This window comes from Oryx dammah, unplaced genomic scaffold, assembly GCF_014754425.2.
Source record: "Oryx dammah isolate SB20612 unplaced genomic scaffold, SCBI_Odam_1.1 HiC_scaffold_10, whole genome shotgun sequence".
NCBI lineage: Eukaryota > Metazoa > Chordata > Mammalia > Artiodactyla > Bovidae > Oryx > Oryx dammah.
The window spans coordinates 15,440,919-15,729,276 of NW_024070194.1; the positions used below are offsets into that span (position 1 = coordinate 15,440,919).

Consider the following 288,358-nt stretch of genomic DNA (forward strand, 5'->3'; position numbering starts at 1 on the left):
TTGGAGAGTTTTGAGCATTACTTTGTTAGCATGTGAGATGAGTACAATTGTGCGGTAGTTTGAACATTCTTTGGCATTGCCCTTCTTTGGGATTGGAATGAAAATTCACCTTTTCCAGTCCTGTGGCCACTGCTGAGTTTTCCAAATTTGCTATTGAGTGTAGCACTTTCACAGGATCATCTTTTAGGATTTGAAATAGCTCAACTGGGATTCCATCACCTCCACTAGCTTAGTTCGTAGTGATGTTTCCTAAGGCCCACTTGACTTTGCATTCCAGGATGTCTGGCTCTAGGTGAGTGATCACACTATCGAGGTTATCTGGGTCATGAAGATCTTTTTTGTACATTTCTTCTGTGTATTCTTGCCACCTCTTCTTGATATCTTCTGCTTCTGTTAGGTCCATACAATTTCTGTCCTTTATTGAGCCCATCTTTGCATGAAATGTTCCCTTGGTATCTCTGATTTTCTTGAAGAGATCTCTAGTCTTTCCCACTCTATTATGTTCCTCTATTTCTTTACATTGATCACTGAGGAAGGCTTTCTTATCTCTCCTTACTATTCTTGTTATTCTCTGTCTTCCTCCCCTCCAATCCTGTTGGGGCTCCTTTAACACCTTCCCCATTTGGAAACAAGAGCACAAGTAGCCCTGGAGACACAATTCATGGGGACAGCTTTTCAGGGCCCAGAAGAGGGTGGAGACCCATGCATGGGGGCACAGCCCTGACGGAGCTGGGGTTTGGGCCGGGAATCTGGGAACAGAACTTCCCTGGGTCCCTCTGCTCTCCAGTTAGGCCCTGATAAAAAAGATAAAGGAAAACAACATTTTGGAGTGAGATACGGGTTGGCAAGTCACATACCCTACTCAGAGGCAGACAAAAAGGTCATTCAATGCTTAGAGAGGATGTCCAGTCAGGGTTCTGACTCAGCCCAGCCCTCTGACCTGGCCTGATAGAGCATCAGATCTGACCTGCTTGGTATTTTACCTGCAGTGGTTAATCTTACGTATCAACTTGACTGAGCCTCAGAGTGCCCAGACTTTTGGTCATTCTTTCGGGCATTTCTGTGAGGGTTGTTTCTGAACGAGATGAACATTTGAATCATCTGATTAAGGAGCGTAGATTGCCCTCCCTAATGTGGTGAGCCTTGTCTAATCAGGTGATGGATGAGATCATAAGGCTAACCTTCCCCCAAGTAAGGGGGAATTCCTCCTGCCCAGTGGCCTTTCGGTGGAACATGAGCCTGTTTCCTGCTTTCAAACTCGAACTGAAATACTAGCTCTTGCTGGGTCTTGAGGCTGCTGATCTTCAGACTGGAACTACACCATTGGCATTCCCGGGGCTCCAGTCAGACTCACCCTGTGGCTCCTGGGCTTCCCACGTGGCACTAGTGGTAAAGAACCCACCTGCCAGTGCAAGAGATGAAGGAGATGCAGGTTCAATCCTGGGTAGGGACAATCCGCTGGAGAAGGAAATGGCAACCCACTCCAGTAGGCTTGCCTGGAAAACCCCATGGACAGGGGAGCCTGGCAGGATACAGTCCATGGGTTGTCAAAAGTCAGACGTGGCTGAATCAACTTAGCACTATCACCACTGTGGTTCTTGGGAGCTGACACCCTCCATAATAGCTGATTCTTTTTAATAAATGTCCTTATTTATTATATACTTAAATGTAAATTTTATACACACACATTTTCTGTTTTTCTGGAAAACCCTAATACAGTGCTTCTCGAGAATGAGGACTGAAACAGGCCTGAATGAGGTTAGGGCAAAATTTTCCACTCCAGGCAACCAAAGGAAGGTGTCGGGACCAAACCTGAGACTGGATTAGTGAGCGAACTCCCAAGACTAGAAATCAAGGATACAGTAAGGACATCTGTGGTGGTCCAGTGGTTAAGAATCCACCGGCTAATTCAGGGGACACAGGCTCAATTCCTGATCTGGGAAGAGCCAAGATGCAGCAGAGGAACTAAGCTCTGCACCACAACTACTGAGCCAGCACTCTCGGGCCTGTGCTCCCCAACAAGAGAAGCCACCACGATGAGAAGCTCCCCACGATGAGAAGCCCGCACACCGTGACTAGAGAGTAGCCCCTGCTCGCCGCAACTAAAGAAAGTCTGCATGGAGCAATGAAGACCCGACCCAGCCAAAGGAATGAATAATTGAGGGGGAAAAAGGATACAGCAAGGATGCAGGGATGAGAAGGGTTCTGTGGTCTATACCTACGGGTCCTGTCTGCCCCACTTCCATTGCTCTTTACTCTGGGTCCAGATCCACGGTTTTACTCTGTCCTCTCTCACTCTCAGGTCATGTGGTTTGAATGACTCAGCTTTCAGCACGAGCATGGATACATGCCTGGTTCACTCCAGTGAGAGGCAGACTCGGGCTAGTTTCTGGAGCTACTATGAAAATGTTTATGTCTTCTTAGATCTGGATTATTAAACAGTGAAGGGGTAAGTCTCAGGCTGGAGTAGGCATGCTGGCTGAGAATCAAGAACTCGGAAAGGAAAAAGTGCTGAAAGGGAAAGCAGAGCAGATTCCTAATCCCCCTGGATCCAGTTCTTCCTGAAGGCAGACATATTTCTAGATGTGCCAATTACACAAATCAAACATTCCTGACAAATACAGAATGCAGAGTTCAAAAAGTACAAGCAGGAACAGGACTAAAACAAAGGGTAGAGTATGTAGCTGAGAGGAGGATGGGGTTGGTCCTGAAAGATGATTCTGAATAGGTAGGGACTTAGAGGAAAGGGGTGGAGCAAGGGCTGCCCTGCAGTCTCAGGAGGTCAACATCCAACTTCCTAGAGAAAAAGAGCACACAGGGGACACAATCTGCCCGCCTTCCTAAAAGCTGCCTCTCTCTAGCTAAGGTTCTTACCTGACCTTCTGGAAGACCACCTACCTGCAAGTATCATTAGTGCCTCAGAGCCAGCCTCCCAACCCCAGACCGAGGATTAAAGCCACTGTATTTATTAGCCAAGTGCCAGGGGTGCTTGTTATCCTCAGTAAATTTTGCAAAAGATGTGTGTCTCATTTTGAGACAGGCCTGGAATCCGGGACTTTTTGCTGTAGTGCTTCAATGCTTGCACCTGGACATACCTCTCCTAGATCAACAAAATACAGAGAAACTGTTGCGACTAAATATACCTGCCTGCATGTCCAATTGGGATAAATTCTGGACCCAGAAGATACGAAGTGTAAAAACCCCAACTGCTACTTTTGAGGAGCCTTGGGGCAAAAGCAGGGTAGTGCACGTGTCCCCTGCACACACCACCACCAAAGGGGTAGGCAAACCATCTAAGTTACCCTTCTGGCTGACCCCTGGACACACCGCACCCTCATCAACATAAGGAAAAAGCATGCCCCCTCCTCGGGGAGCAAGCAAGCCAGGGGACCTATTGTCCGTTCTCACTCCCAGCTGCTGCAGCAGGGCCCCACTAAAGTCTTGCCAAAGTTTCATGTCTGCACTACAGTCAATTTCTATTGATTGGAGAAGGTCAAGAACCCTGGTCTGTAAACAAATTTTCCCTCATTGACCTCTCTTACTTCCTCCTGCCCAGGCTACCACACAGCCCCCAGATCTAATTCCTCCAACCTTTGTTAGCTCCCATTCCTAAGGAACCCTCCACTGGCACTTCTGTCCATCTCCACTGCCTCCCACGAACCCAAGCCTCCATCATCCCTCCTGGACCATGTCAAGAATGTCCTAACACGTCTCCCAACTGCCATTCTTCTGCCTAGCATCCTTTCACAGCTCCAGCTCCAGGAGGAGCTTTCCTCAATGAACATCTAAATATGGAATCCGTCTGCATACAACTCCCGAGACCCTTCACTGCTCACGGGAAAAAGTTCAGCATCTTTAATACAGCTTATCAGTCCCAATGTGGTCTGGTCCCTGCTACTGCCCCAGCTCTATCTGTCACCTTTCTCCCCTCCCCCACACAAACCCTGGGAATCTTGTTTTATTTTTTCTACTGTATCTTTTTGTTCTTTTTTTTTTCACTCGAGTACAGCATACATACAGAGATGGACAAATGCTGTATGTGTAGAGTTTCACAAAATGAACACAATCGTGAAAGCAGCAACCAGATTTTAAAACAGGAGCAGAACATTACCCCAGCCCTTCACAGCCCCTTCCAGTCACTACCCCACAAGCACAAATACTTTCTCGCTTTTGAGGTGTAAATTCCATCATCTGTTTTTAGAAATTGACAGAAAGAGGCTAACACATAGCATCTTTTGCTTCTAGCTGGTTTGGTTCAACATGGTGTCCAGGAGATTCCTCCTATTGTATATAATGAGGTCATTTGTATAGCTGTGTAGTATTCCACTGAGTATGTATACTTCAGTGTATCCATTCTATGGGCTTCCCACTGTAGCTCAGCAGTAAAGAATCTGCCTGCAATGTAGGAGGCACAGGTTCGATCCCTAGGTCAGGAAGATCCCCTGGAGAAGGAAATGGCAATCCACTCCAGTATTCTTGCCTGGAAAATCCCATGGACAGAGGAGCCTGGCAGGCTACAGTCCATAGGGTCGCAATGAGTTGGGCACAATTTAGCAACTAAACAACAACAACAAATCCATTCTATGGTTGAAAGCCATTTGGATCTTGTCCTGTTTGGTTTATTATGAATAAAAGTGCTATGAATACCCATATGTGTGGATATGCTTTTTGATTGACATAGCATGCATTCCTCCTGCATCCTGGCCTTGGCAATGGAGCTGAGGCCATTTGACCTAGAAAAGAAGCTCTCCGCATGAGCTCCCTAGCAAGGGTTCCAGAAAGTATATCCTGAAGCTTGAGGAGGGACAGGAACCCTTACGTTCCCAGAAAGGAGGGGCCTTTGCTGTGTGACCCTAAGGCTCACTACTTTGATGGCGACACTGTGAGATACCTTGAACCCAAGGCATCCAAATAAGACATGTCCTGATTTCTGATCCACAGAGACTGTGAGATAAATATTTGTTGTGTTAAACTTCCGAATTAGGGGGAAATCTGTTACAAAGCAATAGATAAATAGAACTTCCCTGGTGGCTCAGACAGTAAAGAATCCGCCTACAATGTGGGAGACTTGGGTTCGATCCCTAAGTTGGGAAGATCCTCTGGAGATGGGAATGGCAACCCACTCCAGTATTCTTGCTGGAGAATCCCCATGGACAAAGGAGTTTGGAGGGCCACAGTCCATGGTCTCGCAGAGTTGGACATGACTGAGCGACTAAGCACACACACACAATAGATAAATAACTAATAATCCCCGTACACAGAGCTACCCATTCAATGTGTATATCTGAAGGATATGCTTTCACTATGGGTGCAGCTATCTACTTGTCCATGCAGGGTCGTTAGTTACCATCAGTTGGGTGTTACCACAATACAGCTGCATAACGAATCATCCCAACACTGAGAGATTGAAAATAATTATTATTGCTCACAAGTGCGTGGGTCAGCGTGCCTGCTTTTTAGTCTGGTCAGCTGCCAGTTAGGTAGGGCAGCTCCGCTGACCTTGGCTGGACTCTCTCAAGTGTTTACCAGGCAGGTGGCTGTAAGATGGTCTAGGAAAGCTCAGCTGGGGTCACTAGGCTCCTCTTCATCTGGCGGCCAAAGTCCCTCATCCTCCGTCAGGGTAGCTCAGGTTTGTTCCTATGGCAACTGGGCAGAGTTCTAAGATAGCTAGTAGAAACTATGAGGCATCCTGAGATCTAGGCTCAGAACAGGCTCCCTGTCCCTTCCACCTCATTCTAGAGCCCAAAGCCGGTCTCAAGTCCAGTCCAGTTCAAAAGGGAGAGACAGAGACTTCACCTTCCAGCAGAAGAAACTGCAGTGTCCCATGCAGAGGGCATGGACTCAGGCAGCAGCAAAGGAGTGGGGACCTTTATTTGCATCACTCCTAACTACCAAAATGGGTGCCTTTATCCAAGCCCTGTCTTCATCTGAGGCATCTCTGACCTATATTGTGGTTTTCATAGCAAGGCACACAACGTGCCCAGATGCAGACATGAGGACAACCCTCTCAAAGAGAAGTGCCACCCACCACCCCCCATTTGAAAAACAGAATGTAGTCTATGTACACAGAGACACATAAAGACACAAACACATTTGGGATTTCCCTGGTGGTCCAGTGGTTAAGAATTCGCCTTGCAATGCAGGGGATGCCAGTTAGATCCCTGGTCCAGGAACTGGGATCCCACATGCTGCAGAGAAGCTGGGCCCATGGGCACCACAACTGCTAAGCCCATGGGCTGCAGAGCCACACGCTCCAGAGCCCACACGCCACAACTAGAGAGCCCATGAGCTGCAACGAAAGATCCCGCATGATGCAATGAAGATCCTGCATGCGGCAACTAAGACCCAACACAATCCAAATAAATAAATACAACAAACAAATATTTTTTTTAAACAAACACATTTGCTAGTTGGAGTCACTGATGGCTCAGAGGTTAAAGCGTCTGCCTGGAATGCGGAAGACCCAGGTTCGATCCCGGGGTTGGGAAGATCCCCTGGAGAAGGAAAATTGGCAACCCACTCCAGTGCTCTTGCCTGGAGAATCCCATGGAGACATTTGCTAGTTATGTAGATGACATGCACACATGAAGATGGGCAGACTCACACAGATTTTCCTCACTTTGTCTACACCATGGACAGCCCAGGTGCACACAAGCAGACATGCCAAGTTAGCTGTGTCTAACATACAAACATACACAGACGTGTGCACACAGCTTTGCGATCTGTACACAGTAAGCACACAGTAACCACTCCTGGCTAGAAGAAGTCTGCTTGCTTGGCACACATTGTACACACATTCCCACACCACGAGTCCCCACGCACGTTCGTTCCAGGTGGGTGGAACCAGCATATAAACACACAAACAAATCCACACGGGAACCGTGGAATCATCTCCACTTGGCGGTTCTCTGCTTCCAGGAAGATAAATGTCCTCCTCTCAAAGATGAGTTGCCGACCCCACAAATCACTGCTCCTGGGCTCCAGTGCCCTCCCACCCCCCGACCCTCCCCCATTACTCATCCAAAGAGGAAATGCAAAGAGTAATAATAATTAGACAAGGACAAATCACTGGGCTAGGGTGGGGATGGCGCCACTCAATAAAGGGCCGTTTCCTTGGCAACCAGGGCAAGTGCAGGGAGGCAGGGGGCTCTGGGGGGCCTGCAGCGGGTAGGTGTGGGGAGCTGTAGGCCAGGGCTCAGTCCCTGCACCGTGTCCAGCAGAGATTTAGGGAACCCTGGATCTAGGGGAGCAGGCAAGTCCAACCCCAACCCAGGCACACTCATAAATTCAGCTTTCAAAGCATACACACAGTGAAACGGAGATTGATGGCCCTCTGTCACTTCCTGTATTCTACATTAAATGGTGCAAATCTTATCATTTTTTTTCCAAAAGCTTATCTTTTGCTTCTATAGAGTTAAAATTTCTTTTAAAAAATGAAGATAATACTACATGTAGCTAGATGCTTGTTTTTTTAAAACTTAAAGTAATATGAAATACACAAAATAAAAAGAGAAAGTCTGTCTCTTATAAGTCCACTCAACTTCTGAGGTAGCACCATTACTCTAGAACTTTCTGTGGGCAGATATAGATATACCAGCAGGGTAATAATATATCTACCCCTTCCATAGCACTGACTATGTGCCAGGCACTGTTTAAGCATTTTATGTCCATTCACTTGTTTAATACTTCTAATAACCCCATAAGGCAGATACTATTATACCCCGTTTTCAGATTACCCCGTTTTCAGACGAGAAAACTGAAGCGCAGAGTCCAGTGGGTAGCAGAACCAGCAGTCGGGCCTGAGCAAGCTCTTATCTATTGCACTCTGCTCCCACTTGTAATCCCGAAGATGTTCATTCCCATCTGGGCTTGTTGTTTTCATTTGGTTTTATTTTATTTGCTGTTGTTGCCGCCTTTCTGTACAGACTCCTGGAGATGATAAAGCTGGAGGGTCTGGATCATGGCCTCCAAGGCTTGTAGCCAGAAAGGGAAGTAAGGGAAGAGGGATGGGGGGCTACACCCCTGGAGGGAGGGCTGGAGGGGGCTCAGGGGTACTGGTACTGATGGCTGCAACCTCAGAGCCTCACAAAGAGACACTTACTGATTCAATTTGATTTCCAAAAATGGTAGTGTGGCACGGGGAGACTCTCAGACATGACAAGTGAGGCTGCTCCTTGGTGCAACCACTTGGGAAACTGGTCTGGCAGTACTTGGTCCTGCTGAAGATACACATGCCCTGTGACCCAGATCATCTCTCCTGGAAATTTGCCCTAGAGAAATGGGGTCCGAGGACTTCAGGGACATGTAATAAAAATGCTCCTGGCTGCATTGTTTGCAATAGTCCCAAACCAGAAATAACCCAAAAGTCTATCAAATGGAAAATGGTTCAATTATAGCCATTGTCCTGTTATGACTATAATAGAGCCATACAATGGAGTAATACTCATCCAGGAAATGAACTGCAACAACTCACAAAAACACAGATGAATCCCCCAAAAATGTAATGTTAAATTTTAAAAAAATGCAAAAGAATATATGATATCGTTTCACATATATAAAATTCAAAACAGGTAAACTAAACTATACTGGGGAACTATATATAAGGAATACATAGTTAGGAGAAGAAAATTATTTTAAAAAGCAAAGTGAAAGTCACTCAGTCATGTCCAACTCTTTGCGACTCCATGGACTGTAGTCTGCCAGACTCCTCTGTCCATGGGATTCTGTAGGTCAGAATACTGGAGTGGGTTGCCATTCCCTTCTCTAGGGATCTTCCCAACCCAGAGATCGAACCCAGGTCTCCTGCATGGCAGGAGGATTCTTTACCACTTGAGCCACCAGGAAAGACCAAGAATAATGCAAACTTTCTCATCAGGACTCTTCAAAACTTTCAAGGTAATGAAAAACAAAGAAAGAGTGAAGCTGTCACAGATCCAAAGAAACCAAGAGAACATCACAACTAAACGCAATGTGGGATTCTAGACTGAATCCTGGAACAACAACAACAGCAACAAAGAGAACTTCAGTAGAAAAACTAGTGAAATCCAAATGAAGTCTGCAGTTCAGTTCACAGTGTTGCTAATACGAATTTCCACAGTTATAGATCTTTTTATTAGAGGAAGCCGAGTGAAATGTATACAGTAACTCTCAGTACTCTTTTTGTAGTTATTTTATCCATCTTAGATTGTTTAAGCATAAAAAGATTTTTTAAAGCAATGATGATTCTTATAAAATTAAGGATAATAGTTACTTCTTAGAGGATTGGACTGGGGAGGAAAACATGGGCAGGGGTGGGATTGGGAGGAGGCACTCTCCAATTTCTTGACCTGGATGGTCGGGAGCTCCGGTGTTTGATTTAAACTGGACATATATGGCTTATGCATTTTTCTGTATGTTAGCTATTTCTCACCATTTTTTAATGTTAACAAAGACAAAAGGATGATATCACTGTTATGTGAAATCTAAAATATGACACAACTCAACTTATCTACAAAACAGAAACAGACATAGATAACAGACTTTTGGTTGATAAGGGGGAAAGGGTGGGAGAGGGAAAAATGACCGGGGGGGGGGGTTGAAATTAGCAGATGCAAACTAGTATATAGAGAATGAATAAACAACAAGGTGCTACTGTTTGGTGCAGGGAACTATATTAAGAATCCTGTGATAGACTGTAATAGAAAAGAGCATGGCAAAGAAAGCATATATAGATATACGTGTAACCTAATCCATTTGCCGAACAGCAGAAAGTAACACAGCGTGGTAAATCAACTACACTTCAAAGAGATCAATTTTTTAAAAAAGAAAATAAAGGTTTTAAAATTACCAATTAGGAAAAAAGACTAAAGAGATTATCACTCATAGCAGAAATGTAGATTAGAAACCCACAGCTAGTGAAAGAGGAAAGAATGGTGATGAAGGCGAATAGAAACCTCTGGTAACAAGAGAGAGGGAGGGAGGGTGAGCAGGAAAGAGGCCTCATTGTCTTTACTGCAAGCATCCAGCAAATTCACACCCGCTCCATATATACAGGTGTTTTTGCACAAATGGTGCGACTACGCATAATTCCGCTCCCGTGATGATACCTTGTCAGTATCTTCCGCATCTGCACATGCTCACAGCAGGGCTTGTTCTTCATCCCACCCCCACCCCATCCCCAGAAGGATGCTCAGGTTGTCCCTGGGTCTCCCTGCCCCACACAAGGCTGCTACCCACCTCCTCCTCACACACGACGTTGAACACCTGGGGGGGGCTTTTCAGAGACTTGGTTTCCCCCGGTGGAGGATCTGTTCAGGGTCAGAAAGCCACTTCAAGTATTCATCAATATGGGACTTTTCTGCCCTGTTGCCTTTTTTTTAACTATTTTTTATTGGGGTGAAATATATATAACATTTGCCATCTTGACCATTTTTAAGTGTACAATTCAATGGCATTTGCAATGTTGTACAACCATCACCGCCCCCCATCTCTAAAACTTTATCCCCCGAAAGCTAAAAAGTAGCCATTAACAATAGCTCAATTCCCCTCTCTTCCCAGCCCTGGTCACCTCTAGTCACCTCTGTCTCTAGGAGTTTGCTTGCTGTAAATATTTCCTATGAGTGGAACACAAAGGGTGAATATTATGTGAAACTTGTTGCTTTTTACACCACCACCCGCCACCCGCTTCGAACTCTCCCACCCAGGCACCAGCTTCCCAGAGGGAGCTGAGTGAGGCAGAAGAGAAAAACTGAGGGGGGATTTCTGATTTTTAGGTTCAAAAGGGAAGATGCAGAAGAGTGCCTATTGAAGGAGCGTTTCTTCCTGCACCTGGGGAATTAAAATAAGGAAAATGGGACTTCCCTGGTGGTCCAGTGGTTGAGAATCCATATTCTTGAGCTTCCCTTGTGGCTCAGGTGGTAAAGAATCCACCTGCAATGCAGGAGACCTGGGTTCGACCCCTGGGTTGGGATGATCCCCTGGAGCAGGGCATGGCAACCCACTCCAATATTCTTGCCTGGAGAATCCATGGACAGAGGAGCGTGGTGGACAACAGTCCACAGGGTCACAAAAGAGTCAGATGCTACTGAGCAATTAGTCAACAACAACAACAAACAAATGAACACACAGTTATGACATTTCCTCACACCGAAACCAGCATCCACTGCCAATATGAAAGATGGTGGCGGTGGTTTAGTTGGTAAGTCATGTCTGACTCTTTTGTGATCCTATGAACTCCAAGTATTCCAAGCAAGAATACTGGAGTGAGCTGCCATTTCCTTCTCCAGGGGATCTTCCCAACCCAGGGATTGAACCTGGATCTCCTGCTTTGCAGGCAGATTCTTTACTGGCTGAGACCCCAGGGAAGGTAAACTTTAAAAAAAAAAGTTCATTTTCACAATCAGTTCACAAAAAGTTCACAATCAGTTACATGTACCAGTCCCTGGCATGATGAATTCTGTCCACACCAGTTCCTGGTGCGGAAAGGGGAAGAGACTATCAAACCAACATTAATGGATATGGAAGAGCAAGTTTCTGGTTGAGAAATACTGTAGCTCATAGAGAAGTGTTGTTCCTTCGGGGGTTATGAACATCTATCGTGTCCAAGGCAACATCCACATGGAGACGACTTTACTGGCAGAGAAGGGGACCTTGAGGGGTGCTCTAGGGGTCTCACCAAGGACAGAGCCCAGGAGATGCTCCACCCACTCAGCAGTCAGCCTCTCAGCATCCTCCTCTCCTCCTCTCCCATAGACCCATTTCTGTACCAAAACCACCACCATCAATCAGGACACCTACCTGGCTGCCCACTCTAGGTCCTCTGCCATCCATCTAGAACTGTCCCTCTTTCTTTGCACCAGTGCACAGACTCTCGAGGCTAGAGAAGGGTTAACAAGTTCAACTATGTAACAGATGCTTAAACTCTCTTAGGGCCATATCAGCAATGGAATGCTGATATGTGTCTCCTTCAAAACACAGCCCAACCCATCCCTGGAATCTGGGCTGTAAAAAGTCCTCTTCACTGAGAGCTGGAAGGCTCGGTGTCTGTAGGTCCCACATTCCTCCAGGGTCATATGTTGAGTGGAAGCCCCCTTCACGTGTCAATTCTCACTTCTTCCAGAACAACATTCTCCCCACATATATGTTTCCTAGCGCTGGCATAGCAAAGTATCACACATGTGGTGGTTTAAAGCAACACAAAGTATTGTCTCACAGTTCTGGAGGCCAGTCCAAAATCAAGATGTCAGGAGGATTGGTTCTTTCTGGAGGATATGAGGGCCTCCCAGGTGGCACTTGTGGTAAAGAACCCACCTGCCAGTACAGGTAGATGTAAGAGATACAGGTTTGATCCCTGGGTCAGGAAAACCCTGGAGGAGGGCATGACAACCCACTCCATATTACTGTCTGGAGAATCCCCAAGGACAGAGGAGCCTGGCAGGCTACAGTCCATCGAGTCACAAAGAGTCGGACATGACTTAGGGACTAAAACACCACCACCAGATAATCCAGTAATCCAGAATGATCTCATCCTGTGACCCTTACCTTAATTACATCTGCAAAGATGCTTTTCCCAAATAAGGTTATATATTAGTCTGTCTGGGCTATACAAGGCGGTGCTACAGATAGGGGAGTTTATAAACCACAGAAATGTCTTCTTCACAGTTTGGAGGCTGGATGTCTGAGATCAGGGTGCTGACATGGCCGTGTGAAGGTCCTCTTCTGGTTCACAGCATCAACTTTCCCCATGTTCTCACATGGTAAAGGGGACTAGGAGCTCTGTGGGGGCTCTTTTATAAGGGCACTAGTCCCATTCATGAGGACTCCACTCTCATGACATAATCACTTTCCAAAGTCCCTGCCTTCCAATACCATCACCTTTGGGGGCTAGGATTTCACGTGAATTTGGTGGGAGTGGCGGGGACAGACCATAACAGATCACGAGTTCCAGGTAGACATGTCATTTGGGGTTCCATTATTTAAATCAATACACCCCCCAAGCTCTTTATTCTGCAAACAGAATAGCCTCTGTCTTACTGCTAGTCCTCATGTTGCAAAATGTCAAGTCCATTCTAATCCCACTGGTACTGGTTTGGTCCACCTGCATGCTAAGTCACTTCAGCTGTGTCTGACTCTTTTCAACCCTATGGACCATAGCCTGCCAGGCTCCTCTGTCCATGGGATTCTCCAGGCGAGAATACTGGAGTGGGTTGCCATTTCCTCCTCCAAGTGATCTTCCTGACCCAGGGATCGAATCCAGGTCTCCTGCACTGCAGGCAGATTCTTTGAGCCACCAGAGAAGCCCGCCTAATTGCCCCAAATACCAGTAGAATTTTTCTCTTTGTTCTTTCTCTCCCCTCTTCTTTTCCAATCTACACTTTTTCTCTCTATTGTACACCTTGGCCTGTTTGTTACAGTTTTCCAGTTTCCACTTCTCTCTCCACTCCCTCCCATAATAATCATAACTTTCATAACAAATGTTGCATCTTTGGGGCTAGAGGCAGAGGAAGGTGATATCAGTGAAAAAAATGCAGAAGAAACGGTTTAACCCACAGGCACACATGCTCCGCCCTCAAATGCACCCATGAGTGCTACTGTGGGTGCACATTCATGTAGCAAGTGTACTCACATGTACACACGCATGGCCACACGTGTGCACACACGAGTGTGGTGGCATGCATGCATGTGCATTGTGATGTGGCCATGATACATGCTTGGGACTTGTACATGCATGCACAAACATGCAAGGTATCCATGCGTGTACATGGTTGTGACATGCCTTTGCCTGCGTGTTGTGTGGCTGTTATACATGTTATAGCATGGCACATGCATGCACAAACATGCCCGGGCAAATTTGTACACATGTGTGCTATAGTGGTGCATGTCTGTGCACACACATGCCATGTGTAAATGGTGTGTGCCGTAGTCAGCACACACGCATGCACCCACACACGGGCTCTAGGATTCTGTGGTCCAGGCCCACATCCAGCCAAGAGATGCAAGTCAAACCACAGCCGAGCCAGGCCTCCCCCAGCTAGTCCTCCCCGCCACTGGCCTCAAGAAACAAAGACAGTTTAGCAAGAACTCCTCAGCTAAGCGGTTTTTTTAAGACCTTCAGCCAGCAGCCGCCTGGCTGAGCTGAACGTCTCACTTTATTAGTGAGTTTGGCCTTGGGTGTCTGGCTGTTTGATCAATCCTCCCGGGGGTCAGTGATATTTCCTCCAGGCCCCCCGCCCCTGCCCCTGCGTCCCCACGCACCTGATGAACAGCACTGCCCCTGGACCGCTGATCACCTATTGATTTTCCAGCTGGAGGTTGCATCCGCCGCCAGCTGCCTTCTCCAGCCCTGTCACCAGGACCACTTGGTGACTAACGGATCCCCCGGGCCCCTCCCCAATCACCCCCTCACTCCAGACCCAGCTCCTCTCCCCGCGGGTCCATCCTGCCCAGCTCGCTTTGTCTGTGTCCAGGCTCAGCCCTGTCTCTCAGGGCTGAGTGCTAGGGCCATGGACACCAAAGTCAACCTCTTTTCCTAGTGACCCAAGTGACCTGGCCTTGAATTCCAGCTGCATGCCCTGACGCAAGTTGCTTTAATCCTGCCGTGCCTCGGTTTCCGCATCTGTCAAGCTGGGGCATATTAGGATGTATATAAGCCAGTAGTTTCTAAAGTATGACCTGCGGACCTCAGGGGGACCCCGAGATCCTTCCAGAATGTCCATAATAGTTAAAACTATTGTCATAACAATACTAAGACATTACTTTTTTTTCCACTCTCAAGTAAAGATTTTTTTCAACTCTCAGTGTAGTGTTCCAGAGATGACATGACATGTGATATCTCAAAACCTCGAAGGCAGAAGCAGCTACGAGAACCCAGCTGTTTTCTATTAAGCCTGACATGATAGAGATTTGCACAAATGTACAGCAATGCCATGCTCCCTTCTCCCTAAAATATTTGTGTTGGGAAATATCACTATTCTTCATAAAATATTTATGTGAACATGTAATGTGTTTATGTTATAGTGATTTGAAATAAATGAACAAATATGATCACAGCTTCTCAGTTTTAACTCCTCGAGTGCTAAATCATGATAGATATGGCCCACATTAACAAGAGCTCTAAGATCCCTTAGTAGTTTTTTTAAGAGTGTGAAGAGTTGTTGAGGCCGAAATAAAGTTTGAGAATGGCTGATACAAGATGCCAGCACACTGCCTGCCAGCTCACTGCACTATGATTGAGATATTATCATTCGAGGTAATTATCAAGGGCTGAGTTTTCCACCTGAACTAGGGGTTCTCAAGGTTATGGGGAGGGGGTTGTTGGAGAGCTTGATTAGGGATTTAGCCCCTGCAGCCAAATGGCAGAGGTGGGACCCCTTTTCTGGCCCCAAGAAGCCTCCGTCCTCACCTGGCTCTCACTGTTAGCTCGGGGCACCCCTGCCAAGGGAAGGGAACACCTGGGTGACCTGTGACCAGGCATCTGGCGCTGCCTGCACTTCGTGGTACAACCACGCCCAGATGGTGGCAGCTGGTACAAACAGGGCAGGGGAGTGTAATAATAGCTCCTCCTGGCTTAGCATCCAGGTGTGTCAGGAACTGTCGTAAGCATTTTAGAAAAGTTTTTTCATCCCGGCCACAGTCTTATGCGGTTTAACACGTACCCGAGATTTTGTTGTAATCTGGTACGGTAGCTTGACAGACATGGAGACAATGTCTTGAAAGAAAAGTTTACTAATCACAGTTTCCAAGAGGAGGTGGAATGACTCATCACACAGGACCATGGGGGGAAGCACCAGAGTCAGTCGGGAGACAGGAGCAGGGAGGGGAGAGTGAGGACCAGAGCCTTCATCGTGCTTTGCACAGGAAGTGATGGGTAAGACAAGGTAAGCTGTTTGGGATTGGCTGGTTTGAATAATTTAGTGGGCTCCAGGCTACTGGGGTTTCCCTACTGTCTCGGATGGTAAAGTATCCACCTCCAATGTAGATCAACCCAGGTTCAATCCTTGGGTCGGGAAGATCTCCTGCAGGAGGGAATGGCAACCCAGTCCAGTATTCTTGCCTGGAAAATCCCACGGACAGAGGGAGCCTGGCGGGCTATAATCCATGAAGTCACAAAGAGTTGGACCCAACTAAGTGACTAAGAACGTGGGCTACAGGGCTTGTCTCTAGCTGCACCTGTGCCTGGCCCTCAGGTGATGGAGGGCAGGGCAATTATCAGCTTGGTTTGCAAGTTAGAAAAAAGGAGATGGTTGGGGTATCGGTTCTGGATGGATGTGTTTGCAGGTGAAATGTGTGCTCTGGTTAGTTGTTTACTAGGAATTTCCTAACCCTGGGAGAGGCAGAGCCTTCCTGGGCTGCAAGATACCAAGATGCCAAAGCATCATAAAATATACACACAAAAAGGCATGAATTATACAGAGATAGTCTATTATCACCTTCTTTTGAAAGCAAGGGGCTCAGCCTCCTGCCCAAGACCCGCAGCTGGGAGGTGGTGAGAGCAGGTCACGAACCTCAGCACTGCAACTCCAAGTCCAGGGTTTTAACCACCTGCCACACTGCCTCCTGCCAAGGCTGCCTCCCCGGCCAGTACTGCTCCGCGGCTCGTCTTCAGTCCGGACTGGGTTGGAGTCAGGCCCCTCAAGCCCTTGGCTGTGGCCATGGCCTCGACCTCATGCCCCTGGCACAGAGGGGTACCACTCTGTGGTCAGGCTGTAGCTCTGAGCATCATGACCCTGGTGAGTCCACAATGCTCCTGGCCACTAACCAGGCACTCCAGTCACTTTAGGCTGCAGAGGAAGTATGGCCACAGGGGCAAAAATGCAGATACGGGGTGCCCGGTCGGGGAATGGGGCTACACATCCCATTGGCCCCTACAATTTTACTACCGCCCACCTGGCCCACCTGCTCCCCCTACTGGTCCTCAGATTTGCAAGGAGCTCGACGGTGGGGCAGGGGGCTCTGAGGGCGGTCACCTCCCCTAAGCTGGCTTTTCACCCTCCTCTGTGTGCCCCAACTCCCCTCTGAAGGATCCTGGCAGACCAGGTCAATGATTAGAACTCCATAAAGGTTAAGGGGTTATTATTCGATTTCAGCTGTTTGTAGTATCACGAACTGTCAACTGGGGACAGTCTTGTCTTCCTGTGGGAGGTACTCAAGATTCAAGGACCTATCAGGTCACGGGCACGCAGCGGGGAGCGTATCCACTGGGCAGGTGGCGAGACGGGGCGAGAGGGCCCCGGCAGAAATCGTGGGCCCTCGCGATCTCAGGACTGTAGAGTCCGGGCCGCGCAAACGCGGGGCGCCTGCGCCCCCTACCGGCCGCCGCACGCAGCACCAGCCCGAGCGTCCCGCCGCCGCCTCCGGCGCTGCGGGCGTGCTAGGCACACTCAGCTGTGCAACACGGGCCAGGACTCGGGGCTGGAACTGGCCTCGCCCTGCGCAGGTCCGCCGCCCGCCGAGGACACAGGCAAGCCCGGGGGGGGGGGGGCAGGGATCCAGCACAACATGCATCCACCTTGGCCATGACCCCTGGCCCTTGAGTCTCAATTCCTCCTTGCAAGGAAGAAAGGGGCAATGTCCCTACAACCTCGTCCTCAACGGTGTCTCTGCCTTCCCTCGGGTCCACTCCCACCCCACGTGCGTGACTCTTTCTGTAATTCCAAATCTCAGTGTGTCACTCCTCCATTTAAGACACTTCAGACAAAATGGTGGTCACACAAAACCTTGCTTTCCTGCTATAATGAAACACGGATCGAACAGATCCAATTTGGGGGGACAAGAAGCTGACCAGCTCAGGGTCACCAGCCCCTTAGGAATCTCAGGGGATGGAGGCACCCGGAGCTCCAAGCTGCTTGGCCAGAAGGGGACCCGGTCTCCCAAAGAAACAGACTTACCAAGGTGGGTCCCAGCTCCAGGAGCCCGTTTAGGCCATCACGGCCTGGGTCTAATTGGATGATTATCATGGTGCTCTGGGAGCTGCATAACCATCACCCCAAAACTCGGTGGCATGAAACTACCACTTTATTACGTCCACAGGTTCTGTGGGTCAGGAATTTGGACAGGGCGCGGAAGCGATGTGTTGTCTCTGCTATGTGGGCCTCAGGTGAGGGTGATTCTAAAGGGACTTGAGGCTGGAGGACCCGCTTCCAAAAGGGTGTCTTCACGGTCATCCTGGCCCTGGGCTGCGAGGGCTAAGGCTGTTCCCCCTGTGCCTGCTGGCCGTCGTCTCCGGCATTCTGGCCTTCTTAGGTGTCAGCTAGATTCCATTCTCATATTTAGGAAATGGGTCCCTCCATTCCTGCTGGAGGGAAGAAGGCTGAGAAGGAACCCCCTGGAGCAGCTACACAGCTAGGGGGCATTAGGGTGGTGCCGTGGGAAGCCGTGGCTCAGAAAAACATCGTGAGTTGGTTCAACTCTCACTTTTCAAAGCCAGGCACCTATAGGGAAGAAAAGGGCATGCAGGAAACGACAAGGAAATCGGGGCACTGGGGCAGGGTTCTTCACACTGCCCTGCCCCTCCATGTTTGCTCTGCCCAGGTGACGGAAGCAAGGTACCAAAAGCGGGGTTCCTTTTCCACCTCAGCAAAGCTGGAACCTCCCAGCCTGAGCTGGCACTGCCTGTATGTGGCCAGCAGAGGGCAGCACAGCCTCATCCTGTGGCAACAGATGCTGAGTGGATTAACAGGACCGACTCTGTTGGATGGAACTCGGGGCCACATTGAGGACCCTCTGCATCTCTGGCTAAGGAGGGGGCGCAGCCTGAATGTGCGATTATCTTCCAGCACACGAGCTCCAGGGAGCAAGGGCTTGGACGTGCTCGATACCGTTATCTCCCACGGCCTCATCCAAAGGAGACGTCAACACACATGAGGGTGTAGGTGTGAAAGGAGTGTGTGTGCCCTTCAGGATGGGTGTGTCCCCGATACCACCACTCACCTGAGTGTGTGGCAGCCCCACACGTCTCCTGCTCACATTGCTCCCTCGAGAAGCCCCAGGGTCCTGAGCCCCAGAGTCAGTAAGGCCTTACTCTAGCCCTCCGTTGATGCCTCCCGCACTCATCTCTCCCCCCTGCCCAGTCTCCGGCCACCTCTGCCCATCTGGGGGATCCTCATCGCTACATCTCTTTCTTTCCTGGGGTGTCTTTGAACCTCTCTTATTTAAATAAAAGGAGTCCTCCTTGATGAGGGTGTGGGGACCTGCCGATCACAGCACCAGGGAGGCTAGGACAGGTGCGCAGGGACGGGGCGCGAGGGAGCCTTCTGGGACACAGTCTTGCTGAGAAGAGCAGAGAGCCCTGATCTCCGAGAAGCTCCTGACCTGGAACCTTTCTAGAGCCCCAGCACCAGCACACATGATTGACTGATGTTCTAAGTTATTATTCTTATTGTACAGAGAAGGAAACTGGGATGAAGATGGAAATCATATCTTACCAAGGGTCATGGAGTTGGCTGATTGTGAGACCGGAGGTCTTCTCCAAACACAAGAGTGTATTTGGAATTATTCCGTTTAGATGACATTCTACAAAAGGCAAAACTAATTCACAGTGGCAGAAAGCACACTACGATGCTTGCCGGCAAGGGGTGGGAGCGGGGTTGACTACAAAAGATCTTGAGGGAAGTCTTTGGATAGAAGCGTTTATACTGGACTTTGATGGCCATTTGGGATTTGTGTATTTGTCAAAACCCACTGAACTATCCAAATAAAATGAGAGCCTTTATTATATATAAATAAAGGTTTTTTTTTTAACTTTTGAATTTACTTTTTTATTGAAGCTAGTTGATTTACAATGTTGTGCTCATTTCTGCTGTACAGCAAAGTGACTCAGTTATACAAACACATACATTCTTTGTATTCTTTCCCATTATGGTTTATCCCAGGATATTGGATATAGTTCCCTGTGCTACACAGTAGGACCTTGTTGTTTATCCATTCTCTGTATAATAGTTTGCATCTGCTAATCCCCAACTCCCAACCCATCCCTCCTCCCCTCTCCTCCCCCCAGGTGACCACAAGCCTGTTCTCTGTGTCTGTGAGTCTGTCTGTTTCACAGATAAGTTCGCTTGTGTCATATTTCAGGTTTCATGTATGAGTGATATCATATGGTGTTTGTCTTTCTCTTTCTGACTTACTTCACTTAGTAGAACAATCTCAATGTCCATGTTGCTGTAAGTGGCATTCTTTCATTCTTTTTTATGGCTGAGCTGTTTTGGTTTTTAATCCAGGTCTTCTGACTCAGATTTCAATGGACTTGCCCCCATCACTTAAGAGCCATGGCTTGTGCCTGCAAAAGTGGTTCTCACACCCAGCAGGTGTCACAATGCCAACTGGGCACAAACCAGGAGAGCATCCAGGAGGGAGCTTGGGTGAAAGCGGGAGCCTTTCATCCTAATTCCGGCTGGATGGACTAGTCGATTGGCCAAGATCAAATGTCAAAAATTTACACCGTCGGCACTTCCTCAGAACTGGGCCAGGCATCGTCATCGTTCAGGAGGGCTGAATTTGGTTTACAAAGCTGGCAACAGGAAACCCGCCCTGTTTTTCTGGAAGCTGGGATTCCACGACCTCACCGCCCGCTGCTGGACAGGTAAACGGCTCCAGAATCTCAGTAACTGGGACAAGTAATGCTTCCTCCTTCTGAGTCTGCAGCCCAAGTCAGGAACACTCAGGATTGAGTGATAATATCCTTTTCTCCAGGCAATGAAAAGTTTAGAGTCAGACTTAAATGTAATAACTTCCCTGGTGGCCTCTTTGAATTTGCATGTTGCCACGCTAACCTGGCCCAGATTTCTCCCCCTACAAGGCAATTCTTGGAAAATCAGGCATCAGTGCTCATTAAACTGGTTCTTAATGTCCAGCGAGCCAATAACAAGGGGAGAGGGAGCCCCACCCCGGGGCAGCAAACACAGCTGAAGTTCCTGAGCTCCTCGGGGTGATCAAAGATCATCAAAGGATTTTCAAAGCCTTGACATATCCTGTTCCTTGTAGCCTCCAGGCTTACTCTGAGGGTGAGAAGATTCCAGAAACACAGTGCCAGGAGCTGAAATGGAGGACAACAGTCCCCATGGGCTGAGAGCATCAATTCCATCTTAAGGATAAGATCATCAGGAAGGACTTATGAGGAAGTAATCTGTCTTAGAAATCCAGCTAAGCTTTGCCCAGATGTGTCTATTCATACATTTTGGAAGAGTTTTTCTAGTGAATTCATTGGCCTCTCCTGACAGCGACCAAGGGGGGCTGCATGCCTTTCTTTCCTTGGTGGTCATCCAAGGCCCACTGCTGTTGCCGGCTTTCCGATGCCCAGTGAAAACTAACTCCACGTTGGGGTATGTAGAGTATTTATTAAAAGGGCATCACAACAGTGGGGGACTCCCCTGGCAGTCCAGTGGTTGAGAATCTGCCTTCCAATGCAGGGTACACAGGTTTGATCCCTGGTTGTAGCTGAGATGGTAGCCTGAGATACAAGAGACTTGGGTTCAATCCCTGGGTCGGGAAGATCCCTTGCAGAAGGGAATGGCAACCCACTACAGTCTCCAGTATTCTTGCCTAAAGGATTCCATGGACAGAGGAGCCTGGCGGGCTCTATCTAGTCCATTGGGTTGCTAAGAGTCGGACACGACTAGCGACCAAAACTTTCACTTTCACTTGGGGAACTAAGATTGCACATTCTGCAAGGCAACTAAGCCCACACACTGCAACTAGAGAGACGCCCACACGCTGCAAGGAATGATCCCAACGGCCACGAGGAAGATCCTGTGTGCTGCAACCAAGACCTGGTGCTGCTAAATAAATACTTTTTTTTAAAAGGGTATCACAACGAGAATAATAGCCAAGTAGGATAGCACTGTGATGGAGAATGTGAGCATTAAGGCAGGTCATGGTGGTCCTCAGAGCATCACGTCCAGGATCAAAGAAGTTCCTCAGGGATCTGACCTGGGAGGCAGCAGCAGCAAGCCCACTGAGGTCAACACTCATAAGTGAGGCCAACCCTGCACACCTTCTACCCGCCTGGGACCTTGAATAAGAAAGCTATCTGGCCTAAAACCAAGGCCTCTTGCAGATGGACACCCGAGTGCCTCTCCCATCCTACCTTGTTTCATTTTGTTCTTTTCTCTTACCCCCATTCCCCACTCCCATCCTCCTCCCCTCCACCCCCTACAGGCAACCCTCCTGTTTTTGCAAACACTGTGTTGTTTTGTGTGAATGTGTTTGTAGCGTCTGTACATGGTACTGTCCCATCTGTTTCTTATTTTTCTCACTCATCTGTTTAGAAGGTCCGTGTTACATGTTGTCTGTGGCTTGAAAGGGCTTCATATGCTCCATGATGCCAACCACTGACTCTTCCCTGCACATTCTCCCAGTGCTAGACATTCCTCCACCCCGCCCCCAACCCCTGCTCCCTCCGCCACTGCTACCCTCTCACCACAACCAAAGTGGGTGAACATCCTTCCATGTGTCTCCTCAGGGACCCAGGTGAGAATTTTGTTGGGAACACTGACCCAGAGGTGGGATGTCTGGATTGGGGAGCACGTGCTTTCTTCATTCCATGAGCTGTGCCAGAAGGCTCTCCACTGGTGCCCATGTCTCTGCCAACACTTGTCATTACCCACCTTTGCTAATCTGATGGGTGCCAACTGATATTGGATTGGTGCTTTAGTTCTGTGCTTCTCTGATGATTCACTCGAACAGTTCACTGCTTTGGTGAACTGGGTCTGTTTCTATCAATTGTTCCTTACCTTTTGCCCATTTTTTTCTCTTGGGTTATCGATTTACTATTGTATATTCCTTTTATATTCTTGACAGTGAATCCTTTGTTGGTTTTAACCATTGCAAACATCTTTTCTCCTGCTCTCACACCTACAGTTAGGCCTTTTGCCAACCACGGACACCAATTAAGCAAACTAAGATATAATAGAAAGGAATAACAGAAGTAAAGTGAAAGGGGAAGTGAATTGTTAAGGTAAGTTTAAAACGAATAGGTTAAAATGAGACAATGAAAATAATGGGAGAAAATATTTACAGAATAAAAACGAAAAATTAATATGAGTTTTTTTAACCTAAAAGTATAAAAGCATAATAACCTAAAAGCAACAAGTATAAAGAAGACCAACAAGTTAAATGTGAAGGTAAAAATGTTTTTTAAAACAGTATCAACATGAAGCAAATCACATACACCTATATTTTTTTTAAAACTTCATGGTAAATAGAGAAGCAATGCAGAAAAGCCAGGGAGGTAAAGGTCAACGGGCAAAGCATAAACATATGTGAAGACAAAAAACAAAGAACTAAGAGCAAAGACAGAGCGGGTGCTAAGCAACGCTGATGTTACTTCAAAACTGAAAACACAGGAGGTGGAAATGGAGAGGAAGGCACTCAAAGGAACCAACTGAAGGCAGATGGGAAACTCCTTACCAGCCAAGTCCTGCCCTGGGGCCTGGGGTCCAGGTGCACTGGGCTGGAGGTAGGGCCCGGGGCTACTCTGGGTCATGTAACAGTTCACCCATCAGTCTAGGGCCAAGGAAAAACCTGGCCAGGGTGCTTGTATTCAGAGCCACTGCCCAGACCTCAGTCAATGGACAGGCCGTGAGCAGCAGCTCATGCTCGGCCTTCGCCTGGCTACAGATTCTGGGCATGCTCCCCCCTGGGTCCTTCACCACCACACCAACTCCCTTGTGCATCTCCCAGCCCCTCTGGCTCAGTCTCTGACTTCAGCAGAGCCCACAAGTGAGGCTGAAGCCACACAGGCCACAGGGCCAGGGAAAATGATGCCCTGGCATCCCTTTGTCAGCCTGTTTGAACAAGTTCAGTACCACCCAAGAATGCAGAAGACACCATCTCTGGGGTTCACCAGAAGTGCCAGAACTTCCTCTTGGTTTGCCAGATAGAACAGTGACCCTGAGGACCCAGGGACAAGCTCCCTCCAGGACACACCAACTAGCTACCCGCCCCAAAGTGGCCAAGTATGAAATGGGTGGATAGCCCATTTCTAGGTCCAATGGCAGGACAAATAGATGAAACCTAGGAAATCCGGGGTTCCATCAGGCATCAAAAATGCATGCAGGTTATACTTCACACAAACAGGTTGGAAGGCTGAAGAAACATCCAGGTGAGTCACTGGAGGGTGGAAAATATCTGATCTTATCAAAAGGTGAAGTCAGCAACCCGGGGGCTGAGTCCTGCCACCTTGAATCCTTCCAATTATGTGAAGACAGGTAGTTCCTCTGCAGCTCCAGAAGTCCAGATGCAATTCAGTTGTTTGACAAGGCAGCTCTGTCTTCCCAGAGACGTGACGCTTGGTGCTGAGCTGCCATTTGGCCCACACAGTCCTCTCTAGCCTACAGACTAGTGGTTCCTGGATTTGGGGATTTCATCAACCAGTTTTGTTGTTGTTGTTGTTGCTGTTGTTGTTATTTTGGCTACATCAAATCTTAGTTATGGCACGTGGGATCTTTTTAGTTGTGGCACGTGGGATCTAGATTCCTGACCAGCATCGAACCCGGGCCCCCTGCATTGGGAGCATAGAGTCTTAGCCACTGGACCATCAGGGAAGCCCCTTGAATTTTTTTAATCAGGAAACTTGTATACAATTTTTTTCTTCTTTTTTTTTTTTTTGGCCATGCCATGCGGCATATTGGATCTTAGTTCCCCAACCAGGGACTGAACCCAGGCCCACTGCACTGGGAGTACGGAGTCTTCGCCAATGGACCACCAGGGCAGTTTGACTGTTAATATTTTATTTTTCCAAGGAAAACATTTTTTTAAAGCTACCATCTAATATCACCATTATTTTCTAAAAGAAAGAACATTTTAGCACCAAAAAAATAAGACAAAAGGATGGGATCATCTTTTAAACAGCATAACTATGAAATGCTCACCATTTGGAGAGAGACGTCAGGAAAAATCAGTATGGGCCAACACCGGCACCCACCACCGTGATCTGTCGGGAGTTAAATTCCAACCCCAGTGCTTTGGAGAAACAGGCCAGTTGACTCGAACAGATCCTGGTACAGGTTAGAATACAACCTGTGTCAAAACTGTCACTCAAGTCTGATGCTCCTCCTGACTGCCCAGCTGGTGGCTCACCTCCCTTCCTGGGTTGAGGTCTTCGTGACATCTTGTCTCCTTTACCAATGGTCCCCAAGCCACCACATCATTAGAATCATCTGGGCAGAAGCTTTTCAAGTTGCAGGCTCCCAGGTCTCACCACCAGAGATCTGGTCCTGTGGTTCCAGCATGGGGTCTTGCACTCATCCAAATTTAGGCACCTCAGACCTGTGACCCCACCACTCAACCGTATGAAATGACTGACCAGAAGCCGTCAGCACTGGGGCCTGAAAAGTGGAGCTGAGAACAGGGATGGTCGGCAAGGGAACCCAGACTGGCACCACAGCCACCAAGAGCAAGCAGCAATGATCACAGGCTGCATTGGTGCTGAAGCTGGTGCCACAGGAGCTGGGGGACTGGGCAACTCTCCACGTTCACGGCCAAAGTGAAAGGGTGAGGTGGGAGGGACAGACAGGGCAGCAGAACGTGAGCACGCTCTGCAGGTTCACAAGGGTCTTGTTATGAGCACGCTTTTTCTGGATGACTGGCTTCTAACCACCGCCGCGGCCTCTCTCTCTCACCACTATCATCCTTGTCCCCTGCCTCCTTGCAGGTCCCTTCACCCAGTCACTTGCTGTCGAACATCTCCACCCCACTCCTGTGTCACACACACAGCCCGGGTGCTCAGCCAGTGTCTGCAAACCGGACGGAGACGGGCCGGAGCGCTGCCTGGCCCAGGGGCCTCCTTGTGATGGCGCCCTCCAGCCGTCAGGGAGACCGGCTTCCGCACAGAACCCGCAGAGTGTGAACGAGCAGAGGGGCCCATCCCTGGGCCTCAGGACGACACCGCCCCTGCGCCATCCAACACAAGCAGCTGGCTTTAGAAGGAAGACACTGCAAAGTCATGGAAACATCACTAATGGTATCTGAGTGCCTGTGTGGGGCTTGAGATGGCTCATTCTTGTGGAACGACTAGGGTACAAAGTCTTGGGAGCTGCCAGGCCATCGGGCCCTGCTGGTCTCCCAGCCAGGCTGAGTCAGAGCTCTCTGATGAGGTCACGTGGTCCTACAGAGACGTGTAAAGGGGCCCCGGGACCAAGGCTGGCATTTCGCGGCTACAGGCCTTTCATGGTGGTGATCTATCTCCACACACGAGGGGCTGCAATGTGACACAGGGCATAACGCTAGGAGGCCTGCCTGCCCTGCTGGGGGCTGCCCAGGAGGTAGAGAGACGGCGACAGATGGGACCCATGGGCAGAGGTGGCAGGGACACCTTGCTGTCTCCAGTCTGCACCCCGGACTGTTGTTTGATCTCCTGAATTGATCTGTGGTCTTGCCTCCAGAGGATGTGGATTCTGCCCCTTTGCCTCCTCCCATCCCAACAAAAGTTCAACAGGATCAGCCCTGGTCCTAAATTCAGACTTTATGAAAGCATTTCTGACCTTTCTCCACGAGGATCCCAATCAGAAACTGGTGAGAACCGGCACTTCTTTGGGACTTCATATAAACAACATCCCATGCCTGCTCTAACGATGTCTGGAGGGCATCTGATCACATGATCTTGCTCTATGGGGCTCCCTGTGCCCACGTGACCCCAAAGTTGCTATGTGCAGAGTCTCTGGATTCTCAGCTGATGTCAAGCGCTTGCTTGTAAAAATTTATTGGACTGTCTTAAAATATAGACCAGGAGAACCACGGATGGGAGGGACTACATTTACTTTAAGTATAAAGGTTTACTATTATTAACAAGTGACCACTATTATTTACATGTTTATAAAACAGAAATAAAAATGACATACACGTTTGGTGCCAAAAGTGGTACATCCAAACTAGGATCAGTACAAAAATAAACTTTCAAGCTATGTGCTTGCAGACATCATCCCAGCCAAGCAGCCCCGGGGACGATGACACCAGTGCCTGCTGGAGGGGCCCCCGCCTTCTCACAAGAACCCAAGCAAACACACAGAAGACAAACGGACAAGGTGTGTTCCTGAGCTACAGAAGCTTAGAGCCTCTAAACGGTTGTGAATTTCTGCTACTGAGGATCTGGGATGGGTTTCGAGCTGACGAGCTTTCACTAGTTGCATCGGGACATGGTACCATGCGAGGAGGGGGAGCTAAGCTGCTTGTGAAGCCAAGGAGCCCTGTGCACAGGGGTCCTCTCTGTTGACTGCCAATCCTTGCAAATCTCCTGACTGCAGACAAACAGGAAAATGGGCAGAGGGAAACAGAAACTACTTGGCTTGGGAGCCCCTGTGCCCGCCAAACATGCCCCTGGGTGACTGGCAGAAATTCACCGCATTTCCAGGGTCTCATCATAGATATGCGCCATGTCCACACTTGGCCAAGGACCTCACTGGTCAATAGAGGAGGGGTCCCAGCAGGGAGAGCAAGGCCAGCCCAGCAAAGCCCTGCCCACCCCATGTGGTGCTTCAGTCTGCAGCAGCCCACCTTCCTCCCTGCTCCCCATGAAGCTGGGCTGGAGTTCATGCCTGGTGACAGGGGCACGCTGGGCCAGGGAGGGTGCTGGGTGAGCCAAGAGCACGGGCTTTCCAACTCCTGCGCAGCAGGACGCCCGCCCAGGCACAGACTCCTCTGGATCCCAGCGAGGAATGCAGATGCTGAGGGGAGCGGGTGGGAGGGGGCTGTGAACGGGCTGCAGCCCACTGCAGAGCCGCTGAAGGGTCCACAGGAGCCGACGCCAGCTTGTCCACCCTGGGCCATGGGTGACAGCGTGGAGGAGGGGACACTGAGCAGCCCCTGCAGCAGCCGCCAGCTCTGCTCACTGGTCCTGGACCTTGGCCCTCTTGGCTTTTAGGGACAGGTGCTGCAAGAGAAGAGAAAACAGCATCACTGGGGTGGGTCAAAGGAAGCAGCCTTGAGCACAATTCCCCGGAAGTGATCAAATCAAAGCTTCCACCTGGTTCACACTTTCTCAGTAAACGCCCTGCCCCACAGGCAACAGTTTGGAGGGGAAAAGCCCAAGGGACCAACAAAGGCACCAGGACTTCAGTAAGCTGCACAGGCCGAGGTCGGGCCGCCTGGGGCTCTGAGGGCAGCTGTCAGTGAGACGTGGCTCACCCTCTGCCCCAGCCCTTCTGCCAGCCCTGCAGCCCAACAGCTGGCCTGTTCAGAGGCCCAGGCCAAAGATCACCTCGAGTTTCCTAGAATTTCTTGAGAACAGTCAAGGGAGGTATCTTTCCCTTGGGAACAAAAAGGTCGGCCAACCTAGCCAGCCATCCCCAGAAGCTCAAGGTCCTGCTCTCATGACGCCTGTGCAAGAGCAGGGAAGACACACAAGCACAGGACACTTCCTGGTGACCCTTTCTTTTTGGTTTCTCTTTCAGAAATGTCACTCTCTAGCAGTGTAAGCAACCCAGGAAGTCTAACACTATAATCATGGGCATCTGATAATAGGATTGGGGGATACAAACATCCTTTACACTCGGAAGTAAAGCCAAAAGTGCTTTACTCATAAAGTACACATCTGAAGCAGGGAGTGTAGACAGGAGCTTTTAATAAAGGCCCTCTGCTCCCCCACGGAGGCAGAGCTGATGCCCTCTCGATAGTTCTAATCCAACAGCCGGGCGACATCCTGAGCACGCTGCCCTCACACAGCAGGCTCTTCACTGGAAGGACGTCAATTCCCCAGCTGTGAGCAGAGCAGGGCTGCCAGCCCCAGCACGCTCAGTGCCCAAACCCCGCCTCTTGGCGTGATTATGATGCGCTCGAGACAGCCACCCCCATCACCGAGAGAAAACCTCAGGGCCTGGAAGAGTGCAGGTGCAGAAGAAGGCGCAGCACCCCTCAAGCACGACAGGATGGGGTGCTGAGGAAGCAGGACACAGGTATAAATGAGCTGCAGGAAGCCACGCTTTCTAACCACTTATGGCCAAGAAGAGAAAGAACAAAGTATTGGTCGCTCGGTCACATCTGACTCTGCAACCCCATGGACAGTAGCCTGCCAGGCTCCTCCATCCATGGAATTCTCCAGGCAAGCATACTGGAGTGAGTAGCCACTCCCTTCTCCAGGGGACCTTCCCAACCCAGGAATCAGACCCAGGCTCCCGCACTGCAGGCAGATTCTTTACTGTCTGAGCCCCCAGGGAAGCCCAAGAATACTGGAGTGGGTACCTATCCCGTCTCCAGGGGATCTTCCCAACCCAGGGATCGAATCCAACTCTCCAGCATTGCAGGCGGAGTCTTTACCATCTGAGCCACCAGGGAAGCCCATGCCCGAGAAAGGTCCAATACAGATTCCAGCAAAGGCCCTGGTGAAGAGGGTTCTCCCTCGATCCCAAAGATAGCTCAGAATCAGGAGAAAAAGCCTGAGGACTTGAAAGGCAGATCTCTGGACAGGTCCCCCATCTCCCTCTCCAGCTGTGGGTCTTGTTGAATGTCTCCTAATTCTCTCCTCTGCGCACTTCACCTGACATGACCCCACCCACCAATGGAAGACACCCACAGCCTTAGCTTAGGAACGGGGATGAGGTCATCATGCTTGTGGGGCCATTTTTGGTGCTCATTTCTGAAGAGAATGTTGTGTATAAACAAAGTGGACTCTGGACCATTTCAGGCCTCTTAACAGGGCAAGAGCAACACTTTAAAAAACACTGGTAATGGAAAGTCACCAACAATGCCAGGAACAGAGCCGGGGATGACCTGTGGGCTGTGCATGGCTGTGGGGCACTACGCTGCATTCAGCCAAGGACCCTCCGCCATGCACAGGCAGCCACTGAAGAGCGGCTGGGCTCTTGGAGAAATCAATCCATTTAGGACAAGTTAATAGCAGAAGTGCCTTTGGACTGCTTAGTTAAGGAGGGACCAAGTTTCTTGGGGTAGGAGAGGGTTAGGGCCCTCGCCTGTACAATGAGGTTGTTGAACTAGGTGATTTCTGAGCCCAGCCTCTCTAAAATTACTCTGATCACAAGCAGTCATCAGAGTGGAGCAGATGAGCTGAAAAACAGGCATCCCGGGGAAAAAAGAGACAAATTTGGCACTATCGTTTTCTTCAAAACTCTGGGGCAGTCTGCTCTTTAACTTTGTGGGTTTGACCTAGAAAAACTGTCATTTTGAGGTGAGAAGGGAAAATGACTCTGCTTCTGGGTTAATTCTGTTCTCCCAGAGTCTAAATGAACCTGAGACAACTTCAGAGCCTCTCTTCTCTAACTGCCTGCCTCTTGTTACTCTAACAAGCGGGCTTAAAACTGCACCATTCTCCTTAAGCTCGAGTTTGCGTTTCTAATTGTTCTTTTGGACTTCTGAAGTCTGCTGCGTTCCACCTGAGAGGTTTGGTGCAAGAAGATTGTCTTTCATTTCAGGTTTACTCTTATCAGCCCAATGCAGCAAAGAAAACACACTGCATTCTTATCAGTCCCTGCTGTTGATATCATTTTTAGCTGACATATCTGGGTGGGGATACAGGTACAGGAAGTTGAACTATACATGTTTGAAATGTTTTTTTGTTTGGTTGTTTAAGATTTAATATTGAAAGATTTAAAATGAAAACTTCCCTTGACATTGCTGAAGGGGGAGGGATGAAAAGATCCTTCCCTTTATAGGATCACAACTCAATGTTTCCAGGAGTTGAGCAAGTGAGATAAACAAGGGAGGCAGGACCTGGAGGGGGTCGCTCACAATAGGCACCATTCCTCAGCCCCTGCTGCAAATTCAGGCTCAGAAACTCAGCAAATTCAACATGTCTTTCAAGAGAATCTTGAAATCCATATTTAATATGGACTCTCCCAATTTTAAAAGGCACCAATCAAGCCACATTTTGGCCTGAAAACACTGCAGTCTGGCTACAGCTTTGATGAAGTAACAGGTTTTGGTTTCCCTTTTGTGGTAAACAATGGTCAAACTGGACAAAATATCTGAAGTGATAATTCTCAGGTACTGGGTAACAGAGAACACGGGACTGTAACCCTTGAGAAAAAGGAAACACTCGAGATGAGTGAATGTTATAGTCATTCCAGGTCTCTGCACGGCTCTCCACATTTTGTCATGTCCAACTCTTTGAGACCCCATGGACTGTAGTCCGCCAGGTGCTTCTTTCAGTGGAATTCTCCAGGCAAAACTACTGAAATGGGTTGCCATTCCCTTCTCCAGGGGAACTTCCCGACCCAGAGATCGAACCCGGGTCTCCCGCCTTTCAGGCAGATTCTTTCACCATCTGAGCCACCAGGGGAGCCCCTGTCAGAGGGAAGTGAATCCTAAATACAGAACAGGATAGCTGGGGAGAGGAAACACAGATCAGAGTTGAGAGCTGCTGAGCCTGCTGGCATTTACAGAACAGGGCATCAGAAAAGAGGAGCTCCAGAAATCAACATAGAGCTACCACCCTTAAACCTCTGAGTACTAAGCTGCACAGGTGCAGGCCAAGGTTCCTTACGGCTGGCAAAGAACAGGTACTGGGGAGTTGTGACCTGGTATGGAGGAGATTCTGGAGGTCTGCACAGTGCTGGAGACACTGGAGTTCTGAGCAGCCAGAGTGCAAAGGCCTCACTGAACATCTTAGGCATCCAGTTGAGACATCAGAAAGTCCATGTCTTGGGAGCAGGGCTACTAGACACCTGCCCGAAAAAGACTCACGTCAGGTCTTAGTAGAATTAAACTGACTGCCAGTATGAACTGTCTACTAGAAAAAAACCAATATTCTTTATAGAAAAGACAACGAATTCAACTCTTCACAACAAACCACCCATAATGTCCAGCACACAACAAAAAATTACTAGACAAGAGAAGCAGGAAATGTGACCCATAATGAGGTAGAAAAACAGTCTAAAAACAAAATAGATCAGAGACGACAAAGATGCTGAATTAATGCACAAGTCCTTCTTAGAAGAAAAGTATATACTACATACACAGCAATGCCCCCACCAAGTGTTTAAAACGGAATAGGTTTAAGTTTGCACACACATTTGGTGAGGCAATCCTCATCAGAGTATTGGTGCTGCTTCTTGTGAACATGGTCCAAAGTGTGACAGAATTTCTTTGAAAACGGTTTAAAAGGGTAGAGGGAGAGGGGAAGAGTTAAAAGACATATTCTCCTTTTTTTATCATGTAAGCTGGAGGGATTTATTTTTAAATGCACGTGAGCATTTTAAATATCATGTAAGCACACAGTATGGTGCTTTTACCCAGAACGATCTGAGACTATGGTAATGGCCTTTCACCTATGTACCACTGGGGGTTGAGGTTGGGGGACAGGCAAGTTTAGGACATTACATTGAAAAATAAACGTATATTTAAAAGTATGAAGAGGCAGGTAACAGGTGGTTTGGCGGTTCATTCCTACCGTTCCTTGCTGATAAAAGTGTGGAGCCAGCTCCAGCAGCCAAGACGACTCAATGGCGGTCACGTCTCTCATGTAATACTTGGAGGTTTGGATAACTTCATTGTAGATAACCCTGAAACAAGAAGAAATCACGAGCTAATTTCCTATATATTATAATTAGAATCGGAACCACAACAATTAGAGATGGTTCCCCTTTCCTTTTAAAATGCATCCACCTGTTCTGTGCGCCAGGCACTACACTAGACAAATGTATTCATGTTGTTCACTTAAGCTTCATGACCTGAGTGGTGGGTACCAGTGTGTCCATTTCACAGAGGAGACTAAGTCCCACGTGATTTCCAGGACATCTCAGTTGAACCTTCTGGTTCCTTATGCTTTTATTTACAAAACTCTGAACAGAGTCTAATGACTTCATTAGAAAATGTAGAAATAGAAGCAAAGGCTCACTGATTCTGAAAGGAGCTGGGAATTAACTGTAAAGGGACACAAGGGAACTGTCTAGAGAGATGAAAGTATTCTGTATCTTACTAGGAATATGGGTTACATGCACACAGTTGTAATGACTGCTAACAGTTTTCTTTAGGAGCTAATGAGAAGATTGATTGTGGTGATGGATATATAACCCTGTGAACGTATTTAAAGTCACAGGATTGTACACGTTAAGTGGGTAAATTGTATGTATGTGAATTACATAATATCTCCATAAAGCTGTCAAAACACACACACACACAAATGAGGGGGGAGCTTGCCTAAGGCTGAGGTAACAGACACCAAAAAGTCAAGCCAAGAAGGTAATTTAAATCCTCAGATTTTAAGACTGCATATATTAATACAGATATCAGTTTCCAGGGACTTCGACAGTCTGGTGGTTCAAGGCTCTGCACTTTCATTGCAGGGGCACGGTTTCATTTCCTGGTTGGGGAACTAAGATCACGCATGCCACACCCTGCAGCTGTATCAGATTCCACAGCAAGCATTAGTATCTCCTCCCTGAAGCCAGCCCTTACACCCTGGCCCATGGAAGTGTGACCTTCAGCCACCTATCAAATACATCCTTCTAGGGAAGCCTGTCTCCCCAGGTATCGGAGTCCATCTGTTCTCTGTCGGGCTGTGGAATGGGACCTGGATTCCTCTCTCTGCACAGCTGTACCAAGAGTGAGGACAGAGCGCCTAGTCTGTAGGTGAACACGAATGTCTGCTGAAGGGATCAGCAGGCAGAGGAATAAGACCACTGACTTAAAGGGATCCTGGACAGAGTAGAAATTCTTTGTAGAACAGAGTCAGCAACCGTGTACTGGACACCTGGACTCTAGGCTTTGGGGACCCAGAGATGAACCAGAATGAGGCCTTGCCTTCAATGCACTGACAAAGCAGAGGGGCAGGAGGGGGCTTACCAGCGGGGCGGCTTCTCTGCATAGAGGACCGATGCTGGGTGGATGTGCAATTCATGATCATCACGGATGGTCCTTGGGAAGCAGAGCAATTTTGTCTCAAGTACATTTTAAACACTTTCAGCAAGACCTTCCCACAGATGCATTTAAACTCATCAAAAACGCAGGTTGTACTTCACACAAACAAAACTATCCTCTCCATCTTCTCTCGAGCCCTTTATGACCCTTCCCCCACTGTCACTCCAGAAATCAAGGATAAATCATGCTAAAAAAGGGAGAAGGAAAGCAACACATGGACATCCAAAAAGAAAAAAACCTGAGAAATATATTTTTCTGCTTATGTTTATCTTCTAGAGGTTCTCTATCAAAAATTTCCTTGAGGACAGAAATAATATATACAATTACTTCTATGAACTTTTCTATTAACAAGGTTAAACAGTAAAGAGTATGGAAGAGATAATTATAAATGGGGGGGAAAGAAAGCTTAATATTGGACTATCCACTTCTCTGAGATAATATTTCAAATGCCAACTCAGATTTGATTCAATTTAATTCAAAAAAATATTTACAGCACACACAACTATTGGTGAGATCAGCTCATGAGAGAAGATTAACAGATCAGAATACTGCTGCTCAAACCATAATTACAGAGCACTTCTGCAGGTGCCAGGAATGTGTCAGGAAAGTGCTTCAAGGCCATGACCGAGCGCATCTCCAGCGCTGGCATAAAGCCACTGCCTGGGGTGCTGGCTGTCTTATCAGGTGACCGACACTGAACTTTGTCCCAAAGGGACTGACCACCATGAAGCCTGTTGTGTAGCCTGTATTTCTATTGAGGATACTGGTGAAAGACTTTTGTGAATGCTAGTGGGAACTGCTCATTAATACTCTTGAAGAGAGCGGGGTAATCAGAATGACAACGAAATGACGGTTCTCACTGGAGAAGATCACAGCCTGTCCAGGGCTGCCTCGGACAGAACAGCTCAGTGCTGGGAGCTGGGAGGGGAGTATGTACGATGGGCAACAGAACCGTGACACTGATAGGCTGGAACACCTGGCCTGGGGTGACAAATAGAACATACTAGAAACAAATGTAAAGTGCTATCCTGAGGCCCAGTCAGCAACCAAATACTAGATGAAGGAGACCTGGCTGCCAAAAAAACAAAGAAGCTCAATGCAATTCTGGGCTCATTAACAAAGCCTAGTGGGAGGAGTTTGGGGAAGAATGGGAACCTGCATATGTATGCCTGAGTCCCCTAAGGTGTTCATCTGAAACTAACAAAACATTGTTAATTGGTTATACCCCAATAGAAAATAAAAACCTTAAAAAAAAAAAAAAAAACAGAGCCCAGTGTCTAGAATGGGACACCACGGTGACTTCAGGATCACAGGACTATAATATGTTCTGAGGGGAAAAAGCTAACGATAGTCTAGGGAGGAAACCCAAAGTTAGGGAGAGAGCCTTTTGAGCACTCCCTTATTAAAGAAGGGACTTCCCTGGTGGCTCAGCTGGTAAAGAATCCGCACATAATGCGGGAGACCTAGGTTCCATCCCTGGGTTGCCAAGATCCCCTGGAGAAGGGAAAGGCTACCCACTCCAGTATTCTGGCCTGGAGAATTCCATGAACTGTATAGTCCATGGGGTCGCAAAGAGTCAGACATGACTGAGCGACTTTCACTTTCAGACTTGTAACTATCATCCTCCTACAACACGTGGATGGGCTGAACATTCGAGAATCATTTCCACAAAGTTAAGACATTTTGCTTAAATCTGTACAGCTAACCTCAATGCATCTTTAGAAGGAGGCAAGGTGCAAATAAAGAAAAATGATTTAATTTCTCTGCTTTCTCTGCATGTCAGCTTGCTGTTGGGTTTGGTTTATTTTTAAGATTTTAATGACTTAAGTGACTTCACAAATGACTTCACAAAGTATCATGTTACCTATAAGCTCCAGTAGAATGAAACCTCGCGGCATTTGCAAAGAATCCGGAAACGATGCACCTCAGAACTGGATCTGGATCACCTATACAAACAGAGGGATGGATGAGATGAGACCTCACCCGCCCTATGCTCTGTGCTGTGAGGCCCACCCCAGGCTGCCTTGATCCGCCTTGAAACCAACTCTTGAACGGGTTCAGCCCCATGATTCCCAGTGCCAGATGCCTGCCCTGGCACCATCTATAGAGGTCCCCACCCTCCACAACAGCTGCTGATGGAAACATGTCAGACTGTTCCCTTAACCTGGGACCCCCCACCGCCTGCAATCCCCACACCCCCAGCCACAGAGGACCAGACCAAGGCTGGGCACCAGAACCTACAGAGCACTCCACAGGCTGGCCAGTGACCCTGGAGCTCCTCTTTAGGAGAGCATTTTGCAGGAATGATGTTCCTTCCCTAAGACACAACCTGGGACGTTAACACTACAACATGATTTCTGTGATTATAGTTAGTTTGTAATTCTTCAAAATTTTCAAACATCTCAGTTTAACTGGCATCTGTGTTGCTGTAGTAAACATCTTCCAAGGATAAAGCCTGCTCATTTTAGATGATTTCTACTTGATATATCCAAATTATTCTGCAAAAACGATAATGCCATCCATATGGCTTATGACACACGATATTTCATCAATTCTAAGATTTACTCTTTTTTACACTTTAACTCACTGAAATCAGGATAGCATTTTATAATTATAATTGGCAACATTTTTTCTTTCTTAATGACACATAAAATAATGGTAGGTCTTAATCATGTCTTAGATCCAACAAAACATAGTATGTTGGTAGATAAGTTACCAAAAAGTGGTATAATTTACAAAGCCATCAACAGTGTATGAGAATGTCAGTTTCACTGCATTCTTACCAGCAATGTTCTGGCACAAAAGTACCCCTTCTTTAACTCTACACTTATTTGATTATTATTACTGTATTTCTTCTTTTGTGAATTTTCCATTCCATTCTTTTGGCCATTTATCAACTTGGAAATTAGGTTATTTTTTCTTCTTAATATGTTAAATAAATTCATTCTATAATAAAGCTTTAATTTTTTTATCCCTTATATCTGCTGAAAGTATTTTTTCACTGTTTTCTTTAACATCTAGTTTTTTTTTAATTGGAGGATAATTACTTTACAATGCTGTGTTGGTTTCTGCTGTCAATATCAATCACCCACAAGGATACATATATTTCCTCCCTTTTGCAGAGAACTTTTAAATCTGCATGTAGTTGATTGCATTTCCATAATTTTCTCTATTGTTCTTCAGCACAGAACTGAAAAAAAAAATCTCAAATATACATTCCCAAACACAATCTGATCCTAGACTCAGCTCCTTCTCTCCACTTGCCCAAAAGAAGTATCCATGTAGAATGTGCATTGTTACCAAAATGAGATCATTTCCAAGGGGTAAAAACTGTCCTCCTTAAGGTAGGATAGTGGGAAATCTTAAATATTACAAGGATTATGGCCCTCCAGAGCTCAACCCTACCTTACAAAATCTTATCACTTAGTACTGAATTTCTCTTGGTAAAAAGAATTCAAATTCAATGTAACTCTTCTCCTGGGCGAGGGGTTTGATAGGGACAGAGTGAAGGGACAAAGCAGGTGATAAACAGTTAATCCCACTAGGGAACTGTAAGTGGTGAAAAAGTAGAGGAGATTTAAGTTAATGATCATTCAAGAAAGCAGGTTTGCTTAACCACAAACTCCAGCAGGCTCGATTCAAAACAAAACCATGCAATAGACTCGGGAGACATGCTCGAAAGCACCGAAACAAGGACGGCGTGAGACCCCACACCCTCAGTGAGCTCAGGAAGCTGATGATTCCGAGGTCCCGCCGCTCTGCCCATGCTAAAAACGAAAACATGAGGAAAGGTGGCGTTATGCTGAAACCTGCACTGATTTACCACATCTTAGTCTACGTTACCATCTTTTTGCTCATTTTCACTGCACCATGGTCCCAGTTTGACCATGTAGGGACACGAAAGCTCCCTGGCCTGATGTGGAGGAGGAGCTGAAGATGGAAGCTTGATGTCCACTCAAGAATGAGGAAGAAGGTGGTCTTTTTCCCCTCCCCCAATTTCCCTTCAATTATAAAGCTGCAGCCCACTAAGTTCTCCGTATGGCACCTTCTTGCCCTCCCCCTTGTAAGCCTCACAAGCATCCTATTCTAATCAATTGCTTCTTATCTGTTACTTTGTGTTTTCTAAATTCTTTCTTCACTGAGGCCTAAAGAATTGGAGCTCTTCCTTTGGAGCCTCCAAGACACATTTCTGCTGTTTCAAGTTGACAATGAAAAACAGGTTAAGAAACAAAGATGCAGATGTGTGGCTGCGCTCCATCTCCTGGGAGACAGGCCCTCGATCAGCTTCTCCCTTTAGCTGCCTCTGTGAGCTTCCTGTCTGTACTAATGATACTTTACCCAGTCACCCCGGCTCAGTGCTTCCCTCTCTTAGAAGCGTGGTCATCCGTCAACACCCTCTGAGCATCTGATAAGCTCCTTTCTGCCTGCACTTGTCTCCATAGTCCTCCTTGCCTAGTGAGCCTTTTGCCACTGGTTTCTAATCCAACCAGTCTGCTCAACTGGACTTCCACCACCACTCAAGGCCCGCTGTGAGCCCTCTCAGTGGCCCCCGATCCCAGGATTCCATCTTGCCTGCATTCCTACTACAATCCCCATCACTGTACCCCATGAGCACTCAAACATCTATTCCTGTAGTTTCTAAGACAACTGACAATCTCATCTGCAGGACTTTGTGTCTCTGTAGAAATCTCTCTTGTCACTGCACTGTTTCAACAGTAAGAACTGCGTCTTTGTCATCATGTAATTAGTTTCCCTTAATACAAAAGCAACATAAAGCTCTGGAATGAAACTGCCTGAGCTCTGAGGCCACTGTACACTCACTGTGCGACCTCCGTGGGACACGTCACTCCCTGCCTCTCAGCCCACTTTTCTCATCTGAAGAATGGGGACCACAGCAGCGCATGTTTCGCTGGAGCTCTGTGAGCACTAAATGAGCTCATGTATGAAGACACAGCCCTGCTGGGCCTGTAACGGGTGCAGCTAGGTTAGCAAGAGCTAGTGGTGCCAAGAGTGTTGCCAAGGGCCTGGCACACAGGAAGTGTTCAAAAGACAACTGCTGACTGGCTAAGCAGACACACCACCCCCTTGAAAGCATGCGTTTGTGCTACACAGGCTCATCTTTGCTAGTTACCAGCTGTGCTGTTCCAAACTTAAATTAACTTCTCCCTGGGACCTTACAACTCCTCTGTAAAATAAGGATAACATCACCTACTCCTTGGAGTAGCAGAGTAAGTGAGAGAGTATTAAGTAAAACCCCCGTGGTGTAACCGAGTGTGTCCGCAACTAACAGGAGTCACTGTCACTGCCAGAGGCCAGGAACTGTGCCTTACACAGCACTTCCGACTCACCCGGCGACTGTCTAGGCTAAACACACAGTATGTGCTTTAGTAACACCTGTAGCTGAAAATAAAAGGCAGTTTATACGGAATGGCCATAAATGTTATCCACGAAAGTCATTTTTCTTGCAAAGCCTACATGGGAAAATTAACCACATGATGTACAATGAGGTGAAGAATGTTAATGATTCATAAGTGTTGTCAGGGTTGTTAAAAATTTTTTTTAAATAAGAATAGCCCTTGGAAATAAAAACAGAACTCCTTGGCAGGGGGGAATATGCTCCCTTCACATACAGCTTTTCACCAACCCAGGCAATTCAAAATGTGAGCCCAGTGTAGGTCCAGAGTATACTGTGTTGCCTCACACTGCCCGGCCTGAGAACGCCAAGAATGCAACTCCACAGGGCAGAGAGAGGAGCGTCATGAGCAGCGGCAGTTTATTCTTACCTTCACTAGATTTCTTGGGCACTTGAAACTTGACGAGAAGCTTTTTCAACTGCTCCCTCACTGTCGCAGCTCTGACGAGACCCTTGTAGTTTAGGAAGTGCTCCTGACACCACTGGGAGTTCTTGTTGTGCTGCAGACAACGCACACAGAGGGAGAGTGAGACAGGACAAGTCTCGCCTGAGGCTGCGTGGTGGACGTCACTCAACTCTTTGCCCCCTTTAGCTTACTTAATGGGACAAGATCTTCAAGTCATTGCGAGCCCTTTGGGGCCCATCTCTCTAAACAGATGCTGATCACCCTGCTCACCATCTGACTGCTGTCTGATCTCACTCTCTTGTGCTAAACAATAAGCAGAGTCTTAAGTATCTCCATGAGAGTGGCAAACTATCAGACAGAACCCCTTCCCTGCGGCTCTTTGTAAATCAACCTTCCCTCTCTGGCAGCTCAAGGTTATCACTTTACTTGACAACAGGCAAGTACAAGAAGGTCTGGTACTGATGCGTAAGCCCAATACTTTGGCCACCTGATACAAAGAGCCAATTCACTGGAAAAGACCCTGATGCTGTGAAAGACCAAGGGCAAAAGAAGAAAGGGGTAGCAGAGGATGAGATGGTTACATAGCATCACCAACTCAATGGACATCAATTTGAGCAAACTGCACTGCAGGAGATAGTAAAGGACAGGAAAGCCTGGTGTGCTGCAGTCCATGGGGTCTCAAAAGGCTGGACACGAATGGGCGACTGAACAACAACAGGCTACCTCCAATGGACGGGAGCGTGGAGGGGCCTTTTAGTGGCAGCTGCGCTTACTTTGATAAATGCTTCATACACATTGAGCATGGTAAGATGGTCACCCTCCTCCACGGCAAATTTTCGGTGCACTCGAATCTGGAAAGAATAAGGCAATGTTTAGAAGCTGACTCCTGTGAGCCTCTTGTCCTGGAGGTAACATTACACGATGAATAGCTCAGTATAATTCATTTACAACACTGTCTTAATTTCAAGTGTACATCAATATCATAACTTTTCCTTCACAGTCTTTCCAGCATTCACCCATCTACTCATCACGAATGCCTGGGCTGGGAGGGCCCTGTCAGCAGCTTGGCTGTGCCAGGCCTGCTGTGCCCAGGCAGGAACTCCTGGCATCCCTAATGAGCCCACCAAAGTTGCCCCCAGAGCAGCCTTGAAAACAACCTCCCTTACTTTTGAAACGTCAGTAGGACAATGGTTAAGATTTGGACCGTGAAAGGCAACTCCACCAATTCAGGCTGAGCAACCGTAAGTTACCGAGCTTTTCTGTGCCTCGATCTCCAAAATTGGTGACAGTAATACCTCCCTCCCAAGTTCATACCGAAGATAAAATGACATGATGCAGGAAAAATTTGGGCACAATGTCAGGCACACAGTAAAATAAACACTCCAAACTGAAGCTGCTCTGTCACCAGCAGTCCCTGGGCGATTTTAACAAAGGAAAGCCCAAAGTGAGCAAGACTCGTATGAACAGCTTGGGAAAAAAGCCAGACTTACAGCCTGAGACTTCTGGTTCGAGGGGACCACAAAGACATTCTGGATCTGCATCATGGCGGCAATGCTTAGAATTTCCTGAGAACAGCCAAAATTCCCTATAAAACAAAACACATGTTTGATTTCAAACATATCATGTGTCACAAGAAGAAAAAGATGTTCTCTGAAGTTTGCCTTGCAGCACACTATAAACCAAGATCATCTATTTCTACATAGCTTCATTTTAAAATCTTACAACATATAAACACTTCACCCTGCCAAACAGGATGCTCTGTATACATGGTCCAGATGAAAGGAGGCCTGGAAGGACTCCATTCTGCAGCGGTCACACCGAGGGACTCTGCCATGAGACTCAACTAGGGTAGGTCAGCTCCACACCTGCTCCCTCCTCCAGGTGGACACCTGGAATCCTGGCAGAAAGCCTAAGATGGAGAGGGGGCGGGGAACATGTGGGCTGTGTCCCTCTGCTCTGGGATCTTATTATGAGGTGGCCTCCCTCTCAACAGGGCTCACTTCACTAGGCAAGGCTGAGGCATACCTAGACCAGGGAAGCACGCAGTGGGCCGCAGCTGCTGGCACCTGGGCAGAGTCTGTAGCAACCAGCCCTCCAGGGCATCAGATGGAGTGAACTGCCCTGCATGCTTCCCCACAGCTTCCAGCCTCACAAATGATCTTTCCTGCTTCTCAATGCAAGCCTGGTAGCTCCAAGACACAACTATCGCTAACTTTCACCATGCTTAATCTGAAACACAGCTTTGTTGACTGCCAGTGAATATAAAGTTAGACCAAAGCAAGACAGAACTAGTATTTCCCTTCTCTGGGCTGTTGGGGGTGGCGAGTGCAGTCTCTCTAGTCTCCAGAGGATTTTGACTTCTAAATATGAGAGTATCTTGAGGCTCTACACCTTGATCCCTTAACTCATATTCTCATAAAAATCTGAAAGCATCAGAGAAGTTGGGACTCTTGCCCATTGGTAGTGCAAATACAAAGTGGTGTAGCTGCAAATACAAAGTGGAAGACGCTATGATGATTCCTCAAAAACCTAAACACAGAATTGCTGAGCAAGCGATTCCACCCTAAGTATTAGACCTCAAAGAAGTGAAAGCAGGGACGCAAACACATACTTGTACACCTGTGTTCAGAGCAGCATTACTCACAATAGCCAAAGGGAGGCAGCTCCCTAGGAATCCGCCAACAGGCGAATGGTCTATTTGTACAATGGAATATTACTCAGCCTTAAAAAAAATCCTGACACATGATACAACAGGAACCATGAAGATATTGTACCAACTGAAAAAATCAGTCACAAAAAGACAAATATTGTATGACTCCACTTATATGAGGTTCTTAGAATAGTCAAGTTCATAGACACAGGAAGTAGAACAGTGGTTGTCAGGGGTTGGGGGAGGGGAGAATGGGAGTTAAGTGTTTAATGGTTAGAGTTCCGGTTTGACAAAAATGAAAACATTCTGGAGATGGATGGTGGTGGTGGTTGGACAACAATGTGAAAGTACTTAATGCTGCAGAACTGTCCATTTTAACATTTTTAATTGTATTTAAAATGAGTAAAATGGTTAAGTTTTATGTTGTGTATTTTTCACCACAAATTTGTACAAAAACTCAGGTGTCAGACCCACAGGAAACAAACAAAAGTGTTTCCTGAATTAATGATGATGGACCTTGAATCACAAGTTAACAACATGCCCCAAAGCAGACATCTTTAGATGAAAACTTCTTCAGTGCTTAAAAAAAATGCTGACACATGCTACAGTGTGCCCTCTCCCCCAAGGTACACAGAATTTGAGAAACACCTTTCCGGACAATATAAAATCAATGAGAACTGCTGGTCTCCACCTACCTGATTCAAGCAGCATTTTTGCAAACATGGGATTCAAAGGAAACTCTGCTATTCTCATGCCAAGCGGTTCAGTTAGGCGACAGTCTTTGTCCAGACCTGCCATAAGAACAACAAAAGGCAGAAGGCATGTACCAGTGTTGGAAGATGTACAGTTGTTGGGAGAATAAAAGATAATACATGCTAGCAAAGGTGTATCCAGGAGATGAATCATACACTACCAGCTTCAATCTGATTGCTGTTACAGTAGAAAAAGAAAAGATTTCCTCGGAGCTCTTGAATACTCAATTTTGAAAAATTAATTCTAATGGCCTCTATGGGCTTCCCTGGTGGCTCAGTGGTAAAGAATCCACCGTCAATGCAGGAGATACGGGTTTGATCCCTGGGTCGGGAAGATCCCTTGGAGGGAGGACGAAATGGCAACCCACTCCAGTATTCTTGCCTGGGAAATCCCATGGACAGAGGAGCCTGGTGGGCTGCAGTTAATGGGGTCGCAAAGAGTTGGGACATATCTTAGGGACTAAACAACAATGGCCTCTATGCAAAGACCTAAGTATGAGGAAATGGCCCCAGAGCCGCCTCCAGCTCCCATCCTCTTTTGGTTCTACTTCTCCCCAGAAACTGCCCTCTTCAAGGGCCCAACCCACAACCAGATGGTGCCAAACACAGAGGGCACTTTCCCTAGGGGCCCCAGCAGCCTTCGAGCCTGCTAACTACAGCTCCTTGGAAATACTCTTCCCCAGCTTCCACGACCCACACTGTCTGGCTTCTCTGCCACCTCTCCTGCTGTTCTCTCTGCATCACCTCTGGACTTCTGCACTCACTTCCCACGCTAGCAAGGTAATGCTCAAAATCCTCCTAGCTAGGTTCCAGCAGTGTGTGAATCACGAACTTTCAGATGTACAAGCTGGGTTTAGAAAAGGCAGAGGAAGCGGAGATCAAATTGCTAACATTCACTGGGTCCAGAGAAAGCAAGGGAATTCCAGAAATAACATTCATTTCTGCTTCACTGACCACGCAAAAGCCTGTGACTGTGTGGATCACAAAAAACTATGGAAAATTCCATTTTTTCCCCATCATTTATGGCAAATAGATAGGGGAAAAACAGAAACAGTAACAGATTTACTTTCCTGGGTTCTAAAATCACTGTGGACCGTGACTGCAACCATGAAATTAAAAGGCGCTTGCCCCCTGGAAGAAAAGCTATGACAAACCTAGACAGCGTATTACAAAGTAGACATCACTTTGATGACAAAGGTCTGTATAGTCAAGGCTGTGGTTTTTCCAGTAGTCCTGTATGGATGTGAGAGTTGGACCATAAAGAAGGCTGAGTGCCAAAGAACTGATGCTTTCAAACTGTGGTGCTGGTGAAGACTCTTGAGTCCCTTGGACAGTAAGGAGATCAAACCAGTCAATTCTAAAGGAAATCAAACCTGAATATTCATCAGAAGGACTGATGCTGAAACTGAAGCTCCAAAATTTGACCACCTGATGGAAAGAGTCAACTCTTAGGAAAGACCCTGATGCTGGCAAAGACTGAGGGCAGGAACAGAAGGGGCTGACAAAGGATAAGATGGTTAAATAGCATCACTGACTCAATGGACATGAATTTCAGCAAACTCCAGGAGACAGTGAAGGACAGGGGAGTTTGGTGTGTCATAGTCCATGGGGCCGCAAAGAGTCTGACCTGACTTAGTGACTGAACAAAATCATCATTTGGGGCTAACTTGAATAGCACATTTTAAATGGGTGAATTACACTGTGTATGAATTATACCTCAATAAAGATCTTCAGAACTAAAAAAAAAAAAAACTTAAGGAACAAAACCTCCACTGAAATACCAAACTGGATATTATTTTCATTGGAGGCAATCTTCACAGAAAAGACACTTCCAAAAGAGGTGAATTTAGGCTACAATTTTCTCTATTTTAAGATAAATACCACATTTTCAAACAATAAGAGAATAAGAGTTCCTCTATAACATGGTGTCTCCTTGTCCCAACAATATCATAGGCCAGTATTCTACTCAATCCTCCACGGAAACTCTAGGAGTGGAAGGAAGGGGGTTTAGGGAGAGAACTCTGAGCCAGTTTCAGAATGGAGTCAGGGACAGAGAATAAGGCCCAGAGGGGTGACAGCTGAAATATTGGTAAAAGAATCTTCCAGGTGTCTCTTAGGAAGTATAGCTGTAGCGATGGTTATTAAAAACTTTTGATGTATCGACATGCTTCATAAATTCACTATCATGACTGGATTTCATGATCCAAGCGTAAAGTGAAAGTAAAGTGTTAGTTGCTCAGTTGTGTTTGACTCTTCGCAACCCCATGGACTGTAGCCTGCCAGCCTCCTCTGTCCACGGGATTTTCCAGGCAAGAATACTGGAGTGAGTTGCCATGCCCTCCTCCAGGGGATCTTCCCGACCGAGGGATCAATCATGGTCCCACCTTATTTCAGTAAGCTTGCATGTCACTGAAAGCATCATATATATGGGAAGAACCAAGTCCATTCTTGAAGATACCAAGAGCCCTAGAGTGAATACAAGCTAACATCTCATATTAATAAATATGTAAGAACACAGAGTAAGAGACAGACGTACCTCCCAGAGCATAGAGTAACTCCAAGGCTTGAACCATCGACTGCGCTGGAGGTGGCTGTAAGAAACATAAACCGCCCCAAGTTAATTTCATCAGGTACCAGCCATAACAAGGCGACTGTTTCCTGCTCAAACCCACTCTTCGCTTAACACGCCCCAGACTTCCCAGCCTCCACAGTTCTACTCTGGAGATGTCCTTCCTCTCCCTCTCGGCACCCTTCTACTCCTTGGTCTTCAATCTCAGCTTGATTAAACATTTCCTCTGAAGCTTTCCCTCATGCTTCACTCCCATCAGAAGAGATGGGTCCTTACCTTCAACTACCTTCTTGCTTTCCCTAAACTCTAATCAAACATTTGTAATTTTTACTTCATGTCTCAACCTTCTAAGAAGCCTCATGATACTGCAGTATTGACGGATGATTCATCTTTGTATCTCCCAGAGCTCTGCCCCAGGCCCTCCCTACAGGGACTAACTGACATCAGTTGAATTTGAACTTCTGGAAATAAAGAGAGAATGCTAGACAATCTGAAGTTTAACAAAGCTGATACTGTGACTTTCAGTCTGAGTTCCTGGATCCTCACTGTCTTCTTTCTTTCCACAAACCTTTACTGAACATCTACTACTGTGTGCAAACCATCACTACTATCTCCTAAACTATTTCATCCATAAGCCACATAATAAAATTACAGTCCTTTTGCAAATTGCTTAACTTTTTTTTTCTAAATGCATTCACAACAAATGTATTTTAAATATATACTTTGGCAGGTGAAGAAAGTGAGTAACAAAATGTAAAAGACATTTGAACAAGATCCTAGAGGCCACTGGTGGCAAAGCCAGAGACAGAACTCGGGTCTCGTTTTTTCCACTCTGCCACACCCACTTGGAGAAGGAAATGGCACCCCACTCCAGTACTCTTGCCTGGAAAATCCCATGGACAGAGGAGCCTGGTAAGCTAGAGTCCATGGAATCGCAAAGAGTCGCACACGACTGAGCAACTTCACTTCACACCCACTGGACTGCCAAGGAACAAAGGTATACTTCTGCAAGCTGTGCTGACTGCAGGCACGCAGTGACGAGGGCAGGAACTAGACCTGACTCACGACACACCAGGGCTTCAACAAATCACTGCGGACTAAATCACATAATTGATTCACTGGTCCTTCCTCAGTGCCCACGACATCCTCCCCTACGAAGAGGAAACACACAGCAAGCCCCTAAAAGGGGACTTGACCACTTTCTTTACACCGAGATTACATGAGTAACAGGGAGAGACCGACCGCTGAATGAGGTTCTGAATAATTACAGAACAAAACAGACAGGCCCTCTTGGACTCTTTTTAATCCTTGGCCCTGTTTGCAGTCAATCACCAGGCCTGATGAATTCTGCTCTTGGGATTCATCATCAATCCAAAAGCCCACACCTTTACCCCCTCCTCCCCTAGTCACATCCAGGAGATTTTCACCTCAACACACACTTGCTAGTGTTTCTCTATGGCCTCATCTGACTGGATCACATAAAAACAGCTTTAATGCAGCTCGAATGACTGTGTGTGTACACTTTCAGTTTGCTTTTCTCACTGCCTGATGTTCTGTTCCCACTGCTTCCTGTACTCACGGCCACTTCACAGCGATGACCCTGGGACAGCTGCATGCTATTCCAACAAGGTCGTACACTATGAAATGAGCACCTTTCTTGCTACTGGGCAACTGAGTGGTTTTCAGTTCTTTGCTACTGTAATTATCACTGCTAAATATGTAAAATTATATGCATCCTGTGATTTCAATCAAAAAAAAACCCCACAATTTCAGGGGAAGATAACCAGAAGGGAATATATGAAGATGTTTTTATATGTATTTCCTTCATTTCTCAGCTGTCCAAAAGTGTATGATTTTTATTATTATATTTTAAAATTTAATATAAAATGATACTATAATCATTATCCTACATATAAGTTATTTGTTTCTTTTGAATTATTTTCAGGAGAAAATTTCCCAAGAAGAAATACCAGGCATTGCTACAGCTCATAATGTCAGAAAGCCCTCCATGAGGACTGAAACAGAATACAAAACTGTTTCCCCCAAGCTGTGTCAGCTGGACTTTATGATTTTTCTTTATGTTTGATCATTCAATTAATGCAGAGTGGAACAGCTATTTCAATTTGCATTTCTTTCCCCTAAAGAAGTTAAACATATTCTAATGTTGGTTACTATCTGCGCTGTTCATGCAACATCAGGGACTTTATCATCCAGGAATCTAGCCTAGTTACACACATCAACAAGGTTGGGATAGAATAGAGAGTCAAAAAAATAGTTTTCAAGTCATAAAAATTCAAGAAGAAAACATGAGTATTTATTAAGTGACTGAGATATGGGGAAGTGCTTCACAAGCACAAGGAAGAAAATCATAGAGGCAAAGGTAGAAAGATATTGCTGTGGAAATGTTTACAGTGGCTGCACATAGCTAAATAAACAATAAAATACAAACAACTAGAAGAACTATTTACAAGAAATACTATAGACAAAGGTTAATAGTTTTTTACCAGTTAAGTCTTTAGAGGACTCTTAAAAATCACTAATAAACACTAGAATAGTTTAATTCAGAAGAAATATAAAGTGGCTGATAATTTTCCAGTGCTCATGTATGGAAGTGAGAGTTGGACTATAAAGAAAGCTGAGCGTAGAAGAATTGATGCTTTTGAACTGTGGTGTTGGAGAAGACTCGAGAGTCCCTTGGACTGCAAGGAGATCCAACCAGTCCATCCTAAAGGAGATTAGTCCTGGGTGTTCATTGGAAGGATTGATGCTAAAGCTGAAATTCCAATACTTTGGCCACCTCATGCGAAGAGTTGACTCATTTGAAAAGACCCCAATGCTGGGAAAGATTGAGGGCAGGAGGAGAAGGGAACAACAGAGGATGAGATGGTTGGATGGCATCACCGACTCAATGGACATGAGTCTGAGTAAGCTCCTGGAGTTGGTGATGGGCAGGGAGGCCTGGCGTGCTGCAGCTCATGGGGTTGCAGAGTCAGACACAACTGAGCGACTGAACTGATAATTTTTTTAACCTTATGAGAAATCAAAAAATTTAAGAGATAATATTTTTCCTTCTTCCTCCCACCAACCAAATTAGAAAAACTCTAAAAGAAGATAACACGGCAGGATGGGTGGCCAGTGAGTCAGGCATGCACGCACTACTCAAGCTTTTACCTGTAAAGGAATTTGGCCATGTATCGAGGACCTACGAAATGATTATGGCCTTTGACCCAATAAACCCACTCCTGGAAATAATCAGAAATGCAATCAGCTGTAGGGACTTTCCCTGTAGCTCCACCACAGCCCTCCTGGCTTCCCCAATCGGGACACTTGTTTATCATGCCGACACACTCCTGGATCACTCCACCCCTCCCGACTCGCTAAAATCCCACTTGGGTTTCAGGTCTCGCCTCAGACATGACTTAACTGGGCTGCAGGCCTTTCCTGTGTCTCTCAGAGCACAGGGCACAGACCTGTCATTGCTCCACTTACTCTCTCTCCCCCAACAGACAAGAACAGAAGTTGTCACCCTTGTCTGGCTGTTCTCCCCCGGACCCTGCACACGATTCCCGCGGCTAACCGAAAAACACCAGAAAGGTAGCACACTCTCTACCGATGTCAGCACTCCCCGGGGAGCATTCCAGTCTCCCGACGGCTGCAGATGGAAGGCAGGACTTACCGACATGAAGTGGAACCTGAGGACGTTGTCGATCCCCAGTGCCTTCAGCTGCAGGATGACGGGGGCCAGGTTGCTCCGCTGCATCTCAGGGACAGTGGACTGAGGCAGCTGGTCAAAGGCTTCCTCTGGGGATAGGAAATCAGAACTGTTTGGGATCAACTGTCACAATCAAATGTGATCATTCTGCCAAAGAAACACTTCTCTCACTTTAACAAGGGGCTCTAGGAGTCTGGGCTCAGACTCATATGATACTGTAATAGAACGTTGCTTCTTATTTAGGAAAAACCCTTTTTTTCAACTTTAGATAAATATATTTTAATAGTATGTCTTTATAAAAGTATGTCTTTTCACTTTAGAATGCTTTTTACAATGTGATTCTTGTTAGCAAAACATTAAAACAAAGCAACAACTGTTACTGGGGGTGTCCTGTTTCCATTCCCTCTGCTAGGGATGGAGCCAAGGAGCCAAGGACTACACATAAAAGCAAAGAACAATTTCAGGGCAAATTACCAAATAAAACAAGAATATAATCAAAATATCTCTAAAATATTAAAAAATGACCAAATCTCATAAAGACCCAAAACTGTCCAACTTTTAAAATCAAGCCAGGCACATACGTCACTCCCAGAATCCAATGCTGCCCCAAACGGATTAATGAATGCTTACACACACCATCAGGAACAAAAGGTGACCTCAAACAGGAAAAGGCACCACAAGGTTCAGGAGGCCAAGATGGGAGGGGCCAGAGAGGGGGGAGGGAGGGAAAGAGACTCTGGGAAGCCTTTATAAAGAAGCTAGATTAAAAGGGTGAGGGAAAAAAACAGGGAGGAAGAGATTAAGGCCTTTTTGTGTATATTCAGAAAGTCTATGGATCATTTAGAGAAGGATTATAGACAAAATCCTCCCATATCAGTCAGCATTTTAACTGTGCACACCCTCCTTCACACAAAGGTGGCCTAGCTTCCAACATAAATCTTTAATTAACCAGAGAAAAGTCAGAGCAGAACAAAAGGTGTCACAAAGAAACAGCACCATCACTGAAGGACTTGAAAAAAACCTTTAGTCTGACAAAAGAGACAATAAATATTCTGTGAGCTGATTGATACAAATCGTCAAATGCATGGACCCACCTGGAAGGTTCCGGGTAACAGGGAATGGCAGGAAGTTCCAAATGGGATATTCACTTCAAGTTTCAAGAGCGTTTGGTGGGTAGCCTTTTGGTAGGATAACCACATTTTCCAAGCACACTGAGATCAGGTAAGAGGACAATCCGGATGAAGATGCTCACAGGAAGTAGGCGTTTTATCTTCAGAGTTCAAGGACACTTGAGTCTACTGAGGACTCAAGTACACAAGGCATTGGGCCAAGGGCTGCAGGAGCTGTAGGCCAATAGCTTTTAAGACATCTCCGTGATTCAGAGGGGTCTGGGACCAAGATGAGGATCAGGCTAGGTCCCAGTGGAGGGTCCTCCCGAGGAGAAATGGAGGTTGAAGGGTGGAGGGAGGATGACTGAGGGGAGAAGGGAACTGGGCAGAGAAAACGGCCCAGGGAAAGGGACCACAGGTATGTGAAGCGGGTGTGGGAAGACAGAAGGTAGATTCAAAACATAGAGTAGTTCAGCAAGGGTGAAGTGCAGGGTCAGTGCTGGGTGGACAGCAGGAGCAGACAAGCCAGAAAGTCCCGGAAGGATTTGGGAAACTGTTAAGGGTCAAAGGAGGTAGTGCCCTGCTCAGAGCTGTGATCTCTGGAAGCAGGTTGGCGGAGGAAACCTAGAGGCTGTATCTGCTGTACCCCATTATTGTCGGCTGGTCTCCCCGCAACCTCACCTCCACCAAAGCTGCTCGCACCCTTTACCCAAGTCCATTTGCCTATCTTTAGTCTACAGTCTGCTGTTTGATTTCACTGGAGCATGAGATGATGCTGGCCATTTCCTCCTTAGAAGTAACTTTAGTTCCTCACGTTAAATAAAGAATTACCATATGACCCTGCAATTCTACTCCGAGCTGTGTATCCGAAGGAATTAAAAATATAGACTGAAGCACACATACATGCTTATTGATAGCAGCACTATTCACAACAGCCAAAAGGCAGAAACAACCATCAACTGATAAACAAATCGTGGTACCGTCATACGATGGAATATTATTCATCCATAAGAAGGTATAAAGTACTGATACACTGTAAATGAACCTGGAAAACATTATGTTGAATGAAAGAAACCAGACACAAAATGTCACATTATATGATTTAATTTCTGTGAAATATCCAAAACAAATACACTCATCCCTTGGTATCCACAGGAGACTGATTCCAGGACACCCCTCTCTCCCACTGCAGATACCATAATCTGAGGATGCTCAAGTCCCTTACAGAAAATGGCACAGTATTTGCATATAACCTACACACATCCTCTGAATACTTTAAATCATCTCTATACTTATAGTACTTAATAGAATGTAAACGCTATATGAACTGTTGCTGGTATGTAGGCAACTTCAAGTATTGCTTTCTGAAACTTTCTGGAATTTTTTTCCCCAAATATTTTCAATCTGCAGTTGGTTGAATCTATGGATACAGAGGGCCACCTGACGATCCAAAACGACAACAAAGATTGCCAGTTGTCAGAGGCCGGCAGCAGGGAGAAATGAAGAAGGAAATACTGCTTAACAGGTAAGGACTTTTACTTTAGAGTGATAAAGATGTTTCCTAACTAGATAAAAGGGGTGGCTGTACACTGTGAAGATAATAAATGCCACTGAACTGTTCAAGTTAAAAGGGTTCATTTCATGTTATGTAAAATTCACCTCAATAAAAAAATTTAAGTTTCCTGAAACTTCCTCTTCCCCATATTTCAGTTCGCCTTTGAAACTGGCTTTCCTCTTTCTATTTCCATTATTCCCTCTTAATACCTTCAGTGGAAGAACCTTACCTCTCTGGCTTCAGGTTCTGCATTCTCCCTCCCTTCCATGAATCCTTCTTACCCTGTTCCTCCCCTCCAAGTACTAGTACATTCCACTTCCTCTGCTTGCTGTGATGAAATCTAAACCCCACTGCTATCCCCTCACCTGGATTAACTACTGAGTTGCCGGGAAGATCAGGCTCAATTATGGACTGTGAAGCCCTCCCCAGTAGGAATAACTCCTTGCTGTCTGCTTCCAAGGCTCATTCAGTTATGGCAACTCTATCATACCATAATATGCTAATCTGTTCATGAGCCTGCCTCCACCACCAGGCTGTCAGCCATGTGGCCTCAGACCATATCTCAACTGGCTTTAGATTTCCCTGCCTGGCACAGAGCAGGTGCTCTGTAAACATCTGCAAAAAAGAATAAATGATGTCAAGGACTGAACAAGGATGATGGTAATCCGAAAGGAAAGGAGAGATAAGAGGTAAAACCCCTGGATCTGGTTAAGTGACTGCAGAGGGATATTGGACAGAGGAGGGAATTAAAAATTATTTGAAAATTAAGTCTAGATAATTGAGAGAAACCTTGACACCATCACCCACAGAAGAGAGGTACAATGAAGTAAAGAGCAGCTCTGGAGACTTCATTTTTCTATAGATAAGACTGCTGTTTAGTTGGAGAGAAAACTCCTTAAGGGCTAAGACCGTCTTCATTGTAATTTCATGTTGCTCCTTCAAAGTCAAGCATGGAGCAGGAGCTGACCAACTGCTATCAACGAGTCTCAGGAGAGACCCTGCTGGTTTGGCTCTGCAAAGCTGCTCTGAACCAGAGCTAAAGATGGAACCCACTGTGGGGCCCCACAGGATTTAAGGATCCCAGAACAAAAAAAAATGCCACATGATGCTAAGAGAACGTTAAGAAAGATAGAACAAGGGTCCAAGCTACATGTCACATGGCTGCTGACAGGCCAAGGCCCAGACTAGGTCAGAAAAGGGGTGGCAAATAATCGCTAATTCATGGGACTTTGATGGTGGTCCAGTGGCTAAGACTCCTCACTCCCAATGCAGGGGGCCCTGGGGTGCCATCCCTGGTCGGGGAACTAGATCCTACATGTCCCAACCAACAGTTCTCATGCTGTAACTAAAGATCCTGCATGCCACAACTAAGACTCCATGCTGCCAAATAAATAAATATATTTTTAAACTGGTCTAGCTTTGGCCAGTGAGGAACAGTAGCAAAGAAGGGCCATGTCTGGAGTGAGGAAGGTGGTGGTGTCAGATTACAGAAGGCCTTGTGAGGAAGATCTGGGTCTTAAGTTCTGCTTATTAGGGAGGGGTAGATACCTGTAATATTCTCTGATGCCCAGGCTGACTAGGGGAAAGGCAAAACCCCTAAAAGAGAAAAAAGCCACACTTACCTGTATAAAGGCGGTAACATTTCCCTGAGCGGCTGCGGCCACCGCGTCCTGCTCGCTGGTTGGCTGATGCCTGGGACACTGGGACCACCACCAAGCACTCGATAGCTGTCCTGGGGTTGTAGGCCCGGAGCTTCACGAAGCCACAGTCAATCACGTACACAATCCCACTGATTGTGATGGAGGTTTCTGCTACATTGGTGGCCACGATCACCTAGGTTCCCCCACAGGAAGGAGAGTCAGGATAAAAGTGTTTTGGTTGTCTTCACTCTGAATAGTCAAAGTCCTAAAAGATGTCAAGATATCTTCAATCGTGTAGAAACTGTGAGAGGCATTGAGGTATCCTGGATGGACTAGGATGAATTTTAGGCTCAGGTGCCTTGGATTTCAATTCTCCTTAAGCTTGGGACCTTGGACAAGTTCCTTAACCTCCTGAGCATGTTTGCTCGTTTCCGTAATAAAATTTACCCTCTCCCGGGGTTCTTCAGAGGATTAAATGTGAAACATACATGAAACGATTATTAGAGCCTAGTACTTGGCTTGGCTCAGAGCAAACATTCTAACAAACATTAGTTTTTACCTTTTGTACAACTCAAGTGATGCATACCACCTGTGCCTGTCATTTACTCATGTTCTAACTGCTTTCTGAGGGTCTGCACTTTGCCAGCCACGCTTCAAGGTGCTAGGAATGGACAGTGGACAAGATCCACATTCCAGTGTGAATGTTTGGGTGGAGAAATAGTGAACATAGGACAGTGACGAACACCAGGAGGAAAACGCAGGAGGGAATACTCTAGCATTATGTAGTGTTCAATGTACACATGTTATAATATGTTAATAATGGAGCATGCATACTTCAGGTTAGATGGCCAGGGAAAGCCTCTCTAACAGATGATTTTAGGCTGAGACCTGAGTAACAGGCAGCAACCGGCCCTACAGAGATCCAAGCAGAGGAAGGAGAAACAGCTGGTGCAGCCACAGACCAGGATAATTAAATAAAGATGAGGTTAGGAGGGATGCCGGGACCCGATCATGCACGGTCGCTGGGCCACAGGACGGGTTTGCATTTTATTCCAAGCGCGCTGAGTGCTGCCCCTGGAGGGTATGAAGCAGCAGCAGACATATAAATAGCATTTGCAACTTTGATCATTTTACAAAAACCTCCCTACTATTTTTATGTAGCAGACTCAGGATTTTATGCTATAAAACCATCTATCTAAAAGTTACTATTATTCATGTTTTACAGCTGAGAAAACCAGGCCTCGGGGTTGAAAAACTCATCCCAGTGCACAGTGTAACCCAGGTCTCCTGACTGGATGGCTACAGTTCATGTTTGACTGGACAGACTTGAGCAGCTCCATCCCAATGGCCAGGGTGCCCTCTTAAAAGTGACCTGAAGTTGCGAGTGGATCCTCCAACCAGCCGTCTCTCACCTACTGTGTTCTCTGCCACCTGCTGATAAATAGCTACTCTAAGGCAACTTTGGGCCAGTTCTGTACCTTCCTCACTGGATGAAGGGTAAACAGAGCAGGGCCCAGGCAGGTGACAGATGAAACAGACTGGCGGCCTACTGGCTCCTTTAAACCAGGGCTTCTCACCACGCCCTGCCCCACCCCAATTTCAAGGCTAGGTACTTTTAAGCCACACCTTGAATTAACTGACTTAAATTTGGCTCTATAGGCAAATTGATTTTTCAAACACATGGCTGAGAAACCATTTTACAGTAGCTAATCTACTGTTTCTGACTGATCACAATTCACCAAGACAATCCTTTAAACCAAGATACTGTTGTGTGATAGGGAAAGAAAAGCAAAGAGAAGTCACCTACTCTGATAATTACTAAACTGTCTGTGAGGCAGGCTGAGAAATCTTTGCAACTCATTATTTATTGTGTGCTTTTATCCTTGTTTATGTTTTTTGGGGGGGTTTTGGCTATGCAACTTGACGGAAATTAGTTTCCCAACCAGGGATTGAACCCAGGCCCTCAGCAGTGGAAGAGCAGAGTACTAACCACTGGACTACCTGGGAATTTCTTTCCGTATGCTTTTAGCTCTGCTGCACAGAAATACAGGCCTTAAGTTCTTTAAAATACCTTCCTATTTAGCGTGTTCTACTTCAATGTAAAATAAAGGGCAAGGGGGCACCAGCATGATTATAGACAGCTGCAAACGCCCTTGGTCCCTGGGTTAGTCTCACCTTTCTGACACTGCGTGACACCCTTTCAAACACTTTCATTTGTTCAAAGGAGGGCAGTCCTGCATACATGGGGAGAATCCGGAGGTGTCTCTTCATCCCAGTCTGACCCAGCGCTCGAGCCTGCTCGATCAGCATTGACACGACAGTTTCCACCTCTTCCTAAAATCATCGAGATGGGGACCAAAGAAATCGAGGTCAGACTGAAGCAGGTCATTTTATCTGACTGCAAGAAAAGGTAGGATGGGGTCAGGACTATAAATCCGGTCAGATTTGTGACTGTCAGAGTCATCACACTCCACAGTGGGGTGGTATTTGATCAAATGCAAATGAACAATGGTGCCAACGGGGTGAAAAGTCGTGACTGTCCAATTAATTACTCAAGTCCACACTACCTGCAGTCAATAGAAGAATTCCTGATGCACCAAAACGACTGAGTTTTGTTTTTGTTTTTTTTAATATACTGCAGCAAACAGTGTGGCATATACAAGGACAAGCTGTGACATACAAAATTGCTGTTAAGCCTGTCCTAGAAAAGATTACTGAACAATGGAAAATGCTTGACAGTGGAAATGATTCCAACTAGAGGGTAGTTCTGAACAGAGCTACAACCTTGAGTGAGCCTTTAGGCCTATCTGGTTGTTTTTCCAGTGGTGTGCCAACCTGTGCCCTCCAGGGTGAGCTGCAAAGGCGTCACTGGGAAACAGGTGCAGCAGCGACACAGAGGCACAGCATGTGCCTCATGCAGGATTCAATCCTGGCATCAAAACGGCCCACTGGCTTAGCTCTCGGATTTACTCTGGAATCAGCTGGTAAATTTAAAACGTCTGGCAGACAGAACAGGCAGGAGCTAATGATTCTCTGGCAATTGAGTCAACAGACGAATGACATCAAACTGAACAATTTTTTTATGCAATTAAATAACCACAAAGAGGGCTCTGTATACATTTTGGTGCTGCTTTTTTTAAAGATTTTTTTTTCTTTAATTTTTATTGTAGTGTAGTTGCATTTGGTATGGCCTTAACATGTCTGTTTGCCAGAGGAAAAAAGGTTCAATGGAATTACCTGACCAGTGAGAAATGCTAATATGTCTCCATCTCCCTCAGTCTGGTGAATTTTCATCACAGTTTCTACGGTTGATTTGATGTAATCTGGAACAGGACTGAAAAGATGTATGAGATAAATTCATCACCAGAATATGCTCATTAATTACAGATCAATTACCTTAGTAATCTGCCAGCAAAGCCTTGTGAAAGTTAAGTTTTTGCCTGCCCAGCAGATAATCGGCATATGAATAATTAAAATAAATTCTTTTTTTTTTAATGCAGAATTCAAATACAATCCATAATTACACGTAAACTACTATTTTTGGCTTTATTTGCAGAGACAGAAAAGCAATACAGCCCATGCAAACCAATGTCCTATCTGTAGCATGCAAAGATTCCCGGCCAGGAAAAGTGGGTCTCTTGTCCCAGTGCTGAATTCCACATTCTTTCCATTTCCCCTCCTGACCACCAGCAGCATGTCTGAGGGGAGTAGATGGAACGCACGGGTGCCTGCCCCTCTAAAATGACTCAGAAGTCAGGCTCATAACTCTCTGGATTTATCTGCCTCTGACTCATGCTCCCAGTCTTCCTCTGTACAGTGAAAAGGAGCAGGAATTAGGATGACCCTTTCCTGTTCAAAGAGGCTCCTCCCGAAAATGTCAGCCAGGCCTTCCTGCTAAGATGTAGAGGGCTGAGAACCAAATGATTCAAATCACCAATACCACCCGAGCTGACAGTCTTGTAAAGCCCAGTTCGGACTATTCTAGAGCCCTCCTCCCTGCAACCTTGTTCCCGTTTTGCTCTCTGCAGCTGAGCCAGGGGCCACAGAGTCACAGAAACTTGCACATCTGGAGGGAGATTTGAAGTCCTGCAGCAATACTGAGGGAGGGTTCCAGAACATCCCATCAGGGACAAACATGCCCTTGCTCAGCAGCGTAGCACACTGCCCTAAAAGCTGCAAAGCAGACGCAGCTGCTTCTCCACCCACCAAACAGACCTGGTTTTCCAATCGCCCTCACTAAAAATGCAAGGACTGTCAAACCTCTGTAGATAAAAGATGTCCACTGGAAATGTTCGCCCTTCCACTGTAAGGATCACGCACGTATCCCTAGTTGGGTCACTGGTGTCATTGTGATTAAAGAAATCCCGAAATTTCTAAAAGAAATTAAAAAAAAAAATCTTCATTGCTCAAATTGAAAAAAAAAAGGTTCATAGTAACTTATGGAAAGAATGAAAATAATATAAAACTGGCAGAGCAGGAGGTGGCGGGTAGCGATTGGCTATATGTAATACAGACTAAGGATAACAAAATAATTATTCAAAAAATCATATTTTTATTCTTATAATTTGGGGGAGTCACATTTCAATGGCAGACTCTATTGAAGAGTTGACAGAAATGATCAAGGTTAAATTTCCAAAGTGCATTCAGCTATGAACCTAAGTCAACACGCAGCAGAGGGATTATTGATCTTACCCCACCCACTCCCCGTCCCCCAAGCTGCATTTAACCACAGACTAGGTCAGAAGGTGTAACTCAAGTTAAAGGTGGATTACATCAGGCTGACCTGACCACGCACATGATCCCTGTATAAAGGAAACCTGTACATCGGTGAATGGCAGGAAATGTTCCTGGAAGTGCAATCACAGATCTACAGGCCCTGTGTTTGCAGGACAGAGTCCTCTCCCTCTTTATATGCCCCTCAGGAGGCAGCACAACACTCCGTATGGGCAGGTCGGCAATTACCCACTTCTCCCACGCTCCCACAGGACCTCGTTGAGAGAAGTGGCTCTTGGCAATTCCACCCAAAGAGGTGGCCACGTCTTCTTCAATGGCACTTGATCCCCAGGTCTGCGGTCTCTATGGAGGCCTGGTAGGAGAGCTCTTGACCTTCCCGGTCCCCTGAGGCCTGGCCACACGCTGCTTTCTCCTCTCCTAGGAGGCCCAACCACGGGATCACCAGGCCCGTCTTCTTTCCTTCCCAGGTTATCTCCCCTAAACACGTCCACATCTGCTCCTGGAAACCAGGATCCAGGGGTGCCCTGAGAACCTGAATTGAGTACAACAGGAAAAGGCCTGGAGGAGCACTTCTAGAAGAGTTGACTAGATTGAACTCCAAAATACCTGCATGCTGCATGTCAACCTCCACGTCATGTCTGCGAAGCGTAAACACAGACATAAAAGAACGAGCCTCGGGCCGAGAGAAGTGCTGTGCTGTGCCATGGAGACCCACACAGCTCCACCCTTCTTTCAAGTAAATTCCCTGCAAGTGACTTCAGCCTTCCTGTGTCCTGTGGTATGCAAAGCACAGGCATGCTACAAGTGATGCACAGACAAGGGAGAAGGCACTGCTCCCCTCTCCCCCAAACAGTGAATAAGCCAGGGAGGAAGGTGTGCAAAAACCAATCATAACATAAACCGAGCCTCAGTGCCAGATGATCAGAAAAGAGCTGCGCGTTACAGTCAGGGGAGGAGAGGGCCCGCAGTGACACGGTGCAGGGAGGGGGTCCTGGACGTGGCCGATCTCTTGGCTAAGCCTGAAAGGATGAGCAGGGCTATTACTGGTTGGGAAGGAGAAGAGGCGCCCTCTTCCAAGGATGACAGCAGAGATGTAAAGACAGAGTTACTCCTTCAAAAAATAAAACTCAGCATTAACTGAGAAGGCACAAGATTTCTGTCCTTAAGATCTTTATCTTTTATCTGTATTCAGAAGTATTAAACATAAATACACAGAAAATTAAAGGCTAGAAAGCAAATAAACATAGTGTCAACAGTGTCTGCATCTTGAGGCAGAAAGAAGGACCAGCAGGAGTGAAATGAGTTCAACCCACCGGGAAAAGAAGAGGTGAGAGTCAACTGTGAAAGCCAGGGATCATGCTGACACAGACACACACAAAGTGACTGCGAGGAAGAGGCTCGTTGTGGCATGGGACACAAATGGCGTGGACGTCTGCGGGATCGCTCCCCTGCTCACCCGTTTCCTTCTCTGCTAGTGGCTCTGATCTGGCCCACAGGAGTGGACCCCCAGCAGCCACGCCAACACGGCCTGCCCACCTTTGGCCCATACAGAATGGTTCCAAGTGGGTACCTGACTACAATGGACCCCAAATTCCTTCTTGAAGAATCTGGAAAGATAAAAATGATTCTCTCTTCAAGCATCTGGACTGTGACCAAAAAACCGTGCAATGGGTCAGTGATCATGTTTTCTGCCAGGTGAATGGAAGCCAACAAAAGAAAAAAAAAAATACCATGTGATACAATGGTCAATAAATACTTCATAATTATACTCAGTCACATTCTAATTAAGTGCTGACTTAATTAGGTTGATATTAAGAAACAGCTAAACTAATGAAGGTGGCTGTTTGATCAGCCCCATCCAACTCCACTGGCCTCTGCCTCCCAGTCGCAGTCACTGGGTGTCTTCGACTGCAGCCCTGAGCGAAACCAGAGCAGGTGGCATCGATCCCTCCAGGCAGTGGAGTTAGGAATGAGTCTGCTGCCCACAGACTCAACAGCCAGGAGACAAGGGAGGCGTTCCAGCATCCCTGGGCCTCCAGGTGAAAATACTACCTGAGTCACGCCCCCCCCCATTCACCACTCTCACACACTCCTCCTCTCTCGTCCACTTCAGCCCATTCCTTCCTCTTCTTCGCTCTTACTCTCACCTGGGAACTCACATTCCATATCCCACGTGCATCCACACCCACCCAGGTCTCCCCTCATGCACACACACACACACACCCCTCACTGCTCCTCACTCACCTGGCCAGAAAGGGATGAAGAAATCAATGACCCAGGTCCACGCAAGGCTCCGCTGAAAGTTGCTGACATCTGGCAACCCTTGCATCCTAGCACACCCAAGGCTGACACAACTCCTACATTCCACCCTCCCACCTAAAAATATCACTCCCAGGAAGTGCATCACTATCAACTATGGCAGGCAGAATGGAAAGAAGCTATGTTTTTCCATCTCCATGCCACACTAAAGACAATGAAAGGCAACTGTAAGCAATAAATATTACTGATGATTCAAAGACTTGGACATTAAACATTTTACCCACAATAAAAACTATTGGAAACAATTTCAAAAAGGAGGTCGTGGTAAAGATAAGAGGTAAAATGGAGATGCTGTTCTGAACAACTCAGTCATGGAAGAGGTTGACAGGAGATGAGGTTAAAATAGCAGTCCATCAGGGATCACAGGTGAAGGGCATAAGAATTCATTAAAGAGGGCAACAGAGAGCTTTAACCCCAATTATGGTGGGGAGACCTAAGACAACAGACTCCTACACTGTGAGAAGGTCCAAGAAACCTGTCACGCAGCATGCAGACCTCTCTCCCAGCCAGGCTGACTTTTTTCTCCCTCCAAGTTGTTCTGCATCCTGGAAGCCACTTGGAGATCAAGAGTGAGGCCCTTTTCATCTCAGCTGGATTATGGAATTGGCTTCCTGACTGTGATCGCCACATCTGTTTGCGTCTCTTATACAGCACCAGCGTGATCTTTCTAGAACTCAAATATGGGACTCCCCTGGTGGTCCAGTGGTTAAGAATCCACCTGTCAATGCAGGGCACGGGGGTTCAATCACTCATCTAAAATCCCACTTGCCACAGAGCAACTAAGCCCACGCGCTGCAACTACTGAAGTCTGCACGCCTAGAGCCAGTGGCTCACAATGAGAGAAGCCACTGCAGTGAGAAGCCCGCATACCACAACTGAACAGCAGCCGCCGCTACCAGAGTAACTAGAGAAAGCCTGCACGCAGCAACAAAGACGCAGCTCAGCCAAAACAAAACCCCACAAACATGATCAAGTCACTGCCAAGCCTCACACATGCGAGGGCGACTGACCAGGTGGAAGGGTGGAGTTCACGTGGCCTGTGGGGTGCCCCCATCATCTGACCCCTACCAGCATTTCCCATTTGAATTTCCCGTCGCTTTCCAGGCAATCAAAATTCATTCAACCCACAGTCCCTACTCTGTGCCAGACACTGTCTCAGATGAAAGGGATAAAATAGAGTAAGACAGTCAAAGTCCCAGTCTTCACAGTTGTTTACATTTTAGTGATGGAAGACATACAATCAACAAACACCCAGATATGCATATGATATTAGCAAAGGAGAAGGGCTAAACAGAAATGAGGAGGAGAGCGAGAGAATGAAGAGCGACAGGGGCTCAGTTGTAGACAGTGGTCTGGGAAGGCTCTCTGGGTGCTAATACCTGACAGAGACTGAAAGGAGATGAGTACAAGGCCACAAGAACATCCAAAGCAAAAATGGTCTGAAAAGAGGGCTTCCCCACCAAAAGCAGAAGCATGCTTAGACTTATCTGAGGAAAGGCACAGTGAGGCTGGAGTGTAAGGAGCACTGGAGAAACTAAAGGAGACACTCAAAGGGGTGACTGCAGGCAGGGGGACAGATCGCCCCCAGCAGGTGCTGCAAGCGAGATATGGCTCCCCCCTTACACTTGACTCACAGCCCTCTCTCTGAACACACGCTTCAGGCCCCCGCGGTTCTGTGCATGCCTAGGACTCCCTTCCCCACCCCACAAATCTAGCAGACTTGTGCACATCTTTCCAAGCTAGATGGGATGTCTCTCCTCCATGAAAGCTTCTGGACACCCTCCAGCTGGCTAGAGAGAAAGCACCCACTCCCTGGCTGTCTCAGCACCTGGAACAAACTGAACGGCAAACACCTATTTATGTGTCTGCTTCCCTGACCAGTCAGCGAGTGTATGAATCGCCTGTAGCCAGCACTGTGCTTCTGTGCTTTGTATCAGCTGCGTGCATGTGGCCTGCATGTGCATACACAGCAAGTGGCCAAAATTATGTGTTGAGCTGAACTGCTGTTTGAACTAAAATATTAGTCATTAAGAGAGAAAAATAGGGGGAGGGGGTTGGGGGAGGGACAGAGTGGGAGATTGGGGTTAGCAGATGTTAGCATTTATATATAGAATAGATAAACAACAAGGTCCTACTGTTTAACACAGAGAACTATATTCAGAATTCTGTAATAAACCATATGGAAAGGAATATTTTAAAAAGTGTGTATGTGTATATATACACACACACATGTATAACTGAATCACTTTGCTGTATAAGAGAAATTAACAACACTGTAAATCAACTTATTTCAACAAAAAAGATTTTTAACAGTGAAAACTAATGTACACTTAGACATAAAAAATTATACTGTGAAAATTACTATGTGTACAGGGAAAACTTTAATTGTATCCCCCAAATCTAAATATAAATGCTAAAGTCATAAATTCAAGAAGTATAGCCTCCTACTGAAAAGAGTAATCAAAAGAAGCTGCCTGTGTGGGGGAAAATATAGCATGTAGAGAAACAAGACAACAGGTAATTATGAACTCAATTAATTACAGGCTATTTCCACCCACGAGCTGAAAAGGAATTTCCTCCAATGACATGGAATCTAGGACATCAGATGGCCCCATAAGGAAGGTAGGCCATCCTGCCGAAGATAAGCTCCAGCTGGAGGCAGCTTCCCAAGGACATGAGCAACAATCCCCATGCTGACTGGGGACAGAGGGTGACAGTGGAAACGCTCCTACCTCTGCATCCAAAGTGGCTGAAGCCACAATCAGTCGAAGATCCCCTCGCTTCTTCTGAATCTAAAAAAGAAGGCATGCGGAAAAACAATGATATCAATGTTATCAATGATAACACCGTGACACAGATGAGATAATCTGATATCTGAAATTTATTACAAAATAATCCAGTGTGTGGAGGGGGATGGGGAGTGGGGAGGAGCTTAAAGATGAAACAAGACTGACCACAAATTGGTAACTGTTAAGTAACAGGTGAAAAGGCAGTTCATTACACTATTCTTTCTAATTGTGTGAGTTATAAAAATTTTCCAAAACAAAAATATTAAAAAAGAAAAAAAGAAAGTATAAAGGAGCTTTAAGACACAAATTTGAATTTACCAAAAGTAAAACCATTTTTTCCCTGACACCTGGGTCTCTGAATAGTCAGAATCTGTGTATATGTACTTAAGTGCATGTGCAAGTATGAAAAACCAAACAATAATAACACCAAGACAGAAATATAGATAACTGGAGTGGATTGCCATTTCCTTCTCCAGGGGATCTTCCCAACCCAGGGATTGAACTCGGGTCTCCTGCATTGTAGACAGACGCTTTACCATCTGAGCCACCAGGGACGTCCCAAAAGATATTAACAGTTATTCAAAGAAAGAGATGAGCAATGGTCATAGGCGAAATGATCAAATAAATTATAGTAAAAAAAAAAAAAGGGTAACAATGAGATTATTGTTTCATCCATCACATTGGCAAGCATTTATTTTCAGGGTTGGCAAAGATTCTGTGAAATAGGCCCACTTATTATGCCATTCCTGAGGAGGTAATAACAGAGTGGGATAATTCCTCACAAGTATCAGAAAGTTTAAATCTTTGGCCAAAAAATAAATTAATAATGAAAACAGCAGCAGCAGCAGCAGCAGCTAGCATACAGTAAGCTATGTGCTATGCCCAGGTCTCTGCATACAGTTGTGTAGCACCTGCATTGCACAAAGAGGCTAGAGGCCGCTGAAATCCAGCCCACCCTCCCCTCACTCAGCTGCAGACATCCTCCCAATGGGAAAGGCACCCCACACTCTGTTCATGGCCCTGTGTCAGGCACCATTCTAAACATTTTATATTATCTAAGTTTCACAACAAATGATGTTATAGGGCAGCTCTAAGAGAACGCTTAAAGGTTCTGCCCACTGCGGTAGCCACTAGCTGCATGTGGCCAGTGAGTCCTTGAGATACAGCCAGTGGGACTAAAGAAATGAATTTTTTATTTTATTCTGTTTCAACTAATTTAAATCTAAAGTGGCTAGTGTCTATCAGATAGGAAAGTAAAGCAGCAAAGAGGAAGAAAAAGTTGGTATCAGCCTCATCTGAGTGATGAGCAAATTCAGCAGAGTCAGAATTGAACCCAGGTAGTCTGACCCAGAATTCAGGCTTTTAATCACCCTGCTCTAGACTCTGGGGATCAGAAATTTCCCCAAAGAAAATAACCAGAAAATACAGGAAGGGAGAAGAGGATGGAAGTAAGGTTGAAACAAAACTGGCCATGGGTTATAACTGTTGAAACCAGGTTTTGGGCACATGGGGGTCATTAAACCCTTCTCTCTACTCTGGGATATGCTTGAAATCTATAATAAAAAGCAAAAGACAGAAAAGAAACAGAAATTCAACAGATTGAACTACAAAGGTGCTTCCTGCAACATTATTTAAAATATTTCAAATCTGGAAGCCACATAAATGCCTAGCTGTAATGGAGGTGTCAAATACTTTATGGTAGAGACATGTGACTATATAGCCATTAAAAATGTCTTTAGAGAATATTTAATGACAGAGGAAAATGATCCTTATGCAACACTATGAGAATTATGCAAGATACAAGTGAGCACAACAACCCAATCCCCACTGGGTCAAAACAGGTGCATCAATACACACATAAACAGACACACAGAGGACAAAGAAGAGAAGGACACATTCCAAAATTCTAATGGTAACTGTCTCTGCATGAGTAGGGTGATCGACCATTTTCATTTCTTTCCTCTGTATTTTCTTGAATTTTCTAAACTGCTACAATGACTTTACTGATCAAACAACAAACAAAACAAAAACACAAAACCAGAAGTCTGGCAGTGAAGCTCCATACCTTTTTCAGCAGACCAATGGCGATGTCGGTGTACAAGGTCCTCTCGTGGGCTTCGTCCAGCATGATGGCACTAGAATCAGAGGGAGTATCTCAGTGGGCAGCAAACCACCACCACGCAAGCCCATCCAGACATTAAGGGAACTGCTGGGGGTTTAGCCCCCATTCAATCACCTTGCCGCAAAAAGTAACACCAAGTACCTCTTTAACAAGGCAGTAACTCTAAAGCTAATAAACATGGCCACATCAACTTTTCTTGGTAAAGAAAATGCTGTTATTTATTGCTACTTTTAAAGTTTTACCACCAATGCTGGATCCCAACAGAATCTAATACATGATTTTAAATTTCAATATAACATATAGCCCCATAAAGCACATAAAAATTGAGATAAGGCCCAATCACCCAAAGACTAAAAATCTGCATAAAACAGCACAAAGAGGCACGTGGTCATGGCTATGCCACATGTGTACCAGGGAGTCAAATATGACATCCTTCCCCAGGATACACAGAGCCTGAGTGGGATCATTTTATATGATGAGCGATGGACAGGGACCCACAAGGAGATGGAAAATGTGAATAATTATTTGGGCTCTGCACGTTACATTCAACAATCACTGCCCAGTTCTGTGCTGTGCCTCTGTAGTCACCCTCCAGCAAGATAAAAACAAGTCAACAGGTCGTTCAAATAATGACAGGGATTTCAATGAGCCCAGTTTTGATTCCATATATTCTGAAAAGAACATCAAAGGTCGCAACAGCCAAAGGAAGGAGAGAAGCTTTGGGAAAGCCGAGTGTGGTCACAAATCCCAGCTATTAAAACAACTTCTCCTCAGTCTACTCGTGTATTTTTGAAACTGTAGGAAACTTATCACAGGAAAAATATACTTACCTGTATTTTGTTAATAATGGATCAACCATCATTTCCCTGACCAGCATTCCATCGGTCAGAAACTAAAACACAGAAACACAAAGGTTTAGAAATGATTCATTTACACTGTATATTCATGACTTTCCTTCAAAGAGTTCAAGTCCAACTAAACACATTCAACCTCATCACCAGTGTGTGTATAAGATAATTCCCACTAAGGACTGGGAGAAAACACCCCCAAATTTTGGTTATCAAGCAACGGAATGGTTTCCAAACAAGATATTGAACACAGGACCCTCAGTAAGAGCTGGCAACTCTATTAGCAAATTTTACCTGCATTTGCTCTGTGAGTTTTGACTAAGCCCCATTTCCTCTGAGCCTGGACCATGGGTACTGTTATGAACAGACAGTGCAAACCTGGGTCTGCCCAGGGAGATGCCACTGAGTCAGAGATCACGCTTCCTACAATGTCCCAAGGACCATAGACTTGCAGCTCTTGAGGTTATTAACCTCAAATTCAATTGATATTATTTTAGGAAGGCTGACTGGGGTTGTGGTTAGGAACGCAAGCTATCACATCCAGCAGCTGGGTCAGATCTCTGCTCTTCTTCTTATTAGCTGTGTAAACCCTGGGCAAGTTACTTACCCTCTCTGAGCCCAACTCTTCATTTGTAAAATGGAGAAAATAAAAGTATCTGTCTCACAGGATTACTGTGAGAATTAAGTGAGAGAGTACAGTGCACATGTACAGGGCTTAGCAAGGGCCCCAGCACACAGAGAGAGCTCGAGAATGTCAGTTATTAATATTACTGTTAAGGATGAAGGAGTGTTTATGAATATGCTTTAGAAAAACGCAGTTAACAACTAGATGCTGTTATTCTCACCCCAAAACAAGTCAGTCTTTAACAAAGCTCAACATTTCCCTCACAGGCTCTATCTTAGTACTTTTCCTTTTTGTTTCGTTTTTTAAAGCCTATTTTCCTTGGACCTGATGCGAGCCACCACACATACACACAGGAGTGCAAGTGAGAAGGTGCCACCAGCAACAGCTCATCAGTCGGGGACTGAGCGCCTGGAAACCTACCAAAGGGAACACGAAACCTTTCATAAAAGACTCTCTCGAAATTCACTAAAAGCTTTCCAAAAATTAGCTAGTGTGAATGTATTTGGTGGTACAGAAGAATAAATCCCTTACCTAGCAAAATGAATGTCAAAAGTAAGAAAATACAGACATTTAGAAAACAAGGTCCACATTTTTACAAATTACTGCATTTAGACCATCTATTTTCAGTTCCTCTGCAGCAACCTGAGAGATAACTGAGATTCTAATAACCAATGTTTATTTCATCAAACCATTTTCTTTTTAATAAGTTTTTTATTACTGAAGTATAGCTGATGTACAATATTATAGAAGTCACAGGTGTACAATATAGTGATTCACAAGTTTTAAAGGTTATGCTCCAATTATAGGTATTATAAAATACTGGCCACAGTCCCCGTTTCATACAACGTATCCTTGTAGCTTATTTTCTACACTGTAATGTGTAGCCCCTAGTCTCCTACCCCTGTATTACCCCTCCCTCTTTCCTCTCTCCACTGGTAACCATGAATTTGTTCTCTGTATCTGTGAGTCTGCTTCTTTTTTGCTGTATGCACTAGTTTGTTATATTTTTTTAGATTCCACACATAGGTGATATTATATAGTATTTGTTTTTCTCCAGCAAAGCGTTTTCATTCATTGTTTCCAGCACTATCTGAGGAGACTCTGACTCGCACAGTGGTACGCAATAGACACTGCTGAGCTGACAGTACCCTGATTCTATGATGCTAATTATTTTAATAGTAGCAACGAGGTCAAAGAACACACATAAAATCCTTTATCATGTGAAAACAGGCCAGCACTAATTAGCACAAATAACATTTGTGAATTCTACACTTTATCAATTTATACTATTTGTCCCTGTTTTTAAGTCTTTTATGGGTAAGTTTCTATATTTAGACAGCTACGTGGATTGGTGGGGAAAAACAATAAGACACACATGAGAAAGGGCAGCTTTGAGCTCTGGTTCTGCCACCAATGGGCACGACGTCAGGCAGGCCACTCAGCCTCCCAGGCCCTCAGCCTCTTCACCTGAAGAACCAAGGGCGTAACTCTACTTCCAAAGTCCTTTCTGGGCTAAGATGTGAGGACACAGCAAGAGCTCTGCACCTCCCAACACGCTGATCTCCCTGAGGGCCAGGATGCTCCCATACACTTTCTGCCACAGCATTAGAAGCTTAGTCAGCAGCAATGGCTGCGTGTTTTTACCTCCCCCAACATAATCTTCCTCCTTATTTACAGAAGGAAAGTAGTTGTGAGTCTCACCTTAATTCTCGTGGCCAGCGGGCTGGTGCAGTCATCAAAGCGAATACAGTAGCCCACCTCATGGCCCAGCACCGCTCCCCTCTCCTCGGCCACTCTCCCTGCAACCTTTGGGAAGAAAGATCATGCTGAAAACAGAGACAGAAATTACTGCCCAGAGCACATACTATGGAAAATCTAAAGGTCACTTAGTTTTTAAACACTATGCTGAACACAGTGGAAAATGAAAGGACAAGGGGCAGGTTAGCAGAGAACTAGTATGATAATCTTTACAATGATCAACTTTACGTTGACTTGAAGCAACTAATAAGAACAGTAAGTATGGAATAAAAATAGAATCATGTAAAAAGGTTACAGATCAGGATCAAAGAAATTATAGATAAAATTCAAAAGGTCAAAGCCAATGAGAAAAATTTTAAAACACAGACATGCCAAAGTTATTTGAGCCACAAATTCAGCTCTAGATTTCCTGGTAGCTGAAGCAAAAAGGGAAAAAGAAGAAATTTCAAGATTCATCCTTTTCCTAAAGCTTTCTTTAGCATACCAAATAGGGACAAATTTCCACGTCTTCATGCCTTGAAATAAAACAACTTCCACTGGACCACGAAGGCAAAAGAACAAGAATGACCAAATTCAACACTTGGTCACTTTCATTTTCTCTTTGGAAACAGAAGAATAACATTTTCAGAGCAAGATATTCTCAAATGATTTGTAACAATGTCCCAGCTACCAAAACTACTAAAAGGGGAAATAAAGCCAAGAATGCAGGTTAAAAAGTTGTTACATGGAAGATGAGATGAGAAAATTTATGAAGGTGCCAAGTTAACATAATAAAAAAAATAAAGAACATATTACAAAGACCATAAATTATAGATACATTTTTTACCTACCAATATATAACAAATAAAAGGTGAGGGTAGGAAAAATAAAACAAAACAAAGGTGAGGGTAGGAAAGATAAAAAAAGAATCCAGCTGTAAGATCTACTACTCCAGAAGGCCATTCATAGGCTATTAACTTAATAACAGAAAATATCTGGGGACTTCTCTGGAAGTCCAGTGGTTAGGACTCCAAGCTTCCAATGCAAGAGGTGTGGGTATGACCCCTGGTTGGGGAACTAGCATCCCACATGGCATGTGATGCAACCAAATTTAAAAAAAGGATGAATAAAAAAAATAATTGCTGAATACTTAAAAAAAAATAAATTTTAAAAACTATCTGATAAAATGAATAAACATAAAAGTAGAAGAGCAATAACACTTAGAACTTAGTTTACCTTTAAAGAAAATAAAGGGTTTGATGCTCATTATGTAAACTATCTAACTAAAAAAGACCCAAAGGAAAGCAAAATTATAGCGCTTTCTCGGGGACTTGGCCTATCGACCAACCCCCAGGCACCTTGTCTCTTCGTTTCACAGGTCCTGAGTTTGGATCATAAGCTGACACGGGGCATGTCTGAGGCAGAGCTTTCAGCATCAGCCATTGGGCTGCAGCAGCCCCAGGTCCAGGAGTCCAGAGGCTCCCTGCACCCAGTGCTGCAAGCCAAGCACACTGCGCCTTATCTGACCATCAGTGTTTAAGAAACTAAGAACAGATGAGGATCAGAAAGTGGCTCTGCCCAGTGACTTGAAATTACAGATCTCAGAGGCCAAGACAGAATCTGTCATCAAGCAGCTGGTACGCACTACGGAATCTTTCAAAACATCTTATGGAACCAGAAATTCATCCTACACTGCTCTACCTCTGGAGGTTACAGCTCCCGATAACCAGTATTTCACCAGGACAGTTTTGTTATTGTTATTGTTTCAATTCCAACCCTACAGATCATTAAACTGTAAATCTTAAAAACTGGCACAGAGAGTGTGTGCATACAGATACTGGAGCTTATGGGGAAAACCAGCTTGTAAGAGTGAACATAAGGGAACCAACCTCTCCATAAAAATGTGATCATTTTATGAAGCCAAACATTTATTCACTATCTATATACATTTGCTATAAAATGGATTTTATTTTCAAGTTCCTTTTTAGAAATTTTCTGTATGCTCACACCACTGGACATGTGAAAAGCCATATTCTATGGGCTCTTTTAGGGTTTGTTTTTTTTTTTTTTACCTCTACTGTATAAGTTCTATTCCCAATAAGCTCATCAATTAGATGGGATAAATTCTATCTTTTTGATAGAAACAAACAGATATAGGAAAAAGGAGGTCAAATGAAAACCAGGGACACTTCCCTGGCAATCCAGTGGTCAAGACTTCGCATTCCAATGCAGGGAATGTGGGTTCAATCCCTAGTCTGAAAGCTAAGATCTCACATGCCTCTCAGCCAAAAAACCAGAACACAGAACAGAAGCAATACTATAACAAATTCAATAAAGACTTGTAAAAAAGAAAAGAAAAACCAAACACCAATGACCAAGCACTTCCTATGTGAAGGTGCTGTGCTCCAAGCTTTCACAAAATGTATCTTATTAAACATGCACACAGTCCACTGGGTGGGCCAGAGACCCTCATTTTTTTTACAAAGCAAGAAACTGAAAAAAGACAAGCTTAGCACTTGTCCTGAATCACAGGCCCAGGCAGGGCCTGGTCATGAAGTCAAACCCAGACCAGGAGTCCAGCGAAATGCTCAGTAAGGAGCTGCCTCTCACTGAGATCAGGCAGTGGCTTGTGCCATCTGTTCTTCAGCTCTGACATCATTTTCAGATTTTAGTCTGCACACAAAGTACTTGTGGAGATGGAGCATTTCAAACTTGACAGCTCTATTAATACTACTAGGCTAATTTATATACTCTTTGTCCTTTAAGAGAAAGCATGTGGTTTCATGGAAATTATCCATGGCTAATTTGGATAAAATGCAGACTGATTAAGAGCTAGGATTCCAAACCACAAACAGAAAAAATTGCTCGAATGTTTTAAGTAAGTGAATCATCTTTGATGACATCAAAGGTTAAATCTAAAGCTGCAGTCAAGTTGTCAAACCACTACTTCAATTTTTACATACACAGAAGAACTTGGAAAATGTTCATCAGTGATGTCTAACTAGAAGACAAGTAGAAAGTGAACTTTGGAGGGGGCAGAAATAATGAAGCAATTAAAACTTAATACAGAGGGAAAATAACTCAAGGAGAGAATTAACTTCTTGTCCAGGTAGAGATGTCAAAATAAAGGCATTCTGGGGACTTCCCTGGTGACACGTGCCACCAAGGAATCCAACTGCCAATGCAGGGGACATGGGATCGATCCCTGGTCTGGGAAAATGCCACGTGCCACCAAGGAAATAAGCCCTGGAGCCACAACTGCTGAGCCTGTGTGCTGCAATGACTGAAGGCCACACACCCTGGACCCCATGCTCAGCAACAGGCACGGCAACTTCAATGAGAAGCTCATGCACTGCAGCAGAGCGGCCCCCACTTGTCACAACCAGAGAGAAGCCTGCACGGCAACAAAGACCCAGGGCAGCCAGAAATAAATATTCAAATTTAAAAGAAAAAATAAATTATAAAAGTATTACCCAGAGAGACAGAATTCAGCCAAAGAAATCCAGTTTCAAAGAAATCACAAGCTTAAGCTAAAACAGCTTAAAGATGAGACAAAGTCACAGCAGTGTCGAGGAGAAACAAGGTCTCAAGTGGACAGGTCAGAAAAATCAACCTGTGGACATCCTCCAGATCTCATAGCCTGGACCTGAAACAAACTACAGAGAGGCTTTTCCCAAACGTGAAGACAATCCCCCTAATTTACACAATGCTACAAATGTCAGTTACAAAGCTAAAGGACCTTCTCTAGTATCAGGGCAGTACCAACAACACAAAGCAAATCTGAATCACCCACACTAGAGAGACACTAAAATACTGCTCTACTCTCACTGAGGGAATAAAGATGTGCTCAGTGGGGACAGAGCCAAAAATTGCAGGAAAAAAGATTTACAGAAATGTGTCAGACTGTTAATTAATAAAAATACTATGTTATTTTCTGGGTTGTTTTTTTTTTTTTTTAATGTTAGTGGTATTATCAGGGTTTTTCTTTTTATATTATCAGTTTTTAAAATCTGTAATAAATTGTAATATCACCTCCCATTTTAAATATTCACTTCTCTAGTAGAGGAAAAACAAAATGCATTCAAAGTGACTGTCAGATCCAGGTAGAGATGCAAAGAAAACAAAATCAAATAAATTTGACTAAAAACAGTCCTGAACATTGTGGATAGGCTTGAAGAAATATCACAAAAGAAACTGGAAAGGCAATGATCCCAGAGATAGTGATAAATACTAAAAAGACACAAAGGCAATCTAATATACACTTAATTGGTGCTCTTAGAAAAGAGCAAAAAAATGAATGGAACGGAAAAGTATGCCAAGATATAACGGAAGAAAACCTGCCCTGATATAAAGAGATTTAACATGAAGATTAAAAGTTCTTCCACATTTAAGAAAAAATGAGAACAATCAGCATCAAGACATATCCCAATGAAACAGCAGTACTACAAGCATTCAAGCAGAAAAAGTAAGCCTGGAAGGTGAGGGGGCTCTGCTGGACCTCAGACTATTTCTATACAGCGATGCTTTAGGCCAAAAGGCAGTGTCTACAGGGCTCTTACAGAGTGCAAATCAAGAATTTTACATCAACAAAGGCCACAATCAGACATTCTCAGGCATATACAATTCAGCCAATCAAGAAGTAAAGTGCAAAAAAAAAAAAAAGTGAAATGAGCAATTCAAGGTTGGCAAAACCATGGAAAATAATTAGCGATTATTAAACTAGAATTAAAGTTAAATGCCTGTGGGAGTTATGATTACAGAAAAGAACATGTACCTATAATCTTGAAATAAAAATTATAGTTCAGAATTTATCACAAATGGAGGAAAGAAAGGTGGAAAGAATAAGCGTGCTAATTCACTCTTATAATAGGCAACTACCTATAACATAGTTCCAAAAATAAGTAACCTTGTAAAGCTTTCTGTAATCCTTTTTCTTTGCTTTCAAGCTTTAATAAATTTTCTTGTGCTGAACAAATACTTACCCAAAGTTCAGTACTCCAAAATTCCTATTTCAATGCAGTTTCTTCTTTTGTTAAATTCAGCAAAAACAAATATATGGCTACAAGCCCATTTTTACAAAATTATTTCTATCCATCTAGCCAACTATTTATCTAAACAGAAAATGAAGCTTAAAATGATGTTCCCAAATATTCACACTGTGTTTGCTATGTAGTGAGATTTGGGGGTTTCTTTCCCTAATTACTTTTTCTGTTTGACTTTAGTACTTTATTATTACATAAAAATTCATAATGTACAGGTATCAATTTTACAAAAATAATCAGACCATAGTTCTTTTTGAGCTGAAGAATTAAATTCTGGAGGAGCAGTGTCATATTCTTCTGGAGCTTGTAGGAAAGAAGAAAAAAACAAGTCACTAAAATACAAGACACAGGCAGGCTCTTTCCAGCAAAAAGGAAACTCACTGTAACAGCAGCCACTCTTCGGGGCTGGGTGACCCCCACCACTCTTCCTTCGGCCGTCCAGCCAGCTTCTGCCAGGTACTGCAAATAAAACCATGTTTTAGCACACACCTGATACCACTTCACCACAAATAATCTACCCCAGGATGACCCTGGGTTAAAATTACTGAGAAAGGAAATAACAGATGGTTCTTGTTTCAGCAGATATTTTAAAAATTATTTTGCAAATGAGGGATCTGAGGTTTGGAAATGTGAGGTCATTTGCCTTAAGTTCACAGCACATGCATAATAAATTCAACATTCTAACTCCCCCGTCTTATAAAATGTCCCCATTCTTCAGCTGCCTCAAGGAATAAAAGAACTATCCATGGGTCCCTCAAAACACTGCTAAATCTGTAGAACAAAGAATTTTAAAGTACATACAGACAGTTCAATGAATATCAACTGTACAAAACATTTTAACCAGAGTAAATAAAAATAATTATGATTTTTAAAAAGACCAATAAAACATATGTCATTGCAAAAACTTGGATTTTAAATGCATGCAACCATTCCATTAGATATTAGTATACATTAAATTTGATTATCTTATTTATGTATTTATTTGCCACATACACTTCTTTCTTAATTATTTGATTATATGCATTTTTTAAATCCAAAATGGGTTAACAGTGGTTAGCACAGGTACATGTTTTTGTAATGTCTAAATTGTTTTACAATAAATACATATATTACTTCTATAACAGAAACAAAAAGATTAAAAATACTGTTACATGAATCTGCTTATTTGTTCAAAAGACTAATAAAGGAAGGGCAAACTAGAAATTAAAGAGAATGGTTTTCCAAGGCGGGTTGGTAGGAAAAGGGTGGAGAAAGGGAGAAACTGAAACGGGGAGCAGAGACAAAGGGCGGCAATGCTCTGAGATGGCCTTTGTGTGCAGCTCTGACTCTCAGAACTACAGTCATGCTGCATATACTCTTCAAATACCCAAACAAATACACGAGAAAAGCAACCAGGATGTCGAAGGAAACCAAAAAGAAATGCAAACAAATGACCCCATCTGAATTACAAATGAATAACTGACCACCCTAAAGACAGTGGAGAAGAAAATCAACCTAGGATATTGGAAAACAGAATCTTGACTGAAAGTCAAAGACAAAAAGAACAATACCTCAATGCTATAATCTAGTTAGTAAAAGTTAGGGCTATGGGCTAGCAATTCTGGAGCTATTTTATGTGTTCACTACAATTTGGCCACCTGATGCAAACAACTGACTCAATGGAAAAGACCCTGATGCTGGGAAAGATTGAAGGCAGGAGGAGAAGGGGACGACAGAGGATGAGATGGTTGGATGGCATCACTGACTTGACAGACATGAGTTTGAGCAAGCTCAGGGAGTTGGTGATGGACGGGGAAGCTTGGCGTGCTGTAGTCCATGTGGTTGCAAAGAGTCGGACATGACTGAGCTACTGAACTGAACTGAGAGCTTAACAAATAAATACACTGCAGACAATGAGAATGGAGTTTCTCACTGTGGAAGAAGAGTTACAGATAAGGAAAGGCTAGAATGAGTCCTATGCCGTTGGATTGGAATCATGAAGTATCAGCATAAATTTGTGATTTTTAACATATACACAGATAGGCACAGATATATAATAAGTGTTTTTAGGTAGGAATTTAATACTTCCCTGATAGCTCAGTTGGCAAAGAATCTGCCTGCAATGCAGGATCTTCCTGACCCAGATGGTAAAGAATCCACCTGCAATGCAGGAGACCTTAGTTCAATTCCTGGGTTGGGAAGATCCCCTGGAGAAGGGAAAGGTTACCCACTCCAGTATTCTGGCCTAAGAATTCCATGGAATGTATAGTCCATGGGGTCACAAAGAGTAGGACACAACTGAGTGACTTTCACTTTCACTTCAATAAGTATATTATATATATATTAAATATATATTATATATATACATAATATATGTACATAATTAAGGAAGTCCTAAGTCTGCCCACTGAGTATGCCCACTGAGACTTATAGCAAAGACACCTCCGTAATAGTGAGCACTCTAGCACCAAAATATTGATTTTTAAACAGCATTTCCCAATAAGAGGAACCAGGGCTCCCTGGAGAGGTGGCTGACCCCAAGGTTAGTGCAGGAAAAATAAAAGATGAGCAAGAAACAGTTTCTGTTACTAGAAAGTAAGGAAGTGTTCAAAAATGAATGGAGTCTTTTAGAAAGAACACAGGAGCCAAATGCAAGGAGCTCCTAATGACCAAAGGTGGACCATTCTGACCAACACAATAAATAATTACAGCATTGGGTTTTAACCCATACAACAAAATAAATCACCATGAGCTCATACTGATATCCAAAAATAATTGGATAAATAAATAAACGAAGGAGAAAGGACAGTTCTTCCTAGTGGCAGTTTGAAAGGAGTAGAATATCTGCAGTGTAAAAGTATCTCCTCCAAGATATCTACAACTACAAAGAGAAAACCTTTATAGGTGAGACTTGGGACCGTAACAAAGTGATCAAATTAACCTCACCAGAGATGAGACTTTTTAACATTTCAGCCCTCTTGACACAAGGCACTAGTAAGGACACATCATTTCTATGGGATTCTTGCCAAAAATGCAAGCTCATTCTCATCATGAGAAAACATCACATAAACCCAGACTGAGGAACACTCTCTAAAATAAATGCCCAGTACTCTTCAAAAATGTCACGATCATAAAAGATGAAGAAAGACTGAGGAACTCTCACAGACTGCAGGAGACGAGGGAGAAATAACAACTAAATCCAATGCAAGAATCTGGATCTTCTGAGAAAGAACACTGGTGGGAAAATTGATGAGATTTAAGACAGACCTACAGTCTAGCTACAGGTATTATTAATGTTCTACTTTTGATTACTGTACCATGTATGGGGATGTGATGTAAGGGGTGTAAGGGAATTTTGTATTACTTTTGCAACTTTCCTATTAGTCAAAAATTAGCTAAAAATAATAATTTAAAAATGACTATAAGGAACAAAATTGTTTTAGATAATGTAGGTTTTTTTGTCATAAAAACTGTGAGGGTTCTCTCTCTTGCACTGAATACAAAATACTACCAATCACCCCAATCAACACAAATGCAGAAAGACAACTATAAGAATAATGGCTAAGACTCACCAAACACATCACTAAGTGTCAGGAACTGTCTGGCATGCATAACCCAGTTTAATCCTCACAACAAATCCAAGTTGGAAGGTACCAGCATCATCAACAATTTAGAGATGAGGAAACAAAGAGGTCATAGGACTTGTCCAAAGACACAGATAAAAATCTAAGAGTTGGGATTCAAGCTCAACAACCAAAGCCACATAGTTCAGTTGAGCTGCTCAGTCGTGTTCGACTCTGCAACCCCATGAATCGCAGCAAGCCAGGCCTCCCTATCCATCACCAACTCCCGGAGTTTACCCAAACTCACGTCCATCAAGTCAGTCGGTGATGCCATCCAGCCATCTCATCCTCTGTCATCCCCTTTTCCTCCTGCCCCCAATCCCTCCCAGCATCAGGGTCTTTCCCAGGAATGAGTCAACTCTTCATATGAGGTAGCCAAAGTATTGGAGTTTCAGCTTCAACATCAGTCCTTCCAACGAACACCCAGGACTGATCTCCTTTAGGGTGGATTGGTTGGATCTCCTTGCAGTCCAAGGGACTCTCAAGAGTCTTCTCCAACACTACAGCTCAAAAGCATCAATTCTTCAGTGCTTAAACCACATAACCAGGACACAATTCTACCATCCAAACTAAAACACACTCATTTGCAATCAATCTCTTAGTAGTAGTGTTAAGACAAAGAAAAACTAAGTCTATGATAATAAATCTGACCATGAAGCCAATCTCTCAATATACCTGAGATTCAGACTTCTGCTTGCTTATGGTTGCTGACTGGTGGAAATACAAAGACGCTGCAAATGCAGATATAGTGTGGACATCAAAAGGCAGTGGATGTCACAGAGGGAGACTGTGGAATTCCATCTCAGTTCTCTCTGCTCCCATTTTAAGGGTCATCAAATCTGGTCTTCTTGTTGAACAGTGGGATTAGGAAGAACTCCACTGAAAACTTTAATAAAAATTATAGCAAAAACTTGTTTTCACAGTCCACTGTTTTGACAGAGCTCTAGGAAAAAAATATCATCTAGCTTCCACATACAGTTTGTGAAATTTCAAAACTGGTGCAGGGTGCTAGGGTATGCTGTACTTTTCCAGGGAAAGATATTACATAAATCTAGCAACATAGTTTGTTGACAAAAACTTGCTTCATATTCTTGCCATGACCTTCAGTTCCTCAGTCCTTCCAATTTTCCTATGATGTAACTCAAATTTAGCTCCACAAGAAGGTGGAAACTGTGACTGTCTCAGAGAAGTGGAACTGAGTAGTAAGGAAAAAAAGGATAATCCACGGCAAGGAGAGCAGGTATTTGGGCCAATAACATAATTAATCATAACCCTCTAGTCATTTTCACCAGCAAAGCTTAGAAAATTCACTTTTTACCATTTATTCCTTTGTGTTTTTTTGCATTTTATACCATGAATGGATTCCCTATTCAGAAAATACAATGCTTATTTTAAAAATACAACTCCTAGAATTTCTCTGGTGGTATAGTAGTTGAGACTTTGCCTTCCCATGAAGTGGGTGCAGGTTCGATCCCTGGTCAGGAAGCTAAGATCCCACACGACTCACGGACAAAAAAACCAAAACATAAAACAGAAGCAATACTGCAACAAACTCAATAAAGACTTTAAAAATAGTCCACATTAAAAAAAACTCCTAAAACAATACAGGTCCTTAAAAACAATTAAATTCAAATGCATATGCCCTTTGACCCAGCAACGTATAACTACTATATTTATTCTATAAGTATACCCGTATGTGTATTAACTGCGATGGGTGCCAGCTGACTCACAGCATCATTGTGAGAACACAAAACTGGAAACAACCTAAATGTCTACCGACTGGAATTGGAAAAATTAATGATGTAGAATCTATGCAACTAGAAAGAGGATGATACACTAAGTGGAAAATAAAAACAAGGTGCATAAAACATGTATAGATACTACCACTTGAATTTTCAAAAGGGGAAGAATATATATATATATATATATATTTCCCTGTAAAAATTATCTTTCTGTGTAAAACCAATAAAAAAAATCTCTATCCAAGAAACCTGTAGCATCAATTACATCTGCATAAAACAAGTATCAGAAGACAGGGCAGGAAGTGGGAGGGAGGGGATATAAGTATACCTATGGCTGATCCATGTAGATATATGGCAGAAACCAACACAATATTGTAAAGCAATTATCCTCCAATTAAAAATAATTTTTAAGTGTTAAAAAAGAAAAAGATTAGGGAAATCTTTCTCTTTTCATATCCTTTTGTGTCTTTTGAATTTTAAACCATGTGAACCTATTAAATATTCCCCCCAAATTAAAAATACTAAAATAAAACTTAAAAAAAAGAAACCCCCTGTGTTTGCTGCCACACTGCCAGGCTGGATCCTCAGACCCCACTTCTTTTTCTCCTTCAGAACATTCTTTCCCTGGACTCAGCCCCTCAGCAGGTGTGCTCTGCTCCCTGGCAGCTAAGCCTTGCTGGGGCAACGACCAGATCATTGTGCTATACTGTATCACTGATCCAGATATCTGCTACCCATCCCTGTGGGAGGACCACATGCACTGCCACCCTACTGCTATCAGACACGGCCACGCCATTTGCTTTGGTCGATGAATGTGACAAGTGTCACTTCCAGTCCGCAGTTTTAAGTGCCAGCTCATGACCCTGTCATCTACTACAAGATCCACAAGTCCCAGACAGGAGCTGCGCCGTCATCCTGAGTCCCAGTGACCATGTGGAAGCAACCCATACCTTGGGTCATCAACCCCAAAAGACCACACAGTATGAGGAAGAAAGAAACCTCTCTGCTCTTAAGCCACAGAGATTTTCAGGTTCTTTGTTATCATAACAGAGTTTATCCTCAGCTGACTAAACAATCACACCAACTAATTCAAAACAAACCAAGATCATCTAATACCATATGGCCATTAACCTCTGTTCTACACTCCCCATCTCACCACTCTCTATACTATCCTCATCAGTAACACAAAGATAATAATAACAGTGCCTATCTCACAGGGCCACTGAGGATGAAACAGGTTAGCATGTCTAAAGTGATCCCTTTATGTAGCACTTATAATTACTACTTATTGTTACTTGGTTTATTATCATGATTATTAATAACCGATAATTACTCAGAAATGTAACATGGCCCTTCTCCTGTGTCTCTAAGAAACAAATAATATGTTAGGTTTTTGGGGGGGTTTTTTTAGCTGCTAAATACTCTTTATTTGATGCTACACATAAACCACACTAAAATGCCTTTCATTAAGTAAAAGGCAATATTTTAGATAGAGAATTTTAATTAAATTGGCATAGTTAAGACCAAAAAGATAAAGTGGACATTGTCAGTGTATCATCAACCCTTGCCTTAAGAGACTAATCGAAACACACTTGAATCTTGCTCTGTTCTATGTGACAGTAAAGGCACTATCTCAGTATTTTAATATATTAATATAATCAGTTCTAGAAATCTACATAACCAATCCCCTAAAGGGTTGGAGAAGGCATTCACCACCTCCCTGAAAAGGTTAACATTCCTTATTCACATTCAATCATCGCTTTAGAAGAGGAAGAGAGTGATAACACATGTTGAGGCAGAATTACTATCAAAATTCAAAAAGCTGATCATATTCATTTAGCCACAGTCAATCTTACTGAAATCAGGATTGTCCAAAAGAAATATTCCATCAGTCATGCATGATCTGAATTTTAGTGTATGAGATCAATTTAAATATGGTACACCAAAAACTCATGAGACATTTCTGTTTCATAATAAATAAGACAGTGGCCAACGATTAGTCATTAGTAGCTTTTTTGTGATAAGTTAGCAAGTCTTCCCTTTCTTTCATCTCTTTAATATCAGCAAAGATCATTTTTGTTCCAGGGATGTATTTCTTGGGATTCTCCAAGTATTACATCAGCGTCTCCTCTCCCCAGGTGATGCCCTGGTTCCTGCTGGCACTGGTGTAAAAGAATCTAGCCGCCTGACCTGTCTTTCACTCAAACGGACCACGAAAGTTCGGCCCAGGTTTGTGCTTGCCTCTCTTTTCCACAGTACGGCACTGGGCACACTTCTGAACAAAAACCTCCCAGTCCTTCTCGACATCACCCATTCTTAAATCATTCTTTCTTCGTGCACAACTGAGAGGTCCCTGCTCACAAGCTGAATGTCCTGCTCTCTCTACGCTTGGGTCTTGGTACCATCTACACGTATGTTCTCCCTCCAGGTCTCCCATCTCCTCTCCTCTGCTGTCCTTTCCCTTCTGTCTACCATTCCCCAGCTGCACATTGGATCACCTGGGGAACTTTTAAGAAATACCTATGTCAGGGCCCCAAACTACACCCAGTATTGTGTTGGGCAAAAGAAGCTTTACTTTTTCCTTGTAAGAGTTCAAAAATAGGCAGAACTCATCTACAGTGCTAGAAGATAGAATAAAAGTTATGCTTGTGTGTGTATGCTTGTGGGAGCAGGAAGAAACGGCAAGAGTCCAGAAGAGGACACAGGGGGCCTCCAGGGTGCCAGTGATGTTCTATTTCTTGATTTGGGTGCTGGCAGTACCACTGTATTCACCTGCGAAGGTTTACCAAGCTACAGTTATGATCTATGATATCGGAAGTATACGTATTTTACACTTCAAAAAAAATCTGTACTTAAAAGGGAAAGAAAAACCTGCAAGGACTCTTATCCCTGACCACTTAAATATCATTCCTCACCCTCCAAGTTGAGGCTCTTAAGACACACTTCAACTTCACCCTGTCTTTCCACTCTTGATCCTACCTGACCACTCTGTTGAGCCCCAAACACCTCTGCACTCCAGTATCTCTACCCACAGTATTCACTGCATGAGGACACCTTCCCAGCCAGCTCCCACTGATCGTTCAAAGTCTATCTCTGTCTTGTTTCCCCTTCTTTCATTTCAAGATCTATTTCAAATGCCATTTCTCTTCCAAGACCTTTCCTGATCCTTCTTTCCAGTTTTATCCACACCACAAATGATTTGGCCCTCTAAGAGAGATTTCTTCCATAGCATTGTATAATTCTATACTACATTGTCCATTTTTATTCAAGTATAGCAGCATCCATCTTACCCCTCCTCTTTCGCCTCTAATGCAGGAGACATGGGTTCGATCTGCGGTCTGGGAAGATTCTACATGTTGTTGGCCAGCTAAGCCCATGCACCACAATTACTGAGCCCATGTGCTGTAAAGCCTGTGCTACATAAAAAGAGAAGCCATCGCAATGAGAAGCCCATGCACCATAGCTAGACAGGAGCCCCGCTTGCTGCAACTAGAGAAAGCCTGTGCGCAGTAATAAAGACCCAGCGCAGCCAAAAAGAGAGAGAGAAAGTGTTGCAAAAATAAATAAATATACTCACTTGTGGAATCTGTGTGCTTTTCCCACATCCTGTTTCTCCAACGATCACTACCGTTTGATAGTTTTCTATCAAGTATAATATGTGATTCCTCAGCTGAAAAGAAATACAACCAAACATTATAAATAGACATACATTTTTTCAAAAGACCTAAACAAAGATATTTAAACATTACGAAATGAGCTATTTGCCAAAGGAAAGGACATTTTCAAAAACAACTACTGGAACGTATTCCTAATATCTATCAAAATGTATCTCAGGTACTGTTGGTATAAGGCAACACAATTGTAACTGCATATAATAACTTATCAAAATATATAATGCACATACTCCTGGATTCAAGCATTCTACGTTTAAGAAGTTATCCTGATACATGTGAACAAAGATGTATATACAAGCATACTCATTGAAGTGTTGTTTGTAAGTGCCAAAAATCCAAACAGCCTATGTTTATCAACATAAGGGAATAATATGTAGCTGTTAAAAAGAACAAACGCCTATTGGTACTGACGTGTAATGGTCAATGAGGTCTGCTATGGTAAGAAAGGAAAATGCAGGACAGTGTGACAATACATTACTATTTATGTTTTTTAAAAAAGGGTAAATACATATATGCTTCTTTACATATAAACTACTTTGGGGAAAAGCAAAACAAGGCACTAGTGACTGTACTGTCTCCAGGGAGGGGAAGAAAGTGGGGGGCAGGGAGCAGGCATATGAGGAACCCCTTTAACTTTGTGCAATATGCATGTGTCACCTAATTTTCCATTTACTAGCTGGTGAAAACAAAAAGAACATGCTTTCATCTCTACCTCTACAGCCAAGCGCACAATAAAGCACCTACACGTTACATCTATATTTCAGCTGGGCCTTCCTTTACCCATTCAATGGGAGCAGAAACGCTCGTTTGGCCACTGGAAAGTCACAGACAACTCCAAGACCCCATGTACTCAGTTTCAGAATGTATTTTTGTACCACATTTGATTACAGACACACCCAGTGATCTGGAAAGTCATGCTGATGTTCCATAAATTCCCGGTTTGAGTAAAAATCTGCCAAATTCCCCTACTCTCACCACCGTGCAACTCATCTGACTCCACAGAAGACTGACACGCACGATGCTGCCTTCTTGCTTAAACAAGGTACTGGGGCTGTCTGGGGGTTCCAATTTAGCATTATTTAGGGTCTAAATAGGAGAAGGAAATGGCAGCCCACTCCAGTGTTCTTGCCTGGAGAATCCCAGGGACGGGGGAGCCTGGTGGGCTGCTGTCTATGGGGTTGCACAGAGTCGGACCCAACTGAAGCGACTTAGCAGCAGCAGCAGCAGGGTCTAAATATGTAATTCTCCAGTTTTAGTGTAAAAATGTTTTAGAATATTTTTATCTATTTAACAGATATTAAATTGATATTTAACTATTTGTTAAAAATGAAGATTCCTAGCTCTACCCTCAGGGTTTCTGATTCAGTAGGGCTAGGGTAAAGTCCAGGAATTTGCCATTTCTGCAAACACCCAAAGGAGATTCTGCTGCAGGCAGTCTCATGACTCATCTCGATGCTTTCCTGTTGATTGCCTGGACTCTGCACTTTCTTTTGGGTTAGTTTTAGGCAGGGAAAGGTTTGGGTCTTTGTAGCCATTTTGTAACTGATATCTTGTCAGTCCATCTGAATGGATGAATGCGTGGGTGGTCAAAGAAAACTAGAAAGACAATTTGAATATAGACAGAGACACACATGGCATTCTAGGAAAGGGAAATAACATAAGAAGATGGAAATAAGCAAACTATATGAACTCTATTCAAGAGGTGCTAGAAAAAGCCCATGAAAGGCTCCAGGTTTGATGTGGAAATGAATTATTTATTAACACAAGAGGTGTAGTGAGGGCCTTCAACGCAGAGTCAGTCTGGGCTTTACCTAGGAGGCAGCATGTGCTGTGTTGCAAGAAAACTGGGCAGTGGTATACCAGAGTGATTTAAGCGTGAAGAAACTGAAGGCATTAATTTACTTCATAGGCTAAATATGAAGCACTGCAAATGGATATTTGCACACAAAATGATATGTGACATTCAAGAGATGACAAGATTTCCAGTTTAGAGACTGGGGAAATGATGGTACCATGAACAGGTACAGGCAGGGAAATCGAGGAGAGTTGGCAGAGGACCAGACTGAGCTTCAGCAAGGTTTGAGTTTAATGGAATAAGAATACAAGCTTGCATTGCAGTGTCCAGGGCCCAGAGAAAATGACAGCCCATGGGAGGCAGCCAACTGGAATGTCGCCTTGCAATGGCACTGGGGAAAAGGGGGATGAGCCTTAGATTTACTGCTGCTTTAGTTTCAACTTCTATCTTTAAAGCTACTTTCACTTTAAGTCCTAATGGGGGTGTGGTGGTGAATTAGTAACTTTTTATCGTTTTCGTCTCCTGTGCTGTACTAGGTCCCTTCGGTCATGTCCAGCTCTGTGCGACCTCATGGACTGTAGCCTGCCAGGCTCCCCTGTCCATGGGATTCTCCGGGCAAGGATACTGGAGTAGGTTGCCATTTCCTCCTCCAGAACCAGGGATCGAAGCCGAGCCTCCTGCATTGCTGCAGATTCTTTACCAGCTGAGCCACCGGGGAAGCCCTAGATTTATCTTTAACATCTTATGAGATTACAACTGTGCTTAAACTCTGCTTTGATTTTTATCAATAACTTATACCTCTCATCTTACCATTTTTAATTTCATCAATATGTTACCATCCTTTTTTTTTCTAATCTGTTGTTTCATTTATTATATTTTACAAGTACAGCTGGTGGATGAAGAAGAGTCCAGAAAAGTAAATACTCAGTAAACAATAATTATCCTTGTACTTAAGTGTGTATTACATGTCAGGTATTTTACTAAATAATGCTCCATGTGGATTATGGCATCTGGTCCTCATAACAATCCTATGAGGTAGGTCCAATATTATAGAGAGGAAACAGAAGCTCGGGTGCTGAAGTAAGGTCACACAGCACACAAAAGATGAAAACTGCCTTTTAACTCTGAAGTCTAGCTCAAGTCTAGACACTTCATCACAGCTCCAACTGTGCCCCTCCATGCTGAACCTATAATCTTATCTTCTGAGGGTCAAACTAGTTTACATTCACATATGATGGCTGAGGTTAATCATCTATAGAAGAAACCCAGAGACTGTCAGTACAGGAATGACTAAAATGTCTGGGGTCACAGAAAAGTCTGATGGAGGTGACTTGACTACATTCAGAAGGCGGCTGCTTCATATCCATTTGGAGAAAGAATATATTAATACAAGAGGAATTTTTAGCATAGTCTAGACAAAGAAACTCTCTAAGTGCAAGAACCTGACGGCTTTCACCCAGCACTGTGCAGGAGAAAAGATAGACCCAGTGCTGGGGGCCCCACCTACTTGAGTCGTTCCAGGGGCCTCATACGAGGCAGCGGGACTTCATTACCCTACATCAGGGGCTACAGGAAATAAATATCCTTCAACTGTATCTAAACTGCCTTTGGCTCTGAGCCCACTTTCTGATTACAACTTGACTTTCCATGTGGACTTGGCAACGGGGAGAAAGTGTGTTCATGGACTGTATTCTCCGTACTGGAGAACCATGGCTAACTGTAAACGAATATACTCTGAATTCTAGTTTAACACTTCAGTTTCTTACAAGATAAGTATAAGTCCATTTCATGAGACTAATAAAATCATGCATCTGGATGTGCACGCAGTATGTAATAACCACACCCAAATGCCATCACTCTCCCCGTGGGAGTTAACCTCTTCAACAGAAACCACCTGCTGTGGCTGCTGCTGCTGCTACTAAGTCGTGTCTGACTCTGTGCGACCCCATAGACGGCAGCCCACCAGGCTCCCCTCTCCCTGGGATTCTCCAGGCAAGAACGCAGGAGTGGGTTGCCATTTCCTTCTCCAATGCATGAAAGTGAAAAGTCAAAGTGAAGTCGCTCAGTCGTGTCCGACTCTTCGAAATCCCCTGGACTGCAGCCTACCAGGCTCCTCCGTCCCTGGGACTCTCCAGGCAAGAGTACTGGAGTGGGGTGCCATCGCCTTCTCCGGAAAGAATCTGGTATTTCTAATTAATCTTGTGTCAAAAAATATGCCTTAAAAAGAAAGCTAAAATTGGCTATATGCCAGTAATCTACTGAAAATGGATCCAGGAAAGTTCACTGTGCTGTTTTCTCTACTTTTCTGTATGTTTGAACTTGTCCATAATTGAAAGCAAAGAGGGGAAAAGAAGAATGTCACTTCATTTCTTCCAGTTTTTCCAATATGTAAGATCTAATTGAAAAAAACCTTAAGGACTTTCCAGATTTCTAAGATTAATAACACACAAGTATTCTGAAGACACCCTTCAGACAGGCCATCTCTGAGCTCACTGCACTCTAAAGGACCATTAACAGTAAGAGGAACATTATTCACTTCAGTGCCAAGTATAAAGCTACTGCAGGCTGCTTCGGGCCAACGACTGAACATGCTTATTCAATGTACCTTGAACACTGGCAGCTTCTGCCTCTGCTGCTCTATAGAAAGGGCAGCATAAGGGTTGTAAACAACAGTTGTTGCCGAGTTTTCAGCTAGACTTTGTCTCTCTTCAGAGATGCTGACACCTGGCCCCTCTGTACCTGCAACAGAAATGTTTTTGGTGGTTTTTTTTTTTTTTTTTTTTTCAGATTCTCTGATACAAGGAACAGGAAAATCATGAGAAAATTACAAATTCAAAGATGAAGATATACAATGGAAGCCATGCGTTTTTATTTCAAACCACTAAGAGAAATTTCAGGAAAACATTTAGAAAAGTACCTGTGGGACTACAGAAAAACATCACACTGGTGTCAAGAACAAAGGAGATGGCAGTCCCACTGGGCTCCAAATTGTTTACACACAACTGTAGGTGACGGAAGACAAGGTATTGAGTTCTGGTCATCAGGCTGGGATTATTACCAAACTCTTAGTAAAAGTGGTGGGAACCCACCCGGAATTAGCTGAAGCAAACGAAGAATCCTAACACTGTAGGATGGTAGCAAGGTTCAGGGTCAAGGGGTACCAGGGACTCCAACACTGCCTGGCCTTTCTCCTTCTTTCTCTGCTCCTCTTAACAAGCTCCTTTCAGTTCCTGGGGCTGGGTTCTCTACAGGAGCTGGAATCAAGGCTGCAGCCAATGCCAGAGCTCAGGCTCACAGTTCCTCCACCAATCATTCACTCATGCATCCACCGAACAAAGACAGCTGTGCCAGAGATACAGCAGTGAACACTACGGATGCAGGCCCCACCTCTGAGCAGCTGACTTGCTTCTCTTAATCTTCCTTCCAAAGGAAGAAGACTTAGAGCATGAAGTGGTGATGCAGAAAGACCCAGGGAGGGGGACCGGGAGTCCCCGGTGTGTGCTACTTGGAAGGTGGGGACGGCTTTCTTTCCCCTACTGTAAGGCCATTGCCCCCCCCCACCCCGATCCAGTCAACCATGGCCCTGGAATGGGCTACAATAATTGGCAGCTTCTATTTGAGTCACAGAACTGAAGTGGTTGGGAACGAACTGCTGGTTTACTGTGCTGAGCAGATTAAACACCAGATACCCACAATGGCTTCTTCTTTTGTTTTTTAATTATTTATTTGGCTGTGCGGGGTCTTAGCTGCAGCATGCAGGATCTTCACTGCAGCATGCAGAATCTTCACTGCAGCGTGTGGGATCTAGTTCCTTAACCAGAGATTGAACCCGGGCTCCGCTGCATTGGGAGCAGGGAGTCTTGGCCACTGGACCACCCAGCAAGTCCTACCACAGTGGCTTCTTGGTAGGAACAGTAACCAACTGGGGCTCAGGGAGGAAAAGAACAGGGAAACCACATGCTGCCTGTTTGAAAACCTGTTTGAGGTCCTATGGATTTTTAGCCTGGAAAGGAAAATGCCTTAGGAGTAACATGGGTTCCATTTTTATGATCAGCCTCTGTAATTTGTCACACCAAATTGTTCGTGCATCCCAAGAGAGAACTCAAGAGTTGAAGTAAATGGTACAGGGTTCAGAATTCAATTCAACATAAGGAAGGTATCTCTAAAAATAAGACTTGTTCAGCACAAGAGACTGTCACCTTTGGGAATTAGTAACCTCCCTAGAAGTTCACAGCCCTCTGTGAGGGGTACTTCAAGAATAATTACCCAATACTATCATCACCCGGGTTTTCTAAATGCATAATCCATGATGCTATGTGCAAAGGTTTTGTGATCAGAATACTTAGCCCAGTGATTTACTTTTACATTTTTTGAAGGGTCCCAAACCCCCCTGACAATCTAATAAAGGCTATGAACTCCATCTCCTGAAAAATACACCTGAGAGTAATTTATGAGAACACAAAAACGCTGGAGGTCCAGAGACCACCCCCAGAGCTAAATTCAGAATCACCACTGTAGTTCTCTGATCCCTTTTCCATTCATTTCTAGGAACATAGTTGTGTTCCAGAGGTCCAAGACTGTCAAAAATCAGGTAAGTGGGGCACTACTATATTGTTTTTGCCAAAATGTTGACCTTCCTTTCAACAAGATAAAAGACAGAACAGGACTTGGAACAAAGCCTGCACTCAAAGAGGCACATTTCCTTTTCTTTCTCCCCTTATTATCACTGCTGCTGCTATCGCTACATCGGATTAATTCCTTGTGATCTTCACTCAAGAAAACTAGAACAAAGAAATAGCTTATCCTAATCAGCTCTGCTTTTATCCTGAATTCTCTTCTTTTCAACACATTTTAAACCTTTATAGCGAGCTTATAATCTTTTAACATTGCTCCTACAACGTCTCACCTCCTCCCACTCCAAGATTTAATCCACCCAGGTGTCTTCCTGACTACCCCACCCCTCCTGTCTCTAACCTATAGCCAAGTTCACCTAGGTACATGTGGTTATGAGGTCTTTTACAAGAACAGCTGCTGTCAATCAATGAGGAGCATGTCTCCTCCATACAAAAGACTCCATTCAGCCAAACTAGGACTGCTTCCTGGCTGTCTATACATCCCATGGTCCATTCTGGCTACCTAGGGTTTGTTTTTCCCTTGGGAATATTCTCAGTGCTTAAATGAGTAACAAGTTTGTAATTCTTATAAATTATAAAGGCCTTCACCTCCCCATCTATAAAACAAGGTTGATAACAGCACACCCCCTCCCCCTCTTCAGCATTCCTTCTAACCCAATTTTCCAGTTTAAGTGGTGATCCATCAATGGGTTGGATAAACTCATGAACTTCTTTAATATGCTATGCAACTCAATTATTTTGGTGTTTTGGATACTGCTGAGGCGCCATCCCACTCTGCCTCTGTTCATGCTAAACTAGAAATAAAACAGAAACTATCAGAGTGCATTCCAAAAAGCACTGTTGTTTTTGTACAACCCTCTTCAATTGTGTGTGTGTGTGTGCACATGTGCATGCGTGCTGGATCACGGCACATTTCTTGCTGTGTATCAGATCAAAAACTCTTCAAAGCTGTTGCTATAAAGTGTTTGCCAGACACGTGGTCAAACACTGATTTATCATTAAATATCTGTTGAAGGAAGGAAGGAAAATGGCCAGGCCCTTCTGATTCACTTGGACTAAAAAATCAAGTCAATTTTTTTTTCTATACAAAACTCAGGCAGCTCATACAAAGATCTTAAGGAAGAGATCACAAAATGGTAGAGATCACAAACTATGAGGTCCCCAAACATGCCATCGTAAAAATGTTTGAAATCGTTCATTTAAAACATGTAAAAATTGACCATTCTAATCTGGGTGTTGAGGCCCTGTGACAACCTCTGGGTGGGACCACTCACAGCTTCCTGCTTTAGACAGGATATTGTATGCTTCAGGCTAATCGACACAGTACACACTTGAGTTTGCCACAGTTCCTACCTCTCCTTATTGCTTCCACCCAGCTGCTTCACTTATTTAGATTGTCCAAAAGGCCCCTGTAGCTACCTGAGCTTGTGACTCCCAGCCTATAGGACACATGTTCCTCTACCCTTATACCCAGTCTCAGTCACTTTCCTGACCTTCACTGTGTATTCCTCATATCCTATTTTCACACCTTCAATTTCAGTTTCCTCATCTGTAAAACGAGAGTAATAACCTCCATCACAAGACATCGTGACCACTTAATAAGATGATGTAAGTAAAAGTGACTAGCACAAAGTGTCCAATAAGTGTCACCAAATTCATTACAATTAATGACAAAACAGCTTACCTGGACCAGTGGTTCCCAAACGTTAATGCATACTGGAATCACCTGGAGAGCTTTAAAAAATACTGATGCCTGGTTCTGAGCCCCTCTGGACTTCTCATCCATCACCATGGAGCAAAACGGAATAGCAGGACTTTTTAAAAGCTTCCCAAGTGATTCAACTACACAGCAAAATTTGAGAACCACTTACCAAGATAGTCACCAAACCCAGAAATTCGAGTCATTGCTGACTTCACCTTCCTCTATATCTGCCTCTAAAATGTCTCTCCAATTAGGTCCCTCCCTACTGCTCACACGCCAGAACTGCAGTTTTCAATATCCCTCCTCGGTTTTAGTAGCACCTTCTCATAAGAGTGTCCCTGACCCTAATTTCTTCCACTAAGCACTGTGCACATCAATGTCAGTTATCTTCCAAAAATAAACTAGATCATGTTATCTCCTGCTTAAAAACAGCGAAATCCGAATTCCTACATGGCGACTTCTCACAGTGAGGCCCCTACTCACCATGCCCCTTGCTGTGTTGTTGTTTAGTTGCTAAGTTGTATTTAACTCTCTGTGACCCCATGGACTGCAGTCTGCCAGGCTCATCTGCCCATGGGATTTTCCAGGCAATACTGGAATGGGTAGTCATCTCCTTCTCCAGGGGATCTTTCCAACTCAGAGATCGAATGAACCTGTGTTTCCTATGTTGGCAGGCGGATTCTTTACCACTGAGCTACCTGGGAAGCCCCGCCCCAGAACATACCCTACTACTAAGCATCCCCATGCTACTCAATTATTTTGGTGTTTTGGACACTGCTGAGGCACCACCCCACTCTGCTTTTGTTCATGCTACACACTTTGGAGTTCCATTCTCCTACCTCTCCATGGCACAAAGCCTTATTTGTGCTTCAGCGTTCACCTCAAAAAATATCACTGTCTTGATGAAAGATATCTTATCCACACATTCAACCTCTCCCTCTCGTCTGTGTGTGCGCTTACTTGTTCAGTCAACTCTTTGTGACCCATGGACTGGACCCTGCCAGGCTCCTCTGTCAATTGAATTCTCCACGCAAGAATACCCGAGTGAGTAGCCATTCCCTTCTCCAAGGGATCTTCCCAACCCAGGGACTGAACCCAAGTCTCCTGCATTTTACCGTCTGAGCCACCAGGGAAGCCCTCCTCTCTCCAATATTTCCATGAATTATAATAGTTAAATATGTATCTAGGGCTAAGAGCTTGACATGTATTCTCCTTGAATCCTCAAAACAATCCTCTGGGTAGATGCTTTGCCCAATTTACAGACAGAGTAACTGTGATTTTCCCAAATCACCAAGTTAGAAAACGGCAGTCAGGATAGTCTTGACAGCCTGATCCTAGTAGAGCTCCTCTTCCTTACCACTCCCTTTTTCTGTCTCACTTTAAAATCTCTTAAAGAGGATATCCAACTTCATATTACAATTGAGAGAGAGAAAGCATAAATCTTGAGAGCAGAGCCTTGTCATCCATATTTGTCTCCTGACCACAAGGCTAGGTGTTCAGTAAGTAAAACTTCAGTGAAAGAACTAAACAATGGAACAGAACTCTGGGAGTAATCCCATGTTCTTTAACCAAAAGAGTATCTTGCCCTGATTTTCAACAATTTATTCAGGCCTTTATTGTACTTAACACTCTGACCTGTTATTAAAGGCTCAAAGAAATAAAACATAGAGTATCTCATTACCTAACTGAACCTTAGTTTTGGCTGCACATAAAACTCAGGATGGATAATTGGCTGAGGACTTGAAATGCTGAATCAGAGAATCATAAAACTCCTTAAGTGACAAACTAAAGATTTTTAAAAGGAATTAACACATCCCTTGCTTGGGTTTTCTTCCGCATCACTGATACGCATGGTCAGAATTTCAGGGAATCACTAAAATACCCTTGAAAACCTTCCCCTATATTACTCTTCTCTGTCTTATTTCATTTTTGCTGCAATATACTTTACACATCTAGACCTACAGAGGTTCAAGTGGTGGACAAAAGTAAGTTGGCAATGATTAAGAAACTTTTGTTTTTCACAAGAAACTGATGGAAGGGGAGGGAGGGTCTGGTACGTAAACATTCAACAAAATCTTGATTAATGAGTAAATTCAAACAAAACAAGCAAACCATTTGGCGGCTGAGACGGTGTTAGCCTGCAAGACGGGAAGTGGGTGACAGCCAACACGGAGAGTGTTCACTTCTGGCAGACACGCGGGGTGGACAAAAAGTACCCTAAAACAGACTAAGATACTTTCCCTTTTAACGAGCACTTACTCTACGTGAAACAGCGCGCGCACGTTCTCCTTATTCTAGCCCACATGATAGGTGTTATTATTCCTCCCATTTCACAGATGAGAAGGCTAAGGCTAAGGAACTTGTTCAGAGGAACTCTACTACTCTAAGGCAGAGCTTAGAATTCTAATCCAGGCAGTCTGATTTCCTAACCTGAACTCCTAAGCCCAGAGCAGCACCACCTGTCCAGTCCCAGCGTAGCCCCAGGGCGGTAAAAGGACACGCGTGGGCGCTTCAGCTTTTCCTCATCTCACGGGTTGCGCAAGACAGGCACCAGGAGTGAGGAAAACGAGGCCCAGGGAAGCTGAGAGGCTGAAACGAGGTCACAGCGAATTTCTGCCCAGGCTGGGGGCGGATCCCTGAATCCCTCGGGACCACTGTGCACGCCTAATCTTCCGAGGCCACCAGCGCGGCAATGGCCAACCCGCCGAGGTCAGGGCTGCAAGCAGGTCCGCAGGCCCCAGCAGGCTAGCCGTGGAGCCAAGACCAAAGTCGGGCCGCCGCGTCTGCCCAGCGTTCCGCCAAGGGCCTTACCAGGTCGCCAGAACTTCACCGGTCCCACGGGCGCTGCCATGCTGGGGTGAAAGGTCACGAGGAAGGCTCCACCCCTCCGCCGCGCACCAGCCCCCAAAGGGGCTGGGGGGCGTGGCCCGCGAGGAGCCTGGATCTACGAGGTTCCGCCGTGTTACGGCCACGCCCCCGTAACCACCAGGCTCCGAGCCACGTGATCTACGTTTCAGCCCCGCCCCAGACCCATGTGATCGGCTCCGCCATATTGGAGGGAAGGGCGCGCTTCTCTTCCTCTTTAGAGTAGCGGACTTGGCTTCTGAGTGGCCTTAGGAGTTTGGGCTGGCCCGGAGGGCGGCAGCATGCTACTGGAAGGTTGAGCTTGGCAAGAGACCGCTGGTCCGAGAGTTTGTCGCCTCCTGCGGTACGCGGTGGGCAAGGAAGCAGTGCATCCCAAATTAACATTAAGTTGTAAGCTATCCCGGGTGTGTTATTTCTTTTAGTCTCCTCCACATTTTCCGATTGGAGGATAATTGTAACTACCTCATGGATTTTGTAGTTCAGTAAATATGGGGCGCCTATTGTGCGGCCAGGCACTGCGGTTTTAGTCTCTTTCATGAGTTTCTGTCCCAGAGGGGAGAGGCGAGGGTGTCCTGGGAGTAAATGAGTAAATGCACGATAAGCAGTGGTGTTTGGGGTATTCCCTGGTGGTCCAGTGGCTAGGACTTGGCATTCTTAATGCAGGGCGGCTGGGTTGCATCCCTGGTCCGGGAACTAGCTCTTGCATGCCGCAACTAAGACTGGGGGCAGCCAAACTAAAAACCAAAACGAGTTTATAATTAGCAGTAAATAAAAACAATGGAAACCGGTATGGAAGCCTCCAGAGACCCTGAGAATAACGCTGAGAAGGGAGAATAGATTGAAATAAGAAATTAGAAATGGGTAGATCTGTTAGGACATTGGCCCGGTGTTTCCTCCAGTTTCACGACCCATGTTTTAAATGCTGACCCCCAATCCAATCCCGAATCAGAATATCTAGGGGTATGTCCTAAAAAACTGCGTTGGAAACGTGCTACAGAAAATTCCAGTAACCTACTTGAGAAAGATTCCACTAGCTGATACGCTGGAGTAGAGAAAATGATTAATGAGTAGGCAGCTAATTGGAAGTGAGAGGGTTCAGAATCTATGTATTTTAGAGCTGTGAAGCAAATTCTCATTCCTGGAGAGAAATGATGGCCGTGGAAAAATCAAAGGCTTTGGAGACAAGCAGAATTTGGAATCCTCACTTTGCCTTTCCTAGCTGTCATTTAATCTTAGTTGTAAGATGAAGTTTAAAAAGTTTTTATTAAATGTGAGAACATGTAAGGTAGCCTACAACATAGGACATGCAATCAATGTTTGCTGTCAATAGCTCATAGAGCAAATTCACCAGGGGGGGAATCAGAACTTACACATATACACACATTTTCCAACTATTCCCTTTATTTCCATAAGGAAAACACGGTTCCTTACATGATCATCTCTGCCTAAAATTCTCCACTGATCCTTTAAAATATCCTTATGTCAGCTCTAAGGCTTCTCTAAATTCACAACCCAACTTCAGTATTCTCCTCCTGCAGACTCAGAACCTGTGTGCTGCTTCTGTGATTTAACACTCATTTAGTTAAACTGTAATCTGTCTCCACTGTTACACTGGAAGCATCTGAGAAAACACATAATATTATTACAACTCAAAGCAAAGTTCCCACTGAGGGATGTATATGTGAACACCATGCTTTATAGTTTTAATTCTTAACGACATTGACCCTTTATTTTTGTCTAATTTTCAATAAGGGCCCAAGTATACAAAACAGGGTTTATATTAATGCATAAATACAAGGGTAAATGAAATAAATGCCACTTATTATTTCTATATATTTATTTATATTTATTTTGGTCACACTGTGCAGCATCTGGGATCTTAATTTCAATCATGGAACAAACCCATGCCCCCTGCATTGGAGGCTTGGAGTCTTAACCATTACCAGTGAAGTCCCTGATTTCTGTATTTTATAAACTACCATTTATATGATGAAGACTTCCTGTTTACAGAGAGAGTGTAATGGCCATGTGCAAATTATCAGATCATAATCTTAAAGCTAGAGGAGACTTTAATCATCTAAATTCTTTATTTTATAGAAAACAAAAACAGCCTATGGAAGTTGAAAGGACTTGGTCAGAATGAACGGGCTAATTTATTATCAGAATTGAAACTAGACTTTAGGCTTTCTAATTCCCAGGTCAGTGGTTTTTCAACCACATGGACCATTTAAGACCATTAGAGTTTAGCTCTGCTTGATGAGAATTAGTTCATCTGCCTCAGAAAGTTCTCTTAGCCCAACTGTCTCTAATGGGTCATTTTGCTTTCAAAGACTTCTACTACAGAAAGCATCTAAGTAATACCCTCGATGTTAATGAGTGGTTTTATTGCTGCAAACTAGGAATGGTCTCCATGGACTATCTTATCTGTCCTAATTAACTATTTCAGAAAGAATGGCCTAAAATAACTAATTAAAACCCATTGTTTCTTGAGATGGCATCTAGTATCTAGCTCATTGCCAACAATCACATGAAAGTTTGATCATTGTGTTACATTTTGCAACTTCCAAATGATAGATTGTCCACAGATAGTCCTCAAAATGTTCCATAGGTATATTATAGAAGTTTTTCTCTGCCTCTGATGGTTAACTGGTACTTTCTGCTTTGAAATATAGCCCATCTGTCTTGGCCATGTTTAGGAGGCATAGGATTTGGAGTTTTCATCATTGTACCAGTAAAGTCTTTTATGTTACAAGTAATAGGAAACCCAATTCATTTTTATTAGGCAAAAATATAATCTAAAAGTCCAATTCTGATTTGAGACACAGCTGCATTGAGGCACTTAGGACATAATCAAGACTTGCTTCTGATCATAACATTCTGCCTCCTGCTGACTCAGGTGTCACATGGTAACTAGATGGTCATGTCAACTCATGTCACATCCTCTTAGCATCAGCCTTTTCCCAAAAATTCCTGGCAAAAGCATCTAGCTGGGCACATATCCATCCCTGAATCAATCACTAGGTCAAGGAAATATGGCCTACTGACTGGCTTAAACCTGGTCATACACTCCCCAAGTGTGCTCAGCTTCACCAGAACCACATGGACTGCGAACTGGAAACAGAATGGTCCCTCACAGGGTCTTCTGAGAATGAGATTATCAGAGGTGGAATGAAGGCAGCAAAAATGATAAGCAGCCTCCCATGTATTCATGTACTATACTAGAACTCCTGGCTTCCTAGGAAAAATCCTAGCTGCCCTTGGGTCTCCTTCAGGAAGCCAGATCAGAGCTATCCCCCAGCTTGAAAAGAGACAGTTCTTTGCAGAACGGCCTTTCCTGAGTTGTACTACAACAGGGATTTTCCACTGACTTTAAGGTGTAGCCCTCTGGTACTTATAGCATATATAAGCCTGTCTGGTTTGTTCGCTTGCATACAAATGATCAGGTTCATTCAGGTGTTAGCATAAACAAAAGTTTACTCAGCTCCAGGAATCTGGGTAGAGGTGTAGAGAATCCACCAGAAGAGACTCAGCTAAATACTAGGAGTCTCTATCATGTAGGCCTGAGGAATTTTGTGCATCTATGGAACAGGGTGATTTGGGGAGGGCAAGGTCTGCCAGGTGCTTTCTAGGTAAGATAACAATATGTTTTATCGGAGAGTGAAAGGCCAGGTTCAGGGGCATAAACCGGACCTCTGCCAGGCAAATTGGGATATATGTCCAGGTGCATGGCACCAGGAACCTAGAATAACAGTGCCTCTGTGAACATACTCACATAAGGTATGTATTCCATACTCACAGAATATGTGCGAATGCATTCAACTGCTTTCTAGCTTTAGACAAGCACCTTGTGGAGTCTGGTGTTTGGGCACACCCCAGAACATCTGTTGTCATGTTTATTATCAAATACTTCACAGTATCATTTTTATAAAAGGATTCTTCTAAGAAATTCTCACCTGATCTTAGTGCCAAGAATTGTTCTTCCTGTACCTGGAATTAATCTTATGGACGTTGTGGGTGCTGGATCTGACCAGGCTTCTCTTTCTGCCTTGGCTACTGAGAAGCTTAAAGTGTGTGCTCTGCCCAAAGTGTGTCAGTCATGGTGGTGTGTATTGACAGTGTCCTTCCAAACTCCCCACCCTCTGGTTTCTCTCATGTAACTTCACACTTACGTGATTCTTGTACGTTAGGTTTTCTTGTCAGCTGCTTGGAATCCTGTAAGGAAAAGATAGATACTCCCCAACCCAACTGCCCACAGAAGTGGCGTGGCCATCTCCTCAGTTGACTCCTTCAGTTTTTCAAGAAAGGGCCAACCCTGCCATATGATTGGGTTGACCTTGAAACTGTACAGCTAATTCAAACAGCTCATCAGGGAGAAAATAATGAGACAGCAGAGTCTGAACACGATTTGATATTGGGAAATTTTTACAAAATGTTTAGGTGTGATCAAGGTATTGTGGTTATGCTTTTTGTTTTAAATCTTTCAGATATACACTAAAATATTTAGTGCCAAGTTGTAATGGCTAAGTCTGACATTAAACAGATGAAGAAGTATAACTCTCTCCCAGTGAGGGACTTTTTTTTTCTAATGTAGGAGAAATATACTACTACTCAACCTCTCCTGGAAGGTTGGCAGCCCTGAGAACTCCTTTTTTAATATAGCATGTTATGGACGTATTCCTGCTTCCAAAGGAATGAGAAGCAGACATTTCCACATGCGAGGCAACACACATTTTTGAACCAAACAGTCTGCCATACTCACCCTCCCATTCCCTGGAATTGGGGTCAACAAATCAACATTTTGAACAAGGACCCCAGATGACTACTGCTGTAGGTGGTCCTTAGATCTCCCCCTCAGAAAGCTCAAGCACCACGAAAGCTTTGCTTCCTCTGACAGTCCTGGCCATTTTCTTAGGATTCCATGTACCTCTTGTTCTTCTTTAACAAATATTTATTTGGCTGTGTCTGGTCTTAGTTGCAGCACACAGGATCTTTGAGCTTTGTTGCACCATGTGGGATCTGTAGTTCCAGCATGAAGACTCTTAGTTGTGGCATGTGGGATCTAGTTCCCTGACTAGGGATCTAACCCAGGTCCCCTGCAGTGGGAGTGGAGTCATAGCCACTGGACCACCAGGGAAGTCCCTCTTGTTCTTATTTCTAATCGCTGGCATTGCTTTCAGAAAATAATGGGTTTTAGCATCCTATTCCACACACAAAAAAAGGGGCTCTGAAGTCGTTAGTATGTGATGGGCCATATACCTGCCCTCCTCTGAGAAAGTCACAGTGATAAATACCTCATTCCAAAGTCTCAGTAGTCCTGCAACGAAGAATTCTGTTTAACTTTATCTGATCCATTTGCCAAAGTGAACACAGATCCTTTTTTATGAATGCCTATTAATAGCTCTGTAGAACACACTGAGTTGAAATTTCAAACATACCTGCATTTGTGAATGAGCTTAAGTTTTAATGTTTTCAATTCACCATGGCATTAACTGCCATTTCTCAAGGTGCATCTGGGAATTTCCTGGCAGTCCAGTGGTTAGGAATGCATGCTTTTACTGCTGAGGGCACTGGTTCAGTCCCTGGTCAGGGAACTAAGATCCTACAAGCTGTGCAGTGTGGCCAAAAAAAATTTTTTAAATTCAATTCTGTTCAGTCGGTCAGTTGTGTCCGACTTTGTGACCCCATGAACCGCAGCATACCAGGCCTCCTTGTCCATCACCAACTCCCAGAGTCCACTCAAACCCAAGTCCATTGAGTCAGTGATGCCATCCAACCATCTCATCCTCTGTCATCCCCTTCTCCTCCTGCCCTCAATCTTTCCCAGCACCAGGATCTTTTCAGATGAGTCAGCTCTTCACATCAGGTGGCCAAAGTATTAGAGTTTCAGCTTCAACATCAGTCCTTCCAACTAACACCCAGGACTGATCTCCTTTAGGATGGACTGGTTGGATCTCCTTACAGTCCAAGGGACTCTCAAAAGTCTTCTCCAACACCACAGTTCAAAAGCATCAATTCTTCTGTGCTCAGCTTTCTTTATAGTCTAACTCTCACATCCATATATGTTTTAATTAACAACAAAAAAAGGTACTCCAATGCTTCTCTACTCCTTGTAGAGAAAGTCACATTTCAAAGCACTGAACTCAGAATCTGAAAACCTGTGTTTAAATGCTTGTCACCATTTACCAATCATGTGACTCTGAATATGCTACTTAATCTGAGCTTCAGTTCCTTCACCTGAAAATTGGGAGTAAGAGCTGTTCAACTGCTCCTCTGATGAGAGGGTCACAGATAGCACATAGGAAATTATCTAAGTCTGGAAATAATTTCAAATAACAATATGTTTATCTGAGGCTTGGGCCAGAGTTATTTACAAACAGACAGGAACTAGTTGTCTGGTCTGCTTTCCAGCTCAGATTATGGCACTAACCCAGCAAATAACCTGCTGACCAGTAAGGAGTCCTAGTGCACACATGAAAACCCGCAGGCCTGCTCAGATCCGGGTGCATCAGCCTGTGGCTTAGTGGCAGACAACACCCTCCACTACTACAGATCTCTTTTGCTCCAATCAAATCAGGAGGAGGAAGCCATCAACTAACTCTTTCTTTTGCCCATGCACAAAAGAGAAGAGACAAAAACAGGGTTCCACAGGCATACCAGTGCTGACGAGCAGGGTGTAGAAACTAGCCACACTGCCTGCCACCGGACTAGGAACCTGGGATAATTGTCACTGCCCTCTCTCGCCCCTACTGCAGGATATCCGATTGCTAAATCATTGCCAGTACACCCATCTGATGAAATTAGGCCCATGAGGCCACTACAGTTAATATCAGGGTGAATCCAGGATGCACACGGAGGCCTTCTCTGGCAGACAAGCACAGAACTAAAGTTCTTGTCTAAACAGCTTTTTCTCTGCAAAAGACAACCCAGAGCACATGAAGAGACCTGAGACTGCTGGCAGGTTTTCTCATTCAAACTGTAGAGCTAGTGACATAGATAGTTATATCTCTAGAGAAGGTGTGACCCTGACACTTTTTTGATGTCATCTAACTTAAATATTTTCTTTTATAATTTCGGTTATCTACTCTTCCACCCAAGACTATTAAAAAAAAACCAAATGCATAAATAGCTATGAAGTGCGTTTACTTGTAACACATTCCTAGAGTTAAACAGAAAAATGCCAGAGAAGAAGGGAAAAAAAAAAGACACGAGCAACCACCAAACAAGATTTGTTTACATCTATTTAATGCTAAGAACACAGATATCCTCAAGAAGGGACACACCTAAGAAACAGAGTTTTGAGGTTTTTTTCCTGAACAGGATTTTGATCATGAAAACTAGCAATTCAAACCTCTAAAACAATACAGCACATAAGTCTAAAAATGCAACACATATTTAATCTCTTACCTGAATTACCTGAGAACCCTGAAACATTCTCTTGAAGAGCTATCCATATTAAAATTGTGCAAAGAAGCTGTACCCATAGTGTTTAAACCATAAAACCAAGACTGGGTTTATACATGATAAAAATAAAGATAAAGCACATAAAATACTCTGCAGTTCATCGAATTCAAAGAAAATCAGAGTGAAGGAAAGGCAATGAGGACAGGAGACATTCCGGAAAGCGGGATGCTCAAGTGACATCTACTGCAAGCCTGTTTGAGGCCAGGAGCTCTGAGTGCGTAGAGCCGTCACTGATAGGATGGATAAAGCGTGATTTCTCTAACCGCCAGCAAGTTAGCGGATGATCTGGCAAAACTTCCGGAATTAAAACCAAGGTAGTTTTCGGTAAGGAATGTTTTTCTTGAAAGCATGGCCAGCATGTGGTTGAGCCGGGACCTGATCCCAGCAAAGTGAAACTGTCTCTCTTTATTCAAGTTTCTGAATGAGTCTCTGAAGCACAGATCGAAGTGGGGGGTGCTCCAGTACTTGGGGTGTCCAGGCGTGGCAAAGTCAGTGGATCTGAAGGAAGTCTGGGAGCCGATGGAGCTGGCCACAGAGCCTTGGGAGGAGAGAGAGGAGGAGGACCTCAAACTGGAGGAGCGCGACACAGACATCTTGGATACTGGTGACCCTTCCTTAGACTGGCTTCCGGGAGAGGCAAGAACACCCTCGTCCACGTCAGTCTGGGTGGTGGCCGACGTGGTGGGGACCACGGTTTGGGAGCTCACCACCCTGGTGGCCACTGTGGTCTGGGTCCCGGCGCACGCCGTGGCCGCACTAGCTTGTGTCCCCACGTCACTTGTGCTCACAGCGGGCGTCTCCTCTCCAGGCTCTGTCTGAGTAGCGGCATCAGTCGCCCTCCTGCCCTCCAGCCTGTCCCTGCGGCTGCTGAAGTAGGCCTCCTCGCTGATGGAGGAGGCCTTGGAGGCCCCGCACCCAGCCTCTGCCCGGCCCTCCTCACCCCCCGGCTCGGCCTTCCGGGGAGTGCTCGAGAGCCTGGCCAGCCGCAGCCGCAGCAGGTTGCCCAGCGTGAGCTCCTTGGACAGCGGTTTCTGGTCGACAAGATGGTCAAACCTGCCGCTGATCCGGAAGCTGGACAGGAGCTTGGAGCTGATGGGCTTTGACTGTGCGTAGAGGATTCGGAACTCCAGGTCAAAGTGTTCAACCACTTGGCCAGACAGAATCACTAAGTTGCTGCTGTTTAGTTTGCCATCCGTCCATGTAAAACTGCAGGATTAGACACAAACAGAAGCTGATAAGGATGATTGATCTTCATTTACTTACTGTCGACCTGATTATAAAGCCCAGACATCCTGTGACGTAAGAGTCACAATTCAGGTGACAGCACCCTACCATGCAGTGTGAATTCTAGCTAGCCTTAACACAGGATATAACCTAGGAATATGTTAACATTGAAGTCAAAAAGGGACTTCCCTGGCGGTCCAGTGGTTGAAACTCAACCTCCCACTGCAGGGGGCACGTGTTGGATTCTTGTTCAGGGAACTGAGATCCCACGTGCTACAGGGCTCAGCCAAAAGATTAAAAAATAAAAAGACCAGTATTCAACCAACAGGCTAAAATGTATGATCCTCGGCCTCAGAGTTGCTAAAAACTAGAAAGAGCCCCTAAGTTGCTGAGGGCAGCGCCCTCCTTTGAGGAGTGAGGAATGTGCCTAGCAATGTCCCAGGGGAAGCTCGTGATAGAGCCTAGACTGGGCCTCAGACCTTGAGAACCACAGGGGCAGTGCTCCTCACTACCTCGCCCATGCTGCTGTTTCCACAGAGGAGACAGGCCTGTCATTCGAATGATGACACTGTTTCTCAACACACGTGTAGAGCTGATTAGAGGCCACGCACCCCTGGCAGTTCTGTGTGCCGCCTCCTTCCTATGGTGACAGGACCCCACTCACGCCAGCCCAGCCAGCTGCCTCTTCAGGTACAGCAGGGCTGGGCAGGTGACCCAGGCTGGCCAGAGTATCCTACCCCTTAGATGAGGGATCTATGCAGGGTGGGTGGTAAGCCAGTGAGAGCCAAGGAATTTTGCAAGGCATGATACCATCAGAGAGAGAGAGAGAGAGAGGAAGTCTCTCACTTTTATAAATAGCTACTGAAGTTCACATGAAGGGAGCCTGGACCTCTGTCTGCAAATAGAAAACCTGACTGAGAATAAAGATCCATGAGAGGACTTCCCTGGTAGTCCAGTGATTTAAGAATCTGCCTGCCAATGCAGGGGACACGGGTTCAATCCCTGGTCCAGGAAGATCCCCTGTGCCATGGGGCAGGTGAATCCCTTCTCCCCAACAAGAGAAGCCACCACAGTGAGAAGCCCACACACTGCAAGGAAGAGCTGCCCCCACTCACCGCAGCTAGGGAAAACCCACGTGTGGCCACGAAGTCCCAGCACAGCCGGAAAAAACAATCGACTAGAGAAAAGCAGAAATAGGAGATGGTGCTCTGATAAATGCATGGCCCCTAGGTCAAGATGAGCTGAAAACCAACGGTACCTTTCTATACTTTCAAGTTAGGTGAGACAGTAAATTCCATTTTGCAGAAAGTAGTTTGAGCCAGCTTTCTGTACCACTGCAATCACCCCACTGACTCAGAAAAATTTGTATCAGGAGTAGGGTGTTTACAGAAGAAATCATAAAACATAGTAGCAACTCTGTCTCTTGTAACCAAGAACCCAGGCTAACGCAAATTCACCATGTGACAACTGCCTTCAGAGCTGGAGAAGAAAGATCCTTTTGAAAATCATCAGTACATCATGTAAACAAGACCCTTATCCAGCACCAGGATTAAAAAAGTCCTCAGCAAATGAAACCTATCCTTATTCTCATCCTCAATGGAAGCCTATTTCATTTCTAGGAGGTAGCTGGAGCCGCTGTGTCCTTGTCTTTTGAAGTAAAATGCCAACTCAAGAGTTGGTTGGGAAATGTGGAGATGTAGAAACAAAGGGCTGTTGGGCTGGGGAACTGGTAACAATTTAGACTATAAATCTGCCACAGAGCAGAATCAGGGAACTCCTAATTCCCTGAAAGATAGAGATAAAGGCCTGATGCACATCCCAAATTGTTTCTACAGGAAGCAGAAACCCTCCATATGAAAACTGCTGACTGCAAGAACATAGACCCCAGACTGGTTGAAACCAGAAGGCTGATGAAGCTTGAAACTTCACCTTGATGCCAACCAATCCGAAAACTGTCCACAAGCTGATTACACCCTGCTCCTTGAACACAACAGAATTCCTCACCAGCCCCTCCAGGGTGGGTCACAGAGTCTTGAGATCAAGAGCCCACCGGGGCGCTCTCTGCCCGGCAAAGCAATGAAAGCTACTCTTTTCTACTTTACCTAAAACTCTGTCTTTGTGTTTCTATTTGGCACTGGTGAACAGAGGCCGAGTTTCAGCAACAGTTTTTATAGTTCAGATTCAGAATAGTCAAAAATCAATTGGAAAGTTTGATTAATATAGATTAATCCTACTGTGGGTAAAAATCTTAAGTTTCCTCCTATTATTGCCAAACTTCTTATAAAAGAAGTCTTGAGGAGGAGTTTGAATTGTTCTGAGAAATAATGGTACTGTTTGAAAAGAAAGATACCAAGAGTTTCTTCATCTGCCTGCCTCCTCTCACACAAGCCTCTACACACCCACCTTTACCCAGGGCTGACACTCAGTTATCACTCAGGGCTGCCTGCTTCTTCAAATATAGTTTTTCTTCTTTAAACTGTAGAGACACACCTTAGCTCACATATACCATCAGACAGTCTAACACAGAGATGGCAAAACACACCACCATCAGAGCCACGTCCATAAAAATGGTATATCTTAACCTCTGAAGATTATCATTTACCACTCCTTATCTTCACCCTCCATTCAAATTCCCTGCTCTCTACCCTAAGATGCCACACCAACAGGAGACTTCAAAGGTGGAGCCAAAAGCACGGATCTGCTTTCTAGACTAAAGCACCAAATCATAAGGTGTGAATCAAGGTGAAGGATTAAAGCAGGCAGCTTCAGCTGTGCCCTCCATCCTGAGCCCAATGCCTACAACCGCCCTTAATTCAAGTGGGCAGGGACAAGGTGGGTCGAAGGCCTGGAGAAACAGGATTTGAGACTGATGCAGTCACTGCTGTTGTTTAGTCACTTAGTCGTGTCTGACTCTTTGCAACCCCTTGGACTGTAGCACACCAGGCTCCTCTCTCCGTGGGATTTCCCAGGCAAGAATACTGGAGTGGGTTGCCATCTCCTTCTCCAAGAGGGTCTTCCCGACCCAGGGATGGAACCCACATCTCCTGCACTGCAGGCAGATACTTCATGCTGAAGCACCAGGGAAGCCCCCCATTCCAGTCACTGTTAATCCCCAATTCGTCCACTGCAAGCCTGGCTAAGCCTTGAATCAAGGACTCCCTCACTGTCAGGTCTCCAGATAAGTTTCAACCTCTGCTCTTTAGGTTTGTGAACCACAAGGCAGTGGAGGGGACCCTGGCCCAACCCACTCCAAGAAGAAGAGGCTCTGACTAACCTGTTCACATCTATTCACACCCACAGATGCACACACAGAGGTATACTTGCCCATAAAGGCTCACATTGAGAGGCAAAAGCAGCTTTCACCTTCATAGCGTGCACTTCCTCTTAAAAGTTTAGATTAATAACCATGGATGGGTCAGAAACTCACCTGTAGGAGCCTGTAGCCACACGAATGCCATCAATCAGTGTGAACTTTTCATGAACCTTCCCAACAATCTTAGTTCCTGACCTGGCATAGTAAATATTTCCTGTAATCGTCCGGACAGTCATCAGCTGTTGGTAGGGGAGTGGGAGAAAAAGAAATGAATGATCCAGTGAGCACGATAGAAGAAGCCTTAGTTTACAATTCTGAACAGATAAACGTACTGGCAGATGAGAGGTTACACTGCTGGGTAACAACGCCCACAGTACAGGAGCCAGGTGAGTCTCAGGACTTAAGTAATGCTACTTCACGTAAGTTCATCTTCTTGCATGCTTTTTATGCATGCATATTTATTTTTGAGACCTTCAGTTCATGTGGACATGTGCTCTAAAAGAAGATTCACTTTTTGGAGACACTGAACAACGGAATTCAAACAATGACTTTGAAACAAAATGTGGGGGACAAGATCATCAAAGAAAACATGCTAGTAATAAGTAACATTTTAACAAAGACTCAGAGAAGCTAAGCTGAAGCTTCTCCTCTTGTGTAACAGCACTGCTAATAAGTAACAGCCCATTCACACTTATCCCCACCCCATAATGGGTATGGAGAACAGGAAGAGAGGACAAGCCTTCTCTAAATACAGGGTTTCTGAGGGGGAAACACTCATATTATGTGGCTTAATCAGCAATGTTACTTCTCCCACAAGTACGCATTTACCAAAAAGGTGCTCTGGTGATGCGCTGGGGCCATATATTGTATAATTATCCTTGCAGAATGACACACGTAAATGTATATACAATGGAATGCAAAATACTAAGCCAATCTGCATTCTTTGGAGCAGAACAGTGGCTCTGTATCTTTAGAAATCTTACACACTAAAAGTAAATGTCTAAGATTTTTCTTTGATTCTCTCATTCACTCCACAAACAACAAAAGCTCCTACTATGTACCAAGTCTTGCGACAATAGATATAAGGCGTGCTCCTTACCTTCAAGGACCAGGAGACAGAAAATTAATGATGAAGTTACTATAGCAAGACATAACACCATGCAAATAAGTGTAAACCTACATCTCCACAAAAACCTGTACACAAATATTCATAGCAACTTTATTCCTAATTGTAAAAAACTGGAAGCTACCCTAATATCCATCAGTGAGTCAATAGTTAAACAAACCGTGGTTTAACCATACTCTATGATACTGTTCAGCAATAAAAGGAAGAAACTGTTGATACACAGAACAATTTGGACATATCTCAAGGGCATGAAAAAAGCCAGTCTCAAAAGGTCACACACAGGAAGGAGAGGACACGTACACCTCAGGCTGATTCACGCTGATGCATGGCAGAAATCAGCACGACACTGTAAAGCAATTACCCTCCAATTAAAAATAAATACATATTTTTTATAAAGGTCACACACTGTGGAATTCATCTACATACCGTTCTCTAAATGACAAAATGACAGAGATGGGGGACAAATTAGCGGTTGCCAGGGAGGAAAGACACAGGGGAGGAAAGACTCCCAGAGGGGAGTAACGCGGCCATAACGACGCTGCACGAGGGAGACCTTTGTGGTGCCTGGACAGCTCTGAATTCTGACAGCGGTGGTCACACATATGTACACATGGGATAAAATGGCACAGAACAATAGGCCCACCTGGTACCCACGTCAATTTCCAGGTTCTGGTGTTGTGTTGTAAGTTATATGAGCTACAACTGTTGGGGAAAACTGTGACGGATACATGGAAACCTGTATGTGCTCATACTATCTTCCTCTCTTCACAACTTCCGTCATTATTTCATAATGAAGACAAAAGACAAAACAAACTATGGCATAACACAACATTGTTTCTGTGCTACTCTTACCAAAATGCGTAATATGAATTTAACCATGAGGAAACAAATTCCATTAAGCGTTAAGACTCTAATACAAACAGGTGCAGATGAGAAGAAGCTAGGAGAAATGGCAACTAAATGCCAGATATGGTTCCAGATTGTATCCTAGGTAAGAAAACAGGCATTCATGGAATGATTCGTGAAATTCACGATGTCTGTAAAATAGGTTAATAGGACTATATCAAGTTTATTTCATGATTTTGAAATTTGTTCTGAGGTTTCTCAAGATGTTAACATTTAGAGAATCTGGGCACAGAGTATTCAGGGATGCCTTATACTGTTTTTCTAACACCTTTGTAAATCAAATTATTTCAAAATAAAAATTAAAAAAAAAAAAAAAACTCGAAACTTCCATAGAGGTGCACATGGCCCTGGCAGGGGAGGGGTTCCTGGATAATATTCCTGAGCAGAGCTTCAAGGGATCTGCATATAACACAAACACGAAGAACATCACTGTGGGCAGATTTCAGTGTGATTCTGTGCAACTTTCCCTTTCGCATTTATCTGAATACTATACAGGCTTCCGTGATGGTGGTCAAAACACTTTTTTAAAAAAATTAGTTATTTATGGCTGTGCTGGGTCTTTGATGCTGTGAGGCTTCTTCTAGTTGCAGTGAGTGGGGGCTACCCTTTACTTGCAGTGCGTGGGGTTCTCATTGCGCGGGCTTCTCTTGCTGCAGAGCGTGGGGTTGAGAGTCAGACTCAGTAGTTGTGGTGCACAGGCTTAACTGCCCCAAGGCATGTGGAATCTTCCCAGACCAGTGTCTCCTGCAATGGCAGGCAGACTCTTAACCACTGGACCACCAGGGAAGCCCAAAGCACTTTTTATTTAATTTTTACTTTAAAAAACTTTTTATTTTATACTGGAGTATAGTTGCTTTACAATCAAAGCACCCTTGAGTGCCTGCACATTAAGGTATGACCAAGTTCCTGCAGACTGGGCAGAAGTCACCCCCAAGAGGTGAGGGACAGACTCACCAGCACAGGCAGGCCCTGGTGAGTGAAGGCACCGGGGCAAGGTGGTGCATCCCAAGGAATAAGTTAGGACATGAATATGAACACAGGTGAGGCCAAAGGGACAGGCCTCCTTATGACCCTTCCTAGAGGATGCAGCCCCCCTCGCCCCAAAGGCAGCAACCAATAGCAGGCAACTGAGTTGGCAAATACACCTAGATTTCTGCTGAGTGGATGAATCAGAGCCAATCACTCAAAGTCATGGCCAGGCTATTCTGTGATCTGCCTGCTGCTCACACACAGCCTCAATTACAGCAACAGCACTTTGAAATTAAACATCGACACCTTCAATTTCTTCGCCAGGCTCTACGGCAGAGCAGACTGAACGTCTGGTTAGATCATGATGCGATTTCCAGGCCTGACTTGCATGTCCCTTGGGTTCACCGGACGCATTTTTAAACTGACTGTCGAAAACAAGCTAGTGAAGTCATATAATCTTACACTTAAATACTTGGCTCAAATTCTTTCATGCTCAGTGCAAAGGATATAAAAAGTCTACTTTCAAAATAACAAGAAATGAAAGGGATTAAGAACACTGGGGCTGAGACTTCCTTGGTGGTCCAGTAGTTAGGAGGAATCTGCCTGCCAATCCAGGGGACACAAGTTCGATCCTTGGTCCAAGAAGATCCCACATGCTGCAGGGCAGCTCAGCCTGCATGACAGAACGACTGAGCTTGTGTAAGTGCAACTAGAGAAAGCCCACACACAAAAACAAAGACTCACTGCCGTCAAAAATTAAAAAAAAAAAGAACACCAGGGCTGGAGGCAAGCAGACAGATGGAGAAACTCCATCCCACTACTTTTTAGCTGTAGACCCTGGGCTCTTGCTGTCACCACTTCCCAATCTGAAAATAGGTATAATACCACTCACCTGATGGGGCTGCTGTGAGACATGAGTGGCATAACACTGTCAACAGCCTAGAACAGCGCCAAGGACAGAGCAGGACTCCATAAATGGTGATCATCACGATTAAAATTGGAGCCTACCAGTGCTGGGGCCAAAAGCAGCAGCTTCTCCTTCCTCCCCATTAGAGAAATGCTATTTACTGTGATGGACAGATAGCACTTTGTGTGTAAGAAACCAGTCTAGTTCTTTCCAGGATTTCCATCTCATTTTATGTTTCTGGGAACATCCTTATTTTGGAAAATAAGGGTATTACTTTTGGGGTTTTCCTTTGAAAATACTAGCCATTTTTCTCTATAGGTTAAAAAACATCCTCTACGATCATTGTATAATACATTTTTACACTAAAAAACAAAAAAAGGCAGCAGCTTCCAAGGCAGCCTTTTGCCAGGAGAGGCCAAGGTCTGAACCTGACTCTGTCCATTCTTTCCAATGAGACTTCAGGCAGAAGACTTTGCTCACACCTCCAGTCCCTCCCCGGGAGACCACCACCAACTACCCTGTAGCTCACTGACCGTCATTAGTTGCTGATTGTGGTGAAACTTAGAGACATTGTAACACAAACCTTTTCTTCTTCAGGATGAACTTTCAGATCCATGCACATATCCAAAAACTGAGAGAGCAGAGCCTGGTCCAGTAGGATATACACAGCAACTCCCTGTTTCCGAGAGATTTCCTGCAGGTCTCGGAAAATGTCGATGTCCGTGAAAACATCCATCACCACTGCAATCACCTAGGGTGTGGGGAAGGGAGAAAAGCCAGTGGTCAACCCACAAGGACACCACCTTACAGCTGGCTGTCAGGACTCGGGACCCCCTCTCGGAGGTGCCAAAGGATCCCACCCTACCCTATCCCTCCTTCCTTCTCCTTATGCAATATCAGTTTTCCCCTCACCATGGACTCTTGTCCATTTTCAAAGATGCTCAGGCCACTGTAGCCTACAAATCTGGACCTGACCCAGCTAACCCTCCCAACTGCCTCCCAGCCCCTCTCCTCCACACCACAAATTTCTCAAAACTGTAAATTCAACCACTACCTTGACGTCCTATGAACCTGTTCCATTCAATTTTCTTCCTTTACTAAAACCCTTGTCTTATAGCTCAGACCAGCAAGTTATCCAGGTTCTGCAGCTAATACATTGTTATCTTAGACATATGGCTTTTTGCCTATGTCTGTTACACATGTATATAAAACCTTAAGAGTCTCTCAGAGGCCCCCTTCTGGGTGTACCAGTCTCCAAGCCTGACTTTATTGTCTGATTTTGGATCATAATATGATTTTCTATTATAATCTAGAAAGGACCACCCCATCTACCACTGACTCAAGGCTTGAAACTGATCAAACCAGGCAGGCTGATCCTCCCACCTTCTGCCTCGGCCCATCACATCTTCATGACGTCTACTCCCTCCACCAGTCAGGATCTAACCAAATGGCTTCCAGAGCACCAGACTCTCCTTTGTAAAAGGTGGTCTCTGCAGTTCTCTTATATCTGTCCACAGCGCAAGCCCACAACAAGAACACGGAAATATGTCCTAAAGACGCTTCCCTGGAGCTTGGACAAGTCCTTTCCCTCTTCCCAAGGATTGGGCTCCATTTTACCTCCTGATCAATTTCCTTTTGTGCTGATCAATGTCACTCAGCACAGACTAGTTAGGTGCTGCCATGTGGCCTCAGGCAGATTATAGCTGCTTCGAAAAATCTTACTCCTTAGCTGCAAAATCGATTCCTAGTGAGCATTAAATGACTACATTACCTGGAGTGCTCTGTAAAAAGAGATCCCTCTGGTATCTGCTCACTGATTTACGTGACCAGTCCTGATTCTGAGCCGTCCAGACAGTTCAGGGCAGAGAAATATCTACCAGCTCCCAGCTTTCCTGCTCAAGAGAGGCCACTCCAGTGGCAAAGCCTCTCATCACATCCTCTGCAGGCTGAAAGCGTGGTTGTCAGCTAACTACTGGCAAGGCCGTGGGGGCATCAAAACATGCAGGTCTCATACAAGACCCTGCTTCGGGTCAGAGTCAGGGTTGGGGGCCAGCGTGGGGAGGGGCTGTCAGCTTAAGAACCACTCCCAAAGCCCAAGGTTCGGAGCTCTTTTGCGGGCTGGAAAACCTCACCAGTAAAAACTCAGGACTCTTCCCATCACATTAACTCCTGATTTACTTAACAGGTCTCATCTCTTCTGTGGGGGCAGAGGCCCTTGAACAAGACTGATTCATCCCTCTAGTCCCAGAGAGCTTAGGACAATACTCAAGGGTCATTATCCAATGACACCTTACGGGGAGCTCGAATGAACTTTTTGGCCAACTCAATATTTGAATGTCAAAGAAATGCAGAGACAAAGGGATGATTTCGCCGTCTTTCTCTAACATTGCACAGTCTTGTCTACCAGGAGGAGGGACCTTGAAACCCCACTCCCGGGAAGTCACTGCTGTGAGTGAATTTGGGAAGGAGTATTTCTCTCTCTGGCTCCCTTTCTCCAATGTTGCCAAAATTCCAGGTGTGAGCTATAAAACCCACTGAAGACAGTGACTTAGAAAACAAGCATTCTTTCTAAACTGGTGGCATCTCCAGAAGTTTATATTCTCAAATGTGTTTTTATACATCCTATGTGGAGATGTATTTATCCCATGTAATTCAGCGGCTGAAAGGCAGAAAGGCCTAGGAGCAGACCCCAGCTCTGTGATTTACTAGCTGTGTGACCCAGGGCAAATTGCTTAATCTCTCTGAGCCTCAGTCAGTCTCTTCCTCCAGCAGATATGGACAACAGCATCTGGCATCTACGTCAAAGGGCTGTTGCAAGGATTAAAGGAGACAAAGCCTAGAAAGGGCTTAGCTCAAGCATGAAATCAGCATTTGATTATGCAGCCAGCACTTCTTTCAGGGTCTACTGTGAGCTGAAGCCTGTGCTAGGTAGGAAAATGGTTATAAAGAATTCGGCACACACCTGACTTACCCACAAAGCGAGGACCTGGGATGCAGGCAAGTGGTACATACATGGTAAGAGGCAATGAAATCAGGGGAACACTTTGCGGGGAATGGGAGACAGTAAAGCAGCTCCCTTGGAGCAGCAGACCCAACACAGGGCCCCAGAGGAGAGCCGAGGATTCCTGGAGGAGACGGCATTTGAGCTGAACCACAGATAAGGACAATTTAGCCAGGGGAGAAGTGAAGGGGTAGGGGGCGGGGAGGCATCCAGCAGGAAGCCACGTGATGACAGAGGAAGAGGCAGGAAATGACTGGGTATTGCCCCAGTCTGGCTGGAATGCAGAGTATGTACGAGAGGGAGCGACCGCAGGTGACTGAGAGACAGGAGAGTGTGCAGGAACACGGAGGGTCTCGGACACCAAGAGAGGCATCAGGGTCATACAGGTCACAGACAGGAGGAGGCTTCAAGAGTGACAAGGGCAGTGGTGGAGCCAACAGGACAGAAGATACTGACGGCGGTGTAGGTTGAAGAAGCAGCCCCCTCCTCCAACTCACGGCCACGTACCTAAGTGCCCACTGTATTGCTTTCTAGGTTCAACAAATGTTTAGGAGGACTAAAGACCGAAATGGGCTTCCCAGGTGGTTCAGTAGTAAAGAATCCACCCCCTAATGCAGGAGACATGGGTTCAATCCCTGGGTCTGGAAGATCCCCTGGAGAATGAAATGGCAACTCACTCCAGTATTCTTGCCTGGGAAATCCCAGGGACACAGGAGCCTGGCGGGCTACAGTCCATGCGGTCACAAACAGTCGGACATGACTGAGTGACTGAGCGCACAGCACACAAAGACTGGAAGAGGGACTTCCCTGGTGGTCCAGTGGTTAAGACTCTGTGCTCCACGAAGTCCGATCCCTGGTTAGGGAACTAAGATCCTGCATCCGGCATGTGAAAGTCACTCAGTCGTATCCAACTCTTTGCAACCCCATGGACTACGTAGACCATGGAATTCCCCAGGCCAGAATACTGGAGTGGGTAGCATAGCACAGCCAAAAAAAAGACTAAAAGAACAAAAATCAGCAACAGAGGTTGCAATGGGGGGCCAGGTGGGAAACCATGAGGGTCACAGAGGAGTCAGATGTGAACTCAGGTCCACACAACAGAAAACAGAAAAAGAAACAATCCCTAGAGGGAGGTTTCAAAATTGATTGTGAGGTGGCATAAAATCTCATAAAGGGGTTCTGAATGCACATGTGTGAGAAGAGAGTCGAGCTCATAAAAAGTGAGAGAAAAACAAATCCAGGGTCAGTCCCCACCCTCAAGAGAGACAGGAGATGAGGTGGGCTATCCCAGCATGATGGAGTCGCTGGATGTACACCCTGGCACCACTGGGACAGAGCCAAGGAGGCCAGCCCAGCTGACCAGGCTACAGAGGGTTGGAGGGTTGCTGGGCAGGGCCCCAGAAGCGGGGCCCATAGTATATAAGGCACCTGCCAAACTGAATTTTGATTCATCACCCTAACAAAACAACTGCACAAACACCACCATTGTTACGTAGTGAGTAAGTATCTAATTTGATATTAGTTTCATTGTTTGGTTTTGAGGCCTCAACCTTTCCTGTGTGTTGAAAATAATTGGATTTGAACTGGCCTCTCATACCCATGGAGTAGTTAGATGGTGGATGGAGGTGTTTCTCCTTTTGATTCCCCCAGTAGCCAACATCCCCTCCTCTTTCTAGAGCAGTGCCCTTAAAAGACTTCTGGAAGCAGTCTCAGTAAGGCCTGCCTTCCTTCAAGACAGACCTCCACCCTATCCCCCTACCCCACCCCCATGCAACCAAGCCCTGCATAGTTGAACTAGACCTGGGGCTTCTCAAAAGGACAGCCTCTTCACTGAACTGAGCTATGACCTGGGCTCACCCACTAGCCAGCTGAGTACCTGCTCTCCAGGGCTGGCCACATCTCAGAGGCATTGGTGTTTATGTCCTAGAAGATAACACTTGAACTTGAAAGTGGTCATCACTCCCACTTCCTGAGTCATACCACGGGGTGGACAAGGAGAGACCCATGGGCAGGTGGGCACTGCCCTGTAACAGCTCATGCTGCAGAGTCTGTCTGTTCTCTTAGGGCTGGAAAGCTCTGCAAGTAGTGGTTCGTGAATGTCTTTCCGGGTCAAAGCCCATCTGTGCCTGTCGGTCCTAACATGACACCTAAACAGGAAACACCCCGCTGCCGGAGCCTGGACGGCTGGTCTGCTGCCGGCCCTCATGCTATTCCTGCTTTTCTGAGGCTGTATCTAGAGCAGCCACTCCTGCCAAGTCCCACGTCATCATCACAGATGACACAACCTCAAGTTACCTCCTTCAGTCACTCCAGCTATCCCCCAGTGACTTATACCATGGGGCCTGGTGATCCACATGGCTACAGGCAGCAGTCCCTGGAGTATCCTGCACAAACCCCCCCCATTTATGTTACTTTCCACGTACAACTGGAATCTTTTCCGTTTGCCACAAGCTCTAAAGAAGAATCTTGAGATCTGAAAACCCCATTAATCGTTATCTCCAATTTACTGAAAAGAAAAATAAATCACATAGAGGTTCTGTGTCTTGTTCACGGTGGCACACTTAGTCAAATGCAGGAGCTGGAATTTCAGCCCCCTCTGGGCGCCTCCAGAGCTACCTGTTAAAAGGTGTTAAACATTATCCCAAGCAAATCTAATTTCAGTCTTCAGATGATTGAGAGCTTAGAATAGATCCTGAAAGGATCAAGTAGAGTACTCCACAAAGTAGATAAGATTAAGTCCACCAGGGAGGATGATCACCAAGGACACAAAACTTGGAATGCCCTAGGACAGCAGCAGACACTTCTTTCTGCGAGTGGGTTTGCTAACTCTGAATGAACTAAATCAGGAAACCTTGGGAGGCACATCTGATGAGGCTGCAGGGTTAGACCTGGACATAGATGCAGGCTCCTCCACTTCTAAGCACCATGTCCCCTCTGGCAAGTTACTTCCATGGTGCTGGCTTCTACCACATGCAAATAACGCTACCCACCTGTAGCGTCTGCAGTGGGTTTGGTCACCTGACAGTTCCTGGGACGCAGAAAGCCTTCACATGGCAGCTAGCACAGTCTTAGTTCTCATTTTGCCACCTTTCCTGGGTAAGCCATTCTACCTGAGTTCAGCATCCTCAGACACAGCCCCTCTGAGCTCTGCTGTCTGATTCATGCACCCACCATGGGCAGGGTGGGGCTCTGAGAGCTTCATGGGGCCACACAGGGTGGGTCATTCCTGTTCTCATTCTGCTCTTCCTCTGCCTGGAGCAAGAGGTCCATGTCACTCACCTACTGCATCTCAGTTTCTTCCCCTTCCCACCCACGATCATAAAGCAAAGACATGTGTTGGAGATGCTTAGAATTCTACCAGAGGTCTGAGCATGTGCAAAGAAGCATCAGCCTGTCTGATGGTCAACAAGAGCCTGTCTGCTGAATTCCTCACGCTGAGCACACAACACCCAAGTCAACTTCCTTCAAGTTCCCAGGGCTCTTGTCTCTTCTGGAGAACTTCTTGATAAAATTTTTAAAAAAAGCAAAAGACCTGTATTTTCTCCCCAAGTATTACAGATTTTAATAGAACAGAAATGACCTCCTGGAGATTTCTTTTACAATCTTGATACCAACTTCAGAGTTTGAAGACCAAAAAAAATGTCAATGTTCACAGCAAAACCTAAATTTGTTTGTGCCTGTTGTTTTCTCTAAGTTTCATGGGCTGTTATTATAAAATTAGCAATATAAGTACCAGATTAAAGTACTAGTGGAGCCTCTGTCTGCAGAGAGTGGCCTGGGGCCTCTCTGGGAAGGCTGGGGTGGCAGAACCAGTTTTTCACTGGCCCCAGGAGTGAGGGCCAGGCACATATGGTGGCATTTCCTCTGCACTGTTCCAGCATAAAGTACACAGGTGGACTGGGCTTTTTCTTTTTTCTCTTTAAATTTACTATTATTTTTAATTTTTTGGCCATGCTGTGCAACATGTGGGATCTTAAGTTCCCCAACCAGGGATGGAACACATGCTCCCTGCATTGGAAGCACAGAGTCTTAACCACTGGACCACGAGGGAAGTCCCTGGGCTTTTTCAAAGGGAGGGGAAAGCATCAAGAGGTGTTTTGTGGGAGCAGGGACTTACCATTGTGAGTTAGTTTTATTTTTTAATTATGCAGAACATCTGCCTGGCTCCCAAGTCCAACTGACAAAACACACTACATTCACAGACATCTGGCTTTCATTCTTGTCCCTTCCTTTCTGCCCTCCCCACTAACATGATAACTTTAAAAAATATATACATAAGCATATATGTGTACACATCCTCACTTATGTTACTGAAGAAGTATGCATATGTGTGTATATGTACACATATATATGTTCTAATCCCCCTGTAGATAAAAGGCAGCATATGATACGCACTGCTCTAGGCCATTGCATACAACAGAACCTTCTGAGATGACAGAGATGTTCTGTATCTGCTCTGTCCAACACGGGAGCCACTGGCCACCAGCAGCAATTAAACATTTGAAATATGATTAGTATAACAGAGGAACTGAGTTTTTTTTTATTGTATTTCCTTTTAAGTCACATAAATGTAAATAGCCACAGGTGGCCAAAGGCTGCTGCATTGGCCAGGAAGCACTCCACTGTGCAGAAGGGTTCGTTTACTCACCAATCCACCACTGAAGGATGTTTGAGCCCTTCCAGCCTATTGCTGTTATACTCAGTGCTGGAACAAACAGCTAACTGCACAGGCCTATTCATATTTTTCACCAGTGTATCTTTAAATAACAATCTTGATATCAACTTGAAAGACAAAAAAAAAGATTGTTGTGTTCACAATTTGTGCCTATTGTTTTTCCTAAGTTTCACGGGCTATTACAAAATTAGCAATTTAAGTAACAGATCTGTCTTTGGGACAGATATACAGACACGGAATAGCTAGGTCCACAGGTCAATACAACTGAAATTTTGCTGAATATTGCCAAATTCCCCTCCAGAGGTTCTATCATTTGCATTAAGACTTTTAAAAAGCCAATATACCTACGACTTCTCTTCCTGAGAGAACTTATTTTTTATGCATAAAGGAACCACAGAATAATTCTGCAGGTTCTCTCAACTGCCTGACAGATGCCAGGTAAAAAGAACCAGGAAATGAAACAGCAGACAGAAAGCAGCATGGTGGTGGCCAGGGGCTGGGAGGCGGAGGGAGCGGGGAGTCGCTGCTTGATGGGAGCAGAGGTTCTAGTTGCGGAGACGAAGAAGTTCCGAACCTGGATGGTGGTGATGGGTACAGTGGTGATAGCGAATGTCCGTAATGCCACTGATCGGTACACTTTAAAAAAGCGGTAAGTTTCGTTACATATATTTTACCACAATTTAAAAAGAAGAAATGAAATGGTGAAAGATTTCTGAAATCCTTAGGCTAAAGCATAAAATCAAAAGGAAGGAATAAAAAGCAGCCACACTTAAGTCTGGTGGGTAAGGTCTTAAACCACTTCCTAGTCCAGCGGTTCTCAACTGGGGACAACTTTGCCCCCCAGAAGACATCTGGCAATATCTGGAGATTTTTTTTTAACTGTAGGAAAATATATAACATACAGATTTGCCATCTTAATAATTTCTAAGTGTATATTTCGGGGGCCTTAATTACATTCACAATATTGTCACCCATCACTACTGTCTGTTTACAAAACTTTTTATCACCTACTATAGAAACTAACCATCAAAGCAGCAACTCATTCTTCCCCGACCCCCTCCCTGGGGGAAACATTGCTGAATGTGCGGACTGCTTTTCGGTGGGGGCCAATGCTTCTGGCATCCACTGGGTAGAGGCCAGGGACGCTACTCAGCACCCTGCAGTGCACAGGACGATCCTTCAGGACAAAGAGCTGTCCTGTCCAAAACGCCAGTAGTGGCGAGGTTGAGAAAGCCTGCCCTGGTTGAGACGGGCATCCGCACAGGAACTGATCACACTGCACGGGTTCTACTGCAACTCTGAGGAGGGTTGTGTAAGATCAGGAGGGCCCTAATTTAGATACAGCCACGTGCACACGGGGGGCCTCTGACAGATTCCTCAGCTGCTACTCCTCCTAGGAGGCGGGACTCTGTGTCAACATGATGACAGCTTCTTCTAATGCTCAGGTTATCAAAAAGATGCCCAAGGGTGAGGTCATAGCAGAAATGTCCCTCTGGAACAAAAGCACATAGGGAATGGGTGGCTGGTAAGAACGATGGCTCTGGGGAATGCAGGACCACCTAGAAGGGTGAGCTTTGCCTGGGAGCTCCCATCCAGACACTAGGAATATTCCAAGAGCCACGGCAACAACACACCGCCATGTAAGGGCACATAGCACCTCCAGGCAAAGTCTCCACTCCCCACCCCGCGCCCCCACCCGATCCATGGGGCCCAGAGCCCAGGCCAACACTGATTCACATGGTAACAGAGACAAAGAAATGAATGACTCATCAACAAATATAGTTGTACAGGGATAAATTCTAGAGTATGTATTTCAGGGGAGATTCTGTACAGAATTCTTCTAAAAGCAAACATCTCAGGTCTCAAACAGTCCAAAGCAAAAGAAAAAAAGTACAAAACAGTATTTCCTACAATTGAGCCCTAGGTCAGCTCGCTGTCCTCTGAAGCCAGGCTGTACATAATAAGATGCTGGACCTCACTCAACACAACAGACCCACATTTTGAAAAGTGCACAGAAACTTTTCCCAAGAGTGGGACTGGCAGGTTCCCAGCCTTGGACCCAGCTACCCTGGGACAAGTCCTTGCTGAGTGGAAAGGCAGGCAGACTCACCTGCTGAATGATCAAGGCTGCAGGTGAGCAGTCTCCACAGTATGCGGTGTGCACTATTCGGTGCCAGATATCCTGCAAGCCTATACAGCTCAAACTGCAGCTTGAGTCCTGGGTGAGGATGAAACCCATTCCAGAACCATCCGGCGAGGCCGCAAAGCCAGGATCAGACACCGCCGTTCACCATCTGAGCCTGGCTTCTCCTGACCGCTCTGGTCTCCCTCCTGCTAAGGGCAGATCTAGAACTGTTGCGGTCATTTTCCTGTTTCTTTGATATGCAATGTGGAAATTAAAAGTCCACATCTTGAGAAACCCCTAAAAACACCCAGACTGTTGAAAGCTACCAAAGAACCAACACTCCCTCGTGGCAGGGGGGCCCTGTGCAGTGGTGAGTGGTCAAGAGCCCAAGCTTGGGGACCAGGCTGACTTGGGATCACACCCAGCTCTGTCACACACAAACTTAGAGGGCAAGTCGCTTCACCTCTCTGTGCCTGGTCTCGTCTTAGCTGTGGTCTCCTCCTACAGCTGGGAGGAGGATTAAATGAGACAATCCAGGGGAAGGGCTTAGCACAGACACTGACCCACTCAAAGCACTCAATCACACCGTCAAGTGCTTTCACCGTCTGAACAGACGTGGAATGGCCTCTCATCTTATCCAGAAACAGCTTGAGACCTGCATCTTCACAGTCCTCGCCATCACAGATCCTGAACTTCAAAGAATGTGGTCAGAGTGACCCGGCCACCCCTGTGAACATAACACGCACTTCTACCTGGAAGAGCAGCAACGGACCAGCCACCAGATTAGCTCTCTAACACCTGTTCCCTTCACAGATGTCTCTCCACCTGGGGACAGTGATGGTATCTCTACGTGGCACAAGGCAGAGCATGGTGGCGGATGGTGCTTAAAAGATGCTACGCCTTGGTTTGAGTCCTGGCTCTGTCCTTCCCTGGCTACATGACCTCAGGGCAAGGGAACTTCTCTATGCCTCAATTTCATCACCTGCGAAATGCAGATCATAATCACACCTACCTTGGAGTTACTTGAACAGTGCTTGGCAGAGAAAGCAATGCTTTTCTGTTTTGTTTTGTTTTGAACAAAAGAGTCTCTGAAACCTCAAGTTTAGGGTGTCTCAGATCCAACTCATTTCCCCATCCCTACCCTCAGCCTCATTCTCCTCCATATTCTAACTTGGTAGCATCACTGCCCACCCAAGCTAAAAAAATCTCAACTCTTCCCATACCTTCTCCTTGGCTTTGCCCCCTCTCCTGCCCCCCTCCCTCACCACTCTTCTGGTCCATCAAATGACCAAGTCCTGTCAGTTCTACCAAAAACTCTTCCCCTGCCCAACCCCCAGCAGTGCCTTAGCACAGACCCTCTTCTCATATATAGATCCCTACAACCCCTCCTTACAACCATCTGACACCAGTCTCACCCCTGTCTAACCCATCCTCCTGCAGGCTCCCACCAGAATCTCAAAGACACCAACCTGATCACGTCCCTCTCCTCCCTTTAAACCTTCGAAGGCTCCCACTGGTCCTTCCAAGAGTGTGCAAAGCCCTCAACAGTCTGGTCCCATCTCCCCATTTAGCCTTCTCTCCTACCATTAACCTACACATACTCTGCTCCAGCTGTGAGGAATGTGGCGGCCTCAAAAAAATGCCAGGCGTTTTTCACCACCCTGGGCCGGTCCCTATGCTCTGTTCTGACAAGCCCCACTACTCCACTTGGACCCAGCTCCAAGGCCGCCACCCCTCTTAAAGCTTTCTTTCCTCAGCCTGTAGCAACCTCCTCACTGCTTCCTACCAGCCGACTATCAACTCTCAAGTGCAGGCAAGGGTTATGTCCTTCACCTGTGGCCCCAGCCCCTGGGGCATAGTATCTGATATACAGTAGGCACTGAATAAGCAAGCAATCTGGCATATGGAAAAGACATTGAAAACACTTATCAGATTTAAAGGTACATACCAACTTTCTCACTTACAACTGTTCAGGTTCCAAATACAGAATCTTGAAGATACAGGGCAGAGAGAACAAGGCAGGAGGTTCTACCCAGGAAGGCATTACAGAATGCCTACAAGACAAAGGAGTCTGAGCATCAGTCCAGAGCCCCTTCTAAGGCCAGCACTGAGTTGATGGACTGGTCTTAGCTCTAGTGCCCCTTCAGTACTACTGAAAACGGGATGTAAGCAAGTGAAAAAAGTGAAAGTGAAGCCGCTCAGTCATGTCCAACTCTTTGCGAGCCCATGGACTGTAGTCTACGAGGCTCTTCCGTCCATGGGATTTTCCAGGCAAGAGTACTGGAGTGGGTTGCCATTTCCTTCTCCAGGAGATCTTCCCAACCCAGGGACTGAACCCAGGTCTCCAGCATTGCAGGCAGACGCCTCACCATCTGAGCTACCAAGGAAGCCCAAATGTAAGTAAGCAAACTGCTGCTGCTAAGTCACTTCAGTCGTGTCCGACTCTGTGTGACGCCATAGACAGCAGCCCACCAGGCTCCCCTGTCCCTGGGATTCTCCAGGCAAGAACACTGGAGTGGGTTGCCATTTCCTTCTCCAATGCACGAAAGTGAAAAGTGAAAGTGAAAGTGAAGTCGAGTCCGACTCTCAGCGACCCCATGGACTGCAGCCGACCAGGCTCCTCCGCCCATGGGACTCTCCAGGGAAGAGTACTGGAGTGGTGTGCCTTGTAAGCAAGAGGTCAGGGCAATTCCTCTCTCATAGAGACCCACTCATTACTTTTCTCAAGTTCCAAGTGCCCAAGTTCTCCCCCTAGAGGTGATCATTGGGAATGCACACCTATTCTAAAAAGGTACGTTTTCCCATCTTTCCAATCTTCCCACTGAACTCACAAATGTCCGTAGCATCAAACGACCCTCAGCATACTCAATGCACCGCAGGGCTGATAACAGCCTAGGTGGCGCCCATACATCTCCCACAATGGCAAGGCAGTAGCCTACTGGATCCCCTACCCACTGCAACCCCACCAACAGGCAAAGGGCACTGGGCATCAGGAACATTGGTAAGTCAGGACTTATCCCCAGCTTGTCTACTTCAACCAATCGGATGTACAGATACCATAACCACAGTCAGACACACTCAGCTATAAGCCCTACCAAGTCTTACCACGACCTGGAGCTTTACCTGCATTTTCTCTGTCACAGGCAAACAGCCAGGAAGCTGGGCACTGCCAGTCAGCAAGCAAGTTGGCAGTTGATCATGGCTCTGGAGGGAGGTGTCTGCTACACCCTACTAGCCCCCGCCACCTTGGGTGCCGCATGCTTTCTCCCTGATCCCTCTGTACCCAGCACCCTGGGTGCAGTCTCATCCGGGCTGGCAGGGAGACAAAATCTCCCACCGCACCCCAATACCTTATCACACTTAAGAGCCAGACAACGGCACCAAAACCCACCGTGGAGAGAAGACTTAATGCATGGCTTTCTGCATTTTTTTTTCCAGCCTATGGAAATGCAAACTCCCTGCCCCACCCATTCACTGAAGGTGCAACTTCCCCTCCAGGCTGGCAGGAGGGGAAAGGGCCAGGGCTCTTGGCCCCCTCTGGTTTGCATCTGCTTTCTACAAGACACGTGGGGGTAACTAGCAATGATAGACTCGAAACTCCCGGCAGCTGTCTCTGGGGACAATCTTTCAGGAATGTCCCCCTAGGTTATGCGCTTCTTAGGTCGTACACCTCTTAAGGAACACCTGAAAGCGGGATCTAGAGTCGGCTGACAGCCAATCTGACAACTGGTTTTTAACTGAAAGCTGAAACGGACAGGATTTCCGGTCACCCTCCCAGGGAATGTAAATGTTAGGAGTTTGAACTTGAGCACAATTCGCATTCTTGGGGATGGAGACTCCTCCCACTCTCCCAGGCCATGAGGAGCGGACGCGGAGGGGATCGGGGATCCGAGGGGATACACAGAGTGGGGAGAGTTGGGGAACCCCTCGACCAACCGGCCCGAGCTCCTAGCAGACCTCAGTTTTCCATTTTTTGAAGACGGTGTCCCGTGCGACCGGGAACCGAAGAGACCCGAGGGGCCGGGCCGCGCCGCTCACCTCTCGCGCCGAGCGGAGCTGCTGGCGCAGCGCGTCCTTGCAGCCATAGGGGCCGCCGGCGCCCGCGCCACGGGGCTGGAAGTGCGCCTCGACGCGCGTGGCCCCGCGGTAGGCGCCCTGATAGAAGGAGGGCCAGCCGAGCTCCAGCAGCGGCGGCTCCAGGTCCGACTGCTCTGGGAAGTAGGTGCCGGACGAGCAGTCGTGCGACGAGCCGAAGGAGTCCTCGGCCCCCGCCGCAGCGCCCTCCTCGCCGGGCCGCTCGGCCGCGCGCAGAATGGCGCGCACCTCGTCTGGGTTCAAGAAGCGGCCGAGGCGTTCGCGTCGCAGGAACGCCGAGAAGGCGTCTGGGCCGCCCGCCAGCAGCTCCTCGAGCGCCAAGCGCCGCTCCTCGCTGTACAGTTCGGCCAGGTTGGGCGGCCCACACGGCGACAAGCAGGCGGCAGGCAGTTCGTCCAAGCCATCGTATCTCAGGGCCATGGCGGCGCTCGGACGCAACCCAGCTCGGGCCAGTACGGGCGTGCGGGACGCTTTATAGTCACCTTTGAATCTAACCAGCCCGCGCCATTGGCCGCCCCGCCCCGCCCGGGCTCTCCCATTGGCTGCCTTCTTCTAACGGCACCGGCAGGACGCAGTGCTTGCCTCTAGGCTCCACCACCTAACTTGCTATTGGTGCCCCGCGGCCCGGCCTCTCCCCGAAGCCCCGCCCCCCCCAGGCCATCATTAGACGGCGATTGAGTCCAAGTTCTCGCTCCAGAGTTGCTTGGTGGAATTTAAATCTTGGCTACTACGTGCCTGCTCCGAGGTGGCGTTCCTGCTCTAGCCCTGGGGGGAGCTGAGTTCATCAAGATAGCCGGTGCCAGGCCTAAGTGGCCGTGGTACCCGGGGCGGTGGGACAGACAGAGAGCCTGGATTGAAACCCGAGAGCCCGGCCCCCGCGCCAGCCTCGCGCGCCCTCTGCCGCCCGCCCCACAGCGCGGCCCTCGCAAGGCCCAAGGAAGTCAGGAATGTGCACACAGAGGCTGGAGCCTGCTGGGGCACGCTGACCCACTGACTGCGCCTCCCCAGGGCTCACAGAGTTTGAGTAAGGCTCAGCCATGTTGCCTTTATCCCCAGCATTTAAATCATTCGTTCGTTCGTTCAAAAATACTGGTCCATCATAATAGCTACTCGTCTGATTGCCCTTCAAGGTAGCTAGCTTTCTCTTCTCTCACCTCACCGTTTTCTGCCTGGTGAACCCCTAACCCTGGCTAAACCCCACTCTCCACCTACTTTCCACCTCACCCAGGCAGACATACAATTCTGGAGAAAAGAAAACACAACGGTGTCTACCAATTGTGCCTGAAATTCATGGTCTCAAGTGGGCCCTTAAGGTTGCCTGCTAGCCTACATTTCCCTACTTCTACCTCTTCCTCTTCCTTACTCTTAAGAGTCTGCCTCCTATTTCACTGAGGAAAATAGTAGCAGTCAGAGAAGATAGTTCCACATGCTCCCCCCGCATCTTCCTACCTGTCTGCATCTCTGCCCACATACTGGGCCTTGTATTACTATGGATGAACTGCCCCTGAGCTTGTCTCTGATACCTTCCATTTGGGCAGTAATCACCAATCCCTCTACGACTAAGCTTATATCTCTAGCAATTCTCTCCTCGTTCCTGATCAGTCTCCCCGCTTTACTGTTTCATTCCTATTAGCATACAAATATGATGAAATATTTTTCATCCTTCAAACAACTCTCTCTTGACCCTACATCCCTCTAGAGCTTCCTCCCCATCACTCTCTCACTTTGATAGCATAAAGCCTCAAAGGAGTTGTCTGTACTTGCCATCTCCAGTCTTCCTCCCATTCTGTCTTGAATCCTGTCCAATCAGACTCATTCCTCACTGCTCAACCGAAACCTCTTGTCATGCTCGTCATGAGGGACTTCCCTGGTGGTCCAGTGGTTATGAATCCACCTTCAATCCCTAGTTGGGGAACTAAGTTGCCACTGCTGCTACAACTAGAGAATCTGTGTACCACTAAGGAAAGATCCTGCTAGACACAACTAAGACCCAATGCAGCCAAATTAATTAATTAAAAGATCATCATGAGCTCCACAGTGCTAAATCCAATAGCTAAGTTTCATGCCTCATTCCCTTTGTGTGAGAAGACATATGTACAACTGTAAAGTCTTCATAAATGTGAGAGGTTACCACTAGCATTTAAAAAACAATATACTTTTCAAATCAATGTATGTCCACTGCTACACAGATATCTCTGTTCGTCCTCTCTCTCCCCAAACCCAAATCCTCTCTTCACAGACCGTTTGTGAAGTTTTTCATGCCCAAGTGTGGGAACTTCTGTGTGTCCCTGTCCTGGCAGCCAGTATCCAGAAGGGTCCAAAAGAGCACCCTTTTTCATCCTCTTCCAAGATACCCACAAATTTCTGTATGTGATGAAAGCAAGGACCACTGTCTGGGGCCGTGTAACCCTAGAGCTTATCAATCTCTCCATTGCCTGAGGTCAGAAGTGAGGATAACCACGGTCTTACCTGCTGAGTTGTAAAAATGTGAAGCAGTATTTGACTTCCCCACTGTAAACTATATGCGGAGGACAGGGATGGAGTGGAGAGAAGAGGACAGGTCAAGAGAACAGAAGAGGGGGCAGCCCTGTTATATATGTCATCAGACAAAGTGTGGGGAGAGAATGTTATAGGAGCTATCACAGGGCTCCATGTTAATTCCAAAAGCAACATTTGATAGGATGAAGGTCCTTTCTTATTTTTGCTGCGCTGGGTCTTTGTTGTGGCATGCAGGCTTTCTCGAGTTGCGGTGCAGGGGCTTCTCTTGTTGCACACACAGCATGGGCTTAGCTTCCCTGAGGCATGTGGGATCTTAGTTCCCTGGCCAGGTATCAAACCCGCACCCCCTGGATTGGAAAGCAGATTCTCAACAGTGGACCACCAGGGAAGTCCCTGAAGGTCATTTTCAACCACTCTTATTTTCTTCATTTCATCCTGTTTCACCTTCTTGCAGTCTAGAAAAATACCTGCTCCATGACTAAGCCCTCAGGCCTCCCTGTGATTCAGGGGCCAACCAGGAGAGGCCTCTGTGGTGGGGGCAGGGACGGGGAAGCCTTCCCTGCCATCTATCCCAGGCATCACCTCTTTGTGAATTCAAATCCTTATAGGTCAAGCAAGTTCATAGCAATGACCACAGTCACACCAAGCAGGTGTTATTAAAAGGCATTTAATTCATCTTAATTAAAAACTCTTTAACAGCGAATTCTGTCACAGGCCTTGGCAACTGGAAGCGACTCCAGGGGCACGCCCCTTTGGGATGCGGTTGAGCCACGGTCTCGAATGGCCCACCACTACCACGTGTAGCAAGGAGCTTACCTGGAAGTTACTTCAATACAATATCAAAGATCTGCGAGGATTCTTTTTTAAAAAAGGTTTTAAATATATTAGACTCTCTTGATTGCCATTTTTACACAAAGCTGCTGATACAGTATACAGAGATTTAACTTTTTTTTCACATAAAATACATTTTTCTTAAGTGTTCTCTGTACATCAGTGGCTTCTGGTCTGGTGAATTATTGCGGGGGGGCTGGGGATCTGCAGACTTTTCCTGGGTGCGCAGAGCCAGGCCCCGCACCTTGGCACTCACAGTGCCCATGGGAAGCAGGCCCTCTGACCAACTGGCCAACAAGAGACTCTTGTCGAGGAGTGCTTCTAGCAAAGGCAGTCACTTCTGCAGAGTCACCCACTGGCCACATGACCCTTGGCTCTTAGGTGCCCTGGGGGAGGGGAGGCTGTCCCCAGGTCACAATAGCAAGAGTTAAATAGAGTCCTTCTAGGCATCCTGTAAGAAGTGCGCTTCTGAAAAGCATCCCAGTATTCTGCTCTGGAAAAGCAAGTGGGAGAGAGAACTCCAGATCAAAAGGTATCTGACACCAATAACCAAAATGGGTCTCATGTTATGACAAGGCCAGCCAACTGGTGGGTAGGTCAGGGGACACACCCTTAACTTTTCTAAGCCTGCTGAGATTGAAACAGTACAGAGCAGTTTCATCAATGCTGCATAATCTGATGGAGAATTACATCCTGAAGTCTTCAAAAGACCTAGGCTTAGGGTTCATTCAACTTCCTGGAGCTACTAGCCAGCAGCTCAGTCTCTGGTGGGAGTCACCAATTTTCAGGGTGGGAGCAAGGGCTGGAGCTCACATGGAGCTATGTGGCACATGCTTTACAAATAGCCTCCTTTAATCTGCCAGGAACTGCCACCAGACCTGGGTCTAACCAGGAGCTGGGCATCTGGTCAATCTTGCCAGCTTTCTCCGTGGTCCTTGCTCCATATCTGCCAGGAACAGAGGCAGATTTATGAGGAAAGGCTTCAATGTTAAAGAAGCTCCTTTTCCTCCCACTATCCACTGGTGGGGCAGGAGGATTAGGTAATAAACGAGCAAGAGACAATGAGCTGAAGAACCTGAGATGCATTTGGCAGCAAATTCCAAGCTCCTTGTTCTTTCAGACACTGACTTCAAAATGCTGTTAGACAGTGCCCAAAAGATGCTGGCTGGAAGGCAGCTATCCTTGAAAGTTCCAGATAGACTTCAGGTGGCATCTGCCTGGAACCCAAGACCCAGCATCTCCACCATTTAGTGACAAATGTTATCGAAGGGCGGCCAGGTCAGCAACCTCCAAACTAAAGGAATCCAGTCCAGGGATTCTCAAGAGCAGAAAAGCAAAGGGTTGATGGACCAGGACACAGCTTTTCTGTCTCTGAATCAAATGGGGGTTGCTGGTCCTCCAAGGATGAGAACTGTACTCCACCTCATTCCTCCTTTATCCCCAGAGCCTAACACAGTGCCTGGTGAGCCTCAGCTACTCAATAAACTACAGAGTGAATAACTCAGTGACCTTGGCCCCAGCTTGTCCCTCAACACCGAGGAGATCCACAGGGAAAGTTCCCCTGGGACTTGATGGGAATGGTTTCTCTCTGACTGAAAACATGAGCTAACGCCCAAGAGCCTGCAGTTGGCTCCTGTCAGGCAATCAGCTGGGATTCCCAGTGGCCCAGGAGCAGGAAGCAAGGGAGGAAGGAGGAAATAGCCAGGACTCAGAGGGGGCAATAATTGCCTTCAGTCTCTGGCCTCTGAGCAAACAGATCCGAAAACCTGCACAGCTCTCTCCCAGGAGCGTGTGGCTTCCCTCAGGACCTCCCAGCTCACAGCTCAAGAGGAATTCCAGTGTCAGTCTCATCTGAACACTGTTTTTAAAGCCTAAAGGTATGTGTGTTTTGGATCATCCCTGCCCTGACCCAGTCATAGGATGAAATGATAACAGAGCCAGCCCCAGACCCCAGAGATGTGGCAGGCGTCACGCACACCTGTCTGCAGTCACCTGACTTGACTTTCCACTCTACATTGGATCCACCCTGAAATTGGGGTGGGAAGTCTGATGCTGTGACTCTCCCTGCATCCAGGAGCCACCCGGGGTGAAGTGACTCCTGAGGCCCCTGCTCTCCGGTCCAGCTGCCCTGCACCTGGTGAAGCATCAGCCAGAGCCCTTGGGATCCAGCTCTGCCTCTAGGCTACAAGAGCCCTGGGGGCCACAGTGGAGGACTGGGACAAACAGCAGACCCCCTTACTAGCACTGTGGCACAAGGGGCTGCCGCCAGCCCCAACCTCTGGCCCAGATGTCTCGCAGGGAGAATTTCTCATAGGTTCAGAAAGAAAAGGGTTAAAGGGAACCCAGATTTGTCCCCCAGATTTTCGAATCTGGACCTCAGGGGCCTCCTTCAGAGCTCTAAAGAGGTAGTTTTAGGACAAGTAAAAGGCGCACGGAGCAGGAAACAGACCTGCAGCTAGTTAGTTACACCAGTAGGTTTTGGCCAAGCCCGTGGACAGCGTCCAACTCGTGGGCAACAATTTCAAAGGGCTCATGAGAGGACGCAGTGGGGAGGAGGCAGACATCCTGTCCCTCGTAGTCTTCCCTCCCCAGCATCAGAAAGATTGGGGGCCATGAAACTGTAAAGCTGGCGCAAGACCCAACTCCAGCACCACCACTTGAATGCAGTGTGTGATGCTGGAGCACAGATGGGCACCTCAGATCTGCAGGCTTGGGCCGGAGCAGGATAGCAGCCCCTGGGCCAGACAGGAGCTCACAAGAGCCAACCTGCAAACCCACATCACCGGGCATCCCTAAAAGAGCAAAGCTGGGCTGGGAGTCCTGAACATTCACTCTGGGAGAGGTGGGGGCCACAGCAGCCCCCCAGTGCTCACTCTGATAGTTCAGTCTGAGGAGGACTGGGTGAGACAGGCTGGACTGAAACCATCCGACCAGTCACAAAGTTCGGCCAGGGCGCTGGGCTCTGTCATGCCAAACAGAGATGTCTGCAAAAATTAAAAACATGAACTCACCTTTCTCCCTGGAAAAGCCCTTCCAACTGAAGCGTCTCCCTTAGCCTCCCTTTTTTTCAATACCAGTCAGTAAAACCTAGTGATCATGATACTGTCTGTGAAAGAAAGCTAATTCAGAGATCCCCCTCCCCAACCTGGAGTTTTACAGTCTAAAAGAATTATTTTATCCAACACACTTTCTAAAATGCTACCTTTGTTCCCTCTCCTTGTCACATTTTGAAGCTTCCATCCAAGAGCAAAATAGATTTGGATTATTCCAGGCACAGAATTACCTGGTGTTCCACCTTGGCCCCTGGGTGCTCACACAGCTGGCTCTGGGCATGGGCAAGGCTGTGGGGAGCAGGTCTACACCCATCTCATCCACCCGCTGTGGGTGCATCAGAGTGAAAGTGTTGGTCGCTCAGTGTCTGACTTTTTGCAGCCCCATGAACTGCAGCCCACCAGGCTCCTCTGTCCATGGAATTCTCCAGGCAAGAATACTGGAGTGGGTTTCCATTCCCTTCTCCGGGGAATCTTTTGGACCCTGGGATCGAACCCCCATCTCCTGCATTGCAGGCAGATTCTTTACTATAGCTCCCTCTAAACACAGAGAAGACCTCCTGCTCCCACCAGATGGAGATGACAATACCAAGTTGTCGTAGGACTCCAGGCAAGATGACGGGTCTCAGGTTAGCAGGCTCCCTCCCCTGCTAAAGCCACATTGGCAGTGGTGACAAAACTCTGGATCTTAACCTCAGTCCTCTTGGGAAGAGCTCACAGATTCTCAGTCCCACCTGCTTCCCATGAGCCCAGCTGTGTCATCCCTACACGTTGACTGAGTGTGAGAGTGTGTGAATGTATGTGTTGATATGTGACGTGTGAGTACTGGTCCAGAGAAGCCTTGACCAACAACAGAACTGGAATCCCAACTCGCCCTCCCAAAATCTGACAGCAGGATGAGACAGGAAGCCACGATGGGCCTTGTTTTTTGATGGCAGACAATGCGGCAAGAAGCAGAACCATGGGAAGTGGTGATGCTATGGGCAGCTGGCTGAGAGGTGGGTTCTGAGTTCCTCTGGAACGCAGAGCTCACCTCCCCCTTCCCACCCCAGCTGCCCCCCCCCACAGCCAGGGCTGCTGGGCTGGCCTGGATTCCAGGGTCCCTCTCCCCACGCATCTCTCTCCTCCATCCCACAGAGACTAGGAGATGCGGCAGCAGCCATGGACCTTCTCCTCCATCTCCTCTATGGGGGCCTTGAACTTCAGGAGTGGGGGGTCTCCACTGGTGACCGTGTAATACACCGAAGTCCCGTTGCTACCGTACGGAGAAGTTCTGCCTCCGATCAAGGGGGCCTTGCCTTCGCTGCTGCCCTCTCCCGTCCTGGACACGCCACTGCCCAGGTGGGTGCTCAGGAAGGGGTGGCTGAGCAACTTGGCCGCAGCCCGCTGCCTCTTTAGCTCCAGAAGCGTCTGGGGGCTCTGTTCCTTGTAGCCACTCCAGGACGGGGTGGCATCGGCCACGCCAGGGTTGCCATAGGCCATGCTGTAGTCGGGCACCTCATGCACTTTCCAGACGTCCCCGTTGGACAGCGCATACTGGTAGGTGCTGACCGGAGCCCGGAGGCCGTTCTCAACAGGCACGTCCATGTCGCTGCGTGGGATCTTGGTGGGAAACTCGGAGAGCAGCACGGGCTTCTCCAGCCTGGGGTTCTGAGGGTGAGAAGGACATCATCATCAGCCGGCTGGGGGACCTGAACCCCACCCCTGCTTGCACCTCTACTGAGGGCATGACTGCTTGAACCCATCCTCTTCCATTTTCCCTACCTGGGTAATAAGACCTCCGTTTTCCTTTGGGGAATCTCACCAGTCGTGGGTTTTGATAGACCCGACTGACTCCCATCTTTGCTCCGGGAGATAAACCATGACCCCAGGACCTGGCCAATCAATAAACTCACTATTGGAATTGGTTCAGGAATGGGTTCAGAAATTGGTTCCATGAAACTCAACCCTGGGACTTACTGCTAGAAAAACTGGGGAAGAGCAGCTCTGTTTCTGTAGGAACTGCAGGGGTGAGAATCATAAACTGGGGAGGCAGCGTGCTAAAAGGTCTGCTTGGCTGTGAAACCAACATTAAGGCAGAGAGAGCGTGAGACAGAGACACTGCACCCTTGTGATACTTTGTTTTTTTTAAAGATTTTTTTATGTGGACCATTTTAAAAGTCTCTACTGCATTTATTACAACATTGCTTCTGTTTCTCTGTTTCAGATTTTTGGCCTCGAGGCATGCGGGATCTTATCTTCCTGACTAGGCATTCGGGATCTTATCTTCCCGACTAGGGATTTAACCCGCACCCCCTGCATTGGAAGGTGAAGGCTGAACCACTGGACTGCCAGGGAAGTCCCCTGATGATATGTTCTGAGCCCCCAGATCCAGTTGGCCCAGACTTTCAGTTACCCAAGCCAGTGCATTCTTTTTGTGTCTGTTAAGTCAATCTTAGTTGGGCTTTTTGGTCACTGAGAATCCTTTCCCTATATTCCTGGGATAGCTCTTCTCCAAATGGGAGAGGTTCTTACTCAGAGATCTTTTACACCCAGAAATCCCTGGGTAACAAGAGCTTTAAAAGGAGCTGCTACCTAGAAACTCTAAGGAAAAGGTGGATACATTGACAGTAACAAAAATATAAAGCATACCAAAAATCACTATAAACAAGGTCAAAAGACACACAAAAAACTTTTTTTTTGGCCACAGGACAGCATGTGGGATCTTAGTTCCTCAGTCCCTGCCCCCTGCAGTGGAAGCCCAGAGTCTAAAACACTGGACCACAGGGAAGTACCCCCATTTATTTTTCTGTAAACCTAAAACTACTCAAAAAAATGAAGCCTATTTTTTAATAAATAAATAAACGAACAAATACAATGCCTGAGTCCGAAGCCTGGAGACTGATTTAATTAACTGAGATTATAGTCCGGACATCAAGTTTTTTTAAAACAAAAACAAAACACCTCCCCAAGGTGATTTTCTTGTACAATTTAGATCGTGAACCACTGGTTGAAGAGACAGGGTGGTCTTATCACAGCTGTACCTGCTATCAGGGAGTCAGCTCTGCCAAAAGTGGGTACCACAGCCAGCCCTGGGGGCTATCAGTGCAGAGTCCTGTCAGAAATCTGACTTGGCAATCAGGCTGAGCAAACACACCCTTAGATCAGCGGTTCTCAAATTCTTGCATGCATCCGAATCCTCTAGAGGGCTGGTTAAAACACAGAGTGCTGAGTCCCAGCCCCAGGGTTTATGATTCAGTCCATCTCGTGTGGGGCCTGAGAACCTGCATTTCTCTTTTAATTGGAGGATAATTGCTTTACTATGTTGCGTTGGTTTCTGCCAAACATCAACATGAATCAGCCATAGGTATGCATACAGCCCCGCCCCCTTGAAATTCCCTCCCACCCTACCCCCCATCGCACCCCTCTAGATTATCACAGAGCACCAGGTTGAGCTGGGCTTCCCTGGTGACTCAGAGAGTAAAGAATCTGCCTGCAATTCGGGAGACCTGGGTTCAAACCTTGTGTTGGGAAGATCCCCTAGAGGAAGGCAGGGCAACCACTCCAGTATTCTTGCCTGAAGAATCCCCATGGACAGAGGAGCCTGGCGGGGTCCTGGGGTCCCAAAGAGTTGAACACGACTGAAGTGACTAAGCACACAGTCATATCTGCAGGGTAGAAGGGCTGCCTGGAAAAGGGAACGTAGGAGCTTTCTGGGGTGAAAGAAATGCGTGTACGCATTGGAAAGAGGTCATTGACAAATTCGTTTAAGATTTCTGTAGGTTATACAAGTTACACCTCAATCACAAAGAAAAGATAATTAAAGCATATCGGGGAAGCATCTGAAATGTGATTTGATATCAGTCTACAACTCTTTTCTTTCCTAACCGCCAAGCTTAGGTGGGTAGGGACAGAACAAAAGCTCCGAGTGTGCGGGCTCCATCTCAATCGGCGTTTCAGTGGGGATTCGCTCTTTTTTAAAAAAAAAAAAAAAAACACTTTGAATCAAATTTTTTCTCTTTTTAACATTTATTTGGCTGCGTTGGGTCTGTAGCTGTGGTTTATCCCCTGATCAGGGATCAAACCCAGGTCCCTTGCATTGGGAGCAAGGAGTCTTAGCTCTTGGACCACCAGGGAAGTCCCTCTTTTTGTTTTTTGTTTTCACTCTTTTTATTTTATATTGGAGTATAGTTGATAAAAAATATTGGGATAGTTTCAGGTGGGCGGCAAAGGAACTCAGCTGTACATATACGTGGATCTATTCTCCCCGAAACTCCTTTCACAATGGAGATTCTTTAGAGCAGATGCCTTCACTCCTGCCGGCAAGACAAGCCCTCAGGTGACCTCCTTGTTCACAAAGGGAAGCAGGGTCCCACTGAGACATTTTGCATCCCTCTAAGCAACACTGGCAGAGAAGGCAATGGCAACCCACTCCAATACTCTTGCCTGGAAAATCCCATGGATGGAGGAGCCTGGTAGGCTGCAGTCCATGGGGTTGCTGAGAGTCGGACACGACTGAGCGACTTCATTTTCACTTTTCACTTTCATGCATTGGAGAAGGAAATGGCAACCCACTCCAGTGTTCTTGCCTGGAGAATCCCAGGGACGGGGGAGCCTGGTGGGCTGTCGTCTATGGGGTCGCACAGTCAGACACGACTGAAGTGACTTAGCAGCAGCAGCAAGCAACACTGGCTAGAAATGTTTTCAGCTGCTCTTTGTGTAATGGTAGAACTACAAAGGTACACCACTGCTGGTATGGTCAGCCCCTTCCTTCTTGTGCCCAGTAGTTTGCTCTGGCCCCAAACTCGCATACTCCACTCAGCAAGACTGCAGCCAGGCATGGGCCTGAATGCATGGGTACTGAGTCAAATAGCGTCCCCCCGAAACTCACATCCACCCCACATCTCTGAGTGTGATCCTATTTGGAAGTAGGGTCTTCACACGTAATCAGTTACATTAAGATGAGGTCACACTGGATGAGGGTGGGCCCTGATCCAATGACTGGTGTCTTTCTAAGAGAAAACAGAGACACAGACCCATACACAATGAAGGCCACGTGGAGACAGACGCAGAGATTGGAGGCATGCTAGCAAAATGCCAAGGAATGTCCGAGATGTCAGAAGCTCGGAGACAGGCATGGAACAGAATTCCCTTCCAATATCCAAAAGGAACCAAGCCTTGTAGACACCTTGATTTTTAGACTGGGAGAAAAGACATTTCTCTTGCTTCAAGCCACCTAGTTTGCAGTAATTTATTACAACAGTTCTCAGAAAACAATACAGCATCTTCTTAGGAAAGCGGTTTAATGCCCAGGCCATTATCTTCTCCTAGAGCCAGCTTCTTAGACGTTCTGCCAGCCCCTATACTTTTCAAAAAGTTTTCTTCCAACCCAGCATCTCAACATAATTCTCAATATCTTGTTAGGTTTCCCCTAAAAAAGTTTTAACACCCTTCTCTCCCAGAGTGGCTGCCCTACTGAACCTTCGCCTCTGGGAAGCCAGAACAAAATCTCTTCTGCTGGAGCTCAAGCAGGCACATGGTAATCACTCACTCCTGGGCAGTTATGAGCCCCTACTGTGTGCCAATTACCCAGCTCTAACGTGAACACATGCTACACTCGCCTCAGTAACCATGGTAGGCACCCTCCTCAGACAGGATCCAGCTGGTTTAAGGCGATGGCCTGCTGACCTCCCTCCAAAGGCTCTGAGATAAAGAAGCAACTCCAGGCTGGGGTTCCATCTGTTCCCCTCCCACGACCGTGGTGGTCACTGGGGCTGGGTGGGAGGCAAGCTCTCACCGGGTCCTTATTCTCTTGGTCTGTCCTGGTCTCCCTGATGTCCCCGTTGTAGGTGGAGTTCCGCTGATCTTCGGATGCACTCCGCTGCTGCCAGAGTATAGCCTCTCCCTCGTACTCCTTCCTGTACAGGTTGGTCCTGTCAGACAGGCTGGCTCGACGTACCACCTTCCTAAGGGGAGAGGGAGGTACAGGGAGGCTGCTTCCAGGCTCCATGGGCAGGAGCATCCTCGGGCGCCCCTGGCTGTCCCGCCCCCAACTCACCCTCGGCTGCCCGCGCTGGACGTCCTTCTGCTCAAAGATGACTTATGCCTCAGCTGCGACTTCATGATCACGTCGTGCTTGTGTTTCAGCTCCAACAGCAGGACTTTGAACTCCTCCTCTTCACACAGGTCTGAAAGGGTGGAGGAGTCCATGGTAGGGGGCAGAGAAGGGGCTGGTGATCCCTGAGGGGCCCCCAGACCCACTGAAAATTCACATCTTCTGGGGTGTGGGTGGAGGGAAGAAAGCAGTGCCAGCCTTATTTCCTGGGCTACAACCCAATCCTTAGAGGAGTGTAAGAGGAAACCCCAGGTCCCATGCACAGTCCCAATTCACAGGTATGACTGAAGGATTCATACACGTTTGATCGCTTCCAAGAGGAGTCATCAATTCTCCACTGATAGAAAATATATCAAGAGAAACCAGAAGGTGCCCCACAGAGCCCAAGCAAGACATTATGAAAAGAGCCTGAAATCATATATCCCCACCCACTCAATCCCTCTCATCCTTTAGTTCATCTGTCTACCTATTCATTGAACCAGTCATCCATAGGTTCATCCTCTGCCCACCCATCCTCTTATTCATTCCTCCATACATTCACCCACTTATCCATCCATTAATCTACCACCCATTAATTTATTCATCAAACTATCCATCTACCATCTATCCAACCATATATTCAACCATTTATCCTCCACTCATCAAAAAAAATCAGTGAGTGCGGGTGTGGTCCTTCTGAACTTACCAATTGGCATCTCATCCATGGACGTCCTAGCACTGAGACTGGCCCCATGGGACACCAACAGCTCTGCCATCTGCATCTGAAACACAGGAAGAAGCCTGGGTTCCCCCCTGCCCATAGCTGAAAAAGCCTAGGAGTTGGAGAGAGTGAGAGTTCAAAGCTTCTTAGATGTGATCCAAAGAATGGTAGGGCAAAGCTGACTCCCAGGGAAGGCTCTGCTCCCTAAAGATGGGAACTCCGGCAAATGCAATGGGCTTGACACCTCCTCCAGCATGACTCAGCCATACCGAGGGACAGAAGGAGTCAGCTATAACTCCAGAGCTGTCAAGTGTTTAAAGAGGAATGGCAAAAGCTACAGAGATTTCTATCTGAGAAACAAGTGGAAAAACTCAAGACAGAAATGTGGGAATTTTTCTAATTTGGCAAATTGGATTGTCATCTTGTTAGGACACAACTTGACAATCCTTTTTGTAAACTCCATAGGTCTTTTCACATCCTACACACTAGCTGTAGTCAACACCCTAAATGGGTCGGGTGTTCTGAACCAACTCCCAGCCCAAAGGTCAGCAGGTTGGCCATAAGCTGGCCTCTCTCACAGCACTGTGGGTGACAACTACCTGTCCCCAGAAGGCAGCCGCGTGCAGGGGCTCCCAGCCATCCCAGTCCTTCACATCCACGCGTACACCATGGTCCAGGAGGAGCTCGGCTGCCCGCAGGTATCCATTGGCTCCAGCTATGTGCAGCTGAAGGAGAGGAAAGGGGTCAGCACTCCCCACGGGGGCTGGTCCCTCATTTGGAAGCAGGATAGCCCATTCCCCGGCCCAAGGCCCAGATCACACTTGGGGCCGTAGAATGGAATAGAAGGAGGTGAAGATACCAGCCACGTGACAGAGCATTAGTAAGTCTGCAGTATGGAACCAGAAGGTAAGGGAGAAGGGGCTTCTCTTCTGTCTTCAAGCCCCTGTCGTTAAGGCATCAGCATTTACTGAGTGCTTACTATGCACTGAGCCCTGTAGATGGGGGTCTCAGAGGTCCAACAGAACACAGCCCTAATAGCCAGATGCCGCGTCATCCAGGGGTCAGATTGCTGTAAGTTCCTGGCAAACAGAGGTTTTGGGTTTTTTTCTTTTTTTTAATTTTCAGAAAGAAAAAAAAAAAAAAACAGGGTGTGATCTGGAACAGGCACACATGAAAACTGGTATCACTATCTGATTTATAAATGTTTGATGCTTGCCAACTATTAAGAATGACACACAGCCAGCCAGACATTAAAAACTGTAGGGCCACATACATAGCTGGGAATAAAAAGTTATGACTGGGAGAGTGATATTGGTGGGTTTTTTGATTTTTTGTTTTACTAAAGTATAGTTGATTTACAATGTTTCAGGTATATAGCAAAGCAATTCAGTTATTCATCTGCATATATTTTTTCCCAGATTTCCTTTCCCATTACAGAGGATTACAACTATAATTACATTGAATATAGTTCTCTGTGCTACACAGTAGGACCTTGTTATTTATTATATAAATAGAAGTGATCATGTTAATAATAATAATGAGTTAATCACCAGAATCTATTGAGAGTTTACAGGCTCTGTGCTGAGCAGCTACATGCAGAATCTCATTTAGTCCTCCCAACAGCCCCCTGGGGAAGGTAAGCTCCCCTGCTTCACTGGGAAGAACTGAGACCTAGTGTGTGCCCAGCCATGTGAGTGAAGCCGCTCTGAGGCCAGCCCAAGAGGAGCAGACCCCTGTGTTTACAGGGCTGAGCCACAGACCCAAAGGAGCCCCATCCAGGGCGGGCAGTGTCCTAGCACAGCCTGGCCATAACTTCGTCCAGTCTTCATGCAGCATCCAATCCAACTACCTGACTCAACTCTTGAGTGCTGGGCTGAGCAGGGACCCCTTCCTTAGAAAAGAGCACAAGGCACAAAAACCTAAAAAAGAGAACTACTTCCACTGCTGGATATATATCCAAAGAAAATGAAAACACTAATTCAAAAAGATACAGGCACCCCAATGTTCACAGCAGCATCATTTACAATTGTCAAGATATGGAAGCAACCTGAGTGTCTGTCAACAGATGAATGGATAAAGAAGGTGTGGTATATACAGACAATGGAATACTACTCAGCCATATAAAAGGATGACATAACGGCATTTGCAGCAACATACGTGGACCAAGAGGGCCTTATGTTTCGTGAAAGAAGACAGACAAAGACAAATACTCTATGTTATCACCTATATGTGAATTTAAAAAATAAACGAATGTATGTAACAAAACAGAAACAGACTCACTAATAGAGAGAGGGAAGGGGGAGGGGAAAGATAGGGGTAGAGGACTGAGAGACACAAACTACTACGTATAAAACAAATAAGCAAAGTATGTTGTACAGCACAAGGAAATATAGCCATTATCTTGTAATAATTTTTAATGGAGTATACATATTATAAAGCAACTATATGTCACTGAAATAAACAAATAATCAATTTTTAAAGTTTTATTAAAAAAAAAAAAAAGAAAGGGGGATGAGGCAGAGGGTGGGACTCAGGAACGGGGTGGGAGAAGTCCAATGACCACATCTGGGCTACCAGATCAGGCCTGAGGGGCAGTGAGGGAACTTGGTACTGCTGAGCCCTACCTGAAAAGCTGAAGATTCTGAGACCCTGAGTGCTCACTCACATGGACCTCAAGCCTAGAACAGGATGGGCCCAGCCATGGGCAGGGTTGAGGGGGGCTTCCAAGGCCATGTTCTAGTTCTCAGTTTAGAGGCTGCAGAAGCAGACTTCCCCAATACTGAGCTGTATCATGCTATGAAGGCCTATGAAGAAAGATCAAGAAGGTTTCACTGACATTTGAATTGAAACAGTGAGTGAAGCTAATGAGGCAGATATATAGAGAGAAGATTCCATCATTCTCTATCTCTAATGTCTAGTAAAGTATGTGGCACAGAGGATGTGTATGTGACAGGATGGATAGGTGAACCAATGGATGGATGGGTGGACCAATGGATGGATGGGTGAACCAATGGATGGATGGGTGGACCAATGGATGGATGGGTGAACCAATGGATGGATGGGCGGACCAATGGATGGATGGGTGGACCAATGGATGGATGGGTGAACCAATGGATGGATGGGTGGACCAATGGATGGATGGGTGGACCAATGGATGGATGGGTGAACCAATGGATGGATGGGTGGACCGATGGATGGATGGGTGAACCAATAAATGGATGGGTGAACCAATAGATGGATGGATGAACCAAAGAATGGATGGGTGGACCAATGGATGGATGGGTGGACCAATGGATGGATGGATGGACTGATGGATGGATGGGTGAACCAAAGAGTGGATGAGTGAACCAATGGATGGATGGGAGGACCAATGGATGGATGTGTGAACCAAAGATGGATGGGTGAACCACAGGATGGGTCCCGGGGTGTCTGGGCTCTGAAGTCAGGGAACCAGAAGAGAGGCTGTTGCAGCAGCATCAGGGACAGACAATGAAACAAGGCACTAGGTGGGAGAGGGTACACTGAGGCAGGAGAATGAACAGTGCAAAGCAAGATGGCCTGGATGAGTGGATGAATGTGGCACTCATCTTGAAGCAGGAGACATCATGGGAGGAGGTGGAAATAATGAACTCAGAATGGACACCTGTAGCGTGAGGTAAAGGAGAAGCTTGGAGACAAAGAGGTGAACGGCAGAGCCAAGCCTCCCCAACCCACAGCTCCCAACTCCCAGCCCCAGCTTCTCAAAGCAGCTGATCCCTGCTCTGCTAACTCTCCACATTCCAGAGAGAACCCTGTCCCCAAAAGGGGGAGGAAGTCCAAGGCTATGGACAGGCCCCCACTGTGTAGACTTGACCTCCACCCAGTGCTGGCCCCGTTCAGCTCCAGCCAGTCTGAGTTCTGGTCCTGACCCCCCAGCCCAATCCAGCCTGGCCCCTCTCCTCACCAGTGTGGCCCCCTGGGCATCTACCCAGTCAAGGTCCTGGCCAGCTGCGATCATACAGTGAATGTCCGAAATCATCTGCTGCTCAGGAGCTGCCCGCATCTCGTTGATTTTCTCCTGGGTGATGCCTGCAGTGGGTGGGTGGAGGGGGGACTGAGTCAGCACTCCCAGGCAGAGAACCCATGGGGGAGGGGAGGGAGGGCAGAGGTGGGGAGGTATGACTCCTCTTTCCTAGGGTCTGCCAGTCAAGGGGGTAAACAGACGTGCTCAGAGATCATTTCTCCCAGGCCCAGTGAAAACAAACACCACATATTGGGCCACGAACAAGAGCCTGGAACCCAGTTGGCGCTATATTAATATCAATGACTGTTACATACACAGCTCTTCTACCTGGCAGTCCCGACCACCCACCTACCCACCTCCAGCTGCTCAAATTCCTGGCTCCGACTCATCCTTTAGGTCCAGCCTGGATCACCTCCTCAGCTGGCCTCCCCTGCCCACTCTATCTGACCAGGTCTCTGTTCATTTCTTCCACTTCAAACACAGCTGTGTTTGCAGCACCAGGCAGGCTCAGTGAATCTCTATTAGAGCCACGACTGCATTACTGAATATATCACTTCTGAATGGAGAGCTGAATAAATCGAGGTGGAGGGACTCAGAAACACATTTTCAAGCCTGAATCTCTAGCTAAAATTTGAGTGTTACTGGCAGCTACTAAGGAGAGAGTGATTTGCTCTGAAAAAAAGGACAATGAGAGCAAGCATTCTTGGAGAGAACTCAGGGGAGGTCTGTAAACTTGAAGGGAGAAAAAGAATGATCTGTTTTCACTAATTTTTTATTTGTTTAATTTTTATTTGTTTGTTTCTTTTTGGCTGTGCTGTGTCTTTGTTGCTGTGTGCGGGCTTTCTCTAGTTGTGGCGAGTGGGGTGCTGTGTGCGGGCTTTCTCTAGTTGTGGCGAGTGGGATCTACTCTCTGGCTTTGGTGTCTAAACTTCTCAATGTGATGACTTCTTGTGTTGGGGAGCAGGGGCTCTGGTGCACATGGGCTTAGTTGTTCAGAGGCATGTGGAATCCTCCTGGACCAGGGATCAAATCCACGTCCCCTGCCTGCCAATGCATTCTTAGATTCTTATACACTGGACCACCAGAGAAGTCTTACTTTCACTAACTTCAGTGAGATATAGCATTTCCTTCTAGTCTAAATTCATAGTAGAATTGGCAGTGCCCATGACTTTGTCACCAACAGAAACTATAGGTATTTTCACACCATGTTATCTTATTGTTTCATGAATCAATGAAGTTTGTATATTATACATTTAAAAGTATTTGAGGAGCCCTACTTTAATAGCAGTGGTTTCCTTTATAATCCTATGGCTTTGATAAATGCATTTAAAAGTACAGAAGGGGTGGGTCCATAGATTCACCAGACTGGCACAAAAATTATTAGGAAGTTCTGCAGAAAGTGGACAGGGAAAGCTCCAGGGCCAGCGAATGGGCAGGCCAAAAGGGAGGTTCCTGCAGCCATCTGGGCAGAAACACAAGGGCAGAGATGAGGGGAGGACCTCAGACTGCAGTCCAGGGTCTGGATTTGAGATATATTTCTAAAGAGGAGGCCTTTCAAGAGCATGTACTGGGGTGGCGGGGGCGGGCTGCATTTGTTTCCTCTCTGAAGCTCATTTGTGAGCTGAGAACAGCCCACATCTTGTTTATCCAGGGTCCCTGGCAGCCCAAGTGGTGCCTGGCACACAGCAGGCAGCCGTGAATGTTCTTGACTTTGTATTTTCCCAAATGGGAATATATCTTTATTGTGGATGTTTTGAATTGAACTGTCACAGCTGCTGAAGAGACGGGGCCAGCTGAGGCTGCCCATGCATGTGGGTGACACAGAAGACAGTCACGCCCCTCCTTGTGCACAGCTTGTTTTCCAGGCTTGTTCTGTGTTCGCATCTTGTCCGTCATGTGGGTAACAACCTTCGTGGGGTCCCGTCCCAGGTCCTGAGCACTAAGCGATGGGCATGCCTCTAGGTAAATTGTTCACCTGCACTGATCTGAGAGATGCTCGCCACAGCCCCACACCCAGCCCACCGCACAGCCAGCGGCCCTGCCCTTACCCTGGTACGCCATGCACGTCTCGATGACATCCAGGGTGGGCTCATCCTCACAGAGGTCATAGGGCATGTTCCCATCGGAGTTGACAGCGAGCAAGTCGGCTCCACTGCAGAGAGAGGACCAGGGTGAGGGCCAGGAACGTGCAGAGGGTTGATCTGACTGCCTCTACCGTCCAGCCTCTCACCCACACCCCGCTGTGTACCCCAACACCCACAACCCAACCACGGTGCAGCCCAGCAAGGACTGCATCTCCAGGATCTCAGTCCCAGGAGAGCTGTGCCACTTTCCCCAGCTTCCTCCTCTGTTGAACCAGCAGGTGGGCACTTGAGGATAGACGTCAAATAAGAAAAGACAAAATTAATGGTGGTAGCACCACTTCCCAAGCATTTGCTAAGAGCCAGGCTTGATCTAAGCCCTTTACATCATCTGATATAATCCTCATAATAGTCTTCTTGGTTCACTATTATTGGCCCCATCTCACTCAAAGGAAAACAAGATTCAGACAGGGTCAGTTACTTGTCTGAGGTCACACAGCTAGGATGTGAGAGGTTTAAGACAGACACCCGGCTTTTTCATGGGCCAGCTCTTTTTACTTTTCCCTGTCCTATTTCAATATTAGACCAAGTGCAGAAACACCCAAGGATACCCCCAATTCCTCCTCCAAGTCCCTGCTCCAAAGGCAAACCAGGATGGGGCAGGAGAGAGCCTTGGGACCCCGTGGGAGAATTCCCCTTTGGGGCCAGTGGCTCCCAAATGCATGGTCCTGGGCTGCCCTGTGGCAGAATCACTCAGACGCCACTGAAATAAAATGCAGCTCCTGGGCTTCACTCTAGACCTCCTGAAACAGAGTCCCTCAAGATGATGGGGCGGGGTTGAGGATTACACATTTTAAACCCATGATTCTGGTACAGATTGGCGCTGGGAATTGGTACCATGCTGGTATCCTCTCCCTTTTCCTCTCACATCACCTCTGATTGGATGGTGGCCATCTGATGCCCCTGCAGACTTAGCCACACCCAGGTGTTCATCAGAGGTGTGGGCACGGGGTGCCTGCCAGTCCTCTGGCCTAACAGCCCTCCCCTGGGACCTCTCTGAGCTCCTGTGTGCTCTTGGGTAAGCTAATCCACCTCTCTGAGCCAGGAAAGCATCTCTATCACCCGAGCAGCCACCCGATGGGCCCTGGCTGCTCTGCTGAGACCTCCGCCAAAGGCCACTTGCCCTCGGCTGCTATATCTGAATCCCTGTGCTCAGATGCTGGGTCCTGGGACTCCAGCCACCATTGATCTCACTTTGTCTCGGTTCTAGGACTGAAATCGCCTGATTTCCTGCTGAGTTTCTCAGGACTTTTGCGTCCCTGAGTGTTCAGTGCCCAGCACAGGGCTTGGCCCAGCTCAAATGCCCACCAATCATTAGATGAATTCAATGAAATACACTTCAAATTCAAGGTTGCCTCTTCTCTGAGTTTGCAGAGCCTGAGCAGACTGGAAAGAAGTTCAGGGTCGGGAAAGACCGTTTAGAACTCTACAGAGGGAAATGGCCTTATTCCTGGGAAGACATTGCTATGTGGTGTCCCCCAAAGTAGGTTCTGCCCCAAAGAAAAGCACGTGGATGGGATTTTGAGGGGACAGAGCCAAGGAAATATGCCTGCTTTTTCATAGCAAGAAAAACAGCAACAACACATAAGTATGGAGATGAATATAGACTCGTGGGGACAGACAGAGAAAAAGAGATGAAAAGAAAGAGAATCATACCCTGATACAAAGCCAAAGATACTACAAAAAAATTACAGACCAATATCCCTTATGAACAGTGATGCAAAACTCTTCAAGAAAATACTAGCAAACCAAATTCAGCAGTGTAGTAGAAGGATTATATGCCATGTCCAAACGGGATTTATTCCTGGAATGCATAGATGGTAAATTGTGTTGCGTATTTTATGAGCATCATATCGGGAGAAAGGAAGAAAACGAAGAGAGAATGTGAATTAAGAGAGACACAGAGGGAAAGACAAAGTGAGACCAAGGAGGAAAGAAGAGACAGAGCGGGAAAACAGGAGAGAAAGACACAGGGATGGAAAGGGAATGTGGGGAGAAAACGAACAGGCACCAAAGAGACAGGGAAAAAGAGAGAGAGATGGAAGTCCCCCGCCCCCGACACCAAAAACAAGGACCCGGAAAAACACCAAAGGCGCATTCATGGCTGATTCATGTCAGTGTATGGTAAAAACCACTACAATATTGTAAAGCAATTAGTCTCCAGTTAAAACAAATAAATAAACCAAAGGCGGAGGGAAAGCTGCTCCTGGGGGAGAGAGGGGCACGTACTACTGGACGAGGATCTTCACCAGGTTAATGTGGCCGCAGGTGGCCGCGGCATGCAGAGGCGTCCACAGCTCGTTGTCCTTGGCGTTCACGTTGGCACCGTGGGAAAGGAGCAACTTGACAATTTCCTCAAAGTTGTCGATGCAGCACTGCAAGGTGGACACAGGCAGGGTCAGCTCCGGGCAGGTCACAATGAGGGCACACCCAGTTCCCGAGAAGGACAACGGACCCAAGCTGCCTGACCTTGAATCCAGCTCCATTACGTGCATGCTGTGTGATCATGGGCAAGCCACGTAACCTTTCTGAGTTAATAATGTACAAGATAAAAATATAAAATAATATGAAGAATAAAGTCAGCTATAAGATGCTTCACAAATGTTGGTGGAATGGGATGAAATTTCGAATGAGGCTTTAAAACCTTTACTTTTTAATTTCGGAAGGCTTTCTTCAAACAAAACTGTAAGGAGAACTCTAAGTTAGATAGCCAATAAATTCAAGCAGGGCGGCTCAGGCTGAAGCTGGGGTGTATGGGGGTGGTGGTGTTGAGAAGGTCCCCCTTCCCATCAGTGGCCTCCCTAGATTATAGTTTGAAACCTCTGACTTAGGAATTTCTGACCCAGAAGCTAGTTCTTGGGGAAGTCCCAAGTAACGAAGCCTCCTCGCAAAAACCCAGCTCCGCCTGAGGGCTCTAGTGGGTCCTGACAGAGTCCCTGCGAGGAGAGAGCCATGTCTGCCCTACCGCTTGACCACATGTAGGTCAGCCCCAATGAGAAGGCAGCTCGCAGAGAGATACTGGGCTCCAAAAGCCACTGGAGCCCCCAAACTCCAGCGAGGGAGAGTGAAAGATTCCAAGGGGACAGAGGGAGCTCAAGCTGGGGCCATGAGCAGAGAGAGGTGAGGACAGAGGAGGCAGAAGACATGGAGCCACTTTGCAGGCTGCAGGAAGGATCTCAAATGACCTCCAGAGAAACCAGCAGGGCACAGGGCAGCGGACCTGTGGCTCAGAACTGCCCATCCTGGGACGGCTCTGCCCTCAGTGCACGGGAGACGCTGCAGTTATACTCAGAGGAGCAGCACAATTCAAACTTGTTTTTTTTTTTTTTAATCCCTCCTCCAGCTGAATGGAGAACAGACTTCGATCACAAGATTCTGGAGGGAGAAGAGGGAGAGTGAGGAACTATGTCAAAATCACCCCATTTAAGAGATGATGGCAGCCTGACCTACAGAAGTGACCGCAGGCCTGGGGAAAGTAACTGGATGCTAGCAGAAAGAGCAGGGGCACCTGTGGGAGCCCAGGGCCTCAGGGAGCTGTGGGGATGGAGCAGCACCACGGCCCCCACCCCCATTCCCTGCAGAACCAGGGGTCAGAGGGACATCCTCGGTGGTCCAATGATTAAGACTCCGAGCACCCAATGCAGGGGACCTGGGTTCATTCCCTGGTCAGGGAACTAGATCCCGCATGCCACGACTAAAAGATCCCACATTCCACAAGTAAGACCTGGTGCACCCAAATACATACTTACAATCATACCAAATACATACATCCATACATATCACACACATACACACCAAATACATACATGCATACACACCAAGCCCATATACACGAACCAAGCACTCATATACATACCAAGCACACATACATACCAAATACATGTGTACATACACACCAAATACATGCATACATACATACACACCCAAATACATACATATATTTTTTTTTAAGAAAAAAAGAATCAGGGGTCAGCCCTGGATATATGGGACATATAGGAAATGAGCAGAGATGGTGCCGGGTTCTCTTTGTGCACCATCTGACCTGGGGTTGGCTGGGTCTGGGGGCATCTCTCCAGACACGAGAGTCAAGGGTGACCCAGGGCACTGCCTCAGGTGGGCGAGAGAAACATGCAGTGGCATGGTACCGCCAGCAGAGGGCGCCAAAAGCACCAGAGTGAGGCAGCCTGGAAAGGCGAGGGTCCCCCGGCGGTTGGTCACTGGCAGATGAGTTTGGGATGGCCTGGTCCATAGGAGGAGGAGGAGCCAGGAGCAGCCCAGACTGTGGGGTGAGGGGACAGGAGGGCCAGAGATCCAACCACGAGGGGCTGCAGAAATAAGACAGGCAGGGCGGTGGACAGGTGGAGTGATTACGCACACAGAATTGCAGTCGTGTGAGAAAGATGCCCAGGGGCTGGGCCAGTCTGCAGCTGGGAAACGACTTGAGCACGGGCTGGGTTGGGACTGGTGCAGTGGGGACTGGTACGTGATGGAGGGGGGCAGCGTCCTCGCCCACATTCCCCAAGGTGGGCCATGGCACCTGGTACCAGATGACGCCTCCCGCCCCCTCACTTCCCACGTTCAATCCATCACCGGCTGTGGATTGCATCTCCTGATTGCTGTCCCCATCTCCACTGCCCTGGCCGAGCTTCATCATCTCTCTCCCTGTTACTCCCCTTTCACACACCCTCAGCCAGAGAGAGCTTCCTTGTTAACCTAGCCATGCTGCCCTCAGTTTACAAAACTCTGAAGGCTCCCTGTTGCCAAGAGCAGAAAATCCATAAGAAGCTCTCGTCACTATGCTCCTTCGTTGTCCTGGAGCAGTAGTGATGATGACGATGACAACAATATCAACAACCCCAGAACAGCAGTAATAGTAACAGGTCACATTGCCAATAATAAGAGTTAACGCTTTTTGAGGAGTTACTAGGGCCATGCACTTTGCTAACTTTTGGCCATGCACTGCCTCAGTGAATCCTCAGAAAAACATTTCCAGGGCTCCGCAGCCATGTAGGGCTAGAAGCTATGGTGCTGGACAGTGTCAATATGCAGAACACGTCATCCTCATAAAGGCCGTATTGGATGGTGCTGTCCTGAACCTCAGTTTCCTGAGCTGTAAAATGGGGATAATAGTATTTCAAAGAGTTCTTGTGATGATCAACCCACGCTTCACAAATGTGAAGCTGTTTTGTTAAGAAGTGAACATATGACAGATTCTCATAATAATGAATGAAAATCATTCAATCGTGTCTGACTCTGTGACCCCACGGACTGCAGCCCACCAGGCTCCTCTGTCCATGGAATTCTCTGGGCAAGAATAATGGAGTGGGCTGCCATTTCCTTCTCCAGGGGATCTTCCCAACCCAGGGATTGAACCTGGGTCTCCCGCGTCACGGGCAGATTCTTTACCATCTGAGCCACCAGGGAAGTCCCTCCATAATAATAATATCTAATATCTATCCAGTGTCAGATGATGCTTATAGGATTTTATGTATATTTATTTAATCTTCACAACAAGCCAGTGACATGGGTACTTGTTATGCCTCTTTTACAGATGAGGAAAATGAGGCACAGAGAGCTTAAGCAACTTGCCCAAGGTCACACAGCTAGACTCTGTGGATGCATGAAGCCCTACAAGACAGGAAGAGAAGCCAAGAGGACACACAGGGAACTCCCAAGCCGATGGCTGAGGATGGGGACTTGCCCCTGGGGCTTATGGGTAGGGCAGTGGCTACCTTTCCTGCCCTCAGAGGGAGATGGAGAGGGTCTCGCCAGCCTAGGCTTCCAGAGTCTGGCCAGGCTGCCTTCAAGTCCATCTGCTCTGACACTTGGGCTGAACAAGAGGTTCAGCCTGTTTACTCATTAACTCAGCAGGCACATATTGAGCACCTACTGTATGCCAACATGGTGGGGGACAAAGTGGATACACCAATGAGAAAGAGACATGATGAGCTCTGCCCTCGGGCAGTGCAGAGTCTTGGGTAACCAGAGACCAACATTAAATGGTCCCGCTAATGGCTGGAAAGCTTCCCTGATAGCTCAGTTGGTAAAGAATCTGCCTGCAGTGCAGGAGACCCCAGTTCGATTCCTGGGTCAAGAAGATCTACTGGAGAAGGGATATGCTACCCACTCCAGTATTCCTGGGCTTCACTTGTGGCTCAGCTGGTAGAGAATCTGCCCACAATGCAGGAGACCTGAGTTTGATCCCTGGGTTGGGAAGATCCCCTGGAGAAGAGAACGGCTATCTACTCCAGTATTCTGGCCTGGAGAATTAAGAGTTGGACACGACTGAAAGACTTTCACTGGCTGGAATGACAGAGGTGCTCAGAGGATATAACAGCACAGCTCTTAGACTTTAGCTGTGCATGCACTGGGTGAGATGCGATGGAGCAGAGCGTGTGTGCAAGGGACCGAAAAGTCAAGTAGCTGAAGGCCTGCCAGTCAGCATGGCCGCCTCGGCAGGGGCACTGGGGTGCTCCTTACCCTTAGTGTTATGCAAAGACACGGGAGTGCTCTGAGTAACAACATCAGCAGATGTTGGGTCTGAGCATCCCTGCGGCCACAATACATAGGATGGATCAGGGCAGGATGCCTGAATGCTGGGGCCCAGGGAAGGAGCTGCTGCAGCGTGAGGTGATGAGAAATGTCAGCCAGAGCAGCCCCTCCCCAGCCAAGCGGGGGTCCGGGCCCATCTCACTGCCCTAAAGAGGCTGTGTGTTATGACAGCACATGGTTCCTGGCCAGAGTCCAAAGCGGTGTGACCTTAGGCAGGTCCCATAACCTCCCTGTCAATCACTGCTGTCACCAGGGTGGACGGATGCCTTGGTGGGTGTGAACAAATGTGGTTCATACACTGTCAAGCTCCGAACAAACTTGCTTTGTGTGTCAGACACTTTGCCAGGCAGCAAGGATGCAGAGGACAAAGGCTCCCTGTCCCCGGAGGCAGTGTGTGTGCCACGCACGTGGGCACGGGGCTCTATGGGCGTGTCTGTAACAGACACACTTGTCTCCCGGGCAGACAAGAGCCTTTCAGAAGTGGCAGCTGCGGCTCCCCTCCCCCTCCTCCCTGAGGGTCCTGGGCAGGAAAAAGCAGGGAGATGGGGCATGTGTCTAGGTGGGGAGCAGAGAGTCAGGGGTCCCAGCGAGTCCTTACCTGGTGCAGGGCAGTGAGTCCATCTTCATTGCACAAATCAGGGCTGACCTTATTCTTCAGGAAGTAGCGCACTGCAACAGAGGGGAAAGAGGTGACTGTCTTGTCACACATTCCATGAGCAGGGGTGCGGCAGACCCAGGTAAGACCCACTGTCCCCCAGGTCCTGGCACCATCAGTCTTATTTAGTCCTTACAAACCTCCTGCCTCTAACCTCCCCCACCCATTCAAACCCTAGTTCGCATCTTGGACCCAAGTGCAAAGGGAAAGATGCGGGGGTCAGCACACACATTCGGGCACAACTTCTGTACATTCAAGTCTACCCACTCAGAGACTTGGACCACAGCACAGGGAGGCATCAGTGAGTTCATTCATTAAGGCAGTACGCACATATTAACCACCTACTGTATGCCATCGTGGGGAAGAGTGGTGAGATACACCAAGGAGCAAGAGACGTGGATTCTGCCTTCGTGCGGCTCAGGGTTTGGGAAACAAAAGACTGACATCCAATGAGCAAATCCAGCAGCCCTGCAAGACCCTTCACAGACCTCCACACTTTAGGTTACCCGTCTCTGGTCAGTCTCCAGCCAGGCCACTCCCACAGGGTGAGGTGTCCCTGAGGCCAGTGGGATGAAGCCCATGGTTTCCCTTCTGGCCCATCTTACCCTTCCCTGTTCACATGGCTCCAGGGCCAAATGTAGAGCCTGCGCAAGCCTTGTCCCCAGATCCAGCTTCCCAAGGGTGGACCACGCAGCAAGAAAGTGCACCTTTAGGCTGAAAGGGCGACCACAGGGTGGCTGTTTGCAGAGCCAACGGAGGAACTTGGCTACACAAGCTGGCTTGTGTGTGTGAGGCCCTCAGATGCTGAGAAAGCCAGGGACAGAGGCCAGGGTGCTACAAGTGCGGGAGCAGGCCGGCCCCGGCCCCTCAGAGCCCCTCCCACGCCCACCTAGTCTGAAAGTGTGAGTCTCTCAGTTGTGTCCGACTTTTTGCAACCCCATGGTCAGAGAAGCCTGGCGGGATACAGTCCATGGACCCTAGGGACCCTGAGAACAGTATGGACTGTAGCCCGCCAGGTTCCTCTGTCCCTGGGATTCTCCAGGCAAGAAGACTGGAGTGGGTAGCCATTCCCTTCTCCGGGGCGGGGGGGCGGGGGGAGGGGTCTTCCCGACCCAGGGATCTGGTCTCCCTTATTTCAGGCAGATACTTTTATCATCTGAGATACCACCTCGTCTGGCTCCCTCAAAACACTAGCCGAAGTGTGCGGCCCCTGATGCCCATGGGGGGCGGTGTCCCCACGCCACCACCCACACGCTGGGGCAGGGCCAGGTTTCCTAGCTGATTTGCCTCTGCTGCGGGGGGACAAACTCGAGTGAACTGCGAAGGGTAGAGGGCAGGCCATCCATTCTGCACGCTGAATATCCGCTGGGCAACCCCACAGGGGGCGGGGGAGGGAGATGAGGTCTCTGGAACCTCAATGGGATGGGGGCTGTCTTCATTAGGCTCAGATCCAGGAACCACAGGCCCAGCGGCACCCTCGGCCTGAGTGTGACCGGTCCCCCCTGTGAGGGGGAGGCTGAGGTTTCCACCCAACTTCCTGGCAAGAGGTGACATCGCCCACAGACTTGCCCGAGACGCTTTCATCACTGCTAGGGGTCGGGGGGACAAGGGGCTTATATATGGTTCACACTCAGGTCCTCTGGAGCTGCTCTGTCCACTAGGGAACCACTGGCCACAGCGAGCTCTTGGGGTTTTTCAAACGTTAACTTGTAAAAATTCAAAATTCACTTCCCTCAGTCATTCTGGCCACATTTTAAGGACTCAACAACTACAAAGCAAAAGCGTTAGTTGCTCAGTCGTGTCCAACTCTTTTGCAACCCCAGGCTCCTCTGTCCGTGGAATTCTGCAGGCAAGAGTACTGGAGGGTTGCCATTTCCTACTCCAGGGGATCTTCCTGACCTAAGGATCGAACCCAGGTCTCCCGCATTGCAGGCAGATTCTTTACCGTCTGAGCCACCAGGGAAGCCCCCAACAACTACAGGTGGCTACCATATTAGAAAGTGCACAAATAGAACATTTCCCGTCTTCACAGAAAGTTCTATTGGACATCGCTGCTTTGGGGGATTACACATGGAAATTAACTGCATCACCAACTGCTCAGACCCTTCTGTGGCTCCCTACGACTCTGGAAACAAGTGCAAAACCCTGACGATGGTGTAGAAGGTCTGCGTGATGTCTGCCCTGTCTGCAGGCCTCCATGTCGCACGTTCCAGCGGGACCATTCATTCACACTGTGGCCTGTGAGAACTCCTCTTTGGGCAGAGGAATTTGCTCAGTTGTACAGTACTCCCAACCTACCCGCCTCTCCAGTCTTTTTCTTAAATTTCAAACACCTTTCACAATGGTCTTTTGTCAGCTACAGAGTCACCAAAACTCCTTTGATCTCTGAGCTTTTGCACTGCCTGTTTCCATTACCTGGACAACTCAGTCATCCATGCCTGCATGCATCCATCCATCTAGCCTCACCCATTCATCCACCCATCTGCCATCCATCACCCACCTGCATCCATGCATCCATCCAGCCATCCACCCACCCATCCGCCCACCCACTGGCAAATATTCATCCACCCATCCACCATCTATCCACCCATCCTCATCCATTCATCCATCCAGTCATCCATCCACCCACAGCCATGCATTCCATCTCTCTCTCTCTCTCTCTCACACACACACACACACACACACCTGTCTCACTCCTCATCCTTTACATCTCAACTAAAACTTCCCAGATGAAGGCACTACCCCAGTCTGCACACCCACAGCATCTACACATCTCGTATACAGCCTTATCACAACCATAATTACATAACTATTTGGGTAATCATGGCAGGCTTTGGGTCTGTCTGCTGTGACCTGGCACTCACTGCTGAGGTCTGGCACACAGGTAATCCTCAACAACCCTTCCAGGACCCTGACTTACTTGGTGGCCTCCTAGCTCAGTCCAAGGACACAGCTTATCCATCTCTCAGCACAGCAGACCACCCTGTAGGGCTGACCCGAATGGCTCACGTCTGGAGTATTCAGTGCAGCCCATGGGGACTTCCTACCAGGATGGACGGTACTGGTCTCAGCCTGTTGAGAACACTATGGCAAAGCCACTGATCACTGTGGCCCAGCCTGTCCACGGGCCATGGGGGTGTCCTGGGCCTGACAGCTTGCCTTTGGAAGAGAAGTGACCATGGTGTCCCTGTGCATCACGGAAGGTTCTGGAAGGTTCTGCTCCCATTAGGCCAGGGTTCAAATCCTTTGGGGGTGGCTGGTGAACTAGGCTTCCGGTCTGGGAGACACTCTTTGAGGCAGAAATTAAGCGTCAGCTGCCAAAAGCAGTCTTTGTGTGCAGTAATTATTGGGGTGTTCTCTGTGTGATGTGGGAACCTAAGACATATAATTACTCCAATGTCGGGCAGTTATTTTCAGCCCAAGAGGTGGGACAAGTCATCTCTGTCTCTAAGGAGCCGTCGACAGTCATGACCCAAGGCCCCCCTCTGTTGGTTCTCTTGTACTTTAGCTGGGAGCCTGGTTCTGGACACAACCCACTGGAGCAAAGACTCCACCATCCAGGACCTAGCCAGGCTTTCCTGCCTCTGGGGTTCAACAATAAAATGATTCTTCTGGACTTCCCTGGTGGTCCAATGGTTAGGAATCTGCCTGCCAATGCAGGGGATGTGGTTTGATTCCCTGGTCCGGGAAAATTCCACTGCCACAGGGCAACTAAGCTCATGTGCCATCACTACTGAGTCCACAACTCTAGAGCCCGTGCTCTGCAATGAGAAGCCACCACAGTGAGAAGCCCGCACACTGCAACTAGACAGAAGCCCCTGCTCAGTGCAACCAGAGAAAGCCCTCTCGCAGCAATGAAGACCCAGTGCAACCAAAAATAAATAAAAAAATTTAATGTTAAAAAATGATTCCTCTATCAACACTGTCTTTTCACTGAGTCCCTCCTATGCACCCGGGTCGATGCAGAACTGCTTTGTTTCATGGGTTCATGTCTAATCATTCCTCCTATGCAGAAAAGGAGACAGAGGCTCAGGGAAGTACAGCTCACCGCCGCAAGAGACAGAGTAGAGGAAATCAGACCCTCTGATTTCTACGCCCAGACTCTTGACCACAAGACTGCTCTTTTCTGCCCCCGGGGCCAGGCATGGCGACCAGCAGTGCTGGACTATTCAGAGCTGGGCTAAAGGCTGGTGTGGGGAGGAGGGGGATGGGAGCGTGGACACAGTGACCTCTGCTCTGTAAGCATCAGAGGCCCCTTGAGTCCCAGGCCAAGCCTCTTCTTGCAGACAGAGGGGCTCAGAGAGCTACAGCCAGGACAGCAGAAATACCGCAGTCCCCAGTGGGCATGGAGAGACATCTCAAGGGACAAGTTAAACACAAAGTCACTTCCTCTCACTCCCTACTTAAAACTCTCTCCTGGCTCCACATTGCTCTTAGACTAGAGTTCAGGGCTTCCCTGGGGGCTCCATGGTAAAGAATCTGTCTGCCAATGCAGGAGACACAGTTTCGATTCCTGGTCCAGGAAGATCCCACATGCCATGGAGCAACTGAACACACGGAGCACAACTGCTGAGCCTGTGCTCCAGAGCCCAGGAACTGCAACTGAGCCCACGCACCTCCACTACTGAAGCCAGTGTGCCCTGGAGCTTGTGCTCCACAACAAGAGAAGCCACAGCCATGAGAAGCAGCCCACACACGAAACTAGACGGTAGGCCCTGCTCACCACAACGCAGCAACAAGGCCCAGCACAGCCTAAATAAATAAAATCATACATAAGAGAATCGCATTCAGAATTCTTCCTTGGCCTTCACTGGGTCAGCACACTACAGCCCATAGGCTGTATCTGGCAGGCAGCCTGCTCCGATAAACGAAAATTTCTTGGAACACATCTGCCCTCATTCATTTGCATATTGCCTGTGACTGCTTTTACCCTACAACACCAGAGTTGATTAGTTACAGCAGAGACGTATGGCCTGGACAACCTAAAATATTTACTTTTAATATCTGGCTTTTTACAGAAAAGATTTGCTGACCCTGGTCTTCATGGTCCTACATGGTGTGGTCCTGCCTACAAGGCTACCATCTTACTATTTTCATCAGGGTCTATGGGAATGGCTTGCTCTGAAGTTATGCAGTGTGCAGCCTGCTCAACTGGACCTAGCCATCCTATATCCCTAGCTCTTGAGGCTCTTCTCTTGCTCTCTGAGCACCTTGCACAATAGAGGTAGCTGGCTTAGGCAGATCTGAGGGGTTGGTGGGGGCTCAGAAAGGACAAAGGCAAGAAGGGCACGTGCTCTTCTCCAGCTGCATGCGCCGACCACTTCTCCTGGTTGCCCACCCTCCCGTCTGCTCCCTGCCTCCACAGCCCCAACAAACACCAGGCTTGCCCATCAGTTTGTCCACATGACCCAAGAATCCCCAGGCATTTACTCAGCTGTGTCTTTAGGCAAGTTATTCCTCTTCTCTGGGCATCAGTGTTCTCATCTGTAAAATGGGGAGGGAGCACAACAGCATCTCCTTTGTGGGGATGCCATGAGGGTTAAGTAAGAACCCCTGAGAGCTACTACTATCATTTATATTAAAAACAACAACAACAACAACCACTGAGCTCCTGCTTGGTTTCTCAAGAGCCCCTAACCTGGTCTTAAAAGACAAGGACCATCTCTCTCCAGGGGGGCTCTGAGCATCTGCTGGTTCAAGGACCACAAGTAAGGCCACAGCCAATGTCCCCACCACCCCCCGCCCCAAATAAGCAAGACCCCACTAAGATGGTAAAGAGGTGGCTCCCACCCTCCCCTCCTGTATTCCTGTGCCTGGCACCAACCCCGTCGCTCCGCCCACACCTCCCTGGCAATCTGGCTGGAATCTGGGCCAAGCAGGGCCATCTGCTCCCCTCTGTCTCCAGCTGTAGCGAGCAAGGCTGAACCGGCCCATCTCGGCAGGAAGCTGGTGGTGGCTGCCTTTGTAGGGAGAAATCACTGCCGACAAGCTTGTGTTTTCTTTGCCACCTGACCCACTCTGCCCCATCGAGCAGACTGCCTGACCTAGGGCCGGTCAGTGACATGCAACCACAGGTGTGGCTCCTGTCTTAGGCGGTGGGGGACAGCAAGGCAAGAGGTATCTGCCCACTGGATGGATGGACCTTGGACCATCTACATCTGCCGGGGGTGCCCTGGGGCTGAGCTGCTGCCGCCTGGCCACATGACTTCCACAATCATGTTCACGGGACACCCACTCACCAGGCCCTCCTCCCTTTCCATCTCGCTTCCTTTCCTGCCCAGCACCCAGCAACGAAGCCTCATCCTCCCACTGCCTCCTAGGCGCTGCGTGATCTAGTTTCTGCCCCTTTCCACCCCCACTTTATCCCACCCGCACCTCCTCCCTGAATCCCTCACCAATTCAGTCACACTGGCTTCTTCCATTTCTTAAAGCAAGACAAAAAGTGAGCTCCTCAAGGCCTTTACACAGAGCTTTCTGCACCTGGAACCCTCTTTCTTCCCTGACTTGAGCCAGCAAACTCCTCTTCATCCTTCCGATTCCAGCTGAAATGTCACCTCCTCCAAGAGGTCTTCTGAGATCACCCCAATCTCAGTCAAGTTGCCTGAGTTATTCTCTCCCATAGTATCCTGGACATTTGCATTTCTGCTTTGCAGTAGTACCTACTGCAACCGATACTTACAGGGTCATTAGTGAGCGTATATTAATTATATAGTTATATGTTTAGTATTTTTAGACTCCATGAGGGCAGGGATCCCCCACTGATTGGTGTCCCCAGTGTCCAGAATGGAGCCTGGCTCAGAGCAGGGGCTCAAGAAATATCCATTGTAGTGAGAACACCTGAAATCTACTGTCTTTGTAAATGTCCAGTACTGAGTACAGTGTCGTTATTCGCTATGGTCATCATGCTGCACACTGGAGCTCTAGATGTAGTCATCCTACATAACGGCAACTGTGTACCATCTGGCCAATATCTCCCAAAAAACGTAACCTGGAGACTAGAGAAGGAAATGGCCATCCACTCCAGCATTCTTGCCGGGAGAACTCCACAGACAGAGGAGCCTGGCAGGCTGCAGTCCTTGGGCTTGCAAGAGTTGGACATGACTTGGCGACTCAAGAGAGCGAGAGATTGAGGAGATGGATGTGTTACTTAGCTTAGCTGTACTAACCATTTTTTTCCTCTATATATAAAGTTAGATAGATGAACGTCATGTTGTACACCATAAATATGTACAATTTTCATTAAAATCTTAAGCAATCTATCGTGTGAGGAGCAAAGGTAGGAAGGAATGAGAGGAGAGTGGACGGCTCTGGGGGTCCACGGAGCTCCTTGTTACAGCTCCTCATTCCAGGGGCCATGGGACTGTGGGGCATGGTCTCCCGCTGGGGACATGCGCATAGTCCCGCAGACACAACACAAAGAGTGGGACTCAAGGACTGAAAAGCAACAAGCATGGATTTTGCACAGACATGCAACAGCAGATACCTCTCCTTGAGCCTCCGGTGGCGGTGCCGCCAGACCTGGCAGTTGACCAGCAGCCCACTCCCAGCCCAGGTACCAGACACCCTTCATGACCCTTCTGCCCCGATCTCAGTCCTCACTTAGTCTACCCTACACATTTGGTGTTCTTTCTATAATTCAGCATTGACTGTGTTACAGGCATTATCTTAGGTGCTTTATGTCTATCAAATTTCTTAGTCCTCCATTTACATCTATCAACTCCATAAATCCACTTATGATGACCAATGACCTGCTATTATTAATTAACTGCCTGCCATTATCACCCCAGTTTAGAGGTGGGAAAACCGAGGCTCGGGCTTGAGCTCTGAAAATGACTTGCGCAAGGGCACGTGTCTAGGAATGGCAGAGCTGGGATTTTAACTCCCAGGTTCTGACTGTCTCCAAAGGCTGCTTAACCATTTTGCTAAAATCATGCCAAACAAGGACCTGGGGAAGGGAAGGTGGGCAGCCAAGAGATGTGTCAGATGGATGCAGATATGGGCATGAAGAGAGCCACAGAGCTGACAGAAAGCTAGAGGAAAGGTCAAGATTGTTACCAGCAGTTCAGCATTCAGTACATGATAATAAAGAGGATGATCACTAACGGTCATCCCCGAACCTTCTCTTTAGAGCAGTTTGCAGGTGAGGACTGTGGGGCAGGAGGTTAACACTTAGCCCGAGGTCCCATGGCAGAGGATTGGGGACTTCGGGGCGGACCCTGAGCACCACCACTTCCTCTGTTGGTCTTCCTCCTGCATCTCCATTCCTGGCAGACTCTACCCCTCCCTTGATGCATTCTCCACCCTACCCCTCCCTTGATGCGCCCCACCTCAAGCATCCTCAGGGCCTGCCTCCAGCTGCTGCACCCCACCCACTAGGCTGCACCACCTCCATGGAAAATCATGCCCCCACTGGTCACACTTCCTTTCCTTCCTCACGTCCCAGGTCTGCTTTGCTCAGTCTCATGGGATCCAGCACCTGCAGTCTGGTCAAACCAGATCCTTGGACCCCCTTCCCCCTTCTGCAGCAGCCCCCCCAGGGTGCTGGCAGGGCTGCAGGGGGCCCAGCGTGCTGCTCTGACCCTGCCTGAAGGGCCAGCACTCTCAGGAAGCAGTCTCTTTCCTCTCCTCCCAAGTCAAGGTTGTCCTGGGTCCTCAGTGCACTGTGCTTCCCCAGTCGTTCCACTGAGCGACTTCAACCTTTCCGCCCACCACTGCTCCTCTTCAGAGCAGAAAGAGCCAGAAATAGCTGCTTCCAGGGGAGCCCAGCCACCTTGGGCCGGGGGTTGAGTCAAGTCTAATGGTGGCTTCTGCAGGGGCTGGTGCCTCCCATCCCAGCGGCAGGAAGTTCACCCCAGGATCCTGGGCCATGACTCAGCCAAGGTGAAGGATGGGCAAGGAAGACCTGGGTTTCCCTCAAAGTCACAGTCCCAGGCCCAGGCCCCAGGAGCCAGCCCTTGTTCTTCCCCGGGAAGCCCCCCTCCAGGGCCCATGTGAGTAGAGGAAGAGGCCGGACAGTAACCAGTGTTGGTGAGGATGTGAGGACGTGGAACCCTCGTACACTGCTGGCAGGAATGTAAAACGGGGCATTGCTGTGGGAAAACTGGCAGTTTCTCCAAATATAAATATAGGTTTACCATATAACCCAGCAATTCCACTCTTAGCTGCAGACGCAAGAGGAATGAACATATATGTCCACACAAAAACTAGTATCTCGATGTTTATTTACATTATTCACAATAGCCCCAAAGTGGAAACAAGCCAAATGTTCATCAGTGGAGAAATGGATAAATAAAATGTGGTATAGTCATACCATGGAATATTATGTAGCCACAAAGAGGAATGAAGTGCTGACATGGGCTACACCATGGATGTTTCTTGAAAATATCATACTAAGTGAAAGAGGCCAGTAAAGAAAGATCACATATTGTGTGATTCTATTTATAGCAAGTGTCCAGAATAGGTAAGCCCATAAAGATAGAAAGTAGATTAGTGGTTGTTAGGCGCTAAAGGGAGCAGGGAATGAGGAATGACTGCTTATGAGTACAGGGTGTCCTTTTGATGAAAGTTCTCTGGAACTATTAATAGATAGTGGTAATTGTTATACAACCTTGAATGTTATACAACTTTGAATGTGAATGCAATAAAGACCACAAACTGCACACTTTAAAGAGGGAATTTTGTAGTATGTGAATGCTACCTCGATTTTCTTTTCTTTTTGTTTTTTTGTCTGTGCTGGGTCTTCAGTGCAACGCTTGAGCTGAGTTGCCTTGTGGCATGTAAGATCTTAGTCCTCCCACCAGGAATCAAATCTCCATGCCCTGCATTGCAAGGTGGATTCTTAAACACTGAACCACCAGGGAAGTCTTAATATCTCCATTTTAAAAGGAGAGCAAAGGGGTCTACGCTGGCCTGGAGCATCACGCTATAAACTCTTTTCCCTACCAGCCTAGGAGTTCTGAGAGGTCAGTACAGCATCTGTCCAGTTTGCTGCTGTACCCACGTGCTGAGGACAGCACACAATAGGTATTCAATCCTTACTTAATGAAAAGGGGAGGAAGGAAGAGGCCACTGGCCACTTGAACCCTAAGTGATCTGGTTTCTGACCACCTTTCTTGGCATCATCCATCCCTGCCACGATAGACTGTTTCAGGACCACCAAGGCACCATTCTGTCCCTCTCTTGCATCTGCAGGCTTTCTCATACGCTATTCCCACTTTCTCTGCCTTCACTTTACCTGGTTAATTCTTACTTTATTATTATTTATTTATTTGGCTGCACCACATGGGATCTTTGATCTTCATAGCGGTGTGTGGGATCATTATAGTTGCATGCAAACTTTTAGTTGTGGCATGTGGAGGGGCACGGATCCATGACCAGGGATCGAATCTGGGTCCCCTGCATTGGGAGCACAGAGTCGTAGCCACTGGACCACCAGAGTTAAACCCTAACCAGGCGTCCGTGTAAATGTTTCAACTTACACGTTGCTTCCTCCATGAAGTCACCCCAGGCTGGGCCAGATACCCTTCTCAGGTGTTTTCTCAGGTCCCTCTACAAGAACCCTTAACACCATAACGTAGCTGTATATGAATCTGCCTGTGTCTTTTCTAGACTATCAACTCTGGAGGAATGGAGAAGTACGAACCACAAAATTTCTAGCCACCGTGACATAGGTTCCTGGTCAATATGTGATGGTTACAGGAGTCAGAGGAGCCTGCCTGGCATCTAACCAAGCCGCAGAACTGGCCAGAGCATCTCTCTTGGGTTATTTCATGCTTTGTTCTCCAATCAATGCTCCCAGGCTGGCCCAGAGACCTTTCTGTCTCAAAATCTTCATCCCTTGGCCTAAACAAAGAAGACAGTTTCTCTCTTAGCATCTATGATACCCAAGTGATCATGAGGACAAGAGCACCACGGATGCACTGACATGAAGCTCTAATTTTCTCCCTTCTAGAACCCCATGCCCAGGGCACATGGCTGAGCCGGGCAACTGTTGACAGAGACTCATGTCAACTATCCAGATGCCTCTGGAAATATGTAATTTCTATCTAGCATTAGGAGGGTGCCAGGAAAATTATTTCAGACCCTTCAGACTATAAGCTCCTTGTGGGAAAATCTTGCCTGACTTTTTATGTGGGATATCTAGCACCTAGAGTAAAAGCTCAGTAAATATTCATAGAGAGAATGAACAAATAAAAGTTCTGATCTTCTTATAAAGAAAATAAAACTAAAGTGACCAGGGAAATTTAACAAAATAAGAACAAGATCTATGTGAGGAAAACTACAAAACTCAATGAAATCAAAGAAAAATTCAATAAAAGGAGAGATATTCTATTTTCATGGATAAGAAGACTTCATATTATCAACAAGTCCGTTCATCCCAGTTTGAGCTATAGAATCAATACAATCCCAATCAAAAACAAAGCAAATCACTTTATGAACATTGACAAACTGATTCTAATGTTTATATGGAGAGGCCAAAGACCCAGAATAGTAAACACAATACCAAGAGGGAAGGGACATATGTATACCTATGGCTGATTCATGTTAATGTATGACAGAAACCAACATAATATTGTAAAGCAATTATCCTCCAATTAAAAATAAATAAATTTTTAAAAAACTTAAAAAAAGATATTTAAGGAGTGAAATAAAGTTGGAGGACTGATACTAACGGACTTCAAGACTTAGTATAAAGCTATAGTAATCAAAGCAGTATGGTATTGGTGAAATAATAAACAAACAGATCAATGGGACAGTATATAAAGCTCAGAAATAGACCCTCATACATATAAACAACTCTTATCTGTTGCTGGTGGGAATGCAAAATAATATAGCTACTTTCAGTGGTTTCTTATAAAACCAAACATACTCTTACCACACAACCCAACAATCTCACTCCTTGGTATCTACCCAAAGGAGTTGAAAACTATGTCCACACAGAAACCTGCATACAGACACTTATAGAAGCTTTATTCATCATCACCGAAACTGGGAAGTAACCAAGATGTCCCTCCGTAAACTGTGAGACACGCAGACAATGGAATATTACGCAATGCTAAAAAGAAATAAACTATCAAGTTTAAATGCATATTACTAAGTGAAAGCAAAAGGCTACATACTATATGATTCTAACTATATGATATTCTGGGGAAAAAAAAAAACATTGGAGATAGTAAGATGATCAGTTGTTAGTTACCAGGAGTTGGGGAGGGGGAAGGCTTGAAGAGGCAGAGCACAGAGGATTTGTTGGGGGGGCACGGAAAATACTCTGAATGATACCTTAAGGATGGATACGTGTCATTATATACATTTGTCCAAACCCATAGAAGGTACAACACAAGACAGAACCCTAATGGAAACTATGGTCTTTGGATGAGTATGACATTATCAGTGTAAGTTCCTCAACGGTAACACATGTGCCACTGTGGTGGCTGCTGTTGATAATAACATGTGGGGCTGGAGGTGGTGGGGGGCGTGTATGAAAAATCTCTGTACCTTCCCTCCATTTTGCTGTGAAACTACAACTGTTCGAAAAGAATAAAGACGACGTGAATAAGCAAACAAATAAAAAGAAACCAGGGAAGCCGATGTACAAAATAAGCTACAGCTAATCCTTTGGAAAAATGCATAGTCTTTCTGAAGTGTGGGGGCGGGAGAGGAATCACTTCATTATGCAGGAGCAGATATTTATGTACTAGATTTCCTCCAAGGGAGGGAGAGCTAACTCATCCGCTGTGGAGAGGACGTGGGTCTGCAAGGTCTCTCCACCAAAGCTGCAGAGACCTTGCCTGTGTACGCATTCCTCTCTCTCTCTCCCCCGGGTCAGCTCCCTCTGTTATAGGCATCTTACCACGCCCCTCCCCACCCAAACACCTGCCGTACTTGATCTCAGGGACTCAAGGCAAGGACACTGCTGGTCCAGAAGCACGACTCTGAACATTCCCATTGTATTCATGAACACATCAGACTTCAGCTGTACTAGGTCCCCGTTCTTCACTAATTTTGCTTCCAGAATTCTCGAAGCACCTCCCTCTGCAGACCCAAGAACCTGATCTCCCTTCTGCCCCGAAGAGCCCGGCCACCCGGGAACTCTCCAAGGTACTCGCTTTGCTCCCAATTCCGCTCTCTCCCCAGACGCCCTGCGCCGCTGCCACTTCTTGAATACCTGTTGATCCCCCGACTCCGTCTCTCTCTAATCACTTCTCTTTCCTCATTTTTTTTAAAATGGCCCAATTATTTCATATCTCCAGGCAAGCAATAGATAAAAATATTTCCAGTCCTCCAGGTGGGAGCTGCATACACATAAACACTAAAATGGCTTCACAGCCATCATAATACAAGCATTTATTGGACATTTTTCACGTGTGAGGCACTATGCAGAGTCATTAAATGTCTCATCCCAGTTCATTTCCACCACAACCCAATAACTTAGGTGCTATTAGCAGCTGATTCAAAACAAAACCGATTTGCCCAAGCTCACCTAGCTAATTAAGTGCACGTATATGCTAAGTCGCTTCAGCCATGTCGGACTCTTTGCTACCGTAGGGACTGTAGTCCACCAGGCTCCTCTGTCCACGGGATTCTCCAGGCAAGAATACTGGAGTGGGTTGCCATTTCCTCCTCCAGGGCATCTTCCTGATTCAGGGATCGAACCTGAATTTCCTGTAGCTGCTGCACTGCCGGCAGATTCTTTACCACTGAGCCACCAGGGAACCCAATTCCGGTCTGGGCAACTCCAGGTACAACTGGTGGTTCTGGCATAACTAGTGATAAAAGATCCTCACCCAAATATAACCAAAACCAAAATCCAAGCCTGTCAATATTTAGGTAGAGAAAACAAATTGCCTATGAAGGGGGAAATTCCTCCAGCTCTCACCTGTCCACTTTGAACCTTCCAGCTGGTTTCCTCTGCTGTCCATACCACCCGCTACGCCTGTCTGCCCAGCTCCTACATTTTCTCTTAAAGATGCTGGGTCTTACTTTCTTCCCTCAACACAGAGTTACACAAGACAGGAACAAATCCCAGTCTGGGCTTCCTTCTGCCTGTCTGGCCAAGGAAATTATACAAGAGTTTTGAACATGTTAAAGGTAACCACCAGAGAAATTAACATCAGGATTTATATATTCCAGATCAATGGAAAAGATAAATGCAAAAAAAAAAAACATGGTATTCATGAAAGTCACAAAATGAAAGAAATAACATAGGAACATAAATGCCACAAAGCCTGAAATAAGATGACCAAACTGTAAACATCTTACAACAATAAACAAAATCATGTATTCTCCCAATAAAGCCATGAAGATTTCATTGCCAAAAAGAAAAACGTTTGATTACGTGCTGCTAACCAGAGATACAGCTCAACGAAATAACAGTCTGAAAATAAAGGGATGCTCAAATATAAAACCAGCAAACGCAAACACAAGGAAAGCGGGGGTGGAGACACCACTGGGATGCGGAATACAATTCAGGGCAAGAAGAGGAGGCAATGAACTTCAGGGTGATTTTTTTTTAAATACTTCAAAAGGAAATCATAAACAGAAAACAGATCAGTGGTTGTCTGGGGCTAGCAGTGACGGGGGGAAAGGGAAGTTGTTATCAGTTAGGAAACCTTTTGAAATCATAGTCTGTAAAGCGAAATTCAGTGCAATACAAATTGTCAGTAAAGAAGTCAAAACCACAATTTTTGCTAGGAATCTTCAGCACACCCTAAGAAACGATCAGGTAGGGGGTGAGAGGCAAAGACGTATTGACAAAGATGTTTACAAAAGCCTTGTTTATATACACTGTTTAAAATTGAGAAATATTGGAAGCAACCCAAATGTCTAAACAATTTGAGACAGCTTAGATAAAATACGGAACATCCATATAATGGAATATTCCACAGCTGGTATCTTAGAGGAATTTTTAATGACGTAGGAAAACGCTTGATATATAACACAGAATGGAAAAACAAAAAACCAAAACTATACATTCAGTGCAATCTCAACTGGAAAGGAAAAACTGCATTGTGTCCACAAGGAAAAACACATCTCATTGGAAATAAAAATTGAGATTTTAACTGTGGCTATCAGTGACTTATTTTATGGTTGCCAGAATTTTCCAAACATTTAAAACTATGTATAGATTACCTTTATAATCAGGATTTTCTGTTTTCACTATAAAACAAAATCCATACACAGAATGGTAGCCAAATGGTAAGAAATATATTCCTGCTAAGAGTCTCTAGGGCAGAAATGAGGTCTCAAGCTGGTTGACCCCATGAAGGAAATGCTGAAGCCAGGATTCTTATGTTGGGTAGGAAGTTAAATAGCAAACAACAATAATAATAACCCCTTTGTTGGTATCGCAAAGTAGGCAAACTATGGTCCAATGGCCAAATCTTGCTACTATGAATTGCTTGTATGTGCAGCCATGAAATTAAAAGACGCTTACTCCTTGGAAGAAAAGTTATGACCAACTTAGACAGCATATTCAAAAGCAGAGACATTACTTTGCCAACAAAGGTCTGTCTAGTCAAGGCTATGGTTTTTCCTATGGCCATGTATGGATGTGAGAGTTGCTCTGTGAAGAAAGCTGAGCACCAAAGAATTGATGCTTTTGAACTGTGGTATTGGAGAAGACTCTTGACCATTCTGAAGGAGATCAGCCCTGGGATTTCTTTGGAAGGAACGATGCTAAAGCTGAAACTACGGTACTTTGACCACCTGATGTGAAGAGCTGACTCATTGGAAAAGACTCTGATGCTGGGAGGGATTGGGGGCAGGAGGAGAAGGGGATGACAGAGGATGAGATGGCTGGATGGCATCACTGACTCAATGGACGTGAATCTGAGTGAACTCCTGGAGTTTGTGATGGACAAGGAGGCCTGGCGTGCTGCAATTCATGGGGTCGCAAAGAGTGAGTAACTGAACTGAACTGAACTGAAGAATGCTTTCTGTACTTTTTTAATAGTGGGGGGGAAATCAAAGAGGAATAATATTTTGTGACATGAAAATTACATAACAGTCAAATATCAGTGTCCATGAGTGAAATGCAATTGAAAGACACACTCTGTATATTGGTATATTGTCTGCGGCTGCTTTCTCTGTAGTAACAGACTGTACCACCCACAGAACCTACAATATTTCTTATCTGGCCCTTTGCAGAAAAAAAGTTTGCTGATCTCTGGCGCCGCGCTTTTCCGCTAACAAAGCATGTTGAAAACCACAGCTGTTTAATTCTCATGATAAAAGTCTCAGGTAGAAGAGGAAGAAATCAATGAATGTCCAAGGTGGACCAGGAGGTCCAAGGTCGTGGCCAGGAGGGGCATGAGCAGATTAGGCTCAGTGTCTTCACCTGCCAAGGAATGAAGGGGGCACCAGCCCCCAAGAGCCAGCTGTTCACTCACCTTGTTTCCCACCATCTCACCACCCCCAGCCCCAAAAGCATTTCCTGTCAAGAGCGTGACCTTCTGAAACCTGCATGGTGGAGGCTGCAGCTGCAAAAAAGATGGTATTTTTATCCAGACCCTGTTTCCTGTGTGCCGGCTGAGGGGGTTCATTTGCTGGTATTCGGTATTGTCACTTTTGATACAGACTGTCTCCCTTGTCTCATCAGAACAGAGATGCCTGAGTCCTAATAAGGATGCTGCCCGCCATCAGGCAGGCCCACCTGCCCTGGGGCTGCCCGGTCCCTAGGACTCTCCCCTCCTGCCGCACTGCCTCCTGTGATGTCGAGATCCCCACCTTCTGCCCTCTCAGATGCAGAAACCAGGGTGGTTGGATGGGCCAGGGGTGGGGGGTGGGGGCAACAGGAGCATTTCTGCTGCAGGAAATGGAAAAATCCACTCTCTTATCCATAGGAGCTGCCTGGGCCAGGAGGGGAGCGAGTCTGCAGGTTTTCCAGAGCTTCTAGAATCTACTGCTTTTAGCAAGGCCTGGCTGGGGAAGGACCAGCACAGCTGCTGGAGGCAGTTAAGTATAAGACTTGGGAGTCGTTTGCTGGGAATGTGCTCAGGACTTGGGGATCATTTGCTGATGTTCCCAGCAACAGACAAACAGGCACTGGCTTCACCCCTCTGGACCCCAGGAATCAGCCAGGTGTGGAGAGAAGCTGCATCAGTTTTTAACAAGTCAGTGATTGACAGGAGTTTATACTCATCGCATGCCTAGCACTGTGCAGGAGTTAGCTCACTGAAGCCCTACATTGGCCTGGGCAGGAAGGTGACAGCCTCTCTGATAGATGCTATTAATATTGTACAACTGAGGCACAATGAGTGTCATTAACTTGCCGCAAGCCGCTCATCTGATAAGACACTCCAGTAGCCCCACACTTGAGCTCTGGGCTTGCTGCACCATGTTGGTTTCATGTCTCAGAGCTAGATCTGATCCCAGGTCCCAAGAGCTGGGAGTTCTGCAGCCCAGAGCATTATTCTTGTTTCCTGTTCTGCCACCACACCCAGAACCAGGCTCTGAGCCAGACGGATAAAAGGGCTGTCCTTTGCTACCTTCACTCCCACCCTGGACAGAGGCCACGAAAATGTACCACTGAGGGGCAGGAAATCTACCTAAGCATTGCCCCTGCCATGAAAACACAGGTGGAGCAGCTAAGAATCCAGACCCTGTTTCCCTGTGATCTGACCTCAGGGATGTCACCGCCTCTGTCTGAGCCTCAGTTTTCCTCATCTGTAAAAGAGGAGTTATAACCTCATGAGGCTATCTGAGAGAGAGATTATGGAGTAGATGTGTGTGTGTGTGTTAGTTGCTCAGTTGTGTCCTGACTTTGCGACCCCATGGACTATAGCCCACCAGGCTGCTCTGTCCATGGAATTCTCCAGGCAAGAATATTGGAGTGGGTTGCCATTCCCTTCTCCAGGGGAATCTTCCTGACCCAGGGATCTCACCCAGGGATCGAACCCGGGTCTCCTTCTTTGCAGGCAGATTCTTCCCTGGAGGTCTAAGCCACCAGGGAAGCTCCAGAGTAGATTATTACTGGCATTATAATAACAGGAGGAGGAGTATTTAGCTAGTTGGCTCTGCCCCTTCTCAACCATCATCCCACAGGAATGTGGAGCCCAGTCTTCAAGCCACCAAATGGTGGCTCCAGGTGGTGGGCACCTGTGGAGGTCTTGTGGGCTGACACGAGGTGGAGCCAAAGGGCATCGTGGCTGCGGCATCCAGTCCCCAGGACACATGGCTTCCTCCTAAGGTTCCCACGCTTGTGCAGGCGCCTCACACACTGAAAAGGACCGACTGCCATGTGTCATCATGGAGGGCATGTGCCCTGCGAGGCTGGGTCACAGCAGACACCGCAGGCTCCATCTTGCTCCCTGGGCCACTCACTCTGGAGGAGCTGCCATGCTGTGAGGACAACTTAGCCTTGGAAAGACCTCATCAGGAGATGCTGAGGCCTCCTGCCAAGAGCCATGTTGGAGCCATCGTGGAATCAGAGTCTCGAGCCCCAGTCAAGCCCTCAGATGATGGACATCTGGGTGCCGTGCTGACTATACCCTCATGAGAGGCCCTGAGCAGGAACCATGGAGCCACCAGCCCAGGCCTCCAAGGTGCCCTAGACTCTGTGCCCTCTCCCCTCCCCATCAGTCAAATTTCTGTTAACCAGGGAAATTCTTCAGTAAACCCTACAGCTGACTAAGAGTTTCTATTTCCGACCACAGGGCTGAAAACATGTCAGACGTCACCTGGGTCTCTGTCTTGTTCTGGAGGCACAACCGCATCTTCCCTGTTGTGTGAGGCTGGGAACAGGTGTTGAGGCACCTTCCTGGGCTGAGGGTACCCACGACCTGGCTGGAGAGACTGGGGAGTGGAGACAGCGGCCGCACAGTTTTCTGAATCACAGACCTGAATGTGCTTCTCTCCCGCTCAAAAAAAAAAAAAACCTCTCACGGCTGCCCATGGCCTCCACACTGTCAGGAGCCAGCCCAGGGATTCTCACTGTGTGGTCCCAGTCGTGGCAGCAGCACCTGGGAATCTGCGAGAAGCGCAAATCCTTTGGCTCTACCTCAGAAAAACTGAATCCGGAGTTCTGGGGGAAGCCGGGGTGCTCGGCGGTTTCACACGTGCCTCCAGTCACCCTGATGCTCCATCTCCTGTCTCCCCATCCCTTCCCGTGACTCCCATGCTCCGGAAACACCCAGTGTCTCTTCCTCCCGGCTCCACCCCAGCGCCGCGAATATTCCCTGGCTACCAACTCCGTGCCAGGTGTGAGCACAGAGCAGGGAACAAGGCAGACATCAGCCCTGCTCTCCTCAAGCCTCCAACCTGCCCTGCCCTCAGTCTGGAATATTCTTCCCTTCCTCCCACCAGCCAGATCCTCACCCGGCCCTCACGCCAGTGCGGGAGAGGCTCAGCAATCACAAGGCGAACGTGAAATGAGTCGACGAATATCTGACTGAATGCACCACCCTCCTTGAGCCTGAATTAAGTGCCCGCAGGAGGCAGTGTGCACCTCCACCCACTTGTCACCCTTCACGAGGGGCCCCTGGAGCACTCGAGGTGTGCACCACCCGGGTTGAAATATTGGCAGTGTGAGTGTAACATGCACACCGGATTGGAAAAATTTAGTACCCCCACCGCAAAAAAAAAGATGGGAAAACATATGTTTCAATAATTTTTTGTATTGATTATATGGTGAAAGAATAGATTGGGTTAGCGAAAGTATACAAATTAATTTTACCTGTTTCTTTTCTACTTGAAGGTGCTACTAGAACATTTGAAATTAAGTATGTGGCTCACTTTTCTTTTTTTTTTGACCAGCACTGTGCTGGTTGTAAATATTAGTTTCAGGACTACAGACTCTGTGAGGGCATTTCTGTCCATCTGTCCATCCATTCATCCTTCCTTCCTTCCTTGATTTCTCCCTCCCCTCCCCCTCTCCTCTGTCCTTCTTTCCATAAACATTTATTGGACATCTGCTCTTGACTCTCACCATAAGACTGGGCACAAAGTAAGCGCCAACACTGTTTGCTGAATGAATAAATCAATGCTCAGAATGCAGACTGACCCACAGGTGACTCTGGGGAAGTTCCTCTCCTCTTTAATTCCCATACCTGCTCGCTTGGGTGCAGTTTTCCCATTTCATTTCAAAAGAAGCCAAATTCCAAAGATATCCTTGAACTATACAAAAAAAAGGTCTTAATGACCCAGATAACCACCATGGTGTGGTCACTCATCTAGAGCCAGACAGACATCCTAGAGTGGGGTCAAGTGGACTTAGGAAGCATTACAATGAACAAAGCTAGTGGAGGTGATAGAATTCCTGCAGAGTTATTTAAAATCCTAAAAAAAGATGATGCTGTTAAAGCGCTGCACTCAATGTCAGCAAATTTGGAAAACTCAGCAGTGGCCACAAGACTGGAAAAGGCTGGTTTTCATTCCAATCGCAAAGAAGGGCAATGCCAGAGAATGTTCAAACTCAGGGCCAGAGTCAGCTTTCCTCCTGCATTCGGGGCTCGGGTGCCCTCACGTCCCCGGGCCAGGACTTCGCATGCAGTACACTTTGTTCTGGACACTCCACGAGAATCTGGGCTTGAAGCTTTAATGCCAAGTTGTCCAGTGAGGGGAGGGCACCAGGTGGGCAGAGCCGTGCACTGCACCTCGCTCACCCTGATCGGTCACTACGAGTGCGGGAGGATGAGAGCACACATGGGTCGGTGAGACCCAGGCTTCTGAGCCTGCTCTGGGCCCTGGGCAAGAATCCCTGTGGGAGTAACAGGTTCCAGAATCTCAGATTCAGCTGCCTCTGACTGTACCCCTCCCCACTTTCCACCCCTCCAACTGTAGAGGCTGCAAGATACTGGGAGGAGCCACAGTATGTCAGAGGAGCTGCCCCTTGGAGCTGAGAAGGCAGCAAGAAGGCTGGCATGGGGCATGGCTTTTCGTGTCCTGGGACCCACTCAGTGCACACGAGGTCATGGCCACTGCAGCACGACCCTGCAGCCAGCCGTAAGCTTCCTCAGGCCTTCCCACTGCTTCCACCCTTCCCAACCTCACACTGAACCACCAGAGGCTTTCCTTTCCCCAGGGCTCTGGCTTATGCGATTATTTCTTTTTTTAAAGTATTTATTTATTTTTGGTTGCACTGGGTTTTTGTGGCTGCACACAGACTTTCTCTAGTTGCAGAGAGCAGGGGCTGCTACTCTTTGGTGTGAAACACAGGCTTAAGGCGTGCGGGCTCCGTGATCGGGGTGCACGGGCTCAGTCGCTCTGCGGCATGTGGAATCTTCCTGGATCAGGGCTCAAACTCGTGTCCCCTGCATCAGCGGGCGGATTCTTACTCACTGTACCACCAGGAAAGCCTTTATGCTGTTATTTCTGTCTCAAATGCTCTCTTCTGGCTCAACCTTGATCTTTCCACATGGCTGGCTCCTTCTTATTCTTCAGGTCTCCTAAAGATCACCTCCTTGGAGAGAATGCCCCTGACTGACTTTGCTAAATACGTCACAGTCCTTTTCTCTTTTGCAAAGCAACTCTTCCTTCCTAGCAAAGAATTTCACTGTAGGGGAGTGAATTGCCACCTTGGCCTTTAAGAACCTTATCTTCCCCTTTAAGATATGCCATGGATCACCACAGGAAATTTCAGGCACTCAAACCACACATGTCCCATCTCCCCATGTACAAGCTGAGAGAAGGAAGTCTCATGCCCAAGAGTCCAGTCTGTGATTCCATGGATTCCATGCAATGGATTCCAACATCCATTTGCATGATGTTCTAGAACAAGCGAAACTAATACACTTTATACCCACCAGGGCAGCTATACTCAAAGAGCAGACAGTAACAAGTGTTGGTGAGGATGTAGCAGAATGAGAACCCTCCTACAGTGCTGGTAAGATCCTAAAACTGTGCAGCTGCTGTGGAAAGTAAGGGGGTCTGGCGGTCCCCCCCAAAATTAAGCACAGAATTACCATGCGCTTTGCTTAGTCACTCAGTTGTGTCTAACTCTTTGTGACCCCGTGGACTGTAGCCCACCAGGCTCCTCTGTCTGTGCAATTCTCCAGGCAAGAATACCAGACTGGGTTGCCATGCCCTCCTCCAGGGGATCTTCCCAACCCAGGGAATGAACCCAGGTCTCCCACATTGCAGGCGGATTCTTTACCAGCTGAGCTACCAGGGAAGAATTCTACTCCCAAATAACTGGGAAAAAAAAACTCAGACAAATATATACACGCTCATGTTCATAGCAGCACTATTCACAAAAGCAAAAAAAAAAAAAAGCCAAAATGTAGAAACAACCCAAGTGTGTACATACATTAGGTCACTAAAGAAATGAAGTACGGACACTGAGGGTGAACGTTGAACACACGATGCTAAGTGAAAAGAAGTCAGACTTGCAGGTTACATATGGCATGACTCCACTTATATGAAAGTTCCAGAATAGGTAAGCCCATAAGGACGGAACGCAGATTTGTGGTCGCCAGGGGCTAGAATGAGGGGGAAGTGAGTGGTGACTGTTTAATGGGGAAGGGTTTCCTTTTGGGAGGATGAAAAGGGTTTGGAACTACACAGAGGGATGGTTGTACAACACAGTGAATGTCCTAAATGCCACTGAATCGTTCACCTTAAAACGTTTCATTTTATGTTATGTGGATTTCACTTCAAAAAAATCAAAACCAAAATAAAAACTACAACAAACCTGTTAAAAAATCAAGGACTTCCCCAGTGGTCCACTGGTTAAGAATCCACCTTGTAATTCAGGAGACATGGGTTCGATCCCTGGTCAGAGAACTGGGATCCCACATGCTACGGAGCAACTAAATAAGTCCAAGTGCCACAACTAAGACCCGACATAATCAAATAACTAAATAAATATTTTTTAAAAAATTAAAACAAATTCTCTGGTGGCTCAATGGTAATGAATCCACCTGCCAAAGCAGGAGACATGGGTTCAGTCCTTGGTCCAGGAAGATTTCACATGCCCTGGAGCAACTAAACAGATGGGCCACGACTACTGAGTGCTCTGGAGCCTGGAAGCCGCGACTACCAGCCCACGCTCCGCGACTGCTGAAGCATGCGCGCCCTAGAGCCTGTGCTCCACAACGAAAAGTGGCCATCGCCCTGAGAAGCACGAGCACCACAACAAAGAGGAGTCCTCACCCGACGCAACTAGAGAAGAGCCCACAGAGCGACGAAGACCCAGCACAACCATAAATAAACAAACACTAAAATCAAACAACTAGAGCAGTACTTGCCTGGGATTAGGGAGAGCAATGGCTGGGAAAGGGAGTAAGGCACTTTCTGGAGTGACGGTAATGCTCTAGATTACCACTGTCCAGTAGAAATACAGCAATATGGGTCGTATATGTCAGGCTCAATTCTCTGGTAGCCACATTGGAAAAGAAACAGGTGAAATTTCGATAATATATTTTCTTTAACCCACTAGCTCCAAAGTATCATTTCAACATGTCTTCAATATTTTAAAATTCTGTGTGTATGACCGTGTGTATAGTGGTCACACAAGTATGCATCTGTGATTTTAAAGATTGCAAAGAGCTAAGTACACACATACACATCAATGAGAGTATGAAAATGGTAAAATCTCAGTCAGGTTGATGGATGATATCAATGTCAATTTCCTGCTTATGATATTACACTACAGTTTTATAAGATGTTGTCACCATTGGGGTAAACTGGGTGAAGGGTAGAAGGGATCTCTTCATTATTTTCAGTCTGCGGGTGAATTTAAAATTATCTCAGGATGACGAGGCATGGGCTTCACCCCTGGGGTGGGACCTTGGACTCCTAAGGTTGCGGCAGAAGTGCCCTAGGCGTGCAGCTGTTCACAGGCCCTTGTCAGATGTACATACCGGACTGAGTCAAACCAGACTCAGCCCTTGCCTTGCTGGGGGTCACAGGGGTGCGCTGTAACCAGACAAGCCCTCAAACAAAGGGAACCATGCCATGAGAGTACATGGCAGGGACCCACCCAGTCAGGGGCTCAGCACAGCCACAAGCCTGCAACTTTAGGGCTAAACATCACCAGATATAATCCAAGAATGAAGACAGCTGAGAGCTGACATGTATTAGAAACTTCCTCTGTGCTACTGCTGCTGATGCTGCTGCTAAGTCGCAGTGCAACCCCACAGACGGCAGCCCACCAGGCTCTGCTGTCCCTGGGATTCTCCAGGCAAGAACGCTGGAGTGGGTTGCCATTTCCTTCTCCAGTGCAGGAAAGTGAAAAGTGAAAGTGAAGTCGCTCAGTCGTGTCCGACTCTTAGCAGCCCCATGGACTGCAGCCCACCAGGCTCTTCTATTCATGGGACTTCCTCTGTGCTGGACATGTGTTAAAGGCAGGCTTCATTTATTCCTCCATACAACCCTTTCAAGTGGATGTCATTATTTCCATTTAACTAAAAGAAAAACCAAGGCACAAGAAATCAAGGTCACCCAGAAAGCAGAGGAACCACAATGTGAGCCCAGACTGTCCTGCTCCAGAGCCCTGAGTCTGACCCACGAGCTCTGGTGACTCCCGGGCTGGACCACACAGAAAGCTGACCCTCTTGTGCCTGGTTGATCTTTAACCATCCCCACGCCCTGGAACCACTTCCTCTGTCTCTCCCATCAGCACCAGCTTGACTGTTGGAGCATTAACGTGCTGACAAGGCCTGAGGAGCCGTGACCACACGGTGCCCTTCGACCATCAGCCTTAGGGAGGGTGCAGCTTGTGCGCAGGCATGTTCTGGGTCCAGCCCTGCCCTCTCCTCAAGTCCCTTTCAAAAACAGCAGTTTCTCCATCAACTGATCAACAGAGAAACAAAATATGGCAAATCCATTCAACGGACTATTATTCAAACATAAAGAGCAATGACATGCTGACATATGCTACAACATGGATACTGAGGGCAGGAAGCCGACACAAAGCTCACATGTCGTATGATCCCATTTACACGAAATGTCCAGATCGGCAAATTCATAGGGACTGAGGGGTTTGCTTCCCTGATGGCAGTAAAGAATTCACCTGCAAGGTGGGAGACCCAGGTTCGATCTCTGGGTCGGGAAGATCCCTTGGAGAAAGGAATGGCTACCCACTCCAGTATTCTTGCCTGGAGAATCCCATGGACAGAAGAGCCTGGAGGGCTACAGTCCATGGGGTGTCAGAAGAGTCAGACACGACTGAGTGACGAACACTTTCACTTCTCATAGGGCCAGAACACAGACTGGTTTTTTGCCAGGGGCTGGGGGGAGGGGGAACTGGGGAGCAACTGCTAATGGGTGCTGGGGGCACCAAAAATATTCTAGAATAGGCAGAGGTGATGGTTGTGCAACATTGTGACTGCACCAAGCGCAACTGACTTGCCCACTTTAAAATGGTTGATTTGATGCTGTGTGAAGTTTACTTCAGTTAACAAAAACCAGAGAGAGAGAGCTTCCCTAGTGGCTCAGCGGTGATGAATCCACCTGCCAGTGCAGGGGACACAGGTTCGATCCCTGGTCCGAGAAGATCCCACAGGCCGCAGAGCAACTAAGCCCACGCACCACAACGACTGAGCCAGTGCTCTAGAGCCCAGGCTCTACAACAAGAGAAGCCATCGCAATGAGAAGCCCGAGCACCGCAGCTTGAGAGGAGCCCCTGCTTGCTGCAACTAGAGCAAAGCCCGCACAGCAACAAAGACCCAGTACAGTCATAAATAAAACAAATACATCTTTAAGAAGAAAAACAGTAGCTTCCAGATCATGGGGTGCTATAACTCTACAGATGGTGCCTGGCTTCCTGACATAACCAGGCAGAGCTGGGCTCTGGGTCGGGGAGGCCCACCTCCATGCCAGATCGCCCCCTGCATGTCCCACTGTGCCCTCCCTGCGGGGGAAACAGGAGTCTCGCCCCACACCCTGGACATCCACGGAGTAAGAGGAAAGCAAACAGAGCCGCGCTTTGTGTCAGGTCCCCAGAAGCTCTCTGTAAGAGCACTGGTGAGCCACTGTCCTGTTTGTGGGATACTTACTAAGTGCAAGGCACTGGAAGTGTCATTTTAAAAATAATTTTTTAAAATGTATCTATCATTTTTGGTTGCACTGGGTCTTTTGCTGCACGTGGGCTTGCTTTCTCCAGTTTCGACGAGCAGGGGCTCCTCTCTAGCTGTGGGCTTCTCACTGCGAGGGCTTCTCTTGTTGCAGAGCATGGGCTCTAGGGCACAGGGTCAACAGCTGTGGTGCACAGGCTTAGTTGCCCCCAGACACATGGGATTTTTCCAGACCAGGGATTGAACCCGTGTCCACAGCATTGGCAGGCAGATTTTTAACCCCTGGACCACCAAGGAAGGAAGCCCCAATGGGTACGTCATCTCACTTAATCCTCACCAGAACCCTGAGATACCTACTGCGATTCCTCTGCTTTACAGAACAGGGAAAGAGGCTCAGAGGGGTCAAGTTCACTGCTCAAGTTCACCCAGCAAATAAGTGCTAGAACCCATGGACCCGCCTCTTCCCACTGGGCACACACTCGAATGGACCGCACACCCAGGATTGGAAATTTCCTCTCTCCCCCCAGGGGTCCAGAGCCTGAGTGATCACCCTCCCTGCAAAACCAGGAGCAGGAATCAAGCCTTTACGGGCTTCTGAAAGATGACGCTGTTGTTCTTGTACAGTTGCCAAGTCGTGTCCGACTCTTCCCCAACCACATGGACTGCAGCACGCCAGGCTTCCCTGTCGCTCACCATCTCCTGGAGTTTACCCAAGTTCAAGTTCAGGGCTGCCCTCAAAATAGAAATGGGCTCTACGGGGGGCCGGCTGGGATCACACTAGAAGCCAGAAGCTCTGGAGGGAAGAACACAGGCACTCTCTTCCAGCTGTGTGAATCCTGGGCAAAAGATGCTCTCTCTGAGCCTCCCTCTCCTCACCTGCGAAGTCCAAGGGCTTTGGTACCAGGTGATGCGGCAGAGGACGCAGCAGTGTGCAAGGCGTGGGGGATGTGTCCATCAGAGGTCAGCATCCTGGGGTAGGGGGTGGATGCCCAGGGAGAGAGGGTGTGCTGGGGTGAAGTTCCTGCTTCTTCCCCAGGCCCCAGGGTCGTCTCACACTTGCCAGTTCACAGAGGTCAGACGAGGGTAGGATTTGTCTCATGCTCCAAATCCGAAAGGCAGGCCCTCCTGAATTCCAGCCTAAGAGGACAGAGCCTAAGGGACAGACAGCCCGCGGGAGGGAGGCTGAGGCCACTGGCATGATTTCAGGCCAACCCACCCTATTAAACGGTGTTTTTTCCCCAGCCAGAAGGAGGCCAGGCTAATTAAGTGGGATGCGCCAGTCTGTAAATCGACTTTGCGCCAGGAGCTCTCAAATTGGGTCAGAGACTCTTTGTCCCTCAGAGTCACCCAGGAACGCCCACTTCCATCTGCATCTCAGAACCTGGATCTCTGCAGACACATTTAGCCTCCACACTCTCCCTACCCTGGGACCTGGCTTCAGGTCACTGACCGAGCTCTGACCCTCCAACTGCCCAGCCCACCCCAGGGTACTAAGCTCCTCTCTGGAGAGACCAGGCCCCCAGCTACCCAATAAGGCTGGGCTCAGAGGTTCAGGGCGAGTTTAACGACATACCTGGTGGGGGTGGGGAGGGGGGGTCATGTCCATGTATCATGGACAGTTCAGGGTCAAGGCCTCTGGGACTGCGAGCAGAACCTGCTGAGCTCACCAATGAGAAGAGAACAAACCAGCCCAATACAAAGTCCAAAAGTGGCATCTTGGGGGCTAAAAATTACCAGCTAGAAGGCCCAGGCTAAGGGGTAGAGCTACACAAGGCCTTCAAAAGAAGCCAGCAGCCATGGCCCAGATACAGGCTGGGGATATTTTCATAATAAAGAAAGATGCTGTTTATCAGGGGCTTACCGCACGCCAGGAAATGTGCCCACGCATATGACATACATTTCCTCTTCAAACCTCACAGCTTCCTGTCAGTGACCCCATTTTACAGACAGTAAAACTGAGGCTCAGCAAGATAGAGTGACTTGCCACAGGCCATGGCAGAGTCAGGGCTGGACCTCAGGCCTGGGTGACTCACAAATCCTCCCACCATGTGCTGTCCAGCCTCTTGGCTCATGGGAAAATCTCACAGCACATCCTTGGTGGCCCACCAGGCTGAGAGGGCTGCACGGAGCCTTGGAGTCTGACACAACTATGAACTGAGTCAGCATGGCGAGCCTCTGGGGTCGGCGCTCAACATGGTCATACTGCAGGAGCCTGTGGACATATCCTAAGGTTCAGGGCCCTGACCAGTGGGGATACAATGAGGGTGGACCTCATGGGCTTGTCCAAAAAAGACAGCCTGACAAGGAGTCAGGCTCCAAGCGGTCTTGGAGGACTTCAAAAGCCAGGAAAAATTGAAGGCAGGAGGAGAAGGGGGCAACAGAGGATGAGATGGTTGGACGGCATCACTGACTCAATGGACGTGAAGAAAGAAGTGAAGTTGCTCAGTCATGTTTGACTCTTTGCGATCCCTTGGACTGTAACCTACCAGGCTCCCCTGACCATGGGATTTTCCAGGCAAGAGTACTGGAGTGGGTAGCCATTTCCTTCTCCAGGGGATCTTCCTGACCCAGGGGTCGAACCCAGGTCTCCTGCGTTGCAGGCAGACGCTTTACCGTCTGAGCCACCAGGGAAGCCCAATGGACGTGACTTTGAACAAACGCCAGATGGTGAAGGACAGGGAAGCCTGGCGTGCTGCAGTCCATGGGGTCACAAAGAGTCGGACACGACTGAGCGACTGAACAACAACAGTAACAAAAGTCAAAGGAAGCCAGCCAAGCTGGAACTTTCAGTGGAGAGCAATCATCTGAGCCTGAGGCCACAGTGGCTGTTAGGCCTGGTGGGGGAGATTGCAAGTGGAGGGTTCAGGCTGGCTCTTCTTGGCCAGTTGGGGAGATTCTAAGAGGCTGCAGGTGCGAGGGGTGAAAAGCAAAGTGAGAGCTGACAGAGGAGGTTGTGAGAGCAGGAGGGGGGAATGGAGATGAATTACAGCTGCTGCCTCCCCAGAAAACCAGGGGTACAAGCTGAACATCTTCCCACCAAGAAAGCACAACAGCAACAACTGAGGGTGACCTGACAGCCCTCTGCTCTGCTCCTGGACACAGCCCACCCAGAAGGCCCCTTGTGAGAGGGATAGGGGAGCATGGAGGTCTTCCCAAGCTGGGGAGGGGTTGTGAACCCCTCTATCGTGCACAGTCTGGATTACTACAAAGTGGGAGGCAGCTTAGTGTGGCGATGAGGGCACAATTCAGAATGCCGGGTTCAGTCCCCAGATGTGCCACTAGCTAGCTGTGTGACTTCCAGCAAGTTACTCTACTTCTCTGTGCTTCTGTTTCCACAACCATAGAAACAAGGTTTTTTTCACCCCAACTTTTCATATTTAAACAGCTTTCTTGAGGTATAATCCATATACCACACAATCCACCTATTTAGAGTATACAATTCAATGATTTTCCCCCCTATATCTAAAGAGTGGTCCAGGGCTTCCCAGGTGGCACAGTGGTAAATAATCCATCCGCCATTGCAGGAGATGCAAGAGACCAGGTTCTGTCTCTGGATTGAGAAGACCTCCTAGAGTAGGAAATGGCAACCATAGGGGTATCTGGCTCTCATTGCTCCTCTGGGCCTTAGAGACTGCCGTGGCTCTGAGTCATGAAGTAAAGAGTTTCTGGACTCTCCTGGCTAAGGACTGGAGCCTCCCAGCCACAGAGACCCCCTGGACAGACAGCACAGCATCAAAGGGTCTCTCTGGTTGCAAGTTGCCTCTTGTCCTTATCAACCACAGCACAGATTATAAAAGGTGTGGAAATAGAGAAGTTCCCTGAGTTTTTGGTCCTGAGACAATCCTGGTCTGACCACAGAGAAATGGTATACCTCTTACTTCCCCTCTGGTCTGTGGAGCAGAACCTTGGCTAGTTTCATTCTGCCTCAGCCCAAAGGTCCCTGTTGGCAAGTTCAACTCCTTGTATGACTGTGGACTCCTGCAAAGCAGACCTCACTACACTGGGTGAGGGTGTAGGTTTCCCAGACGTTCATTTCTGGCTCCCTGAGCCCCGTGACCCCCACCCCCATGCCAGACCAGCCCCAGTTCTCATCCCATGTTCCCTTTGATCTTGATGATGGAAAGAACCAGATACTTTTCAGACTCATGTTCTGTCTCTTCGCAACATTATGATTCTAGGCAAGTTGGGGTTTCCCAGGTGGCACTAGTGGTAAAGAACCTGCCTGCCAATGTTGGAGACATAGGAGATGCCGAGTTTGATCCCTGGGTCAGGAAGAACCCCTGGGGGAGGGCACGGCAACCCACTCCAGTATTCTTGCCTCAAAAATCCCATGGACAGAGGAGCCTGGTGGGCTATGGTCCATGGGATCGCAAAGAGTCGGATACAACTGAGTGGCTGAGCACATGCCCACAGAATTGTACAACCATCGCCACAATCAATCTTAGAACATTTTATCACCCCTAAATGAAACCCCATACCCGTTATAGCCACTCCCCATTCCCCACTGCCACCCCAAGCCCTAGATAACCACTGCTCTACCTTCTGTCACTACAGATTTGGCTATTTTGGGCATTTCCTTTAAGCAGAATCAGACATGACCTTTTGCGTCTGGCTTCTTTCGCTTAGCATGTTTTCAAGGTTCATCCTCATGACATGTATCATTTCTCTTCATGGCAGGACATTCCATTGTATGGACAGGCCACATTTTGTTTGTCCACTCATCAGATGATGGACACTTGGTTTGCTTCCACATTGGGGCTATGATAAACACTGTGGCTATAAACACTCGTGCACAAGTATTGGTGTGGACATATGTTTTCACTTTTATTGGGTAACTACCTAAGAGTGGAATTAACTGGTTCTTTACAGAAGTCTTTGTTGAATAAAAAACATCCTTATTTCCTCTGGTACCACCCAGCAGAAAAGAAAGGAATTACTCTTTCTTGAACACTTTATGCCAATTACTGTCCGAGGTGCACTTCCACACACAGCTGGATTTAATTTTCATAATTTCATTGAGAGAAATCATTATTATTATTATTATTACTATTATTATTATTATAGTCACTATGTACATGCAAAAACTGAGGTGCAGATGGGAAAGGCAACTTGCTCAGTGTGTGTGATGTGTGGGTCCTCAGTTGCTCTGAGTAATTTCAGGGATTTGATGAACAAGCCCACTGCCAACTCCATGGTTTTATGGACCTGAATTATATCTCCCTCCTCAAATCTCATGACCCAAACAGCCACCAGGCCCATTCATTTGCCCAATAACGTATGGTTTAAGTCCTTCCCTTTGATCGAAGTTCTCCCCTCAAAATGATACATCCTGGACTTCCCTGGTGGTCCACTGGATGAGAATCTGCCTGACAATGCAGGGAATCGGGTTTGACCCCTGGTCCAGGAAGACTCCACATGCTGCTGAGCAGTGAAGCCCGTGCATCACAACTACTGAAGCCCTCACGCCCTAGAGCCCATGCTCTGCAACAAGAGACGTTGCCACAGTGAGAAGCCCATGCACTGCAGCTAAAGAGTAACCTCCGCTCGCCACAACTAGAGAAAGCCTTCTCGCAGTAATGAAGACCCAGCACAGCCAAAATAAAAATAAATTAAATAAATAGCTTATTTTTAAAAAATACACATTTACCTTTAAAAAAAATGATATAATACATCCTAAGTCAGCCAGGATCTAGGGACCCCAAAGCTCATCCAATCAGCAGGAAATGTCCTGCAGCCTCAAGTGCCTTCTGTGTTCTCCCATGCCCCAGGGAATCCCCACCAGCTTCTCCAGCACTGCAGGAAACCCGAGCAGCATCCAAAGAGCCAGGCATCTGGCCTGACGATTGAAATGTGCCTACCATGGACTGAACCATGCCCTTCCTCAAAGTCATCTGATGAAGCCCCAAATTCCAGCGTGTTTGGAGGTGGTGCTTTGGGGAGACAATGAGGTTTAAATGAGGTCTTGTCATGATGAGATTAGTGCCTTTCTAAGATACACAAGAGAGTCTGCTGGCTCCCTCTCCCTGCCATGTGAGGACACAGGAAGATGGTGGCCAGTGACAAGCCGGGAGGAGGATTCCCACCAGGAGCAGACCAGGCTGGCCCCTCAGTCTTGGACTTTCAAGCCTCTAGAACTGTGAGAAAATAAATTTCTGCTGTTTAAGCCATCTGGTTAATGTTACAGTGCTATGGCAGCCTGAGCTGACAAGACATAGTCCCCAAGCCATGGCCACCAGGAGAGACTGGGTTGAAATGACTTGGGGGGTTTGGGGCCCCCATCAGCTGTGCCCTGGGAGGCACCCGGGTCAATGCCATCATCAGTCACTGAGTTCCATGAGTCAGAAGCTGTTTATTAGCCGGAGCACACCAAGACCAGAATATACTTGCTAAAAATGGAGTTTGAAGAAATCTACAGAGTTGTGTGGGTTTTATGAATATATTTTCAGCTGCAGAGACAAAGATGGTGTATTTGACATGCCCCCAAACCTACCTACCAATCAATCTGTATAAAACCCAACCCCTTCCATTAATTAGAGCTTAACCTTCAGCTTTTTTAAGTGAAAAACTATTTCACCAAAGAAGAGCTTCCCAGAGTGAGTGGCTTATCTTGGAGACAGCGATAGGACACCACGTCATATATGATATGATATGATTACATTGTTTTCATGAAATAAGAATAGGATCTTTAGGACCCAAATGTAAATTGAGTTTTTTTTTTTTTTCTGGAGCCTGGAATTATTGCCTGGAATACATAATGTTTACCAGGTACCTGGTTGAAAACATCAGCTAGGCATGACCCTTGACATGGTGTCTGTCTCAAGATGTGCCAGAAAGGATGGAAGAGAGAGAGACAAACTTCCCAAACCCAGGAGCTTTCTCTTCCTATGTCTCATTCTATACAGATGATGGAAATTCACCATGGACTATAAATGTCTCAGTGCAAATGAGATCTGATTGCCAGTGGTGGATGCGCCCTGTGAAAGACTAGTGCTTAACTGTGGCTTTCTCAGACAGACCTCGTTGGGAATCAGTTTAGAACCCGGCTGCTAGGTGGCTGTGTCCACCCGCAGGTGGGGGCCGTGGGTGCTTGTTTTGTTTCTCAGTTTCCTTCCTCAAGCAGGATGCTCTCCCTGAACATCATTCCCGGCCCATACCTTGCTAAGTTACATGGTGAACAGGGAGGACTAACCTCCTAAAGAGGGATAAATACTCCACAAGAGGTATGATCCATGTCTGCAGCACAAGGCTTAGAGTGCAAGTTCTGATGTCAGACAGTCCTGGCTCTGCCTTTTACCTGGGGAAGTCACTACACCTTTCTAAGCCTCAGTTTATCCATCCGTAAAATGGGGCTACCAACAGTAGTTGCTCCCACTCCAGGTCTGGGACCCGCTACTGTTCCACCACGGTAACTCCCACTTCGTGCTTCACCTTCACCATTTAGCTACATCCTCCAGCTACTCCTTCATTGCTCAGCTACTTCCCCTCTCTCCTGCTACTTCCCATTCCCTCAGTTGCTCCTTCATTATCCAATTCTCAGTCAACCACTCAGATGGCCACTCAGGCCCCAGTTACCCTGCCACTCCCCAGTTCCCCTTTCACCCTCATATTATCTCGAGTTATATTCTTCTGACTTAACACAAGCTTAGAACAATCAAGGGAATCTTGGCTTTCATCGGGACAAATCTGTCCTAGTCTATATATACTCTTCTCTGCAGGAAACTGTCTCTTCCTGGACCAAGCAGTTGATGTTTAGAGATGGAGTGTTTCCTGCCTATTATCTTTGAGCCCTTTGGTCTGGACTACAGAGAGTGGGAAGGCAAAGCCCACTTGGTACAAAGGCTTGGAACATTGCCAGGCAGAGCCAGGTGTCTCCACCACACAGGAAGACGCTGGCAGGTTGGCTGGTATAGCCTTGGAGCAGCTCTCCTGGTTCCAGGTGGGATGCTGAAACAAGAGGCTCCTCCTCCTCACCAGGGCCCTGCCCCTAAGCATCCTGCAGTTCAAGATGCTCTCTCCCAAAAGCTGGGACAGCTTCATTATGGATCTGATTAAATCATAAGAAACCTCATCCCAAGCTTGCCAGAAAACAAGTTATTTTCAGCATCCGTGGGCAGCAAATGGAGAAGAAAGTCATGAGCCGGAAGAAGTGACTATGTAGAAACCGAGCCCATTTAGATGAAGGTTGGCCACCATTTATCCTTGACAAAATGGTAGATGCCAAGGAACTTGGGGGAAGTTTTGTGATATAATCTAAAGGTTGTTTTTTTTTTTTTTTTTTAATAACAAGGGAACAGATCATATTAACTACAAAAGGTTAGAGAAAGAAATGTATAGAAACCAATTTAAGGTCCCTCCAAAGAGTTTTGTAATTATAGATGGGTTTTAAACATTCAAATGGCTCAAGCCAAGCAAAATAAATTAAGAGATGACACACAGAAATCAGGAAATCCCAGGCACCTTGAATGCTATGGTTTCCGTCAGTGGCCTGACAGAAGTTCTTCAAGGGGCAAGTCCTTTCATTTTAGGGACTTTGAAAGGGTTCTCTTATGCAAGCAGGTTTTAAGCGTCACACTATGTGGAGTTGTCGAAGTCTTTCACTTGACCCTGGCTTACAATGAAAATCAATGTAAAACAGTTTTTTGTAACTCTTTTATACTAAACTGTAAAATGACTACCATCAGAATAGTCTCTTGTAAATGACTAATAAGAGCTTAGCAATGAGTAAACAGAGATAGAGAAAATGAGAGTGAGTGCTGCGATTCATGGGGTCTCAAAGAGTCGGACACGACTGAGCAACTGAACTGAACTGAACTGAACTGAAGGCAGTATGGGCGAGCAGAAGAAAAAAGAAAAAGCTGAAGCTAATGGTAGATGATACTAATAGTGACATTGACTATGCTCGCTGTCCAGCCTTTATGTCAGTGAATCTTCCCAATCCCACTGCCACAGTCATTATTCTCTCCACTTTACAGATGGGGAATTTGAGCACAAAGAGATTAAGGTAACTCACCCAAGGTCACCAAAGAGAGATTAAAAGTTAGTTTTGTCTGACTCCACGTTCTTAACCTCTGAAGTCTGTCTCCCTCTCTGCAAAGCTTCCCGACTTTCACACAAAAACCCTCCTTTGATTCAACTTCCCCTATGCCATCCACATTTTGAAAGATTTTATCTATTGAGCACACTATATTTGTGAACTAATAATTTGTTCCATCTGGCTGATGATTATTTTTCTGTTCCTATTTCTGTTTCAACATCGATCCAGACTTTAACCTCAATTACTGGGGGTTCAACATAATATTATGAAATCACATAAATCACTGTCATGGCGATGAAGCTAATAAGCAATAAAATTAAACAGGCATAACCATTGTTCCCCAGTGCTGAATTCTGACTGCCACACAGTTTGAGTCCATGTCAATCACATACTTGGTATACTCAACCAGGACCCATGATTCCCAGATAGTGGACTCTGGTAGCTGCATTTGGTCTACCCAATACATCCCAGATATTTCCAGGGAAATAAACAGTCCATTACGGTGTTTGATCCTTGCCTGGGATCACACTGGGTTGCTAGAATTCCAGTCTAGAGCAAAGTGAAGTCTAGAATATGGAATAGATTATAACAATACCTCTGGCGGATTCATGTTGATGTATGGCAAAACCAATATAATATTGTAAAGTAATTAACCTCCAATTAAAATAAATTTATATTAAAAAAAATAATGGCCCTCAATGAATCATGACTTTTAGTACCCATAGGCTATATAGATTCCTCCCACAGTGACCCTGAGCTTGGCCATGTGACTTCCTTTAGCCAGTGAGACATCAGCAAACACGATGCCAGAAAAGGTTTGATAAATGCTTTGAGCTCGCCTTCTTGGAACCCCAAGACCACCATGCTAGAGGAAGCCACTTGAAGAGAGAAGCCCAGCCATCACAGCTGAGCCCAAGCACTGGCTTACCAGGCAACTAACTGCAGTCTCACGAACCCAGGCAAGACTGGGAAGAACTGCTCAATCGATCCCAAGAGTCACTGAGAAATAATAAGCTATTTTAAGCTTGCTAGGTGGTTTGTTTCAGGGAAGTTTGTTATACAATAATAGCCAACCAATACAGCATAGTTCTTGATGGTGACTCATTCAGAGGACTATCAATACTCTCTTTGTGGTGCCCAAGGATCACAAAGAGTCCTTAAGCCAAAAAGCCTGTATACTAGGGTTTGTTTTGAGGACTGGGAATTCTGACTCCTCCATCAAGATGTAGGTTTCACTTGACTCTTCCTGTGTAAATGGCAATGGGACCATTTCCCTTTCCCAGACTCAGTGGGTTTCATATTTATCCTGTCTTAGTCTTCCCCTCTGCTCTAGACACAAATTCCTCCATCAAATATGGTAGACAGAGGATGGGGCAGTGGGACCAGCTCTATTTGTTGGCACAATCATGGGATGAATACACGGGATGATGCAATACTCTGATCAGATTCTGGAATACTGTTCTGTTTTTCAAATCCCAGCCTGCCTCTCCATGTTTGGTACTTTGGTGTTGGTGACTGTTGAGAGAAGGACTTAGATTTGGCATTTAAAGAGCCTCTGAGTCTTGTAGACAGAAATACTGACCATTTTCTCACTCCATTAGAAGAGAAACACTGGTTCCCAGAAGCCAAGCAAGAATAAATCATGCTAGAAATTACTTCATTTATCTCCTCCACAGGGTTGCTAGCCGGAAAAATGCCAATATTAGGAACTGTCTAGACTTCTCTGAGCACTTGACAAGCATCTCATATAACTCCTTATCAATGACCAGGAGAAATACTGGTTGAGTGCCATGGTGTGTTGAGTTTAAGAAGGTTCCAGGAGAGAACCAAATTGGATGAATCCCTCAGAATGGCATCACCTTGGTTTATCAGCCTACTACAAGTGGTTTCTTCTTCCAAGGGTAAACTCACACTATCCAAGCATATAAGGCTACTGAATAAAGCCACAATGCCAGTTTCACGTGATAAAGAGAACTGTCTTGCATGCCAGAAATTTATTTAAGCATGATCAACTCACTCTGAGTCTGTAGGCAGACTTGGTTGGCACACCAAATTATAATCAGAAGGTTGCAAGGAGATACATAATCATCACGTTTAATGGCATTATGTCAACATGGGTTGAAATCTCCTTTTCCATAATCAAACTGTCCTTAGCAACAAGATGGCAATCTTCAAAGTTGTTGCTCACATTGTCCTCTCTTATGGACAGCATTTAGATCTCATTGCTCACAAATGATCCCCTAGCCTCCTTTTTTTTTCTAGGCATCTGTTCTTTATTTATTTATCTGCGCTGGGTCTCAGGTGCAGCACATGGCATCTTCCATCTTCACTGGGCAAGATCTTTAGTTGTGCCATGTGGGATCTGGCTTCCTGACCAGGGATAGAATCCCAGGCCCCCTGCCCTGGGAGCATGGTCTTGGCCACTGGATCACCAGGGAAGTCCTTGTTGTTTTTATTATTGGATTCAGTGGACATGAAATTATACAAATAAATATAATCAAACTAACAAAAAAGGGGAAAAGGAAGAAAGTACAAAACTGTATATTTGCTGAAAGTGCGTATATGCTCAGTCACTTCAGTCCTGTCTGACTCTTTGCAATCCAGTGGACTGTAGCCCATCAGGCTCCTCTCTCCATGGGATTTCCCAGGCAAGAGTACTGGAGTGGGTTGCCATTCCCTTCTCCAGGGGATCTTCCTGACCCAGGGATCAAATCCACCTCTCCTGTGTCTCCTGCACTGCAAGCAGATTCTTTATCCACTAAGGCACCTGGAAAGCCCCAAAAGTGTGTATATATGCTGATAAAAAAAAGATTCACTGTTAGAATTTGAAAAAGAATGGATAAACATGGATGTATAACTGAATCACTGCTGTACACCTGAAACTAACACAACATTGTTAATCAATGATACCCAATAAAATAAAACTTGTTTTAAAGATTCACTGTTACACTTGGAACTTTTTGTCACTTTAAAATTATAATAAGAGCAAAATAGTGATTTCCCCATATTAAATGTCTATATACACTCTTCAAATAAGTAAACACTATTATATTGGTATTTAAAGCTTTTAATGTAAAAAATGAGCTTATGCTTATTGTTTGTTAACATATCTACCTAAGTTGAATTGACAACAACAGTACTTACAGGGCATAAATTTTATTTATGATGCTTCCTTGTTTTACTTTAATGACACTCAGTTTAAATTAGTTTAACAGAGATATATTGAAGAGAATGGGATAACAGCTTTCATACAGGCTTGGACAAACTAGGAAGGGTGTCAAGATCATAACTTCTTTGTTAAGTGTTGTAAAATGAAGGAAATAAATTGTAACAATCTGTAGCAACATCAGCTTTGGCTTTTCTTTTTTTTTTTTTTCCCTGCCATTGAAAAACACATTGCATTCTCTCTTTGCATGGAAGTATTGATATTATTAAAAATCGGACAGAATATCCCTGGTGGTCCAGTGCCTAAGACTCCATGTTCCCAATGCAAGGGGCCAGGGTTCAATCCCTGGTCAGGGAACTAGATTCCACACGCCACGACTAAAGACTCTGCATGCTGCAATGAAGATCAGAGACCCCACTGGCCGCAACTAAGACATGGAGCAGCCAAACAAATAAAGGTTTTAACAGTCAGACAGATAAGCAAGTCTGTCTGTCAAATTGCCAAAATTACATTTTTAAAAGGTGAGAGGAAACTGTTTTTTGTTTTTTTCTTTCTCCTTATTTTCCCCATCTCTACAGTCCCTGGTAATCACCCTTCTAGTCTGCGTCTCTATGAGTTTGGTTGCTTTAGATTCCACATAGAAGCGATATCATACTGTATTTATCTTTCTCTTACTTATTTCTCTTAGAATAATCAAGGCATCTGTTCTTGACAAAGCTCTCTTTATAATATCATCTACTGTGAAGCATGTTAATACTGTACTTTCTTCAAAGTGACTTTGCTAGACTCAGTTCCAACATGGCCTGGCTAGGTCTCTTATTCACTATCGACCACTAGTGCTGGGCTGAAGATGTCCAGACCGTATTTCATGAATGTTTGTGCATGAATTTCTTACTCTGATTCATTATATGTTTTGTTATCATTTAATTCTCAGAGAGACTTCATCTTCCACCTAAGTGTAGGAAAGGAAGGTAGAGTCTATTGTTCCCAGATACCAACTACAAATAACAGTACAGTTAAGCTCATTTCAGTTGAACAAATATCCCCAATGGGTAATGACTGACCGTGAAACCTTAATAGGAAGACAGCCTCTGGGGTTGTGCCCCCAGGCTCTTATCTTTGTCCATGATTTGTTCAACATTTTTGTCAAGGATTTGACAAAATGGTCAAGGGCTGTATTGTCCTATACAGTAGCCTCCAGCTTAACCAGCTGACTACTTAAATTATTTTAAATTAACTAAAATTGAAGCAGTTCCTTAGACACACTAGTCACCTTTTAAGGTCTCACTGGCCATATATGACTAGCAGTTGCCATATTGGACAGGCATTTCCACACACACACAAAAAAAGTTCTATTGGACCCTTCTGATCTAGAATGCAAATGCTCATTGCACTTATGAACAACACAGAATAGAAATTTTTGATGAATATTTCATTGGAAGTGGACGTTTTTAAACTATGATCTTGCTTACATCCGTTTTCCCTCCTTATTGTAACAGCATTCCAATTTTCCTTGGGGTAGGTACAGCAAACCTCCAAGTACCAGTTCATGTATTTTGGGAAGAGCTGACTCCAGTGGTGAACATATCACTCAGATCAGACCAATTATAGCTTTATACTCAAGCTCTAGCAGTAGTCGCTCAGACATGTCCAACTCTTTGCAACCTCTTGAACTGTAGCCCACCAGGCTCCTCTGTCCATGGAATTCTCCAGCAAGAATACTAGAGTGGGTATCCATTCCCTTCTCCGGGGGATCTTCCCAACCCAGGGACTGAAATCAGGTCTCCTGTACTGCAGGCAGATTCTTTACCATCTGAGCCATAAAGGTAAGTACATAGCCAATCTCAGCCAATGAGATTCAGTTCTGAGACTTGTTGAACCTAGGATATGATTGGGAGAAGAAATAATTCCCCTTGGAGTTCCAAAAAGGGTAGGATATACACTTCAAACTGCTGTCAATCATCTATTCAGAGACACTTTTTGACAGTTTTATATACACATGTGTTAGTTTGAGTTGGATTTCTTGTCTCTTATCTTATCATTGAAGACATCCAAATTACTTGAGTGGGTGGATTATGGGCTCAAAACTCAGCAAGCTTGGGACTTCCTTGGCAGTCCAGTACTTAGGACTCTGCTTACACTGCTGAGAGCCCAAGTTCAACCCCTGGTCGGGGAACCAAGATTCTACAAGTCCCGCGGCATAGCCAATAAAATAAAATAAAATAACTCAACAAGATAAATATAGAGCCTTGATTTCTAAGTTGAAAATCACCGGTAGGTCCAGGAAGGCTGCTGAGGTGCTGCTGCAGTTTCGCCTCTTGATCTGAGTGAGTGCTGGTTACACAGGGATGTTCAACATATGAAAATGCAACCAGTTTTTTCCCTTTGCGGTATGAATACCACACTTCAACAAATAGTTTTTTCTTTTTAATCAATTACATAAGGACCAGATGGGGAAGATGTAAGCTCACTAATGAGACTCTGACTTGAGAGTTTCAGTTTCTCATAAACTCAATATGAGTCAACAGTGGCTGCCCAACAACCCAATGGAAACTTAGGTCATACTAACAGACAGACTCAACCTGAATGAGGAAACTGATAGCACCATTCACCTTAGGGTGAGTCAAATCAGACTTCAGGAAAGACACAAGATAGAATGTGTCTGCAAATCTTAAAGTGATATCTCACAGTGGTCAGGGGGAGAAGAGATGGGAAGAGAGGATTCAGGCAGGGCAGGCTCAATGAAACCCTGGAATGAACAGTGTCTGGATAAACAGACAACCCCACTATCTGCAAATAAAGTTTTCTACATAGAAAACCCCAAAAGAACCTACTAAAAAACTGAGACTAAGACATTCAATAAAGAGGCTTGATACAAAGTTAATATACACAAACATAAAGCCCTCCTTTCAAGAAATAAACAGAACTTAACATGGAAAAAAAAAAAAACCTAGAGCTTTTCTAAAGGAAAGAAAAGAATATTTTCCCAACAAGAGACACGCACTACTCATCTGCTTGGAAGAACTCATTATGACAAAGATACCAGTTTAGCCCCCCCAAAATTTTTTAATTATGGTAAAATATACATAACATAAAATTTACCACTTTAACAATTTTTAGTGTTCAGTTCAGTGGTATCATGCACACTCACGCTGTGAAATTATCAGCACCATCATCCATTTCCAGAAGTTTTTCCATCTTCCCAAACTGAACCTCTGTACCCAACAGACAATAATGTCTCTTTCTCTCCTCCCATTAGTTCCTGAATAATTTTCTTTTTTTTTCAGTTTTTGTTCTCATGGTAAAACACGTATAACATAAAATTTACCATCTCAACCATTTTTCAGTGTACAGTTCAGTAGTATTGAATATGTTCACCACCACCCATCTCCAGAACTCCTCTTATTTTGAAAAGCTGAAACCCTGTGTCCAAACACTAATCAATTTTTGGAGGAATCTATTTTTGAGCTTTGGGTAGAAAACTAACCCAAAAGGCCTTCAGTATTACACGAACATGCAAAAATATCCAAGAACATTTTGAAAAGGAAGAGTCATACGAAGAAGGACTTTTCTATCACACATTAAGCCACAATATAGACCTATGAGGATCAAAACAGTGTGTAACTGGCACAAAACCAGCTGGTTAGAACAGAATAAACAGTCTGGAAAGTCACCCTTCTTCACAGATAATGGTTTCGAGTATGAGGCGGGCATGGCACACTCATGGGGAAGGGAAAGATTCTGAACATTTGATAATTCTTTGGAAACAAAATAGAGATAGGCAGACTTTTCAGTTATTTATGCTCAAATGAGTTCCAGGAGGATTACATATTTAACTGATTTAAACGAGGCCACAACATCTAGAAAAACATAGAGGGTAATATACATCTTTAGATGAGGAAACACATTAGAGCCACAGTCAGTAAACTTTTTCTGTAAAGGGCCAGAGGGTAAGTATTTTCATCTTTGCAGGCCTTATAGTCTCTGCTGCAACTCCTCAGCTCTGCCACTGTGCTGTGAGAGCATCCAGAGACAGTATGTCAACAAATGGCTATGGCTGTGTGCCAATAAAACTTTATTTACAAAAACAGATGGTGGGAAGATTTGGCTTTCCAGCCATAGTTTTCTGACCCCTGTTTTAGAAGGGTAAAAGCAAAGAACAAAATAATTGGGAAACAAGCAAATATCATATAGTTTAGCTACATAAAAATTGACTCCAGGGCATAAAGTATATATACCATAAACAAAATATTAAAGCAAACACACACACAATGCAGGAAACATTTGCACCACACATGCCAGAGTTGACATCTCCTCTGTTTTCATTCCTTCCCTTTCCTTGGCCTCTCATACACAAACATACACACCATCACCAAAATCAAGAAGAAAAAGAAACACAAGAGTAGAAAAATGGACAAAAATATACACAGAGAAAGGAAGAAATGACCAGTAAGCTTGTAGACAGGTACGCTTTGTGTGCTAAGTTGCTTCAGTTGTGTCCAGCTCTTTGTGACTCTATGGACTGTAGCCCACCAGGCTCCTCTGTCCACGGGATTCTCCAGGCAAGAACACTGGAATGGGTAGCTGTGCCCTCCTCCAGGAGATCTTCCCGACCCAGGGATCAAACACACATCTCTTACTTCTACTGCTTGGGCAGGCAGGTTCTTTACCACTAGTGCCACCTGGGAAGTCCCTTATATATAGGTATTTAACCTTAAAAATCTCAATTACATGCATATGAGGACCACAGAATTAATTATCATATATCAAATACATCATCAAATTGTCTTCTCAGTGCTACTGACTGGCGTTGATGGAGAATGCAGAGGCAGGCCTGGTACCCACTGCCGATAAGGGGTACAGTCGCTCAGTCGTGTCCGACTCTGCGATCCCATGAACCACAGCAGGCCTCCCTGTCCATCACCAACTCCCAAAGTCCACCCAAACCCATGTCCATTGAGTCGGTGACGCCACTCAACCATCTCATCCTCTGTTGTCCCTTTCTCCTCCTGTCCTCAATCATTCTCAGGGTCAGGGTCTTTTCAAATGAGTCAGTTCTTCACATCAGGTGGCCAAAGTATTGGTGTTTCAGCTTCAACATCAGTCCTTCCAATGAACACCCAGGACTGATCTCCTTTAGGATGGACTGGTTGGATCTCCTTGCAGTCCAAGGGACTCTCAAGAATCTTCTCCAACACCACAGTTCAAAAGCATCAATTCTTCGGCCCTCAGCCTTCTTCACAGTCCAACTCTCACATCCATACATGACCACGGGAAAAACCATAGCCTTGACTAGATGGACCTTTGTTGGCAAAGCAATGTCTCTGCTTTTTAATATGCTGTCTAGGTTGGTCATAACTTTCCTTCCAAGGAGTAAGCGTCTTTTCATTTCATGGCTGCAGTCACCATCTGCAGTGATTTTGGAGCCCAGAAAAATAAAGTCAGCCACTGTTTCCACTGTTTCCCCATCTATTTGCCATGAAGTGATGGGATGCCATGAAGATAAGGGTATAAACTGATAATAACTATTCTGGTGACCAAAAAAGCAGTTTACACTTAAGTTTTGCAGTGTTTATCTCTTTGAATCTATTGACCCTCTGGGAATCTACCCTATGTAAGTCATCAAAAGCTGTGTCCAAATACTCTTATACAATAATAACCACCAGGGCATAATTTACAGTTGCAAAAATTAGAAACAACCTCAAAATCCAATAATAGGAGAGTGGTTACATAAATTATGGTACATTCAGACAAGGATGTATGAGGTTGTCATTTAAAATATCTTTTCCAAAGACTATATAAAGACAGAATAAAATAGTTGACCTCTAAGCAACATTTGACTCAGCTGATAGACTTTTCTTCTAAAGATACTTCCTTCCTTAGTCTTCTGAGATGTCACATCATCTTAGTTTTTTTTCTTCCTCACTGCCAGATGGTTCTTGGTCCCCTTTGTTCTCTTCTTAGATGAATAACTGGCTAGTCAGGTGACCCAGGGCTTTCTCTTAGGGCCCCTTCTTTGCTCTGTTTTGCTTCCTAAATGATCTCAGACAATCCCTTCACTTTAAAAAGGTTGCATTTCTAAGCTGGTGATCCCCAAATTTTTTAAATCTCAAGATCACCACTTGAATGTTCAAATGGTATCAACTGGGGTGACTCTGCAGAACTCTAGATTCTCTCCAAATTCTTACCTCCCTCCTACCCCAGTCTTTCCAGTCTCAAAACACGGCACCATCATCTACTTAGAAGCTCAAAACAAATACCAAGGGTCATCTGTGTGTCCTTCCCTTTATCACGTGACACACAAATCCTAGCAGCTCTACCTCTTCATTTCTCCATCTCCACGGCCAGCATGCAGGCTCTCACCTAGGCCCCTGAGATAGCTTGTGATGAGGCCTCCCTGTTCCCACTCATGCTCCCATAGGAATAGACTCCTACAGCCTACTCTCCACTCAGCAGCCAACAAAACCTCTTGACAATCTTTATCTCATCACATGCTTCCTCCTGTCAAAACCCACCAGTGGCTTTTCATCTCCACCCAATTAAATGTACACATCCTACCACAGTCTAATGGGGTCAATGTCCTCCAGGCTACCTCTTTGCGTCCCCTCTTCTTTCCATCCGCAAGTTCATTCCCACCCCGTGCTTTTATCCCTTTCGTCTAGATTCTCATGTGACTCTCTTTCTCTACACTCAAAAATCAGCCCAAATCACCTCCTCTAAGGGGCTCACCCTGATACCATAGCATATACATGGCCTCCCATCCCAGCCCTTATTTATCTCACTACTTGCTTAGGTTCTTCAGAGCACAGAGGAGGTACCTAATTTTGTTGAGCAGACAAATGCTAGGGTGAAAGTTATTTTGTAAACACACGCTTACTCACTCTGTGTTTGTATGCAGATACATAGAGTGAAGACAACTGGGTTGAGTATGCCCCATGCGACGCCCCACCCCCCAGGTCCATTCTTCCTCATGCTTGGGGAAGCCAACCCACTTGGACCACATCACAGACTTCCTTGCATCCTGCTTCCTGGTTAGGTTTGGTAATGGGAAGCATGGGCAGAGGACTGGAGTGCAGCTGCGGCAGGTGGAGGAAGCCACTGCTCTTGTTGGGCAGCCCTCCCCACAAAATACCTCCTTAGATGTAAGTAGGGTCTCATCTCTTGGCCTCTTCAAGCCTGGGGGGCTCATCACCCCCACTTTTACTAGCCCCAGAGTTATGCACCATTCCTTGGTGCATAAGGAATGCACCTCAAAGTGGTCCCCAAGACTCTTTCAGGGTATTCAGGTTAAAACGATTTTCATAATAGCACTAAGATGTTATTCGTCTTTTTCACTGTGTTGACATTTGCACTGATGGTGCAAAAGCAACAGTGGGTAAAATGCCTTTAATAGAGCGAGTCCAGTATCGTCAGACTGTTCTACTGCTGCTGCTGCTAAGTCGCTTCAGTCGTGTCTGACTCTGTGCAACCCCATAGATGGCAGCCCACCAGGCTCCCCCGTCCCTGGGATTCTCCAGGCAAGAACACTGGAGTGGGTTGCCATTTCCTTCTCCAATGCATGAAAGTGAAAAGTGAAAGTGAAGTCGCTCAGTCGTGTCAGACTCTTAGCAACCCCACGAACTGCAGCCCACCAGGCTCCTCCATCCATGGGATTTTCCAGGTAAAAGTACTGGAGTGGGGTGCCATCGTCTTCTCCGTCAGACTGTTCTAGTCATCACGATAGTCTTCATTGCTTCATGTTGTTGTTTAGTCGCTAAACCATGTCCAACTCTTTTGCAACCCCATGAACTGTAGCCCACCATGTTCCTCTGTCCATGGGATTTTTCAGGCAAGAATACTGGAGTGGGTTGCCATTTCCTTCTCCAGAGGATCTTCCCGACCCAAGGATTGACCCCGAGTCTCTTATGTCTCCTGCATTAGCAGGCAGATTCTTTACCACTGAGCCACCAAGGAAGCCCATAATGATGGGTACATTTGTCCAAACCCATACAGTATGCACCACCAGGAGTGAACTATAAACCACCGACTTTAGGCAATTGTGATGTGTCAGTGTTTGTTCATCAATCGTAGTAAATGTCCTGTTCTCGTGGGGGATGGTTGATAACGGAGGAGGCTGTGGGTGGTTAGGGGCAGAGCAGGGAGTCTATGGGAAATTGCCGTAACTTACCCTCAATTTTGCCATAAACCTAAAATTGCTTTGGAAAAAAAGTCTTAATAAAAACACAAAAACGAAACACACACCACAATAAAAAAAAATCAACACGTTTCACTTTTAAATGTCCTTGCTGATGCCATAAATGTACTAATCTTACTATGTTGCAACCTTGCGTACATGTTTTTTAATAAATATTCTGCATGTCAAAATGAGAAGTATGCATGAAGTAGGATCACAGTCTCAATCTACATTAGTTGAGGATTAAGTTGTGTACTAAGCTAGTCCTTTCTCTCCTGGATCACCATTTTTACTTAAAGAATAACTTGCAAACAATGGTTATCAGTCTTTTCATCTAAAACGGACAAAGAGATTTTTCTCACTGATATTGTTTATTGCCAATGACAGAATTTTAGCTTTCAGGTAAAAATTAGAATTTTGTAAAACTTGTATCACTGCCATGACCTCATAGTTTCCCAGTAATTGAAGAATCTTCTGGTGAGACGGGTGTTAAATATATAAAATTTTTTACTGAAGTAGTTTGGGCTTCCCAGATGGCACTAGTGGTAAAGAATCCATCTGCCAATGCAGGGGACACAGGTTCGATCCTTGGGTCAGGAAGATCCTCTGGAGTAGGAAACGACAATCCGCTCTAGCATTCTTGCCTGGAAAATCCCATGGACAGAGGAGCCTGGCAGGATACGGTCCATGGGGCCACAAAGAGTTGGACATGAATGAGTGATGAGCACTTAGCACCAATATGCAATAGCTGATTTACAATATTGTATTAGTTTCCAATGTACAGTATGGTGATTTGGGGGGCTTTTGCAGGTTGTATTTTGTTATAGGTTAGAAAATAAAAATTTTTTACATTGTACAGTGAAATGTGTCAACATTTAGAAGATGTACATAACTCAGTGAACCAATAGTTTCTCTTTAACTCCAGCTTTACTGTGATATAATTAACATATAACATTGTGAAAGCTTAAGTGTACAATGTGTTGAGCTGATTCGCATATTTATTACAAAATGATTACCACAGTAAGGTTAGCCAACTTCTCCATCACCTCCCCAAAATTGTCCTTTTTACACATATGTGGTGAGAACACTTAAGACCTGCTCTCCTAGCAAGTTCCAAATATACAGCATTGCTAACTATAGCCACCCTGCTGTATGTGAGATCCCCAGAGCTTATGCATCTTATAACTGGAAGTTTATACCCTCTGACTCCCACCCTCACCAGCCCCTAGCAAAAACCATTCTACTCCATTTCTGAGTTTGGTTTTTTTAGATTCCACATATAGGCAGTGTCAAATAGTATCTATCTTTCTTTGACATTTCACTTAGCATAATGCCCTCAAAGTTCATCCATGTTATTGCAAGTAGCAGTATTTCCTTCTTTTTTATGATCAAATGATATACATCACATTTTTAAAACCACTCATTCATAAAGAACATTTAGGCTAGAGGGAATAATGATGCAACGAATCCTGCTGTGCAGACATCTCTCCCAGGAGTGATCTCTCTCAGATCACTCAAAAGTGAGGTTGCTGGATCATATGGAAGCTCTATTTTTAATTCTTTTTTTTTTTCTATGAGAACAATTACATTTATTTATTTATTTATTTCTACTGAGCATTTTAATTCTTAAAGGAACCTCCATATTGTTTTCCATAGTGGCTTCGCCAATTTATATTCCCACCAACAATGCACAGAGTTCCCTTGTCTACGCATCCTTACCAACAGATAGAAATCTCTCATCCATCTGATGAATAGACAGCCTAAAAGCTATGAGGTGATATCCCACCATGGTTTTGGTTTGCATCTCCCTGATGATTTGCACGTTGAGTGTATTTTCATGTACCTGTAGGCTACTTCTATACCTTCTTTGGAAAAATGTCTTTTCAGGTCCTCTGCCCATTTTTTAAATTGGATTATTAGGCTTTTTGGCTTTTGAGGTGTAAAAGTTCTTTGTATATTTTAGATATTAACTCCTTATCTGATATATGGTTTGCAAATATATCTCCCATTCTGCAGGTTGTCTCTTCATTTTAGTGGTCGTTTCTCTTGCTATACAGAAGCTTTTTAGTTTGATATGGTCCTACTTGTTTACTCTTGCTTCTGTTGCTTGTGCTTTTGATGTCATATCTAAAAAAGTGAGCCGATAGTTTCTAACAGATTAATATATTATTTTTTTTTAAGTATGTGTGGATAAAATAGTCATTCAAAATATAAGACAAACCAATGGATTTTAACGTATCAATAAGAGCATAAGAAAAGCTAAAAATTGATAACAGCTTCAGATTCCACACTGCAATTCAGTTCAGTTCAGTTCAGTTCAGTCGCTCAGTCGTGTCCGACTCCTTGCGACCCCATGAATTGCAGCACGCCAGGCCTCCCTGTCCATCACCAACTCCCAGAGTTCACTCAGACTCACGTCCATCGAGTCAGTGATGCCATCCAGCCATCTCATCCTCTGTTGTCCCCTTCTCCTCCTGCCCCCAATCCCTCCCAGCATCACAGTCTTTTCCAATGAATCAACTCTTCACATGAGGTGGCCAAAGTACTGGAGTTTCAGCTTCAGCATCATTCCTTCCAAAGAAATCCCAGGGTTGATCTCCTTCAGAATGGACTGGTTGGATCTCCTTGCAGTCCAAGGGACTCTCAAGAGTCCTCTCCAACACCACAGTTCAAAAGCATCAATTCTTTGGCACTCAGCCTTCTTCACAGTCCAACTCTCACATCCATACATGACCACAGGAAAAACCATAGGCTTGACTACACGGACTTTAGTTGGCAAAGTAATGTCTCTGCCTTTGAATATACTAGCTAGGTTGGTCATAACTTTCCTTCCAAGGAGTAAGCGTCTTTTAATTTCATGGCTGCAGTCACCATCTGCAGTGATTTTGGAGCCCCAAAAAATAAAGTCTGACACTGTTTCCACTGTTTCCCCATCTATTTCCCATGAAGTTAGCCATCGAGAAATTACTGCAATTAGCCATCAAGAAACTACTACCTGTTGTATTTGACTGAAGTTTCAAAGAATACCCACATTTATCTGAAAAGGCAATTAAAATATTTCCACCCTTTTCCAACTCCATATCTGTATGAGGTAAGACTTTCTTCATTTACTTCCACCAAAATAACATACCAGAACAGATTGAATTCAGAAGCAGATGAAAGGATCCAGCTGTCTTCTATTAAGCCAGACCTTTAAAAGATTTGAAAAAGCATAAAACTAGGCTACTCTCCTCACTACTTTTTTTGTTTTGAAAATATCATTTTTCATAAAAAGATTTATGTTAACGTGTGTGGTGGTTTTAAAACATGTCCACAGATGCTCCTCCCTTCAAGAGGTGGAGTCTAATCCCCTTCGCCTTGAGTGTAGGCTGGACTTAGTGTATCATTTCTAATGAACAGAATCTGAGGGAAGGATGGTATGTGGCTTACAAGGCAGGTCATAAGAGGCACTGTGATTCCCTCCTTGCTCTAGCTCTTGGATCACAAGCTCCGCAGGAAGCCAGCTGCCATGTTGAGAGGATACTCAAGCAGTCCGAGGGAGAGGCTCACATGGCAAGAAACTGAGGCCTCCTGCCAAGAGCCTTGTGGGTAAGCCATCATGGAAGTGGATTCTTCAGCCCCAGTTAACCCTGCTGCTGCTGCTAAGTCGCTTCAGTCGTGTCCGACTCTGTGCGACCCCATAGACGGCAGCCCACCAGGCTCCCCCATCCCTGGGATTCTCCAGGCAAGAACACTGGAGTGGGCTGCCATTTCCTTCTCCAATGCATGAAAGTGAAAAGTGAAAGTGAAGTCACTCAGTCATGTCTGACCCTTAGCAACCTCATGGACTGCAGCCCACCAGGCTCCTCCGTCCATGGGATTCTCCAGGCAAGAGTACTGGAGTGGGGTGCCATTGCCTTCTCCCAGTTAAACCCTGAGATGATCACAAACTTATGAGAGATCCTGAGCTGGAATCACATAAGCTAAGCTGCTCCTGGATTCCTGACTCACAGAAACTGTGTAAGATAGTAAATGTGTATCTTTTTTTAATTCTTATAGTTTTTAAAATTAATTAATTTATTTGGCTGTGCCAGGTCTTGGTTGTGGCATGAGGGATCTAGCTCCCTGACCAGGCATCACACCCAGGATGCCTGCATTGGGAGAGCGAAGTCAGCCACTGGACCACCAGGGAAATTCCAATGTTTAAAACTGCTTTAAGTTTCTAAATTTTGAGCTCATCTGCAATGCAACAATAAATAACTAGTACAACAGCTAATGTTTATGTTTTAGTGAATACACATTTATTTTAATTCCTCAGTTTTAATTTCCTATATGGTAAATATTGATATAAAACTCATTTAAATAAGATTTCTTAAGAGTTCTCCATTATTAATAACATAAACATGCCTTGAGACCAAAATGTTTGAAGACTATTGCCCTAAACTCTTTGCAAATTGCTTCTTTATTAAACTTTACTCAAAATACTCTGTGTGAGAGCATCTTTTGTTTCCAATAGGACTCTGATGGATAGAACAATAACAAAAAAATCTTTTTTGATATTTCAATGACTGTTGCTCTTCAGTGGAAGGATGAGTGGTTTTATTTTCTTCTTAATTTTTTTCTGTCCCTTTAAACTTTTCTACAAACAAGGATGCAATATTTTTATAATTAAGTGAAAAGAAACTTCCCTTTGCAAAATCATTCAAAAGTGAAAGTTCAAACTGCGTTTTCTTTAGATGAGTCAATGGTTGAAGCTTGGTGTGCGGGGCCCAGATGTCCGCCAACGCACCTGGGGGTTGAGGAGAGGTTTGTGGGAGCAGATAGAGGGAGGCAAGGGGAAGAGGAGCCAGCATCCCCCACCTCCTCAGCCAGAATAGTTCTTTCATGTGTTTTACATATTGGGGTTCTGCACAATAGTTTATTTAAAGAAAAGTTTCCACTCTTTAAAAAAAGAAGCTTGAAAACCTTTACCATGAGAATAATAGCTGAAGAGTTAAAATCAGGCTGCAGAAGAATCACTCAACTTTTTCCTCAGTGTTTTTTTCAGGGTTTCCCTAAAGAAAGCCCTACACATTCTGAGGGGAGAACAGAAGCCCTGACAATTTCATGAATGTTCGGTCGTTTCAAGAGAGGCCCGCTCATGTGGCCATGGAAAGAAGTTACAGGTAGGGATGAAAAGGTTATCCAGGGACCACCCCCCCACCAAACAGTAAGGCCCCAAGAGGACAGCAAAAACACGAGGGGCCTTAAGGCCCACAGAGACACAGATCAGAACCACAGGTGAATCGTTCTCATATTTTCTAGAAAAAACAAAAGCAAGAGGTTCCAGGACCACCCAGTGGTTAAAACCATGGGCTTTAGGGACCACAGATCTGGGTTCAGGTCTCAGGTCTGACACTTTAAACCCATGAGATCTTGGCAAGTGACATAGCCTTTCAGAGCTTCAGTGGAAACATACAATGTACAATTTCACCTGTAAAATGAGGTCTGCGAATGTAAAACACTGAAGCCATTTTGCCAGTTTGGCAGTTTCTTAAAAGTTAAGAAACTTAACTTTGGGATAGATTTACCATCTGACCCAGCAATTCCATTCTTAGGTAACTACCCAAGAGAAATAAAAACAAATGTCCCCAAAAGGACTTGCATACAAATGTTTTTAGCAGCATTATTCATCAAAACCCCAAATGGAAACCATCTAAATGTTCAGCATCTGGTGAATGGATTACCAGTGGCATATCAATACTGCAGAATGGATCTCCCTGGTGGTCCAGTGGTTAAGAACCCACCTGCCAATGCAGGGAACATGGGTTCGATCCCTGGTCCACTGGGAAGATCCCACGTGCCATGGAGCAACTAAGCCCATGTGCCATGACTTCTGAGCCCAAGCACCTAGAGCCTGTGTAGCACTGCAACAAAGAGTGGCCCCCACTCACCACAACTAGAGAGAGCCCGTGTGCAGCAATGAAGCCAAAAACAGACAAATAAATACGTGAAACTGAAAGTCTCTCAGCTGTGTCCAAAGCTCTGCGACTCCATGGACTGCAGCCTGCCAGGCTCCTCTGTCCATGAATTCTCCAGACAAGAATACTGGAGTGAGTAGCCATTCCCTTCTCCAGGGGATCTTCCCAAACCAGGGATCAAACCCAGGTCTACTGCACTGCAGGTGGATCCTTTACCAGAAGAGCTACCAGGGAAGCCCAAATAAACACATAAATAGAAGAATGTGTAAGTGGAGAATAGTGGATAATGCAAGGTAGCAATTTACATCATATGTACTTCTCATTTAAATTCCCAAAACTGAAGAATAGTTGATTCACACGGTTGTGTTAGTTTCTTTTATACAGCAAAGTGATTCAGTTATACATATACATTTTTTCATTTTCTCTTCCATTACAGTTTACTATGTTATACAGTAGGACCTCATTGTTTATCTATTTTATAAATAGTAGCTCGTAATCCGCTAATTCCAAACTCCTAATTTATCTCTCCTGCTCCCGTTTCCCCCCTGGTAATCACGTTTGTTTTCTGTGTCTGTGAATCTGTTTCTGTTTTGTAAATTAGTTCATTTGTGTCATATTTTAGATTCCACATATAAGTGATATATATCCACGATAAACACTTCTTACCATACCACTCCCACATATATCAACCCAGTGTAATCCTACAGGGTTAGCAGGCATATTAGATCATCCTCATTTTTACAGATGGGGAACTGAGGCACCAAGAAGTTAATGAACTTTCTCAGGTTGCTTAGCTAGTAGGCAGCAGAACTGGGAGGAGAATCCTGGATAACTAACTTCAAAGACTATACTTCTCACCTCTCAGTAAATGTCAGCTGGGTATGGAGTTACTGCTCTACCAAGTGATGGGGGAAAAGGTCCAGAAAAGGGATCAGAGATGGCTCCCCAAGAAGGTCACACAGGAACCCAAACCTGAAGGGTATAGGAGTTAGTTAGTGGAAGAATGTTCTAGACAGAAGGAACCACATATGCCAAGGTGGAAAGGTAAGAGAATGCAGGGCGTGGGGCGGAAGCCAGAAGAGCTGGAGGTGGCTGGAGCGTGAACTGATACCCAGCTGTGGGAAGCTGAGAATGGGGCTCAGGAGGCCACAGAGTGTCCCTGGTGTCTGGACATTAACCTGCAGGCAATGCAGGGCTAGAGAAAGAAAGTCAGTGAGTTCCTCAGTGCTGCCTTACTCCAGGAATGACTCACATCACCCTGGCAGGCGGAGGAGGTTGACTCAGCCCCTGCTGCGAGCTCAGGGGAGCGGGGGAGCTGCCACCCCACACTCCCATCCCACTGGGAGCTAATGCCCCAGCAGCCACCCCACCAGCAGCCCCACCAGCACACAGAAGCTATCCCAGTCAGCTGGGAGCATCGGGCTCAGCTGTGCTGCCAGAAAGCTGAGCATAGTGTGGTGAGAACGCCTGCTAGCAGCTTCCACACCCCACTTAAAACCCAGACACCTGTGGTCCCCAGGGGCACCTCTCAATGCACCCCAAAAGCGAGGTCACAGGGCACAGCGCTCTGGCCCTCCACTCTCACTTGGCTCTGCCCAGAGCCAGGGGACCAGCCCGGGGCGGGGGGGGAGGACCCAGCACTCTTCTCATTCAAATTTAATATCCAGATAAACACTTGCATGTATGCACAAAACATTCACTGTGGCAAATGTAAAACTACTGAAAAAAAAACTTATGTGCCAACAAAAAGAAACTAGCTAAAAATACTGGTGAATCCATACTGCGGAATACTATGAAGCAGTTAAAAAGAATGCAGATATATTACTCCATTGTACTGGCATGAAAACACCTCCAAGATATATTATTGAGTGGGGAAAAAAAAAACCTACAGAATAATGTATCTAGTATGTACCAGTTACATAAAAAACAAAGCAAACAAAAGTCGGAAACTAGCTCTATAGTTCATCAAGTCTACAAACACATAGGTAAATGAGAAAAATGCCTGGAAGGAAATACATCAATCGTGGAAAGAAGGAAAGGAGGGAGGGAGGAAGGAAAGGACTTTTATAACTCTATGTTGTTTGATTTTTATAAGAAGCATGTATTTGCATTCTTAAAAACACTAAAGTCTGTTTAACACACATACACACACACACACACACACACACACACGGTGGGAAAATGTGTTAAAATGATCACCCTACTGGTGCAGGGTTCAGGGTCCCTTTTCAAAGAGCTGTGACATCTGGGATCTTGTCTAATTCTTTCCATACCACCTTGAGGGCAAGTATTCAAAACCCCTTTTATAGATTAAGAAACTGAACCCAGGGAGGTGAAACAAGCTCTTCAAGGTCACGTACAGGACTGAAGGACTGAGAGGCCTCTGATCCTTGGACCCAAGCCCAGCACTCTTTCTAACCTGTTGGGGTGGGAGTGCACCAGGGCGGGGTGGTGGATGTTGCTTGGATCCCCATTGTCAGCTCAGAAACTCTGAAAAACCTCTTCCGCCAAGGGAAACGAGGCTCAGGGGAGAAGGGAACGGAAGATGAGTGGGAAAGGAGGGCTGATGCACCGCCGCCCACGACAAAATCCCACATCACGATGTTCCGCCCACTGAGCGGGAGGGACCTGCCGAGTCACCCAGTAAATGACATGCAGGAAGAAGCCCCACAGGGCAGGGTCCCCCACACCTGAGACTTCATGCCTCTCTCACAGGGGCTGCTCACCCCAGGTTCTGGCTGCGTTGTTTGCAGCTGAAGGGTTCTGGGGATGCCTCTCTGCTCAGTCCCAGGGCACTCTGTAACCAGGCCAGAAAGGGACCTGCGCTTCTCAGAGGGTTCTAAAATCTAAGGAGCAACAAACACAAGCCCTAATACCCACCAGTGTGGTAAGTGCCTCCACCCCTCCGTTCTTTCATTGGCTGCTTTAGCACCAACTGTCTGGAGGGTGTGGGAAGGCAGGAGACCAGAGGGACCCAAGAAACACGGCTGGGTCCCTCCAAGGACAGGCAGAAGGGATTCATACTCAGGGAGGCACCAGCGCCTACCAAAGGCAACACAGGATGCGTGAACACATCTCAGCTGCACAGAGAGCAGGCGTGAGCCCTTGGAGCATGCTCAAGGAAGAGGGCTTCGGCCAAACCACAGAGTCTCCTTTCACTCTTACAACTTACAGCTGCCACAAGGCTGTGAAGCCACAGGGACAAGAGCCTGGATTCTGGGAGTTCCGATACCAGCTCTCCTCCCTTGCTCAAGTTTCCGAACCTCACTGGTCTCAGTTTCCCCATCTGTAAAATGGGTATTATTATACCTGCCTCTTGGGTATTATGATATCTGGATGTTAGGACATATAATAATGATAACAGAATTAAATAAAACATAACAAGTACAAGGTATCCAAAAAATCTGGAAACAGATTATATGAATGTATGTATGTGTTCATATTTATTTATTCATCTGCTTTACAGACTGGAAATGTCCCAGACAACATTGTGTACATCTGTCTGTTTCTAGACTTTCTGGACACTCTTTATATAAATATACTTTTATATAATCATAATTTTATATAAATGTACATAATAAAACATAGTAATAATATAATAAAATAAAACATAGCAATCACTCACACAGTATGAGGGACCATGTCAAGAACTTACAGGTATTCTCTACTTTAATGCTCAGAGCAAGCCCTGGAGGTGGATGCTATTATTAGCCCCATTGTACAGAGGCAGACACTAAGGTACAGGGAGCTGAAGAGACTTGCCTACTTGCCAGGGTCACCCCAGGAATAACTGACAAAACCAGTTTGGGACCCAGGTCATCTAACCTCAGAGTCTACTTATGCTGTTTTCCACCTGGCTAACCCATCTACCTCTGCAGTGAAGACCCAATAAAAGGGACCAGTTTCCAGGCACAGAGAAGGGGCTTAGGAAATGCAGAGTCCTCTGAGCACTGAGCTCCTGGAGGAGAGAAACCAGATCCAACTGGTTCACCACTGTACCTGGAATTGTAATATACAAGACATAGGTTGGCAGTCAATATTAGTGTGAGGGAAGGAAAATAAGTATGTATTAGCCAAAGGCTGGCATTCTTGTCTAAAAAAAAAAGTCTCAGATTCCAGCGCCTTTCCTAGGAACATCCACCTCCTAAGATGCCTGGGGCTGCCCAAAGGTGGGCAAGGAGGGCCAGACCCACCCCTCTCTCCCCTCCACGGCACAGAACCCAGAATCCAAGAGGCCCAGGAAGCCAACCACCAACCCGGCCCAGGAGTGGCCTACCTTCTTCAGCGTCGTTCCTAAGTGAGGCCTCCAGGAGGGCCACGCTGGCCTCGAAGGACACCTTCTTTCTTCGGCCGCCCGTGCTGCGCTTCCGCTCATGCTTGCGCTTGCGATGCTGCAGGTCCTGCTCATACTGTGCCCACTTCTTTAGCTGCTGGGCCCGGCGCTTCTGGGCAGCGCGCAGCCGCTCCAACGTGGGCACCTTCTCCAGCAGCTGCAGTTCGGTCAGCAGGTCCACGTGGCTGGCCATGGCCTCCGCGCCTCCCTGCGCCCTGGCTGGGGGCTAGCGCAGTGCGCCAGGGGCCGGGGCAGCATGCGGGCTCCTGCGGGGCTGGGGCGGCATGCTGGGGCCTGTGACGGGGAGCGGGAGAGACACAGATGGACAGGCGTCACACTCAAAACTCCGATCTGATGACGTCACCCAGTCCCACCTTCCAAACGCTTTTGCCCCCTATTTTATTGTCTTCCTTCCTTATTTCTTTTTAACTGAGATATAATTGACCTATAACATTGTGTAAATTTCAACTGTACAACCGTGTTGATTTGACATACTTAAATATGGCAATATGATTACAATTGTTAGTTAACACCTCCATCACAGTCATACAATAATCCTTACTTTTGGTGGTCATATTATAATTTCATATAAGGTTGTTCTATTGTTACAACACACACGGGAGTTTATTGTTATAACATGGAAGGGGTTTACTGCTATTTTTAAAGGAACGAGTACTGCATTTTAAACGTCTCTGTATTAATTTATAACTTGGTAGATATGGACAGAAACACAAGCTCTTTGGGAACCTTATTCTGAAGAGTCCAGTGGTTAAGAATCCACCTTCCAATGCAGGGGACGCAGGTTTGATCCCTGGTTGGGGGGCTAAGATCCCCCATGCCACAGGGCAACTAAGCCCCCATGAGGCAACTGAAGAGAAGCTCCAGGGTGGCAATGAAGATCACCCACGCTGTGACATGACGCTCCCCAGTAGTGATATTGGTAAGGAGCCTGCCTGCCAAAGCAGGAGACCTAAGAGATGCAGGTTCAGTCCCTGGGTCGGGAAGATCCCCTGGAGGAGGGCCTGGCAACCCACTCCAGGATTCTTGCCTGGAGAATCCCGTGGACAGATGAGCCTGGCGTGCTACAGTCCATGGGGCCACAAAGAGTTGGACATGACTAAACAACACCAACAACCCCCACTTTATGGATGTGCCCCAGTCTGCTTATTCATTCACTTACTGAAGAACGTCTAAGTTGTCTCCAGCCTGGGGCTAATACATTCACGCACAGGTTTTTGTGTGAACATGAGTTTTCATTTCTCTGGAGTAAATGCCCAAGAGTACAACTGCTGGCTTGTACAGTAATTACATGTTTAGTTTTATAAGAAACTGTCAAGCTGTTTTCCAGAGTGGCTGTACCATTTTTCATTCCCTCCAGCCATCTATGAGTGATCCAGTTTCTCTGCCAGAACTTGGCATGCCCAGTGTTTTAGCCACTTAGATAGATATTCCTTTTTAAAAGTAAGGAGCTCAGAGGAGTTGAATTCACAACCATGCTGTATCATCATGACGGCAGGAACTCACTACGAGCTAAGGGACCACCTATTTACTTTTCCCCACTTCCTCAAAGAATCAAACAGTGAAACCTGCCCTGTGATGAGTCCTGGTTCAGAGATGGATCGAGAATCAGCTCTGCCTTCTAGGAAACACCATGTCTACTGGTCTGTCATGGTGTCATCTACCTGTAAATTAACCTGATCCTTCTGATGACCTAATGAGACCAGGTACTATTCTGATCCCTATTTCAGATAAGGAAATTGAGGCACAGAGAGACTAATTAACCTACCGAATACCACACAGCTAGAAAATGGATGTGTTTTTCTGGCTGGGGTTGTCAGGAAAGGCTCTCCAAAGTAGGAGGCAATTGATTTGAATCTCCAAAGATGAGCAGAAGTTCACTCGCTGAGGAGGGCAGACACAAGCTGAGAAGGAGCTTCCCAATGTTCAAAGGCATGTAGAGGGGCTGAATGCCATGAAGGGAATTCTGAACACACACAAACCTGGCTTGAGAGACTTCCCTGGTGGTCCAGTGGTTAAAAATCCATCTTGCAATGCAGGGGATGTGGGTTCAATCCCTGGTCTAGGAACTAAGACCTGACATTCTGTGGAGCGGCTATGCCTGACTGCAACTACTGAAGCCTGAGCACTCCGGATCCCACGTGCCACAACTAGAGAACACATGCACAGCAGCAAAAGATCCCGCATGAGGCAATAAAGATCCTGTGCGCCACAACTAGGAACCCATGCAGCCAAACAAATAAATATTAAAAAATAAAATAAAAACATGGCCAGAGGTGGATGGGGCTGCCCAGGAAAAGGGAAGAGAATTCTTGGAGGAAGCAGCGAGTTGTGTTCAAGGCCAGGCAGTGAAAGTCCCCCACGGTCCACATCATGTTTGTTTGTTTGCTTGGTTGGTTTGGGGTCCACACTGTATTTTACGGTATTGTCATTCACTGCTAATATTTAAAATTTGAAGATTTGATATCCAAAATCAGATTTTCAGCCTTCCTTAAAACATCTCAGTAGCTGGCCAAGCCAAGCTCACATGGCAACAATCAGCTGGTACTCAGTAGGACTACCCAGTTTAGGTGGGGCACATCTCACTTTCCATAGTGCCCACTACCTCCCATTACTCCCATCTGACCTCCGTCACTAACTGGCATCACTTGCTACCTCCTATAGGACTTACCTGGTGGCCCGGTGGTAAAGAACCTGCCCACTAATGCAGGAGACACAAAAGACACAGGTTCGATCCTTAGGTCAGGAAGATCTCCTAGAATAGGAAATTGCAACCCATTCCAATATTCTTGACTGGGAAATCCCATAGACAGCAGACTACAGTCCACGGGGTCACAAGAGTTGAACACGACTTAGTGACTAAACCAACACCACCACCACCACCATTAACTCCTGTGATCACTTCAGTTTGCAAGCCCTGCCTTAGGTGAAATAAGCACAGGTCCAATATGCACAAGAGAAGGCAGTCTGTGAGTCTCCTCAATGAAGACCAGGATCAACATATAGGGAAGTGGTGGTGTGCGCCCAAAAACAGGCACCTGGCCTCCAGAGCCGTCCAACAAGCAACTGAACAAGGGCTTGTGGGCCAGTGGCTGTCTCTTGAGGTGGCAAATTCTCCATCACTCACTGGAGAATAAAATTTCCACTGATGTCAGATCAGCCTAAGTATTCTGTACATCTTCTGTCAGCCGTAAGAGTCTGTACACAGATGGTTACCCATTTCTTCATTATTGAATATTCACTGATCACCTACTAATTGGGAAGCGTCAAAACATGCAATAAACTGTGGAAAATTCTGAAAGAGATGGGAATACCAGACCACCTGACCTGTCTCTTGAGAAGCCTGTATGCAGGTCAGGAAGCAAGAGTTAGAACTGGACATGGAACAACAGGCTGGTTCCAAATAGGAAAAGGAGTACGTCAGGCTGTATATTGTCACCCTGCTTATTTAACTTATATGCAGAGTACATCATGAGAAATGCTGGACTGGAAGAATCACAAACTGGAATCTAGATTGCCGGGAGAAATATCAATAACCTTAGCTATGCAGATGACACCACCCTTATGGCAGAAAGTGAAGAGGAACTAAAGAGTCTCCTGATGAAAGTGAAAGAGGAGAGTGAAAAAGTTGGCTTAAAGCTCAACATTCAGGAAACGAAGATCATGGCATCCGGTCCCATCACTTCATGGCAAATAGATGGGGAAACAGTGGAAACAGTGGCTGACTTTATTTTTCTGGGCTCCAAAATCACTGCAGATGGTGACTGCAGCCATGAAATGAAAAGACGCTTACTCCTTGGAAGGAAAGTTATGACCAACCTAGACAGCATATTAAAAAGCAGAGACACTACTTTGTCAACAAAGGACCATCTAGTCAAGGCTATGGTTTTTCCCGTGGTCATGTATGGATGTGAGAGTTGGACTATAAAGAAAGCTGAGGACAGAAGAATTGATGCTTTTGAACTGTGGTGTTGGAGAAGACTCTTGAGAGTCCCTTGGACTGCAAGGAGATCCAACCAGTCCATCCTAAAGGAGATCAGTCCTGGGTGTTCGCTGGAAGGACTGATATTGAAGTTGAAACTCCAATACTTTGGCCCCTTGATGCAAAGAGCTGACTCATTTGAAAAAACCCTGATGCTGGGAAAGATTTAGGGTAGGAGGAGAAGAGGACCACAGAGGATGAGAGGTTGGATGGCATCACCGACTCAATGGACATGGGTTTGCGTGGACTCCGGGAGTTGGTGATGGACAGGGAGGCCTGGAGTGCTACGGTTCATGGGGTTGCAGAATCGGACACGACTGAGTGACTGAACTGAACTGAAAAACATGCTAAGGCTGAAGATACGGATAGTCACATCAATCACTCTATTAAAGCCTTTAATCCTTTTCTAAGAACCTCCCAGCCATTGTCCCAGCCCGGTGTTTCCCTAAGTGTAGAAAGAGAACCCATTCCAAGAGAATTTACAAAAGTTCAGGACAAGATTTAATAAAATATGGACTCAAAGACAGCAAGTTACCTCCTTTTCACTTGTTTTTTTAATAATCTATCAATTTTTTCTTTAGAAGAAAGTTATCAGTTGAGTGCTAATAGATCTTTAGCATTTTTATAACATGTCAATTTTCTTATAAACAAAGAGAAAGTCAGCCTCAGGCTCATAGCTTTGGGCAAGCGAGAGTATTTACAACAGAATGTAATGACAGTGATTTTTTTCCCCTGTGGATCTGGTTTCACAGTTACTGTTTATTTATGGTGGTGATATAAAATTTCCTTTTTAAATAAATCTTCTTTATTTCCCTTGGAAATCCTGCAAAGGAGTAGCAAAGAAAAATTAAAGAATGATGGCATTTAATGTTGGCAAAAATTGTGATTGACGTTTGGGAATCCCTCACCTGGTCACTGATCCTCAATAACAACAATCTGATAAAAGAAGCCCTCTTAAGAGCTCATTATTTCAGCTGACAAATATTCACTGAACATCTGTCACATGCCAGACAGCTAGGGATACAGCAAGGTAAAGACAGGGACAGTCCCTGCCCATTGGATGGATGACAAAACAGAGGTACAAGGGAGTGGAGGGCACATTCACAGGAAACAAAGACTGAGCAGTAACTTGAATCCTGAGCCCAACTCCCAGTATAGTGCTCCCTCCTTGAGCCCCAGGGTGGAGCGCCCCATGCAGACAGGAGACACTCACTGCTATGCCTTCCCTGGCTTGGAGAGTCTGCTTGAGTAAAGGAATTAAGGGCAGTTGCCCAGCCCCATGGAGAAAGCTGAGGACAGTGCCTCCCAAGGGCCAAGAAAGGGGGCCAGGGCACATTTCTCTGACTTTGCTCTGTCAGCCCCCAACTGGCTCGCCCCTCTGGGTTCCCTGGAGCTGGGGCTCCAGGACAGCTCCCTCTTGACTGCTGGTTTTCAGGTGACCTAGTTTCCCCCAATAGACCCACACCTCCTCCCACCCCCGTCCAAGAAAACCCTGCTTGGTCTAATTAAAGAATTACCATCAGTGCTGCTAACACAGCAGCCAGGCAGCCCCCAAGGCAGGGCACTGGCCTGGGTGCTGGGGCACCCCGCAGAAGTACTGGCTCCTATGAACTGTGGAATGACCCCCTTTGTGAGACCCAGGGTATCTGCCCATATTTCCAGAGATAGCCCTGGTTGGTGATGGGGACACAGCCCAAACTGCCAGGACGCAAGAGAAGTAATGGCCTCAACTCTTTTTCTAAGAGTAGGGAAGTTTTTATCTAATTTTTGGCTGCAATTTCCAGCATGCAGGATTTTAGTTCCCCCACCAGGGATCGAACCTGGGTCCCAGGCAGTGGAAGCATGGAGCCCTAACCACTGGACCACCAGGGAATTCCAGCAATCCTCAACTCTTAAAGGGGATCCTGAAGAAGGAGCTCATTTGAAGGAAAACCAGCTCCATGGAGACATATTGAGCCCAGAGTGTTGCAAGAGCACCCAGATGGACCATCTTGCAGAGAACTGGGCACATGGGGGACACAAGACAACCAAATGTCTGCGCTGGAGAGGCGGGTAGGGGAAGGGGTCCGCAGAGACCAGGTTGGGTGAGGTCATCCAGGAAGTGTGTGCGCTTTAAGAAGAAAAGTCAGAAGCAAGGGGGAATAGGGTAGGGTACTTAATTGTTCCAACCAATAGCTGTGTGAGGTCTGGGTGGATGAGCCAAAACAGCCCTGGCGTGGGGGGCCCCAGGTCTGAGGGCAAGGCCCGTCACTCTCAGTGAGGCCAGAACAGACAACTAGAATAAGCCTCAATTCAGCCTCCGGTTGCTGTCTGACAAAGCTGAACTTGATACCTGTTGGTCAACAGCAATGGCGAGAAGCAAGGACTGCCACTCCAGAGAGCTGAGCCTTGAGGGCAAATTCGAGGAAGCCCGTGGGGGGGATTGGGGGCCAGGTGGGGGTGCACGACAGAACCCCTCCCCTCCTCCAAAGTGAAAAGAAGGCTATTACAGGAATGCTGTTTGGGGGATAATACGTCTCTGAAAAAACAAGAAGAGGAAGAAAGGCAGGGGCCCATCGAAAGGCTCAGTTTGGTAGCGGTTTCTGTAGTTCCCCCAGTGATCACTCCGTGCTGAGCCCTGATTGGCCAAAGCCCATGCCCATGAACTGGAAGTGTGAACCCCCGTTGCGCTGTAAGTCATCTTGCCCCCAGCCATGCAGGAAGCTGGCCTTCGGATAAAGCCAATACTTGGGAGTCAGAGGAGAGAAACAGGATCCTTTAATTTAGAGACCTCTGGACTTTATCCCTGTTATTATTTAAGCCAACTGAATTGAATTTTGATGCTTGTAGCCAAAAGTACCGGAGAAGGCAATGGCACCCCACTCCAGTATTTGCTTGGAAAATCCCATGGACGGAGGAGCCTGGTGGGCTGCAGTCCATGGGGATCACGAAGAATCAGACACGACTGAGCGACTTCACTTTCACTTTTCACTCTCATGCATTGGAGAAGGAAATAGCAACCCACTCTAGTGTTCTTCCCTGGAGAATCCCAGTATCAGAAGAGCCTGGTAGGCTGCCATCTCTGGGGTCGCACAGAGTCCGACACGACTGAAGCGACTTAGCAGCAGCAGCCAAAAATACCCTAACAGATATTAATGCTACTTTTAGGGATACACGAATGGGAGCCCCAGGAGGCAATGTTGCCTGAAGCAGGACGAGTGGTCTCTTGCAAGGCTATATCACCAGACACCTCCACTTTCTCTAAAAGGGCCATTTATGGTCTTCTGACCCAAGCTGAGGACTGGCCTTGAAGAAGGGCTGGGGAAGGTCAACACCAGGCTGCCACAGCAGTCCAGCCCGAGGTGGGACCTAGGCCTTGCGACGCCTCCAGTTGAGGGTAGCGGCTGCCTGACACAAATTTGGACTCGAGCCTAGAGCCTTGAGAAAAACAACACGAAGGAAGGTGGATTCAAATTGAAGAGACTTTAAAACATGAGTCAGACGGTGTCTCAAAGTTCACGCTGTTAGAAGAAAACGTTAAGTTTTTTGGTTTTTTTTTCTCTTGTTCTTCAGCTATTCTTCTCCACACAATATTGGCAGCACCCTGGAGGAAGGCCGTGAGTGCTTGCGCCTCGTGCTTCCTGTAGCACTGAGCACGAGGGAAAAAGGAAAACAAAACACTGCACCGGCTTTCCCTCCTCCGAGCTCACTTGGGACCCACTTTCGCTCCTAAAGAATACACACCCCCGCCCTCCCACAACACACTGCTTTGAATAATAGCGTCATTTCCTCTTTCCTGCCCACCCCCCCCCCCACCCCCACCCCACCCCCACCCCGCCCCCCAGTATAAAGATGCTGTAGGTGTGAGCAAAGAGACTTCTGGGGCCCTTGGTGCTCCAAATATCTGAATTAGAAATTATTAGCCTTGTCCTCCCCACCAACCCCGTTCTCATGGGATTTTGTAGACTCTGTTTTACTCCTGCTGTCATGAACCTTCTAGATTGCGGGCACAGTGTCCTAGACAGACATTCCGATTTAAAAATCTGTTGTAGGACTCGGGTCTCCAAGCATCTGTTCCTTAACTCTGCCTCTCCCAGCTGTGCTCCTTCATTCAGACCTCTGAGTGGTGATCCTGGGCTTGGCCTTCATTTGTCACTGTACTCTGAAGCCCATTTACTACAACCCGATTTGGCAAGACCTTGGAGGAAGAGTGGTTGGATGGCATCACCAACTCAATGGACATGAGTTTGAGTAAACTCCAGGAGTTGGTGATGGCCAGGGAGGCCTGGCATGCTGCAGTCCATGGAGTTGCAAAGAGTCAGATATGACTGAGCAACTGAACTGAACTGGAGGAGAAGGGTGGAGGAGAGGGCAAGATGGTAGGACTCTAAAATCACAAGTTCAACAAGAACAGAGTGTTGAATCAACTAAAGCACCTTGAAGATGCTCTTCTCTTTCACGAAGAGAATTATGTCCAGCATTGAGATAATAGCCCAGATGACCTCCATCTGAACTGGCTAGACCACACTGGGAATAGAACCAGGCCTTAATAAAAGCCATGAATGAAAGGATTAGCACTGTTCTCTACAGGGCAGAGTTGTGATCATAGGCAAAGTGAAGAAGGATCACCCTGGAACTTCCCTAAAAGTCTAGGGGTTAAGACTCCATGCTTCTGCTGCAGGAGGTACAGGTTCAATCCCTGGTTGGGGAACTAGAGATCCCATAGGGTGAGTGACACAGCAAAAAAAAAAAAAAAAAAAGAAGGAGGAAGTAGGATCAGCCTGGAATGAGGAAAAACTGTTTCAACACCAGAAATTCAACAAAGTCCAGCCATGGTGTGATGCTGGGGTCCCTGCCACCAAGAACTCCAGTAGCCACTCATGAGGCTGGGCTGGAGGGGGGACTGGTCCAGTGAGCCCCACTCCCAGCCTGGCAGAGGGATCATCTCTATTAGGAGGAAGACTCTATCATGTATATTTGCTGCCCGGCATTTGGTACCCACGAGCCTAGCCTGGAAGAACCATTCCAAATAGATATTGATTGGTGATATTTTAGATTCTTTCTACCTGTGAAGGTGAAACAGCTGTCTCAGACTCAGCTCCAAGAAAACTTCAAAGGAAGCCACAGCTCAAATGGGCGAAGGAAAACCTGTGAACACACCCATCTTCCATGCTGAGCTTCTCCCATGCATCTGAACCCACAGAGAGGCCCACATACGTATGGGTAAGAATGCCAGTGTGGGGGAGGCTGCAGGGGACAGAACAAAGGTGCCAAAGATGGGGCACATGCAAAGCTGACATGATGTCTACGAACACATTAGTCAGTCACAGTCACGGTGCTAAACCAGCCAGTCTTCTAAAGAAGCTTATGTAATAGCTAAGCACGGGGAAATGGGAGTCAAATTACACATACTGCTCCTCCAGGCTTGGGGGAGTGTGGTCCACCCCCTCCCTTGCAGAGAGATAAAAACTCCCTTTGCAGCTAGAAGGATCATTTTCCAAAGGAGACCACCTGTGGCCACAGAATGCCCTCCTGGGTTACACGTTTATTGAACAGGGGAGGGCTATTCACACTGGTTAAGCCTTGAGGGGCCTCTGCCACCTCTGCCTCCCTCTCTCAGCATGACATCCTTGGCCAAGCTTTTCTCTGTTGTGCCAGCTCTTAGGTTGGTAGTGGCTTCTTGAAGGACTTTGAGGGCAGAGGGTATGAGGCCACGTATGATGACAGGAGGAATGAATGTGGTGATAGATTAGTAATGTCTGCCACAGATAAAGGAGTGGCTGCGTGGGTACTGAGCAGGCAGCTCTGTTTTACATTACACTTGCCTACTTGGATTTCAACACTTGCCTTCACCCCATTGTTCAAAATCCTCTAGTCTTAAACACAAACGTCTAGAGAGTTATCCGATTAAGTAGAAGGGCTCCTCAATATCAGTATATCATTCAACCAAGAACAAAAAATCACGATGGCCTCAAAGGTAGACAAGAGTCAAGAACAGCTTAGGTTCTAATAAGAATTTCTCCAATACTTTGTGCTAGGGGGTAAAATGAAGACCTGTCCTCGATGACTCCATCCCTTAAATTGAATGGATCCTACTTCTAGGAAGCAGTATGCTGAGCCAACTCAAGCTAAGGATGGCAGCCCCTTTGGAACTGCTACCTCTCCCAATCCTATCCCAAAGATGAGCATCCCATCCTGTAACTGGATGGGGTCCACTCTTGAAGAGGGAGGGGCAGGAAGCACCATCAGCCAGGGATCACTCTCTCCTCCATCCTAAGCATTTCGGGTTTCACACCACTGCCACCATAAAGGAGGAAGGCGGCTGTGGTCTGCTTCCTAACAAGGTCCCTTTCTCCTCTTCAGAAACCTCAGAGATATCCCTAGCAAGCTGGTGCCTTCCCTTTAGTCAATTAGAAAACAGCTGGGATAGGAATTTTTAAAGTTTTTCATATTGTTTGCTCATGGAGGTTTGGAGAATAATTCCAAGGAAACAAGGACAATAAAAAAACAGAGAGTTGGACTCAAGGAGAAAGTCCTACCCTGGAGGAAGAAACAATAAGAAGGAAAAGATAGCCACACAGACAATGGACACCAATTAACTGCACAGTAAGTGGGGTAACTGGGATCCAAACCCAGGCCTGTCTGATTCTACTGTCTACATACATAAAAGAACAAGGAAAGACTTCCCCTGTGGCCCAGTGGTTAAGAATCTGCCTTCCAGTGCAGGGGACATGGATTTGATCCCTAGTCAGGGAACTAAGATCCCACATGCCACAGGGCAACTAAACCTACAGGCCACAGCCAGTGAGCCCATGCGCTCTAGAGCCCTTGAGCCGCAACTGGAGAAAGTCTATGTGCCACAACAAAGACCCAGCATGGCCAAAAAGAATCACAACTGCTTTTAAACAACTTCCTCATGAAATGTAAGAGGATTTCAGGAAATCCAGGATGTTGATGATTAAGGAGATAAAAGGACATTTCAACTAATAAACCAGATAGATCAATTGGTAGTAAAACAAATACTTGCTAAAATCAGTATAGAATAAAAAAAAAATATGCTTAATGTAACTAAACATAAGCATCACAGAATGTATAAAATATGTAGATGAAATGAACCCAGAGATAAAGAGTGCAAGGTTATAATGGCAGCTTCTGTGCACAACATATTTTTCCATGGGTCCCATTCGTTATATGTAACATCTCTTGGAGTCCCTGCACCAACTCTGTAATGTAGGTCTTGTTCCCATTTCAAAGGGGAAGAAACTGAGACTCAGGTTAAGGAACCTGTAAGGAGTGCTATTTCAGTTGTTTATGGCTGGTATCTCTTCTGATTGATCAATCATATGCTATGATGGTTAAGTATTTTTTTTTTATCATCTCTCCTGCTTGAAAATAAAAGAGAAAACATCAGACAGGAAAGATGGCCCACAAAAGCACGACTAACAGCAAGAAAAGGAGTCCTTGCAGGAAAATAAATGAAATCTACGCAGAGTGAAGATAATTGATTACAGTCATAACTTCCCTTACTGTTGGAGCTGTCATCACCTTTGGAGGCTTAGGCAGGAAATATATGTATCTCATCCTGCATTTCATAAAATCTGCCTTCCAAACCCTGTGAGCTCAGCCCCCTATGACTAGTGTTCCCTTTCTTGGTGAGTACTTTCTCATTTTCACTTCACCCAACAGCTCCCAAACCAGATTCATAACAGCAACTGTCCTCTCTCCTCTGCTCTCTGGGAGATGAAACTGTCAGTAGAATAAATCTGGAAGTTTCCAGACACTCTGCATTTTGGTAAATGAAGTTTCTGTCCAGTATACAGGCTTTGAAGTTTCTCCGTATGGGATTTGTGACCTTCCAGGTCACCATGCAGAGAGAAGCAAGCTGTAGTTGACTGCCTTTACATTACTTTCATTCCTCCCCTCTTTGATCTCCAGCCAAAGTCCCTTCACTTTGATTCCCTCCTCTTGGCTCCTCTTGGGTGTGCAGAACTCCAAGCATATCTCTGCTTCCCCCTCTGACCAGCTTTATTTCCATTTAAAATTCTCCATAAGCCATAGATTCAATCCCATGAAAGTTATATTACTCCTACAATTGAATGTATCTCCTCGTGTTGAAATCTCAGGTTCACTTTGTTAGCGACTGTGGTCTACTCTACACTCAGAGCCCTAATATTATTTCAATCCTCTCATCATGTTCTCCAGCAAATTACCAAACTCTCTCTATATATTTTATGCTTAACTGTCATAAAAAAGTTACCAATCTCAAGATTTTCTTCTAGTAGTTTTCTCCTCTAATTCAATTCCACTTTTAATTTAAAGTTGCTTTCATTTAGCCAGTCAACAAACATTTATTGCCATCAACTATATGCTAGTCAGAAAAGCAAGGCATCCTAATGGTCCCTTAGTAAACAAAATTATTGATCAGAAAAGTTCTGCTCTAGTAACAGCAGAGTAACTCTTATAGGACACATCCCCTCACATTTAACTATTGTGAACTCTACGCGCCACACACACACTACCTATTGGAAGGCCCTAGATAGTCAGTCCACAGGGTTGCAAAGGGTCAGATATGACTTAGCGACTGAACAATAGCAAGATTTATTCAGCCACAAGCAGAAAGAAACTGAAGGGCAGTCAACACTTGACAGAAATTTGCACTAGGCAAATTCTGTGTTTTTGTAGCTTTTTACCCGAAGGCAGACCCCACTCAGCGTTGTACATGGTGGCTACAACTTGGATGAAACCTTGCTGTTATCATTTGAGGAATTAAAGGACAGAGTTCAGGTGACTATAGTTGCAAAGTGAGGAGAAAGCATCCCAGAAAAGAGTTCACAGATGGTAGCCCCAAATGCTGAGTATAAATTCTGTCCAAATCTCTCTGAATGATGCATGTGCAGGGCAGGTTCCAAGCCGCCCAACTAGGGCTATAAGAACTGAAGAAAGATTTCAGTTGCTGCCTACCCAGGGGAAATTGAATTTAAAATTTGTTTGGTCAAGTCAGCTGATTGATTTTTAAAAAAGTCATCACTAGGACTTCCTTGGTAGTCTTATGGGTAAGACTCTTCGCTGGGTAGTCTTATGGGTAAGACTCTTCGCTCCGATAGCAGGGGGCTCAGGTTCCATCCCTGGTCGGGGAACTAGACCCCACATGCATGTCACAACAAAGATCCTGAGAACTGCAACTAAGACCCAGTTCAGCCAAAAAAATAAAATAAATCAATAGTCATTACTGTTCTGAGAAATATAATAGAATCTCGAGTCTCTTAAGTCTGACTCATAATATTCAAGCTGTAACCTAAAGTTACTAGAAAAAAAATTTTTTTCAGCAAACAGGAAATGGACTTCCCTGGTGGTCCAGGGTTAAGGCTCTGTGCTTCCACTGTAGGGAGTGCAGGTTTAACCCCTGGTCAGGGAACTAAGATCCCACAGGCCTTTGTGCAGTCAGATTAAAAAAAAGCAAACAGGAAAATATGACTCAAACTCAAGAGGAAAGGCAATCAATAGAGATCTACTTCAAGATGATCCTTTATTTCTTTTAAGGGTATAAAGGAAAATATGCTAGTAATAAATGAGCAAATACGAAATAGCAACTGCAAAACAGAAAGCACAAAGAAGAGATGCAAAGCTATTAATCAGATCAGCTAAATCCACGCCAACACCTTGCTCTGCATCCATGTGAGTCATGCTTTCCATCAGGGCCAGTTACATAGTTCTAATATCAATATCAATGACTTTTTTTTTCTGGAGCACCTTCCAAGCGCCAGGTCTTGGGCAAGCTTTGGAGAGCAAAAATATAACATAAAATCTTAAACCCTTAAAAAAAAAAAAAAACCCTTAACCCCCGATCCTGAAGAGCAGATATTTTCATCTGACAACATCTGTATAGACTACTCGTCACTTCTCATGCCCTCGCTTCTCTTTCAGGCCTTAAATTGGAAGAAGAGATTGAAGTCCTGTCATGGGCTCTTTCCAGCTTCCAGATCACTCCATCAGGAACCATTTGCCCATATAAAGCACACAGGAATGAGGCAAAGGCTGTCAGGTTTAATACACCTCTACATTCTCCTTCCATCACAAAAGCATCCTCCCCTGCTGCTTAGACAGATCAGGTCTATAAAAAACTCTGGGTGTAGACGTCAAAGAGGAGCCGTGGGGAGGCACTTGCCATTATAACATCTCTTTATACAGTTCCACTAATTCGTGTTTTGCTTTTTCAAAACCTGTTAGGAAAGAGGGTCTCAAACTTGGCTACATGTTGGAATCGCCTGGAAATGTTGGGAAATTATATTTAGATCCAGAGCAAGACTATTATATATCCACCAGAATGGCCTTTTTAAAAAAAAAAAGACAGAAAATACCAGTTGTTGGCATGAATTCTTATAAACTGAATGGAAATATAAATTGGTACAGCCACTTAAAAAACTGCTCAAACGGTATCTTCTACAGCTGAACATATGATGGCCTATACTCCAGCAATTTCATTTGTAGGAATATACTCAACAGAAATTTCTGTATACATTCACCAAAACACATTTACAAGAATGTTAACAGCACTATTTGTATAATAATCTCAAAAGTACGAACTATTCAAAATGTCCACCAACTTGAGTCTGGAAAAAAAACTTATGGTGTACTCACAGTGGAACATAGTCCAGAAGCCCGGATGAGTAATACACAATTACACACCACAATCTGGATTTCTCACACTGTTAACCAAAATAAGCCAAACACAAAAATGCATACTATATGATTCCATTTAAGTAAAGTTCAACAACAGGCAAAAAGAATCTATGTTATTATCAATCGAAGTCATGGTTTTGGGGTGGGAGTGATTGGGAAGGCACATAAGAAAGGCTTTTAGAGCGTGGATAATATTCTGGTTTGTTTATTTTGGCCATACCATGCAGCATGTGGGATCTTAGTTCCCCAACCAGGGATCAAACCCGTGCCCCCTGCAATGGAACTTCAGAGTTTTAACCACTGAACCAGCAGGGAAGTACTAATATAGGGAAGTCCTACATTGAATGGGTTACCTGGGCATGTTCAATCTGTGAAAATTCATTCACTTATAATATGTGTGTGAGTGAAATGAAAGTCACTCAGTCATGTCCAACTCTTCACAACCCCATGGACTATACAGTCCCTGGAATTCTCCAGCCCAGAATACTGAGTGGGTAGCTGTGCCCTTCTCCAGGGGATCTTCCCAATCCAGGGATCGAACCCAGGTCTCCCACATTGCAGGCAGATTCTTCACCAGCTGAGCCACAAGGGAAGCCCTAGGATATGTGCACTTTCCTGTATTTGCTTTACCTTAACAAAATATAATTTAAAAAATACAGGGTCCCATCTCAAGAGATTCTAATTTACTTGCAGCCCGGCCTTGAAAAAAATTTTTCTCCAAACTTTAAATTTCTTATTTTGCATTGGGGTAGAGCAGATGAACAATGCTATGGTAGCTTCAGGTGAACAACGAAAGGACTCTGCCATACACACACATCAGGCCTTGAAATTTTTAAAAAGCTCCCCAGGTGTGTCTAATGTGCATCCAAGAACCACTGTGTTAGAACTTGGCAACCCTCTTCACTGTTTATTTCTTGGAGCAGAAAGTGCTGCTGGTTCTCCAGAAAGTTTAAAGCAGGGTGGTTTCTGTAGAAGACTAGTAGCTCCAGAGGAGGTTAATAGATATTACATGGAAAAAGAGTTCTGTGGTGAAATAAACAATTTTTAAAATTTCAATGATTAACTTTCATTGAACATTTACTACATTCCTAGAACTAGGCTAAATGCTTTATCTACATTATCTCATTTAAGACCACAACAAGTCTGTGAGAAAGGTACTATTAATCCTCATTTTAAAGAAGAGTTAAACTAAAGTTCAGTGTGGTTAAGTAATTGCCCAAGGTCACACAGCCAGTAGAATCGATGCTTTTGAACTGTGGTGCTGGAGAGGACTCTTGAGAGTCTCTTGGACTGCAAGGAGATCCAACCAGTCCATCCTAAAGGAGATCAGTCCTGGGTGTTCACTGGAAGGACTGATGTTGAAGCTGAAACTCCAATACTTTGGCCACCTGATGGGAAGAGCTGATTCATTTGAAAAGACCCTGATGCTGGGAAAGATTGAGGGAAAGAGGAGAAGGGGATGACAGAGGATGAGATGGTTGGATGGTATCACTGACTCAATGGACATGAGTTTGGGTAGACTCTGGGAGTTGGTGATGGACAGGGAGGCTTGGGGTGCTGCGGTTCATGGGGTTGCAGAGTCAGACATGACTGAGCAACTGAACTGAACTGAACTGGACACAGCCAGTACGAGTCAGCTGTGTGCTTGCGTGCATGCTTAGTCGCTTCAGTTGTGCCCAGCTCTTTGTGACCCCATGGACTACAGCCCGCCAGGCATCTCTGTCCATGGGATTCTCCAGACAAGTATACTGGAGTGGGTTGCCATTTCTTCCTCCAGAGGATCTTCCTGACCCAGGGATTGAACTCGAATCTCTTATGTCTGCTGCACTGACAGGCGGGTTCTTTACCACTAGCGTCATCTGGGAAGCCCGTATAAGGCAGGATTAGGGTTTAAATTCACATTGGCCTTGACACTGAAGCCCGTGCACTGAATCACTGCCCTGATTAGCCTCTCCAGGCAGCACTTGTCTGCAGGACTTAATGGAGCTTTCACTTGGCTAATGTGAGCTATGGATTGCCAAGACAGGAATGTCAGAGGCAGCATCTCCCCAGATGATCTCCTTGCCTCCATCTCTTACCTTCCAACCCACAAGCTACACCACTGGTAGAGTTTTCATTCTGCACTGAAGTCTGATCCTGTATTTCCCTTGTAGGGAAGCTTTTTTTTTTTTTTTTGGCCACACCACATGGCATGCAGGTTCTTCCCCAACCAGGGATCAACCCCACACCCCTTGCAGTGGAAGCAGGGAGTCTTAACCATGGACTGCCAGGAAATTCCTGTAGGGAAGCATTTAACACTTCCGCACTGCCTAAAGAGTCAAGTCTAAACTTCTTAGCCTCACAGTCCAGACCATCCAGTATCTGGCCTTGACATGCTTAGTTTTATCTCTGGCCATCCTAACCTCCCTCTCCACCCTCAGTCCACTAAACACTCAGTTTTCTGGCTATACTTAATAGGTCTGATGGATTCACACCCCTGCAATGGTACCCACCATTAGCTGAAACTCCGCTATGTGTCAGATACTCCTCATAAATTAACTTTAACTCCCACAGGGAGCCTTTAAAACAGGTCTGGAGACCTCTCTGGTGGTCTAGTGGCTAGGATTCTCTGCACTCCCAATGCAGAGGGCCCAGGTTCAATCCCTGGTCAGGGAACTAGGTCCCACATGCTGCAACTAGGAGTTTGAGTGCCACAACTAAAAATCCTGTGTGCTGAAATGAAGGCTGAAGACCCCACGTGCTGCAACCAAGACCTGGCACAGCCAAATAAATTAAGTTTTTTTTTTAAGTCAAAAAATAAAGATAAAAACAGGTCTCATTATCCCCAGTAGATAGATTAGGAAAAGGGAGGTTCATCTTGACACCTCCAAAGTCATACCTAGTGAGTAGCAGAACTAAGATTTGAACACAGATTTAGATTTCTCTTTTATGAAGCTATGGAGTTTTCACTCCTCCACACTTACCACCTGTTCTGTGCGGTGGTGATACCCTTCTTTCTCTCCCCCTGGCAAGCTCGTCCTGTTCTTTAAGAGCTAACCCAAGTGCTGTAATGATAGTATCTATCATCTCTTGAATGCTTTTCAGGTGCTGTGCTCAGCACTTGACTTGCCTTGTCTCATTTACACAATATTGTCTCCATGCTCCTTTTATTCCCTCTGAATTGCTCTTTATCTGCCTTGTGCCAAATGGGTTTCTCTCTCCTCTAGTTCCAAAGAGTCTCACCACATCTCTACTGTGGCTCTCAACTGTGTGTGCGTGCTAAGTCACTTCAGTCATGTCCAACTCTTTGCAACCCCATGGACTGCTGGCTGTAATTGTTAATTTCATATCTGCCTCTTCCACTGGACTAGATGCTCTCAAAAGACAAGAAATATGTTATTCACCTTTCCATCCCACCCTAGGGCAGGGATCCCCAACCCCCAGGCCCATGGACCAATAGCAGTCTGTGGCCTGTTAGGAACCAGGCCACATAGCAGGAGGTAAGCGGTGGGCGAAAGAGGGCAGCGTCTTCATCTGTATTTATGGCCACTCCCCATCGTTTGCATCAGTCTGGATCTCAGGAAAGCAAGCTCAGGTCTCCCACTGATTCTGCATTATAGTGAGCTGTAAAATTATTTCATTGTATATCACATTACATAATCACAATAATAGAAATAAAGTGCACAATAATGTGCCAAAACCAGCCCCCCACCCCCCACCCTCCAGCCCATGGAAAAACTGTCTTCCACAAAACTCATCTCTGGTGCCAAAAAGGTCAGGGACTGCACCCTAGTCACCCAGCATGCAGTAGACATTCAATAAATGGGAGCGTGTAGACAGGAGGGTGGGGGATGAAGAGACTAAAATTCACTGACATTATTCCATCAGTTGTATCATCAGGAGTGGTCCTCTGGCTTGGAACCACAGCTCTAGCATCAAACCAGACCAAACAGACCTGGTGGTCGGGGAAAGACAGGGGCCAGACCCAAGATGTGCCTTACCTGGCCCCTGCCTTGCCATCCATAAAAGGGTGACCCCGGACTGCCTCCACTCCACAGTCTCTTTTCAACTCTGCACGATGTACAGTTTGCTTTATAGATCCCAGCTTAGAAGTTTTGCTGTAAAATGATGGTGAGCTCCGTTCCACAGCACTGTTTCAGATATTCTCAATTGCTCTTTGCCATGGCCTGTGTTGTCTTCAAGATCTCCTAGTGGATGAAGAGCTATCCATGACAGGTGGCCCAAAGAAAATGTATAGCTAAGGCATGGCTCCCCACAGGTGGGAAGATCAGGTGGTCACAGCCCTTTCTAAATGGATCTATTCTTTTTGAGTAGGAGGCCCTTTTATAGGACAGAGACATCTTTGATGCTCACTCATTCATTCAACACCCATTCTGTGCATGCAGTCTACAATGGGTGCATTCAAAGCACACCTCCTTGTAACCCCTAGGGTAACCGCCAACTCATGCCACCCACATCCAACCCTAGTGGGCTCCAAGGCTGTGGATTTTTAAAGCCAGCCTTCTGTACCTTTGTTCTCACTCTTTCTGGACTAACATACACACTTGCCCAGGTAACAGTGAGCAATAATCAGAACCAGCTGCAAACTCAGCTGGGTTTCTGCACAGCCTCCCTCAAACATTAGTAAACATGGAAACCACCAGCAAGTCAATTGCAAAATTACTTTATCCCTTCCTAGCTGCCCACCTCTGCTGCTGCCACCACGAGGGCTAAGCTACATGGTTTTTCTACTTCTACCAAGTCATTTTCTTTTGAGATGTCAAGTATCGCCCCTCCCACTGGGGCACAGAGTATGCTGTATTTTACACATTCATTTGTAATATTCATGAAGTCTGTCAAAGAGAACCTCACTTATGCATTTCTCTAGCACAGCTGGAACCACACCTCTTTGTTCTCATTTATTTGTCCATGTGTCTGCTTCCTTCAGGAGATGGGGACCAACCTAAAGGCAGGAACTGGTTTAAGTTCATTTTTTATCTTTAATTTCAAGCATCAGGCCAGGTAAAATGCACTTCTTGAATATTTAACAATATGTAGCCACAGTCTAAATGATCATAAAATCTGAAGTACTGTGGAACTTGACTCAGAAACACTCTATTTTATTCCTATCTGACTGGAAAAAAAATTGAATGTACTCAGTACTCAATGTTAGAGAAACGCCTGGGGGAAAGAAGCATTCACACACAGGGTCTAGGGAATAGAAACTGGTTTGCAGGACTTCCCTGCGGTCCAGTGGTTAAGACTCAGCTTTCACTGTAGGGGAGTGGGGGCGGGCGGCGGGGTTCAATCCCTGATCAGGGAACAAAGATCCCGCATGCCCTGTGGCTCATCCAAAAGGAAAAAAGACAAAACTGGTTTGGCCTCTTGGGAGGACAATTTGACAATGTTATAGTACAAACTGCAGGGGATTTTCCTTACAAATAAAATCACCCAAGTGTATGAAGATATACACTGTATAAGCAAGGATGTCACAGCATCATAATGCAGGGGGGAAAAAAGAAAAAAAAAAACAGAAATAATCTTCACCACCAGCAAGGGACTAGAAAACAAATTATGGTAAATTTTTATTAGGGAATATCATGTAGCTTTTAGGACTGAGGCATACCGATACGTGTCGACATGTGCTAAGATAAATTAGCTGAAAAGGGAAGTTTCGGGAAAGGGTTGTATAGATGTGTTAACAAGAAAAGAGGATAGGATATACATAAATGCATGTTGATTTGTACATGCCTAAGAAATTTATGGAAAGACATAAAACATTCAGCGATTTCTTCCAGGAAAAAAGAAATGAATGGATGATCACTGGGAAAATTTCCCTTTCCATTTTCCACATTTCTGTACTGCTTGAATTTTAATAATGAGTTTCTCTTTATTTTTATAATTAAAAAGCATAAAGTAAGCAATAAGAAAACAAAAGCTTGATTTCCTATGTTAAAAAAAAAAGAAGAAAATAAATGAAATTCTGGAGAAACTCTTCCCTGTTTCTTTATTTTAATTTGGCTGCATCAGGTCTTAGCTACGCATGCAGGATCTTTATTTTCAGCGTTTGGGATCTAGTTCCCTGACCAGGGATTGAACCCGGGCTCCCTGCATCAGGTGGGGAAGGAAATGGCAACCCAGCATTCTTGCCTGGGAAATGCCGTGGACAGAAGAGCCTGGCGGGCTACAGTCTATGGGGTCGCAAGAGTCGGACATGGCTGAGCAACTAAACCACCACCCTGCTGCAATGGGAGCACAGAGTCTTAGCCACTGGACCACCAAGGAAGGCCCCTTCTCGATTTCTTTATAAGGCAGTAGGCAATGACTCTAAAGAGTTTGCTCTCTGCCCAGTTCATGGGGGAGCAGGTGATGGCTACAGAGTTCCAGAAAGGAAGCTGGGGACAGAGAAAGTCATCAAAGGCCAAGAGCCCTGAAGAAAGTTAAGTGTGAGAATATGTGCCTTTTACTTGCTCTTGGATGACAGGAAATAAAGCCTGCTCTGATTGAGACTCTAAAATGTTCTGGGAGCTAAGACATTCTGAGAACTCACCAGGTTGGCATGGACACGGGGGCCTGCAACCAGCGCCAAGAAGCAAAGGCTAGGAATGTCTCAGTAAGTAATAGACATAAGTAACCAGGGTGGACAAAACAACGGACCGAGCACCAGAGACGTAAGTGACACAGGGCTCCGCTCGCCTATCCCTTCTGAAGCTACGACTCCCAGAAGCTGACTGTACGGATACTAAGGTAATAATTATTGTTAGTATGTATCCAGTACACCCTATGTGCCAAACACAGGTTAAATAATCATATCATCTCATACTATTATTATTCCTATTTTACACATGGGGAAACTGAGGCTCAGCGAAGTTAGCAAATAACTTCTCAAGGATACATTAAGGGGGAGAGGGAAGAATCCAACCCAGGTCTGACTCCAGAGCTAGCCAAAGTCACTGCCAGCCTTTCCTCCATCTGAGGAAGAATTGGAGAAAGGCACTCCCTCAGGGCAGGGACAGCTTATGAAATGCAACTGCATTTTTGCCCAGAGTCAGAGAGCACCATGATTCAGTGCAAGGACTTAAGAAGCAAGACAGCCTGGATTCAAATCCTAACCCCACCACTGACTGGCTGTGTGACCTGGGGCAAATCATAGAACCTCTCTGTGCCTCACTTTCCTCAGCAGTAAAATCAGGGTCATAGTAAAGCCACCTCTTAAGAGTTGCTAGGAGGACTAAAAATTAACAGTGCTTGGCTCATAAGATAAGAACTAGATGTTAACCATTATTCTTAAGGAAAAGGGACTTTCCGGGTGGTATAGTGGATAAGAATTCAACCTGACAATTCAAGGCACACAGGTTCGTTCATTCCCTGGTCCAGGAAGATTCCATGTACTGTGCGGCAACTAAGCCTGTGCACCAGAACCACTGAAGCCCGTGCTCTAGAGCCCACGATCCACAAGAAAAGCCACCGCAACGAGAAGCCTATGCACCGCAATGAAGAGTAGCCTCCACTCGCCACAATTAGAGAAAGCCCAAGAGCGGCAACGAAGACTCAGTGCAACCAAAAAAGAAATAAATAAGGGAAAAAAGAAAAAAGGTGCCCTTCCTCCCAGGCAGATGCAACCCCGCAGGGTTACAAAGCTTGGCAAGTGGAGCAGGCTAGCTTTTGGCCCCTCTATCAGCCGGGTGCCATCAGGCAGTCCACAACTCTACAACCCTACACTCGGCCTCCTGAGCAGTGAACTTCCACATGCTGCCAGCTCTTCCTCTTGGCTTCCTTCCCTTCTGCCAACCTGGCTATAAATCTGGCTGGCACACTTTTGAAAAATACAGACTCCCAGGGCCCCACCATGGCGGGTTCTGACACAGGTAGGTTGGTCTAGGGCCCAGGGATCTGTGTGTTTAATAAGCCCCAGGTGACCAGGGGACCCAAGACACTGTGTCCCCCCGACACACATTTCTGGAAGCACCAGAAGCCCCACGCACCTGTTCTTGGTGTTTCCACGGCTCCTTGGGAGCAAGCAGCCTTTCCTTCATGCTCGGTCCCAGGTCTGAGCACACAGAGAAGGGGCACAGTAAGTCTGTTCTCCTGCAAGCCAGCCCACAGAGCAGATGGCTGTGCGAGCAGGCATGACAGGCTGAATTTGCTTGAGCAGGTGACACCAGGGACCCCTCAGCTGTAGACCTGGGGTACCCCCAGACCCTTGCTCCCCAAAGTGCAGTTCACAGACCAGCAGCACATGACTCCCTCTGAGAGGTTATTCTAAATGCAGATGTCCAGGCCCCAGACCTAAGGAATCAGATTCTGTCTCTTACAGAAACCCACAAGCTTTTGAGCAAATTTGAGGCATATGCTTGAGACCCCTTCCCCCATCAGGAAAAGTTCTAATCCATGTGCAGCTCTAATCTGTCCAAAAACCCTATGGGGCCAGTCTTTTCCTTCAGACTCCCAGGGAGGCCCAGAAAAACAGCATGGTCCTTTTAATGGCCTCGATGTAGCAGCCAGCCTAGGGCTCACGGTGAACCTTCGTTTTGATGAATTATTTATTTCAAAGTCCATGTGAAAATAAACCTTCCCAAAAAATTGAAAAAAAAAAAAAAAAAGACAGCAATTTTGGCCTCTGTAGTTCTGGGGCGTAAAACATTCCCGTCTTTTGTACAGAGTTGTGACCCCTACTTCCCCAGCCAAAGCCATCCAAAGACATCAAATGCCCAAAGGAAACAAGCCGTGTCTTCCTGTTGGCCAAGCTTCAAGTTATCAGGCAGATTTCACACTGGAGCTTGACCTCCTTAATCCAAGGCCTATCACATTGCTGTAAATGTCAGTGGAAAAACAGCCATTCAGTGGTTTCCTTCATTCCACCAGAAAGGGAAAAAAACAGGAAGCTAACAGCAGCTGCACCCCAGCTTGGCAAATCCCAGGGGCCCCGCTGAGAGGGTGTTCCTTGTGAGCACCTACCTTCCCCCGCCCCAGCCTGCCTGTCCAGATAAAGGGCGGACCTGTGTCTATGTGAGCAAAGTGCAGCCATGATCATAGAACAATTCAGATAATTCGGGCCCCCAAGTGCCTCCTTGGCGGGCAGGCGGGAAGGAAATTAGCTTTGGTCTGAATTTCTTTGGCCTGAATGACCAACGTTCATTGCTCAAGTTCATCTGCGTCTCTCTCCTGTTCATTCAAAATGTCCTACAAGCCAAACCTCCTGGACTCCAAGAGACATGAGGCCTTCCAAGTCCTCATTCATCCCTTTAATGCTTACTGTCTCCTGTGTGCCCGCCCTCATGCTGGGCAACTGGGGACACAGGGCTTAATGAATCACACACACAGTCACTGACCTTAGGGGCCTCATGGCCAGTATAAGCTTTCTCAAATCTGGCACTATTGACATGTGGAGTTGGACAACTCCTTGTTGAGGGGGACTGCCCTGGGCACTGCAGGGTATCTCACTGGCCTCAACCTGCTAGATGCCAGTAGATCCCTGCCCCCTCTGCACTTTCCCACTTGTGACAACCAAAAATGCCTCCAGACATTGTCAAATGTCCGTTGGAGAGCCAAGCTGCCCCCCAGCCGAGAACCACTGACCTCGTGGGAGAGATAGGGTAAAAGAATAATGACCACAAATAGCCATACAATCACAGTTATGTTAAGCACCACGGAGGAAAATTTTATGGACGTTACATCAGTATATCTATGATGTGGAAGTCGATTTTATGTTGGATTACAAATCTTTATTTATCACAACCCTGAATTATACACACACACACATACATGCATGTATGATCTGTATTTCTGGATGAAGAAACTGAAGTGCAAAGAAGTGAAAAAATTGGCTGAGGCCCAAAAACCAGTGAAAGGCAAAATCAGGATTTGAACCTTGGCCTTGAACTTTGCCTCCTGTGGAAAAGGAAATTCGAGCCTTTGTTTTGATGTCTTCTGTAAACAGGTAGGGTGTGTGGTCAAGTGATGCTCTAACTCGCCATCCTCATTCCTTCCTGGGGCCACCGTGGAGCTCAGTCACCACCTGCTGCCTCAATCAAGCTGCAAACTGCCTGCGTCAAGGCACATTTGTGGGACACTAGCGGGCCCAGGAAGGTTGCCTTGAATTCTGAGACATCCAAGAATAGCTCCCTATCGCCAAGCGCCTGCACTCAGGAACTTCCCAAAAGTCAAGACCAGAAGAGACTAGGGTAGTCGCCAGATACCCGGAGCACACCCCACTGTGACCCATCACCAAGGTGCCTGCAGTCTAGCATCCGGGGGTGCATGGTGAAAGAAGCCAGACATTCTGCAGGCAGCATGCACGAGGTGGTACACATAAGCACAGAGCAACTTCAGAGACCTCTAGACATGAGTTCTCACCATTTATAAGCTCTTTAGCAAACCACCTCACCCTCTATGCCTCAATTTTCCCTTCTGTGCAGTGGGGATAAATGCATCTACTTCAGTAAGTCTGTATGAGGATTCGATGGCAATATAAGCAAAGACCTCGGACAGTGAACAACATCCAGAAAAGCACTTAGTACCCTCTTATGGTCAACAAGGGAGCGAGATGGTGGCACTTCCTCCACCCACACCCCCTTCCTCCAAATGAGAAATGTCCCAGGGTGAGAGACACGGGTGCACAAGTAGCAAAAACATCTCAGGAAGAAGGAGGGAAAGTCTGTGCTTTCTGGGTAGAAGGAAGAGGAAAGGACAGTTAACGTATCCGCAAACGTGCACAGGCCAGCCATTCCTCCTTTGCAGAAGTAAACTCTAGACTGGATTCAGATGGCTCCATAAGCTGCAGGAGGCCTGCTTTGGGTGAACAAGCATTTAATCATTCCGGACCCCTTAGCAGAACAGCCTCTTGCTCCCTGACCTAGCCTCCATCATGCCCTACAGTGATGGCTCTCCAGCTGTTAACTCTGCCCACTGCTCTCTAAGACACCAAACACTTTTTAAGCCTCTATGTCTTTGCACAAGCTGTTTTCTCAGCTCAGGCTGCCCACTCCCCTCCACCCCACTTTATTAGCTGCCACCTGGAAAACTGTGTCTGAAGGGCTCAAATGTGCCCCAACAGCAAAATTTGCCCACCTGCTATTGATCACTGCAGACTAATAATAATAGCAGCCAGGGTTTCCCTGGTGGCTCAGTGGTAAAGGGTCTGCCTGCCAATGCAGGGGACGTGGATTAAATCCCCAGTCCAGAAAGATCCCACAAGCCACAGGGCAACAAAGCCCGTGTACCACAACTACTGAGTCTACGCTCTAAAGCCCGGGATCCGCAAATGCTGAGCCCAAGCGCTGCAACTACGGAAGCCGTTGTGATGTAGAACCCGTGCTCTACAGCAAGAGGGGCCACTGAGATGAGAGGTTCATGCGCTGCAACTACAGTAGCCCCCAGAGGAAAATAGTCCACACAGCAACGAGGACCCAGCACAGCCAAATAAGTAAAAAAAATAATAAAAATAAAAACAGCAGCCAACATGTGCAAGCAGTGATTAATATCTAGAAGGCTCTGAACTGAGGTTTTTACCCACGTGGTTCCCTTTTCTCCTCACATCACCACTCAGAGGTAACACATCTGTCCATCACCAGCTGGCTGTGAGGTGGCAGATTCAGGAATGAAGCCTGGGTTTGTTAGCTGAGGCCACCTGTTCATCCCTCCCTCTCCTCTCCACTTCTCTTCTTGCCAGTGAAGCTGTGTTCTCACTATCACTTTTTTGCCCGTAGATTGAGAAGCCTGAGAGCTGCTTTATTCATCTTGAAATCCCTCGCTAAGCACAATGGCTAAACGGGAGTAAATATCTGTTGAATGAATCAACAGACCCTGCAAAATGGCAGCCAGAGGAGAAAGGTGAAATGAAGACTTCCTAGAGACAGGCTGATGCTGGACTTGGATTCCCAGAAATCAACCGCCTCTCCCCCTCAGGCTTGAGGGGCTTTCCCAGTCCTGTTAGCTAGAGGCAGAAAGTTCTGCCTTCCCCTGGACTGGGAGGGGTTGGGGAGAGGATCTATGAGAGGCCAGTGCAAAAGAGGAAATGGTGGTGGTGGTGATGATAATCATTTCCTGCATTCCTCCCCCTACCAGGTGCTGCACTAAGCACTTTCTATGCATCAAGAGCTCAGAGAATCCTCACAACCCCACAGAGGAGGCATTACTATCACTCCCACTTTACAGATGAGAAAACCAGGAGTCAGAGAGTAAATGATTTACCCAGGTCACAGAGCCTCTAGGTAGAGAGCTGTAATTTGAACTAGACCTATCTGGCTCCTTTGCTCTTTCCAACTTTGTGGCCTTCTGTAGGAGACAGGCTTGTCCTAGCCCTCCTGAAATTCCAGTGTCTCGGGACTTTCCTGGTGGTCTAGTGGTTAAGAATCTGCCTGCCAATGCAGGGGACACGGGTTCGATCCCTGGCATGTGGGACAATTCCACATCCTGCAGGGCAATGAAGGCTGTGTACCACAACTATTGAAGCCCCCACGCCTAGAGCCTATGCTCTGCAACAAGAGAAGCCCCCACAATGAGAAGCCCGTGCACCACACTGAAGAGTAGCTCCCACTCGCCACAACTAGAGAAAGCCTGCACACAGCAACGAACACCCAGCACAACCAAAAAAATAAAATCTCAATGTCTAGGACGAACTCAGGATAAAAAAAAAAAAGACCATCCCAGCCTCTGCTGGAAGAATACTACTTGGGACGTACTCTACACTGAATCCTTCATGTCCCAGGTGCAGGTGGCATGGGGGTACGAGTAATTAGATTGGCAGAGGGGTCAAAGTTGGCTGAGGTTCCTGAAAGTCCAAACACAGCCCAGGAATCCAGGTACTGCCTTCCATGACCCACAAAAAAACCAGGCTGGCCTCAGACTCCATTGATTAGAGAACGCTGACTCTGGGTATGGAGCGGGGTTTGAGAAGAACCTGGGGCCCCAGTTTCCAAAGAGAACAAAGATGCTCTGCAGAAGGTTACTGCCTTGGGGGAAAACCCACTTTCCTGCGTCAGCATCCTCTTAGCCCTAGGGCTCCAGCTCCGGAACTTAACAGCTGGATTAGAATTTAACCTCCGTTCCTGTGTCAGTTACCAAAGAGAACAAAGTCTGCGCGTGCACTGGACCTTGCCTGCCATGTCTCTCCAAGCCAGGGAAGATTCAGAGAGCACAGGGATTCGGGGAGCCCCAGCCCAGAGCCTGGCAGATGAGTGGCACAGTGGGAGGAGACCAAAAGATGGGGGAGGAAGGATCAAATGGTCTTCCTGAAGAAGACATTTCAGAGGCTGGGATGAGCTGGGACCAGGAGGGGTGTCAGGAAGGTTCCAGGGAGAGGGACACCGCTGGACAGACTCCAGTTCACAGGAAAGCACGAAGTGGAAGGTCCAAAGTGGCCTGGTTGACATCTTGCCTCCGACATCCTGGTGACAGGTGGGAGATGAGGGGCTGGGGAAGGGAGTTGTGTGGGAAGGCCCGGGAGCAGGCTGGGAGCTCAAAGGACTCACCAGCGCCCACCAGCCGCCTGCAAGCTGCCTCTTGATGACAAAGCCGAGGGAGGAAGATGTGGAAACTCCCCCAGCGCCTGCAGAACCACCCACAAGGGCTCCACTTCTGCTCCTGCCTAAAAGGAGACACGCCCCATTCCAAAGCTTTCTGAAAGGCCCGGGTATTAACCTCGGAGCATCCGGCTGCCAGGACCTCACACGGTCCTGCCCCCATCATCCCACGGCCTGATTAGCCCCATCTCCTAGAGACAACTGAGGCTTTCCGAGGCCAAGTGCCTTGCCCTCGGGAAGAAAGCGAGTCACTGGCTAAGCTAAGATGCTTATGACCGTCCTCGGAGGAGGCCTCCCACACAGAGGGTTTTTCTCCGGTGCTTCACCAGCCACAGGAAATGGCAGGGCCCTCAGGGAAGTACCCGCGCCGGCCCAGGAGGCTAACGGCAGGCGCCTTCCCGGGAGAGCCCGGCGGGCAAGGGCGCCTGGTACCCCAGGGCCCCGGGTCCTCCACAGAGGGCGATTCAGAGGTGGCACCTGGTGCCCAGGGCCGCCGAGAGCGGGTGGGCGCTTCTGACAGCGAGAACAGCGGCCCATTATGTAGAATTCAATCACATGCGCGCGCAAGCAGCTCGGCTTTCGGTTCTGAGAAGCTCTTAAGGAGCCGCGTCTCTCTCTCCCTGGGTTTCTGAGATGCCCGGGAGCCCGGAGTCTCGGGCTTTCTGCGCGGCCCTCCTGGGAGGGCCAGATTCAAAGCTCCAATTATCCGCGCGAGGCTGGGAACTGCATCATCAGCATCTCCCGCTAAGCCGGTCCGAACTGGAGGAGGTGGCGGGGGTGCGGAGGTGGGGTGGCTGGGGCCGGGGGGTGGAGTCGGCCGGCCTCAGGGAAGGCGAATACCCCGCATCTCTAGCTGTCCACGCGGGACGGTCTGGGCAGCTCGGGTGACCTTGGGGGGACCCCTCTGCGCGACCTCTCGGAGGAAGGCTGCACAGACTCAGTCCATCCTAGGCGTTCGGGGGCGCTCCTCCGGCCGGAGTCGATGCGCGGGACTCAGGAGGAGAGGCGCGCTCCAGGCGCGGGGTACCCAGGCGCGGGGTACCCAGCCGCCGGCGCACGGCGGCCCTTCGGGGAGGTAGGGAACAACCACGCTGGGGTCTCCCCCGGGGCCGCGGGGCGCTGTCAGCCGGATCCCGCGGGGGGCGGGTCTGCACGCGAGGGCGCCTGCCCTGGGGACCTTTCCCGCCCAGGCAGGGAGCGCTCCCGGCGCCCTGCCACCGCCTGCGGGGACCGAGCGCCGCCACGCGAGGGGGCGGCGCCCCCGTGCTAGCCCCGAGACTGGGAGCCCGGACTGTCTGCTGCCGGTTGGGGCTCCTTCTGCCCAGCATTGCGCCCCTTAGGCAGAAGGCGGCCCAAGAGCCCAGAATCCGCCAAGATGCCCCCTGCCCGCCCCAAGATCCGGCTACGGGGACATCAGCCAGCAACCTACCAGTGCGCCCCGTACCCTGGCCTCGTCTCTGGCGCGCAAGACCCGCGAGAACGCCCCCATCCCAGCCCAACTCCCCAGCCCTGCTCGCCTGGTCCCCGCCTTTCCAGTCTCCCTCCCACCCCCCCAGTTATCTCCTGCCGCCGGCCCTTCGCCAGAGCTCCACACACACCCCCAGCTAGACCCTCAGAGGCTGGATCCACCTCCCCGCCGCGATCCTCATCCCCAGCCTGGTCAAGCCGCAGAGCGCAGGGCAGCCGGCGATGCCGCCAGGGAACTCACCCGCTCTCCCGAGCCTTGCCCCGGGCGGCTCCCGGCCCTGGCTCGGTCCTTCCGTCCCCGAGCCGCAGCTGCCGGTGCGGCGACAGAAGCCAGCTCTGCACGGCCGCGGGCCTCCGCGCCGCCCCTCGGCTCCTCCCCCGAGGCGGGGCCTGAGCTCGCGGAAAGGGGGTGGGCATCCTCTCGGCTCGACCTGGACGGCACGCGAGCTCCCGGCAAGGGTCCCTTATCCCCCTCCACCACCACCTTTGAGCAGCTAGAAATTGAAAGCAGGTGAGACGCGACCAGGGTTCGGGAAAGAGTTTTCCTTACGGTCTTCCTCCCACCCTTCCTCCACCGCTTTGGAAAGGGGAAAGCCCAGGACGGTATTCTTGCTCCCATTTGATGGAAGGGCATCACGAAGCCCAGAGGGCTGCAGTCAGCCACCCAAAGTCACACAGCATTAAGACTAGTGCCAGCAGTCCATGTGTCCTCCTACCTTGAAGCCTGTATCAGAAGGCTTCCTGGGACGTCAAGGAGCCCAGCCAGGGTTTGCCCTGGGGACAGGTCTGTGGGAGCCGGTTCCCCAGCTGAGGGGTAGGAGACGAGAGCCAGACTAGTGGGAGCATGGGGGCCGTGGCCTGCGACGTAGAATCGCATCATTTCCTCTTTCTGGGACGGACCGAGTTGTAGAGGAGGAGGAAGGAAGTGGTTGTACCTCCACTGACGTCTGCCCCTGGTTGGGAGGTGCAGGATCTAGAAAGGGGCTGCCTTCCTGAGATCTAACGCTTAAAATAGAAAGCAAAACACAACCCGTGGCCCCTGTCATCTAACCCAATCCTTTTTCCTGGGTTGAAGGCCCCTGCACTCAGCACCATCTTTTCTCTACAGGACAAGGGATTGAGAAGCCCCTTTTCTCCACCCTACCCCCCAGGAAGAGGAGAGAAAGTTAACAAACAAAGGGGAAACAAATCCATCCCCAAACATTCTCTGGAATCCACACTCGCTGAACACTGGCTTTAGAACAATAGAGTTCTCTTCTGCACAAAGGGCCTTGTTTCCTGAGCTTTCCCAGCCTCCAGATTAGAGCCCGAGGCACCCTAGGGCCAGCCAGAGGGGCGCAGAGAAGGCTTAGGTTTGAGGAGTTCGGGGATGATAGTTCAGTTCCTAGCAATCTTGTTCAAAGAACTCCTTTACTCGGTACTATATAGCAACCTTCTTCAGAGGCTGACACTATAACCTGAGTTTAGCGATTTCCTGTTTGCTAAGAAAAACGCCATAACCTTTGCTGGGGAAGCAAAAACCCCTGGATTGTGTTTATTCTCTGCCCCCAACCTCCCCGGTTTCTCTGAAAGCCATCTCCCCAATTTGCCCCCTGGCTTCCTCTCAGTTCATTAATAATCCAGTTTTGAATGACACTGTTTCAAAGTAGAGCAATTAAGAGAGCAGAACAGGTGGGGAAGATGTTTAAAGTAACCCTAGGGGATCATTGTTCTCTGCAGAATGTTTCCATTGATTTATCCTGAAGAGCTGTAGGCTGAAAGAGCAGGAGTCCATCTCTCCCAGGCTTGCATAGAACTTGGAGCCTGCCTTCCTAAAATGATGCCTTGAGTATGGGCCCAGATCCTCGTGCTGTGCTGTTCATTTACACCATTCACAACATTTTGATATTGAAGATAAGTATACTCAGAATTGGGTGGAAGACTCATACTTCCTGATTTCAAAATTTACCACAAGGCTACAATAATCAAGACTGCCGTACGGTATAACGATAGATGGGGATCAATGGAATAAAACAGATTCCAGCTGAAACCCCTTACTTTTAGGACCAATTGCTTTTCAACGAGTGACAAGACAATTTAAAGAATCATCTTTTCAACTAATGGTGCTGGATGACTGGACTTCCATATGCCAATAAATAAATAAATGAGGTTGGACCCCTACCTCACACCATACACATAAATTAACTCAAAACAGATAAGGCTGAATCGTAAGAGCTAAAACTATGAAACTCAGAGGAAAACATAGACATAAGTCATGACCTTGGATTAAGACTCATGATGGACGTGAGTCTGAGTGAACTCCAGAAGCTGGTGATGGACAGGGAGGCCTGGCGTGCTGCAATTCATGGGGTTGCAAAGAGTCAGACACAACTGAGCGACTGAACTGACTGACTGACTGACTGACTGACTGGATTAAATAGTGTTTCTTAGCTATGGCACCTAAAGCAGAAGCAACAAAGGAAAAAAGAGACAAGTTGGACTTCACTAAAATTAAAATGCTTTATAGAGGACACCATCAAGAAATTGGAAAGATAACTGTAATGGGCTGAATTGTATTCCCCCCAAAATTCACATGCTGAAGTCCTAATCTCTAGTATCTCAGACTGTGACTGTGTTTGGAGATAAGGTCTTTGAAGAGATGATTGTCAAGCTAAGGCCCTTAGGGTGGGGCCCTAATCCAATATAGCTAGCGTCCTCAGAAGAAGAGGAAGAGACACCAAGGATACTTGCACAGAGGAAAGCCCACGTGAGGGCCCAGGGAGAAGACGATCATCTACGAGTCCAAGAGAGAGACCTTGGGAGAAACCAGATTTGCAGACACCTTGATCTTGGACTTCTAGCCTCCAGAACTGTGAGAAAGAAATTTCTGTTGTTTAAGCCACCCAGTTGTGACATTTTGATATGGCAGCCTTAGCAAACAAATAGAATAACCCACAGAACCCACAGAATGAGGGGAAATATTTGCAAAGCACATATCTGATAAGGGGCTTGTATCTAAAATATATAAGGAACTCTTACAACTCAGTAATAGAAAGGCAAATAACAAAAAATGAACAAGGAGTGAGAATAGACATTTCTCCAAAGAAAATGTACAAATGGCCAATAAGCACATGAGAAAATGCTCAATATCATTAGCCATCAAGGAAATGCAATGCAAAACCCCAATGCGGGGACTTCCCTGGTAGTCCAGTAGCTGAGACTCTGCACTCCCAATTCAGGGGCCGTGGGTTTGATTCCAGGAAACTAGATCCTGCATGCCACAATTCAAGATCCCACTCAAGGTTCCACAGGTTGCAACTAAAGACACAGGCAGAGCCAAAAAAAAAAAACAAACTCCACAATGAGGGAATTCCCTAGCAGTCTAGTGGTTAGGACTTGGTGATTCTACTGCTGGGGGCAGGTTCAATCACTCTTCAGGGAACTAAGGTACCACAAGCTACCAGGCCAAAAACAAACGAAAATACTACAATGAGATACACTTTCAAACTTACTAGGGTGGCTATGATCAAAAAGACAGGTAATAACAAATGTTGACAAAGATGTGGAGAAATTGGAAATTTTATGCATTGCTGGTGGGAGTGTAAAATGGTCTAGCCCCTTTGAAAACCAGTCTGGCAGGTCCCTAAAATGTTAACCATAGAGTTGCCGGATGACCCAGCAATCCCACTCCTAGATGTATACCCAAGAGAAGTAAAAACAAATGTCAACACAAACTTGTACATAAATGTTCATGGCAGCGTTATTCATCATAGCCAAGAAGGAGAGACAACCGAAATCTCTATCAAACGATGAATGGATCTGGAAAACGTAATGTATCCATACAATGCGGTGTGATTTGATAGTCGAAAGGTATGCAGGATGAATACGTGCCACAACATGAACCTTGAAGATGTTATGCCAGTTGCAGGAAGCCAGTCACAAGACCACGTATTATATGATTCCATTCCTATCAAATGTCTAAAATAGGCAAATCTATAAAGACAGAAAGTTAATCCCTAGTTGTCTAGAGTTGGGAAGGGTATTTGGGGCAAATCGAGAGTAAGCAATATTGGGCACTGGTTTTCTTCCTTTTTTTTTTAATGAAATATGATTGATGTAATAACCAGTTTCTTTTTGGTGTGTTGAAAAATGAACTAAAATTGATTGGGGCAATAGTTAAATGACTATGACTATACTAAAGCCATTAAATTGTATACTTTAGATCAGGGGGTCCCCAACCTGTGGGATCTAATACCTGATGATCTGAAGTGGAGCTGATATAATAATAATAGAAATAAAGTGCACAATAAGTGTAATGTGCTTGAATCATCCCAAAACCATCCTCTACAACCTCAGTCCATGGAAGAATTGTCTTCCATGAAACTGATGCCAAAAAGACTGGGGACCACAGCTTTAAATGGAAGAGTTATATGGTATGTGAATTACATCTCAATAAAGTATCACCCCCCTCTTCCCGCCAAAGTCAAACTATACTCTGGTCCTTGAAAGCAGCACTGACCGTGTCTAAACCTCTCTCTTCTGCCCCAGGCAAGAAAGTCCCTCCTTTTTAATTTTCTTGGCTATGCTGCACAGCTTGTGGGATCTTAGTTCCCCAACAAGGATCGAACCCACACCCTCAGCAATGAAACTGCAGAGTCCAGTAACCACTGGACCAGGGTACTCCCAGGAAAGTCCTCCTTTTATTTTGAGGCTATCTATGATCTATCCATTAGACATTAGAGTATAGTCTAATGCCAGTGAACATTCTAATAGACTATGGAAAATGTTTGAGGGCCTGGAAATAAATGGGTTGGCTCCAACATATAAAATCTGAAATATTGGTGTTTAAAAATATAGAATTAAATATCTACACAACTTCAGGTGAACCAGTCAACTGCAACTCAAGCCAACTCATACATATAAATTATACAGAAGGTAGAATTGGGATAAATTATATGATTTCTGTGATGTAGGGCAACACATCAGAAGAAGGAAGGCCTAGAGATTTCTGACTCTACTAAAAAATGAGCTAATCCAGCCTCAAAGAGATTCACTTCAGAAGTTATTTGATCCACTGGTTCTTAACACCAGCCAGTGAGCAGGTGCTGGGCTGGCTGTATTCATTACTCAACAGATACTTAGTCCAGGGGAGAAGAGTATAGAGTTTCCTTAAAAAACTAAAAATAGAGTTACCATATGATCCAACAATCCCATTCCTGGGCATATATCTGAAAAAGACAAAAACTAATTCGAGAAGATACATGCACACTAATGTTCATAGCAGCACTATTTATAATGGCTGAGACATGGAAGAAACCTAAATGTCCATCAACAGATGGATGGGTAAAGAAGATGTAGTAATATTATGGAATGAAATGGAATATTATTCAGTCATAAAAATGCATGAAATCACACCATTTGCAGTAACATGGGTGAGCCTAGAGACTGTCATACTAAGTGAAGTAAGTCGGACAAAGACACATATCCTATGAATACCACTTTTATGTGGAATCAAAAAAATGGTGCAATGAACTTATTTACAAAACAGAAATTGACTGACAGACATAGAAAATAAATATATGGTCACCAAAGGGGAAAGGGCAGGAGGAATTAATTAGGGGGTTGGGATTAAAAGATACACACCACTCTATATAAAAGAGATAAAAAGGACCTACTGTATAGCACAGGGAACTATATTCAGTGTCTCATAGTAACCTATAATAGAAAAGAATCTTAAAATGAATATATATACATATATGTATGTTTGTATCTGTAAATATAACTGAATCACTTTGCTTTATACCTGAAACTAACAGAGTTGGACTATAAAGCAAGCTGAGCACCGAAGAATTGATGCTTTTGAACTGTGGTGTTAGAGAAGACTCTTGAGAGTCCCTTGGACTGCAAGGAGATCCAACCAGTCCATCCTAAAGGAGATCAGTCCTGGATGTTCATTGGAAGTACCGATGTTAAAGCTGAAACTCCAATACTTTGGCCACCTGATGAGAAGAACTGACTCATTTGAAAAGACCCTGATGCTGGGAAAGATTGAAGGCAGGAGGAGAAGGGGATGACAGAGGATAAGATGGTTGGATGGCATCACCGACTCAATGGACATGAGTTTGGGTGAACTCAGGGAGATGGTGAAGGACAGGGAAGCCTGGTGTGCTGCGGTTCATGGGGTTGCAAAGAGTCAGACACGACTGAGCGACTGAACTGAACTGAACACAATACCATAAATCAACTATACTTCAAGAAAAACAAATCCTTAGGGTTTCCCTGGTAGCCCAGTGGTAAAGAATCCACCTACCAATACAGGAGACACGGGTTTGATCCCTGGCCAGGGAAGATCCCACATGCCAAGAGCCAACTAAGCCTGTGTGCCACAACCACTGAGCCTGTGCTCTGGAGCCCAGGAGCCACAACTACTGAAGCTTTTGAGCGCATGTTCCGCAAGAAGAGAAGCTGCCACAATGAGAAGCCCATGCACCACAATTAGAGTAACCTCTGCTCGCCACAACTCAAGAAAGCCCACGAAGCAACAGTGACTCAGGGCAGCCAAAAATAAATAAATAAATAAATAAAAATAACAGGTACTTATTTATTCCAGTGCCTGGCCCAGAATAATCCTGGATAAGTGGCTGATTCTGCTGGTTGAAGATGCTGGCTCCAGGCCAGGCCCACCCTAGAGAGGGGTAAGTAAAGATGACGGTAGGCTCAAGAGAAGACCACCGAGTGGGGGAAAGGCCTCTCCCCTTAGGAGTCCTGGCTCTGCTGAACTCGCTGGGCAGTCATTTCCTCTTCCAGAGCATCGGTTTCCTGGTCTGCAAAACTCTGATTGTACAATACTTGCTTGTCTTTGTGTGTGTCTTTTTTCCCATGTCTCTGTGCTTTTGAGGGAAGTGACCTTCCTCCGACCTGTTTCGCAAGCGCCCCAAAGCGCAGATAAGTGGTGTGAAGAGAACACCAGATGTTTTGGGCCCCCAGGTGAGCCCAGTCCCATGTCACTGCACATTTAGGGGGAAGGAAAAACGGGAAGCGGGTTTTCATTTTTACATTCCGTTTAGAGAGAACTCTCTTAGCCCAGTGTCTCTCAACCTTGTCAGTACGTTGACATCACTAAGGAAGCTTTTTTTTTTTAATTTCGATGTGAGAGTTGGACTATAAGGAAAGCTGAATGCTGAAGAATTGATGCTTTTGAACTGTGGTGTTGGAGAAGACTTTTGAGAGTCCCTTGGACTGCAAGGAGATCCAACCAGTCCATCCTAAAGGAGATCAGTCCTGGGTGTTCATTGGAAGGACTGATGTTGAAGCTGAAACTCCAATACTTTGGCTACCTGATGTGAAGAGCTGACTCATTGGAAAAGACCCTGCTGCTGGGAAAGATTGAGGGCGGGAGGAGAAGGAGACGACAGAGGATAAGATGGTTGGATGGTATCACCGACTCAATGGATATGAGTTTGAGTAAACTCCGGGAATTGGTGATGGACAGGGAAGCCTGGCGTGCTACAGTCCATGGGGTCGCAAAGAGTCGGACACGACTGAGCAACTAAACTGAACTGAACTGAAAGTTAAGTTAGCAATCCACATGGAATTAATTTCTTTTTATATCATAGTAAGAAAGTATTTTTTTCTCTAATGGCCAAGAATTACATTTATTCTTTTTTTTAATTTAATTTTTATTTTATGTTGGAGTTTTTGAAGCTTCCCAAGTGGTGCTACTGGTAAAGAAGCCACTTGCCAATGCAGGAGTCGAAGAGATGTAGGTTTGATTCCTGGGTCGGGAAGATTCCCTGGAGGAGGGCATGGTATCCCACTCCAGTATTCTTGCCTGGAGAATCCCATGGACAGATGAGGCTGGCACGCTGCAGTCCATAGGGTCACACAGAGTTGGACACAACTGAAGCGACTTAGCAGGCATAGGTGATTTACAAAGTTGTGTTAGTTTCAGGTGTACAGCAAAGTGATTTAGTTATACACATATAATGAAGCTTTTTATTTCATTTTTTACATTAATTTTTATTAGGGTATAGTTGTTTTACAATGTTGTGAAGTTTCTACTGTACAGCAAAGTGAGTTAGCTATAGGTATACACATTTCTCCTCTTTTGTGAATTTCCTTCCCATTTAGGTCACCACAGAGCCTTCAGTAGAGTTCCCTGTTCTCATTAGTTATCTATTTTATACATAGTATCAATGGAAGCTTTTTAAAAATGGAGATGCCAGGCTCTCCCCCAGGACTTTTGAATCAGATTCTGGAGGCGGGGCTCTTACTTTTAAAGATACACAGACACACAGATCGCAAAAACTCCCCAGGGTTGTTGAAAATGCAATGGGCAGCCAGCCTAAGGATCACCCTTTAAGCCTGTGTTTCTCAAATTGCAAGGAGCACAGAATCACTCTGAAAAAGAGAGAAAGAGAAGGTTAAAATGCTGCTTCCTAGGCCTGTCCTTTGCACCCCTCTCTCACTCTTGGGTGTAGGATGGGGCCTAGGAATAGGCATTGGACTGATTCTCATGAATGATTTGAATGCCTCCAGCTGCCTTGATAGCAGCACTCCATTTTCTGTATCCCTTACCTAGACTTAACCAGAGTTTCCCCAATTCCCTGAGTGCAAGAGTCACCTGGGGCACTTATTAAAAATACAGATACCATTTTGCAACTACTGTGTAATCACTGATTAAGGAGGCAAGTCATCCCAGGTGCTAGAGCCACTGGGTGGAAAGTTGGATAACAGAATATTCACATGATTCCAAAAATCAGAACATTTATTGATTAAAAAGGGGGAAACGCACCTTCACAATAGACAGACCCAGCAGTCTCCCCCTGAACCACAGATCAGACTCAGCATCTCAGACAGAGGAGGTGACCTGACATTCCCTGACCCCTTGTGATGCAATAAGATGTACTCGCATCTTCTATGTCATATTCTTGCCAAAAATACTTAACCTGATTTTAATCAGGAGGAAAATTTAGACAAATCTAGAATGTGGGGCATTCCACAAGCCTGGACTCTTAAAAAGCTAATATTTTTTAAGGTGGGGAGTTCTAGATTAAAAGAGATGAGACGGACATAACCAAAAATAGATAAACAGCGTGTGGACCTTGATTGGATCCTGGATTGAACAAGTAAATAGCTATAAAAGGAATTATTCTGCAGACCATTGAGAACTGAACGATTGTCTGCAGATTTGATGGCGTTACTGAATTAATGTTGTTATTCTGAGATGCGATAATGGTATTGTGGTGACAGAGGAAGGGGTCCTTATCTTATTTTTAAGGGGTGCCCGCTGAGGAGAGGACGAAGGACATAGAAAGAAAAGCCTAAATGGGTCAAGATGTTAACAATCACTGAATCTAGGTGAAGGGTATTCAAAGGGCACTTCTCTCAATTTCTTTGCAAGTTGGGTATCTTTCAAAATTAAAAAAAATTCAGAGAGTGGGAAGGAATGCAGAGTCCTGAGAACCTACCCCTTGGAGATTCTGATTTAATAGATCATTGAAGCCTGGGATCGGCTTTTATTTTTAATTAAAAAAAATTTTTTTAATTTTGTTGGCCATGGAGTATATAGGACCTTAGCACCCCCTGCATTGAAAGGGCGGAATCTTTAACTGCTGGACTGCCAGGGAAGTCCATGGGATCTGTAATTTTTAAAGAGGGCCTCAGGGTGGAGGTGCAGTTTGGGGAGAGGGTGGCGTGATTTTATCTGGCCCAAGGCTTCACCGTCCGGAGAGGTCACCACAGCAACCTCTGCCTCTAACTGCCCTTCGGTTCCTCCAAAGCCCTTCCGGGTGCTAGCATCTCTCAGTACGCCCCATTCCCTCTGCCTGGCCTGCTGTCGCCTCTTTCTCGGTTTAACCTTCATCGGTTTTTTTAGATCTCAACCCAGATACCATCTTCTCAGAGGAGGCTTCCTAGACACCCCTCAGTCAAACCCCCTGGTTTTGGCTCTCATGGCCTCAGGAACCACAGTTTAGTAAGTCGTTCATGTGGTTGTGACTTGGATTCATGTCTGTGTCTCCCAGCTGACAGTGTCATGGGCTGAACTGTGTCCCCACCTCACCCCTAAACCCACATGATGAGGAACTTCAGAACATGACCATATTTGGAGATGGGGCCTTTAAAGAGGTGACGATGGGGAAAGGAGGTCCTTGAACTGGGCTCTCATCCAGTACGATTGGTGTCCTTATGAGAAGAGGAGGGATTTGCCTGGTGGTCCAGTAGTTAAGACTATGTCCTCCCAACTAGGGGGGCCCGGATTGGATCCCTGGCCGGGGAAGTAGATCACTCACGCTGCAACTAAGACCCACCGTAGCCAAGTAAATAAATATATTTTTTTAAAAAGAGAAGAAGAAGAGGAAGAGTGATTCAGGAGTTCCCTGGTGGCTTAGCGGTTAGGATTCCAGGCTTTCACTGCCAGGGCCCAGGGTCAAACCCTGGTCAGGGAACTGAGATCCCTCAAGCCAGGTGGCACAGCCAAAAAAATGACACAGAGATCAGACCACGTGAAGACAGTGGAAGAAGACAGTCATCTTCAAGCCAAGAAAAAAGGCCTTAGAAGAAGCCAACTCTGCTGATACCTTGATCTCAGACTTATAACCTGCACAATTATGAGAAGGTAAGTTTCTGTTGTTCAAGCCCCCAGTGTGTGGTCTTCTGTTAGGGTGGCCCTAAAAAAAAGCTAACATATAGATGGTGAGCACCTCTGGTCAGATGAAAGTATTAGTCTCTCAGTCGTGTCCGGCTCTTTATGACCCTATGGACTGTAGCCCACCAGGGTCCTCTGTCTGTGGAATTCTCCTAGGGGAGGAAATGGCAAGAATACCCACTCCAGTATTCTTGCCTGGAGAATTCCATGGACAGAGGAGCCTGGCGGGTTATAGTCCATGGGGTCGCAAAGAGGTGGACACAACTGAGCGACAAACACCTCTGGTCAGGAACCTTGTCTGTTTCGTTTACTGCCGAATTTCCAGGGCCTAACAAAGCTGGGCACACAGGCAGGCACACAGAAAGGACTTGTTGCGTGAATGATGTCACATTTTACGAGACTTTAGAGGGAAAACACAATACAGGTCCTGGCCTCCACTAAGGCTTCAGTAAACAGCTCTTGCAAACGCAGCAAGATAATACTTGGGGGGTTATAAACTGAAGTTTAGATTGTCTTCCTTCAATTGTTGTTTTGTAACTCTTTGCCTCTGGGAAAGGACAGACACCACCCAGAGGGAACAAAGTGGCTCCTCTGTCCTGAACTGCAAATAGAGTCTGTAACAGTCACAGCCCAGGGAGTCACTGGAGAGCCCAGGCACTTTTCACAGATTGCTGCCTCAGGCAAGAGAGGAAAGCTCTTTCGGAATTCTAGAAATCTAGGCTTGGAAGATAAAGAGACAAAGCCCGAGGAAGAAGGTAAGATGTCTCTCCCCAAATGACAGATTGGTTGAAGAGATGCTCACCTTCAGAATGATTAGGGAAGTACAAAGAAAACATCCAGGAAAGAAAAGCCGACAGCCATCAGAAATAGCCACAGAAAAGGTCCTTCCATCCTGAGGCAGCCTAGGATGATGAAACATGAATCCTAAGGAATATCAGTTCTGAATATTCATTGGAAGGACTGCTGCTGAAGATGAAACTCCAATACTTTAGCCACCTGATGTGAAGCGCTGACTCATTGGAAAAGACCCTGATATTGGGAAAGATTGAAAGCTAAAGGAGTGGGAGAGGCTGAAATGGTTAGATAGTAACCACCGACTCAATGGACATGAATTTGAGCAAACCTTGGAAGGTAGTGAAAGACACGGAAGCCTGGTGTTTTCCAGCCCATAGAGTCAAAAAGACACGACTTAGCGACTGAACAACATCAAGGACTGTGAAATAGGACCTTCTTAGGGTTAGGGGACCAAACAGTAGGACCACTGCTTTGGAGAGGAATCTAGCATTGTTTGGGAAAGATGGCCCAGCAACTCCACATTTAGGAGTACTTGGCCTGGAGAAAGCCTCAAACCTGTGTACGAACAGGCATTTCTTTGCGGCTTTGAAATCAACAAAGATTGGCAGCACTCTAAATACCGGCTCATAGGGGAGTGGACATAATGAATTAAGGGGTATTTTAAGATGATGAAATTCTAAACAACAGAAAAAATGAACTGAAATAAAGCCACCTGTTTTCCAGATTTCTCTTGGAAATCCTTCACTCTGCTCTGCTTCACCGGGGATTAAACTGTAGGGAGTCCCATGTCTTCTGGCTCCTTCCAGGTTTTGGCCAAAGGGAGGCACGGGCAGATCAGTGGGCAGAAGAAATGAGACCATCTGAGTTGTCTGTGTCCTTCTACTGAAGGCCATGGTTCGTGGTGGTGGCCCACTCTAAGTTTTGATAATTGCTCACTCCACTTGCCTCAGTTTTCCCATTCACAAAACGGGCATGATGGGACTTCCTTGATAGTCCAGTGGTTATGACTTCGCCTTTCAATGCAGGTGTGGGTTTGATTCCCCAGTCACGGAGCTAGGATCCTATAGGCCTTGCAGCCAAAAACCCAAAACCTAAAACAGAAATAATATTGTAACAAATTCAATAAAGATGTTAAAAATGGTCCACATCAAAAAAAAAATCTTTAAAATAAAGCAGGCATGATAAAAATACCTACTTCCCAGCGTCATTGTGTGGACGTGGTCGAGGGTAGGCTCCTGGCACAATGCCTGGTAGGTTATAAACACTCAGCAAAAGCTAGCTTGGATTATTATTAACCACACCCTTTCTACAATCCTTCAAGGAAGCTCTTCCCTCTTGTTTATCCCCCCAGGTTTTTTTAAACATAGAAATCTCATGACTTCCTTTAATATGACTTGAAATTTCAAAATACAGGTCTATAAGAAATCTGTCATCTGAAACCAAGGGAGCCAAATGTGCTTTAGAATTCAGAACTTTGGGGTTTTATAAATGTCATGTGGGGCTTCCCTGGTGGCTCAGTTGTAAAGAACTCGCCTGCCAGTGCAGGAGATGTGGGTTCAATCCCTGGGTCGGGAAGATCCCCTGGAGAAGGAAACGGCCACCCACTCCAGTATTCTTGCCTGGGAAATCCCATGGACAGAGGAGCCTGGGAGGCTATAGTCCATGGGATCGAAAAAGAGGACCCAACTTAACAACTGAGCAACAACAAAGTGTAATGTGGTACATAAACTTTATATCAGTGATTCACATACTTGAACGTGAGTCGGAATCAACAGGAGGATTTGGGTAAAGCACAGAAGTCTGGGGCCCATCCCAGAAGTTTTGCTTCAATAGGTCCAGGGTGGGGCCTGAGAATTCCCATGTTTACAGGTTCCCAAGTGATGCTGCTCCTGCTGGCCTGGAGACCACACTTGGAGAACTAATGCAGTCTATTATATAGCATCCTTAGGGCAGCACCCCATAAATTAATATTTCTGCTATGAAATGTTAATGAAAGACATAACTGACTTACGTCAGTTCAGATTAGGTTAAGATCCCCAGTGAGCTTTATCAATCTGATGAGAAACCTTTCAGTTTTCAGAGAATTCTGGATTTTGGAAGAGAAATGTAAGAGATTGTGGAGTTTGAAATCTCACGATCAAAGGTGAAAGCATACAAAAAAACAGTAAGGTTACATTACGCTTTTTTTTTTTTTCAAACTACACTTGACCTATCAGGGACTTGACCATCAGGGACTGTGAAATGTTTGTGGGATGTATGAATGAATGAATGAAAACGTCTCTCTTTAAAAAGGGGAAACAGTGCGTTTTTTCTATTGTCCACCAGGTGGCAGCAATACCATCTATCAAAGTTGGGGGCGGGGGTGCATGGGATGGAGAATGGTGCTCTTCGCTTTTATATGAGAAAGCGGGTCTGGTGGTCGCTGTTCTGGAAGAGTCTTTGGGAACTGCTGTTGCTGTGTAACAAACTAACTCCAAATTTAGTGGAGTAACAACCATTTTATCATGCTCATGAATTCTGTGCCAAACTCCAAATTAGGATAGGGCATGGCAGGGACAGCCCACCTTCGATGTGTCTGGGGCATCAGCTGAAAGACTCAACAGCTGGGAGCTAGAATCATCTGGAGGAGTCTTCACTTACGTGTCTGATGATTGGTGCTGGCTGTCAGCTAGGACCTCACTCAGCTAGACGGTCAGCAGGAGTGACCACACAGGATCTCTTGATGTGGCCCCTCCGTGTGGGCCAGCTTGGGCTTCCTCACAGTATGGCAGCTGGGTCCCAGCGTGAATGTCTGCACCCAGCTTCGAGGGGAGAGGACAGAGCCCTCCAGCGGATGGGAGGACCATCAGGGTCGCTGTGTTAGTTCGCTAAGGCTGCTGTAACAAAACACCGCAGACCGAGTTGCTTAAATGATACAAATTGATTTCTCACGGTTCAGGAAGCTAAAAGTCCAAGAAAAGGTGGCGGCAGGTTTGTTTTCCCCTGAGGCTTCTCTCCTTGACTTGCTGCCCTCTTGCCGGGTCCTCACGTGGTCTTTCCCGTGTGCGCACACACCCTGTATCACTGTGTGTCCAAATTTCCTCTTCTTCAGCCTTCCCTGGTGTTCCAGCGGCTGAGACTCCGTGCAGGGGGCCCAGGTTCGACCCCCAATTGGTGAACTGGATTCTACGTGTCGCAACAAAGGTCAAGGATCCCACATGCCCCAACTAAGACCCGCCGCCAAATAAATATTTTTTTTTGTTTCCTCTTCTTATAAACACAGCAATCAGGTGGGGCTCTAATCCTTAATGGCCTCATTTTAAGTTAATCACCTCTTTAATGACCCAGTCTCCAATACAGTTATGTGCTGAGGTACGGGGGTTGGGACTTGAACATGTCGATTTGGGAGACAGGATTCAACCCTTAACAGCCACATTGTCAAAAGAGCATGTGGGGTGGGAGGTGTTCTTCCGCCCTCTTGGGGAAATGCAGTCTGCCCTGGCACCCCCTCCTCCGGTTGCCCCACTTGCTTCAATGGCACCCGCGTTTATTTAGCACATCCTACTCATTCTATTCCTATGCCTTCCAATATGCTGTGTTCTCTGCCTAAGATGCCCTCACCTGCCCTTCTCTGATGGGCTGCTCTTATTCATCCGTCCAGAGCATCCTTGACCCTGTCTGCAGTTGACCACCATTATCTTTACCACCAGCCTTACCACATTAGCCACAACCAATGCCATTTTGGCAATCCACTCCAGTACTATTGCCTGGAAAATCCCATGGACAGAGGAGCCTGGTAGGCTATAGTCCATGGGATCGCAAAGAGTCGGACTCGACTGAGCGATTGCACTTTCACTTTCAACGCCATTTATGGACTGCTCCTCTGTGCCAGCCTCAGCTCCACTGATTTTTTTTTTTTTGCGGGGGGGGGGGGCGTGGGGAGGCAAATGTTTTTTATGTGGACATTTTTAAAGTCTTTATTGACTTTGTTACAATATTTCTTGTTTTATGGTTTGTTTTTTTGGCCATGAGGCATGTGTGATCTTAGCTTCTCAACCAGGGATCAAACCCTCATGCCTTGCACGCCCTGCATCGGAAGGCGAAGTCTTAACCACTGAAGGTGCTTAAGGAAGTAAGTCCCTACTGATTTTATTTAATTCTTACAACCATCCATGAGGTTGGTTTTACAAATGAAGAAATTAACAGTCAGAGTGGAGAAGTTCATTAGCCCAGAGCCACAGAACGAGCAAGTGGCAGAGTCAAGACCTGAACCCAGATCTTGCCTGCTCCAGAGCCTGTGTCTGTCATCTTTTATTGGGCATTTGACACCTCCTCTGTGCTGCTCCCGTTCCTGGCTCATCCCTCTTATCAAAGCATCATTCCCCTGCAAGGGTACACACCACACCAGCTCTGGTCCCATCTACTGGTCTCACCTGCATGGGCTGCTCATATGCTGGGCTGCTCCAGGGAAGCTCTCACTTGAGCTTAAGAGCAGGCTGAAGGCATGTTACATTGTACATTACATGGCAACACCATGGCATTGAAGGCCCCCAATGAAGCACACACCTCCTGATATCCATGCCTTTGAGCAGCCCCTCCCACGTTGACTCGGGGTTGTCTGTGTGACGCGCTGTGGTCAGCAGGACCTCAGCAAACGTGATGCAAACAGGCGCTTGAAAGGCGCTTGTGTACGGAGCCTGGCTCTCTTGGAACACTGCCACCTTGTGGACAAAATCCAGATAAGAGACCAAGCCCAGCCACCCTCTCCTCCTGGTCTAGGAATTCTAGCTGAGATGGATATGTCCCTTGGTCTTAAGTCAGAGGGGATGTTTTGTTTTGTCTTGTTTTTTTTTTATTGTACTTTTTATTTTTGGTTGTCTTGGTCCTTCATTGCTGTGCACGTGGGCTTTCTCTAATTGACTCCCTATTTGCAGCGTGCAGGCTTTTCACTGAGGTGGCTTCTCTTGCTGCTGAGCATGGGCTCTAGAGCGTGGGCTCAGCAGTCGTGGCGCACAGGTTTAGTTGCCCTGAGGCATGTGGGATCTTTCCGGACCAGGGATCGAACCCGTATCCCCTGCATTGGCAAGTGAATTCTTAACCACTGGACCACCAGGAAAGTCCTGTCTTGCTTTTACACGCCTGTATTTTTAATCTCATATTTGATTTGGCTTCTTCACTGGCCTCTCAGTCGCACAGATCGCCTTACTTTGCTTAAATTCACACAGCTTGTGAGTGGAGGATCCAGAATTCCAGCCCAGATCTGTCTCTCTGGAAAGCTATAATAATAATAGGGATTTCCCTGGTGGTCCAATAGTTAAGATTTTGCCTTCCAATGTAAGGGGTGCTGGTTCAATCTCTGGTTGGAGAGCTAAGATCCCACATGCCTCGAGGCCAAATAACCAAAATTAAAACAGCAGCAGTATTGGAACAAATTCAATCAAGACTTTCAAAAATGGTCTACATCAAAAAAATCTTTTAAAAATAATAAAAATATTATTAAATACTGTTGTGTATTATTAGCAAATAACGATTATTTTATTTTCTTGCCCTAATCCTGTACTATATGTCTAAGACATTATAGATTTTAACTTTATGCTTATGCATTTTATAGTTTTATCATCATATTCTTTTTTACATTTTTCATTATCACAAACTATTCTTTAATTTCCTGGTTTTCCTCTTATGTTGGAATGGCCACGATGTTGCCTCTCTGCAGTCCAGTTTTCTGCTCTATCAGTAGAGTATTTTGTATGTTTTCTTTTTTCTCTAGTTCTTTCATGCTAGACCTAATCTTATGGTTGGCCTGTGTATGTCTGTAGCAGGTATAAGCCAGGATCCTTCAGGCCCACCCTTAAAACACTGCTGTTGTCATGGAAACATGGCCCAGCTCACCCCACCCCCAACTGTTACAACTTGACTGTTCTTTTCAAACACCATGATGGAAATACAACATTCCCAGAAACACTACTTATAAACCCTCTTTTCTGTCCCGTCCGCTTTCTTCACACGCCCAGAGCCTCTGTCCTCTGCCCAGCGCCTCTGTCCTCTGCCCAGCTCTCGTCCCTGTCCCCTCTGACCCTCTCACTTTCTCTTTTTCTTCCTCAGTCTTCCCACTTTCTTCTAGCCTCTGCAGATCTCTCGCTCTCCCCATCTCCTGGATTCTGCATCACAAGACTTGCTTAATCACTTGTCAACCATGTGACACCGCGCAGGTCTGTGATTTTATCATTAAAAAGTCCAACAGATCCTCCATTCAGGTCATTTAGAACCAATCAGAATTCTTCAAGGCTGTCCGATACAACACCAATAAACAAGCACCAACGATAAAAATCAACTATGTTCCTATACACCAGCAACAACCAAGTAGAAAATGTCCTTCTTCAAAAGATGCCATTTACGATAGCAATAAAAGCTTCAAGGTGTCTAGGAATAAGCCTGCATGATATCTTTATGGGGAAAATTAGAAAACTGCAATATGAGACATTAAAGAAGATACAAACGTTCCATGATTTAATGAAAGGAAACACACACACCCAAAATAAAGAACATATACAAAATCCACATGCAGAAGAGATACATCCCATGATCAAATTAGACAAAAGATGTGAATGGCGAATGTTCAAAAGAAATTTAAATGACCAGAAATCAAAGAAGTATTCACTAAAACCACAATGTGATGTAATTTACTGATTATTAGAATAAAATTTTAAAGTCATAAATATGCTGCTGCTGCTGCTAAGTCACTTCAGTTGTGTCCAACTCTGTGCGACCCCATAGATGGCAGCCCACCAGGCTCCCCTGTCCCTGGGATTCTCCAGGCAAGAACACTGGAGTGGGTTGCAATTTTGTTCTCCAATGCATGAAAGTGAAAAGTGAAAGTGAAGTCGCTCAGTCGTGTCGACTCTTCGAGACCCCATGGACTGCAGCCTACCAGGCTCCTCCACCCATGAGATTTTCCAGGCAAGAGTACTGGAGTGGGGTGCCATTGCCTTCTCCCCGTAAATATGCAGGATGGTCAAAGTGTGAAAAAAAATGGATAGATTCCTTTAGGGAGAGTATAAACTGATTTTGTTTTCAGACTGATTTGACAACACCTGTCAACATTTAAAACCTCCTTTGGTGCAGCAATTCCACTTGCAGTAGTGTGTCCCTCCCAAATACACATATGCAAGGATGTTTATTGCAGCACTCTTTGTAATAGAATAACCTTGGAAACATATTTACTCAAATGCCATTCAAAATGGAAGCATTACATAAATTATGGTATGAAACATAATGCATAAATGTTTAAATATTTAAAGGAATCAATTGCTTCACAAAGCATGGAAATATATGAATACAACTTTCAAAGACTATTAGGTGACATAAAGACCTGAGTAAAGGAAAAAGGCACATTCCCATTTTTGGTTAGAAGAATCAATAAAGAAAAGATAGCATCTTTCATCTTTCAATCTGTAATTTTAATGGGATGCAAATACACATTCCAACAGGATTGTTTTGGAACTTAGCAAACTGACTCAAAGATTATGCAGGAAAATCAAGAAGAGCCCTGAAGAGAGAGAGAGAGAAATTGGAAGAGATAAACTCTGTTACATCTCACAGGAGATTATAAAGTGACAGCAATACTTCATTATGAACTCAAGAATAGACAGAAAGATGAATGGAGCAGATGAGTGAGTCTGGAAGTAGACACAAAAAATAACGTTATTTAACAAATAATAAAGGTGGCATTTAAATCAGTGGAGAAAAGATGGATTACTCAATCTTGTTAGTACACCAGGCTAGCCATCTGAAAAGAAATTCCACTGGAGCCCTACCACAAGCCTTCGCGAAGATGAATTCCAAAAAGGATAGATAAATAAATCATGGTACGTGCACACAACAAAATATTACACAGCAATGAGAATAAATGAACTGTGGCTACAGGCAACATGGATGCATATTAGCGGCAATGTTTAGAGATGCATAATTAGGTGGTCAAAATATACAGGAGCATGGGAGGAAATACTATAGCAATTGGTATAGTGGTTTCCTGCCAGGGGAAAGGAGATTTTGATCAAGAAAGATCATACTGGAGGCTTCTGACTGGGAAGGAGGGTAGCAGTGTTTTGTTTGTCAACCATTACGACTGCACAAGTGTTCATTTTACACGTTGTTAGGTTGTTCATTTATATTCTATGCCATTATGTAGGGCTTTTGTTTTTACATAAAAAGCTTTGCAATAATTAAATACATGGGAAGAAAATGTTGGGCTTGGTTTTGTTGTTGTTGTTGTTGTTTTTAATTTTCTCAGCATGAGTAAGGCTTTTCTAAAGATGACATGAAACCCAAAAGCAATTTTAAAAGATTGCTTGATTTGAGCCCATAACAAATTCTGCGTGGAAAAACACCTCCACCCAGTCAAATGACAAACACCCATTACTGGAAAATGTTTGCAATTATATCACATTTACTAGTATAAAAGAGCAAAGAATTGAAGGTTTTTCAGAATGTTATGAATGCATAATTCATTAACATAATATAAAACTAAAGAAAGGAAAAAAAGAGTATGGCAGCTGTTTTTATATTGATGGGGGCTGATCTCCAAGGTATACTGTTACATTGTGTATAGTACACGCTACTATTTGTATAAAGTGTGTGTATGTTGTGGATATCCTGATTGCATTCACTTGGTGTTTTTTACCATGTTTGTGGCAGATATGCACACATATACCTCTTTTTTTTTTTTTGCAAATACACTTTTAAAAGATGAAAAAGAAGCAAGTCCACATGTAGTGGTATTGAGTGATGTCTAAGACATACCACTACATGAGCAACAAAACAAGGCTAGACAAGAGTAGCGCTACTTCTGTTTGTTTTAATGGAAAACTTCAAACACTTACAAAAAGTAGAGAGAGAAGTATAGTACACCCTTACGTACCTCTCTCCCAGATTTATGATAAAAACACATGGCGACTTTTGTTTCTTCTCTACCTCCCTCCCACTCCCCTCCACACCACGTAATTATTTTGGAGCAAATCCCAGACATATCATTTCATTTGCAGATACCTTGGGATGTACCTCTCTATAAGCCCTTTCTCTTTGCCTCTCTCTCTCTCTCTCTCTCCATACCACAATCATATCCAAAAATTAAAAGCTATTAATAATCATACAGTCAAACATCCAGACACTGTTCAACCTTCCCATATTTTTTCAGGAGTTGATCTTCTTTACCAGTTGATTTATTCACATCAGGGTCCACATGTCTACATTTCGTATCTGTGTTATGGTTCAAATGTCTTTTAATTTACAGGTCACCTTCTTTTTATACCCTTTGCAATTTATGTAAGGGGGAAAAGGTTATTTAACTTATAGATTCTCCCACCAGTCCCTTTTTCCCTCTCTTTGCAAGTTATTTGATAGAAGAACAAAAAAGGCAGGAAGGGGCAGAGAGCGGGGGCGGGCCGTTGTTTGTCCTGGAGAGTTGTCAGTGTTCCGGATTTTGCTGATGGCAACCTTATGGTGTTATCCTGTTTGTGTTGGATTTCAGTCACTTGCCCCACTCAGGTCTTCCTTCCACTCTTCTCCACCCTGCTCTTTGCCCCAGGAGGCTGTATCAGCCAGGCTCTCTTGCCCTCTGGCTTCAGTTGGGTTTGGCTAATAGTGAGCCCTGGTGGGATGGGGAGGGGGCGAGAACAATGAGTTCAGGGTGTTTATTTCTCCAGCTCCCTCTGCAAGAAGACCATGTTGAGTTGGCTATGCTTCTTCACTAAAGGTGACTGTTCCTCGCCAGACAGCTACTCTACACAGCTGCCCCCCTTCCAGTTTCTCCTTCTTACTGGCAAAGGCCTCTTGGCTCCTCATCCTAGGTTCCTTCACATTCTACCGTCACCTTTATTTAAAAAAAAAAAAAAACCCTCTTCTCATTTTTCTAACCCAAGTGCCTCATCCGCTAACCCGAGTGCCTCATCCGAGTGCCTCATCCGCGTCCTGTTGGGACCCTGGTTAATACAAGGTTTCTCTGTACCTGCCCCCCTCCACCCCCAGTATTTCCAACAAACTGGCAGTTAAATCTGAAGCTTGATCAGACTCAAGCTAAACATTTTTCTAAGAATACTTCATGGATGTTGTTAAACACATTACATTGTATCACCTCAGAAGGCATGGTAATATCCACCCATTACAAAGATCTCCATCAACTTTTCACCAAATGGTTTTCAGCTGTCTTTGGATCACTGTCTCTTGCCTTTATCAGGAGTAAGAAAATGATGCTATTCTATCATTCTTTCTTCATGCACTAGCTGGAAATCCTCTACAAAGGAAAATCCCCTTAACATCTACTTGGTAACCATGGGGACTAATTATACAAGAAAGGCAGGACCATGCCTGCTTATTTCCCTTCTTTGTTTTTATTGATTTTCAAATGACAAACTGGATCTTTCAAACATAATCAATGATGAATTCATAGATTTCAATATTTAATGTTTTCACTCTTCATCTTTGTTCTTTCTGATGCTCAAATTGCCCCCATTTTTTGGCCAGTGGGTGGGAGTCACTGAGTTCTTTTGATGTGATCCCAGGAGTCTTTGATCATTTCTTTGGTTTCTGATACGATAAGATATTCCAGGCTCATCTATTTCCTGCCCCTGAACTGGAATCATCCATTCCTCCAAAGAACTCTGGTTCCTTTTAATGAGAACTGGTATTTGAGACTGGGGCTTCCCTGGTGGCTCAGATGGTAAAGCATCTGCCTGCAATGTGGGAGACCTGGGTTTGATCCCTGGGTCGGGAAGATCCCCTGGAGAAGGAAATGGCAACCTATTCCAGTACTCTTGCCTGGAAAATTCCATGGATGGAGGAAGCTGGTAGGCTACAGTCCATAGGGTCGCAAAGAGTTGGACACGACTGAACAACTTCAGTGGTATTTGAGAAGCCACACAAGGGATGTTCCTTGGTATTGTGTTGTTTGTTATTTCCAGACCATACTTCAGCTAAGGAATTAATACTTTTAGAGAGAAAATTCATCATGTTCTCTTACTGATATTTATGATTCAAATTTAAGATTACAGGACTTTAATTTTAATTTTATATTTTATGTCTTGTAATGTATGCTGAAAATCTTAGTTCCTAATGACATTAACATAATCATTTACATATATATTGATACATAAACATTTATATCTTCATAATAACTATAACAGTGCTATTACCAACAACATAATTACTGGAAACAGTAAGATTCCTTTGCTGTTCTTTTTTGTCCTTAGAATATATCCCACTAAAGATGTATACTCAACTACTGGATTTTTTCTCACCACTGTGAAAAAAAAGTCACTTAAAGTCACCTAATTAAAGATTTAAAATAGGACCTCTCTATGTGAGTAAGCTACCAACTTGATATAATTAGCTTCATTTATTTCACTTTGCTTTTGATTTTTAAAGATTGTGCTTTTATTTCTATTGAAATTGGTTTGTTTCATAACATATACACAATTCCAGAGCCACACATACAAAGAAAGTACTGTTAATTTAAAATGTAGGTGAAAGAAGAAGGAAATTGCAAGGCTCCTCTGGCCAGTATGGACAACTTAAAAACAGTTGTACCTTCATTTTTAAAAACAGAGCTGTTAAATAAAATGTTATTACTAGAGCAACATATAATTAAGCAATGATGCCAAATTTTTTTAAGGTTTTAAGAATTTTAAGGACATAGTTTATAAAAGATTTTTTAAAAAACAGCACATGATTACATTTCTCTAAAAGAAAAAAAAACCCAAGTGACTTAAAATAATCCATTGTTACATTTGAAAAATTAAAAAAATCTAACTCCCTGACCAGGGATCGATCGAACTTGTGCCCCCCTGCATTGGAAGCAGAGAATATTAACCACTGGACTGCCAGGGAAGTCCCTCCCTTGTTACATTTAACATTTAAGAGTTCACATTTTATCAGAACAGGAACTTTGGGCCTGTTTTCTACTGCTTTCAGGGGACTGTCTGCTTTTCCAAACAGGCAGAAGAAGAGGGACCATCTTTCTCACCTGAGATACTCTTCACTAGGGATTGTCAATGAGGAGGATCTCCAATCTCAAGGCCAAGCCCCGGAATGCCATTAAATAGCAGGAAGCAGAAAGAGCAAACTCCAGCTCAGAATATGTGAAAGAAAAAGGCCATGAGAAGTTTTAAGTGTCTGCCTCCAAAATCCACAAAGAGCCAAAATCAAGGTATTTCATGTTCTCAGGATGCACCTCTGCTCTTACCTTCTTCATCCCACCAGATTTCTCTGGAAGCTTTTTTAAATTTGGTTCCTCTCCAAAGTCAGCTCCAAATTCAGAAAAGAACTTTTGGCAAATTTTGCATGTGTCATCTTTGAGGGCTTCCCAGGTGGCGCTAGTGCTTTAAAAATAAAAAAATCCGCCTGCCAATGAAGGAGACAAAAGAGAGGTGGGTTCAATCCCTGGGTCCGGAAGATGCCCTAGAGAAGGAAATGGCAACCCACTCCAGTATTCTTGCCTGGAGAATCCCATGGACAGAGGAGCCTGGCGGGCTACAGTCCATAGGGTCGCAAAGAGTGGGGCTGGACTGAAGCGGCTTAGCACAGCACAGAACCCCATAGCACAGCCCAGATCTTTGATGCACCCCAGAAAGCCGCTAGGTGGCGCCAAATAATCTTTTCCCATAACCAAAGGCTTGACACGCAGAGGTGATGCTAGGATAACCTGGGTGTAACTGCTAGGTCCCCAAATAGCTCAGTGTATCTTAATACTTGTGAGAGGTTTCTATTGTTAGATCCAGAATGTAGGGAAAAGCTGCCAAGAAAAGCGGAAGATCATCCTTCGCCCTGGGGGGGCCTCTGTAAATATCCCTGTCAATTTTATTCAGATTCTTATTTGTATACTTTAGCATCTGGGTGTACCTTCTCACAATGGCTAAAAGAATGTCTAGAACAAAGGCAGACTGGATCATTATCAACAAAGGGCTTAGTTCACACTCGTGGAATGCCCTTTACTATGAATAGTGACCAAGGCATGGATATGGCTGGATTATAAAGCCTTACAGATTTAAAACAACTATGATGAAATCCAATCCAAATTACTGCGGAAGTGTCCCAAGTTGAGGAATGATCTGGCAGGTAAAGGGGAACGTCACCCCCTTCCACCACTAAAGCTAGAGTTTCCAGAAGTTAGTCCAGGCCAGGAAATATCCATCAACCCAATTCCTAGGCAATCCCCAGATGGTTGTCCAGATGGAAAGGTCTGGCAGGACAAGATAGAGCCCACCCTCAGTCAGATGTTGATCAAAACCTTAAGCAGGCTGAAGAGTGCCCAGCAGCTGAATTCCCCTCTCAATTCTTGTCCAGGTTGAGGACTGGCTGTGAGGAGAATCCAACTGTATTTCCTCCAGGGCAGCTAGGTACCAGGCTGAGGGGACCCTTCCACCCCCATCCCTTTCCACATTGCTGAGAAGAATGTGCAGACAGCTCAGTGGCCAAGGAAATGTCCTCCTCCTGTCCCCACTTCCCTGTCCCAGAAAGTCGACTTGCAGGTAAATATAAAAGACCATCTTTTTAGATTTCTCCAAGACTGATGATTAAATAAAACAGTGTTAACAATGTCATGTTGGGTATAGAGCATAAGTATCAGTAAAACACACCATACCAATGGCAAATCCCAAAGTGGCAAAAGGAGCTATACACAGTGACATTCCTACATTGTTGATACTCAGGGACATTCCAACATTGTATGGGAAGTGTTACAGATTAATTGATGACCAACTAACAAATTGAGGATATACAATGTTATCCGTAGTGTGCTGTGTGTGCTCAGCCCTATCAGACTCTGCAATCCCATGGACTGTAGTCCACCAGGCTCCTCTGTCCATGGAATTTTCTAGGCAAGAATACTGGAGTGGGTTGCCATTTCCTACTCTAGGCGATCTTCCTGACCCAGGGATTGAACCTAGGTCTCCTGCATTGCAGGGGGTCCCCTGCATTGCAGGTGGATTCTTTACAGACTGAGACGCTAGGGAAGCCCATAGTCCTTAGAGCAACTACCAGAAAAAATATATATAGAGAGAGGCACAGTTAGACACGAAATGTTACACATTGCTAAATGATGTGCCTTAACCAATGGAAGTTGAGTAAGTGCGACGTGTGTTACTTCTGGGTGGAAGCATTTGGGAGCCAGGGCTTAACTCCTAACGTTCTCTTTTCTTCTTTGTGCTGAGCTGGCACGATCCTAAGATGAAGAGCTGTGGTGATGTGCACCAGTGATTCCCTCCAACCTGCACGACATGCTGACGTGGACACTGGACACACAGCATAAGAAAGAAACCTGGGGTTAAGCCGCTGAGATTTGTGATAGTTGATGGATACCCTTGCATTCCTGAAATAAAATCCCTTTGGTCACTATGGATTACTTTTGCAGTGTGCCGATAGATTCTGTTTGTAACTAAATTACTTATGTTTTCTTCACTGATATCTTTAAGTGAGATTGGGTTATGGTTTTGTGTGTGTGTGTGTGTGTGTGTCCGTGTGGAGGGGGTAATCTATCAGATATTTATATTATACTTAGTACATAAACATAATTTAGATGATTTCTTCCATTCCTGCATTCTGAAAAAGTTTAAGGAACATTGGAACTATCTAGTCTTTAAAGGTTAATAGAATTCTATGAACTTACCTGGACCTGGAGTTTTCTTTGAAGAAGCAACTCTGGGGGTAACTTTCTTTAGTTCATCTATGGGAATAGGTTGGATGGGCTCTACATACCTCTATGAGGACCGATTATAGTTTTCTAAAAAAAAATGACTATTTCATCAAGATTTTCAAATGTATTTGCTGACAGTTGTGCAAAGTAGTTATACTTTTTTATTTTGGTTATTTATTATTTTGTGCATTTGTGTTTTCTCTATTCTTTCTAGTAGTTTTAAAACTTTGTTGGTCTTTCCCTCGTAGGTTTTCTATTCTTCACTGTGTTTGTTTTTAGTAACAGCTGATTTTTTTTTACCTTTTTTTTTGGCCTGGCCACATCAGGCAGCTTGTGGGATCTTAGTTCTCCAACCAGGGATTGAACCCAGGACTCTTAGGCAGTGAAAGTGCAGAGTCACAACCACTGGGCCACCAGGGAATTCCTTGTTTTCTAAGTATTCAGTTTACCAACTTTTTAGTTCTATACATTGCTGTTAGAGTTTGATTCCATCTCGTTTTTCTTTATTGTGTAAGTAATCTTATCTATTTTTCCTAGAGGCCAGATGATTTTTTTAAAAAACTAGTACCTAGAGTTTGACATAATAGTTTTACTGGGCCTTTTTCTTAGAGTTGACACTTCTGAGTCAGTTTTCCCAACTATGCAGTGTGTCTTTATACTATTTATATTCGGGGCCTTTTCCTTTCAGATGGAGGAAAGTTTTACTGAATTACCATTTTAAGTATCAATTTTGTTCCTTTGTTTTCCTTCAATTCCTCTTCAATATAAAATTCAATACAGTTTAATTTTCTTCAACTATATTCAATTTGATTCAATTTCTGTTGCCTCTTATCTATAATTTCTCCTATTTTCTTTCATTTGTTTTTTCCTTTATTTCTTCTCAATTGGATATCTTCACTCGTGTGCACCTTGAATTTAGGTTTCTGAGGTAATTTTTCTTTTTTAGTCAATTTCTTCACTGAGTCCTGTCAGTTCCCACTTCACATCTACCTCTACTCAAAGTTTTTCAGTTGTTTTGTGGTATTCTCACACCTATATCAGTTTTTTAAAAAAATTATTTATTTGACTGCGCCTGGTCTTTATTGTAGCATGTGGGATCTAGTTCCCTGACCAGGGATTGAACCTGGACCCCCTATACTGGGAGTGCAGTCTTAGCCACTGGACCACCAGGGAAGTCCCTGGCTTGTCTATTTTTAATTCATATTGGAATGTTGCATTCCAGTTTTCTTTTGCCTGTAGTGACTTTGGAGGGAGGGGCAAGGGCAGTATATATTTTATCTGATCAAAAGTTTGAATCTTTTGGTTTGGGTCTTTTTGTTTTAACCATATCCCCATAAGGATGCTGGAGTTTTATTAATCTTCGTATTTGAGGATTTTAAGTTCACCTGAACCATAGCAATGATGCTAAAGCTGAAACTCCAGTGCTTTGGCCACCTCATGTGAAGAGTTGATTCATTGGAAAAGACTGATGCTGGGAGGGATTGGGGGCAGGAGGAGAAGGGGACGACAGAGGATGAGATGGCTGGATGGCATCACTGACTCGATGGACGTGAGTCTGAGTGAACTCCGGGAGTTGGTGATGGACAGGGAGGCCTGGCGTGCTGCGATTCATGGGGTCGCAAAGAGTCGGACACGACTGAGCGACTGAACTGAACTGAAACCATATTAGCAGGAGGATGTGGATAAGAGTGGGGCAAGGAGAGGGCTTTGGTGGATTACATTTCCCAAGGGCTCCCCCTCCTGGTGCTATAGGGAGAGACAGACTCTACTATTGAGCACCTCTTAGCGACTGAACGGGCTTCCCAGGTGGTGCTCAGTGGTAAAGAACTCGCCTGCCAGTGCAGGAGACATAAGAGACACCAGTTCGATCCTTGGGTCGGGAAGATCCCCTGAAGGAGGGCATGACAACTCACTCCAGTATTCTTGCCTGGAGAATCTCGTGGACAGAGGAGCCTAGCGGGCTGCAGTCCATGAGGTCGCAGTCGGACACGACTGGAGTGACTGAGCAGCGACTGAACAAGACGAGACCTCTTTGTGGACAGGCTTCCTCTGATCCAGGCTTGCTTTAGTAAATATCAAATTGTAGCCCCTTCTGTGCTTCCCTTTGCACTACCTCTGGCTCCCGAGGTGCCTCTCTCACCCTCAAGAAGGCGTGCCTTTCTAAGACTGTCAGCTCTGCTCAGGGAGGCACCAGGACACGTGGATCCCACGGGGCTCCCTGAGCCGCAGCAGATGAGTACGGGGCAGAGAGAAGCATGCCTGGGCCTCAGTGGGTGCTCTGAAGCAGACGTTGGAGAAGAGAGGAGAGGACTTCGTGGAAGAATGGGAAACACAGAGTCTCTCTGTGCCACTTCCCAGGGCTCAGCTGTCTTCGTCCACGTGTGATGTCCATCCTGACCTTGGCTGTTCCCCAAGGTGAAGCTCCTGGCCACCAAGCAGAGGAGTAACAAGAGGACAGAGGTTTGCTATGCAAGAGGAAACCCTGGAGCTACCCTGGCTGGAGGAGGCTGACTGAGGGGAAGCAATGGAAAGAATGAAGTGGGGAGGGGATGGCTGAAGTCCCTGAAATCCCAAGTTACCAGAATGCAGTTTTCCTACTGGGTTTTATTCAGTAGCCTCTGCATATGCCTGCTTCCCCGACAGGAAGGACCCACAAGGGTTTTGAGGACCAGAGAGGCCAACAGAGAAGCTAGAGAAAGAAAATGAAGAAAGGATGTGGCTTCCAGATCAAGATTCTCCCTTCCTCCCAAGCACAGCCATTCTGGGGACCATCAGTCTCCTTCCCAGCATTTCAGGGAGCCCAGTCCTTGGGAGGAGTCCTAGGGAGTCCAGGTATAACTGCCCAGCCTAAAGTTCTCCTTTGCTCTGCCAAGGGACTGGACTTAGCCCAGAACCTAGAAGTAGCAGACCCACCCTATTCCTGGATCTCATCATCACAGCTCCCAAATACTGATCTCTCAAGGACCAGGCACTATCTATCTGCCACTTTGTGATTCTGTCAATCTGTGCTTTATACATTTTGAGGCTATTTTATGAGGGGCATAGAGGTTAGATTCAGGCTTATTGTAACTTTTTCTGAATTATTACTAAGTTTTTTCCCTAATAATACTTTTTGCCTAGCAGATAAGTGGTTTAGTGTTCATTTGCCTCCTGTCCTTTTAACATCTGCATCATGTTTTCAAAGCATCTTTTGCAAATGGCTTACAGCTGTATATGTTTTTTAAAACCAATCGTATTTCTCGTTTTTGACGGGCCTATTTACACTTCCATTAACATACTTGAATGCATTTATACCACTTTGTTTTGTACTTTTAAAAAAGGTATTTACTTGGCTGCATTGGGTCTTAGTTGCAGTGGACGGCATGGGCTTCTCTAGCACAGGCTTAACTTGTCCCACAGCATATGGGATCTTAGTTCCCAGGGATCGAACTTGAGTCCCCTGCATTGGATGGCAGTGGACCAGCAGGGAAGTCCCTATTTTATTCTTTTTATTAACTAGGCTACCTCTTCTCCCCACACCACCCACCTCCAAACTTTTCTTCTATTAGACTTGGCTTTCCCTAATGTTTGGATTTATATGCTCTGTTCATAACCTCTTTGAAGTTTCCCTTGCTGCGTCAATTATTATCTATTAAGGGAGTTTATTCCAGGTTCCTTGCTCGAGAACCCAGGCTACATCTCTTCTTAGGCATTTTAAAACATGTAGTCCCTACCCATCCCTAGGGCTGATTTCTCTATCTGAAACTAGGCTTGCCTCAGTGCCAACTTGGCTTACCAGTCTGGCTTTGATTTTCATGTTCATTTCCGATTTCCAAGCTTTTCCATGATATCTATAATTCTAAGGTTAGCATGACAACTTTTTAAAATTCTGCTTTATCCCACTTTTTGTATAACTTTGTAGGAGGTGCAAGGGGGTCTTTCTGGGTCAGCTTATAGACAAGTTGCCTGAAATCCTTAGGCGAGTCATTCATTAGCTCATTAATCCTACAGGATAAAAGGGCTCCCCTGGTAGCTCAGCTGGTCAAGAATCCACCTGCAATACAGGAGACCCTGGTTGGATTCCTGGGTCGGGAAGATACCCTAGAAAAGGGATAGGCTACCCACTCTAGTATTCTTGCCTGGGGAATCCCCATGGACAGAGGAGCCTGGTGGGCTACAGCCCATTGGGTCACAAAGGGTCAGACACGACTGAGTGACTAAGCACAGCACAGGATAAAAGGAATTACTCTCATTTCCTGGGCTTCCCTGGTGGCTCAGCTGGTAAAGAATCCGCCTGCAATGTGGAAGACTTGGGTTCGACTGCTGGGTTGGGAAGATCCCCTGGAGAAGGGGATGGCTACCCACTTCAGTATTCTGGCCTGGAGAATTCCATGGATTGTATAGTCCATGGAGCCACAAAGAGTTGGACATGACTGAGTGATTTTCACTCGTTTTCTAAAACAAGGGGATAACTATCTGTCACACTGTTCTCGTTCCATATTATTTCAAAAAATTTTCCTCTTTAAATCCCCGATGAACACGAAGGTAATGGTTTTTAAAAATTTTTTAACCTATACTTTTAGTTAGAATAATGCTAGCTTCTGTAACAGACAAGGCCAAAGCTCTCAGTGGCTTAAACAGTAAGTTTATTTCTTACACACTGAAGGATCTGCAGGGTCTCTGCTCCAAGCAGTTAAGGACTCAGCTTCTTCCACTTTTGGTTCCACGCTGCTCCTGGGCCCCGGACAGCTCCCTCTTCGGCCAGATGACGGGGAGAGAGGCTCTCGTGGGAATTTTATGGAAGCAGCCCTGGATGTTGTACATCTCTTCCGTCTGTGTCCCACTGGTGATAAATCAAATGGCTACAGGTATAACTGTGAGGGAGGCTAGGAAACGTGGGGCAGCTGTGTGCACAGCAGGAAAGGAGAATGAATTTAGTAAACCGCCCATCTCCCTGCCTATATTTTTAAATTCTCTGTTCTACTGTTTTCTAAATATCTGGAAATGATTTAATCACAAGGATCTGTAACGATAAATTTTCTCTCCTCCATTTAACCCCTTAGGTAGGCATAAAATAATCCTTGCGTATTGCATTTATATGAGTTCAGTGTCTTCATTTCTTGGTCAGGTGTTCTCTACCCACACTTAAACACTTATTTTACTCTTAACTTCTGTTTCCTTACCTTTTCACCTTCTTTGTTGCTTTGGTAAAACTGTTTATTGCCAAAGATACCCATGGAAAGAAGAGGAGGCAAAAAAGGGGGGACACCCCTATCAGGGAGAGAGGCCCTGATCACCCTGGGTGGCCAATCAACCTTTGGAGCTGCCCTGACTCAAACCCAGAACCAGGCTGACCCTAGGCGGACTCTCCCGACCCTGGGCTATCTTCCCGCGCCACAACGCAGACAGAAGCCTGAGGCTGGGCTATGGGAATCTATTTCTTCATGACTGCCCTCAGATCATTCAGCTGGAGTCACACCCACTTTCTCTCCAGGAACAGTCCTGGTAGGATCAGAGGGAAGGCTTAAAATGTCTCAGCAGTAGGGCTCCCTGGCTTAGAGGAAGAATAGACTCCTGATTTGTTCTTCCCAATGGAGCAGACAAGCTATCCTCAAAATGTCTTTGTTCACAGATTTGGTCAGTCATCCAACCAGCTGGTCACTCATTAGAAACCCTACGAGCCCTGGGATGTGCATACTCCAAGGTGAATGAAACCCGCCTCCTGCTCTTGGAAACAGTTTCTGCATTACAGTCTCTCAGAGGCCACCTGGGGGCAGAGGTCGCAGCAAGCTCAGCGTGAGGAGTTAAAGCGGGAGAGCGCAAGGCCCAGCCTCAGCACAGCCCCAACCCTCCTCAGTTCTGGGCTACAGGCACCCCGAGCAGAGCTGGCTTCACACTTGTTCTTGGACTACGCTGTGTCCCAGCTTACCTGCCCAGTCAGGGTCCTTCCTCAGCAAGGCTGATGTCCAGGGCAATCTTTGTGCCTCACCACTGCTCTTCAGGGCGTTTAAAACGTTGACTGTGGAGAAAAACCCCAGCAGCTCACCCATCCCCTTTTCCTGGCAACGTCATTATGAAAACCTCTCCAGGGAGGCCGGTCCTGCCTCCTTGGCATCTGTCCTTCCTTGTCAGCTCACGCTCACCCTCTCATCCACCCTCAGGCCCAGCTGTGGACAGCCAGTGGCTCCCCGTAAGGCCGTGGGGCATCGAGTCGGCCTGGGTCTCTCGCCTCCTCCTCCTCCACCGCTGCCCCTTCCTGGTCTTCAGTGTCAAAACCCTGGAGAGCTGGAGCTGCAGGCAACCAAGCCTGGTGAACTGCACAGGCAAACTGGTTCTGAGGAGGCCTCCTCAGAGGGGTGGCCCAGAAGCTCCACAGGATTTAAACGTATGGATTCTGGGGCAAGGAAACTCAGGGGCTCCGGGGCTTAAGTCCTGGGTGTGTCTGAGAGTTAAAATTCTCCCCAAGCCATCTCTGGAGAAGAGAGGGGTTATCCATCCACTTAAGATGAAGTTGCAAAGGCCCAGGAAAGATGAGGTAGTGGCAACACAATGAACCTTTTCCAGTCTGTTTCTTTCTTCAGGAAGGCCTGCAAAGTTATGCAGCCAGCAAGTTCACGGGGACAGAACTTCTTAAACTGTAGGAAGGCCTCATACAGTGGAAAAGTTTCCAGCAAAGGAAGTGTGAACGATGCTTGGCCACTAGCCCCACACCTGCCCATTCAGAAGGCGGCACCGGGCGGGTCCTCAGGGAGTTGACTTTGGACCTCGTTTCCCTCTTTGGGCCCCTTTTCTTTATTTCTCAGCAGAAATAACAGGAGGAGGAAAATATTTCCAGTCCTGGAGAGTTCATGGGTGATGGTTCTCATAAGTGTCATCTTCTTAGGTGTAGATAAAAGAATGCCACCTGCTGGGCATTCACACAGTTTTGGAATCAATTTAGAAAACTAGCTACATGGACAATATAAAATTTAAAGGATTTAAAAAAAATAAAAACAAGAAGGAAAGAGGCTTTAAAATGTAGTAAGAAGGAAGCCTGAGTACACAGCCTGTACAGCTCTGCCACCGCCATGCTAATTCACTCTCATTCACTGCTGCAGAAGCGAAGCCTGCGGCTCATCCATGGCAGGTCCCTGCAAGTCCGCTTGTCCCTTCACCACAGACGCCCCAGAGAGCACAGTTCCAAAGGGTTAACTCCTAGTGGCCCTTGACTGTTCTCCCCTGGAGAAACCCACTTTGAAGCCAAATGTTCCCAGCAGACTCGGGCCGCACACAGCTGGCAGTCACTGTCCCAATGTGGTCCCAGGTCCCTGGAGGGGCCCCTCTGCTATGCCTGCTCGCTGGCCCCGCCTCCGCTGGCCCCCGAGGCCTTGCCGGATGCCTGGGCCTCTGCAGAGCGCGCAGCCTGCTTGGGCAGGCGGATGGGCACGTACACATTGGAGGCGCAGTGCTCCCTGAGGTAGCCTCCCCCCTTCTCTTCATAGTCCTTCCTGGTGATCCAGACGTCCTCGTTGTCCAGGTGGTCCAAGGCCCAGTCACGAGCTCCATACCAGGCATCCAGCACGGGATTTGAGGCCAGCTGAACCTGGAAGATGAGCAGAGCGATCACCGGAAGGGCATCTCCCATCTGTTTCTGAGTGTTTAGCAAGGCTGGCTATAGAAATGCACACACAGCAGGGCCCCCTTCAATTCCAAAATGCGGCAGGACTCTCTGCAGCCCCCAAAAGGAGCTGAGCTGAAATGCCCCAGACCTTCCAAGGAAGGACACAAACATGCAAAGCGCACCAGGACCGACCTCACCGAGTAAGAGGTCCATCAGTTACTTTATCCACACCACCCTGGGCAGGGGGCAAGGGACCAGCTGCCCCGCCTCCTGCCCCCGTCTGGTCGACCACAAGGTGTCAGGTGGAGACCTCGAAGACCTGGACCTGAGCCCCTCTGCCAGTGAGGGAAGCAGAGGCTGATGCAAGGTGGCTCTGGCCGTGGTGGCAAATGAGCCTCGGAGGACGTAAGAGCACAGAGGTTGTTCCTGGAGTCACCCGGCTAACCCTCCCTTCTTCCCTCCATCTCCCATAGAAGTCCCAGGCTGGAATGGAGGTTTGGGAACTTTCTGAAATAAAGGGCAGGAGGAATCAGCACAGATGGAGGAGGAAGAGGCAAGGACCTGCGAGAAAGGACCATCACCAAAATCAAGGTCATGAGAGCCCTGGCCGCTCTGGCGAAGAAGTGTCAGTGACGGGACGAGGGAGGCGCTCGCTCCACTCCTTGCACCGGGCAAGGCCCACTGTGAGGAATATCAAGCAGGACCATGTGTGGAGTTTCAGCGGGTCCTTCTAGCGACTCATGGAATCTAGTGTGTTCTCAGGGGCCCTCACCACAACAGCTGATGTCTGTCCATCACACGCAGGCCCTGGGCTGAGTGCCTGACTCGCCCTGCACACTGAAAGCTGGTAACAGGTGCCAAGACGACCCCCTTCTCACTGCTGAGAAAACCGGGGTGTGGCAAAACTCAGTGATGGTGGTGCTGGAGTCAGAACCCAGGCCCAGAGACCACCCCCTGAACGTACAACACGTCACACAGCAAGGGGCGGGCCAAGCCAAGCCCCTCGGCAGGACACACAAGCTCTGCACCCATGCGCCCTGCCGGCCTCTCCAGCCCCCGCCCTTCACAGCCACCCTCAGCTGCACACCCCTCAGCAAGATTTTGGCCCCCAAGCCTTTGCTCCTGCTCGTCCTCCTGCCCTCAATCTGGAATATTCTCTCCATCCCACCCCACTCCAAACACTCTACATGACAAACACCTCCTCGCCATCAGAAGACTCACTTCCAAGGAGCCGTCCCTGAGCTCCAAGACCCCTAGGTGCCCAGGACATCTCAGCATTCTGAGATGACTGGTCCACAAGGAGAGCTCAAACCACTTCTCTTGGTGATCAGGAATTTGGGAAAGAAATTGTGGGGTACCGCCACCAGACAGTTGCTTTTTCAAGTATTTCTGATGAATAATGACATGGGAGAATGTTCCTGGCAGGTTAAGAAGTTCAAGTTACAAAGGCCATGTGTAGAAAGTGTGTGGAAGAAAGAAAAAACCTTCTCAGCCAGTCCCCTCTGCCTGTGGCCCAGGGCCTGGGTGAAGAGAAGGCCTTAATCTCAATGTACACTCTTTTTAAAGAAAATAATTTTGGTAATAATGAATCCCACATGCCGCAGAGCAAGTGGGGCTACGCGCAAAAGTACGGAAGCCTGTGAGTCTAAAGCCCGTGCTCTGCAACGAGAGAAACCACTTTGATGAGAAGTCTGCACACCACAACTAGAAAGTAGCTCCCACTCGCCGTAACTAGAGAAACCCCATGTGCAGCAATGCAGACCCAGTGTGGCCAAAAGTAAATAAATAATTTTGGTGATAATTTTTAAAAAGTTAATTAATCTAGCTGCCCTGGATCTTAGTTCCAGCATGTGGGATCTTTAGTTGTGGCATGTGGGATCTAGCTCCCTGACCGGGGATCAAACTCGGGCCCCCTGCACTAGCAGCGTGGCGTCTTAGCCACTGGGCCAAGTCCCTCAAGGTATACTCTTGTGTACTCTCTGAATATTTACTGTATGCAGGTCTTCCTTTGTCAATGAAAACAAAACAAAGAAGTACATAGGTTATGATTTCCATTTTGCTTTAAAAATCTGAAGAACAGAAGGAAAGCCATGAATGTGTTAACAGTGGCTGTTTCTGGATGATGGAATGACTATTTTTCTCATTTACGCTGTACTACTTTTGCAACCCAGAAAACAAACAATAAGGCTATTTTCGAAACAGCGGGTTATATGGACAATCAGTACCTGAAAAGAAGACTGGAAGGGCCTCATCTCCAGCAGCTCCTTCTCGATTCTGACCTTCATCCCAGGATACATCATGTTCCCGCCAGTGAGGAAAACGTTCTGAACCAGCAGCTCTTGAACATCCTTTGGGTACCTGGGGATGAAACAATTCTGCTATAGTCTCTCCTACTTGAATATTGGAAGAGAAAGTGGATGTGGAAATGTGAGCTCTCAGTACAAATCAGAAAACATCCACACAAAAAGTTAAAAAACAAACAAACAAAAAAACACTTGCCATGTTCCATTTGCTTTTACAGAATGAATGTCAAACAGCTAGCTAAAACCTTAATTTGAATGGTCAATCCATTTCCTTAGCATTATGCCTTTCTAATACGTGTTTTTTAAAAACTGACTTTAGTGAGGATTGCTTTAAATGCATTTAGATGAAGTCTGACAAATTTATACACCCCAGCAACCAACACCACAACCAAGATGCAGGACATTTCCATCCCCCACTGAAGTCCTGCCTCTCCTTTAGAGGACCTCCCTCTCCACCTGTGCTTTTTATTACTAGTTTACCTTACAAGTTTGATCACTTTTCTACCCACTGCAAGAAAAAACTCAAAGTTATTCAAACAAAGTAGCTGCAATCGCTTTTCTTCCTTGCTAGTTGTTAAGCTGCCATTCTGTTTTAACCAACAGCAACTAGAGGACCACAGGACTGTGTTCCCTACTTGTCCCACGTGAATCAGGAAAACTCACACTGCAGAACTGTATCTGTATAAACGGGTGGGGAGAGGCACGTTGTTACAGAAATGTAAACTCTTAAAAAATAAAAGGCAAGGTGGCAAAAAAACTAAGTTCTGCTTGTTTTTAGGGTGATTTAGCACCACTAGTCTGCAATGATATGAAGACTTCTAGAAAAGCCAGTGCACCATATTATCATATTGCCCAAATTTTTAAAAGACATTCTTAAAGCTCAAGTATATACACGTTGAGCAGCTACACACTGAGAAAAGAACAGACAGCCCTAACTCTGTGCCAGGCCTGGTGAGAGAAAAAGAATACCCTCTGAGCGCAGCAAGTCAATGAAAAAGGCCCGGCCATCAGCTCCATTGTTCAATGCAAAATTCAAGGGAATGGTTCAAGAAAACAGAAGGAAAAGAAGGTCCAGGCTCACCTGTCCAGGATGTACTGGAGGGTCTCTGCTATGCCAGCCTGCTCCTCTCCGATGAGAGATGGCTGGAAGATAATTTCTGGAGCTCGAATTCTTTCTGTCCCAACAAACAGCTGATGATACGCTGCCAAGTTAAACACGGGCTTTAAAAACCCAAGGTTTAAAAGATATTTTTAGGCCATAAGAACAAACATCCCAATTGCCAGCTTCCTCAAATTGCATTTCTCATTCCATCACAGATTTTTTCATGCCAGAATAACCTCTCCCTCTATTCTCTTGATGTGATGATTTAATTTTTCCACCTTCTTTAACCTCTGGATTATAAACTGCTACACATCTCCATCATGAAATGATCCTTGAGATGCAGGAAAGAGACCTGGTGAAGAGCAGTAGCAGCAAGGCTGGCACTGGAAGACCAAGTCTCCGCCAGTGACGGGCCCGGCACCCAGTCCCTGCACAGCCAAGAAAGCCTTCTCCCTCAGTCTCAGCCTCACGTCCGTCTACCTGGTCGCCACAGTGATGGCAGAAACATGAACCCAGATGAGGATGAAACATCATGACACTTGCTTCAATTTAAATAAAAGCATTCAAAACTATTCTTTGGGTCTCAAAGTCCCTGGTTACTGGGACTCTCCCAATGAGCAGACTGTTTCTCACAGTTCCACAGTTAGTGCTGGAACCCCAATCAATCACTGCAGGGGAAAAGTCCCTGACTCTGCAAGTTTTCAGTGCTGGTACTCGCCCTTCTAGAAATATACAACTGAGATTTGTGGCTGGAGGGGGAATATTCCTAAAGAAGGAGACAAGACCTGACTGGTCATTCACATCAAGCTTCAAAGCATAAGCAAGGTCGAGGCTACAGGAGGCTAACCTGGACTGTGGCCACTGGCTTCTCCACTTCCGGCGTCTCCTCCGAAAACAGGGGCTCGAAATCGTTGATGTTTTCCACATCTTCCAGAGATGGCTCGAGCTGCTCCAGGTCAGGAGTCTGAGAAGAGAAGAAACACAAGACAGAACCTGTGATTCAGCGAGCCTTAGCTCTGTGAGTTCATGGTCACCAAAAAGAGCTGGGATCTCACCCAAAGTCCTGAAAGTATGTCCATACATAAAAACAATGAAAAATTTTCTAAACTATTAAAAAAAAAAACCCCACCAAACACACATGAACACAAGGTTAATAGACTAAAAAGCCAGAGATGGGCTTTGTTCTTACCCATCTTCCCCACTGAGACCAGTCTCATCAACTCCCAGCTTCTCTGAAGCCTTTGGAGAGGGCAGCTCAAGTCTGCCACTCCAGAGAGGACCGTCCCAGAGAGACTCCAGAGATGAGGGGCCCAGAATCCAGCTGGTCACCTCCCTAAGCTTGGTCCACACTGCCTCTCACCCCAGCCGCAGTGACTAGAGAGAATCTGGACTCGGACTGCTCAGATCTGACTCTCAGCTGTGCTGCTTCTAGCTGTTGACCTTGGGCAGACTTCTTCCCTCGCCTTAATCCCAGTTTCCTTATTCATAAAACAGGAATGAAGACAGTACTTGCAGAATTGTGAAAACTAATCAAGACAATACTTGCGCGGCACGGGGTCTGGCATAGGTCCCCTGTTCTGTTACCATCAGTAACTGTCGCTCCTGAATGGCACCAGTTCTTTGCCTCCAACCTTGGACATGTGTCCTCCTCCACCCCTATGGCCACTGACAAGCTTCAGGTCACACTGTCTCCCTCCTGGATGAAGCCATCCCATTTTTATCCTGTCTTCCCACCTCCAGCCTTGCCTCTCCCTAAATCCATCATCCAACTGCCACCAGTTATTTTCCTAAAATAAAATCTTGTCAGATTATGCCTTGCTCAGCACACTCTGAAGGCTCTGCCTGAAGGATACTATTCAGGCTGACGGATAAAGGCTGTTTCAGGCGGCCACGGCTTCCCTTCCAGCTTCGTCTCCCACATTCTCCATGCAGGATGGGCCCTGCTCCCCGCATGTACACTTCTTTACATATAAAATGTCCTTCCCTCCTCATCAGATATCTACTGAAATCAAATAATCTTTCCAGGGCCCAGCTCAAACATCCCAATCCTTTCTCATAACTCCATCTGAGGATTTCCCTTGTGGTCCAGTGGTTAAGCATCTGTCTTGCAACTCAGGGGATGTGGCTTCCATCCTTGGTCAGAGAGCTAAGATCCCATTAGCCGCAGGGCAACAAAGCCCCTGCAACCACAACTAGAGATCCCGTATGATGGCAACTAAAACCCAATACAGCCAAAGAAATAAAATATTTTTAAAAACAAATAAAAAAACAAACCTCCATCTGCATTCCCACAGACATCTATTAATAGCATCACATTTGATAAAGGTTATTACAGGGTGTGGCTTCCCTGGTGGCTCAGACGTAAAGAATCTGCCTACAATTTGGGAGACCTGGGTTTGATCCCTGGGTCGAGAAGATCCCTGGGTCGGGAAGATCCCCTAGAGACAGGCATGGCAACCCACTCCAGTATTCTTGACTAGAGAATCCTCATGCACAGCATATTACAGTCCTGAGAATGGTTCTAGAGCCCTAGGTTCTGAGGTACTGAGGAGGGAAAGGATTGTATCTTAGTCACCTCTGTGCCCTGATCCCTGGCAATCATGCCTAGCACTGAGTGGTGAGTCCCGGGATACACCCTTAGATTTCTCTAGAATAAAGAGGACTGTAAAATGTCTGGATTTTAAAGGCTTTTTCAGTATTACTATTCACTTTCATATCTAATTATATTCAAAAGCAGTCACCTTAAAAACAAGATTTCTTAGCCTCAACAAAAATTGTAAAAAAAAAACAAAACAAAAAACAACCCACACATTTTCCTTATCCTGATTCATATGATCCACAGAGAAGAACAAAGCTGGTCATTTCAATGCAACAGCGGGCATCCCAGAGAGAACTGACTTCCCCGAGAGAACTGACTTCCCCACCGTGGCTGGCCTCTCTCCCTCTTAGGGTCTGCCAGGGCCCCGGGGTACTGGGTGGCCACTAGGCACGTGCACATGGACTGTCCTTTGGGAACCGAGCAGAACGAGTTTGCCGAGGCCCGGCAGAGAAGACGCAGCGTGGCGCCCCAGAACAGCCGTGAACAGCAGAAAAACAGAGACCAGTTCAATCTTGATTCCTCGGGTAAGAGAACTTTCTGTCTTTGGCCCTCTGTGCTTTCCAACAAAGGTGGGTGCTAGTGAGCTGCACTCCCAACCATTTGCAGCGACAGAAACTGAGCATCTTTTAAGCACTCCATGAAGAAGGCTGGTAGGACTTCCTTGGTGGTTCAGTGGTAAAGAATCCTCCTCCCAATGCAGGGGACACAGTTTGATCCCTGGTCCCGGAAGACTCCACATGCCATGGGGCTGTGTGCCACAACCAGAGAGTCTGCGTGATGCAGTGAAGATCCTAAGTGCTGCAACTAAGTACCAGGGCTGCCAAATAAATAAATAAATAAACACTAAAAACAAGAATGCTAACAAAGCCTACTCCTTTACAACATCCTCACTGAATACCTGCAGTGAGGGATGAAATGGATTGCTCTGTAACAAAAAATGGATTTTTCGAATACACTAGAAGTTTAAAAATTCAGCTGTATGAATCCAATGCAACTTTTACCACTTAGATGGCATTTCAATATGAACTGTGGTCCACATATATTTGCTCTCTCCATTTTAAAGGAACTGTACAGTTGGAAAATACAATAAATATTTTTTGAAAGGTAGAACTGGTTGGCCAGTGTTGTGGCCAAATTTAGCCCATGAATGTTACTGTAATTGATCTAATTTTTAACAGTCTCTCTGACTGACGGTTAAGGCTTTGGGACAGATGGATTCATCAGATCTGTTGTACTTTGTAGGGAAACTTTTTAAAGTCCAACAATTCAAAATCTCCCCAAGCCCAGAGAGATTTGAATATGTACCCTCAGGTCACAGCACAAAGTAAGGACTTAGTAAGTACCTGCTGAACGAACAAACAGAGTGACTGAATCAGGGCATATAAGAAACACAGAAAAATGAACAAAGAAAAGGAAAAGCTAGCTCCCCAACTGCTTGGGAATCACATCTTCACAGTTATTTGATTTCTTTTCTTTTTAAATCTGAAATCCTCCATGTGCATGTAGCTTAGTGGTTCATCTCTGATATAAAGATGCTGACACCCTGTGGACATGTTGATAAGCAAGATAAAACTAAGTACAGATAAACAAACAACAAAGGCAATGTGAACAGAGGATTCCATGGTTGGATGGCACCATCAACTCAACGGACGTAAGTCTGAGCAAACTGAGTCAAAACTGAGCAACTGAACAACAACAATGTGGATCCAGATCCTAGTAACCAAGGCTCAAATCTGAAACACAGATCTGGAAAGTGGGAGGAGCAAGCCAGAAAAGGCACGCTGGTTCTCCTAAAGCCGATCCGGGATGCTTCGCGAGACTAAGATGGAGGTCAAGGCCCCTTCAACCCCGGACCTCAGGGATCCAGTCTGCTGTGTCTAGGAAGTCTGACTCAGGACCTGCTCTGCAAGCGTGCATGCTCACTGCCAGTCACTGTCCTCATGTGATCTACAGCCTGTCGGAGAGGTGGAGAAGGGGAGGCTGAGAGAGGAAACCGAGAGAGCCGGCCTCCAGAGGAGACAGTCCCTGCAAAAGCAGGCTGCCTGCTGAGCCAAGGACAGCTCTGAGGCCCCGAATGAGCAGCACACTACATATACCCAGCAGCAAACCTCAATTTTCAACCGGGCTGTTTCTTTCGACTGTTTCTTCTTCCTGCAAGCTTTCGAATTTAAAGGGGACTTAAAAACAAAGGTCAGTAGCTGGACTGGTTAACCCTGCTCTGGAAGTGTCACAAGGCAATGAACAAGTTCCTTTACTTTAGAACTCTAAAGATGAAGATCCAGCAACAACGCGTCCACCTATGATCACTTTTCTCCAGATTTAGAGGACAGCCAACCAGAGACCTGGGACCGAGGTGTGACCTGCAGGCAGCCCCTTCCCCACGAGGCCAGTGCTAGGGTTTGATTTACCCAGGGCCCTATCTCAGCCCCACCCACCCGCCCACCCTTTCAGCCACATGAAAACTTATTCACAGTCCACAGGCAGGGAAACAAAAAGGAGAGACTGAGAAGATCAAAGAGTTAGTTTTAGTAACTAACAAAAGGCTGGTTTTAAATCAACCCGCAAATATCTTTTCAAGGTTTTTAAAATAACACTTATTTCTTAAAAATTAACATGTGCATAATAGGAAACTGAAAAACACAAGAAGCAAAAAACAATGTCATTCACAATCACAAGCCGTTTACTATCTGATGTGCCCTTCTGGGTCTCAATTGTTTATTTCCTATTGAGCATGTCTATTAGCGCCTATTAAAAAACTCCCAGACTATGTGTGAAGTGTGATCCCTGTCCTTAGGGACACTGAGATGGAAAGGTAGTGAATGAAAGAGTAATCACAATATATTAATAAGAGATCCGAAGAAAATTGAGGCATTGATGATGATCCAGGAACCATCAGTGGGGCAGCTTCACGCTCAAGATGGGCCACACAATCAGCTTGTGTTATGTTCTTCCTTTTCTACTTGCACACTTCCCCCTCCCAGGGGGCTAGGGCGCTACCGGGTAAAACCCGTCGGGTCAGCACTCCAGTTGGTACAAGGTCAGTGGCATCCCTGCCCCCATCTGTGCCCCTAGAGACATCAAACACCACTCTGTTTGCCGCTCAAGTCTGGTCACAACCTTTTTGTCATCAGCCTTTCCTGGACACTCCTCTGTCCTCAGAAAGGGCTATCCTATTACACAACCCCTCGAGACCTCCCTTCTGAGGCCTCAGTACCTCTGGCTTGCTGTCCACCACGTCCACCTCGAGACTGACTTCTGCTTGAAGGATCTTCTGCTTCGCCTGCTCCACTGCGGCACTGAGCTTCTGGATGTAGGACTGTAGCTCCTCCGGGGAGTCCATGTTCAGCTCTATCAGGGCCTTGTGAAACTGATCCATCTGGCCATCCTCCAGGAGCTCCTGCAAGCAGAGCAGTCATAACCCGCCCTCAGAGATGCGCATCCAGGCGATCACGCCCAGGAGGGAGAGAAGGAGCTCAGGAACTGAATGGACAGGAAGAACGGCGGGAGAGGGCTCCCCACGCCTGCCCCTCCACACAGCCTGCCCCAGCTGCCTCTGGGCTCCCACACATCACCATCTCAGCACCACCTGAGCAGGCAACACTCATCTGTGTGGACAGATGTCAGAACTGTGAGCTTCTGGGCGGGCCAAAGGCGGGAGAGTGGCTAACAGGAGACAGAGGGAGGCTCCTGGGCTGCTGGCAGTGCTCTGTTTCTTGATCTGGATGTGGCTGTGTGGTGCATTTCAGTGGTGAAAACTCACTGAGCTGGACCCTTAAGATCTGTGCGTTCTGCATCATGTGTGCCACACTTAAGCCAAGAAGTTAAAATCAAACAAAGGGGACTATAAGGATAAAATATATCAACAAGGCCAAGTCCGCAGCTCTTTCAGCAATTCCTGCTGCTACAATTTCCTCCACACACGTCATCTCTACACAGATGATCCCGCTAGACTCCTCCTTGACCTCAGGGCCGGGGGGACTGAGACGGCTGATGCGTTTCACAGCTGGGGCAGAATCTACAGGAAGAACCAGGCGGGGACCCACCCAGGGGTCTGCATCACCTGCACATAGAGCAGTCGGTCCAGCCGCTCCTGATCCAGCTGCAGCTTCTCCTCCCGCCGCCGGGCGTTGAGCTCCTGCAGCCGCCGCAGCTGCTGCTGCCGCCGCTCCTGCTTCTCCTCGGAGGTCAGGGTGCTGCCCAGAAGCTTGCTGGAAAACGGGAGCTGCATCTTGTGAACGTTGTCCTCATAGTAATCGGGGCACCGCCATTTCTGCAGCTCTTCAAAGGAAGCGTTTCGGAAGTTAGGAGACGGGCACACCATTACCCCTGAGATTAGAAAGGTGGGACCAGGGTCCCAGGTGCAGAGGAAGATGGAGGAAGCATGCTCTCCCCATTTCTGAACCCACCAGATCAAAGAAATGCAGCATTAAGACCTGGACACGATGCCAACACATCTGCTCTGAGAAAACTGGTAAATAAAGCTTTTCAGATGGAAAGGATATCATCTGGAGCACCAGAAATGAAGGAAACACAACTGAAATGGTGAATGGACTCGATTAACCTCCTCCGGAATTCTTTAAAATATGTTTGACAACTGAAAATAAAAACTGTGATGATGTCTGATGGGCTTCCCACGCATGTAGATGTGACATAGAAAACAAGTCGGACACCAAGGAGGAAGGACACAGGGGCCTCTAGAGTGCGAACATCTCCAGGTTCCACTTGAAGTGGCAAAAAAGAGACCCTAAGACTGTGAAAAGCCTGTTAACTGTCATCTCTTGAGCAACCACTAAAACAAAAAACCTACACAAGAGAGAAACAGTGAAAAACACAATAGATAAATTAAAATGGAATGCCAAAAAAACGGTGGACCTAAACCCAGACACAAGAGGGACTAAATTCACTGTAAATGGTCTTAACTTATCAGTTAAAAGATAGAGACTGAAAGAAGGGATTTTTAAGGAAAGGATCTGTTAGAAAACTTGCTTTGAATATAATGTTTTACGTAGATTAAAAGGCCAGGAAAAAAACCACCACACGAGCATCAATCAAAAGGAAGCTCAAGTGCCTATACTACTGTCCAAGTAGACTTCAAAGCAAAGAAAATTGCAAAGGTTAAAAAGGAACATTACATAATGGTAAAAGACCAATTTGCCAAGAAGACGTAAGAATCCTAAATGTGTACCTAACTAAAGAGCTTCAGATACTTGAAAGCAAAAAATGACAGAACTGAAAGGAGAAATAGGAAAATGCACAATTCTCCCTGGAGATTTCAACCCTCTTAATAATTAGTAATAAATAATCGGTACAGCTTGATGGACAATGAAGCTGGATTGACAAGAACTGAACAAAACCAACAACCAGCGGAACCCGAATGACATCACAGACTACTTCATCCAACAACAGCAGGACATACATTCTTTGCAATTGTACACAGAACATTCACCAAAACAAACCATGCCTGGGTCCTAAACCAAACCTTCACAAATTTAACTGATACCAGGGAAAAGAAGTTCTTTGACTATGATAGAATTAAAGTAGATGTAAACCACAGAAAAATAACTGGAAAGTCTCCAACACTTGGCTATATTCTAAATAATCAATGGTTGCAAATAAAAAAGGCTTGAGGGAAACTTAAAAATATCTGAACTCAATAAAAATGAAAATACACCATATCAAAATCTATGGAATATAGATAAAGGACTGCTGAGAGGGGAATTCAAGCTTTAAATGCCTATATTAGAAAGAAGTTATGATAAAAATCTAAGTTTCTACCTCAAGAAACTAGGAAAAGAGGGCAAAGGAAACCTAAAGCAAGTAGAAAGGAAGAAATACTAAAAAGAAGACATTAATGAAATTGATGAAACTTACACCTATACCTATTAAAGAAACTGAATTCCTTCAGAAAAATAAATCCCCCAGGCTCAAACAGTTCTGCTGCAGAATTCTAACAAACATTAAAAAAATAATAATAACTGTTTACTCAATCTTTTCCAAAAAGTAAAAGAAAACACTTTTCAGCTCATTTAATAAGACCAGCATTGCCATGATCCCAAAACAAGACAAAGACAGTAGAAGAAAACTGCAGATCAATATACCTTATGAATACTGACACAAATACTTCATAAAATTTACCAAGTTAAATCCAGCAATACATAAAAAATAACACATAGAAACAAGCAGGGTTCAAGGCTAGTTCAATATCTGAAAAGCAATCCTTATACTCTCTTAAATGAACAGTCCAAAGCACAAACACCATAGGATCGTATGAGATGCAGAAAAAGCATTTCACAAAATTCAAAAATCCATTCATGATAAAAATGATCAGCAAAACCTGGAACAAAGAGGAAATTCTTCGATTTGATAAAGAGTAAAAACTCACTGTATTTCACAAAAATTCACTGCATTTCTATATAATCGCAATGAGCATTTGGAAACTGAAATTTAAAATAAGGAAAGAAATAATTTAGGCATAAATCTAATAAAACATGTACAGGATCTATATGCTGAGAACTATAAAATGCTGATGAAGGAAATTAACAAAGACCTAAATAAATGGAAAGACACATTATGTTCATGGATTAGAAGCCATTAGAAGCCTCAACATAGTAAAAAATGTCACTTCTCCCCAATCTGGATTTAGCATTATATTTGCATTTATATTTAGAAGGTTGCTGTTTTATATACAAACTAATCTACACATTTAATGTTCTTTCAATCACATCCCAACAGAACTTTTGGTAGATATGGACAAACTGACCCTATCATTTAAATGGACAGGCAAAGGAACCAGAATAACCAAAAGGATTGTGAAAAAGAAACAACATATGAGACTTATTCACTTAACTGAAAAGTTTTTGAGGAAAGTAAATATCAAAAAATGGAAGGGGATGCTAAAAAGTATTAAGTGTAAAAAAGTGGGCAAAGAGGGAATTCCCTGGGAGTCCTGTGGTCACGACTCTGCACTGTCACTGCGGGGGGCATGGGTTCCCTCTCTGGCTGGGGAAGATCCTGCACGCCACACCTTGTGGCCAAAAAAAGCCTGTCAAGAGTGAGCAAGAGAGTCATCCTGGGAACAATTTAAGGAACACCCCCAAAGGCAGACAACACTCGGAAGCTGCAGGCTGACATCCTCTTCGTACCTTCCACGTAATCCTCAGCGATGTAGCTGTGCTCGTGTAGGATCTCCTCCATGCGGCTGAGAGTGATGGCGGCCAGGTGCCCGGGATACTTCAGCTGCAGGAGACGCTGGAGGTAGCCAGCTGCCTGGCTTCCCCCCAGGTTGATGCGCTTGCAGTTTCTAGCATCTAACCTACAACCAAGAAGTGGAAATAGCACCGAAACTTTGGCAACGTGGAGGAAAAAATATGGAGCAAGTGGATAAGGGGGGATGATAATTTAATGTAGACTAATAAGGAAGAAAATGACTGGTAGGGGAAAACAAAACAGTTGGAGGGACTTTAAGTTGCCTTAGTGCAACCTCTGACTAAATGCAGACATTCCTAGACCACGTCCTGACAGACACATGGACATTTAACTTCTGGTGTGGTGTTGGAGAAGACTCTTGAGAGTCCCTGGGACTGCAAGGAGATCCAACCAGTCCATTCTAAAGGAGATCAGTCCTGGGTGTTCTTTGGAAGGAATGATGCTGAAGCTGAAACTCCAGTACTTTGGCTACCTCATGCGAAGAGTTGACTCACTGGAAAAGACTCTGATGCTGGGAGGGATTGGGGGCAGGAGGAGAAGGGGACGTCAGAGGATGAGATGGCTGGATGGCATCACCGACTCAATGGACGCGAGTCTGAGTGAACTCCGAGAGTTGGTGATGGACAGGGAGGCCTGGCGTGCTGCGATTCATGGGGTCGCAAAGAGTCAGACATGACTGAGCGACTGAACTGAACTGAAGAGTCTCAGAAGGAAACCAGGCTCAAAGCAAAGAACATGCTCTCTGAAGTCAGACCCTCATGTGACTTGTCATGTGTTTCTCGAACTGTGGTTCCAAGGCCACGCATCCTGGAATTAACTGGGGGCAACGTTTAAGGTGACAATGCCCAGGACCTGTCTGCTCCGGGAAGGGCCTAGGAATCTGCACTTTTTCTTTTTTGGCAGTGCCACACGGCATGTGGGATCTTAGTTCCTCAACCAGGGATCAAACCTAAACCCTCTGCAGTGGAAGCTCAGTCTTAACCACTTGGCCAGTGAAGTTCTGGGGGATATGCATTTTGACAAGCTTCCCAGGTAGCTCCAGTGTACCCCTCCCCTAGACACTCCACTTCTACTTATGCAAACACATTAAGTAACCACAGACATACCGGCTTACTGTAATCTCCTAAGAGTACCAGGTTCCTCTCACATGAAGTGAAGGGGAGGAGAACCAGAGTAACTATAAATTCTCAGTATGAGAAAGGGAAAGGAGCTGGGCTCTAGGAACTTGCTGTGCACTGAAGTGATGTTGCTCTACCACACCTCACCAGCAGGGGCCAGCACAGAACAGGACATGCTCCAATCTGATCCTAGCTTCCAGGTCAGATCATTTTCTCTCAATATAATATAAAATAACAAGATTATTTTAATTTCTGCATATTCTGGTTACATAAGATAGAAAATTCTGTACAGGAGGAGTGTTTTGGAATGCATAACGATTACTTTTTTCTTCATAAATGTCTGTACAAACTTCAAGAGACATTCCCACAACAGGGCTCAATAAATTCGTCAACCTTTATTTTCATTTACATATTCAGATTGTTTTACAAAGTGCCAGCTCCTACATTATCTCATTTGATTCTCAGGGTAACCCTTAGAAATCAGTTTTTCCCAAGTTTATATGTTAGGAAACCAAGTGAAGAAGTTAAGTACCTCATTCTTAGCAGGGCTGCAAACCCAGGCTTTCACCTCCTCTCCTTATTTACACACTCACTCTATACAAAGAGAAACCTTCTCAGGAGAGCATGATGCTGGCCTAGACTCTCTCTCTAATTTTTAATTGAAGCACAACTGATTTACAATATTTCAGGTATACAGCAAAGTGATTCAGTTATATATAACATATGTATATAGGTATACTTTTTCAGATTTTTTTCCATTGTGCTTCCACTGGGCTTCCCTGGTGGCTCAGATGCAAAGAATCTGCCTGAAATGTGGGAGACCTGGGTTTGATCCCTGGGTTGGGATGATCCCCTGGAGGAGGGCATGGCAACCCACTCCAGTATTCTTGGCTAGAGAGTCCCCATGGACAGAGGAGCCTGGTGGGCTACAGTCCATGGGGTCACAGAGAGTCAGACAGGACGGAGTGACTGAGCACAGCACATGTATATGCTTTTCCAGAGTCTTTCCCACTGTAGGCTATTACAAGATACTGAATATCATTTCATGTCCTACACAATAGGTCCCTGTAGTTTATCTGTTTTATGTATATTGGTGTGTCTCCGATAATCCCCAATTCCATATTTATCCTTCCCTTCCTGGCCTAGTCTTTTTGAAGTGAAAGTGAAAGTTGCTCAGTTTGGTCCAACTCTTTGCAACCCTATGGAGTATATAGTCCGTGGAATTCTTCAGGCCAGAATACTGGAGTAGGTAGCCTTTCCATTCCCCAGGGGATCTTCCCAACCCAGGGACTGAACCCATGGCAGGCGGATTCTTTACCAGCTGAGCCACAAGGGAAGCCCAAGAATACTGGAGTGGGTAGCCTATCCCTTCTCCAGGAGCTCTTCCCAACCCAGGAAAGGAACCAGGGTCTCCTGCATTGCAGGCAGATTCTTTACCAACTGAGCTATCAGGGAAACCCCCTGGCCCAGTCTCTTTATCAGACAATAAAAGCCCAACTATATAAATAAGAACACATTTTAAACATGACAGAAACTACTTTCAACTTTTATACAACTTGGAAAAATACTACATATCTATTATGTACCATTCTTGAAAAGAAAGGTCTAAATAATTGTCATTAAAGAGCTTTAAATAAAAAAGCAAAATAGCACTTAATTGAAAAAGTGACTCCAGAACACAACAGGCTAAATTAATTTAAATAATTTACTCAGAACATTTTTATTGAGTGCCTAGTACCTACAGATACTTGTGTTATCTATTTCACTCTAAGAAAGTGAGTTTCACTATTAGTGAGTTTCACTTTCAGAATCATACAATTATAGAATTACAGATTTGGACCTCAGAGACCATCGACCCCAACTCAAGCCAGGAGGTCACAAGGACAGATGGTGAAGTGACATATCTATACTCACATAGCGAGGGAGGTCAGAGTTAAGCCCAGAGGTCAGTTCATGGCCTTGTACTTGCTCTTTCCACTCCCCCTTCACAGTAGGTGCCCAATAAAAGTTTCCTGAATGCTTCTCAAAACAGCACTCAAATGCCATAAGTACAACTCACCTCCCTTCTAAGATGGGTAAAATATGTGTACACTGATATCCAGATGAAATGATGAGCCCACTGGAAATCATGTTCTTTGAGTTATTGTGGTAGAAGCTGAAGAGGCTGTCTATCCCGTAGGCAACCTTAGGAATCCCGTAGCACTCAAACAGAAGCTCAGACATCATCTGTCGTGAATACAGTGGGGTGCACACAGCTTCTGTCAAAACTATGGGATGATCAACACAGCCCTACTTTGAAAGAAAAGAGCAGACTGTTAGGTGCTAAGAGGATACACTTTTCAAAGCATAAAAAGAAACAAAAATCTTTATTGAAAGGACTGAATTGGCTTTTGGTCTCCAATCAAAACACCTGATCAGAAGCAATTGAGAAACACCCCTCTTCCCTGGAAGTTTCTTTGGAAAATATGAAAGTAGGGCCAGTCGTGTCCGACTCTTTGCGACACCACGGACTGTAGCCCAAAAGGCTCCTCTGTTCATGGGATTTTTCCAGGCAAGAATACTGGAGTGGGTTGCCATTTCCTTCTCCAGGGAATAGTCCCAGGGATCGAACCTGGGTCTCCTGCATTGCAGGCAGATTCTTTACAATCTGAGCCACCAATGCTCATAGGAACTTAAGTCAGTTCAGTTCAGTCCAGTTACTCAGTCATGTCCGACTCTTTGCAACCCCCAAGAACTGCAGCATGCCAGGCTTCCCTGTCCATCACCAACTCCCAGAGCTTGCTCAAATTCATGTCCATCGAGTCAGTGATGCTATCCAATCATCTCATCATCTGTTGTCCCCTTCTCCTCCTGCCTTCAATTTTTCCCAGCATCAGGGTCTTTTCCATGAGTTAGTTCTTCACATCAGGTGGCCAAAGTATTGGAGTTTCAGCTTCAGCATCAGTCCTTCCAGTGAAGAATATTCAGGACTGATTTCCTTTAGGATGGACTGGTTGGATCTCCTTGCAGTCCAAGGGACTCTCAAGAGTCTTCCCCAACACCACAGTTCAAAAGCATCAATTCTTTAGTCCTCAGCTTTCTTTACAGTCCAACTCTCACATCCAAACATGACTAATGGAGAAACCATAGCTTTGACTAGATGGACCTTTGTCAACAAAGTAATGTCTTTGCTTTTCCATATGCTGTTTAGGTTGGTCATAGCTTTTCTTCCAAGGAGCAAGCATCTTTTAATTTCATGGCTGTATTGTCAACTGAAGTGAAGCCCCATCCAAACTGTGAGCCAATCATCTGGCTCTATCTTCAAAACAGCTCCAGAATCCAACTGCTTCTTATCACATCTGCCATTCCTTCCTCAACTAAGTTACCATCATCCCTCACCTCGGAACCGCAACAGCCTCCTAACTGATTTCCCTATTTCTACCCTATGACTCAGGCCAGTTCATTTTCCATATAGCAGCTATAGTGATCCTTTTGAAACAAAAGTCACATCCCTCTTTTGTTCAACACCCTGCAATGGCTCACCATTCCACTCATAATAAAAGCCTACAAAGTGTGTGACCTCTCTGATTTCTACTTCTACTTACTGAAGTGAAGTTGCTCAGTCGTGTCCAACTCTTTGCAACCCCACAGCCTGTAAACCACCAGGCTCCTTCATCCATGGAATTTTCCAGGCAAGAGTACTGGAGTGGGTTGCCATTTCCTTCTCCAGGGGATCTTCCTGACCCAGGGATCGAACCGGGGTCTCCTTCATTGCAGGCAGATGCTTTACTGTCTGAGCCACCAGGGAAGACCTTATAAGTAAGACCTTCCACTTACTACCCTCCCCTCACTCTGACTATCCTCAATTAGGATTAGGGCAAACTCTTGCCTCAGGGCCTTTTCACTGGCTGTTCTGTCTCTCCGGATTACTATTCATTCAGATATTCACAAGGCTTGCTCCCTCAATCGTCTGCTTTAGTCCTTGCTCAAAACACCACCGTTACCCAGAGTCCTCTCCCT

General features: G+C 46.1%; 4 protein-coding genes, 1 long non-coding RNA gene, 2 other non-coding genes and 1 pseudogene across 8 annotated transcripts in view; 2 read left to right on the top strand and 6 right to left on the bottom strand.

The window, feature by feature from the left end:
• Nucleotides 1–26,708: 26,708 nt before the first annotated feature.
• On the bottom strand, nucleotides 26,709–93,862 carry DHX35 (DEAH-box helicase 35). Of its 2 annotated transcripts, XM_040248328.1 has the most exons (22): nucleotides 93,760–93,862; nucleotides 87,218–87,351; nucleotides 82,721–82,813; nucleotides 74,181–74,258; nucleotides 68,722–68,826; nucleotides 66,378–66,439; nucleotides 65,491–65,560; nucleotides 63,369–63,428; nucleotides 57,844–57,956; nucleotides 56,821–56,917; nucleotides 55,759–55,917; nucleotides 53,566–53,776; nucleotides 49,244–49,368; nucleotides 45,535–45,589; nucleotides 42,942–43,037; nucleotides 41,087–41,181; nucleotides 40,370–40,447; nucleotides 39,561–39,690; nucleotides 35,642–35,723; nucleotides 33,703–33,774; nucleotides 32,309–32,420; nucleotides 26,709–27,838 (listed from the first exon to the last, which is right to left on the bottom strand). In XM_040248328.1, exons 1-22 carry the CDS (start codon nucleotides 93,797–93,799, stop codon nucleotides 27,794–27,796), a joined length of 2,112 nt encoding a protein of 703 aa, XP_040104262.1. In that variant the 5' UTR covers nucleotides 93,800–93,862; the 3' UTR covers nucleotides 26,709–27,793. The 2 variants fall into 2 exon arrangements, 1 of the variants encoding a protein (XP_040104262.1); XR_005722468.1 differs by lacking the exon at nucleotides 26,709–27,838 and having other exon boundaries at nucleotides 32,393–32,420; nucleotides 33,703–33,964.
• On the bottom strand, nucleotides 80,546–82,793 carry LOC120869205 (annotated as a pseudogene).
• Nucleotides 93,863–98,396: 4,534 nt separating the features above from the next.
• On the bottom strand, nucleotides 98,397–98,531 carry LOC120869619. Its single transcript, XR_005722588.1, has one exon. It is a non-coding gene; the product is annotated as a small nucleolar RNA U109 (small nucleolar RNA).
• A 2,503-nt stretch (nucleotides 98,532–101,034) lies between these two features.
• Nucleotides 101,035–124,062, bottom strand: FAM83D (family with sequence similarity 83 member D). Its single transcript, XM_040248329.1, has 4 exons — nucleotides 123,559–124,062; nucleotides 110,303–110,470; nucleotides 105,926–106,050; nucleotides 101,035–102,480 (listed from the first exon to the last, which is right to left on the bottom strand). The coding sequence occupies exons 1-4, from the start codon at nucleotides 124,033–124,035 to the stop codon at nucleotides 101,502–101,504; spliced, it is 1,749 nt and encodes a 582-aa protein (XP_040104263.1). The 5' UTR covers nucleotides 124,036–124,062; the 3' UTR covers nucleotides 101,035–101,501.
• A 2,703-nt stretch (nucleotides 124,063–126,765) lies between these two features.
• PPP1R16B (protein phosphatase 1 regulatory subunit 16B) lies at nucleotides 126,766–236,687 on the bottom strand. Its single transcript, XM_040248330.1, has 11 exons — nucleotides 236,607–236,687; nucleotides 206,681–207,031; nucleotides 150,084–150,154; nucleotides 145,163–145,308; nucleotides 142,841–142,944; nucleotides 140,733–140,857; nucleotides 137,389–137,514; nucleotides 136,775–136,850; nucleotides 136,033–136,162; nucleotides 135,772–135,940; nucleotides 126,766–131,645 (listed from the first exon to the last, which is right to left on the bottom strand). Exons 2-11 carry the CDS (start codon nucleotides 206,928–206,930, stop codon nucleotides 131,136–131,138), a joined length of 1,707 nt encoding a protein of 568 aa, XP_040104264.1. The 5' UTR covers nucleotides 206,931–207,031; nucleotides 236,607–236,687; the 3' UTR covers nucleotides 126,766–131,135.
• Nucleotides 223,977–224,051, top strand: TRNAG-CCC. Its single transcript has one exon. It is a non-coding gene; the product is annotated as a tRNA-Gly (tRNA).
• A 22,997-nt stretch (nucleotides 236,688–259,684) lies between the features above and the next one.
• On the top strand, nucleotides 259,685–262,158 carry LOC120869208. The gene is made up of 2 exons (XR_005722469.1): nucleotides 259,685–259,968; nucleotides 261,971–262,158. It is a non-coding gene; the product is annotated as an uncharacterized LOC120869208 (long non-coding RNA).
• A 4,898-nt stretch (nucleotides 262,159–267,056) lies between these two features.
• The window catches only part of ACTR5 (actin related protein 5), a 22,157-nt gene continuing 855 nt past the window's right edge, over nucleotides 267,057–288,358 (bottom strand). The window contains exons 2-10 of the mRNA XM_040248331.1: nucleotides 286,419–286,648; nucleotides 283,178–283,347; nucleotides 280,096–280,313; nucleotides 279,250–279,432; nucleotides 274,284–274,400; nucleotides 273,416–273,555; nucleotides 272,257–272,389; nucleotides 268,361–270,013; nucleotides 267,057–267,335 (exon numbers count right to left, since the gene is read on the bottom strand). Coding sequence (XP_040104265.1) covers nucleotides 269,756–270,013; nucleotides 272,257–272,389; nucleotides 273,416–273,555; nucleotides 274,284–274,400; nucleotides 279,250–279,432; nucleotides 280,096–280,313; nucleotides 283,178–283,347; nucleotides 286,419–286,648 — 1,449 coding nt within the window. The 3' untranslated portion in view covers nucleotides 267,057–267,335; nucleotides 268,361–269,755. The remainder of the gene's footprint in view (nucleotides 267,336–268,360; nucleotides 270,014–272,256; nucleotides 272,390–273,415; nucleotides 273,556–274,283; nucleotides 274,401–279,249; nucleotides 279,433–280,095; nucleotides 280,314–283,177; nucleotides 283,348–286,418; nucleotides 286,649–288,358) is intronic.

Coding starts and splice junctions, on each gene's coding strand:
- FAM83D (XM_040248329.1), bottom strand. CDS start 124,035: ATGGCCCTGAGATACGATGGCTTGGACGAACTGCCTGCCGCCTGCTTG. Junction 110,471..123,558: donor AGCTCCGCTCGGCGCGAGAG/GTGAGCGGCGCG, acceptor CCCACACCCTAG/GTGATTGCAGTGGTGATGGA. Junction 102,481..105,925: donor GTGGCTACAGGCTCCTACAG/GTGAGTTTCTGA, acceptor CTAATCCTGCAG/TTTTACATGGACGGATGGCA.
- DHX35 (XM_040248328.1), bottom strand. CDS start 93,799: ATGGCAGCGCCCGTGGGACCGGTGAAGTTCTGGCGACCTG. Junction 74,259..82,720: donor AAAGCACACAGATTCCACAA/GTGAGTATATTT, acceptor TTTTATTTGCAG/TACCTGGCAGAAGCTGGCTG. Junction 45,590..49,243: donor TCAGGTTCCACTTCATGTCG/GTAAGTCCTGCC, acceptor TGTTTCTTACAG/CCACCTCCAGCGCAGTCGAT.
- PPP1R16B (XM_040248330.1), bottom strand. CDS start 206,930: ATGGCCAGCCACGTGGACCTGCTGACCGAACTGCAGCTGCTGGAGAAG. Junction 142,945..145,162: donor GTGAAGATCCTCGTCCAGTA/GTACGTGCCCCT, acceptor CTCTCTCTGCAG/TGGAGCCGACTTGCTCGCTG. Junction 136,163..136,774: donor CATGGATGAGATGCCAATTG/GTAAGTTCAGAA, acceptor CCACCCTTTCAG/ACCTGTGTGAAGAGGAGGAG.